The 284157-nt window shown below is 42.9% G+C and overlaps 16 protein-coding genes across 63 annotated transcripts; 3 read left to right on the plus strand and 13 right to left on the minus strand.

The window, feature by feature from the left end:
- Positions 1–5990: 5990 nt before the first annotated feature.
- yrk (Yes-related kinase) lies at positions 5991–22707 on the minus strand. Of its 3 annotated transcripts, none has more exons than XM_019264286.2 (13): positions 22334–22707; positions 15860–15903; positions 14760–15005; positions 13941–14043; positions 13176–13274; positions 12961–13064; positions 12651–12800; positions 11265–11429; positions 9617–9796; positions 8698–8774; positions 8453–8606; positions 8158–8289; positions 5991–7287 (listed from the first exon to the last, which is right to left on the minus strand). In XM_019264286.2, exons 3-13 carry the CDS (start codon positions 14980–14982, stop codon positions 7079–7081), a joined length of 1596 nt encoding a protein of 531 aa, XP_019119831.1. In that variant the 5' UTR covers positions 14983–15005; positions 15860–15903; positions 22334–22707; the 3' UTR covers positions 5991–7078. The 3 variants fall into 3 exon arrangements, with proteins under 3 accessions (XP_019119831.1, XP_019119833.1, XP_019119832.1); XM_019264288.2 differs by lacking the exon at positions 11265–11429 and adding an exon at positions 10453–10608 and having other exon boundaries at positions 22334–22698; XM_019264287.2 differs by lacking the exon at positions 22334–22707 and adding an exon at positions 20456–20578.
- A 638-nt stretch (positions 22708–23345) lies between these two features.
- On the minus strand, positions 23346–32141 carry sesn2 (sestrin 2). Of its 2 annotated transcripts, none has more exons than XM_010734795.3 (11): positions 31329–32141; positions 30293–30358; positions 29484–29672; positions 27338–27520; positions 25995–26222; positions 25620–25758; positions 25413–25528; positions 25186–25269; positions 24456–24562; positions 24218–24362; positions 23346–23948 (listed from the first exon to the last, which is right to left on the minus strand). In XM_010734795.3, exons 1-11 carry the CDS (start codon positions 31656–31658, stop codon positions 23862–23864), a joined length of 1674 nt encoding a protein of 557 aa, XP_010733097.2. In that variant the 5' UTR covers positions 31659–32141; the 3' UTR covers positions 23346–23861. The 2 variants fall into 2 exon arrangements, with proteins under 2 accessions (XP_010733097.2, XP_010733099.2); XM_010734797.3 differs by lacking the exon at positions 31329–32141 and adding an exon at positions 30890–31045.
- A 193-nt stretch (positions 32142–32334) lies between these two features.
- Positions 32335–39683, minus strand: matn1 (matrilin 1). 2 transcript variants are annotated; one of them, XM_019264222.2, is made up of 11 exons: positions 39531–39683; positions 37805–37965; positions 36267–36451; positions 36011–36175; positions 35700–35922; positions 34699–34821; positions 34376–34548; positions 34058–34289; positions 33820–33972; positions 33649–33729; positions 32335–33527 (listed from the first exon to the last, which is right to left on the minus strand). In XM_019264222.2, exons 2-11 carry the CDS (start codon positions 37899–37901, stop codon positions 33478–33480), a joined length of 1482 nt encoding a protein of 493 aa, XP_019119767.1. In that variant the 5' UTR covers positions 37902–37965; positions 39531–39683; the 3' UTR covers positions 32335–33477. The 2 variants fall into 2 exon arrangements, with proteins under 2 accessions (XP_019119767.1, XP_019119768.1); XM_019264223.2 differs by lacking the exons at positions 34699–34821; positions 39531–39683 and having other exon boundaries at positions 37805–39436.
- A 3453-nt stretch (positions 39684–43136) lies between these two features.
- nobox (NOBOX oogenesis homeobox) lies at positions 43137–55847 on the minus strand. Its single transcript, XM_019264221.2, has 9 exons — positions 55688–55847; positions 52574–53283; positions 49749–49911; positions 49547–49653; positions 49201–49340; positions 48980–49110; positions 47779–48040; positions 45704–46020; positions 43137–44283 (listed from the first exon to the last, which is right to left on the minus strand). Exons 1-9 carry the CDS (start codon positions 55719–55721, stop codon positions 43826–43828), a joined length of 2322 nt encoding a protein of 773 aa, XP_019119766.2. The 5' UTR covers positions 55722–55847; the 3' UTR covers positions 43137–43825.
- A 4702-nt stretch (positions 55848–60549) lies between these two features.
- Positions 60550–96682, minus strand: sdc3 (syndecan 3). Its single transcript, XM_027287336.1, has 6 exons — positions 96148–96682; positions 70818–70911; positions 68042–68340; positions 67436–67963; positions 65516–65705; positions 60550–63578 (listed from the first exon to the last, which is right to left on the minus strand). The coding sequence occupies exons 1-6, from the start codon at positions 96199–96201 to the stop codon at positions 63412–63414; spliced, it is 1332 nt and encodes a 443-aa protein (XP_027143137.1). The 5' UTR covers positions 96202–96682; the 3' UTR covers positions 60550–63411.
- Positions 96683–98772: 2090 nt separating this feature from the next.
- Positions 98773–119233, minus strand: pum1 (pumilio RNA-binding family member 1). 2 transcript variants are annotated; one of them, XM_027286035.1, is made up of 23 exons: positions 118944–119233; positions 115245–115417; positions 113865–113987; positions 113374–113442; positions 112057–112159; positions 111058–111251; positions 110621–110793; positions 110243–110507; positions 110034–110127; positions 108883–108981; positions 108640–108782; positions 108076–108214; positions 107828–107962; positions 107172–107471; positions 106834–107076; positions 105300–105570; positions 103865–103994; positions 103497–103631; positions 102753–102890; positions 101961–102086; positions 101637–101758; positions 101320–101512; positions 98773–100517 (listed from the first exon to the last, which is right to left on the minus strand). In XM_027286035.1, exons 2-23 carry the CDS (start codon positions 115404–115406, stop codon positions 100386–100388), a joined length of 3489 nt encoding a protein of 1162 aa, XP_027141836.1. In that variant the 5' UTR covers positions 115407–115417; positions 118944–119233; the 3' UTR covers positions 98773–100385. The 2 variants fall into 2 exon arrangements, with proteins under 2 accessions (XP_027141836.1, XP_027141835.1); XM_027286034.1 differs by having other exon boundaries at positions 112057–112162; positions 118944–119232.
- Positions 119234–120845: 1612 nt separating this feature from the next.
- On the minus strand, positions 120846–128247 carry nkain1 (sodium/potassium transporting ATPase interacting 1). 3 transcript variants are annotated; one of them, XM_010734801.3, is made up of 8 exons: positions 127547–128247; positions 126737–127218; positions 125675–125812; positions 125503–125583; positions 124720–124917; positions 124538–124598; positions 123229–123310; positions 120846–122670 (listed from the first exon to the last, which is right to left on the minus strand). In XM_010734801.3, the coding sequence occupies exons 2-8, from the start codon at positions 126788–126790 to the stop codon at positions 122661–122663; spliced, it is 624 nt and encodes a 207-aa protein (XP_010733103.1). In that variant the 5' UTR covers positions 126791–127218; positions 127547–128247; the 3' UTR covers positions 120846–122660. The 3 variants fall into 3 exon arrangements, with proteins under 3 accessions (XP_010733103.1, XP_027143115.1, XP_027143116.1); XM_027287314.1 differs by having other exon boundaries at positions 127541–128247; XM_027287315.1 differs by lacking the exon at positions 127547–128247 and adding an exon at positions 127418–127533.
- A 1493-nt stretch (positions 128248–129740) lies between these two features.
- Positions 129741–137108, minus strand: snrnp40 (small nuclear ribonucleoprotein 40 (U5)). The gene is made up of 10 exons (XM_019264367.2): positions 136869–137108; positions 135388–135517; positions 135172–135265; positions 134239–134404; positions 133942–134064; positions 132608–132728; positions 132377–132459; positions 131848–131909; positions 130317–130420; positions 129741–130086 (listed from the first exon to the last, which is right to left on the minus strand). The coding sequence occupies exons 1-10, from the start codon at positions 136977–136979 to the stop codon at positions 130037–130039; spliced, it is 1044 nt and encodes a 347-aa protein (XP_019119912.1). The 5' UTR covers positions 136980–137108; the 3' UTR covers positions 129741–130036.
- A 42-nt stretch (positions 137109–137150) lies between these two features.
- Positions 137151–142422, plus strand: zcchc17 (zinc finger, CCHC domain containing 17). Its single transcript, XM_010734803.3, has 7 exons — positions 137151–137254; positions 139001–139173; positions 140407–140507; positions 140617–140708; positions 140792–140892; positions 141017–141165; positions 141481–142422. The coding sequence occupies exons 2-7, from the start codon at positions 139041–139043 to the stop codon at positions 141649–141651; spliced, it is 747 nt and encodes a 248-aa protein (XP_010733105.1). The 5' UTR covers positions 137151–137254; positions 139001–139040; the 3' UTR covers positions 141652–142422.
- A 1850-nt stretch (positions 142423–144272) lies between these two features.
- Positions 144273–147919, minus strand: fabp3 (fatty acid binding protein 3, muscle and heart). Its single transcript, XM_010734804.3, has 4 exons — positions 147734–147919; positions 146085–146257; positions 144850–144951; positions 144273–144768 (listed from the first exon to the last, which is right to left on the minus strand). Exons 1-4 carry the CDS (start codon positions 147804–147806, stop codon positions 144718–144720), a joined length of 399 nt encoding a protein of 132 aa, XP_010733106.1. The 5' UTR covers positions 147807–147919; the 3' UTR covers positions 144273–144717.
- Positions 147918–162793, plus strand: dclk3 (doublecortin-like kinase 3). Of its 3 annotated transcripts, none has more exons than XM_027287282.1 (9): positions 147918–148018; positions 153173–153271; positions 154615–154915; positions 155909–156111; positions 156812–156943; positions 158165–159388; positions 160728–160860; positions 160985–161152; positions 161243–162793. In XM_027287282.1, exons 3-9 carry the CDS (start codon positions 154849–154851, stop codon positions 161722–161724), a joined length of 2409 nt encoding a protein of 802 aa, XP_027143083.1. In that variant the 5' UTR covers positions 147918–148018; positions 153173–153271; positions 154615–154848; the 3' UTR covers positions 161725–162793. The 3 variants fall into 3 exon arrangements, with proteins under 3 accessions (XP_027143083.1, XP_027143084.1, XP_019119827.1); XM_027287283.1 differs by having other exon boundaries at positions 153173–153226; XM_019264282.2 differs by lacking the exon at positions 153173–153271.
- Positions 162794–163403: 610 nt separating this feature from the next.
- On the plus strand, positions 163404–171713 carry zftraf1 (zinc finger TRAF-type containing 1). Its single transcript, XM_010734805.3, has 7 exons — positions 163404–163954; positions 164220–164564; positions 165696–165790; positions 166346–166489; positions 167527–167738; positions 167868–168046; positions 169047–171713. The coding sequence occupies exons 2-7, from the start codon at positions 164277–164279 to the stop codon at positions 169257–169259; spliced, it is 1131 nt and encodes a 376-aa protein (XP_010733107.1). The 5' UTR covers positions 163404–163954; positions 164220–164276; the 3' UTR covers positions 169260–171713.
- A 1593-nt stretch (positions 171714–173306) lies between these two features.
- arpp21 (cAMP-regulated phosphoprotein, 21) lies at positions 173307–183368 on the minus strand. 2 transcript variants are annotated; one of them, XM_010734806.3, is made up of 20 exons: positions 183168–183367; positions 179183–179344; positions 178899–179064; positions 178750–178788; positions 178575–178640; positions 178368–178479; positions 178027–178165; positions 177463–177600; positions 177277–177376; positions 177067–177162; positions 176949–176986; positions 176798–176848; positions 176277–176467; positions 175671–175811; positions 175478–175587; positions 175306–175380; positions 175049–175204; positions 174829–174931; positions 174013–174128; positions 173307–173858 (listed from the first exon to the last, which is right to left on the minus strand). In XM_010734806.3, the coding sequence occupies exons 3-20, from the start codon at positions 179058–179060 to the stop codon at positions 173700–173702; spliced, it is 1992 nt and encodes a 663-aa protein (XP_010733108.2). In that variant the 5' UTR covers positions 179061–179064; positions 179183–179344; positions 183168–183367; the 3' UTR covers positions 173307–173699. The 2 variants fall into 2 exon arrangements, with proteins under 2 accessions (XP_010733108.2, XP_019119906.1); XM_019264361.2 differs by lacking the exon at positions 175306–175380 and having other exon boundaries at positions 183168–183368.
- Positions 183369–197497: 14129 nt separating this feature from the next.
- Positions 197498–211360, minus strand: pdcd6ip (programmed cell death 6 interacting protein). 2 transcript variants are annotated; one of them, XM_010734807.3, is made up of 18 exons: positions 211030–211360; positions 208445–208499; positions 208289–208358; positions 207396–207523; positions 206766–206919; positions 206017–206117; positions 204652–204783; positions 204220–204442; positions 203317–203440; positions 202740–202917; positions 201536–201647; positions 201150–201319; positions 200464–200712; positions 200021–200155; positions 199740–199834; positions 199452–199569; positions 199149–199360; positions 197498–198621 (listed from the first exon to the last, which is right to left on the minus strand). In XM_010734807.3, exons 1-18 carry the CDS (start codon positions 211233–211235, stop codon positions 198447–198449), a joined length of 2637 nt encoding a protein of 878 aa, XP_010733109.2. In that variant the 5' UTR covers positions 211236–211360; the 3' UTR covers positions 197498–198446. The 2 variants fall into 2 exon arrangements, with proteins under 2 accessions (XP_010733109.2, XP_010733111.2); XM_010734809.3 differs by having other exon boundaries at positions 204652–204768; positions 211030–211235.
- Positions 211361–215085: 3725 nt separating this feature from the next.
- ubp1 (upstream binding protein 1) lies at positions 215086–229418 on the minus strand. 3 transcript variants are annotated; one of them, XM_019264337.2, is made up of 16 exons: positions 229148–229418; positions 224979–225130; positions 223314–223390; positions 223100–223205; positions 222908–223014; positions 222598–222750; positions 222395–222505; positions 219919–220026; positions 219531–219637; positions 219388–219442; positions 218914–219007; positions 218706–218796; positions 218505–218623; positions 218264–218406; positions 217585–217636; positions 215086–217471 (listed from the first exon to the last, which is right to left on the minus strand). In XM_019264337.2, exons 1-16 carry the CDS (start codon positions 229219–229221, stop codon positions 217434–217436), a joined length of 1587 nt encoding a protein of 528 aa, XP_019119882.1. In that variant the 5' UTR covers positions 229222–229418; the 3' UTR covers positions 215086–217433. The 3 variants fall into 3 exon arrangements, with proteins under 3 accessions (XP_019119882.1, XP_010733112.1, XP_027142648.1); XM_010734810.2 differs by lacking the exon at positions 229148–229418 and adding an exon at positions 227850–229099; XM_027286847.1 differs by lacking the exons at positions 219919–220026; positions 229148–229418 and adding an exon at positions 227850–229103.
- A 1706-nt stretch (positions 229419–231124) lies between these two features.
- clasp2 (cytoplasmic linker associated protein 2) lies at positions 231125–283147 on the minus strand. Of its 35 annotated transcripts, none has more exons than XM_019264230.2 (46): positions 282072–283147; positions 276400–276478; positions 273321–273424; positions 272627–272718; positions 270855–270930; positions 269991–270088; positions 266125–266195; positions 255500–255631; positions 253048–253121; positions 252859–252951; positions 252603–252748; positions 252241–252376; positions 252083–252153; positions 251903–251962; positions 251720–251797; positions 251377–251544; positions 250233–250273; positions 249713–249865; positions 249029–249052; positions 248594–248611; positions 247841–247942; positions 247607–247633; positions 246713–246739; positions 245350–245532; positions 245076–245120; positions 243682–243789; positions 243357–243419; positions 242583–242689; positions 242412–242435; positions 242073–242225; positions 241598–241689; positions 241444–241507; positions 240671–240730; positions 240372–240374; positions 239730–239893; positions 239097–239175; positions 236922–237065; positions 236619–236762; positions 236383–236489; positions 235927–236068; positions 234017–234212; positions 233731–233924; positions 233512–233640; positions 233213–233419; positions 232933–233049; positions 231125–232650 (listed from the first exon to the last, which is right to left on the minus strand). In XM_019264230.2, exons 1-46 carry the CDS (start codon positions 282267–282269, stop codon positions 232573–232575), a joined length of 4671 nt encoding a protein of 1556 aa, XP_019119775.1. In that variant the 5' UTR covers positions 282270–283147; the 3' UTR covers positions 231125–232572. The 35 variants fall into 35 exon arrangements, with proteins under 35 accessions (XP_019119775.1, XP_019119774.1, XP_027143232.1 ...); XM_019264229.2 differs by having other exon boundaries at positions 242073–242228; XM_027287431.1 differs by lacking the exon at positions 242412–242435.
- Positions 283148–284157: the final 1010 nt, after the last annotated feature.

The raw sequence follows: 284157 nt of genomic DNA on the forward strand, positions 1-284157 counted from the left end.
ACACACACATCTGTGCACGCTCTAAGAAATTATGACTTCTGCTGAGAGGATAAGAAACCCTTCCGTCCCTCTGTGTCTACCTGCCTCTCTCAACCATCTCTCCCTCTCTCTTGCACACACACACACACACACACACACACACACACACACACACACACACACAGTGCGCAGTGCATTCATCCATCTTCCCCCTTCTCCCCGACTACTCTCTGTCTTTCTCTCTTATCTCTTTCTCTCTCCTCCCCCTCCACAGCCTCCTGATTTCACTCTCTCACTCGCTCTTCACTTGCTCATCCCTGCCTCTCTCTCTCTTTTTCTGTCTCAGGAAGTGTGTGTTCTCACTCTCATGCACACACACACACACACACACACACACACACTCTCACACTATCATCCTGGCACGCACACACATGTGGCGGACACACATTCAGGCACACACAATCTCTTTCTCTCCTGGAAGGTAGCGAATCTTTTCGTCCCTTGGGGGCATACACTTCCTCAGAGAAGGAGGGAAAAGGGAAAGAAGAAAGAGAACTAGAAACAAGGGTGGAACGGGCAAGAGAGGAAGAGGAGGGAGAGGAAGGAGAGGAAGGGAGGGAGAGAAGAAAGGAAGAGAAGAAGAAGGGGGGAAAACTATATTCACGGCGGGGATTTATAGACAGACCCCTTAGTGCTCTGATTATCTGTTCATATTGATGGGACGACATTGAAGCCACGCTGGTGGAACGTTGAGACTGTGCTGATGCCAAATTGGGTAGTGGGGGGGGGGGGGGGGGGGGGTGACGGGGGTGTTGAGGAGAATCACTAACAAGTCTCTGCTTATCCTCTGACTCACTGTTTTTAACACACATAGCCAGACACATGTATCCGCACACTCTGCACACGGCTAAAAACAAAGATAACTCCAACACGCTGACGCACTCGGATAAGAAACATGAAAATCAGACATACTGTTCATGTGTAAGTATGTTGATCTACAGATACTTATATGTGTGTGTGTGTGTGTGAGCGAGAGGGAGACGGTGAGTGTGTGTTGTGTACGCCAGACACCGAGAAATGCTTTTGTGCGTGGTGTGTGTGTGTGTGTGTGTGTGTGTGTACGTCTGCGTGTCTGCATGTTTTCCCCATCTCTCGCTCCTCTTTAATAATTGAGCTGATTCTGTCCAGCTTGTTAGGGAGGTACACAGCAGCTTCACACTCTGTCTCTCCCTCTCTCTCTCTCCTTCTCATCCTCTCATGCGCTCTATCTCTCCCTCCTCATCCATCCATCCTGCCGCTCTCCCTTCATTTATCACTCCTTTCGCTTCCTGACCCCTCCGTCCTCTCTCTCTCCTCTCTCTGTCCCTCGATCGACTCTCAGCCCCCTTCCCCCCAGCTCTGCTCTCCCACTTTCTTCGCAAATCCCTCCTGTTCTTTGACCTCTCCCTCGCCTCTTGCAGTTTCACCCCCCTCCACCCCGCTGCCCTCCATCATCCCTCTCCTCTTGCCTCCCTCCCTCTCTATCCTCCGGAGGTGAGAGGTCGAAGCTTCCTCTCTACTGTCAGACTCAAACCGGCTGCAACCAGCCCTGTGGGGGGGGAGGGAGGGAGGGAGGGATGCGGGGGGGTGTGGTGGTGGTGGTAGTGGTGGTGGTGGTGTGAGCGAGACAAGGAGAATGAGGAGGTAGGTGAGGAAGGACATAAAGGAAAGGATGGAGGCAAGGAGAGAGGGAGATAAGTGGATGATGGGGAAAAAAGGACTGAGCAAAGGACAGATAGATGTGGGGGGGGGGCGGCGGCGAGGGGTTAAAAGAGGGAAGGAGGCGAGAGAGAGGAGAAGGGGAGATGTCTTCTATTGAGTCAGTGCCTTTGGCGCGGAGGAGCCGTTTTATGAATGTATCGTGTGGGAGGTGACAGAATGGAGCATACAAACACTGCTTACACTAATGCTAAATGGTTGGTGTGTGTGTGGGTGCATACATGTGTGTATTTGTATATTTTGTGTGTGTGCGTGTGTGTGTGTGTGTGTGTGTGTGTGTGTGTGTGTGTGTGTGTGTGGGAGTTGAACCACGTTTACCTGCCTGTGGCGAAGGCTATTTCACTTCAGGTGACGATTAGATTAATAGGAGTCGTAAAAAAGATAGGACCCTTCACTCCAAGGACAAAGTAATGACTAATTATTTTTGGCCAGTAGCTTGTTGCATAGTGGAAAATATTATAAATCTCAAAATATTCCAAAAATGTTTTATTACTCAATTATTAAAATAAGAGTTCTTGTAGCATATAAAGTTGGTTGTTTTTAAATGGAAACCTCGCATTGCAGTAGAACATCTCTGATTTGGAAGAAACATTCAGATAATTTACATCTAAATGTTAAGTTTAAAGCTATCAGACAATGACTATAAGCTCTAACCAACCAGATATTGTCACTGTGAATAGATGTGAAATGTTTATGTGAATCCGTGCCCTAATATCAATTTCTCATGTATTTTGGGAGGCATTTCAAGTGCTGAGTAATAATGACTCATTCACAAATGCTGGTGTAAATTCCCTTTTTGCTGAATGGCAGTAATATATCTGTTGTGAGGAGTTCAAAGGCGAGTGTCAGGATGATCTTCAACTGAGTTTCACAAATTAACGCATAAATTAAAAGAAAGATTTTTGTTGTATTTGATAACTAGAAGTTCGATTGATATAATGAGACACTTTGCAGCTGTAAGGGGCGAGACTGTTTTTGAAGAATCAGACTCGATCTCTGCTAGGACATCCTCTCTAATTTAGATTACTGAAGCTCTGTCTGGTGGCAGAGAGCTTCACTAACTGATTTTGTCTCTCGAGCTGACCTACTTCTTGTTTAAACCTGATGCGTCAATAATCTGTCACTCTTCTAAACCAATATTCAACAGGTTGCACCATCCCAAACATAACTTAAAACTTCCCAAAACATCAGTGGAAGTCAATAAATATGTCGTGCTGATCAACGTTTCATGGCTCTATGTGTGTTTGTGCATGCGTGCGCGCATACATATGTGTGTCCATTCTGTCTTCTCCATCTCCATGACGACCTCCATATCAAGAGGACGTCTGACTACGGCAACCTCACATGCTGATAGGCAGAGAGAGAAAACAGGTGATTGGTTGAGCTGTCGGCTGTCATATCAGCAGGGTGTATCTTTGTGACACTGTAACACACACACACACACACACACACACACTGACGAGCACTCACACACACACACACACACACACACACACACACACACTCAGGCTTGTCTGTGCCATCAACCCACACGCCTACAAACTGCAGCAAGGCGCAAACAAAAGGTACTTTCACAGCACACACACTTGGAAGTACACATGTGCATGCATACACACAAACACAAACACACACACACACACACAGCTTTGAGACGAGATGTGGTGTGTTAGGTGCGCTGACCCTGCCAATGAGGACAGGAGGAACATCAACGGAGCTACAAGGCCGTTGCTATGACAACTAGCCCCACTCACACAGGTAGGAAGCACAATAGGCCTAAGCTGTTATATGTTCACATTCTCTTCTGTTTGTCACACACACACACACACACACACACGCACACACACACACACACACAGGGCCATGCACTCAAGACAAGTCTGACAGACAGTGGCTGCATGCCAGGGTAAGGCCATTTCCTTTTCATTCCAGCATTCAGAGGTTTGAAATTATTCATTATGTCCAAGTGGACACGGCAATAAGAGAACTCACTCTTCAACCAGCAACTGAGAGAGTGAGATTGTGTGAGACAGACAGACAGACAGACAGACAGAGAGACAGACAGACAGACAGACAGACAGACAGGCAGACAGACAGGCAGACAGACTGACAGACAGACAGAGCATCACTCTGCATACTAACAGCACCTGCACTAGGGCAGCCTGTGCACGTCTTCTGAGGGGCCCTTAAATAACGAACTGTCACTGCCCAGACATCGACATTGACTTCTCTCTCCCTCTCATCCCCTCTCCCCCTCTCCTTCAGCTTCTCTCTCTCTTCCTCAACAAGAGAGCTGATAATCACCACCACGAGTATGCCGTGTCTCTCATCACAGCACACCGGCCCTGTTGCCACTGCAGGATGTGCTGCTGCTGCTGCTGCTGCTGCTGCTGCTGTGTCCCGCCTAACTGCCCTGACAACTCAGGGGGGCTGCCGAGATTGGAAACCCCCAGGGGGGGGATTGGACGGATGCTCACCGGGACTCTCTGTGTCTCCTGTTTATATGTAAAGCAAACATCTGTCCATCATCAGGAGCTTGGCTCACAGTCAAACCTCTGGTATGTGTCACTGGTATGTAAATTCAGTAGAAAAGTCCCATCAAACTCACTCACTGTCTGTGGAGACAGCAAATAAACAAGACAGGTGTGTGTGTGTGTGTGTGTGTGTGCCAGCAGGGTGACAGTACCTGTAGAGGTACTGTACACTGTGTATAAAATCAGTGATGATGAGGCGAATAGGTGAGAACATTGTAAATACTCAAAAACAGGTGGGGGTTTATTGTGCGCACATTTAACCACATTGCGTGTGTGTGTGTGTGCGTGTGTGTGTGTTTGAACATCATAATTTCAGATCTCACCACACACGCTGCATACCCACAGTAAAGCCCAGATGACCCAGCAGCACGAGCAGTATGAATGCAGAGCTCCGTTCGTCAGCGGCTCCGATGTAAAATTAAAAAAATATATATATATATATATATTTTTTTTTTTTTTTTTTTAAACTCAAATCGGGACGTAGCCAGAGGTGCGCAGCACATCTGGATAATCGGACCAAATTGTTGGTGTTGTGTACACAAGACGCTGCACGCGCACTCACCAAGGGAGAGAGGAGAGCGGGAGTCTGGGGGGCTCGCGCTGTGGCTGCTGGAGCTGTTGCGGTGTCCGCGCGGGCTGGCTGGCGGGGCTGTGAGCTCGCGCTGTGGCTGCTGTCGGTGGCGGTGCTTCGCTCCTCTCCTCGCCCGGGTCACGGTGCCGTTGCCTTGACGGCTGCAGCCGTCAGCCCGCAGCATTTCCCCTTCATCTGAGCTCCCCGTGTCGGAGGGAGATAGTCCTCCCACATCAATGGAAACGGCTTGTCTCTCTCGCTGCCGTCGCGCGCCACCGTCTCGTGCGGCTCAACGGAAAAACCGCTCCTCTGGCTCACATCAATATCTGCACCCACAAAGATGGGAAAGCAAAAAAAAAAACACAAAAGGAGGGGGGAGAAATTTCAAAAAACGGGGAGCAGGGAGGTTAGTTCACAGTCTTGTCCCCAATTAAGGTGCTGACATAACCGCGCTCGAGCCCTGTGCTCCGGTTTTGGTGACAGGCGCGGGACTCCCCTGTATGCGGGAGGCGAAAATCGACCGTGCGCCCGTGCGTCTCTGCCTCTGCAATTCCAGCTCTCTGTCTCTCGTGCGCCCCAGTCTCCGCTGTGCCTCTCCAACGTGCCTGACTGTCAAACCCATACGGGCATCCGTAGCTGGCCTCACTTTTACACCTCTGGAACTATGGGAACAGTAGTTTACTGATGACTGAAAGAGAGCGAGTGTGAATGAGAGAAAGCGTCGAGGAGTGTGAGAGACTCAGCAGGGGTGGGAGGAATTTCTGAGGACAGAGAATAGTTGCCAGCGCCAGGGATGCATACACAGCCAATATCATATGATAGAAACCGAGGCTGGTATATCTCACGCCTGCTCTGAAGCAATTTCTTTCTTATTAGGAGAATTTATTAATTTGATCATATTTATTTTTGCTCTAAATCTAAAAAAAAATATGACATTTTGTTTGAAGGACAAAACAGGCGAAGTAGATTTTTTTCCTCACATGAACCACAGTTGAAGAAAATAATAAAAGAATAATAGAAATTTAAAGGCAATGATTATTCATGTATACTTGTGTGTTTTGTGTGATGTGATGACAACCGTCTTTGACATTACCTCTGAAGAAACATCAAACAAAAGCAGCCTAAATGTCCAAACACATGAGATACATATCTTCATTTGGAAAAGATATTTGATCTTTATTACAATAACATGACAGGGCAATCTCAACATAAAGGTTACACTTCTCCATAAAAACACACATCGATCTTTTCCCCTTTATGTGTAACATTTCACCCTGCCCTCCCAATGGATGGAAACTGTATATATGTTAACTAGATATAGAAGTCTTTGTGATGCATCAGATATATCTGAGTTAAATTAAAAACAACAAACGAGACAGCTCATACAAATTAACAGACAAACCAAAAGCATTCTTTACCATCTCACAGAATTTACTAACACAGTGATAAAGGTACTTAAAAACAGCCCTTAATTTGATCACTTTAAGGCACATATTGGTTCGGTTCAGCCCTTTTTCAGGTGATGGATGTGGATCAGTTCAACAGCCTTTTTATAGTTTTGTAAGATTATTGTTAGAGGAGGCATCCTACATGGGAGTGGCTGTGTACATGATCTACTTAGTTACCACACGTGTTCATGAGGTTCATTCTGACATCATTCTTTTTTTTCTTTTTTTTGTCGAAGACCACATTCAAACTGCGCTCTGAGACCTGTTGCACCATCTATCATTTCTCTATCAACATTCTTTATGTCAGGTAAACAGCTGGACAACTAAATCACCTCGTCTCAGACACAGGAATCAGAGGACATATATGGTAGCTGAACAAATCATGTACCAACTCGACTTCCCCCCACCTCAACACAACCATCTACATCTTCTTTCATTTCCTTGTTGTCATGGTTACAGAGTAAAGCAACATTACTGCAAGGCCTGAGCAGCAGAGCTCCGACTCTGCTCTTCAACATGGTTGACTGATCTGTCTTGAATGGGCTGCAGTGATCAATGACCAAAAGGAGGAAACTGTCTTTCAACAATTAAACAAGGCGACGATATGTATCTTAATATGTGTGTGTGCGTGTGTGTGTGTGGGACAAATACAGTGAAAGCATGTACATGTGGTATGACATGCTTATCAGTGTATATGCAGGTATATATATCAATGTCTTCCCGTCTATATATCTGTCACTCTCTTTCTGTTTGTCCGTTTATTGCTCCACATCTGTCCCACATGTGTGCGGTCACAGGTTTTCTCCGGGCTGATACTGCGGCTCTGTGGCGGTGAAGTAATCCTCCAGGAAGGACTGCAGGTACTCAAAAGTGTGCCTCTCGTCGGCCTCCCGCCTCCAGCACTGCAGCATCAGTTCATGGAGCGAGGCGGGGCAGCCCGGGGCACAGGGCATCCGGTAGCCTCTCTCCACCTGCTCCAGTACTTCACGATTGTTCATGCCTAAAGGGAGGGAGTGGAGAGGGGGAATGTGGATGCAGGAGAAGGGATTAAAAAACACCAAAAGCACCAAAGCAACATATATTAGATATATAGGAAAATAAAAAGAGGAAGTAAGGGAAACGTAATTCCTAAAGTTATTTAACACTGCAACATACTGCAATAAAGTTATTTAAAATCATCGGGGAAACATCTCAATATGGTTGCAACTACAGTCTATTTATTAGCTGCGTTATAAAGGGTTTCAAAGAACTAGATTTTATTTTCTGTATTCATTTATATAGATATATATTAATTATTGCTACTGCACATCTCTTTTTATATCATTTGTTTTGGTATATTTATTATCCATGTATTTTTATGTTTTGCAAACTGCTGCTGTCTTGGCCATGACACTACAGTACAAGATATTTCAACCCCTTGTTAAATAAAGTTATGTTATTATATTAAAGTGTATCAAAAACATGTCGGTAGAAACATTATTGTGATTTATTGCAGCATTGTTCACCTTAAAGACATAAAATAAAACCAGGAATGTTTTTGCCAAAGATACAGCATGATCTGTGAGCTAATTTGCACAGCGGGGTGGCAGGTTTTCCTTCTCATCTACTTTTGAAGCACTTATAAACTAAACTCACCCAGTGCTGTAATACAGTGTGTTCTGGTTGTGAAAAAATGTAAGTAAACCCCCAAACTCTCAAACTCTCTATTGTTATCTGCAACTGCTTGTCCAGGTTGTTGCTGTAGAAATGTTATCTTGTCCAGGTTTTGACAGTGAATAGTTAAAAAATAACTCTAAATCCTGAAGAATTGTCACTGCCAAGCACAATCAGAAATGTTGTGAGATTAAGAAACATAGGCGTCATCCAGTACCTGGGTATGGCACCCGTCCCTTAGTGATGAGTTCAGTTAGTAGGATGCCAAAGCTCCAGACATCTGACTTGATGGTAAAGCGACCATACAACGCAGCTTCTGGAGCTGTCCACTTGATAGGGAACTTCGCCCCTGAAACCATGGCAACACAGTGAAGATGCATAATCATATAATTAGGATAGGTTATGTATAAAAATATAGGCACGGAGGCAGAGGCAGGCTCTTAATCATTGTGCAAGCATGGCTCTCTTCCTCTCTCTCATACACACACACACACAATATCACATGCTGTTACCTTGTCTGGCTGTGTACTCGTTGTCCTCAATGAGCCTAGCCAGGCCAAAGTCAGCGATTTTGCACACCAGATTGTCTCCAACAAGGATGTTAGCTGCTCGCAGGTCACGATGGATGTAGTTCATCCTCTCAATGTACGCCATTCCAGCTGCAATCTACAAGAAAACACAAAGAAAGTAGAAGAGCTCAGATAGATGTGTGTGCCTCTTTTTTGTGTTTGTATCTGTGGGTTTGTGCTTAACTCACCTGTGCAGCCATGTCCACCAGTTGAGGCAGTTTCAGATTCTGCCCTTCACCATCTTTTAAGAAGTCCAGCAAACTTCCTAAAAAAACAAGATGGTAACATCATGACTGGCCCCTAATAACTTCTGTAGATAACTCATATCTGCTGTGTATCATGATGAGTACAAAATAAATATTTTTAGATAAATTCTTGTAAATTCATACAGTTATTAATTCAGGCATTGGTTTTATAAATATTGAAGAGATATTTCACCTGCCCCCCTGGCACCCTCCACAGGGAGGTCAAAGGTCTTTCCAAGAGAAATAGAGAATCCCTGGAATTGGTAGAAATTCATTGTTTTTGGATGTATCGGGGATTGAACTCCGAACTGACCTATGAGGAGATTCCCTGATCACTGCACCACCCTTCTGCCAATTTTTTCTATGTAGAGTAAATGCCTGACTGTTGATGTTGACGTCTTTGTTCCTGTTTATTTGTTTGTCTATTGTGCAGAGCAGGAAATGTTTAAAAGAAGCCAACTGAGAAGTGAAGGATTTCTGTGGGTGCAGATCCAGGATTTGTTAAATTATTTCAATGCAACATAGGGCGTTTCTGAAAATGTTCTCTACTGATAGAAATCCACCATGTGTGCCATGATCACACATCTGTTTTAATGTAATCCAGATGCAGATTTAGAAAGTCAAAACACGTGTCATTCTTTTGTTCCTATTTTTAATGTATAATTATTTTTTTTACTGTAAACATACTATTATTAAAAATTAAGAGATTAACCTTGGTGGTGGTTTGCACTAACTGTTTTGTGAACTATTCATCTTATTTAAGACCTCACTTTTCAGAGTCAGTGAGGTTTCCAGCCAAAGACAGTGATTCATATTGTATCTACAGTATGTCACAGTCTTGACAGTTGACTCAGCCTGATACCTTGGCTCATGAACTCGGTGATAATATAGATGGGCTCCTCAGACACGACAGCATAGAGCTGCACCAGCTTGTCGTGGCGGAGTCTCTTCATGATCTGAGCCTCCTCCAGGAAGGCCTCAGGGGACATGGTCCCTGGCTTCAGAGTCTTCACCGCTACCTTGGTGGTACCATTCCACATGCCTGGCATACAGACAAGGGGATGTTAATGCGCACATAGTACATGGACACACACAGAGACATGCCTCGCGGGCCAATTTTCTTACATGCTGACAATGTGATGACTGTATACACATGTACATACTACTCATACAAGGACACAAACACCCGCACATACAAATGTACACATCAAAACATCGAAAAAACAAGACACGCAGGCTGCGACGAACACACACACATGGTCAAACCACTGGTGCATGCAAATGATAGTTATTTCAGAGAGCATGCATGACATGAGACAGGTATTGTTAGGAGGGAGGGAGGGAGGGAGGTTTACTGGTCTTACATCAACACCAGCAGCACCTGAGTTACACGAACAGGCACAAAGCTTGGCTGGCTTCAGGGAGAAACTCTGCATGGCTCAGAAAACCCAACATACTTAGATTTCGTCAAGGACACTGTATGACATTTTGGACACGATTGAAAATACAGCTATACTGGGAAAACATCAAACCGAACTTACAGACACTGACATAAATGGTCAGCCACAGCCAGACATTTAGCATTACCAGCAATCTTTGTTACAGGACAATATGGGACACTACAGAGGACGATGCTGGACAGTCAGTTCTCCCTCTGTGCCTGCAGAGGGCATTAGAGGTTGAAGGTGTCATTCTCACCCATCCAAACGTCCCCGAAGCAGCCCTGTCCTAGCTTCGTTTGCATTGACAGCGTTTCTCTGGACACCTCCCAAGCATCCCGCCCAAGGCCCATGGTGAGTGGGGTGGAGTTAGGACAGGCCTTGGTCAGGTAATAACACAGCCCGTCATTGCTGCCTATTAGAGGGAGGAGGTGAGAGCCAACAAAGGAGGGTGGAGATGGAGTAAAAGGAAAGAGTAGAAGTGGGTGATGAAAAATGGGGCAAAGGGGTATGGTGATGGGTGGAAAGATGGAAGAAAAAAAGGTGGGAGGGGGTGACAAAGAGATGAGGTGAGATGATGATACATGCACATGCAAAAACAGGGGAGGAGGGGCACAACTCTGCACACCTGGATGTAAAACAAAGCCACATTTGTATGTATTAGCAGCTGTGTCTGTGTCATTCCTATCACATACAGGGATTTATTTAGGATTTGTTTCATTGCTGCAGTTGCTACTCAACACACAACATTCACACAACAGTCCAGACTACATCTACTGTTGTATGTGTGTGTCTTGTCTATGTTTGTGTGGTCTGATCCACAGGTATATTTGTTGCAGGTAGACAAGACTCTGAACACAGACAGATAAACAGGGCTTTACAGTGTATCTTTGTGAGTGTGCAGGTGTCTTTACACCACAAGTGTTTTACTGATGCTCTTGCCAACTGAACACAACCAAGACTTAAATGCATTATATGTACCTGCTCATCTTTTATACTTTTTTTTTTTTTTATCCAGGTGTGTTAGAGCTGTCACCTTCCCCCACTGCGACACAGTCCAACCATTCCTACCCATCCAGACTTCTCCAAACTGGCCATTGCCCAGCTTCTTAATCAGCTGGAGGGATTCACGGGGAATCTCCCACATATCCTTGGTCTTCACTGATAAGTCGGCCAGCTTAGGCATGCCCCGCTTACAGCTGCCAATCAAACGGCAGCACAGTCCTGCCGCTCTCTCTGAGAGAGAGAGAGAGACAGAGAGAGAAAGAGAGGAGAGACGAACAGGCAGGCGAAAGAAAAGAGGAAACAAGCGAGATAGAAAACAGAAGAAGAATAAGCAGCAAAGGCAGAGATAAATAAAGAACAAGACAGGTTTCTTATCTACATCTGCAGCTGAAAAGTTGACCATGAAGTTCAGAGACACAAAGAAAATTCAGCAAAACAGACATGAACACATATTCTGAGCAGCGGGATCATTTACATATAAGTACAGGGGCAATACAGCTAATAAGAAAAGCAAACAAACACTAGCAACAAAAAAGTGATACAAGCAGCTAAATCTCTAAGGTTGCTTTCCATGACCGTGTCACGTGAAGTCACAAACTGCAGAATGTTTGCTGTATCAACACGAGCCACTAGAGGGCAGATTAACACTGACAGAGAGCAGAGGAAGTGCAGGGTGTGAACCCTGTGTGTTACGAGAACTCTGAACTGAGTTTAAAAATAATCTTATGAACTTAAAAAGTAAAAGTTAGAGGTGCAAGTGTGGGAGGTATTCAAATCATTTTCCTTAACTGAAAATAGGTATACCACAAAGTGAAGAATGTGTACTTCTGCAAATGTTAGAAACATTTCCTCAGAAGTAAAAGTAAAAGTAAAAGTATTTATTAGTGCTCATCAGGCAATTATGGGCATTTAGGCATATATATATATAATTATTATTATTATTATTATTATTATTATTATTATTCCTGATGCACTGTAATGTATGTCATGTACAACATGTAATGTTTTTTGTTTTTTTTATGAGTACCGTACTGTCCTATGACATCATATTTTATAAGGTCTATCATATATTGTTTAATATGAAACATGACTCTGCAACTATGACTTCAAACTGTCCAATAAATGTAAAAAGTATATTCTAAAAGAAGCAGAGAGTAACATCAAATGGAAGTACTCAGGCAAAGTACCTCAAAATTGTACTTATGTACAATAAAATTACAGATTTAATGAAGCACAGACGGAATTATGCTTCCGTGCTGCATTTGGGCAGAGACTGATTGGGCAAAGATTCAAAACAAATTTTAGATGAGATCCGTGGAAGCGGCAGCCGAGTTTTTGGAGCCTGAGGATGCATCAGAAAACAGGCGACACAAATATTTTTTCACTTTAAAGGAGAAGCAGGAAAAAAGAGGATGAATTAAGTGTCCACGTTCTCGTGTTCATGTGTGTTACCTGTGTAGTGCTCCACCAGCTGCTGCACAGTGTCAAACTGAGATCTTGTGGTGATATAATAACCACCGTTGTCTAGTTTGCGGATCTTATAATGCTTGACGTGCTCTCCCTTGTTGTCGTCCCAGTCGCGGATAGACAGAGAGTAAGCACCTGTAAAAGGTCGGAGAGGAAAAGGTGGACATTAAGTGGTTAAGAGGTGAGAAACGGAAAGAGAGAGAGAGAGAGAGAAAATGAAAGTGTTCACATATCTAGAGCTGTGAACCTCTATTTTAAGTGTGTGTGCGTGTGTGTGTATGTTAGGCTTATTCACCCTTGGTGGTCTCGCTCTCGCGTATGAGGAAGGTTCCCCTCTGGTTGCCATGGCCCAACAACTGTCTCTCTGCATCCTTCCTCCCCATCTTTCCAAAATACCACCTGTCACCATGACAACAACACATGGGTCACCACAGCGACAGCGCACATCATGTGACCTCTGCCCTCAGACTTCATGTCAGTGTGTGTGTGTGTGTGTGTGCGTGTTCTCACTCTTCGGCCTGTATGGAGTCGACAGGAGCTACGTAGTTGGAGGGGATGTAACCTGAGTTGCCTGTGTCCAAAGAGCGAGCCTCCCACCAGTCACCCTCTCTGCAGAAAACACGCACAAAATGTCAGTTTGCTTTCAGAGAAACATCAGATGTGTTTCAGAAAACACAGTCAGCTCATGGTTTAGTACTACACTTGATGGAGGATTCACTTTGCAATCCGCAAATTATATTTTTAACAATGCTAAAATGAAAATAAACAATAACTCTACAGTATAAAACCACTTCTTCATCCCTCCAAATGTTTAGATATGCAAAAATTGTACTTTCAAGTTTCACAAGTCACAAAATGCATTTTATCTATATTCAAATGAACTCAAGAGTAAAATGTGTCGAGATGATAAAGAAGATAAAAAGCAGAAGTTAGAGCAACAGTAACTCCAAAAACCTGCTGGCTGCAAAGACAGATTAAACATAATCATATAAACAGATTTTAGATTTCTCGAGTAGGACAGGGACATTGTTCAAGAACATAAGCTGCGGCAGTTCACAGTGTTAATGAGTGGTGTTTAATTGCAGCCTGTGGCATTTAATGTATGCAAACAAGATTAATTACCGTTTGGGAGTCATACCTCATCTCATTTAACATATTTAACACCAATCACATACAATTAACATTCAGCTCCCGATGCTGTCAGGTATGTTTCTCCTGTAATTTAACAACAGATGTTATTGAACTAAGGCTGTGTTCGTGTACATTTGTGCTTACGTGTTGTTGATGATCTGGAATTTCTCTCCTTTCTGAAAAGTAAGATCATCTTCTGTGCGGGCGTCGTAGTCATACAGAGCTATAAAGAGAGTGACTCCGCCACCTGCACATGTGTTCGCACACGCATACAGACAACAAAAGACCAGTTATAGTTCATACCACTAAACTAGTCATCTATTTTTACAGCCTTAAATGATCTGAAGGGTATGTTCACATTCGTGTTAAGTCTGTCTTAGAACAATACTCACATAGCAAAATATATTGTACACTGAAATGGTTACTGTCCTCCTGCCAACAGTAGCTGTGAAGAGTTCCTCTCTTAGTGTGTTTTCAGTGTGAGATGAAAGACAAAATAGTGCTTGTTCTCTGCCAAAATGCATTTAATAGTCCAGCTGTAGCTAATATGAAGCTTACTGTCCCTTTATTGCATCTCAGTAAAGAAACACAGAATGAATTTAACACTAAAGGGACTTAAACTTTAAAAGATACCAGCTGGATTTGTCTCAATGAGAGAGCTGAAGCCTTAAATTAACCAACCGCTAAGCGATTTCTGCACAAAACAGGCACTGTCCACAATCTCTTACATTGACATTGATCACTTCAGGGCCAGTGTAAATAGTATTAAAACGGTGAACCTATCACTGAAAATATTTTGGGGCAGAAAGAAAAAATAGTACATCCTGAAAAAATATTGTTTTTCTTGACTCTGCATGTCAAATAATAATTATGAATTATGTTTTGATGAAGAAAGACTTTCACCTTCTAGAGTCTAAGTAATACTATAAGACCCTTTTACTTCACGCAAACACACAGTCCTACCTCCAGGCCGTTGGTGTGTGTTGGTGCTGGGGAAGATGTCGCTTTGTGAGAAGCCCTTGTTGAAGTCCGGGATCTGAGTGGGGTCAGGACAATAGCGGCCCTGATTCATAACCGAGGATAACCCTCCATCTGCGTTGCTAGGAAACAGGTCTGTAACATCGCCTGTTGTTGATGTTACTGTTGCTTTGGTGGACTTCTTCTGCTTGCAACAGGCACACCCCATAATAACCAGCACGGAGACGACGTCTGTGAAAGAAAGCAGAGTTTACGAAACATACTTTTTCGTGTGAATGTCTTGCTGCTTGGTGTGAGACAATAGTGATTAAAGCTGTATCCTTTTCCTATCTGGTATAAGTACAGTAATAACTCATAAGAAGAAAGGTTAGTTGAAACATACAAATCCAAAATAAACTGGCGACAAGCAGAATTAAAGCAGCAGAGGCAGAGATATTCTGATTTTTAGTTACTAGCATGAGTAAAGTCTGGAAACACCAGGTCCTTTCCCATAATGCAACATCTTTCCTTTGACCACCGCTACCTGATAAACCCTCCAACACCTTTAAACTCCATGCTTTCACTGTTTTATGTTTAAAATGTTCAAGTCTCTGTCATGGTAACCCTGATGACATCACTATGACATCATCTGGGTTGTTTTTTCAAACTTTGTTAAGCTCCTCCAGTCACAGACAACACAATTCAAACTGGCTGAGCAACTTCATGTGTCCCTTTAAATACAATAATTAGCTATAACTTTAATGACAGTATCACCGTTTATCAATGAAATAAAATTTTAAAAAATACAATAATATAGTATTATAGCAAGATTCAACTTAAGAAATATTTCCCCTAATTCCTGCCTACGCAACCTGAGACTTCAAACACTAGCTGGTAGAAAGTGAAAGCAACATACAGCGGGGTTACCCTGGTGAAACGAATCATCAGGGTGTAAAGAGCTGAACTGTGAAGAGAGAAGTAACAAACTTTAACTAAAAAAACTTAACTTCCCTCAAGTGGGAGGAAGAGGAGGTGGAGGAGGAGGAGGAGGAGGAGGAGGAGGAAGAAGAGCGGAAGGGAGGTTGGAAGGAGAAACTTTCTCTCACCTGATGTCTTCCTCTGTCAGATCATCTGTCAATCACCATCGCCACTGGAAAACAAAAAAAACGAGGGAAGGAGGTGAGTGACAAGGGGTGGAACGAGAGAGCAGGGCAGGGAGAGGATGAGTGGCAGAGAACGGGAGACGAAAAAGGTGATGGGGAATGTGAGAGAAAGGCTCAAGGGCGGTAAAGCGTGAATAAAGAGATGCGTGTAGGGAGACGCAAGGAGACAAAGATAGAAAGAAAAAAAAACTGAGACACAGACAGCTCAAGATAGGGAAAGACAGAGAGAGAGCAATGAGGTTAGCCACTTCCCTTTCTGCTTTGCATTTTCGAATGGGGAGACATTTTCTCTGGCCAACAGCTGTGTTTGTGTGATTGAAGGTGCATGCGTGTGTGTGTGCATGTGTGTGTGGTTTGTGGTGAAATATACCTGTAAGTGTCATCATAAGACAGGGGTAACTGACACACTGTGACAGTCACTGACACTGTGAAATGTGTTTCACAAAGCGTGCACGTACACAATCGGGACTTCCAGTTTTGAGCAAACCACATTGTTTGAAAAGAATTTGTGTTAACAAAATAAGAGCCGGTGCCAACATCAAGATGAAATAACACACAGAGAAGACTATTAAACATCTGAATTATGTACAGACACGTCTGCACGCAGTCATCAGCATGATCCTGATCAACAGATGAGCGTTTTACTGTGTCATTCGCTTTGTACTTTCTGGTTAGATGAGAGGATTGATACCGCTCTCATGTCTGCACAGTAAATATGACGTTACAGCCAGCAACCAGTTAGCTTAGCACAAACACTGGAAACAGTGGGAAACTGCTAGCCTGGCTCATACCAGCTCCTTTAAAGCTCACTAATTAACATGTTAAATATTATTTCATCTGAACAAAAAACGAACTATTCCTTTAAAATCATGCCGTCTAATGTCATAAAAATATCTATGAAGGTTATAACGTTTAGGTTTTGTTGACACTGTTCATCTGAAACAATACGTCTATCTTGATAATCAATTTATTAATTGATTGATTGATTTTTCAAGCAAAAACATTCATAATGATCTCACTACAGCTTCTAAATGGTGATGATTTGATGCTTTTATTTGTCTTGCCATGTGATAATAACTGAATATCTTTAGGTTTTATACTACTGACTGAACAAAATAAGCTCTCTAAGTCTTTTTGATGATTTACAGACATTAAACATTGAGAAAATAATAGGCAGGTGAACCAATAAAGAATGTAATCTTCAAATGTAGTCCTTGATTAAACTGTTTGGTCATTTTTAGGCTGTCGTTTCTAATATTTTTCTGTGTTTTCTCAATGATATAACTGGGTGAACCCCGCAGTATAATGTAACACCTTCAAAATACAGTTTCATCAAACAATTTCAACAAAACTGGAAGTAGGATTTATTACAGGGCTGCTGTATTTAACTGCATTAGTGTCAGCTGTCGTAGGTGTATAAACTGGCAACTGAGTATAGAGGTGCTGTAGGTTTCAAACTGGCAACCTTTCAACTTCAGTCTGCAGCCTCCCCACCTACTGAGGAATGTGAGGGAAGTCACACACAGGAAGAACAATACAGGTTATGGCCGGGAGCAACACAAAAAAAAAGAAGTACTTTCATTATGAAAAAGCAGCAGCGTTCCCAGTGAACAGCGTCAGGTTTGTCCTATCCACACCACAAAGTCCCCGAAATTCCTGTTTAAACCAACAAAAGCTATTACGGGCTACATCCAGAGGAGTCGGAGGCAAAATATGCAAAAATTTAACGTGCGCACAAGCCCGCACGCACGCACACACTCATTGACTATCAGGTCAGCCATCAGGCGAGTTACAGGAAGTTAGCCCTGTTAGAGTTTCCTGTCCAGCCCTCTGATGGCTCCCCCCTTTTCCTGGAAACTGAGGACAGAGTCCATCCACACACACACACACATACACACCAGGCAGCTGCAGGGCCACAAACAGCCCCAACACACACACACACACACACACACACACACACACACACACACACACCTTCCTCTCTGTTTCTGTTTTACTCTACTTCGTGCCTACACCCCTCCAACAACCAAAGCTGCAGCCTCTCTGCTCTTTCTCACAAACCTTAGTGGCAGAGGGTGAAAAGGCGACATCTTCCATTTTTATCTGTCAGATCTTCTTTGTTTTTTCAGATTTTCTAAGATTGGCACATGACCACACCACTGATAGGGGCAGCATAATAACACTCATAGGCACGCACACACACACACACACACACACACACACGCATGCAGAGGGCCGTTTGCTGAATGGCTTTTACGGTCATTGTTCTCTGTTGGGTTCCTGTTGACTAAATGTTTTCGCCCTCGTCAGTCTTCCTCTCTGCACACAGAAGCTGTGACACCTGATTATTCGGTTGACCTGAGGTTTTCATGATCGTGACAACAAACCATGCAGGACAGTTTTACGCTCCACTTGGCAAAGGCTTCGCTAAGCAGGCATGCAAAGAGACCTAAATTATGCGACATACTTAGTTCATTTGGATGCAGAATGTGTCTTTTCATAACTTTGTCTTAGCAACATTAAAGATACTAGAGTGGATTGTATCAGACTGTGTGGTGGTGATGGATGGTACGAGCCGGTTGCACATATTCGAATTGGCACACAGCTTGTTGCTCCCTTTTAGGTGTGTGCGTGTGTGCGTGTGTGCATGTGTGTGTGTGTGTGTGTGTGATTAAACTCTGTATAAGCACTGGTGACACCAGAGTAATTTAAGAACAGTGCGAGTTCCTCTTTGTCTTTTGAAACCAAGTAACGAAAGGATGCAGTATGCAACAAGCACAAACAACATTTTGGAAGCTGTGACAGGAATTACTCTCAGTTTACATAATGTATTTAATTTCCAAATAAATTGAGTAAACAAACTGATTAGACATTGAAAAAGCTCTCCGGTTACATGCACATGCGGTCTGTCATCGTGTTTAAAACGTACCTAACCTTCTAATACCAGTTACACTAGCTACTACACCAGTTCTCCTAGCACTACACGACAAATCTACACCTTAAAGAATCATCAGTAGGACTTATTGCTGCACTAACGCTTCTTATCGCACTATACCATATGATATACAATTGTTCCCCTTTCTGTAAGTCGCTCTGGATAAGAGCGTCTGCTACTTGCATAGGGTATAACAACATGTCTTCATGATGCAACCATCTTTGTAGGTTGCTCTCTTGCCACAGTATAGCGCCAACAAACACTTTTTAACATAAAGACGCAGATACACCAGTATTTCGTCTGTTTAAAACTAAACCTCGCTTTACAGACTGGTTGCTGATGATCACAGCAGATTTTTATAGCACCTGGCAAACGCATAGGAGAAATAATTAGAACACTTTGTGAAACAGAAGCTGCTTCCTCTGGTGAAGAAGTGTGGTATTGGTTTGTGAGCTGTCTGTAGCAACATATCCTTTTACAGCAAAGACTTCATATTTATTAGATATAAACATCAGTGTTTACATTCTTGACAGTTTTGAAAGTTTTCATCAGAATTACAACAGAAATTCTTGAGTACCTCTGGTTTTATGAAGACATACAAATGGCATTGGGGCGTTTTGAAATGACCGCCTCCACCCCAATAACAGTAGAAGTGAATTTTGTCATTCACTGGAGATACTTTCTACCAAAGAAGTAGTCCCTAATAAAACCATCAGTGGATTTTTTAAGAGCAAAAGGGAAACTGTCTCTTGAGGAACTTGTCATAGCTAAGTTTTTTTAAACGTTATATGAGAACACCAAATTAATTTTAATTCACCTCTACCTTGCTGGGTTGGAGGCATAGATCTCGGAGATATCTCCACGCCTGGGCAAATAAAAACCTTTGTAAGTCAGTGAACTGTGACTTTGAGAAAGACCAGCAGCGATGGAAAAGGTGCTCTGTAAAAGTAGCAGTAATGAACACAGTTAGAAAAGTAAAGCATTCTTATCAAGTACACTCAGTATGCAAAATCTTTGTTAGTTGTTAGTTGATCTAGGTGTATAAGAAAGCACAAAATTTCATATGTACATAGTTTTTCTTCATCTGAAAAGCACCTAGAAGCTATAGCTCTAGCATGGATGTAGTGAAGTACAAATTCTCCATCTAAAATTTTGTGGACCTGAAGAATAAAGGAGCTCAAAATGGAAGTACTCATGTAGTATTTGTACTTAAGTACAGTCCCCGAGTAATTTTCGACTCCGGAGCAGTAAATTGCAGTATATTGTACACTCTATAACAATATAAGGAAGCAAATGCATTCTGTCCTACAAAGCATTAGCACGCATTCAGTGCACTCCTATAAAATCACAATAACATCACCCTCCATCGTCACACTCGCAAACATCCAAATCCAGATGACACACCCTTTCCTGCACAGTGGACTGCCGATAAGCTGCTCCCAGCAGGGAATTCATTGCAGCAACACGGGTCAACACACACACAGACACACTGACACACTGAAACAGGATTGTTCAAATCTGTTGACTTTCTGTACTTTTACACCAGTTCTCTGCTCAGACTTTCTTCAATCCTCTATTTCTTGTTTCCCCATCTTTGTTCTTACCTTTTCGTCTCTCTGTCGGACTCTCTCGCTCGCTCGCAGGAAGCCCCACAGGATGCAGAGTGTGAGTGGAGCAGGAATGATAGGACAATGGGAAACAGGCTGTCACCGAACCCTCACACACTCATAGAGCACATACCCCCCTCACACACACACACACACACACACACACACACAAAGGAGAGAAACTGGGAGGCGGGTGGGGGTTATGGAAAAGTAAGGTGTCTCAGTCACTGGGACGTCCTGTTTCCACATGAAGTCATCATATCCTCCAGATACAGAGGACTTAAGTGGCCTGTTAGAAAGCCTACATGACCATTTACATGTCTGATCCTGTTTCTTAAGCATCAGGGCGCTCAGGGCCTGTTTTTATGGGAGCAACGAGAAGATGAGTCTCCCAACAACAACTTCTAAACCACTGATCAAAATGACAGCTGACACCCTCCATCCAGGGGAATCTGAAGGTGCTAACATCAGGCTCATCTTAGACAAGCACTGAACTGTCACAGGCCCTCAGCCACTTGATGGGAAAGCTGTTGGTGATGACAGTAACGGCCATTTCTAAACCCCCCGCCCCTCCACACACACACACACACACTAAAAAACATCTCCATGCCTCCTTCCTTCCTGCTTAGCCCCGAGGCTAAAGACAGGAACTGACCTCGTAAAGAAACAGGAAGTGATGAAGTTTGGCCTTGGACAGCCTAATCGAGTTCTTCCCCATCCAACCCTTAAAATTCCACGACACCTCCTTCACACAGACACACAGGCAACCTTTCCTTGGAATCGGTAGTGGGAAAAAAAAGATGAATGCTGATTATGGAGGTGTGATTATGCAACCTCCTTATGCAGCCCATCACGATGAAGGAGTAAACGCCTTAACCAATCTGACCACAGTAAAGCCGCAGAAAACACCTCAGATGGATGGATATGTTGAGGAAACATCCAGCCCTGCCTGTTCCTCAAGGTGGTTTCCTGTAGGCGTGTTGCCAAATAAATCACATCCACAGTATGAAAACTTCTGGAGCAAATGTAACATATTTGCTCCAGAAGTCAGTTTTACACGTAAAAGTCAATGAAGTCTGGCAGACAGAAACATACAGTAGATCCCAGATGACATCAACTCCAGATCCTATGATGAGTTATTGTTTGACTCTTTAGATTTAAAAATACTTAGTGAAAAAAAAGGAGCTGATAACCCAGAGTGATGACTCATTTAGCTCATTTTTATCCTTATGACTAATCATTTTAACAGGAAAATATCCAAAAGGTCTGATGACCACAGTCCTCTGTTTCAATATTGCACTATTAGCAATCTGATTTCTAAACATCATCCGCTGTGGCGTCCGTCCACCATGAAGAGTGGAAGTACTGTAAAAGCTGCACTTCATTAACTTCTCAACTAACCAAACTTCCTTTTATCTACCAGTAAACACTCCAAAGTTGCCCAATTTTCAGAAACACTGAAAATGGTAAACAGAGCTCTGACTATTCTACTTAAAGACATATAAAATATATATTTTTTAAAAGGTGCAGAGGGCCCTGCGGTGGTGGTGGTGGTGGTGGACTTCTGAAAATACTCATCAGTACTTTCAGTGTCCTTTTACCTACCAGGGTTAAATTTACAGTTCTTCTCTGTCTCTTTCACAGAGATGTGAACTAGGCAACTTCCTCACCCATACAGAACCAAAAAGAAAATTCAAAGTAAAATCAATTTAACTGGAAATATGAGGAAAAAACCATGTGTCATCTTTGATGTAGGGTTCCCACAGTTTGGCAGTAAAGCACAGGCGCTTCTTCAAACAGCAAACTCCCTGGCTCTTTAATTAAACCATCAGATATGCATTTTCAGACATTAAACAATAAGCTGAGCGGACATACCTGACACCAAACTCGTCGTTTTACCGGGGAGGGTGGAGGGAGGGGGGCCCTGGAGTCCGGCCGGGGCACGAGACCGAGGTGAGTGAGAGTCAGAGGTGTCCGGTGGCTCGCGGGGAGCAAGAATTAAAACTGCGCGCGACTGCTGAGCAAGTGAGAAGTCGTGAGCACGCGCTTCGTCCGGAAGGGACGGATGAGATCCTGCCCAGATGATCGCGCGCGAGCAGTACCCACCTAAAAGTACATGTCATATGTATGATATACTATTCAAATGAGCTATTATGCATTTTTAAGCTATTTTTATTGAGACTGTACGTCCCAAGAATTATTTACATAATACTGAACCTAACCCGCTAACGAGATGCTGCTTCGCTAGAAAAAAGGCTGAAATGCAAGTGCAAGATGTGACACATCCACTCCCGGGTGTGAAGTACAGGAAGACCGAGTCAGATGTGTGATATCCGCGCGCAAAGTGAGCATTCATCAGCCAAAACAAAACGACGGCGCTCAGATGTGACATGTCACTTTTCTTTCGGTGCCGTTATTACTTTCAGACGGATTACATCACAGGTGGACATCATTGGATCGTGCACGTTCATCTGGAGCTCCACAAAGAGGACAAATGATAAATACAAAGACAATAAAAGTCTGAAGTCTTGAAACGTGTTGTCACGCAATTACGGTTCACCTTGAGGAGTGAGCTGACTCTGTGAAGAGACGTCTCACTTTTTTAAGTCTTTGTCTCCATCTAGTGTTGGGTCAATGCAACTCCTGCAGCAACACATACAGAAGTCTGGGCTTAATCTGGGATTATAAATATGAGAAACTTCAGTCTCATAATATAGATTTGTTTTTTATGTCAGCCTTCAAATCAGAATGCAAAAAATAGATCTTAAAGTACAACATTTAAGAGACAGGATACATTCAGACAAACACTGTTGGAATTTTGATAACAAGATAACCTTTTATTGTAAAAATACAAGTTATTTTGTCTGTTTCTTATTTTTCATCTCAGCTTCTGTGTGCTGCAGACACAGAGGACTGATGCATGAGTAGTCATGGTGTGGTGAACAGCGGTTATCTGTGTGTGACAGATATTGAACCTGAACAAACATGTCAAATAATAATGCAAAAGAACTTGAATCATGATGATTTACTACGATATGTATCACATGAGTATGTAGATGTCTGTGTGTGTGTGTGTGTGTGTGTGTGTGTGTGGGACAGAAATGTGTGCAAGATATTTAGAATAACATCTGAGGCTCAAGTAGGGGAAACAAAACCTGAAAAATCTTCAGTGCAAAATAAGTAACATTTTAAATATCATATATCCCAGGCGCAAAGCAGCATCAGAACATTAACACTGAAACATAAGATATGCATATACAGACATTCACTGTAGTGTGTGTGTGTGTGTGTGTGTGTGTGTGTGAGTGTGAGTGTGCAAAAGATTGTCTGTGTTGTGTTATGCATTGGGCTGTGGTAGGTCACAGCTGGCTCAGCATCTGCCGAAGGGGTGTGAGTGATCGTGTCATCTCATGTAATGTGTGATGGCTCGTAATGTGTAAAGAAGGGCTGCCTGTAGCCGGGCTTCCATCACTATCAGGTTTGCATGAACCTGCAAAAATGAAAAATGGAAAAAATAAAAAATAAATAAGCACGTCATTACTTTCAGATTACGATGTTGCTACTGCTGTCTGTAATGCTTCCTTCTCTCATGACATTTAAAAAAAAAAAGGAAGGAAAACGTGACGTGGCACTGAAATGTCAAAAGGATTCATGCTTTGTTGAGAGAGTGCAAAAGAGCGACTGTGTGTTAAAATGTCAAATGATTAATTTATTGTGGCTGAAGAGGCCGGCTCAGGTGGCGTTTGAACTCGTTCGTACCTTTTCAGAGTGTCTGAAGTGTCTCCAGAAGGCGTGGTAGATGCGTGCTGTGGTCTGCTCGGGGTGACAGGCCATGGTTTTAACAAACACCTTCAGAGAGCGCTCCAACAGCACGTTCACACCGCCGTAGTCGTAATCGTCGTAGCTGCAGAGGCGCAACGATAACACAGTTTGTGACGCGTGCTCATTTCAAACTTAGATGATGATTTCTAACTTGTGAGAAACATGAGAGACTGACCGTATCCCGTACAGACAGTGGATGTAGTTCCACAGAGCTTTTCTCAGAGTGTGAGTGTCGACGCCTTCGTGCATGGCCATCCTGTTGTAGGTCAAGTTGCTCACCACCTGCAAAAACACAACTTCATCTCATTAAATTATGCTCAATCTGTTCTCTACTCATAAATTAATGTATACAGCATTCTGCAGACACAACAAGAGGCCGACGAATAATTTCATCATCAGGTTTTTTCCCCCTGAATGTCATCATTTTGACCTCCTACTGCTGATCTCTTTCTTGGGCGTAGACAGCTACGCAACAATTCTTCACAAGTTTTTTTTTGCTTGTCACCCCTTAAAACAAAGCAATGTCTACTTGAGACTCCTTGTTACAGTTTATGAAGGTGTGAGCAGTTAAGACTCTCAGACTTTGAGGCCTCAAGAGATAAAACTGCCCAGCATTTGACTTTATCCACCAACTAAAAACACAAAGATTATAGTAGGCTGAGAAATAAACATCATTTTAAATAGCATTATTTTTATTTCCCAGCCTTAGCTTGTAAACTACTGTTCAAAATACACTTATAGTCATTAATCACGTATTTTCCTGACATTAAGCAGTTTCCAGGTAAGTGTATCTCTCACTTAAACTCCCTGGAACTTTATCTACACATCAGTCTCCCAGACAGTTTTTAATCAGTTTATTGGTGGTTATTATTAGTGTACTTCTACTAGGTTACAGGTGAGGCTACCTGGAATTTTTCATCTAGGAGCTGGCCCATGTCTGGCAGTAGTCTGTTGACCAGAGAGAAGCCGTGGTCCTCCCATGAATAGTCCTGCACACACGTCAACAAATTCAGGTCTGTGAAACTTCAAACATTTAACAGGCTGCACACCGTAAACAGTATGAAGACGTAACTTGGGAATGTGTGTCTAAAAATATAAATCGACGTGAACACACAGATATGCTCCAAACTACCTGGGCTCTCATTGTGGGTGGTGACTGCTCTCCTCTGGGGGCAAAGTCCTCGTATCTGAACTCTGGATCTTCCACCAGGCGCAGAACCAAGTCAGGCGGTGCTCCGCGCACCACCGCTGAAAAACAACAAAGAGGAAGCAGCGAGTGAATAAATGTCGACCGAGTGAGTGATGAGTGATTGCTAGAACACACAGGCATGGCTCGTACCTGTCGGTATGCTCTCGCTTCTTTCCCTCTCAAAACGAGTAACCATCTCCTCCTGTGTGCACTCCTCCTCCTCCTGCTGCTGCTGCAGCTCCACCATCCTCTTCATCAACACCTCCACCTCCATTGCTCCGTCAACCAACTGAAGGAGTGGCAAAACAGAAAAGCCTTGAGGAGCTTACTTAGTGCTATACTTAGTATAATACTGAATCAACAATGTGAATTGTGCCAGTCGTTGCTGTTACTAAACCGGTATGGCAAGTAAAGCGAAACCTGAATAAACTTATTTCTTAATTGCCTTTTTGTCATCGTCCTGTTGACAATATTTACAAGTCTTTACCTGTCAGACCTGTGGAGAAAAACAACCTTGAGACTCACCTCTTGCCTGCAATCCTCAGAAGCGGGGCTATGAGGGCTGTGAGGGCTACGAGGAAGGTGACCAGGTGATGGAGGTTGAAAGGTATAACCACCGATGTGGTCGGGTTCGGGGTTTAATCCGCAGCCCCACACAAAAGAGCAGAGTGAGTGAGCCTGTGCCATCAGGACCACAGCATGGATGAGTTCAGCCAGTGACCAGCGAGGCTCTGCTCCGGGACAAACCAGCTCCTGCAGGGAGTAAAGTCTCATTTTTAGGAGGCTTGTTGGAAGACAATGTTAGCTGGTTGGGAGCTGCCACATTTGAAATCTACAGGCATTCATGTTCCCCTCAGGATGGACTGTGATCCTTTTCCCATCAGCCTCAGCTGTACTTTATGTTCAGTGCTAATGAGCAACTGTAGTGGGCAAACACACGAAACTATGATAATAAGCATTAAATACCAAGATTGTCACAGCGGCCAAATTAACATACTGACATTAGCATTTAGCTGTGCACCACTTCTTTATTTTCGATAGTGACAGCTGGAAAGTGACAGGGAAGTGGGTAGAGAGAGAAGGAAGACGACGTGCAGCAAAGATCTACAGACTGCAAACCCTAACCGGCACCCATACTGCACCACTGTTCCTACATACAGTCCCATTAAGCCCATAGCATAGCTGTGGCTGTGGACTGAACAACCAATGAATACGGAGACAGGCTGAACTTCACAATGTTAAGTTTTTTAAACTTTGCTTCCACAAGAGGAAAACTTTCTTTGCCCGACAGCAGTCCGGTTCTGCAGTACAGTACAGCTCACACTGGTTACAATGGCTCACCATTAACTGTGCACTTCTGTTCGCCATTTTATTTCCATGTCTGCATTTTGAGTTTCTACCCTCATGCCATGAGACTCGTAAATGAGGACACTGCCTGTGACTGCACCTTAGGAATACTTTTTTCACTTCCTTATATCACTCCTATTTTTGTCATGATTATTATCATTACTACTTATTGACTGTAAGAGCTTAGAAAACATTTCAGTATGATTATATGTGACGTTTAAGCTCAGCTGGGTAAATTTATCCAACATGCGGAGCTGTCAAAAAGTACCAAAACATTTCAGAAAGGCAAAACTACACCTGATGATTCAATAGTCCAAAATATTATTTATACTGCATGCTAAAGATTAAACTATTGAGGGAGTACAGAGTGAGTTAATGAGGAAGCAATTTCAGATAAAGCCCAAGTCAGAAATCCAGTGTATTAAATGATTATCATTATTATTATAATAAGATGACAGACTGTGAACCAAACAGAGCAGGAGAGTCAGAGACTGAGTGAGTGAGTGGGTGTTGTGTCTGACCTCGATGTGCTGCTGTGTGATGAGCCAGGGTCTGTGTGCCAGCAGCTTGTTGAGTGTTTGCAAGCTGCGGAGTTTGGTGGGAGCGTGCTCGAGGCCGCTAAGCCAGCTCTCCTCCCCTCCTGCCTCCAGGAAGCCGGCGCTGTGCTGCTGCACCAGGTACGAGCAGTGGTGTCGAGCTGCAGCCTGCGAAAGCATCAGGAAACAAACGTGGCACAGTGTCCATTCAAAACAAAAGAGTGCAGCGACTACATAATGCATAAAAACCGGCTGTGCTCAAAAGGGCTCGGAGGTTAAAGCAATGCAACTAAACTTCTCCTCCAGGAGATAATTCTGAGTCTAATGAATGGCATTTCTGAACTGAAAGGGCAGCTAATGTGATTTTTTAATATATATATATATATATATATATATATATATATATATATATATATATATATATATATGAGCGATGAGAGTCATTAAATGTTTATGAGGACCACGGTCTTTGGCAGACCCGTTAGTGGCTCGCTATGATACAGTAGCTGGATAACCCTCAAGAAGAGAATGACCTGCCAAATCTGTTTTGCATCTGTCCTCTTTCTCCTTCTTCCAAGTTATTTTTTCAGTATTTTGACATCTTATTTCCTGACTCATTAAACAATAATCTTTAACCACTCCAAACGTTGAATGGGATCCCTGCAGATTTTGTTTTCATGTGCTGTGACACAATTCTGACACAGAGACTCATGATGCCACATCTAAATCATAAAGTAAACTGCCCATACTGTGTAACGTGTAGCTGTAACAATCGATGTTTGCTTGTCAAGTGTCACAGCTGCATCTATTAAAACCAACAAGAAGTTTGATAGGAAGGTCATCACTGTGTAACTGGCAGAGCTAAATCAGACTAAACTCCATTAATTTTATGAGCTGCAGCTGTGTCCATCCAGCTATGTCATTGAGAAATGCTCTGTTGGAAATAAAATTTAAAAAAGCAGAAGTGGAGTTATGTCACTTCACTCAGGACCTCTTCGGCCAATGAGCCAGTCTGAATGGGTTATTTATTGTTCACTACAGCTGAACTGATGGGGACTGTAAAAGCTATAAAAGCTGTAAAAAGAAATATTTTACTGTAATACTGCTTTTGTCCGACTACCAGGGGAGGCAGAAATAACGTATCACCTCACAGACAAAAGTATCTATGTGCGTATGGAAAAAAAAAGAAATCATAAAACACCTCCTCAGGTTTTTATGACTCAGTCATAACATGAGAAAATAATAGCTGGAGGTCGGACATGACTAGGCTAGATGTTTCATGTTTATTAGTCATGAAACATCTAGCCTAACTTTAACAGTATAGACTCACTGTACGTGTAGATTTTCACACACCAGCTGCAGGCTTTAGAGCCGTCATTAGGGATGAAAGTATTTCAACCCATCAGCCACTGAATATTTAGCAGTTATATTTACACAGCTCTAAATTTATAGCATTTAAATATTTGTTGTATATTTGTATTTTCTAATATTTTTATCTTTGTTCTGGTCTTTAAAATTAAAATGTAAAATGTCTTTACTTGCAATTTCAAAAGCTCAGTTTGGACTTTTTTCCCCCCCATTGTTGACAAAATAAGATCCTAAACTTCGAGTTTCATAATTTCAAAAATATAGATTCGGGTTGCTCAGATTTAAAAAAATGCAATTCTGAAAAATTCATATAAAAAACTGCAATGTCCAGACATCGAGGACAGGACAGGCAACCAATCGAGCAGCGCTTTGTGGGATCACATGACTGACACACCAGATGTTGCATATGACACATGAATTAGAGGAAGTTAATGTTTATTAGAGTGCTGAGTAATGTGAAATGTTAATTCTAAAGAAGTAACAGTATGAGTCTGTTATCGACAAATCACACAAGGCTTTAGATCATCTTCAGAACTGATGACCCTGGCCTCCCGTGTCCACACACCTCTGGATGTGCATGAATCACGGTCATAATCACGTAGCTATTATAGTTCAACTCAAAAGTGTTGGTTTGTGTATGAACTGTGGGGACATGACCCTAACAATATTTGACCAAACTGTTTTGCATCGCCTGAGAGAGGCAGAGCAGAGAGAGCCTAAAAATACATTTGTGATGCTAGTTGTATTTGTGTGGTTTTCTTACCGTAACGGCAATGTAATGTCTCCAGTGACGAGGCAAGGGGCCGTCCAGTTCCAATAAAGCATGCTGGGTTCTCAGGAAGCAGCTGAGGTAAGCAGGGTGCAGCGCCATCACCATAGTGACGTGGTCCACTCGACCCAACGAAAGAAAAGATTCGATAAGGATGTCCTGGTCTGGCCCTTCTTTCAACATCTGAAGGGGAGAGAGACAAAATACATGTTGAAAACTGAATTAATTCGCTGACGACAACATATTTCACTTTGACAGTAATAGTCTTACAGTCTGAAATAACACTCCCACTTTCTCCAGTGCGGAACTCGACTTGAAACGTGAGTCACGTATGAAATCAGCATTTTCAGACCTCAGCTTTAGCAACACAAGTCTAGTGTTGCCTCTCTTGATGACATGAAGCAACAAGCACCGGTATTGCAGAAGAAAAGTTAGCACTGACATTTCTAGCAACCTTCCCTAGTGCACTGATTTAACGGTTTATCGTGATACCAACGTGCTCGATAAAATCTTTTAGACATTTAGACTAGCCGTGTGCCACACTGACATCAGCTCGTTAACCTCATCTCTAATTGGAGCAGTTTAATAATTAAACATTATAAAGCAATAAATAAAATGCTGGTGATCAACACGATACATACATACACTGCCCCGTGCCTCATGATATATAATCGAAAAAAAGATCACAGTATTTAACATGTATTTCCAATAATGGGAATGAAATGTAGAAGTTAATATATTTAATAACTCAACCCCCTTAATATCAGTGAATATATATACTTTTAAAAACAAGTCATACACACCTGTTTTGCATGGATAAAGGCACTTGGACCTGTTGCCAGAGCCCGAGGGACTTCAACTCCTTGTTCCTAGCAGAAAAAAAAAGAAGACAAGAAGACATGATTAATTTATTTCTGATTATGTTCAGAAAACAGTGAAAAGTGCTCGTCACAATCTCCCCAAAGCCCAGGAGGATAATTTCATCAAATCGCCTGATCACAGGAGACAAAAGAAAAGCAGGAACTTCACACATCTGAGAGGCTGGGACGAGGTGGGAGGAATGTTTGGCATTTTAGCATAACAAATGAAAAACAAAACAATAAAAAGGTTGTTTATTATTCTTTTAAACAACAAGATGATTAAATTGACTGACTGTTTAAGCTTTACATGAAAATGTGCAAAATGTTGCTTGGAGCCAATGAATCAACTGCATGTTTTCTCTTAAAAACACATAAAATAAAGATTATTTGAAGATTAAGAGGAAATCTGCAGGCAGCTTTAACACCCTTAAACTTGAACTAGACATACTCAGACTGTAGAAGCTGTACTTGTAACCGGAGAGACCCGTTTCATGACATGCAGTCCATAAAACCTATAAGCAAAGCGGGCCTTGAACTCACCATGATCGGCAGCAGACCCACCACAAGTCGACGCTTGTTATTTCCAGCAGAGAAAACAGACTGAATGTGCGCCACTCTCGCTCTCACTTTTTATCTAGAAGCTACAGTGGGCTGTGACAGGACCCGTGTGTGTGTGTGTGTGTGTGTGTGTGTGTGTGTGTGTGTGTACTTTGTTTTTTCAGGGCACCGGGAGGGGGCGTGTCCTGCCTGCTTGTTTGTGCACACCGCAGCGGAGTTGCATCACCTCCTGCAGTCCAACGTCTGATGAAATATGTAGAAATCTGATAGAAAACGCCACTTTGTCTCGATAACCGTGGCTCATTAGCTGCACCATCAGTCAATTATCCGCCCAATATCTTCGGGTTACATAATAAGAAGTTAAATGGTCCTCCGCACTATTAAAAGTGTGATTTTGGGGTATCTACTGTGCAAACATTACCTGAGCGGTTCGCAGCAGCTTGGTTGCTCTCCCTCGTACATCCTCCAACGGGCACGACCGGGACAGCCGCAGCAGATGCAGGAGTGTGTCTTTACCCAGCCGGGCAGAGCCCCGTCGGTCCAGTCCCAAAGTCGACACAACCCCCTGGCTCAGCTCCTCCAGAGCCGCCGCTCGCTCGTCCTCGTCCCTGCTGCACAGCCGCGATAAGCTTTTAACAGTCGGGCCAACGTCGGACTCTGACTCAGACCGGTGGCGACGTGAGCGACCAGAACCGGACACTTTCCCTCCGTTAGCCTGGCAGGTGACGCCTGCCGCGGGGTTACTGGCCATCTCCTGTGTCGGTCCTGACGCACCTGGGGTTGAATCACCTAATGCTAGCTACGGTTAGCTGGAGCGCTAACCTAACCGTTGACCGTTTGTCCTCCTAACCGCCCGATCCGTTAAGTGTCCGTTGCCTCGTCTCCCGGTCACTGCGCAATCATTTGTCCCGCAAATCATTAACACCGCGGGGCCGCCTTCAGAGCCTCCTCCTGCCGCTGCCCGGCTACCAGCTTGCCGGTTAGCTCGCCGAGGTTAGCCTAGCAGCTGTTAGCAGATGCTGCAAACTGTTTCGGTGGCGTATTTTCAGGACGACTCGGCGACGAAACAGCCGCGGGCCGGTGGCTTGTGTTCGGACCGGACCGCCAGAGCAGAGCGCAGGCTGACTGGAGGTTAAACTCGTGTTTCATGAGGCACCGAGGAGAAGTTCCACACTTTACTCTGAGGTCTCCTCCAGCTGGTCAGAGCTACGTCACCGTGACGTGTTCTCTCGCTAATAAACAGTCTGCACAAATAATGTGTTATTTACAATGATTTACTATGTGTACGCATCAAACTACCTTTAACTTTTATTAAAAACATTACAAATAGAGTGCTGATTTCTGTTTACATCTTTTTATTTTAGCTCCCACTGTTTATATATTTGTATTTTGCTTGTTTGTAAACTGTTATGGGGGCTCAGAATGTATTGAACACTTAAAGAAAATAGGAAAAATAATAATGAAATATAGAAACATGTCATATTTATATTACTTTCTGATAATGCAAGTTCACATGACTGCCCATTAATCAATTATAAAATCAATACTAGAGGCAAATATCATCATACTTACCTCTGCCTAAGGCCGAATGACTTCAACTTTGCTCTGGCCTCAATTTTATAGCAAATTCATGCATTTATGATGTTGTAAAATTCAAACACTTTATGTAGAATTACACTAAAGCTGTAGGTCTGAAGCACAGTTTAAATTAAACGTCAAAGACCATTTTGCTGTGGGCACCTGTCAAGTCCTTGTGGTCCTCGGAGCCCCACATTTTAGAGCCAAAGAGTAACAGTCTGTGCACTTTTTATATATTATATTAACTACAACTGTGTAAAAGTAATAAGTCAGTAAGAATTTCTCTGTTGTGTATTTGTGTCTGTAATATTAATCTGGCATACAATTGTTTCACAGCTTATAATATGTACTTCCTGGTTCACCTTTATTTAGGAAAATAAAAAAAAACATCACTGGTGCACCCTGCTTATCAGACATATATCTTATATTAATTTACCTGTGTATATATACAGTATATATACCATATATAATATTAGATACCCTTGTGTGGGGGTAAGAGAAGAAAGATGAAGACATGAGAGGAGAGAGAGAGGGGAAGATGACAGTGACAGATATAATCAGACAGGTGAGGGTGATGTGCTGCTCCATTTGACATGACAAGGTGGACTCTATGGGGTTTGTGGCAGCAACAAAGAAAAACCGTTCAGTATACCGTTTCCCTATGAGGGAAGACTTTTATTAACAAACACACAGGCTGGCTATGGAGGATGACCGTCGGAGCGCACGTACATACACACACAAAGGCGTGGTCCCCATGGCAACCGGCGCTTCGTGTCCCAGGAGACCCAAGGGTGGAAGAGGTAAGACCAAGAGAGGAGGGGAGGGCAGGGGTGGTTTGGGAGAGCTCAGAATACAAGCAGAGGTAAGGGTTCTCACACACACGGGTTCCTCTTCAGTATTTTACAGGAAGTAAAAGTTGTTTGTGTGTGTGTGTGTGTGTGTGTGTGTGTGTGTGTGTGTGTGCAGAATAAGGAGGAGTGGGGTGTGTGCCCTCAGACGATTTTGTTCTCCAGCAAGGCGATCCTCTTCGACATACTCTCTAGTAAGATTCTGTCAAGGACAGCAACGATGAAGATAAACAAGACAGAAAAATGTGATAACGACATTAAACCCTCCCTCCCAACATCATATTCTCAGACTGCCTCACATGAAGTAAAGGATATATTTTTTTGTTAGTGCCTGTAGGGCATCTTCTACTTTCTTTTGGAACTTTACGAGGGAGTCGCATTCGCAGGGGTCCTCCTCTGTGAGGACAGAAAGCACAAGTTAAGATTTGAGCATCAGCATATTTGAGTATGCAAATATTTAGTCTGTACTGAATCATCATGTGTGACCTTGACAGATGTTAATTTGCAGCTTCTTGGCGATCTGGGTCATAGTCTTGAAGTCTGCGGTGTAGAAGTAGTGCTCTCCGGTTGGCTCAGAGGCAATCTCTTTCAGCTCATCCTCCACTGCGTTGCCCACTCCGACAGCATACATCTTGTAACCTGTGACACACACATACAGGTTTACCTCATCTTACTGGTTAAAAATAGGTTTTATTTAGCATCAAGAAGTGATTCATCCTCTCACCGTGCTCCTTTGCCTTCTTGGCGGCGTCTCCAATGTAGTCCTGGCTGCGTCCGTCTGTAAAGACGATGCCCACCTTGGCGACTCCGGGCCGGGCACCCTGACCAGGGCTGAAGCTGTTGTCTGTCAGATAGCGGAGAGCCTGACCTGTCATGGTTCCCCTCTCCATGTAGGCCATCTTCTTCACAGCATCCTTCAGGTCTTTCTTGTTGTTGTAGCGGCCCAGGGGGAACTCCTGCAGGATGGAGATGGAAACATGTTGATAAACAAGAGAAGGAAGGAAGTACTGAGCGACCCTGAATGCCTAATGCTGACCCGTACCTGTCTGACTGAGCTGGAGTACTGCACCAGTCCAACGTGAGCCTTGGCATCAGAAACATCCAGTTTGTCTACGATCTGGTTGATCCACTTCTTGACCAGCTCAAAGTTCTCAGGACGGACGCTCTTGGAGCCATCGATCAGGAACACCACATCTGTCGCTGAGTTGCTGCAAGCTGGTGATGTCGGACACACAACAGAGCATGTTACTCTGGGAGCACAGCGACCGCACTTGGACAAATACCTTCATTCATACACACACACACACACACACACACACACACACACACACACACACACATATACACACACACACATTCACTCACCACTGCAGCTGCGACCATCGTCCATGAGGGTAAAGCCATCTTTGCAGGCACACTTGTATGATCCGGGGCTGCTGATGCATACCTGCTCGCAGTCATGATCCCCAGTGGCGCACAGGTCCGACACTGTGTGTGTGTGTGCATGCAGAACACACACGTACACACAGTTGAATATATGTTGAGGTACATACACACACAGAGGAGGGGGTGGGTGGTTGGTTGGGGTTAGGAGGAGAGAATGAAACTATGTCAGTTTAATCTAGGATGGATATATTTTTTTAACGATCCACTGTGATCACCTGCAGTTGACCTGAACAGTTTATTTTTAGTTTTTTTTTTTTAAGATGACGCATGAATCCAGTGGATCTTTAAAACAAAAACAGGTGGAAAAGATTGGAGAGGCCTCGAAATGAACAAGATCAGTTTCTAAATGTGAGGCACAGGCTCGTCCAATAACAATCCAACACTGCGATCATGCAGCTCTGCCCTTGGATGAAAATATCTACAGCGAAGATTGGCTGCTGCAAACTGACAGCAGTCAAAACTGCTGCAGACTGGGAGCGCCAAAGGGCATCACTAATTAGAAGTTTAATGATTGCCACTAATGGATCGGTAATTACAGGGAAATCAGTCTCGCCTCTAGGTTATGTGAGAGTTGACTGAAGAACAGGAGCAAATTTCGTTCCAAAAGGTTGTTCCTGCCCTCATGCCCTCGCACCCTGGGAATATTTCATGAGTTTATACATCTGAATAAATGTACTGTAGTCTGGTTGAGGGAGGGAGAGGACAAAGGGGAGGAGACAATATATTGGAACGAAAAGTTGACAGTCCTGACACCTTACCCTCAGTATAGGGGGGCAGCAGACAGCTCTCTCCACAGGCATGAAGGTGGTGGATGAACACTAAGTATTTTCTACCATCTCTGTCTATTTTCTGCTTCTGCCCCCTCATCTTTCCTTCTTCTCCCCACACTTCCTCTTCCCTTTACCTCCTCCCAATCTTACCGCAGAAGGCCTCCTGGAACTTCTTGGTGAGCTTCTCGATGACGCTGTAGCTCTCCACGTAGTCTACATGGTCATCCAGAGGATCACTGGCCATCTGCTTCAGGGTGCTCATGTCCACACGTCCCACGCCGATGGCAAAAATCTCAATGCCTGCATCACGAGCACGCTGAGCCACATCCTTCACACTGTCCTGGGGACGCCCGTCTGTTACGATAATGGCAACCTGAGGACAGAGAGGAGCAAAATTAGATAAAAATTCAGGACCATAATTATTTAAAATGGTGAATTTCATGTTTAAATGTGTGTCTGACCTTGCTGATGTCAGGAGATTTGACACGAGCGCCCTCAGCCTCGCTGAAGGCCACGTTCAGGGAAAACTGGATAGCCAGACCAGTCATAGTTCCAGTGGACAGTGGCTCGATCTTTGTCACGGCCTTAATCAATCCAGCCTTGGTTTTGTGTGTCTTCAGAGACACCTACAATTAAATGATAACAAGGTCAGTGTTAGTTTGTCAAATAAATAAAAAACTTTGCTGAGTGCTTCTGAAGGCTGGCTGAGGCCCATACCTCATTCTTGACACGGCTGGCGTAGTTGACAACTCCCACACGGGTGGCATTGGGTCCAACATCCAACCCCTCGATGACCTTAGCCAGGAAGACCTTGACCTGCTCAAACTCTGATGGGCGAACGCTGCGACTGCTGTCGATGATGAACACGATGTCTGTAGGGCGAGTTTTGCACAAACCTGCCGCTACACATGAGGGAAAACAAAGAAGATGATTATGTTTTCATACCCTAATAGTATAGGTACATCCATAAAATTATCCGGAAATGTAGACGAATAAAGAAGACTTGATGAAGAAGGGAGAAACGGGGTTGGGGGGGTGGAGGGGACATGGGAAGAACGGAGGTATTGAGAGGAGGCTGGTGAGAAAGTGGGAGGAAACAGAAAAACAGGATGCAGGGAGGCAACAGAGGTGGAGAAAGGTGAGGGTGGAGGGAGAGATGGAGAAATGCAAGGAGAAAAACAAGGATGAAGGAAAGAGAAAGATCAAATGAGAAGCCACCTTTAATATTTAATAATAATTACATTTATTTCTCCAATTAATATAAAAAATATAAATAAAATATCATTAGACTGACACCTGAAGACTGTGAGGTGGTTTAAAGTTAAGAACAATCATAAAAAAGTGAACACTAAGTTTTTGTTAAAATAATTAGTATATTAATGCAAACATTTGTTTGATGGGCTTTAATTTTGAGCGTTACGTTTTGCATATGAAGACAGAAAACTGTTTTTCACTGCACCTTTATCATTTTTATTATTAGCAGTCACAACCAGACTGGTAATATTAAAAATGATAAAGGTGGAGTGTTCACAGCAGGGAGGATGTGTTGGGTTTTCACTGACATCTGCGGCCTTGTTAAATTAACCGTCGCTAAAACTTCTAACGTCTAAACTTTTCATATCACCGATCTCCCTTCTCACCCTTCACCTCTCTCCCTCCTTCCAGTTTTTCCTCCTACCGACTTCTCCATCACTCACTCACTCACTCACCCACACACACACACACACACACGCACACACACACACACACACACACACACAGTGTGTCCATCGTACCACACTCACTCCTGAAGCAGTCATCCAAACTGTGCCATCATTCAACCACCAGCAACACCACAAAAAACCACTTCTGTCTTTAATACTGGCTGACTAATACTAATCACTCTTTTTAATTAAATAATCACAATATTGAAATTATTACTGGACTTTTTTCATTCGTCTTCTTCGGTTCTGTATGAGTTTATACCACATGTACCCAGTTCACACACATCATACCACCATGATTGTTTAAGACAAGAATTCAGACCAGAAGGATAACCCGAATTAAAATTACTAGCAAGACAAAAAGGGTTTTAGGGGAATATCCCTCCAAAATTGACTTCTGTATACAGTCCTTTTTTTTTTTTACATTTTGTCTAATCAGAGGTTTACAGTTCCAAGTAGTGTAAAAACAGCGTTAGATGTCAGGTATCACATCATCCAAGTCCTCCACAGGAGTTAGGATCAGCTTTAAGGGTTAAAGGTCATCTTTCTTACCCATGGCAGCAGCCGTGCGGAGGTCCACGGTGGTGGTGGTGGCTTGAGCCCCTATGAGGCCGAGCAGCAGCAGGAACAGCATCGGGGTAGGCGTCATGGTGACAGCGACCGGAGAGGGGTGACGAGTATACGTGGGAGTCTAAGCACGTCCGCAGACGGTCCTAGAGTGAGAAGCCAGAAAGGAGAGAGAGCAGGGCGAAGCGAGTTCCAGGCAGGGTGGACAGCCACAAAGTGAGACTGAGTGACTCTGAGCGGCAGGTTATCAATGCAACACAGTCAGCCCACAGACAGCCCCCCTCTATTGCTTCAGAGTGTGTGTGTGTGTGTGTAAATGTGTGTGTGTGTCTGTGGGAAAGAGAGGGAAATACCTGCTCAGGGAGGACCTAAAATGGTGGGCAGGGAAAGACAAACACACCTTGATATGGCTAGGATGGACAGGTATGTGTATGTGTGTGTGTGAGGGGGAAGTAAAAATTTGTGGTGTGTGTGCGCTCCAGTACCTGAGTGTGTACAGTACGTGCGTGTGTCTGGGGGTACAGGAGCGGCTGGGGTTTGGCGTAGTACGTGCGCCGACTCAGCCGCCCCAGGTTGGATTTGGCCAAAGCTCAAATAAACACCAACATGAATTCCTCTTTTCTCCCCGTGTTCCCTCGTATAGCAAACACACATTTATGGTGCGGAAGTGAAGGAGAGCCGCCGTACACAGCCTACAGTGTTCCCGCTGCTCTGCAAGACGGGATGTGTGTGTGCATTTTTGCATAAGCATGCATTTCTGTATAACCTGAGGTATACATGACGATTCCTGGTTCAGCTCAGTTCAGTTTGCTGCTCCTGACTTATACGTAACATTTTGGTGTTTTTCGGTCACTTCTTTGGTTATTTTCTCACCTGCATCTTTTTTTCCCCTCACCCTATATTGCATTTCTGTGGATTCTTAAAGCCTCATATTTGACTTTAATATATTTTTAGATCAGATTTACCACATAACAGACACTCAAACATGCAAATAGAAGGCAAAGATTCCCTGATTGAACCAGAAACCAGAAAAAAATAAACCGATTTCCTCCTTTTAACCCTGACTCCTCTTCCCGCCTTTTTCTCCATTACTCTCCTCTCCACTGTCAGGGTAGGGAGCGGGCCCCAGTGAAGTAAACACAGAAGGAAAACACACTTTCATCAATGCACTAACATACACATCTTTAATCTCTCCATAGAGTCCACATACAGACCCACAGAGACCCCTCTTTTCCCTCCGACATCCCACTCCACCCGACCCAACCCTGCATTCCTCTACACCTCCCCTTCCTCCACCTCCACATACACACACACACTTCCATCCACACACTCGCCCTGAACAAGCCGCAATTGAGGGGGTAGTCTGGGAGGGGAAGAGCAGTTGGGGCTCATGCTGTACAGTAACTAGCCAGACATATTTCCTACTGAACTGAACAAGCTGTAAAATCAACAGTGTGTGTGTTATGGTGGTGATTGGTTGGAGATGAAAGATTTCGAGATGTTATTCCTGGACAGCGCATCATCTCTGGGAATAGGCTATTTGGCTTATGAACGAAGACATAACAGACTTGCACGTACACATATTCGTGCAAACACACAGACATATACAGTAGATTCACAAACACACACACACACATATACAGGTTATGTAACCGTCTGCTTGGCAGGCAGGACAAACACAAACATAAGCAGGTAGCTGGATGAGCCTTACCTACATCCATCAGATCTGAGAAGTATTTCGCATGAAACTCAGTCATTTTTTATCCTGCGTACACACTAACAGAGCACTGTGGAGACGTAGGAGTTAAGAAAAATGCCTGAAATGTGTCTGAACGGATAAAAAATGATCTGCTCCGTGTATTCAACATGCTATCATAATAACAGAAGGCTCCAATATAACCTCAGCTATTTACTTTGTAGCTTACAGCTTTAACGTAGGGCTGCAACTGAATTTGTTGTCATTATTTTTCAAACGATCATTTACTCAAGTGTCAGAAACAAACAAAAAAGAGTCCAACAAGACATCTTTAAATGTCTTGATTTGTTTGACCAACAGTCCAAAACCCAAATATATATTTATTTTATGATAATTAAACAGAGAAAAGCATCACAGCCTCACGTTTGAAAAGCTTGTATAAGTGACTGTTGAAACAATTGATTATTAGAAAATTAATACATATTAATTTCCTTCAAAGGGCCAGCATGTATGATGATGAGTGATGATGAATCTCGCAACCAACGGAATACCGCTTGCCTCAAGCTCCTCTCCAAGCATGTAGAAAAAACTTCAGTTGACAGCAAACTCACAACAACAAAAAAATGTGAAATGGACCGTCTACAGCCTGTGTGTGATTTGTCTGTTCTGGGCTACTGTAGAAACATGCTGGGTCATGGCGGACTCTGTGAAAGTGGACCCGCTGTGTCTGTAAGATATAAATGTCTCATTTTCAGACGCACAATTCTCTTATTTTCAGATGATTAAACATACACATAAACATAGCTATGCATATTTTTTTTTGCCATATTCTGCCAATAAATCCTAAAATAATTTTCATAAAATTTAGTGGTTCCAGTTCTAAAAAGTTAATTTCTTCATTGATTTTCTTCTTCTTCTCTGTCATAATACATTGGATGACTTTAGAGTACTGGTTGGAGAAAGAAATCAATTTGAAGACAAATATTGACATTTTATAGCTCAAACTATTTATCAATGTATGAAGAAAATGATTGCCATAGCTGTATTAATCAATAATGTAAAATACCGTTCATTGCAGCCCTCGATTCATCAATTATCAAAACCTATTGATTACTATCATCATTTTCTGCACTAATCCAATCGCTTCACTCAGCAGCCACTCACTTGATTATAGTAACATATTTACAATAACACCACATGCTGTTATTTTTTTGAGTTTATTTTTCCCCCTTCTCCTCATCTATTTCCTTCCCAGCAGCAAAATAGAAATCTAATATAAAGACATGGCATATTTGCTTTTTTACGGAAAAAGGAACTGTTCCTGTAAGTCCAGGTTCACTGCCAAGAGCCAAGTCACCTCAGGGAGCTTAATTTGGAGAATACTCATCACAATAGTACAGCCAGACCCTTAGAGTAAATGGAAACAAGTCTAAAACAAACAGATTCCTCCATGTCAGCCACACTGCATACCATTGGGCATTTTTATACAAGGCCACAATCAAATAATAACACCTCCAGAGAATGTTTGTTTACTATCAACATGGTTAGGAGAGATATTTTATCTCTGTCAAATCTGGACCTTCGACTGTTTGTCTTCATTTTTATACATTTGAATAGGTAAGCCTATTAATTTTATCAAATAAGCTGTTGTTTTTTCTAAGCCACTCTGCCTCAAGTTCCCTGTTTTTTTGCAAACCCAATACAAGTTTGTTTGCTGTATCTTTTCTAAACAAACCAAAAATCAACAGCCTAATGGCATCTGAACTGAAGACCCAAAGGACTGGAGGATCTCCAAACCATGTCTCAGCTTTGTTCCACAACAAACATTATCACTTTCAATCAGTTACACCAATAAACATAATCCACTAATATCAATAAACTCCATTACTTGACTGGATACAAGCGGTGCACGGTTCACTTTTTTTCCCTGTCAGTGTGTGTGTGCATACAGTCACAGTGTTTGGAAAGACTGCGAGGATTTCGTGTTTGACCACATCCATAAATATTGAAACAAGTTCTCTTTCTTCAAATCTCAGAATACTGAGTAAATATTGACACGGGTGGAATCGGGGTGGACTGAAGCATCCCATACCTGTACTTTACACACTCACGTATGCACATACATGCACACACACACACATACATATATATGCTTACAGGCACACACACACTTGAGCCCTGCAGCTGTGCTCTGAGTGCTCTCTGTTCACACCAGGGAAGTCCTGGAAAAATTAATTGCAAAGTTAAACCTACATGAAACCCTCCTCAGACACACATGCGAGCTTGCTGACAGATGAATATAAAGAAATCCATGCATACAGACTCATGGTCCGCTAAAAGACAGATACACAAAGTGAGCAGCTTCACATGCAGACAAATAAAAGTAAAATCCAGAGTCAAAACTTTGCTACACTAAAGTTTGAATAGAGCTCTCTCACTTGGGGTTTCATTCCTCAAATGAATGTGTTGTGTGTGTGTTTCTTTATGCAAGCGAGTTTGAGAAATTTCTGCACTGCAAAAGAAGTTTTTATATGTGTGTGTGTGTGTGTGTGTGTGTGTGTGTGTGTGTATGTGTGTGTGTGTGTGTTTATGCTGCACTTTTCCTGCCAACAGTAACAGCTCAGTAGCCAGTGAGCAGGAAGAGAGAGGTTCATTAAAAACCCAAATACAGCAGTTACATAACCAACAGTTCTGTTCATCCCAGAACCCCCCGGTGCTACGAACACACCCCTCCCTCATCCCCATCTTCTTCTCCCTCCCACGCCTGCTGGCAGAGCCCACCCTCATCATCCTCCTCTCCTCCCATAGCAACAGCTCATCTTAGCTCTCCTCCCTTGTTCCCAGACCAACACACTGCCTACCCCCCCCCACCCTCATCTTTAATCTGCTCCCATGGTCCCTGCCACCTCCTCCTCATTCGCATCAAACATTTCCTTCTCTTACTCCCACATCATCATCCAAGCTTCACTTCAAGCTTTACTTTACATACAGCAGGACTACGGACCAGGAATATTAACTAGGGTTAAAACAAGAAACTTTTTGCTTTACTTCTACTACTGAGGGCAAAGAAATGACACGCTGGTCCCAAATGTCTTTTCTAGTCTCAGGAAAATGCCTTCAGCTCTTTCAGTGGCGGAGTTTCATATAGGGATTTGATTTCCAAAAGCCCCACAAGCCCTCACTGACGTGCGTACTAAGAACAAACAGAGCGGAAAGTGCAGTAAGTGTGTGAACACAGCAGATGGCAACACAGATTAAGGATTTGGGCTGAATCGGTGATTGTCTGGGATACCTCTACCCTAGAAACCACTCTGTCCTTTTTCTCCTCCATCGGATTAGCACTTGTCACACATCCCCCCTGACAGAGGGACCTCTGAGAAACAACATCCTGTTAAAGAAATCACAGCACGCGGTCGTATCTCATGAAGGAACAGCACCCTCTTGTGGCCTCAAGACAGATCTGAAATAAACCACAAAATCATTTACATCTGCAGTTCCCAACCCCTGGATTGTGGACCATTATCAGGCCTTGGAAAAGTTGCTACCAGGGCACGGGGAACCAACCATATGATTTAGCAAACAAAGCTGAATAAAAATGATATAACATTGGAGGTTGATGTAGTCTATACTTGAATTTCCCTTTGAATGAACAGAGCCATTAAGTAATCTATCTGTGTGGTAAGGCCACATTCAGACAGGATCCAGCACTGTGGCGAAATGCAAGTTTTTCCATTCATTTGAGGTTGTCTGTTTTGGCTGTTGCGGTGTGTGGGGCGCAGGGATGTCCGCCAAAAAAAGTAGCAACCTGTGGTGGAGAAGTTAAGCCAGATCCGGCTTTTGGAAAAATGCAGCCCACCGCATGCTGCGGCTGCCAATCAAGGGATCAGATCAGGCAAACCTCCACAGTCAGCCTGAAACAACTGAAACTCAGTCTCTGAAACTGAGACTATCCAGGTGAATTCATGGACTAAACTCTGATGCTCTTATTTGTGTGTTGGGAGGTGATCACGCCTGACTCAAAATGTTCATAATTTGTGAGCATGCATGCATTTACTAGTGGGCCAATTAACCCACCTCCCACATCCCTCTAGATCCGGTTAACAAAACAGATTTCACACACACAGCAAAGCAAGTTAAATAATTAACAGTGCAATGAGTATTTATTGCAGCCAAGCTAAATGCAGCCCAAGCAAGTCTGTTGACATAAGTATTTCTACTGAGAACATCCTAATGATGATATAAATGGAACACACTCACACACACAGTTAAGCAGATACTTCAAAGACACGCTCGCTCACACAAACATAGAGTCAAAATTGTATGGGGGAGAAGTCACAGTGGAAGTGGCTGTGAATCTCTCGAGGGCTGTCATACTCAATCTTGACACAAGGGGGCACTGGAGGACTTTCTGGAGAAGCAGGGCTGACCTGAGAAGGCAGCAGGGACGCTGCCTTGGTTGGCGTGATCTCTGCTCTGAGGCGAGAAGGCCGCAGGGTTGAAACAGGAGGGAGAACCGTGGTGGTGCTGCTGTTGGTGGTGGCGGTGAGTGTATGGGTGTGTGATGAGCGCTGGGAGTTTGCATGCGAGGGCCCGTGGTCCCCCCGGGTGAAGAAAGAGGGGGGAGGTAGAGTGGTGGAGGAGGGCGGCTGGTGATCTCGAACACCTCCCATGTTGGTTGGGTAAGTTGGAGGGCACTGAGCACGCTGGTGGATGGCTGGTTGACTGTACATGTTGCCCCACGGGTAAGACTGATACGCTGTGATCCCACCTGCAAGGAAACACACAGATTCCGATGTAATAATGAAGTTTTATTGGAGGTAATCTATCTCGGGAAGTCCACACCTCAAACACTCCTCTTCCTGTAATAATGTCTATAAATGCAGATCTGCCCTGCCTACCTGTTTGTTCTCTTTTTCTGTGCCCCACCATGACTCCAGCTTGTTCTCTCATCTATCATTGGTCCCCTAAGTGTTTACTGAGCCAGGAGGTACAGTGGCTCTTCCCCAAAGCCTTCCCCATGCTGCTCCACCATTATCATCTGCAAATCTTCACTCTTATATTCAATATTCAGAAAACACTTATAGTGGGGCGTCCTTATGTCTGCCTGTTTAAGATGCATAAAACGTAAGTGCATTGATTTCTGCTGTGGACCCTTGCTGTGCGTCTTCCCTCTCTGCTCATGTCTATGTTTATATATAAAGGCAAAAATGACTAAATATTAAAGCATTTCCTTTTGCTTGTCAGGTCATGTTGTGGGCTTTTCACTTCCTGAATAGATAATGACTAAGCAGTTGGTGCACTTCCACAACTCGGGTGTGTATGAAATTCCTTCATTTGAATCATCAGTATAAAAGATGAACGACTACTTCAGAAAGTATCTGGTTCCTTGATTAAAGAAAAATCAATACTACAAGCCTGTGTACATAAAAACTTAAGTAGAAAAGTCAACGACTTGGGGCATTTCTGTGAGAAACACCCAATTACTGAGCTTAAAAGTTCAGTGCGTGCATCAATATTGGCAAGATTTATATTTTGATGAAACCTGATAATACATTTAACAAGTTAAATTGATTCATTTTAGATGAATTGTAGTATTTTATTCCCAACTGCATCCACAAACATCTACCATCTCCACTATAACAGCAGCTTAGGCTCATGGGAATGAGGACACAATGATTTCTCAGTTGAAATGAGTATAAAACATAAACAGTAACCATATAGCATTGTTAAATTATCCAGCAGTGTTTCTTTGAACAATGACAGTATAATTAAAATCAAACTTTAAAAAGGTAATTTATAGTGGTAAAAATAATTTCACAGCACTGTGACTCCACGCTCAACATGATTATTACACCAGGGCCAGTGTGCAGCCGCTTAAAATGCCTCAAGTAAATAATGTAGTCAGAATTTTTATAGAGATGTTGTGTAACAGCGTGACATAAAGAAGCAGGACTGGTGCCTTTAGAGGCTTTCTTATGAAGTCACATGGCAGCTTATGAATTTATTGTATCTTAATAGCCTTTGTATTTACGGAGTTTTATGTTTTGATTATTTTTTACTGATTATATTGTTTGATTTTACATTTCGATGTTTTGTTGTGACCATGTTCTCACTTTTACACAGAAACCCCTCGACTGGCGTATTCATGCGGCTCCATGAATAAATAAAATCTCATTCCAGTGACTCACCATGATGACCTGCCGACTGCAGCAGGATCTGTCCTGCGTTCTGGGATTGGAAGTAGGTGTGTCCTCCAGTTGAGTAGGTCACCATCCCTGTGGAGCTTCCTCCGGGGCCAAAGGTCAGGTAGGAGGTAGGGTTGGAATCTGGAGGGTTGGGGGTCAGGTAGGGGGAAGGGGTGAGGAAGGCCATACGGGGCAGAGAGGCTTGAGGTTGGTGCTGGGGCTGGCTGGTGGGGTAGGAGGTCTGGAGCTGGTAGGGGAGGGTGTTGTTCTGCTGGTTTGAGGTCAGGTAGTCAAGCTTCTCCCCAAAGTCAAATAGAGAACTGAGGATGGTACAAAGAAGGATTTAGTCACAGACACACACACACTCCTCTAATATGATCCTCTAATATGTCTATACATCATCTCTGATGCAGTGCATCTGTTTTTTTATTGCATTTAGGGTGGCAGGGAGTTACACAAGGAGGTCTTTAGTGAAGGCTGAATGCAGCCCTGTTATCAAACCACTGACAGGACATTTAAAAATGACTGACAGCACTTTTATCAGTAAAAGGATGGCCCAAAGGTAACCTTTGATATACACACTGGTCACTCACATCAGCTAGCTGTCATCTGAGCATTCTCTCAAGGGTGAGTTCATCCAAATTACAACAAGACTGGGCTGCTCAGACATACGCACTCAAGACAGCCATAGCCCGCAATTAAATGTGATCTGGACCTGGTGTTGCAGCCTGCTGAGCTACAGAGATTTCAAAGTCACCCAGCAGCACTAAATTGAAATGTCCTCTGACCCAATGCAAGTGACAAATCTTTTAATGGCCATGAAAAGAGAAGGACAGAGTCGTCTCCTACTCTACACTAGTGGAGTGGAGATCGTTTCCGGCGACAGGACTGCAATCCATGGTCTTGTCAGCTCAGGCGACACTGTAGTATTAAAACAGTTTCAACAATGTACTTCAATTTAAAAAACAAAAAAACAAAAACAAAGCTGGCTTGTATCAGAGAAAAAAAAACTGTACAATGAGAAATGAAAACCTCTGTGTTTAGTAGCTATATGGCAGACATCCATCAGGAAATAATCCACACAGAGCTGAGCATGTAAATTACATGCTAATCCATATGTGTGAACAGAGTTTAAGTCTACAGTCATGCTGGTGACTACGTGAGGTTGTCATTATGCTAATATCACAATGCTAACATGCTCACAATGGCAATGGCAGGTAATGTTTATCATGTTCAGCATCTGAGTTTAGCGTGTTACCATGAGGCTGATAGAGATGTTATTAGTGTACCGGATGTAGTGGCAATTCGTCCAACAGTTCTAACATTTCTTAACATTTGAACACTTAAAACCTCATGGTGATGTTGAGATATTGTATTGTCCATGCAATAGTTATATTTTGAGATATTTGTGTCTGGACCAAAGTGGTGAACTGACCTTCCACAGAGACGTGTTGCTAGCATTGATAAAAAACACCTAATAACATCTAGCCTTGCAGGTCATTATGGTGTTGAGACTGTGTGCCTGAGATTTGCCGTTGCCACTCAAATACATGAATAAAATGACTTTTCAATAATTTAAAAGCAACGTTGTTTTTGAGACTCAATGTTCCAGTTACTCTACAGAACACACTGTCACCCAATTTTTACAGGAACTATTATTTTTGTTGAAAGTAGTATGAAAAAAATGTTGTTTTGTAATTTGAGTGAGCTGACCCTTGAACCTTGCAGCAGGTCTGGAAAACACATTGATATTCATTGTTTTGAATACTGGCATGGTGGATTTTTAGTGCTGTGATCTGTAATTGTAGTCTAACAAACAAACATAATTTTGTATAAAGCAATTACGAAGTGAGACTTCTCCCAGCATGACTTCAGAAATATTTCGGAGCACCAGCTGAAACTGACTCCCCACTACTACAGGCACTGTCTGAGGCATCATTATATCAGTATTTCACAGGATGCCTGCTCGTGTCTGCAGCCTGCCAACCCTCTGTTCTCCTGTCATCTCTTGTACTCGTTGTCCCTGTTCAAATCATCTTCTCATATTCTTGTCCCAGTCGGCTGTGAGTTGAGCTGACCTGGTGTCTGCCTGCAGAGGCTGGGTGTCACGATAGGCCAAGGAGGAGCCACCCTCTAAAGCATCCAGGAATAGAGGTGGGGTGTGAGCCAGGGTGTTAAGGAGAGGTGGAGTCGGGTTTGCAGAGTTGTACGTCGTCGTGAACAGGGGGAGACTGGCTCGGCGCAGGGGGGGAGGGCTGTGCATGGGGCGGGGGTGGTACTCTGCTAACCCCCCCTGAGATGAAAGCTGGTGCTGGCCCCCATCTCTCACTCTAGATTGATCTTGGAGATGACACAGAGAGATTAAACAATGAGATTAAAGCAATAATGTAGTTTGTTTTTTTTTAACATGCGGGGTGAACACTGAGTTTAAACCTAGCTCAACTCAATCATGGACTCCTACAGCATCAAGATAGAGCTTCTCTGAAAGACGGAAAATACACTAAAGGCCGATGGTTGGTCCTACTACAAATGTAAATTAGGTAGTTAATCTAATTCAGAGATCAAACTTCCCACTACTTTGGTTTCAAAGACACACAATGAATATTTAGAGGATGGTGATGCTGTCAGTAGGATCTCTCAGTTTCCCTTAAAGAGTCAATCAGACCAAAAGAAACTCCATTTAGCACAAGGCTACAGCTGTACTGCGAAACTTGGAGAGAAAACTGAACCACTTTCAAATCATTGCTCAACAACTGTGCTGAAGCATCCTTAATGTGTAAAGTAAACAATCTAAAATCTGCTTTTTCCCATATTTTTCTCCATATGGATAGACCTACCTGCCATTCGCACAGTGTAAATAAACGAGACAACAGACAGTTGTGATCCATTTTTTTGCCATATCGTCTGGCCCGATGAGGGAGCTGAGATTTTTTGGTCTTAAAATGATCTTAGGCTGTGTGAAAAACAAAAAGGACCTTCACAGTGATAATTAGGTTTTTATTTTGTACTATGTGTAATGTAGAAATGTTTTGTAATAAAAAATGAATAATAGGCTTCTGAACAAAGACGATCAAATTCTCAGCTGTAGAGAAGGTGCCACTTGATCATGAATTAAGTTAAACTAGTTTTATTTCACACAAGAAAAATAACATAAGGCATCCAAGTCTCTGGTTCAGTCAGAGAAATAACTCAGTTCCCCACACTTCTTTTGAGTACAATGTCCTATTGCATAAGGATGCATAAGGACAGTATGTTTGGAAAAACTGTGAGTTTTAACACCTGGGCTGTTGAGGCTTGCCAGCAGGTTGCTGTAGGATGCCTGGTTGGACAGAGTGGGGAAAGAAGGTGCTGCAGGGGTGAGCTGGGGCAGCTTGGTCCCAAAGTGACCAGAAAAAGAGGGAGCTCCTTTACTGAAAAAGAGAAAATGTCTAAATACGAGTAATGTTTCACCATTTGAGGACACAAAACTATAAAAATGGTAATAGGCAATACTGTAATACTTGTTGGGTGCCAGTGTGGGCAGGGTGGGGTTGATTTGTTGATGTGTAGGGCTGCTGCTGCATCTCTGTCTGTGTTCAACCTTTGCTGTGGTGGAGCGCTCCGCTTTCCTCCACTTAGCTCTTCGGTTCTGAAACCAGACCTGCGACAGAAACATGCAGAGACAGAAAATAAAATGGATATCAGGAAAAAATAGTGGACAACAAGGAGAAAAGTGATGGAGACAAGATGAGAAGGGAAGCAAAGTGGACACTGAGATGGGGAGAGAAAAACTACATTTCTTGTTTGCTAATAGCTTATTCTTTCTTCTCCGCCAAATAAGAAAAAAGAGGAAGGTGGATGTCTAACCATAATTCTTTGAGGTGTGACCCCAACTGAAGCAGCGATGACTTTCCTCTTCTCTGCGTCAGGATAGTGGTCCTCCTGGAACAAGGCCTCTAAATTCTCTAACTGATCTGCTCGCACATGCACACACACACCAAACGCAGGTCAACTATTTGCTTAGACGAATCTGAACACACCTGAACAAACTGACAGTTTACGTAGTTACCAGTACTGTAGAGTGTTCGTGTTTTCTTCTTCGGTGCGGGTGGCAGGAGGCAGCTGTCCACAGTCTCTATCCCCGGCAGTAGAGAGAAGCTCAGGGCCCGGCCTCGACCCCTGGTGCTATAGCGGATGGAGCGCCGGGTTGAGTAGACCTGAGTTATCTCCATCTGTAACGAACCAGCCAAACGTTACCACAGCAAACATACTGTGTTTTTAGTTTTAAATTTTTCAATTTGTCAATAATCACATAATTCTTTAAAGCTGAGCACAATTTTAGAGGATTTTAAAAAAGCCAAAAGCCAGCAGGGATGTTTGTCAGCTAAAAACGCAGCTGAGGTGAAATGAGACGTGCACTGTTAAACGTTTCAGCCCCCAGTGGAAATAAAAGTTGCTTCAGGACTTCAAAGACCAAGTCATTCATCTGCAGTTTTGTCTAAGCACCGCTTTTAAGCTTTTTCAGCTTTGATTAATTTGCCATTACTTCCATTATTAATTAACCAATTAATTGTTTGGTCTATTAAATATCTGAAAATGTAGAAAAATACCCAGTGTAATTTGCAGGAGCCGAGGTAATGTCTTTGAATTGCTTCATCTGTCTGACTGATAGTCTACAATCCAAAGATATTCAATTTACCATAGATTTAAATAAGAAAAAGCAGAAAATCATCACATTTGACACTTCATTTCCTGTTAATCAGTTGATCAACTGACCACCTATTTCAACACTATACTCACATTTTACTCATGAGCACTTTGTACTTGTTAGGAAGGTTTTATCCATGATCCCACATCCAACATGACGAGGTGTAGCAACACAGGCAAGATTTAAGTTTGCTGTCCTGTTTATTTTGTGATGAGTGCAAGTGAAGCCTGAAATCAGAGGAATTGAAATTTCTTGCTATTGCTCAGCTCATTAGTTTATGATCATCCACGACTCAAACAAAGCATTCTTACAATATACAGAATACTTCTTGGCAATACTCACAAATAACGATAAAGCATCATCAAATTTCCTTGTTTCATCTTACATCATTTCAGATTTAGATGAAATTATTAATCAAACTCTGCATGGGCTCGTTCCAATGTAACAATTAAACTCACACACTGAGCCAAATATTCAAATCTGGGATGCTTCTTTCACAGCTGCATCATTAATATTGCAGGAGGTTGTAGGTGTGAATCATTTCATACACGACACTGTAATTAGACATGACAAATGAGTTACCTGGAGATCTTCACAAGAACATGCAGCGTCTGTTGGCATGAAGAGGTCGAACCTCATGTTCTGCAGTTAAATTATTCAAACCCAAACATGTTAATATTAAAGATTTAAAAACTTGTCAGGCTTAATTTGTTGGCAATGGGATTTTGTTTCTTTTGTTTTTTATACACATGTAAATTCTGATATAATCCAATAAGACTGTTCTGTCATAAAGTCTACTTTCAACTTTTAGTAACATAACTAATTTCATTTAGGTTTCTTAACACTGTCATAGAGGTGTTAATTCAATGATACTTTAGCACAGAGGTTATAGTTAGTGGTGGTGTTATACTGGACTGCATTATATTATAGGAATAAGTATTTCTAATATTCTGTTCACATCATGTATGTGTGCATGTCCAGAACAATACTACATTTAACTGTGATCTCTAAAATTATTAAAATTAAATAATAAAACTGAATTTCTACGTGTCTGATAATGCACTCATTGAACATATTTACCTGAGTAAGGGTATAATAATAAGGTGAGTTTTCCAACCTTAAAAGCCACTTAAACTCGGCTGATTGCGCACATCAAAGTCTGTTTACAGGACTTGGGAAGTGCTACTGCAGACATGAAAAAGGTTGTATAAATCCTTTTGTGGCTCTAGAGTGAGCTGCGCGAAGCTGGATAAATTGTGTCAGTTGTTGCTTGAGGCTGCATTAGCCGTGACTAACATGACTACCCACTGAATCTCCAACTAACCTGTTGACAGTCGAGTTGCATTGTGGGTAATGTAGGTCCCATGTTTTGAAAAACACAAGGAAGGAAAAAATGTCAAGTCTGACAATGTTATAGGAGTGCAACGCTAAATCAGTGGAGCATCCTTTTCAGGTGAAATAAGGAGAATGAGTGTGTGTTATAGGACCAGTGTGTAGGACTGTGGCACTGCATTTGCAGCCCTGTCACCTCCTCCTCTCCTTCGTATCATAAAGGAGAAACTATGGTGGCCACCAAACACACAAATAATGTGAAACACTCTCTCTAGAGCCAGTGTTTACTCTATTCATTCTGGGTTACTGTGGAAACATGACAATTCAAGGCTCATTCTAAGGTAAGAAAAACATAATAACTCTTATTTTCACTAATAAAAACATCACGCTCACACCATGGGAGCAAGAAATAAGTACGAAAGTCTGTCTGGAGCCTGTATGGTTTGTCTGTTCTGGCCTACTGTAGAAACATGGTGGTTCAACACGGCGAACTCAGACCTGTGGCATCTGTAGATATAAACAGGTCATTTCTAAGGTAACACAAACACAATTTTCTAATTTATATGAATATATGTCTATGAATATTTCTGCCATATTCTGCCAATAAATAATTTATTTAGTTTAGACTGTTGGTTGTGGAAAACAATCAACTTGAAGACATCACCAATAGGTCTATGAATCATATCAGGCATTTTCCTGTTTTTCTGATATTTTATAGCTTCCATTTCTGCTATATTGTGGAAACAAAGCTTCATAAATCTTGCACACTGGACTTTAAAGAGTGCTGGAAATAAGCTCAGGTACAATGATGTTCACAGCTCAGCAAGTGTGAGCAAGTGACAGTCTATTCTCACCTCGAGAGGCTGTGGGCCCTGCTGCGGCAGACTGTGAGGTGGAAGGGGACTGTGAGGTCTTTTTGTCCCGTGGGGCTGAGGAGGTGCAGGTTGGATCGGGACTGGAGGTTGCGATGAATACAGCAAAGGAACAGGAACTTGGGGGCAATACAGCCCTGTCCCACCACAACCCAGATAGACAGGATCAGACAAGTCGCAGCTGCTCATGAGTCCAACGGGAGGCTCCGACAGAGCCGAGCTCTCCTCTGAGCTCATCGCTGACAGCTCCTGTATCTTTTCCTCCTCAAACTGCTCACTAACATCCTTTAAACCTCTCCTGCTTCTCACTCGCTCACTTTGCTTTTTCCCTCGTCTCTTCCTGTTCTTTTGCTTCTCATCTCTCTCTTCTGGACCTTTTGTTTCTGTATCCTCTTGTTGCTTATCAGCAATTTCTTCCTTGTTTTCAATCTTATTGTCTTCCATCTGCACATCCTGTAACTCCTCCTCTCCTAGCCTAATCTCTAGCTTCACCTGCTCCTCCTCTTCATCTCCCTCAACAACTTTTTCTTCCTCCTCCTCCTCCTCCTCCCCTTCTCGCTCTGTCTCCTCTCCTGCCTCTTCACCCACCCTCTGATTAAACACTTCCCCTCCTTCCCTCCTCCTCCTCACACTCCCTTGGTTGTTCTTTGTTTCCAGATCCTCCAGTTCCTCACACAGAAGGCTCGGACAGTCTGCAACAGAGTGAAGTCAGAGTTTTTTTTAACTTTGCCTGGACCTCTTTAACAGACATAATTATAATTATCTGCACTTTGTCTCTAAAACTCCAACTATTAATCAAAACCTGACCTGGAGAGACTTCTACATGATTTTATAACCTGTACCAGAACTCTGCAGCCAGACGCCCATCCTTAAATAACCAAATTAGCTTTCACTTTGCACCGGAGCTGACTGGTTCTTGATCTGTCTCGGCTTTGATCCGCCGTAAGTTAGATATGCTTAAAAGATGAAGAACTCAGACTTCTCAGGTCACCTGAGGTTCGATTCAGGATTTCAGGCGTGCTCAGACTCTCATTACTTTTAAAAAGGAGCCTAAAACAGGTTGCCTTTTCTGTGATGTGTATTACACCATGAATATAATCAGTCATGTGTTGTCCTGTATGCTTGTTGTGAATGTATCTTGTCTATAGCTGTGCTGTTGTAAAGTACTTCTGGTTTGTCAGAAATCTTGTAGTTTGTCAGTCTGTTTTTACTATTTTTTTAATGAATCAGCTGATTAGTTGTGTCAATTAATTGATTAATCTTTTGGTCTATTAAATGTCAGAAAAAATTCAGTTGACTATCATAGAATTCAATCTGTCAATCAATAGGTGATTAATCTATTTACATCCTCCCAGTTACCTGGATTATTTATACGTGGGACACGTACACACAGACACATTTTATTTTTGTATATATTTTGGCCGGACCTCCAGCCAAGTCGGTGTTTACTACATACCCACCGACTCGAACTCATGTTGTATTCATTCATCATGTCCTCTTTGTCTCTCTTGTTTCTTTGTATCTGTCCTGCAGTGTATGTGCAACCACCATATTGCATAAAAATATCATAGAACACAAACAGATCCAGAAAATAGTCACATTTATGAAGGGGAAAGAAGATTTTTTTGTTGTTGTTGTCATTTTTGCTTTAAAATAGTGACAAATGATTAAGAAAATAATTGAAAATTAACTGTTTGTCAACTGACTAATCTTTTAAATCAAATATAATAACCACAATTTTTAATTTTAACCTGTACTCAGACTATGTTTGGGTCTAAATGTAACTAAACAACTTTATAGACAATATGATTAAAAGGATTAACTGAATAAATAAACTGAAATAAATCTCTTCATGGGGTGTGGACTCCTCCTCGTCTATTGCCATTTTCACAGTCTTTAATAACTCACTGTGAGATCAATCTTATTCCTCTAGTCTCCACATTAAATGACTTTATGGTGACTTTAACCTGGTCAGATAAGAGCTGAGGGCCCTGCAGGTCATAACTTATGTAATCTATATATATATATATATATATATATTTATATATTAATATATATATATATATATATATATATATATATATTATACATTACATACATGTGCGCTGGACAGGAGAGAGAGGAGTGGGTTACACCCCCGTCTGTAAATGCAATGATACTGCCACTATAGCCATACATATCCTTATATTATACTGATAATTCTGTTTAATTACACTTGTGCTATATTTCCACACGGATGTCTTTGCTTGTATATATTTTTAGTTTGTATATATTTTTTAAATCTTTTACTTATATTTTAAATGTCATGTTTATGCGGTGTTTGCACGGGATAAGAGGGAAACGAAATTTCAATACTCTGTATGTCCTGTACATATAGCCATTGAGCTTAAAGTTGACTTGATTTGACTTGAAAACAATTGGCTACAGCAATTTATTGATATTAGAAATGTAATTTTTACTTTTACATACTTCAGTACAAAGGTGTATTGAATTAAGAATATTGGAATTTAAGTGTTTATTGAAGTATTTGAGTTTAATATGTGTGTACATATACAAGTCTGAGTCAAAACGTGCTAAATTTGGCTGAAAAAAGTAAATGAAGCCATTTAGGGTCCAAAGGCTATATATATAAATATATATTATTTTACCTGAATAAAGTGTAAGAAATAACTTGATAATGTTGTAGGAGATATGTCTTTCATATTTCATGAGTCACGTGGTGACCTGCAGGTTGAATAAACCTGATAAGCCTCCTCCTGCTCACGAGGAGCTGCAGTGACTCATTAGTGTCCCAGGTGTGCAGCGCCTCGCGCCACCTCACCTGACCGTTAATTAACTCTGAGCGGCTAGCCGAGGCTAACGCTAGCTAACCTGTCCCCGTCTACAAACACACGGGTCGTGAATGTTAATAACAGAGTTTTTAAATACTTAATTTGCCTCAGAGGAGCCGAGCAGCACGGGGGAGCTTCAACCTTCACAGGAGAGATTAAACACACTCAGGAAAGTTTCAAAAGTCGTTCAAAGTTCAGGAAATGACACCAGTGGCGTGTCTTTAGTGGGCAATAAAACAATTAAAGTCAGCCTGAGTGTCCTTACCAAAATCTTCAGCTAAATCACAGTCTTCATCCATCGCGACTTCCGCCAGTCAAAACCAATAAACTCGTACTAATAATCAATTAAGCCAGGTAGGGTCAGGACGTGGATTGCTCCTGCTCTGCGCGCTAATGAGGCTGATTGATTGATTACCTCACTCAGCGGCGTGACCGACACATTATCGCGTGATAGGTGAGACTGAAGCAGCCAATCAGAGAGCAGAACGGGTCCAATCAAAACCTGCAGACGCAGACCGAGGGAAGCAATATAAACACTGTCACAATCAATTTACCTAATAAGAAGGGGAAAAAGGTTTGATCTACTGAATATGACAGGAATGAGTCTTTATTTGATTAATTAATTTGTTGTTTTGGTCAAATTGTCAGTCAACATTTATAAGTTTACTGACCTGATTATCTGTGTCAGACAATACATTCAATCTATTGGTAAATGCTCCATGCAAAAAAACTGTTAAATACAACTTATGTAATATGTGCATGTGTTTGCAGTTATATTAACAGTCTGCATGCTATTTTTTTGATGGACTTTATTGAAATTCTCTTGTTACATCAGCTCATACACAAGGTGGATATGAAATTACTCATAAATAATGTAATTTATAGGAAAAAGTCATGAGGTCATGCTGGTGTTAAAGAGTCTGACACTGATGGATGAGGTTGTGATCTGAGTGTCCGTGTGGGGGGCAGGGGTGAAGAACTGTATGTGTGTTTTGTGTTTGCATACAATGGATTCAATGTTTTATTGTCTCTGATGTGGCGTAATATTTACATGTTTAAAAAGTATCTTGATAAAACATGACGAAAGCAAGGAAAACATATGTACTGTGTTCTCATCAGTGGTGGTAAATAACTACTCACGTACTCTACTTAAGCTATACTGAACAATTAAGAGGTACTTTACATGGATATTTCTACTACACTTCAGCGGGAAATAGGTTATACTTTTAATTCCACTTCATTTACATGATTGCCCTCAAAGCAAGTTTTTACATTCAAAAACAACATCACATAAAACCACAAACAACTTTTTGACCCCTTGACATAAAAGCAGTGACTATTACTTCAAATGTCTATAAATTATTACCAATTCTACTGAAGAAAGAAGTAAAGTCCAGTGTAGAAGAATTCATGTTTTTCTTCTTTCCTGTCCCATTAATCATCTCATGACCCATCAGTTCATCTTGTGAGCCTGTGGAAGTTGGGTGGATCCACAGGTTGGGAACAACTGAACTAAACTAAATGTATATGAAGTTGTTAAACTTAAAACTAGCTTTAACTGCAGCTGCAACAGTAAAATGTTGGTTATGTATTGCTGATTTTTTTTTTTATCACAATCTAATAATTATACAAAGGGTCTCAGTCCGGATGGATGATCAACAATCCCCCCTGAGCTAAATACCCAAATCTCCCCACCAGTCACTCAGAACTGTAGAAGGTGAGAGGAGAAACATCTTCAAGGATCTACAACCAGTTGCCCCAGTTTCCCCTTCTTGAATAATCTAATAATTTAGTTATGTAATTTTACTTGCAATGCAGTACATTTACACTGTGGTATTGGTGCATTTACTTCTGTAAAGGATCTGAGCACTTCTTTTACTGATATTCATAGAACAATTTTTTCACTCAGGCGTGAATCTCAGTTGTCTCCTCATGACTTTGATGGTATCACCATAATGTGCAATTATACTGATTATGTCGGGACTGATGTGTAGAGCTCAATAAAACTGAAAATTGGATTATTGCATTTTTTTCTTTTAAATTGGATAAAAAAAACTAAAAATCCATGGTGCCTATAATTAAAAATAATCATACCCCTGTGAATCATATCACCATAAAATTATACTGTTGCTTAATAAAAAAACTATGACAATACTTCAGTTTCATTATAATGTGTTCTGGGATTCACTGCAGGTTGACTCAACTGTTAAACATGGTGATGATGTTGTTGATTCAGTGTTTTCAGATATATATTAAAAACTGAAGTAAAGCCTGAAGAATATCAAGACTTTTTAGCTTGTGAGCACTTACAACAAACCAAAGTCTACTTATAACCCCTGTTACTAGTCGTTACCAGTTCAACCAAGCAAGCTTCACTTTCTTTGAATAACTATGTCTGAAAAAGCAAAGGATTAAGATGAATGGAAAGTCTGGAATAAATAAGCGTGAATTCATGTGTCAGAAATCTTTTTTTTACTGCTTTCCTTTCCTTTATTTATCCTTTGAGTCATTGTGAGGGTCCAGTCCCCCAGATTGGGAAGCACTGCTGTAAATGAAGCATAAATAATCCTGATCCTTTGAGCTTCTTATTCCACAAAGGCCTAAAACGGGCCAACTCAGAGTCTTAATCTTTGAAAAAGTCTTAGTCATTGGTAATTAAAGTGCACATATAACAGCTCACTGTCCATTCTCTACTTGTATGCATAGCTCTCTGTCCAAATGATGCATGTCAGATGTGAAAATGCCAGCTTCTTGTCTTGCTGCAGTTGTTCCTCTGTCACCCACCAGATGGGGTACTGACTGGACCCTGGGCTCTTTAAACCCTCTGCTGTTTACCCCAACTCTACTGTTCAGCTTCTGTTCTCCCCCTCCCAAACAGAGGAGGGCTCACATAAAACCCCCCTCATCCTCTGTGTGAGGTACATTTCCATATCAGCAGCTCAGTGCCCAAGGCTAGGACGGCTTGTTGTCTTTTGTGGATCCAGGATACTCCTCCACATCGGGTGACCTTGGTTTTATCTGGTTGATGCAAAGAATGTAAACTGAAGCCCTGCTTAGAATAATTTTATTTCCTGTGTGCTCACAAATCCCCACGGACAGTTTATCTAATCACTTCATAAGTACATTTTTATGTGATGACTTAAGAATAACAACATCTCTGGCTGTTCCTCCCTTGAGGGTCTACTGAGTTTAGCAGTGTAAATGGGTTGTTAAGAGGGTGTGATCATATATATTTATATATATACATACAGTGACTCTATAGGGTTGTATGTAATGTGTCAGAAATGTTGTGAAGGCCAGGCTAGCTATGCTGGTGTGTGGTGACACCAGAGTGAGACTTCCTGTCTGCATGTGAGTTCTTCTGAATGTGTCACTAAAATCTGTTTTAATGCTAAGTGGCCTTTTTATAGCCACTGTTTAAAGTCCTCAGTGAACCAATGAACAAATCCTGGAACTCAAGTTTGAAATCAATCCAGCACTAAGGGAGGAAGTGGAGTCATAGTTAAGAGCAATGATCCCACCAAAATAAGAAATAAGAATGTTAAAAACATTTTTTTACTTGTATCTATGCAAACTGCTTTTTAGTTTTGAGACATCTGTCTCAAAGATTATTTCTACCAGCCCCCATAAAGTGGAGACAACTGGAATTTGTACTGCTCACAGCACTGAAAATTCACATTTCAGTAATTCAACAGTGATGTGTCTTTGCAGCAACAATGTGCTGGTTAATCCACAGACCGCACTGACAACAGCCTGTTTGCCAGATTAGCAACAGAGCACGACATCTAGAAAGAGATGTTTTAAACCGTTTTTTTATAATTCAGATGAACTGATGACTGATGTTGCATCTATTTTACACAGAAATCGTATAAAGCGAAGCTTTAATTAGAAGTTGGAGAGTACTATTAAATGAAGTCAAAGCAATGGTACTTAAATTCAAACATTAGTTGAGCGTTAATTAACTCCAAGTTCAGCTCTTCTGAAAACTACTCCAAGTATCAGGCACATTTGGTGATAGTGAAAGTCCAAAAAGGCGTTCGGACAATATTTTAATTTAACTTCATTCTTTTGCCTATTAACTGTTAACATAATGACACATGTTTTTTTTTGTTGTTTTTTTTACCACAGAGCACAAAAGAGCTTGTGATTGGGCCATAAGAGCAAAAATGTTCATTCATTATGTCATCCTGCCTTTCTAAAAGTCTTGCAATCATAATAATATGACTGCAATATTCATAGATTCTAGATTTGCACCCAGGACCTTCAGGGGAAACATTTTTTTTATACTACTAATCTTGTAATATACTAAAAAAATGATTGTATGTGAAAAAAATATATAATTATTATTAATAAACAAAGATGGATTACCTCTAGAAATCCCCCAAATCACTGCATGTTAACTGTTGTAATCTGAATAATGGTGCATTTGTTGAGATTTAGCACTAAAGTACAGCATCAACTAAAGTAGGTCTGGTATTGTTGCCTAATCTTTTGGCCTAGTTTTGCAGGGGAACCCTGTATCAAAATCAATATTATTTAAGTTTACATTGTGCTCACATTGTGCATAAATCAAGTTATGTTTAGTCATGCACACTGACCCCCAGAAAAACTGGAACATGGTAGTATTTTTCCAGGACAGAAGGAGTACTGGTTGTTTTCTAGGTCTCTTAGAAAACAATGAAACTGCAACCGTGCAGTCTGGTGTGTGTGTGTGTGTGTGTACTTTATTTAAAGGAGTTCAGCTCTTATTGGCTTTCTTACAGGGAGTGAGATGATGAGAGAGTGGTATCAATCTTCTCATCTGACTCTGGGCAAGAAAGCAAAGCCTCCTCTAAAATACTGATCTATTCGTTGAGAATAATGGGCACATTGAGGTGATAGCAAATGTTTGCCCCAGGGTTCTCTTAATCTTCTGGCTACCTTAGCGAGAATACATTTTCCAATGCTGATAAAAAATGTTGAGAAAGCTCACATTTGGATTGTCGTGTTCTTTGTTGCTAGGACACATTAGTCCAATCAGTTCAAACCCACCCCCAATGTGTTTTGTAATAATGAACCCAGACAGCATGATTGGAAAATTACAGGTGTGTTGATTGATCCGCTTAAATTAAAACAAGACAAGAGAGGACGGATTTACCCAATCAGGCTTTTTATTTGGAACAGAGTGGCAGATTAGTGACAGGGCGGTGGCGTGGAGGATCCGCCTCCTCTCGCTCACTCAGCCAATGACAGAAACTCAGCCTTAAAAAAATGCAAATGTATAAAAACAGGAATGGGAACAGCAAACATAGAGTAGTGTAGCCTCCATCGGGCTTCACATACACACTCACACACACATATGCATACCTGCACTCACACGCGTACAAATTCACCCTCACTCTCTCTCTCTCACACACACACACACACACACACACACGTCTTATTTGGCTACGCAGGCTTAGATGGGCACAAACACACAAGTTTACACTCCGACAGTCACTTTAGAAAAGACAGTACGTGTTAAGATCATTCCTGCCTGTGAGAAGGTGGCGTGTTGTCTGTCCGTCTGTCCTGCGGCAGAGAGACAGACAGGCAGACAGACAGACAGTGAAAAGACAGTCAGTGTGTGTGAAAGCCACTGTGAGGGACCAGCTGCCCCTCATTCAGCAGTGAACAGACTCAACACACGCAGACACACACACACACACACACGTCGACAGGCTAGTCAGTGTACACAAGAGTCTGCTGTGAAATACCAAGGTGAAGCACTCACGCACACGCATACAGGCGGTGGGGTTTAGATGAGGTGTAGACACACACATATATTCGCACACTGGCGAGGGGGCAGGCGACGGACACACACAGAAGTGGAAGAGGTGCGTTACCTGTCTGCGGAAGAGCGTGAGAACTGCTGGAGTAGGTAAACACACACTCGACCACAGTACATTCCAGCTTTAACTCACCCCTCTGTTTCTTTCAAGCACACAAAGACACACACAGGCATCCACACACAACCAGACTAGTATAGTTTTGACTCCCATGCAATTTTGATCTACAGTACTGAGTATAATAGAAGCTACTAGCCCAGTCGCACTGGTGTGGTTATTGTTACAATCTCTTAGATAGAAGCACAGCCCTCCTGTCTCCTCACATATCCAAACCCGAATCCTAACCCCTTTTTCCCTCGTTGTCCCCTCCCCAAATTAAAGAGTCCAGCAGCAGGTTCAAGTCGGCCCCTATAGATGCTAATTCCTCTCATAACCACAGCTTCGGTGACAAAAGTTGTGATTTTGACTGGATTAGTGCACGTGGGAGCGACTTCCTGCGCGGATTCACACTTCCCGGTTTTCATTAAAAGCCCCTCTTGCTTCCCAGAGGACCCTCCCCTTCCCGAACAGAGAGCCAATGGTGGAAGAAAAAACAAAGTGAGGCATGCAAAAGGTGTGTGTGCGGCGGAGGAGGGGGAGGGATATCCGATGACGTGATGACTTGGATGCGTTAGTTGTGCTTTTACACAAATAGACCAAACTTCAAACCAACCGGCAACGGATCCATAACTAATCAATAACATATTGAAACCACCTGATCTCGCTCATATCACGAGTGATGACTATCACAATGACGAGGATGAGGATGATGATGATGATGATGATGATGGGTTTTGATATGTGTTTGAATGATGTGATTTACAGGAGATTTAAAGTCTGTGTGGTGTGTATTTAAATGCACAGCAAGTTATATGTCTGCGCTTGTGTGTGTGCGTGTGTTTGTTTGTGTGCGTGCATGAGTGTGTTTGTGTGTGTGCATGTGGCTGACGAGAGCACAGCTCATCTAAAGTGATGACAAATGTGATGAATAAAAACTCTTCATGATCATGCAGATGGTTAGTGATGCCAGAAAGGATGCGCTGATATTTACATATAAACTTTTTTTTAAACTGCTAAATACACATCCTCCTGTTTAAGAATTATTATTATTATCATTATTATTATTATCATGGTATTATTATTATTATTATTGTTCACCATCCAGCCCAAAACATTGATATATTATTGGTTATTATTACTATCCGTAACTAGTCTTTGTACAGCTTAGAGGAGCAGACGGACCAGCCTATGTTTCCACAGCGGCACCTCGACGTTGTGAAACATGACGAGGGTTGATCGCCGTTTTCTGGTTGGCCGAGCACAGAGCGAGAGGTCAGAGCCACCTTCAAGCAGATGCAAGTCTGTGTGTATGCATGTGCATATGTGTAAGCATGTGTTTATGTGGCCGTATGGGTGTGCATATGCGTCTTTGAGCACCAGAGGGGATGGAAGGCACAAAAGAGACCTTTCCTCTCACCTTTTGACCCTCGGCTCTGTGCGGCCAACCAGACACTCTGTGAGATTTCTTTTTCGGGGTGGTGGTGGGGCGTCGAGGGGCAGAGTCGAGCCCACCCCTCTCTTTTTCTTTTGTGTTTCGCTCAGCTCGCCCCACCCCTCTCCTCTTCCTCTTTTCTTTTTAGCCTTTTCATTCGCTCCATGAAAAACAGAGGAGGAACTTTTTTTTTTTTGTGCTAGAAAACACAGGTTAAGAGCTTGTGTTCTGTTTTGTTGTCTTTCTTTTTTTACAAAATAATCATATCATTACATACAGAACAAGAGAATCTGTAGAATATTAATAACAACATTTACTTTAAAAACATCTTGTGTGTATGTGTTATTTTTTTTTTTTTAGAATATATTTGGATTTGTTTTTTTCCGTTTTTTTTGTTTTGTTTTTTTTGTCCTCTTTTTCATTTTCTTTGAAAAGAAAGTTCCATGTCCGCAGAGAGAAAGGCGCTCTCAAGTGTTTGGGAGACGAGAGGAGAGAGGGATGAGGAGAGGCGAGCAGATGAGGGGGGAAGCGACGAAGAAGAGGACGAGGAGAAGGAGGACCAGAGGGGGGGCTTAGAGTATCTTTCTCTCTTCTCTCTCTCGCTCTTTCTCTCTCCCTCGGTGTGCGGTGCATCTCTCTGGCATACGAGTGTTATGCGTAAAACTCCTCCTGCTTGTCTGGTTTCTGGTAGGTGACGGTGGCCTGTTTGGGTTCCTCCAGCGTGTAGCTGCCCTCGTCCTTCTTCTTCATCCTGTACACCAGCAACATCACCAGGAAGGCGGCAAACAAGGCGCCCACTACTCCTCCCACTATCACAGCTGAAAAAAGAGAAAGGGAGGGTGGACATCTTAAAAACCAGGACACTACAAATCACATAAACACTAAAGTATTACATCCTGCAACAGACTACATCACTGCAAACACACACAGCTTCTGGAAGCAGAGCAAAGCTATCACAGCGTCACTATGATCTAGCTGCTAAGTGAAGACTGATGAGCCTGAATGTGCCAACATACGTTATGTGTTGCCAAAAGCGTTGTGCTAAACTGCAGCCCTGCAGTGCTACATAGTAGTTTAGCCTGTTGGAGCTAACCAATCCGCAGCAGCTGCATTTTTCCACCTCCTTCTACACACATCGCTAATGAACTCTTGCTGTGTGCGACAGATTAATGTGTGGTTATCACATAGGGGGGAGAAAAAGAAATCCTTCCTCTCGTTAAACTAATTGGTATTGACGCCAAAAACGGAGAACAAACTGTTTATTTTCCAAAATGCTTGAGGAACACTTTGTTTCTCTTCATTGCGTGGGAGGTGTTCACTTTGTTTGTTTCATTACTGCCAATATTCCAGCGCATAGGCTGGGGTATTTAAAACCTTTCACCACTTTTTTTGCGCTGTCAAAGTTTACACCGTTCGTGACGTTCACACCATTTCTGGCAATTAGATCTTGTAGAAAATTTAAATGAGTTAGATTTGCTGTGACAGATGACGCAGTTTTTGTGTTATAACGTGTATAATTATGTACTTTTACCATAAGTGATTGACTATTAGACATATGAAATGTTAATTGCACCCTTTCAGCTGCAGTTTCTCATTTAAAAAAGAAAAAAAGACATTTTCATTGAATCCATGATATCAGATGTTTGTTGCCATCACTAAGCGGGTCCACCACATTGGTCCAGCTATGAGACAGATCGGCATGAAATGTGCTACAGACATTAATGTCCCCCTCAGGATGAATTGTTATGACTTCGGTGATCTCATTACTTTTCATCAAGCGGCACCATTAAGTCAAAAAATTTTAATTCATCCAGCACTTTAGTTTATGACCAAATATCTGCAAGACTAATGATGTTCCCATCAGCCACAGCTGCACTTTGTGTGGAGCGCTAATTAGCAAATATTAGCATGGCGAACAATATATCTGCTACACATCAGCATGTCAGCATAGTGTCTGTGAGAACAGTGACACGTTTAGCATTCTGATTACACATAGCAGCTTCACAGAGCTGCTAGGGCGGGTGTAGACTCTTTGTCTTGTTAAAATATTGACAGGCACAGTACTGCAAAGCATTGATTTGGGGGTAAAAGGTAGCATTGCAGTTGTTTTTATGAAATCCAATATGAACTGGAATCAATCTTAAAAAAAAAAAAGTCTTCCGAATCATTGTAAATCACTGCATGGACTACAGTGTCTACACATGAATATATGAGCCTGATACAGTATTCATAACTTGGATCTAACATACAGACAGTCTAGTCTAAAGTCTGTTGCCTCCTGCTCTTTACCAATGACCACGAAATCAGCGAAAACCACCGCCAGCAGTCCACCAATCAGAACAGCTGAAGGAAAGACAGAGAGCCAGTCAGGTCAGGCAAGTTGGCTGCTCGCTCACTTTCTACAACAGCTCTTTGGGATGAGGAGAGGGGTGCACTTGAAAAGAAATTGGATTTGGCCAGAGGGAAAATGATGAGAAAAAGAGGGGTGAAAGGAGGGGGTTGGATAACCCAAGAAGAGGATTGCTTGTTCTCAACGGGTCAAACGGGGCTAAGTAGCACATTCACTTATGGTGATGAATCTGCACTACGTTACTGCCAGTTTATCTTAGCAGCTCCCAGTAAGCAGGGAAAGAATACAAGAGGCAACAGGGAGATGTAATGTGTTGATCTAAGAGGTGACCTGCAGAAAACAGCAGATAGACACAGGACAAATTTGGATGTGATAAAAACATTAACTTTACACACAGATACATACCTATCAAGACCTCTTTTCTCTCCAGGATGTTCTTCTGTGGCAGCTGGGCGGCAGAGCTTCCTGCGTCCACCGTGTTGCCAATCAGATCAGGATTCACCGGCATTATACCTCGACCGAGATCGTTACGGCGATCATCACGGATCTCAAAGTCTCCACTTGGCCCTGAAGCGCCCACTTCGTTGTTACCATCCTGAGACAGAGAGAGAGAAAAGTGAGACTAACGACAGGAAATTTACATTTGATGTAATCACATTTGTTCCAAGGAGCTACTACGCTGAAGTTAATCCAAACACAGAACTTTCCATGGCACATGTCCCCCTTTGAAACAATGAGCCTCTGTATGTCCTGATTGGTGGAAAGTTGCATATTGTCCAAAACATATACACACTTCATAAAACCTGGCAGCTTAATTACAACGTGGAAAACCAGGGGAATCTAAATGTATCATGCTTTAATGCAGGACTACTGCAAATAAACAGAAGCACACCAATCAGAGAAATTACTCTGGCCTGTAAATAATTAAGCTGTCAGTGTTAAAGAGGCAGTCAGATTTAGGGGTGGGTATCAAACCTCAATAGTTTATTGGTACTGACCGAAATAAGTCCATTAGTGCAGCATATCGAATCCGTGGCCAGATTTGTGGTCTCATTCATTTATTCTTTGCTCAACAGTGCCTGATTTAAATCACCATTTTACCAATTTTAGACTGTTCTTGTACATGTGCTTGTTTTTATGCTACATTTGAGAAGGTTATTGTTAAATCTCATAAAAATGATCAGAACCAACATTAAATATTGTCTGCATAGCCGAACCTCGACATAGCTTTTTCTTCTGTGCCACAGAGCTCCTTTTATGTCCTAAAACTGTACTAGACTCGCTTAGCCATTAAAAATATAATATATATATACATATATATAATATATATGTCACACAGTATGTATGTTTACAGTGGCAATGACAGGGTAGAAAAGTATTCAGTAATGACAGTGTAACGCTGGTTACTCTTAGTGTTAACTATAAACTTTTACTTTTACTAAATTACATTAGTTTTGAGCTGTGGGTCAAGCAAACACACACGGACAGCTTCTTCTGTGTTATGAATACTTTAATGTCCGCCTCAACTGTAGGACAACTCAACACTGACCAACAATGTGATACATCACGTCAAGGTTGCACTTCATATCACTCGGCCCATATAGACAATCACTTATTTTACAGGCAAGGTCCTTTTCTAACTGAAAGGACACAAATGGTTGTTATTAATTAAATTATATTAATACTCTAACTCAACCTGAGCAAAAATCATGTCATCTCAAAAATAAATCTCGTCTTACAAAAGTATTAATTTGACTTATGATGTTGGTTTTGGTCTTTTCTTTGAGAAATGTGGCATCTTTTTGTTAAAGGAATATTTTCATATTTTGCCTTCTTTCTGAGAGATGCACTCTCACATCTGTATGGACCTGGAGACTGGATGTGATTAGCCTAGCTTAGCATTAAGAGTGGAAACAAAGGGAAACAGCTAGCCTGGATCTCTAAAGCTTTCTGCTTAACATGCTGCCTGTGCATTTGTTTAATCCATACACAAACACTCATATAAAAACTATTTGTGGGGGAGTTGTGTGCTGTAGATATTTCTTGGCAAACGATGCCTTGGTGCAGTGACTTCGAAGCATCATGTGGCGTTGCCAAGCAACCAGTGGAGATGGCTGCCTGGCAGGTGGATGAGTAAATAGTTACGTCACATAACTCCCCTGAAAGCATGAATTGTCGTTCTGTGCTCCCCTGTGGGAGGAAGTTATTATTGTCCCTCCCTGCTCGCTGCTGTGCTGAGTTTGTATTTTGTTGTTGGGAGTGGTGAGGTCAGACCAAATATAGACACTGTTTATATTCTATATTAATATAATAATGTGACCTTACCTGTGAAGTTGTGGGCTGTTGTGGGCGAATCGTTCTTTCTGTTGGTGCCACCTGAGTGGCTGTCGTCATGGGAACCCTGGGCCTGAAGGGGACCCTGGTCTTGATAGTGGTGGCGACGGTGGTTGTCGTGGTGGTCGTTGCAGCTGTCGTGGGCTCAGGGGTGGTCTCTTCTGTGGTGGGCGTGTCTTCCTCTGTGGTGATTTCCATGTCGAATCCTGGGTAAGACGACGTGGGTTCAGGTGACAGGTAGACATCCTCATCTTCCTCTGTGGTGCTCAAGTCATCCGAACCGGCGGAGGGAGCTGCACTTTCCGCGGTGCTGATTGCCGGGTTGGTGGTCACCACGGGGACAGCGGCAGGGGATCGTGGGGCAGCAGTGGTCTGGGCAGCAGCCCTGATTCGCTCCAGCTCTCTCTCTCTTTCAAGCTCACGCACTCTCTGCCTCTCTCTCTCTTTCTCTCGCTCTCTCTCACGTTCCCTCTCTCGCTCACGCTCTCTCTCCCTCTCCTTCTCTCTCTCCATCTCCCGGACTCGTTCCCTCTCTCTTTCCCTCTCTCTCTCCCTTTCCAACTGTCTCTCCTTCTCCAACTGTCTCTCCCTCTCCAGTTCCCTCTGTCTCTCTAGCTCTCTCTCCCTCTCCAGCTCCCTCTGCCTCTCTTGCTCTCTCTCCATCTCTTCCTCCCTCTCCTTCTCCAGCTCTTTCTCTCTATCCCAGAACAAACCGCTCTCTCCATCGGCCTCGGTGGGAAGCGGGGTGGCCGTGGCGTCCTCCGGGTTGGGGCTCGGCTCGGCCGCAGGTGAGGCGGAGGGGGCGGGGCCAGTGGCCTGGGTCGTGGAGAGGAGGAGGGGCTCTTCTGTGGTGTAGGACACACCCACCGACGTCGGCCTCATTCTGATATCAGGCACTGGAAAGCAGAAGAGAGGAGTGAATTTAAAAATGACTTAAAGGTCTAGTATTGGATTTAGTTGCAAGTAGCTGACAGGCTGCAAATTTCAACCAACTGAATACCCCTTGCCTCACCCTGGCCTTCCAAGCATACTGCAGAGAGCAACACAGCGGACTCACTCCCTCTTTAGATTCTTATTTTCAAATGATTAAACCTTGTGAATATCATATTTAATGTCTGACATATTCTTACACACTTATTCTTTGAAGATCAACAGATGTAAAATTGTACACATCTCACTCAGTCACACGCGCTCATCACTCAAACCACCGCCCACGCAAACAGTGAATCAGAAAATGAGACAGCAGGCTATGTTTGAAATCAATCCCTCCGTCACTCATTCACTCCTCCCTTTATGATAAACACTTAGTAATTTACTCTCCATTGAGCAGTAAATTGAGATTTCAGAAGTCACTGTCAATTTGGCATCATCACTAACAAGTGTAGTGTTGCACAACTTCACTTTTTTTGGGTCTATTAAAGTTGACACGTTACACAGTGAGAGTACATGTGCATGTCATGAGCTCTGCTTATTTTGTTTCATTGTGGGGATCTTTGAGGATAATATTGTGCATTAATTGTACACTGCAGACATAATAAATATAGTGTACGAAATAGAATGGGAAGTGATTTTCTTACATCATTTTTTGGGCAGTTTATTTGACAGGCTACAGTTGAGAACCAGACAAGAACTCTGAGATCAGAGAGATGGAGAAAGGTCCTGCCATGATGCTCATCTACACTCTGGTTTGGACTTTTATCTGCATTTTTCTCACCTCAAAATGGAGCTCGTCAAAACAGCTCTCCATAGTAAATAAATCTGAAAACACTGTGTTTTAGCATGGGCATGGAAAAGCTTTTGAAAAACGGTGGTGGGAAGTTAAAGGGGCAGTCAAGCACTTTAGTACTACACATCCAGAGAAGATTGGAGGACTCATGATGCACACTTCTTTGTCTTTCCGTCCCCTCTCTCCAATCACTCACTCTAAATGTCAATATAGTCAATCATACGGCATGGCAATGGTTGTTTTGTTAAATGACTCCTGGCTCATAACGCGGCGATTTTATTGACAAATGAGCACGGCAATCAGAGCCTCAATCAAATCTCTATTTTCTGCTTGTTTAACTGTCTGACAACAAAAACGGAAAAAATATGTAAATGAGGAGAACTCCAGTAAATTGTGATTTCAGCTGTATTAAAACGTCAGCAGCAGGAGGTGAGGTTTAACCAACTGAGAGCAGATGTTGGCTGTGATGTGCAGTTTTGTTGTTGGCAGGATGAAGATGGCGAAGAAGGGATTGCCTTTTTTTTTTGTTTTTGCTTGGTGTTTTGGAGTGGATGGACATTTCTTTGGGATAGGGGAGGAGAGGAGAGAGAGGAGAGGACAGGAGAGGAGAGGAGAGGAGACTAGAGGAGAAAAGAGAAGAAAGGAAAAGAGACAATGGTGCAGACTCATACTGATTCATTTTCTTTTTAAATCTCATAATAGTATTATACCACCTTTCATTTTGTTATAGCAGTGAAGCTCCCTGGGTTGAAAGAGGACAAATTGAATTTACAGGCACAAAGACATGAAGGCTGACAGAGGAGCTGGAGAGGATATCGAAATATGGACTCGAACAATGCAGCTTCTGTTGAACTTATCAGACGCCTCCGAATGTCACATTCAGAAGCTGCAGCGACACAAAATGCGCATCTGTCTGATGAAAACGAGCTCTTCTTTTGCAATCAGACGGCGCTGTATGACGGTTTGAGATAAAGCAATTTGCCGGACTGCTGTTTCAACCACAGGGGGTGCCTCTGCTGCACTCTCCTGCTCTGAATTGTAATTTATTTTGAGTGTGCTCTCCACTAGCGCAGTGCCTTAACCGAGGGCAGCCCTCAATGAGTCACGCTTAATAAGGAGAGCCATGCTCGAGCTTCAACAGCCAGATCAGAAAATCAGCCCGAATCACACCAATGTGATTTACTTTAAGTAGGTAATTCCTACACATGCAGACAGCCAACTCACTCTAACGCAAAGGGACGCTTGCAGATGGGTGCTGCTGCTGGTGTGCGTGTGATCGCCTAATCTGTATGGACTATAATCTCATTAGAGTAAATAAGATCTGGGGGAATCGAGCCCTGGTTGCTGCTTGTTTGCAAAGGTGTGTCTGTGTTTAAAAGTTTTTTTTATTTTTATAAATCTGTATTGAAACCTGTCCATCGAGCCAAATGCCATGTTTGCATTGTGTGATTGTGTGTCCGTGGCCTTTGTGCATGTGTGTCTGGGGCACAGAGCGACCATAACTCCAGGACAGGGAGGGGGTGGCGGGTCTTCAGGGTCAACAGATTGAAACCCAGCAGCTGTCGAGTTTGAAAGAACCAGGGCGTGAGACACACACACACACACACACACACACACACACACACACACACTGAGACACACACTTACAGCCAGAGCCGGAGCCTGAATAGAGGTCCTCATCGTCGTAGAACTCGTCTCTTGTTGAACCTTCGTCATCGATAGGGGGTGACAGACTCTGTCCCTGAGACACACACAGAGGGGGGGGGGTACAGATGACATCAGGTTATTCATCATGGATAACTGAGCTGTTTGTCATTTCATTTAAAAGAGAAACCACTTTGGCAGATTACATGCACACAATGACACGCACACAATTGTCTGAGAGGAGGCGCGGGCAGCACCATGGTGGACAGGGTAACATCTGTGAGTCTATGGAGGAGCATAGTTAATGAGTTGATCTAAAGCCGGGATTTTGGCAGAGCAACATCAAAGCCTTTAAGGAGAGAAGGACTTCATTCAGACTTTTCTAACGTGTCAGTTATAAGTGATGTTCAGCCTGTTAAGTACCAGAGCATGTAGAAGCAGTTCACTTGTGAGCTCACAATTATTTATTAATGATGCTACTGATATCTACACTGATATATACATTATTCTGTCCAACCAGCATTATAAAATCAAAAAGGAAGATATTCAGTTTCTGATTATATAAAAGAGAAAATCAATCCTCACATTTTAAAAAAGCATGAGCAAGAGAATATCAGGCATATTTCCTTGACAAATGGCTTTTACACCACATTCATCAGTTTTTTGAGAGCTAACCATTCATACAGCGATGGCGCAGACTTCAGTAGCAATTTGGGGTTCAGCATCTCGCTCAAGGACACTTCAACATGCAGATTGGAGGAACCACCGATCATCTAATTAGTGGACAACCTGAGCCACAGCCGCCCCATAATAATAACAACCAAAAAACTGAATGAAAGAAGAATAAAAAAATAATAATGCTCACCATCTTAGTTTAGCGGCAGTAAACACAAAGTACAGCTGAGGCTTTTAAAGTTTGACCTGATGATAGTGTTGGGTTAAATGTTATGGAATCGTCAAGTTTTTCATCCTGAGAGGAACATGAATGTGTGAACTGAATTTCATGTCAATGCACTCAGGAGCTGTTGAGACATTTCACTCCAAACCACAAATGTGACCTCATGTTGGAGCTGCATGACAAATCAGAGAGAGAGTCACTCAGGTTTCATGATATCCATCTCAGGTTCATTGCAATCCGAGTTCCCAGAGCACAAGGCAACACCTTTAATATGTTTGTTTTGTCTGGCCAACAGTCCAAAATCCAAAGTTCAATTTACTGTAATAAAAGAGAAATACAGCATTTGAGAAGCTGTAACAAGCAAACATGTATTTTGCTTTATGAATGTCTTTAATAATCTACGATCAATGTTGTTGTTGTTAGATCATTTCAGTACTATTCTGAGCTGGAATAAAACCACCGTGTCTTCTGAATAACCGTAACCACTTCTGTACAAAATGAGTTTTACAGCTGCACTCTGAAGGCTCTCTGCCTGTAATATGTATCTAACTGTCTCTCATGGATCATTTCACAGCATCTTCCCTGCTCATCACTGCGCCGTAATCCAGGTGTATTTTGTCTATGTCTGTGAGGGGAGAGTGCAAGCTGTGCCTGGCGACCTCTGCCAGGGTCAGGTAAGAGAGATTAGTCGTGGATCGTTTGGAGGCTGAACCTCTGAAGTGAATGACCTCACCCCTCCGGTCACTTTGAGGTTGATCCCTCCTCTCTCTCCATTCATCTCCCTCTTTCTCTTGACCTCAATCCCACATCCCTGCGATGTTTAAACACACACTTAAGCGCTCCTCCATCACACAGGGTCAGCTAATACTGCTATCAAATGCATGCACTTAAGAGACACCGCCCGTACTGCAGTGCAAAGATACATTTCAAACTACGAAGACGGGTTTCAAAGAGCACTGTCACTGCAGCCTGTTTACATTACATCCGCATTTACAAGTTCACACATAAACGTACTGTGTACTAATTTAGAAATATACTGTCTTTAGGGGTGTCGATTAGCTCATTAAGTAGAGCATCCGCTCCATGTACAAAGGCTGAGTGCTTGTTGAGCGGCCCAGGGTTCGAATCCAACCTGTGGCCCTTTGCTGCATGTCATTCCCCATCTCTCTCTCCCCACATTCCTGTCACTCTTCAGCTGTCTCTATTAAATAAACTTGAAAAAGCAAAAATATCTTTAAAAAAAAAAGAAGAAATTTACTGTCTTTCCACTGCTGTACTTAACTACTATTTTGAGGTACTTTTTTTTATGTATTTCCCTTTTTTTTTTTTTTTTACTTCCTACTTCACACTACAGTACATTTATCTGACAGCTATAGTTTCTGGTTACTTCAAGACTTTTTTCAAAAAATGAAACTACAGGACTGTGAAGCAGCTGAAATTATCTCCACCTCTATTAGTCTGTCTGTTGTTTTGTGCTGTAGAGCTTTTTCACTGAAACAGCTGCCTGCTGTGGATGGAAATCAAAAGTTGTGGGCCAGAAAACCAAAACAATGAGCTGAAAGATGTTAAAACATTCCCTAGTGCTGATTTTCTGTGCATTAATCGCTTCCAGCAACCCCTTTCACATACAAGTAGTCTGCTGTTATATATAATAATATCTATCAGACATTTTTCTGATCTGTACTTTTACTTAAATAATCATTTAAATGCAGAACTTTTGTATTTTACAGTATGGTACTACTTTTATTCAAGTAAAAGAGAGCTGAGTACTTCTTCCATCACTGCATTTTGTGCCTAGAATCAGCTCAATACACACTACAGTGTTGTGATGCCAAGAACAAAGTCTCAGTTTTGCTTCAGGTACTCCGAAAAATCAGTCACTGCTGAAAATGTGACCAAAACAAACTTATCTCCCCAGCAATCTTAAGTCCTTCCTGAGGCCCTATGGAGCTGTGTCTTTGCTAGCCAGTGTGGTACTAATTGCACACACACACACACACACACAGAAAGAGGCAGAGGCTCCTCCCCGGCTCCAGACAGAGGAAACCTGATGCCTTTAAAAGCCAATAAAAGCATAATGGAATCTAGAAACCCGAGCATCTCAGTCCATCACATCTCAGCATGAGGTGAAGCTGAAACGGTATATGTACCTCCTGAAAGTGGAATTGACTTGAAGTCGTTTGGGAGCCTTGACACACGCCGAGGGTATATGAGGAAAGAGGAAGGATGAGAGTGTGTGTATGCGCATCACACTTCAAGTGAATGTGTGTGTGTGTGTGTGGAGAGCCTGGTGATCTCAAAACCATGAAAGTGTCGAAAAGTACTAAAAAGACATCTCAGCGCGAGCATGGTGCGAATGTGTGTGTGTGTGTGTGTGTGTGTGTCCTGTATTCCAAGGATCAGTTTTACAATGAAGGCCGTTGCTATGGGCAACCTTTGCCTTTCACAGAAATTCCCGTCCCCCAGTGAGAAGCTACCAGACACACACACACTCTCTCTCTCTCTCTCTCTCTCTCACACACACACACACACACACACGTAAAAGCTCTAACTACATAAGCAAAGTGTTATGTAACGTCAAATAAACAACCTTAAAAAAAAAAAAAACAACATCATCAAAACATGTCTGCTCCACCAGCTCCCTCCTCTACGGGTGCCTCCCTCTTCGTCTCTCCCCTCTGGATCCTCAAACTCTGTGCCAGTGTATCCCCGTCTTCGCCCCATTTTCCTTTCATCTTAAACTCTGTTGCTTATCTTGAGGCTAGCCCGCTTAAAATAAGCGTAATTCACACAAAAAACACACATACTTAAATAAACACACCCCACCCCCCCAAGGCGGCACCAGAGCCAACCCTAGGGGCCTCTTTTACAAGTCCCCTATACACACACACACACACACACACACACACACACACACACACACCAACAACCTCTAGGACATACTGTAGCTGCAAAGTCTGTGCTGTGTTGTGTTGTTTGCTTATTTTCAGATTTGGACCTGGTGTGTGTTTAAACGTACATCATCTATGTTTATCCTAACCTTTAACAGTCATGCATAATCACCCTCTGTGCTTCAACATGTTTAATTTATGAGCCGATATTATAAGTGTGAATTCACGGTATGGCGAGGCAGTAATGCGTCATTGTATGTAATTACACTGTGTGTGCATGTCTGGATGGGTATAATCACAGGTTTTGTTTGTGGGGCGTGTGTACATGCACACACAAATGCCCTTCGGACCTACAGTATCTGTGTGTGTGTATGTGTGTGTGTTTTTATGTGATTTTGGGGGAGTTGAATAAGGCCAGCTCTGCATTTTGCCTCTGTTTCAGGAGCTATAAACAGCTGTACTTTTCTGCCTGCACCACATAGCTAACTAACCACAACGAGATGCAGCGAGCTCTCCTCCACCCGCACGCATAACCCGGGGCCAAAATCATCTGTATGTTGCCCTCAATTTCCCTCCACCGCTGCATTTTGTTCCCATTCGTTATAAAAGGAAACAGTAAGATGACAGCCGTATTCCACTGGATCTGCCGAGTGAATGCAATCCGGGTTTTTGGCAACATATGAAGCACTGCCGATGTAAGACGTGCGGTGCCAGTTGGAGTCATTTTAAAACAATCTGGGAGCGTGGAATATATAATTATGTATACTTGTGTAAAAAGAGAAGGGGAAAACATAAAATTGAGGGACAAAAAAAAAAAAAACGAAGCAGACAAAGAATCTGTGTTTGTTGGGATAATGTCATGTCCTGACAAAGCGAACACAGGTGCGTCCTCCGAGGGCTGTCGCAACATTTGCAGCTACTCAGGTAGAAACATGATCCAGAGCTGACATCAAGCTTTGCACTATACATTCGATCCTATACACTGTAGCTGCGCTGTGAGAGTGTGCGTGTGCGTGTCAGCTTGTTTTATAGCTACAGAGCCTGGATTTTTTTTTAGACTGATTTTTTTTTCCCTACCTGAGCTGACAATGCTGCGGTTTCACAGATGTTCTACAGGAACTGATTTGTTCCAGATTAATTTGAGATGAAAGGAAAATGCAAGATTAGAAGCGTGTTACATTAAAGTGTCAACACTGCAGCAACCTGACAGTGTGTCCGTGTGTGTGTGTTTGTGTGTGTGTGTGTGAAGGTTGACAATTACCAGCATGAGTATGTGAGAAAGACGACTATGATGTGTGTGTGTAAGTGTCTGTAGGAACAATGGGCATATGCAGCTCAGCTACTGGAAGTCAGAGCCAGAGGTAGTTATATACAAACTAATTCAACACACACACACACACACACACACACACACACACACACACAGGATTAACTGGCCGAAGATGATCGTTTTTTTTCTTTGACTGATTTTCCTGCTGGTCCAGTTCAGTTCAGTTTGGAGATCCCCTTTAGGCTCGCTCGGCAGATAGAAAGCTTCATTGTGATTGACTTCAAATGCATTCCTCAGTAACCCGAGAGGCTGTAGCTGCTGCACAATGCCTGGCACACACACACACGCGCATACGCATACACAACGACATAAGCATTTTAAGCTCCTGATACCTTAGACGCAATGCTGCTCTGCTTTGGAGAAATAATCGTTAATTGCGCTTTTTAATATGTGAGATTTTATCGGGGCGAATATTCTCAAACGCTGCAGCATCTCTGAGCTCTCAAACTGTGAAGAATCATTTGAATACTCCCTCAGCTTTCTGGCACCATCTGTGAGTCCCACTCCTCTAGCTGTCCGTCCATTTACTGCAACCACAGTGTTGCAGGAGGAGAGGGAACAGAAACACAATGGAAAAAGAGGCCGGGGTCATGTCCGTTGTTCACACCGCACTGTTTGTTTAGCGAGGGAATAAATTCGCTTGGATATTTCTCAGATGTATGCATAATTTTGAAGCATTAGAGCATCCTAAAATTCATCTTCAAAGCAAATAAAGGCCAATAAAGTCTGAACCGATGCATGTGACAGCCTGTGTCATTTCTAGCAAAGCCTCATATGAGCAGAGCCACACCCCCCAAAATAAACGTGTGTTATTGTTGCAATGACTGGTTTAAACCTCAATGTGGGTGTCCTGACTGAGCTCAAGTGCTGGATGTCAAACGTGTCGAGCGGGTACTTGAACGCAGCATGATAGCAATAATCATCTGGCAGGACTTTCAGACCCAGATCAGCCTCAAAATGAGGTAAAGTGATCTTTATGGCCCACGTTTATAACCTCCCTGCAGTTTAATTCACTGTAGGTGGAAAAACCCACGCTTCATGAAGCAGCTGCTGATTCACGGCCGTGCTCCGTGTCTGCTCCTCTCCACAGCTGCCTGACCTGAACTGATAGGAGTTGGACAGTTTGAGCGATGCTGCCCGCTGACATGAGTGGACTGCTGATGCTGTCACTCTCTACCCTCGGACTAATCGCACACTTACAGGAAAAACTGAAGCCTGTTTACTGTTTATATTGTTCCACACCCCTCTCTGCATCCGGAGTGGATCCCCAACCCTGTCAGCAGTGACCTCTAATCTCCCTCCATCTTTTTACTTTTCCGCCTCGTCTCACTCTCCACCCTGCCTTTCCTCTCTTACCAGCTGGGCAGGTTGGCTGGCAGCCAACCTTGACGCTAACACACTTACAGTCAGACAAGGAGATGTGAGAGAGATAGAGGGCAGCCAGTATGTGTACGTGTGTGTGTGTGTGTGTGCGTGTGTGTCTGTGAGTAGGTTACCAGGTGATGGCCTGGTTAAGACACCTGCCACCTTCAGAAGAGATTAGCACAGAAAGCCTCTGCACAGACACACCACTAAGACACTCGATGACACCTTACAGCACACACACACACACACACACACACGGTCACGTGTCGAGACAGTATTTTGTAGCAATGACGTCAGGTGCACTCCTGTGAAAGTTAAAACAGCCAACACCTGCATGCTTACAGCCAAGGGGGTCAATGAAAGCCTGCTTTAGTCTACAGAGATGACTTCAAATCCTCAAATACATTCCTTCATTCATGGACACTCAATGAGCCGATGGGTCTAAAGATATGCAGCTCTCGTGAGAAAGAGGGGTGAAAAAGAATGTGGAAATATATATTTATTTTTGTTTCACGTGTTGATTGACAGTCTCCTCCTCATTGCGTCACAGAGATCTGATACTTTCATCTCTTTGGCTGATGTTTAAGTGACTTCATTCATTTGATAACACCAACTTCTCCACCTCTGCCATGTTCATCAGTCCACAAAATGCTTAAAAACAGACCTTTATATGAGCTCATACTTGTACACCTAAAGAGAAGGAGACAGATTTCTTTATTCTATACCGCTTTCATGTCATATGATAAGTCCGCCATTGACAGGCCAGAGGCATGGAGACTGGATATTCAAGAAGACATACAGCATGCTTTAAATCCCCAAAACAATCCATTAATACGAGAATGAAGCTACTAACATTACTCCGGTCAAACTAAACCGTTGGTCCCCCTGATGTCCCAGACATTTGTATTAAATGCTTAGAAGAAAAGGGTGCTCTGTATCACTGTGTATAGGACTTAAAGCAGTTGTTCTGACTATATCTGAGATTGTTGGAGTGAGATATATTTCCAAAGAACTTTTCAGTCCTAAAAAAAGTCATTGACTTTGCACTCCTGCAGGTCAGACAGATGATCACTTTATCTTGGAGAAAAATGAACATACCCTTGATGCATATATGGATAAAGGAGATTGCATCTAGAGGAAAAGCAAGAAAGTGTGTGTGGAAGCCTTTAATGGAGTCTCTTGGACGTCAAGGTGCACAGTCATCTTGAAAATAAAAAATGTTTTATTTTTATTTAATTTTATTTCTTCAGTGTGTGACGTGAGATGTTTTGTAGACATCATGACTACATATTTTATGGTTTAATTAAAAAATACTCATAATTATTTTTGTCTATTTGTATATGTGTAATATATGGAAAATTCATTTAAGTGGATGCAAATGCTCATATTAAAAGTCCTATCCACAGAAATCATACAATGAAAGAGCATGCAACAACTTGTTATATTAAACCAAAGACAGATACAGGTTATATTTCTTAAAGCAGGTCTACACTGCTGCATGTAGCACTACTGATGCAAAGAAACTCAGCTATAAACTGCGATGCTATTAGGCAATATAAAAAAAGAGGGACTGCACCTTTAAATAAGAAGCATGCACGATTTTTCACACAATAAATGACATAAAAACTGTCACCCTGTGGCTAAAACCCATTCCGCATCCATCAGAATGATTTCCAAACCATATTCCTAATACTTACATTTACTGTCAAAGTTCTAATGTGTGTGATTTATGTCGCCTCCTGTGAAATAATAATAAGTATTTTTCAGCACCCGGGGCCTCTTTTTCCGCAGTGAGCCAAGTAAAATAGCTCAAAATCTCAAAGTTAAATTATCATTTAGTGTCAAGAGATTCTTTGCAGTAACAGCTGCAGCAGGGGGTCATAAGCGGGCATCACTTAGTGTTTGCAAGAAGGAACCCGCTGAGCAATTTTACACTGATTAGCTGCTTAAAAGCTGCAAAGTTGTTCAGGGCGTCTTGGATAAAAATCAGACTGAATGAGGATTTATAGAAAAAGTGACCAAAATAATCTGGGTTACGCAACAAAAAAATTAAAGTTAATAAAGACATTTATAGATGCGTCTGTAATTTTAAAATATGTTCTAATCTGAAATCAAAAAGATCCATGTGTGAGTGGGAAGGTAAAGACGCTGATTTAGTCAGTCGACAAACACATTTCTGATCTTCTCCTGCATGTTTGTCTCTTGTTTTTCACACACGAGTGCTCTCCATGACCGATAAATGTGAACCATCAGGCATACACTGTAAACATGTTGGGTGTAAAACAGCCAGGAAATGAGTAAAACATTTTTTTCCCCCTCCTTCCACTATTTTTAGTTCTTTCTGCCGCTCAGATTTACTGATATCACTACCATGGCTGATCCAAATCACAGTCACATTGGCCATATTAGTTCCCTGTACAAAACCTGTGGGAGGATGGCATTACATTGGCTCTAGTTTGTTATTCCAGCTCGCTCCGGCCCTAAAGCTGCTGCACCAAACCACAGCTGAAAAGCATCCAAGCACTAATATTATCTTTCTAATATTATCTTTCGCCACTGAGTTATAAGGACAAAGATGATCTAAGTGATGAATGCCCTTATGGAAAGTCATGCATTTGCTAAATATGGTATATGGTACAGTGAATGGCTTGGTCAGAGAGCTGCAGGGATAGAACAGGTGCACGGTGGAGGAAAACTCATGCATCTGGATCACTGAAAGCCAATTTAGACCCATTTTCATGCAGAAAGACTTTCAACATTTATCTCATGTATCTGTTACAAAACAATAGACCCAAATCCATTTAAGCAGTGTTCAGTGTACCTTCAACAGAGCATAGAGTTACTTCATATCAGTCAAAGGCTATCGCCTTTACTTCATTGTTAGCTCGACCATTAATCCTCATTAGGTGGACGCTGTCTTCCCTCCCTCTTTCATACAATTGATTCTGGAGGTCACGGTGTGTCTTAAAAACTGACTGACTGAGGTTCACTTTAAATAAATCACTTCACAAAACATAACACAGTCCGCTTTCTCTTCATCATGTGAAGAATTCATCCTTTTGTAGCAACGTGATGTCATTTCTCGAGCAGACCTTTTGACCTCTTGCCATATATGTACATTTCCTCTTCTGTTTTTCTGTTATTACTTCTCTGTGGCGGAGCCCGCCATTCCTGCTCTGGATTCAACTCGCCTACCTATGCACGAGAGATTCACAGGGAATGAGGCGTGTGTCATCAGGTGTTGCGTAATTATATCTCATTGATATCAGCCTCTTCTGTTCACTATTCACTTCCCTGCAGCCATATCAAAGCTGCATATGGTTACTGCTAATGCAAACACAGCATCAGAAACATACAGTGGCTTCATTGTGAAGGAGTCACGGGAAATGCTACGGTTTCTCTTACCCCGGTTAGGGCAGATTGAAATTGAAAAGCATCTACAGAATAGTAATTTAGGCATGAAGTCAGATCTGTGTTGAAATTATTACTCACTACTTCTTCTTCTTTGTTTAAGCTACATGACGTTGTTTGGCTGCACTGTAAACAGATACCCCAGCTGCTCTCCTGTTGTATCTCAAAGTAGCTGCTCAAGGAGTGTTTACTCTGGCGTTAAACTGTGGCTTGCCATTACCATGGTAACCAGAGCCAAATTGCCAAAATTAACAATTGACTGAAATCTGAAGGATTACAGCTATAAAAACTGGATGAATTAATAAACACAATGTAGAAAGGAGACTGAGAAGACTTTCAATTTTGACACTGAATATTCTGTTTGTGTTTTGAAGGTGATCAGCTGATCGGCGAGCTAAAGGAGCCGTGATCCGGTGCGGTTCAGTGCGTTTAACCTTTAATGCCTCAGTATATCTGACAAAACGAGCAGCTGACGCGGAAACTCGCCACAGACTGTAGAGATCACATGACTGCGTAGTGACACATCAGCTGGTCTGAAAGCGTGTAATGGACTGGAGCTGTAAGACCACCACACACACGCACAAACACACACAGACACACAAACACACACAAACACACTCTAATGCATAGAGCCATTCAGCTCTTGGCCAAGCATAGAGGGTCAGTATGATGGGAGGAGGGGCGATCCAGAGATAGAAAGAAAGAGAGACGTATATCTGTATGTAGGACCCAGCTGTTACACTAATCTGACAATCCAACAGGATTTAAGGCCACATCTCCCGGCTGGCTCACACACACACACACACACAAGGCCTCTCTGCGTGGAATCCTCTTCTATTATATATGGCCTTATGAAACATGCATCTTGAGTGAGAGAGAGAGTGTGTGTGTGACTGTCCTGCTGCCAGAAATGCCTTGAGATTCTGACACAACTGCCGCTCCCACACTCCACAATACGCCACCGTGTATTTGTGTGCGTACGAGGGTGCGTGTTAGACGATTTGTTCGTGGCGTTCAGGGAGTGCCAGTGTGTGTGTGTGTGTGTGTGTGTGTGTGTTGGTGAGCATATTGATGTTTGGTTGGAGAAATGTTGCAGTGAGCGGTGAATGCTGCTGGTTGGCTGGTGGGTCAATGACTGCGTTTTTGTGGCTGCTTCTATGAAGTGCTGGAGAGAGCGCAGAAGGAGTGAGGCTGAATGCGGATTTATGTGTGTGTGTGTGTGTGTGTGTGTGTGTGTGTGTGTGTGTGTGTGTGTGTGTGTGTGTGTGATTATAGCCTGGCTCAATGGGCCTATTTCTGCAGGGCCAGTGGGAGGGTGTGGCGCCTGTGGCTGGAACTTTTCTCGTGTTTCTAAGGAACTTTTCAAAGGGGCTCAGAAATGTGGCTGCGTGTGAGAGAGAGCGCCCCGCGGACCATGATGCCTTTGTGTACCAAGAGTGAGAGAGAGAGAGAGGGGCACTCAGAGTACACTCACAAACGATAATCAATGGTCTCTTTTCAACCCTAAATCGAAAAACCTTAACACACACACACACACACACACACACACACACACACATGCAGGAAAATTCACACACAACCACACGATGATGAGAATCACATTTTTGATGTGGATCACAAGGCATCATCTGCACTTGTGTGCGTATAATTACAGTTTGCGTAATCAGGCTAATGGCAGTCATGCGACTTCCCCGACCCAAAGGAATTATGGGAAGGAGAAAGAGAGAAATCGATGTATGAAAAAGAGAGAATTTTAGAAAATAAAGGTGCAAGCGGAGAACACTTGAGAGGAGAGTGATGACGGGATGGATGGACCCAGAAGCAGAGGTGGTGGAGAATGAGAGAGGAGTGTTTTTTGTCTTTGATGCAGAGGAGAAAAATCCAATCAGCCCTTTGTAATTCAATCTGGAAAGAGAAGATGCAACTGTGCGTGTGTGTGTGTGCGCGCAGAGGGCATGATGCATATTATTATCATGATGCCATACCTTTTCTCTCACACACACACAGAGGAGGTAAACAAATTACTGCTCCAGGGCCACCCTGAGCAGCTGACCTTGCTACACTCTCTCAGCTCCCTCCAATTGGTTGACTGACTTTGTAAGTGTATGTGAACTGCCAGCCCTTAGAGCGCTTTCCAGCCAATAGATTTTAGGCCAAGTGACTGTCAGCGCAGCCAGATAGCTGATTGATTCTTCGTGTATCATAACAGCCCTTGATATCGAACACTAATTACACAGGTTGTGAGATCTGGAGGCACAGTGAACTCTCGATACAGCAGTCTACGCTCGCTGTCTTAATGGGCCGAGCAGACTGACTGCTTGTGACCTAATCAGATATTTATCATGAGATACTGATTAACTCTAACAGAATTAATGTCAGAAGACTTGATCGTGACCCAACATGGGGAACTGGGACGGAAATTAGACATTTGCTTTGTCCTGATTTGTTTGTTTTTTTCAATAAAAGGCTTGTGTGTTGTCTCGGCGGATGTGCAGATGTTATTCAATATTTTGCGTCATCTGATATGATTGTATTTATCAGATGATGTATGGCAGAGGCTCCCAGACTGTGATCAGGACTCACAAAAATGGTTCACAAGATGTTTAACCTTTCAACACCCGCCTAGCCGCAATAGCTAAGGTTTCTTCTTTATATTCTCCTACAATATATCTGGATTATTTATACAACTAGAGTGATGATAGAGACTAAAATGATTCAGCTTCTTCATTCTTGTCATTTATAAATGTTATCTTAGACTATAACCGGTATTTTTTTGTTTTTGTTTTGACATTTTATAGACTAAGGAATTTGGTGGTTAATCAAAAAATAATCAATAAAGGAATCAATAATGAAGACAATCAGTCAAAGCTCTAGACAAGTGTAGATACATATATTACATGCTCCCATTCGTCTAATATTTCATAGTACAAGCAGTGCAGTGAAGTTTTTATCCTGCAGTGGGAGGCAAAAGATTAATGAGACAGAAAATACACTAAATTTGTGTTTTTTTATTAAATAGCTTGGCTTTTTTCTTATAAAATATTAGATCATTTTACATATTCCGGCCTAAACTATCAAATGAAATAGTTTGAAATCAGTATTTGTTTGAAGTGCTTGCTCAACTAATCAGCTAGTAATTTTATACACAGTACTTATTTCAGATACAGTACTTGTCGTCACACTGAGGTTGCCAGCTTTGGCACCATCGTGCCTGTTAGCTGACTAACTAACACCATGTATGTGTGTTTTAACGAGAAATTGTCAGCTCTACATTTCTGTACATGGACGAAGACAATTTTTTTACGTGTCAATGAGACAGTTTTAAGACACGTTAGCAAGGCCAGCTGTTTCCCCCAGCTTCCAGTCTTTAACCTCCAGCTACATACTTAACACACACAGAAAGCGACTAAACATTTAACATGTTGAACTGTTTGGCAGTATTTTCTTGCCTATAAGCAGTTCAGACATTGTTATGAGGGGCAACGTTCACATATAAATGCAGCAGGCAGGCGTGAGCACTTTGATAATGAGGATTAATGGATAACGGTATGATATTATTCTGGTAGGAGCTCCCTGTTGCCACTTAGACGGCATTATCTCCCGTCTGTTGAATCACCTCAGCTCAAATCTGAACATTACACCAAGCTTCAGGTACAAGCGTGTTCATTCACTTGATGGTTCTGCAGTACGGTTAAAGATAGCTCCATCCCTCCATGGGCAACATTACTCAGTGACTAATTAATTAAGAGGCGGATTGAAGAAACTAATAGCTGGTGAACAATTGTCTAATACCTAGATTAGCTCCACAGTGTTTGGTGTAAAAATCGGTGATCATTACTTCACCGATACCGTTGGCTCGGTTTAATTATAGTCTGATTGTGACGCTTGTGGTCAGTGTCGTTGTAAACGAGTGGGAATGTGTATCTTGTGGACAGAGAAATAAACCGTGCCGTGATACAATCTTGCTCTTGCAGCCCTCCTCTCTCTTCTGTCTCGGTGTAATCCTGTCCAGGTTGTTCTCTCCATTCAATCCGTCTCAGCTGCTCTAAGCTCTTTACAGGCCTGCGTTAACCACCAGCCTCTCTCTCTCTCTCTCTCTCTATGTTTCCCTCTGTCACTTTGCAGATACCAGAACACCAATCCACCCTTTCGTCCTCTCTTTTTCCTTCCTTGTCGGCTCCTTTGCTCTTTTATCATTTCACTACAGCCAACCCCTCCCCATTCATCTCATGCTATTTTCTGATGAGCCACTCATATCCTTTTACCACTTTTACATATTAACTCATTCTCCGTTCCTCTCCATGTCTGCTGCATTTTCTTCTTCTCTCCAAACTGCTTTTCTTTTCGTCTCCTCTCCCTCCTCTGCACTTTGGCCACCAACCCCTGCTTTAATATCACTTTTGTCTGTGATTGCCTCTGACCTCATTCCCCTCTCATTCTCTTCAAATCTCCTCTCCCTCCATCTCCACACAATATCTAATCACTTTCAAATCTGTCGCCACACCTTTTCTGTTTTGTTCTGTTTCCACCTGAGGTGTTAAGAAACAATTTATGTTCAGCCATGACTAAGCTGAATCATTCTTCACAAATTACAGTTTGGTATTGAACCTAAATACCTAATATTTCTGGGCATTACAGAAGCTGAAGAAAAAGGGTAAACGACGTGAAGCAACAACAACAACAACAACAACAAAAAACTGGGGACGATGCAATCATAGTAAATGTGCCTTGTTACCACCATGACACCATGACACCCAAACCTATTTTGGTGCTGATAGAAATTCGCCTGTAGCAGCGAGAATAGAAAGAGACAGAACAATCTGCTCCGATTTCACAAGAAAACCTAGAAAGATTGGTTAAAAACTGAGATAAATAAACATAATATTGTGAAGCATATTGTAAGTTGGCATTAATCATATGCTGATAGTCTTACATTACCAGTTAAATACTATATTTTAGTACTGAAACAAAATAAAGTCACCAATGATTATATATGAAAAATGCATGGTTGTATCTTAACAACTGTGAGAATTTAATGTTGTTTTCTGTTTTATATTCATCTATTTATTTCTGTAGATTGAATGTTTTCCAGGGTTTGGTTGGGTAAAATAAGCTATTTGAAGACATTGGATTCTGAGAAGTGGTGACATTTTACTTTACTTTGACAGTTTTAGACTAAAATGAAAAGATAAAAATCAAAAGATGTTGACAGAGATAGAATTAAACAATAGTTGACACCAACTTGTATTTCATTAAGGCCAGACTCTTGTATGACTGCTCCTGTTTCGGCACCGAATAACATTTGAGCTTCTTTTGTTAAATGAAAAATTGTTTTTATAACTTTAACCGCAATCAATAGCGAGCATCCATCAGCAACAATTAAAGCAAAACTGTCAAACATTTGATATTCTTGTGACTATATTTCATGACTTCTGAGTTCTTACCACCTACCATCTACTGTCTGGGGATTTCTAGATTCAAGTTAGCTGCTTGAGCAGTGTCATGATGGCCACTAACAAACCTACGCCCTTTACATTTTTTCAAGGACGCACCTTACCCGAAACAATGCTCTTCCCTCCTCTGTAGTTGTACAGGACTTCTTTGTGTCATCCAACCCAATATGAAGAGCTGCTCTAAAGATTCTGGATTGTTCCTGCAATGCAGGCTTTTCTTTTTTTAAAACTCTTTGATTTTTTTTTTCCCACACAGTTTCACCAACAAAAACTGGAGGATTGCACTCCCTATTGAGCAAAGCGTTCAGAAACTAGCTTGTTAGTGTCCAAACATTTGATGGTTCCAGCTTCTCAAATGTGAGAATCTGCTGCTTTTCCTTGTCCTAACATCACAATAAAACTGAGGATGTTCAGGTTTTGGACTGTTGTTTGGGCAAAACAAAAAATGTAATCACCTTTGGCTCTGGGAAACTGTGATGGGTGGGGTTTTTTGTACACCAAACTAAAAGAGGGGAAAAAATCACATCATCATGTTTTTCCACAATAAATGTAAACTATCTAACTAAATATACAACTAAATATAGCTCCAACCCATATTTTAAAATGTCAAAAAAGGAATTAATGTCAAAAGAATGTGCCTCTCCTCCATCAGTGCCTCCTCCTGCTGTGTCTAATGTTTCGGTGTTGTGTGACCTGTCAATCTGTCATGTGTATTTGCCTCAGTCATGTCACGTCCTGTCAGACAGACACCCCGCTCAGTCCAACACGGGAGACAATTATCATGTCACACATACAGCTAAATAAACAATACACTTGAGGACACACACACACACAAATGCTCACACACTCTCAGTGTCGGACAGCCTTTCAGACCTGGGTCTCTGTTGGATAAGATTAGGGTTAATCCACAACTGTTGGAATGAAAGATTAAGAATGAATCACCTGCTACCGCAAACGTACGTGTGTGTGTGTGTGTGTGTGTGTGTGTGTGTGTGTGTGTGTGTGTTTGGAGGTGTTTATGGAGGGCCTTATGGGAGAGAGAACCTGCTGCAACCACCAAGCAATATTACAGATTCCCTACCCACACACACACATACACACACACACACACACGCACACACACACACACACACACACACACCTCATTAGCTTCAGTGGCTCGTTCAAACTGCAAACGTCTTTGAAAGAGCCCTTTAAAGCAAAGGGTTCAAAGGTTTACTTGAGAAGATCCACACACACATGCATCCACACACACACACACACACACACACACACACACTCTGCAGGTTTCAGAGTCTGTATTTAATTGGATCGATGTTTTTCCCTCATGGCTTGCCGATAATTGAGGTGACATGAGTAACATGTGGGAAGCCTTTTGTTACTAAATTCCTGTTTATTAAGACAGGCAAAATAAACGAGGGGCTCTCTGCAGCAACGGTGGAGGAAGAGGAGGAAGAAGAGGGGCTGGTGGGTGGAGGGTGTAGAGATGGATGGATGGGGAGAGGAAAAACGTTGCAGCAATGAGCTCCTGACCTCGTTCACTCCTCTGTCGGGACGTTAGGCTAAATAATTCAAACGCACACATACACAGTCACATGCCTTTCGCACACAGTATTTCTCACTCTTGTTCGCACAAGCGGCTTCCCTGTGCCCCTCCATTGCCTCCTCTGCCTCCGTTTCACATGTAAACACACTTAAAAAACACACGCCTATATAAAATCCCCCTTTTTGTGCAGCACTCAGGAAGCTCCCTCCTGGTTTGGATCTATAAATACTCACTTCCTGCATCCTTACTATCACAAATTTAGCAACCAATGACAAATTAAGCACACAAGCAGATCTCTGTCACCGTTCATTTTAATGAAATTATGAGTCGAAAACCCCGCAGACAAGAATAAAAATAAAACTGGAATTAATTCTCTATCAGCGTTGACGGGAATCACGCATCAAGGAATGATATCCGTAAGTCAAAGCTGATGAAATCTCTCCGTGATCAGAGAAAACGATGACATGAAGGTCGTTTGAAAATAGAAACTGTGACGCCGGATCAAAGACGAGACAAAATGAAGGGATGACAAATTGGGTGACAAAACATTCATATATCCAATTATGTGCTTGCATGCATCTCAGAAAATCTCTGATTTACTGAACTTCGCTCCTTAACTTAGCTCTGACCTGAGCCTCTTTCCCTGCAACCACCACCACCACCACCACCACCAACACCCCATGAGATGTGAAAGCTGTTGAAGTAAAGTACTTTCACAAATTACTGCACCACAACAAGCCATTCAGATTTTCACCCATATAAAATCTCTTCCGTTCATATCTGGTTTGATGTTGTTCCCATTTTACTTGATCTTTACCTCTTCCTGCAAAGGCTTAAAGACAACCCCCTGAGACCACACACTAACTTCCACTGTGTCTTCATTTACCAGCACTCTCTACCACTATTAAGTGCAAACAAACTTACCGGGCTATGAGTGGCCAAAGTGGCCATTTTCCAAGATGGGCTCCCAGAGGAACAGTGATAGCATTTCCAGCCAGAGGCATTAAAATGTCTCCACCAATGACATGCAGCCAACAAAACTAGTTCTTTGCGCAAAGCAGAAGAGATTTGGTGCCATGAAGTGAAAACTCTAACCCTGTTTTTAATGGTTTTAGCATTTGTTTTGTACTATATCAAAGGAAAACAGCACAGTTCATCATACACAATATTATTTTATGGCCAAATCAATACCTGTCAAGTGTGCGTGTGTGATTGTTTAGTCTATAAAATGTGAAAAACAGAACATGAAAAATAGCCATCACAAGTTCCCAGAGCCTAAAGTACCAAGAGTCCCAGAATTTGATTCACAGAGATATAAATTAGAGAAGAGCAGTAACTCATCAAAGTTGAGACTCTGGCTCTTTTTTAAAGGAGTTTTGGACATTTTATGTTTTATGAGTAAGTCAACAGTCAAGTGGTGACAGAAAATGACAGGACAGAAAAAGGTCCCCACCCAAAATCACCCATCTGTGATTATGATAGTCTGCGCCTTAAACACTTCAAAATATATTACTATACTTTGACAAAACAATCTAGGGATGAAAAAAAACCCCAATTATTTTAATAATCATTTAATACGAGGATTATCTTTCTTTCTAATCTTGATTAAACACCCCCAAACATTCAGTTTGATATCATAAAAGACTGTGTTCATATTTCAGAAGTAGGAAGTGTTTTTCTTAAAATAATAACTTGAGAATACTTCAGAAAACCAAAGAAGAAGAAGAAGAAGAAGATTAATTTTCTGTCAACTGCAGTCAAAACGATCCTAAACCAAAGCCCCTAGCAGTGGATGAAATCCTAACAATGACTAGGCTTTTAACAGATTAATCTCCATGACAGCTAAGTAAACTCTACCACTGTTGAAGACCATTTGATATGGCTGAAAGCTCCAAATCAATCAATCACTGTTTCACCAGTGGATTTAGTCTCAATGGGGGAAAAAAAGAGTAAAAAAAAAAAACGTGCCTGGCAAAGTTACCATCAGACAAACACAAAAAAAAGCCAACAGATGGAGGGAGTGTGTGATGGAGGTCACATCGAGGCCAGGGTCTAGTCGGGGAGCGTGAAGGCCGGCTTTATCACGGCCTCAGACCGCTCTTATCAGCCGACTGCCAGGAAATACACATTCCAGCAGTCCCATTAGACCGCATTGGGTTTCACCTCTGCATGACCCCGCCCTTCCGGTCCCTTCGTTAACCTAATTATCCCATCGTTACGGAAACGCGTCAAGAAAGAGAGTAGCACTAAAGAGGTACACATACACACACATGAATGATATGAGAGAGAAATGATAATGCCAAGTTAACAGCATTAATACTGCTGACGGAGGGCATCTGAGACACACACACACACACACAAAGGTTTGTCGGTGGGAAGGAGGCGCCCTGTTTCTGAGGTTTTCATTTATAGCAAAACCTCTAACACAGAAAGATCCCAGAATGCTTTGTGGTCTCGGGAGCCGGCACTGCGTTTATGCTCTCTAATTTGGAGTCCTGTAATAGCACAAACACACACACACACAGACACACACACACACACACTACTGTGAAGGTGAAACATAACTGCTGTCTTTTTCCCTTCTCTGTTTTTTAATTTATAGTAGTGAGACAGATGGACAAGAGAGGAGGAGGAGGAGGAGGAGGAGAAAAGAGGCAAAGGGAGGAGAGAAAAGAGAGGAGTCAAAAAATAGAGAATGAGATAAGAAAAGCTGTGAATGAAGAGAAGCAACGCAGGTGACAAGAAAAAAAAAACCTTGAGAAGAAACAGAATGAAAGAGAGAGAGAAAGAGAGAGAGAGAGAGAGAGAGAGAGAGAGAGAGGGGGGGGGGGGGGAAGGGGGGGAGAAGGGAGGCGATCGAGAGGAGGGCGATAGAGCTGTGATAGCAGCAGCCATGCTGGTTGTCATAGCGACGGTAGAGCAGGTAGAGCACAGTCTCCTGGGAATGAGCAGCGAACGCCTCCCTCCCCCACCCTCTCTCTCTCTCTCTCTTTCTCTCTCACTCCACATCCCTCCATCCTGGCTCTGTCTCCATCCCTCCGTCTCCATCCCCTCGCTGTCGTCCCCACCATCCAACACTCATACGCCTCCGTCTCCTCTTCATCTGCTTGCCTCCCACTCCTCACTCCTTCACTCTGTTTCTGGGCTCTACCCTCTTTCTTTTTTCATCCTCTTTCGATCACACACTTCGTTTTTTCTTTTTTTTTGCCCATCTCACCATTACCTTAACTCTTTTTCCATCCTTACCTCTCTCTATTTTATCCCGTCCACTCCTTCCATCTTTCTCATTATCCTGTGGTCTGTACACCTCCCTTTTTTCCATCCCTCCCCTCTCCTCTCCCTCCTCTCCTCTCTATATTCATCTAACCCCCCCCAAGAGAATATATATGTATGTCTGCGCAGTGCTGCCCAATTACTGCAAGGGAGACTGTGTGTGTGTGTGTGTGTGTGTGTTTAGTATCTACAAGAGCTGTGTTTCTAGCCTGTTTTGACCTACCTAAAACACCTCCAGCGTTCTCCGTCTCCCTCTGACTCACTGAATCAACAAAACCGCTGCGACTATTCACTATCACAGCCAGTGTCTGTGTGAATGCAGCGTATCTGTGTGTATAATCAGGGATGTTAATGTGCATCGGTGCATACATGTGAGCGAACGTGCCGACGCTTGTGTGTGTGTGTGTGTTGCCTGGTCGTGATGAGAGGAGCCAAAAGTTTCCAGCTGGATGAATTCAGGCTATATAACGGCATTCTTTCTAATTCGTGGGATGACTTGAACACATTCCACAGGGGGGGAAGTTTAGTGTTGCACAATGTTGTGGAGCCAAATGATTGAAGAAAACAGGTACTTTCTAGGCTGTGGCTGGCAGTGCGAACAGAGATTAGAAAGTACAACAACATGGCACTGCAGCCCTGGGTATCAGTAAATAAAGATTTAGTAATAAGCATGGGAGCTGAGGACGTATTTAGATGCTCTGCTTATATGAAAGTACCAATAAATCAATGTAAAAACACTGTCTTTAAAGTACTTTTCAGCTAAATGTACTTAAACTAACAAAGTAATAGTACTGCAGTGAAATGACCCCAATGACAAGTGTTGGACGACCAACCTAGATAAATCAAATGAGGGTTTGTGAGATGATAAATGAGAGAGTTTTTGGAGAACTAATCTTTGGTTTTCTTGTGAAATATTGGACAGATTTACTTCTGTTGGCGTTAACAAACCTCTTCAGGGTGATTTATTTTGCCAACAATGACCCACTCGTTGTGCATTATCCAACTTATTACACATACTTTGTGCCAAAATGTTCATTTAAAAATTATTTTATTGCGTCTACTTTGCTGGTCCAACATCTATGATCAGATTTTTGTGCATAACAGACAGTAGGATGCTGTAATGGACCAATCAGAACCGTGTATCCATCAAAGCCGTGTAATAAGTCAGAGGTAAACCCTCCCAGTTTAGTTAGCCAACCCGAGAGACTTTACATTACTGTGTATGTTCTCAGGGGGGCTTTGCCTTTGCCTAATAGCTGGTAGCCAATAGAGGGAGGCCAACACTGGAGTAATGAGCTCTCCATTTTATTATATATATATAAATATAATGTGGTCAATAAAGGCATGGATTCATTTCTTGGATCAGAAATATTTTATGGTGCTATACGGATTTTTATTTATTTTTTTCTGTATAGATTTTTCTGCCCAGCTTTGAGCTTTTAGTTTTTTTTTTGTTAATTGAACTCCAGATTTTGCTCTGAGCTCCTATTGTTCTTCCAGCACACACCGAAATAACAGGTATTGTGTCGGCGGGTTTCTTCATCCCCCATGCGGCGTTATCGGTCCAATAGCAAATGGGAAATTCTGTTTTTTCAGTCGAAATCAAACATTCAAACTTTCTCCACAAGAGAGAGAGAAAGTCATTTCAGTCAAATGCGACACATCTGCTAAGCCGGTCCTTCACATGTGATAAGAAATTGCTTTCAGATATGAGTGAGCAGCAGCATGTGTATGCGTCCAGCGCGCACATAAATAGCCAGAGGAGGGAGATGGGGCTGTTTTTGCTCCCTGAAGGCCGTCGTTATTCTGTTTCTCAGTCCGTGCTCACCTCCAGACGCCGGCCTTCTGAATACAGCTCCGGATATGAACCGTGATCCTTTTCATTTCCTCTACACACTGCAAGGTGACCCCCATACCCCTCACCCATCCTTTCACACACACACCTGAAATACCTCCTCCACACCAGGAGTGTTTTCTACCTGTGTGTGTGTGTGAGGGGACTTTGTCCTCCAGGAGAGTGAGAAGGACCCACTTCCTGTGTCAAATTGCCTCTCACATTCCACACTCTCCCTCAATCCGCCTCGCATGGGCTATTTTTTCCTCTTTCTTGCTCCTTCTCTCTTTCTTCGTCTCTCTATGGGGGGCTTTGTCGGCTATCGGAGGCACAAAACACTGATTCATTCCACGAGTTAAACATGATCCTCAAGAACACAGCGCTTTTCCGCCTCACACGCACACTTTTCAAGGAGCGAGGGCTGGCGAGAACAAGTTTTTGGCAGTGGAGATTCACTATTTTTGAGCCCACACACAGACAGATGGACAGTGAGCTCTCTCACAAAGGCAGACGGATGCACACACACACACACACACACACTGTGGCTATCTGTGGGATACAACAGATGTCTGTGGGAAAACCAGTCTCCAGTGTAAAAATATAGTCATCCGGAAATGATGTCACAACTCCGATAACAGGAAATACACACAAAGACACACGACACCGGGGATCACTCGTCAGACGAAACACACACTCAAAGAGTCGGTTGGTCTCAAGCCAAGCGGTGTCTAAAGAAAGATCTTGTCAGCCTGTGACTGTGTGTGTGTGTGCATGTTCAAGGCCTGGGTTGCTTGAGGTGAGCCTTGCAATTATAACACTGTCAATTGATGTGTGTGTGTGTTACCTATTCCAACACAGTGCACTCCTAACACAGTGTATATTTAAGTGTGTGTGTATATATGTGTCGCACCTGTCTCCATCTGTAGACTTTAAGACAGATTAGGTCAGCTTGAGGCCAAGGATCTCTGGCAAAGATTGCAGCCGACTGACCCAGTAATAATCACTGTGTGTGTGTGCGTGTGTGTGTGTGTTGAAAACCCCTGTCAAAACCAGTGAGGCAGCACAATGACACTCCAAGATGTTGACAATACAAATATTGTGTCCGAGTGAAGAAATCAAAGCGAGACTGAACAAGGCCAGACAAGGCAATCAACCAGCCCCGGGGGCCTCAAAAAGTACAAAGAGTACACAGCACCTCAATTGTTTTTTGTATTATAATTATTTAAAAAAATGTTAGGGAACTTGCCTGAAGTCTGTGTAAAGGCAATTATTTAAATTAAATATGTGGGAAAACAGTCAAAGACCTTGAACTGAAATGTGCAGTTAGAGCTTGAAACAGTTTTTCACCAGTTTTCAGTCCAGGATTTTGTGGGCGGACCTAAAGGGTGGCTCGATGACACGCTGAGGCCACCCTGGAGCGTACCCCTGCACCCCGAGCAAAGAGACAGAGATAAATTGATCTCGCCCAAGTGTTTCAAAGTTAGTCGTGTCATTTTCTGAACTCATCTGACACGTTTCAGTTCACGCTTCAAAATTGCTGTTTCACTGCTCCAACAAGCAGGCGTGGCTTCACTCAGCGAACACGAATACTGCTCATTTTGACCCGATTTTGACACCTAATTTCATAAACGTCTTGTTGATATTTTTAATCATTCAAATTTGACTTTCTTCTTTGGTCTGACAAACTCAGAACACAAATTTATTCTTACTTTACACAGACTTCAAATGAATCAAGTTCTCTTCAATCAAATTACCACAAACTAATCCAAATGAAATCTCCCCTCCTCTTGTGCTTCCACTGTGAGGGATGACGTAGTGCAGAGTTTGACACTAGAAGGTTGTTTTCATTTTCATTTATCTCCTGATAGGGGAAAGTTGTGCTTGAGTCTGTTTTTTTTTTTTTTTTAACGTGGGTGTAGCAACATGATTCAGGAGTGATGGAGGGGGGAAAAACATACACCCATATACCGAGACTGAAGTAGGAGACATCTCAAACAAACATCGTCTGGAAGGGATCTTTAATTATCATTCCAGGGAAGGAGGACTGGTTGCACTGGACTTTATGGGACAGGGTAAATACACATTGCACAGAGGGTAGTAGGTGGAGATCAGCACATTTTAGTCCCAAAGCAGCTTAATCTGACCACGGGTGGAGGTGGTGTATTATAAAGATTACTATAGCACTCACTATTGAGCAGCAATAATAATAATATATATAATAATATTTGCATTGAAAACTCCATCTTTTGACTATTTTAAGCCTCCCTTTCTCTCAATGATTCAATGAGCTTCCACCCTCCTCTTCATCCACCACCACCTCCTCCTTAGAGGATAAATTTGGATAAATCGGTAACGGAAGGTGTGGGCGTGATAGGTGGTGGTGGTGGGGGGGGGGCGTGAAGCGCTCGGCGTGGATCCGGAGAAGAGGTGCGTGGAGAGAGAGAGGTGGAGGAGCTCACGCATTCCCAATCAGCTTCCCTTCTCGCGATTCCCGATGACATCATTCCATCCAAGTCTTCGTTCGCGCACCGCATCGCCGTTAACTTCACCGTTACCCCACCCAATTTTCGCCACAAACACACACGCACACACACCACACTGCCGCACAAACACGCCCATGCACACACCTCCGGGAGGATGCCCCCGGTCGGATTCTGGCATCCGGACAATGAGGCCGCCGTTATCTGGTAATGAAGGGAAGGGAGCGTGCATCTCTCTCAGGTTAGAGATCGGACATCTAATCCCCACTAACACACACACACACACACACACACACACACACACACACACACACACACGTCCTACAGCGCGACTACCCGGTAATAAAGTCGTTAAAGCCGCAGTATGACTGGAGCCCCTCAAATTAACGGCAGGATGTGAGCTGGTGGCACAGACACCACATACCGAGGCACCGCACAAAGACCCGTAATTAAGCTCAATTAGAGATTACCCGCTAATTACCGACACACACACACATGCACGCACACACCTCCTGACTCGAGGGGACACAGGCCACGATAAACCCGACACTGAGACACAAAGGCTGGTGTGTGTATGTGTGTGTGTGTGTGTGTCTGTGGGTGTGTGCGTAAAAGCGGGGGGTGGGGGTGCACGGGAGTCGCAAGCCCCCCTAGCGGGAGTCACGGACGACCAATAAGGGTTTGATAAGTAGGTCGAGTGCAGGATTTCCTACCGATCACCGACATCACTGTCTCATTAATGATAGCGCAACACGCACGTGCACGCGCACGCACACACATGCACAAATAAAAAAATAAAAAAATGTCCTGTGTGCTCCCCCGGTTAACAAAGGATCGGAAGCTCGTGCTTACCGTGGTGGCGTGAGCGAACAGCGCCGTGAGCGCCAGTAACCAAGGCAGCTTCATGGTCAGGGTGCGCGGGCACAGCCTCCCGGTGCCGCCGCTGCTGCCTTCACCGGGTTTGGGGAGGTAGAGGGGAGGGGACGAAAGCTGATGGTGGCTGGTGCTGCTGCTGCTGCCGCTGCTGCTGCTGCTTGCTGCTTGCTGGTCGGTGTCCCGGTAGTCTGTCCAACTTCAGAGCGCGCCGCCCGTCCGCGCGACCATCCGTCCTTCTACTCGGGCTTTTAAATCCAAGGCTTCACGCGCTGCTGCTGCTGCTGCTGGTCCAGGTCACCGGTAAACGATGAGACTAGCGCGAGGCCCCTCTTCTCCCTCTTCTCTGTCTGTTTCTCCGAGTTTCAGCGCTCGAGACCTGATAGATTTACTATCGGGAGACGGCAGACCTCTCTCTCTCTCTCTCTCTCTCTCTCCTCCCCCTCTCCGTCGAGGGCAGGATGTTCCGTATGGCGACGTTGCTTGGCCTGGGAGTCTGGCAGGAGGAGCGGTGTGTGTGTGTGTGTGTGTGTGTGTGTGTGTGTGTGTGTGTTAAAGAGAGGTGGGGGGGATCTCCGTGAGCAAAAGGCGAGGATGCCCCCTGCAGCTCGTTTAGACACCCACAGCCCCCCAAAGCAGCCTTTAAACACACACACACACACACACACACACACACACACACACACACACACACACACACATATATATATATGTATGAGGACAGCCCCGCAGCTCACCGCAGGGTTTCACGGTTGTGCCTTTGTGTGTTTGTGCGCTCAGGTGGTGGCCATTATTACACACCTTTTAACGGCTACCTCGGATGCTCTGCTGTGATTGGCTGAATCACGGTCAAGGCGGGTTTTTTTTTTTTTTTTTGTCTCTTTAAACAAACCCCGATGAGCTCACACCTGTGCCTACGTCACAGCACGCGTAAATATTTATACGCTGCTTGCGCTGTTAGCCTACTTGCGTCGCCTAGCAACCGCGCAGTTAAGCTAACTGTTAACGGCTCTAAGATAACTGATAACGAGGGAAATTAATAATTAAAAGCCATTATCTGTTATTGAAAACTGAATTACCTGTATAGAAATAAAACTAAAACCTGCTAACACTTTAAATTGGTTGAGATATTTTACCTAATTCAACAGCTAAGACCCCCAAACTACTTTTAAGTTGAGCTTGATGCCAACAGCAGCTGGACTAGATCATCTTCCCTCGCCCACTCACCATTCATCACAGTGGATAGTTTGTTTAGTTTTGCTTTCTCTTTCAAACTCCTGGAAAAAAGCCAAGAGTCTTGCGAAACCCTTTTATCAAATAGCTAAATGTTATCTGATATTAAAGCACACAAAACGGGCATTTTAGTGTAGCTCATGCACCCTTTCATAGAGCCTACAACTTTAAATCTAAAATCTGTTTTTAAAAGTGCCACACAAATATATATTTTTATACTGTTTAAGACGTTAAACCATTAAAGGTTCCTCTTTTGACTACTGTAATTTGGTTTCATGTCAAAGGCTGTAGGCTACATTTTGATACAGGGCCATTGTACAAAACTGGTAGACAAAACAAACATTTTTTTTGGACTCGGCTTACCACAAACCAACCTGGTAAAAGTGGGCAATTACCCCTGGGACCAGAGCCACAGGTGCTCCAAAAGCCTGTATTTATTGTGTGTCAGGGCCCTGCAAGTTGCCTACTTTTGCCTGGTTGGTAATCCATAAAACAGCCTACAGGTCTAACTCTAACTCTAACTGCAGTCCACCACAACCTACATTTATAGCACATGTTTTATGATGTGCTTAAAGAAACCAATAAACCACGGGATTACTGTCACCTACATCACACCCAACCTGATTTGTTTTTCAAAGTAACATCCTGGTTGTTGTGCTTAGGCCCTGCATGCTACAAACAAAAGCTGGACATATTTCCTGAGACATAAAATAGAACTGGGAGGCCACAAGCAGGGTTGGTATGTTTTGTTAGGACATCTGTTCAATGGTGCATTGTAGCCCGACAGCCTTTTGTTGCAAACCTTGGGATCATTACTCATGTCTGACATATAATTAAAGCATTAAGGCTTTATGTGGATCAACTTTTATTTTGTCCTCTCCTCAAACGCCAGTAACCCTAGACTGACGATACAAAGAGTTTCCCCATTGCTCATCTACTCGTCATGTAAATAATTATGTGGATGGATAGTTTTTGAATCAGAGTAATAGCCACTGTTTTGTGTATCCATCACAGAGACATAAGTTATTCCTTATTCAGAGTCATTACTGTAAGTGATCAATCTCTGTTGGTTGCCATAAGTCAGAGCCCATGCAACAAGATGCCAGCTGAATTAATCAATCAGTCAGTATAAGAAACTAGAGCATCAGGAGCAAGCAAGTAGTCCCCGCTCTGACTCATACGGTGTGTAGACTTATTACTGCAGGCATTCGTTCAGATGGCTGGAACAGAAACTGTGGCACAGATCCTGATCTCTTTTTATATATACACACGCAGCAGACACTTAAAATAAAGATAAAACCAGCAGTCTGCCTGCTGTCCCTCGACTGTGCGCGAGCACATACAACATACAATGAATCACACTTGAGACGGTTAAATTTTCAAAGTTTTTTTGTTCAGTTTGGTTTCAAAATAAAGATCACACAATTGTTTAGAGACAATCTACAACAGGAGTTACAAAAAATAGTTGCCCAGGCAATAAGCATACACAGGTTCTGTTAACTATACACATATGGTTACAGGTGTGCTCGTAGTAAATATACACAAGGCTGCTCCAAATGTACACCGCGCTGTGGCGGGCTGCCTCTCTCACCCAAAAGGACATAGACAGTATGATACAGCACTTACAGCACTAGAGAAATGCCAAAAAACACAAGAATCTCCTCTGTACAATCCATGGGTTTACCCCTCTGAAAACAGTCATGGGTAATTCAAGGGGAGAGGAGGGGGGGGTTAAATGAGTAAAAGTTATTTCTCCCTCCCACCCAGCCAGCATACCCATACACATGACACGTTTCATGGGGGTAAAGCATTCCTATAAAAAGATCTTAAAAAGGTCAAAAAAACAAAACCTTCAACATAAACCAGAAGACACCACTAAGTCTAACATAACGTGTCCAATTGGGAGTCAGTGGGAGATCGACGTCTTAAGTTAAGCAGTGACAAGATAAAGATAAAACCAAGCGTGGCGAATCTTTGTACAAGTACTACGCTGTATAGAAAGGGCTTTTCAAAACAAAAATTTGATATTACAATTTACAATATACAACAACTCATATGTCACAACCAAGGAGGTGAGAATATACACTGAAATGCACAGGTTTTTTTTTTTTTCTAAGATTTTTTTTTTCCAGAGTGAGCTTTTTCTTTTTTTCTTCTCATACCAAAAAGGGTGGTAAAGCACTTTTACATTACAAGGGTTTACAAATGTACAATTATACAGTCAGAAGTATGTGGTCACTACTAGGATACATTATAGATACAGATTCAACATCAAAAACCAGAAAAACTACAAAGTTTTATATATATATTTATATATATATGCAAAGGTCTACACCAAGTATACACGTTATATTTATAGAAGCAAGACCAGAAAACGAATCTCCCATGCTAAATGATCTGTCTGCTGGTTAGCTGATGGTGTGTGTGTGTGTGTGTGTGTCTGTGTGTGTGTGTTCGTCTATGATTCTGTGACGTCAGACAAATTAAATACTCGTTCCATCTCATAGTGGTAAATAGCTAGGATGGGAGGAGGAGAGGGGGAGAAAGGGGGACACTAGGATTGTGTGTGCAGCAGTAGCAAAAAGTGAAATGATTTTTGAGTTGATCAGAAAAGAAGAGACAAATGGAAAAGAAAAATGAAAATAAAAAAATAAGGAGGGAGTGGAGCGATGAGTGGAACAAGTCTCACCTCTCTCCACTCCCTGCCCTCCCTCCCCCAGTTCAGTAGGCCTGGGCTCAGGTGGGGGAGGGGCAACATAATCTGACAAAAACTAAGGCTGCCTGTAGCAACAGGCTCCTCCCGAAGGGTTGTCATGGAAACAGGAGTATGAGGGGTACTCAACGTCCTCTGTGAGTAGGATTTGGAAAGGGAGGGAAAGTGGGCACGATGCCTTTTGAAGGGTCAGACAGAGACAAGAGGGGTGGGGGTGGTAGACATGACAGCTTTAAGAAGGTAAGGTGAGGGGAGGGAGAGGGCAGTCGGTTTACATGATGCCATTAGGAGGCCCACAGAGAGGACCCAGGTCAACGCCGTTCTTCATGTAGTACTTCTCCAGCTTGGCCAGGATGTGTTTCCCATACGTGTACTTCCTCAGGGTGGAAATGTGAGGCCGGATCTGACACAGACAAACACACACATGTTGTGTTCAAAACAGATACAACACCCAACAGGAAAAAAATCTATATTGTTTGTCAACATCAAACACCAACGGATTTAGAAATCAATAATAATTTGTGCTTATGTCAGCTTTAGTGCTGTTGCCTAGGGAACCAGTGACCTCTTAGATTTATTGATGCAGGTAAATGCAGAGCTGGGCCGACAAGAGACATACCCTGTTTCCCTTCAGCAATATTTAAGGCTGAGTAAGTCCTGAAACAATTATTCAATCAAAACAAAAGTCAAGCTGTGATAATTGCTGCTTTAAAATTTTTTTCCGTTTGTAGGATTTTAATTTTGAATTTCTTTGTATCAGTCAAAATAAACTAGTTTAAGACATCACTGAGTTTTGACCAGTCTAATCATGGCTGTAGCAGCAACATGCAGCAGATAAGTTGAACCAGATCCATAAACCGCAGCCGGATGTCACGCTACGCCCCCCAATCCCATCAGACCTGTCAAACCTCCACAGTCTGCCTGAACAAATTGTTTTCTAACCAACAAACGCTTACTCATATCATCATAAAAGGGTTAAACTTTAACATCTTCATAATACAATCTATTGTTCCCAACCCTGCAATCACAAATACCGTGTTTTGATTGCTATGAAGGGAAAATAAAATGAGTAATCAGTTGTAACAATGAGTGCTCCTCTTCTCAAGACAGTGTCACAGATGTATACCAATCCTGTGAATAATTCTAGTATAAACATTGTTCTTGAAGAGGTTTGTCAGCATCTTGACCCTCGTCTCTCCTCTTACCTTGTGCATTACGATTTTGCGCTGGGTGGGTTCGGCCACGTCGATCATCTTCTGCACCACGTAGTTGGCATACTGGTCCTTCATCATGGTGTATAAGGCACTGTGGGGGCCCTCAGTCAGGCTGCACACCTCGTCTATCAGCACTGCCCGCTCCGCCCGTGATGCATGGGTCACACACTTCTCCACCACGTTGCTAGACACATTTAGAAAGAAAGAAGACTGGTTGAAATTCCGGAGAAATGAAAGTAAAAGCTTTTGATGAAAGGCTTTGGAAGACGGCGAGCTTTCTGTTTGTGTGCCTCTGTGCTGGAATTTACCTGGCAAACTTGTGCTGGCTGAGTCCCAGTACATTTCCTCTGATCTCAGCCACTATCTTGCTCTTATCCTCAGCTCTCCCATGCTCCAAAACGTGCTGGATGACATAGTTGCCATACTGGTCCTAAATAAAACAAAACACATTGACTAAAACGCGTGAGGACACCAGCTGGTGCCTCTGACGACACATCAAACATGCAGCCAGCTTCAAAAATCTGGAGTGAGAGAAGCTTGGTTTAAGCCAAGATGAGGCGTCATCAGCCTGAAAAAGATAACTGGTGGAAGATGAAAGAGAGTGTTGGTTTGTGTGTGTGTGTGTGTGTTACCTGCACAAGCTGCTCTGTGTGTTGATGGAGCTCCTCTAGTATAGGCAGCGTCTGTTCAGGAAGGCAGTGTTCGAGAATGCGCTGGATGACTCGGCAGCCGTAAGGGTGAGTGGAGAGGGCAAAAACCTGAGAGACACACATAATTGTACGTCTTTACTTATTCAACACATGCACAAAGTAGCTGTGTAGCTCGGCGAGCTGAACATGACACTAATTTACCTTTTGTTCAAACACAACAAAAAAAGGTGCAGAAAGTCCCTTGGAGCGGAGCATCAAATGGTATACTTGGCATACTTTCACACACCCAGCCCAACCCTGAGGGGAGGGTGAAACCTTACAGCTACGCAAACAAATCTGACCCATCAAGTGGAAAAACATGCTGTTGCCTAACATGCAAATGACTGGGAGGCAAAAATCTCCTCACATCAGTGAGGCTCGCTGCGACACCTCAAAACTGTAACCTTTAATTTGTATCTCAACAAAAGGCGCGTGCGTGCGCGCACACAAAATCTTCCTTTTAACACTTTATGCTAATGTAACATTTTAGCTGGTGGATAGAAGATGGCTGTTGCCACTGGGCTGAGGTTTCTGTTGCCATGGCAACACACCATGTCCCCCCTAGAAAGGACTAGTACGTGTGTCTATGTACGTTGGCGGTGACAATATGCTTGGTGCCTCAAGGCAAGCGGCGGTGTGCAAGTGCAGACAAGTCTGTGTGTGTGTGTGTGTGTGTGTGTGTGTGTGCTAATGTGGAACTACTGTGTGCGCGCACACGCACAGGAGGGGACCCACCTGTCCCTTAAAGGCGTCTATGATGAAGTGCAGCGCATGAGGCTGGACACACTCGATACACTTCTGCACCACGTGGTTACCGTTCTGGTCCTTCACACACTTCAACACATGGCCGTCCAGCTCCCGCACCATCTCGCTCTGCAGGGAGGAGGGGGAGGAGGAGAAGAAAGAGGAGGCGGAGGAAGAGGGAGAATGTGGAGAGGGACATGTAATTGTTTGTGCGAAGTCAAATATTGCCTGAAAGCATTTTCCAGCCTCTCCTTCATTTTTCACAGTGGCTCTCAGCCCAACAAATAACACCGGACTTTGAACAGCTGCCCTGGAGAAATCTACTGAGGTCCATTAAGGAGAGATGAATACCTCTCTCACTCTCTTTGTCTCTCTCATATCTTTACCTTTCTCCCAAACCCACTGAAGTTAAGCAAAATTATTTCCTGTTGATATTCAGCTAGATTAATCCTACCACCTGCAGGTCAACATTTGCATATAAACTGTGCTATCATTAGCCTCATTCATCTTTGAAGATAGAGTGCCTGCGAGGAACCTGCTGCTGCACGAGGCAGCTCCAACATAAAACCCATAATGCAGATGAAAAATGCCATTTCAGCTTGAGGAGTGTGCCTCTTTATCGATGCGGCATTCTGATATATAAACAGAAATTAGTGTTCCACAAGCGATTCAGCTTGATTCAGGATTGAATTATTGTTTCTGTTCGATATGCGTTGATACTCTGAGTGTACTTACAATGACCTGCTGATCAGACGGGATGAACTCCAGAGCTTTCTGAATGACCCTGCAGCCGTACATCTGCAGGGCCAGCGACAGCACGTGACCTCGGATCCTCTCCGCAAGAGCCAGCTTCTGGTCCAGGCTGCCAAACTGAAACACGCAAACATAAAAAAAAAAAATAAGCCTGTTAATCCTCTAATCCATTTGATAATACATGAGACAATAGCACCTATGTTACGCATTCACGCGGCTATAAAGCGCATGAAAACGAGGCGCAGTTTTGGAGAATCACTGACGGAGATTTTCCCCATGAATCTGAGCTCGGTGACTCAGATCAGGTTGTGCACACTTTGAAGATAATGGTCAGACTTTTCAAAACGCACCTCAAAGAACTTCTGGATGACATAATTTCCAAACACGTCCACCATGAGTTGGTAGGCCGCCTGCAGTATCTCACTGAAGACAAGCTGGCGCTCTGCCGAACTGGCTCGTTCCAATTTCAACTGGATAAACCTTTAAGAGACAGAGGATAAGAATTATATCAACCATATATCTTTTATATTATGTTCCACGGATACCTTTGTTCTTTGTGGTTTTGTTATTCTTCATTTTCATTAGCTTTTGTAATATACAAAAGCCTCATGAGAAAGTATGCAGTCTGCGCTCTAAAACCCACTTAGTATATGAAGGGGATTTGCAAAGTTTGGATGAACTTGAAGACAAAGAAACATAACAGACAGTGACAGAGCAATAAAGTGAAACAGATGTACAAAGGGGGAGCTGTTCCTATAGCTCTAACCTGAGGGAACAGTCGCGCTAAAGGAGATAAAACGAGAATGAAGCCAAGTATCCTGTGAGGTGAAGTGACGGGTGCCAGGCAAAAAAAAAAAAGCGATGAGATAAAAAAGGAGCGGGATGTTGAAGAGACCGAGGAAAGAATGTGTCTGGGATTTTTCAGACTGGACGTCACGGCATATTAATAGATCATTTCAGTGGAAAAGTCTGCATCTGGTTTAACCCAGACAAGACCCAGAAACCAGGACCCCGGAGTGGCCTCGAGGGCTCCCTGCCCCCCAAATTAGCACATCTCTGGATTGTATCACAGAAAGAGGCAGAGATGGCGACATATCAGTGTTTGTTCTGTTATCAGGATAAATACTTGTGTCTGAAATATTCCTGTCACATTCACTGAAATCCATATTTTAATTCACAGTCACTCTGCCCTAAGGCCTCTCCTCTATACACAGTTATACTCAAGTTGACAAATTGTGAGAGAAATGTGGTGAAATCTGAAGTTATCGCCGGAAAATGACGATCCCAGATCTCACTGCGAGGCACTTCAACCGACATCCTCTACAAAGATTTGGTGAATGCGTCAGAATTTTTGACAGCGTCAGAGATTTAAGCGCTCTGCCTGTTTTGGAGGAGCTTTGTCGACTCAGAGAAAATGATTCAAGTGATATTTCAGTTTGAGTTTAAAGAGGAGAAAATTTTCACCCAAATTCCTGCAGATTCCTGCAAATTATTGAAAGTTTGAAAGACCAGTCAGCGGAGATTTGATTAAAGACGAGCTGCATAATGAGAAATGTGTGGATCCAGTTTAGCCCATACTAAGGACTAAAAAAAATAAATAAATCACAAAATCTCAACTTCTGCTGCATCAAATGTTTTTGTAAGCGCTCTCTTGCAACTCTCGACATTTAATTATGCAGGTGCTGCATTAAATTGCTGGAGTACCCCTTTAAAACCCAACTGGAACAAACATAAAATGATGCATCTTTGTCGCATGTATTTAAGATTGAAGTGATATGCGCGTACCTGCTGCCGTGCTGGTCCTGACTGAACTCCATGATGTGGCCAGCGATGTCTCGGAGCTGCAGGTTGGGGTAGCGGTTGTTCCTGAAGTCCTCCAGCAGGCGGCTCCGGCCTGACGGCATCACATCTGACATGCCGTAGCGTAGCCGTGACGACGGGAACAGCTGGCTGCTGGGTGAAAAGAGGGAGGAGCCTGAGCTGGCGGCGCTGCGGTACTTTGCTTCTGCTCCCGGGGCTGCGGAGATGAAACGCCCGCTGCCATTGGTCAGGCCTCCTGCGGGGTTAGAGTGAATAGTGAGGTGATTGTTACAACTTGCAATAGGTAATAGTACGCCAGTGCTCAGACTGCAGGAAAGCTCCAGGATTAGAAGAAATCTTAAAGAAATACAAGACTCGAATGAAAATCAAACATAACGAAAGGCATGCTAAATATTTATTTAAAAAGTCGAATGTAAATGTAAAACCAGGCCAATGTCAATGTGATTACTTGCATGGGTTAACGTGGATTACATTTTAAAACTGATGACACTGCAGCACTACATTTTGGAGAGGTGTCCCAAAAATTACATTAGAGCTATGCAGCACAGAAACATGGCACTGGATGGCAGCATCGACTCAAATATTAAGCTGGCCTACACAAAGAGGAAGTTCTTGTACACGTATGGATTAACTAAACCTCTCTGATAGTCAAAAACTAACGCTTCCTTTAACATATTCGACTGCACTGTGTTAAACACGGAAGAATCATCAGCCAACAACTGAACAGATGGTAGTCAATGCTTGTCTTTTTAAATGACAATATACACAAATATTCCAGTTTTGACACTTCCTGAACTTCACTGTACAGTTTGTGTTATTTACTACATCTCATATCTGTGTAGTCTGAGACCTCTGAAGACTTGAAAACTGCCAAAGCTAGGTGATCCGTCACGGTCTTTACAAGGCCTTGACTTGCCGCTGTCACTTTGTTTGATTGTTGTTTCATCACCTTTGAGTGTTCGTGGTATATTTGACTCTGCCAACTGTCAATCATGGGACACTTACAAGAAGCAACAAAATTCTCAGCCAGTAAGGAATCCGTTGTGTCACAGATCTGCCGTCACGTTTGACCTTTTAGTTCAGGAAAATCTTGTGAAGTCAAACAGCAGTTGATTTAAGCTCGGCAGGACAGGTTTAGTAACCCTACCTAAACTGTGAATGTTAACATATAGACATCTAACATTACAAAATGAATGCACATGCCTTGGCTACAAGACTAAACCGACCTGGTCTACTAAAATCTCTTTAGGGCACATAGCTCCTGTGGAGTCTTTAAAGCTGTGTCTCAACAAGAGTTTTTGATTACGGGAACAATCACCTGGCAGGTGCAGTAAATTATGCCAAGTGATATCAATAGCTGGTGGCAAACAGAGCGCTGGCTTTGTGTTACAGCACTTTCCACAGAGTCACAAAGTAGCTACTCAAATGCCACTTCTGTAGAACAAAGCATAATCAATGACAGTGAAAATCTCAAGCACTTCAAATCCAACACGCTTACCGAGATTGAGGTTGGATGAGGAGCTGTGATTGGACAGGGAAGGTGGGGGTGTGAGGGAATGGGAGGGGCCCTGGTTGGGTAAGGGCATGCCCACGGGGCCAGGGGAAGGACTGAAGCCCAAGGTGCCGTTATAGAAGCCTCCGTGACCGATCGGGGTGAGGTTGGAGGTCGTGCGTTTGTACAGCTCGTTGTTGCCTGTCAGGGAGTCCCGTCTGGAACCGCTGCCACCGCTCGAGTTGGCCACTAGAGGGAGGCAAAGATCAAAATGAGTTCATGGTATCTGGAGGGACAGTGAGACGTTAATTACTTAAGACGTTGCAGGAATGCTGTATTCATACCTGCAGTGCCAAAGCCTCCCAGGGTGGCCCCCAGCGTGGCACCGAGGGAGGAGGAGGTGGGCTGGCTGAAGCCCAAAGAGGCAGAGCCTGGTCCGGGCTGGCCAGAGCCTTGTGAGAAAAGAGAAGAGCTCTGGGAGGAGGAGCTGAGGGAGGAGGATCCGTAGAAGGAGCTTCCTCCGAGAGCGCCGCCAGGTCCACCCTGCTGCTGAGGCTGCTGGGATGTCATGGCACGAAATGGACCGTTGGCCCCGCCGCCCAGACCACCATTGGCACCACCGGCGGAGGCTGCTGCTGCTGCAACTGGAGGGAGGAACAGGTTTAGAATATAAACAGTGAATGGTCAAACTGAGTGATCATTTGGCCCTAACGAGATACATTTTAATTCTTTGCATCACCTTTACTATTCATGTAAACCCAAGTTCTCTTGAAGCCAGGGTCTAACTTGAACACTGAACCCTGGGAACTCTTTGTAAGCGTCTGAGGCTAGACTCAAAAGGTACAATCTCATAATCTCTTAATTACATGCTCTGGATGAACGGGACATTCAGAACATGTTTTTAAAAGACCACAACGTGCAAGCCGTTGTTTTGTGTGCGTGACATCCCGTCAGACAGAGACGTCCGCATTTCGGACCAATGCGCTGTTTGCCGTCTCACCTGCTTGTGCTGCGGAAGGAGATATGATGACGGAGGCAGGGGCCATGAGGCGGACAGGGCCGCTCCTAGCTCCAGTGTTGACCACCAGGGCGCCTGTCTGATCATAGTAGGCTGCGGGGGCCAGCACTGGGTAGCCTGAGAAAGAGAAACAAATTGAGTTTCAGCCTCGGAGACTAACAAAGATGTGTGGAAATTTGTTGGCAGTTTTTGTCAGAAGCAATAAACTAAGACATTTCTGTTGTACTCACCGGGGACTCCTGCTGCTAAACCCTGCCCAAAGGCGAGAGCTGAGTTGACCGCTGCAGCTGCAACCAGCTGGTCGTTCTGCTGACCCTGCTGACCTTGGCTGGGGGTCAAAGGTCGCTGGTTGCCGCCAGCACGCATCACCTTAAAGAAGAGAAAAGATTTGTCATTGTCACACGAAATATGCAAATTAATTACAAAAACAATGCTCTTAAATTCAAGTGTAGAGACCCCATGGTGTACTGTAGATAGAACTTTCTATCATGTTCATTCTCTGCAGTTAACGTCTAAAACTAAATGCTCACACACAGAGACAAATGGTGGCACTCCTTACATATTAGCATACGAACAAATCAGGCGTGAACAACAAGCAGCGGTTGGATGAAACATTTCCTGCTGATTGGTTTCGAATCTACACAGACTACAAAGAGTTTTCGGCTTATAGATCCAAGTGGAGCAGCATTCAGACTGAATGTACTTTAACTGGCACCTAAAGAGAGCCCTGACAGAAACATCTTCAGTCAGTGGCAATCAGCCTGCCAGTGTTTTTTTGGCAAGCACCGACTGACCTGCTGTTGGTTCTGCTGGCCCTGGTTTGCAGCCTGCTGATTGGCCGAGTTGTTGGCTGCAGCCGCCTGCTGCTGGAAAAGATTGGCGGGGTAAACGCCCCAGGGAGTCACACCATAGTACTGGGGAGGCATAACCGCCGGACCTAGGTGCAAACAAAAATAAAATACAGGTGAGATGGCATCTATTTAATGTGGAAAATTACTCAACGAGAAGGAGGTCAGGATCCGAAACACGCGTCTCACCGAGTGTAGCTGCTGCTGCTAGTCCAGCCGCATAGGGGTCTGTCCCTGGTGGAGCAGCACTGATGATGTAAGGGTTGGGCACAAATGCTGGGGCCAGACCTGAAGAACACATAGAGGTGAACACAAGGTGAACCAGGGCCCAAAGGTTTTACATAATACATGGAATAAATCCATACAGACGTCTAGAATGAAGCTTGAGCACATGAAAACCACGCCAGGACATCCATAATTAAAACGTCAATACTGAGCAATAAATGAGGTTTGAGGTTAGCACATGACCACAGTGACTCTTAAAAGACTTTTGAAGCATTACTTGCATTCGAGGAAACCTGAGAAATTTTAACGGAGTTAATTAGTAACCACAGTAGCAGCCTGTGATCAACAGAGGTATGAAACTCCTGCAAATAACAGAAACATGGGACAGTTTAAGTCTAAGATTTGGTCTGATAGTTCAGATTATAGACTTTTGAGACCAATACGGATAAAAGATTTGAGGGAAAAATTCAGATTACCGATATGCTGGTCGAGCCAGACTGAAAATACACCTTTTCTGTGTTGATATTACACCCATGTGACTATGACAACTGCTTTCTTTAATACTCTTTAATGAAGTCATTTGTTTACATTAAATAGTTGTATCTAATGTGTTAAATAATTTCACATGGACACTGTCGACCAGTTCTAGTTAACACTGCTGAGGGCTGAGCTTCTTCTCTCCTCTCTGTGCTGCTTTCTATTATGTTTTCATATCGGCACATATTGGATAACAGGTACACCGATACTCTGATCTGCAATGGGCCAAAATCGACTGATTGCCTTATCGGTTGGGCTCTATTTCACCTTTGTTTTCTTTACTCTCAAATAAATGGTTTTGATAACATGGAGTCGTGTGTAAAATCATGTTTGCGCTTCACCATTCTGTTATAAAGCTGTGTGTGGCGTCATGTGGTGATCCTATGATTACTAAAGTTAGAAATCAGTAGGAATGAAGGGGGCTAAAAGAATTCCCTTTAATTTATACCGACGGTGAGGAAATGTGTCAGATGAAAGTAAAAAAAAAAAAAAAAAGTCAAGAAACAAAGATGTTGACATTCAGTTCTCCTGCTCATAGACCCATGAATGCACAGACGCACACTGTCAGTGTGTCTTACCAATGTGAGGCTGCTGTGCTGCTGCCAAGGCGTACTGCTGTTGCTGGGCTGCTGTTAACTGCTGCACTGCTAGGGCGTTGTTTCTCTGAAACAGCTGCAAACAGCACGACGACAGGTGAATCACATTTTAATGCCACTGTGCCACTCGTGTCGAATCTTATAGAGCAGTCATAAACGTTTATATGCGATTCTCTGCTCGTCGCTCTAACCTGCTGCTGGTTGGTGTAATCAAATAAGCCAACAGTGGGCGCCGAGTCCATCTGCATCTGGGAGTTGTAGTCAAACTGAAGTGGCTCCATCACAGACTCCATGGGGTCCATGGTGACACCACCTTGTTCCACGCCAGAGAAATCCTCAGGAGGTTTGGGGCCTCCTCCACCTCCCAGGGGTGTCAGGCCCTCAGCCCCTACACCTCCGGGACCTCCAAGCAGGTCACCCTCGGGGCCAGGGGCCGGCATGTTGCCTGGGGGACGACTGCAGGGGTAAAGAAGGATGAGGAGTTCAGTTTACATCTAAAAGGTTGTTTCTCAAGTGAGAAGCATTTCAAGTTGTGAGTATGTGTGTCCCTGTGTCACACAGAGTCCTACCCGAACTCTTTGACGTCGACGTCGAGGCCGTTCTGCACAGGCAGCCCGTTGGGGTTAATGACGTCGCCGATGACATCAGCTTCACCTTCTGTCAACTCTTTCAGTTTCTCTGCCTCAAATGTTGCTTTCGGCTTCTCCCTCTTCTCCTCCTCCACCTCTCCATCCCTCTGCCCCTGTGTGACGAGAGAGACAAGAAATGTACCTGATGCAGTGAAAAACAGCGACACAGAGGTGCTAAGAATCTGACAGTGACAGATGGCAAACACGTAAAAAAGGTACAGAGGGGGAGGACAGACTGACATGAACAAGGTGAAAGACATGTTGGGCCGACAGAGGAGAAACAGTAAAAAAAACAGTCATGTAGAAGAGAATGAAAGTCAAAGAGGAAATATATGAGGAATGGGACACTGATGGACATAGAGAGAGTAAACTCTTACATAGGGTCCTTTTCGGAGGCAGGAATCCAGTTTGTCAGCTGGCGAGGAGGAGAGGACGTACTCCACCATGCTAACTCCGAGCCCTCCACTCTCGGAGCGCGGTGACATCACAGAGCCCACCCCGACTTCACCGCCACCGTGGAAACCCTGCCCTGGTCGACGGGACACCATGATTGGCTGCGACACCGAGTGATCTGATGCAAGAGGAATGAGGACTGTTGAAGAACATTGATGCACAGGGAATAACGCTAATCTAATAAACATTAACAGGACAATAGTCAACTACATAAACCTCAGCTGTCACACTTCATCATCCCAACAAGTCAGACTGAGCTGAAAAGGTCTGGAAGTTTCCAACACCAAGACCCTTAACTAGATATTTGTTCCCATTTAAAAACTATTTATGGATGCTTTTTATTAAACTTCCTTTGTGTCTCTCTTATTATAATCTCATCGGTGGATTAGACATTCTCGCTCTTTTGAATTTCTTTAAACTGCAGCTTTCTGTTCATTTTTTCTAATTGTTTCTACAGCTGCGTTTTCCCCTTTATGAGCCAAGATATCTTTTTTTTGAGAGAATTTCCATCTTGCTATCTTCTTGGACGGGGGTCAGAAACCTCGGGATGATGTATGTGATTAAGCTATAAGTCATCAGCACGTAGGCAGATGCAGACTTCAACGGTTTTATGAAAACATGACTGTCTTGTACTGTCCTGAAGGCAAAGTCATAGAAATATTCTGCCTACCAGAGGCACTCACTTTCTCCACAGCTCTAAAAGCTGCTGCCCGACTGCACTGTACTGATACGATACACCAGAAATCTGGGAGAATAAAAAGGTGATTTCACCTCCACGTCTGCTTTGGATTCTGACAGCAATCTAAATATATATTTTCAAAAAGCAGACACCGATTGTTCCTGTGGTTTCTTGACGTGCTTGTAAAAATGAATCAGACATTCCTGCAGCCTGTCTGCAACCTTATCATAAGGCTAGTATATACCTGAGGCACCCCATGCACTGTCCCTCCACTGGTCCAGAAAGATCCCTTTTGGTCCATCCTTCCCAGAGTCATCTGTCTCCCAGAACTTCTTACCGGTTAGCAGCTGCTGCAAAGACACAGGGCGACAGAGGAGAAACAGAGGGAGGAAAGACAAGGTTAAAAAAAAAGTTTACATAGAATGAGAAAAATAAAAACAAATCCATCTGAGCAGAGGTCCTTCAGTCTTATTAACCTCAAGAACGTCCTTTTTGCTGCATGTGTGTATTAAACCACTAGGGCTGCATTACGATTTCCAGGAACACACACACATTTGTTTGAAGTACTTTGACCCCGGATTGCACCCCAAACAAACAAGTACACATCAGTCTAACTGGAGGAGTGAAGCAACAACAAAATAACACACTGCCACACAAATGAAGCCAGTGTGTCTTAGAGCAACCCGAAAACAATTAGGACGTATTTAAAATTGAAAAGAAAAAAGAAAATCAATAATCTTACACCGTTTTAATTAGCTCCAAGTGTTTGGACTTTAGCATCTTGCAAACAGCTCCTCTGTGTTCTTCCATACATATCTCTGTTCACTTTCTATCGCAGTCAGCACCTTTCTGGCTATAAAAAGACCGGGTTTCTGTAAACTACTGTGATCAGTATCTTCTGGCAACAGGAAACAACAACTCTCAGTTGCATGGGGGCTTAAAATATGTTTAAAACTGATTTTCTTTTTCTAGGTGAAAACAAAAAAAACACGTTAATACATCTCAATAGAGTCAAACAATATTTGTCTAACAGGAGACACAAACAAACGCACATCAGAAACATGTTCGGCGAGCCAAAGCCAATTGCAGGCACTGGTCCAACGTTAACAGAATTACTGAGTATGGGCTGTGTGTAAATGCCAACTTCCATTAAAACGCATCTCTGCCCAGTCTCTTCTCATCTTTCAGAGCTTTTCATTCGGGAAAAACAATGCCAACACAAGTCCACAGTACTTGCGGCTCAGAGGAACTGATCCACTTCTTGTTCCCTGGATTTCCTGTTAGTCAGGTTTGACTCACTGTGGGAAATCTATCATGTGTCTATTCAGCTTGGCACCCAAGTCACAAAATACAGGGCAGCCATTTTCATGTCAAGTGTTGTGACATGGAGCTTCTGACCCTTCCAAATCCAAGTGAGTTAAACAAAACTGTGCCAACACGTGTGTGTAACCACACCACAGCCCAAATGCTCCATCATCAGCTTAGTTGTTTAAGCTACATTGTCACATAAGTTCTTCTAGACTACACGTGACCCCCCCGACCATTAACCGTGATGTCTCACCTCTCCCATGGTGCGTCCCTCCAGGGCTAGAGCCTGGAAGTCATGGTTCAACTCGTCCATGGATCGCACCTGCAGACAGAGAGCCCATTGAGACATGGAAAGAAGTTGTCTCCCATACTCGACTGATGCATAAACGTAAAGTCAACTTTAATTACCTGTGATAAGTAATTATCCCCATATATATTTATGTTTTTGCCTTAGGTAGGAAATTAAATGTAAAAGACTAGTTTGATTGTTCAAACTGGCATCAATTAAAAACTTTTACTTTGTGTCTGATGCTTCTACTTCAAATTTTAATTAAATCCCTTAACCCCCACACTTAAAAACAGAGATTTTAATTATTTGAACACGTCTAACAGATGATTTGGTAGTTATACAGCAATCAATTTTAAGAACGAATCAAGTCTTCTGTGTGGAAATGTTTCTGTAACGAGCAATAACAATACAACAACAACACCGCTTGTGCAACACACACACACACACACACTTACCTGGCTGTCATGGATGTTGTCTCCAGTGGGCCAGCGATGTTTGCCGGGCTGTTCACCGTGCTGCCGCTGGAAGAAATAGTCTACCATGGCATCATCCTGGGAACGTCCAGCACCCGCCACACCCTTGGAGACACATACACAGATGTGCATATTATGCTGGAATTACTGGCAACAGGAACAAGCACAGTGTGTCTGAACAACAACTAGAGACATGCAAGCATAGCCTGACAGCTGACTTAAAAAAAGAACAAACAAAAGAAAACCGGAACATGAATCAACATGAATGTACAAGAAATGTCAGCAGATAGAACAAAATACAAAAATATATATATATATATATATTTAATGGAATTGGTTTTAAGCAGGACTACACCACAGCCTGTGTGCTGCTATGACAAAAGCCTATTCTTCTGGTCTCTTAGCAGAAAACCTGGATGAATAACAGTTGTTCAATATTTTTTAAAGATAATTAATCTGCTGGGACGTTAAATCCCAGGTGGAAATAAGACGTTTTCTGCCAGGTCATTGAAAACAATTCCACTAAGCATCTTTGCCAACCTTATGACCACACATTAGAGAGGCCAGATTTGGCAGCTGCATCAAAATTCTTCATTGTCATCAAAACGGCGCTGTAGTTTGAAGTATTTGTAGCCGATCCTTTCTTCAAAAACTCCCCAATAGGAGGAAGCTTTTCTTTTTACTGGCAGAGCTTACTTACTTTGAGGATAAACACAATTCCTAAGAAGAAGCCGCCTTTAAAGAAATCAGTCAACACGTACCGCAGACAGCTGGGATTGGTCAATCGCCGTGCATGCAAAGCATGCGGGTTCCTGAGACATCATTCAATCGGGTTTAATTATTGCTTAGATGGACTGGACTTATTTTTCCTGGATTGGCTTGCTGAAAATACCAACCAGGAGAATAAAGACACGGCCGTGACTATCAGGTGTTGCTCTAACCTATTCCGTCAAATAGATCTCATAAGCGAAGTCAGACAGCTCGAGCGTGTTTGACAGACATAAAGATGCCAAAATTCAACACAGATTCAATCTGATTCACTGTTCTTTGTCGAGACGAGATGCTCTCCCAGTTCTCCCTTATGACTGGCATTTACCGTATTAATGATGCCAGCTATATATTTCACTATGATTATAACTGTATGAGCTGGGATAGTAACTAGCATTAGGCAGACAACAGACAACAACCTTCCAAAGCTGTTTGGAGTCATTTTCTGGTTTTCATTAGTTTGCAAAGCTTAGCTAATAAACTAAACTAAACGGACACTCCGACACTCACAGACTGTTACCGGCTGTAACCAGTCTACGTGTTTCATGTTGTTTTGTTTGTCCATGAATGAAATGTCAAGGTGGTGGGTTTTACCTGCTGGCTGGGGGGTGTGGCCTGAGGGGTCTGCCCAGTTGGAGGGGCATGTCCTCCGCTGCTCAGCACCACGGGCATGCTGGGAGATGTAGTTCTATGGTGGGGGCTGAATGAATCCTGCCAGAGCACTGCTTTCCTCTTCAACACACACACACTGCTCATTCCACCACAGCCTGTCCAGGAGAGAAACACATCTGTCACATACAAACAATGGCGTAATGGGTCAATACATTGAGCAAACTGAATGTTGGACAAGCTCTGACTGGTTTCACACACATTTATTCCCTCAGGATGGATGCCCTGCACTCAGCTGCCAGTTTATTAGGTTCACCTTCCTGAAATGAGTCTAAAACAACTCGCCTGCAATAAAATCTGTCCCAAAATTTAAAAAGCAAATCTGCTCCATGCCGATAACAGAGCAGACAGAGCACCTTTCATCATAACACAGCAGAAAAGCACCACAAAGTATGGTCTGCAGAATGACCACAAAGTTAAATCAACACCTCTCCAACAACAGAAATGAACATTGCAAACTTTGCAATATTGCAGAGCTGCGTGTGTGTTGTGCATTAATGGAGGTGTACCTATTAAAACTGGGAACTGAACCTTGTTTTAAATTTGCAGACGTGCAAAGGTCTAGGTCAAAAGTGTAACTATGTACGGCCCTCGCGCTGGCTCACATTGTACTAGCTAATGTTTAAAAGAAGACTGAATCACGACAAAGAAACTATGACCCAGGTTTTAGAACCGTACTTGGTGAAGTGGTGACAGCAGGCGAAATATGGACTAAACAAATGGGTCGTCTAATGATTTTCCAATTCCAAAAGCTTTATGATCAAAGTTCAGAGTCACTGTTGCTGCTCTATAAATCCTTCAACACAGCCCAGTATGCACCGTGTAATCATATTAGAATAAACAACTTCAGACCACACCAGAGATGCAAAAACCATCTTAAACACTGGAGCTTGAACTGGTTTTAATATCAAACTACACTCTGTTTATCACTTATCTAAAACGAGAGCGGTCTACTGCATTGCAATAAAAACTGTGTTTATGAGGGTTAATGTGTTTCTAATGCTTTGTCCATCTGATTTATATCAGTGAGGGTAGACTCAAAAATTACAAGTGCAACTCAAAACTAACAAACTACAACCTCAAAGATAACCATAAAAGTTGAATCAACACCTCTCTAAAATATTCAACATTCATAAAGCTGGGATTTGTTGCAGATGGTTATAAATACATTAGTTATAAGCAGGAGTGCCTAATAAAGGACGTCCCAAAACTACCACAGAGGAGTACAGATATTTTCACCACTACAGCAGCGCTTTGTAGTCAGTCCCTCTTTAATTGAAAGTAGTCTAATTAATACAATTAACTGATGTAATGTGTTATTTCAATGTAGACTGCCATCATTCTGTCACACGGCACAAATTAAAATATTATTTCATGTAAATACCAAACTAATTATACCTTAAATGAACACTTCTAAAGAACGCAGTGGAAGCTGCAGCCATATAACGAACAACAATAACAATCTTCAAGCAAAGCAACCTGCAATTAAAGCTTGAATCGGTCACAGGTATAAACTAGAGAATCGCTTTACTAGCCTGGAGGCAGGTGATTTACCTGCTGACCCACCCACTTTACTGTGAGCGCAGATATAGGTAGACACTTTAAACTTTGCTGGGCTTCTGTATGTGACTAACTCCAGTAAAACACATCATAGAGATAAAAAAAAAGTTCAAGAACAAGAACACATAAGTGTGATCTACAGATCAGTCACAATTTGGTTAAACTTCTCTGGTTTGATGTGTTCTATCCACAGAAATCTGGTTATTATGTCTGACTTGAGGTGGGTTGCGCATGACAGCAGAAGTTCACACTGTCGCACCTGCCAGAAGAGTACACACTCCAGTTTATTAGGTACAAGCTCAAATAAAATATTCAACTTTAATTTAACTTTAAGATCATGTTGGGAGGCTGCTGCTTGTGGTGCTTTTGAAATGAACGCCATCATACTCAGACGTGGTTCTAATATTTAGTCTAATCTCACTGATATAAAATGTGTTGGACAAAATATTGAGTGTAACAATACAGTTCAGATGTACCACAAGCTACATTGCCCAATAGACTATGATCAAGCCAAATGAAGTGATATTAACTGTAATAAACTTACACTACCTGTAAGTGTATTGTGTAAATGAAAGATTTAAATATTACTAACATTATCAGCCAAGAAATTTGAGAGAAACTGGTGTTCCTTATTTTGTTTTTCCTTCTGACATGTAACCCAGGTTTCAGTGTGGCGGGACGATGATAAACCCCTAAAGTATGTAGTGTGCGAGGACCGATCTGTTTGGTGGTCGTGGTCAACGTCGGGCACGACAAACCTTTTGTGGTTTCCAAGCAGTCAGAGGGATATAATTTGTATTTTTTTTACAACCTCTCTTTATCCGACAAGCTCTAATCTGTGTTAAAATTACCAGTTTCACATTAGTGTCCCTACAGGCCATGAGGAAATTACAAGCACTTCTTTTTTACACTGAGCTATATACAGTAATTAACTTTGCCAGAGTCTGTCTGACAGTATGAATCTTCAAACAGCATGCAGCTTTCTCTCAAGAAGCCCTGCTCCAACCACTGTCACACACACACACACACACACACACACCACCTCCATGAAGACAAAAACCACAAGCTGACCGGCTCAACTGTCCCCCCCCTTCCAAAAAAAAAGGAGATGAAAACAAACCAGCCTGCCAAAGTGATTATTCACATATGTACTCATGCGTTTGTTTTCCTGCTGCACTCTTGAGTCAGCTACAAGGAAATGTTAACTCTTTATTCCTCTGCTGCTGCTGCTGCCGCTCGACATCAGGTACAGAAAACACCCGGAAATCCACAACACAGTGGCCGTCCCCCTGAGCGAGGCGCACACGGCTTGTTATGTTACAAGTTCAACTTGTAGCACACGGAAACAGGAACTGTGTCCCATAACCGAACTGGGTTAATCATGATTCAATACCGGGGGATCAATCCACCGCATACCGGGCACAGACAAGGGGTGTGACAATACGAGCAGGCAACCTGCAGCTAGCACGAGATAACGTTAGGTGTCTGAAACACAGACCAAACATTTCCCTCCTGAACAGACATGACACATCAAAACGAAAGGGAATATAGAGAAGCTACGTGAAAGCAGTCGTCGTGGTTACCGGGGATGGGGGGTGTTCGTTTTCATGCATCCGCGTCCACTCACCCTAGGATCTGTTATGGAGGGTTCACTGCCCGTGTCTACCAACAATAACACGGCCTCCTGATGCAAGCTCAGCCCGGGCGAACCGGTGACCAAACACGGGCTCCAGACAATGTTTTTTAAGAGCGACACCGGTGCCCTAACACCGTCGTTTTGTTATTAATAAACACCTGAGGGGGTCTCTACCTGTCTGCCGACCTTGCAGCCCCCACGGGTCCCCGTGACGCGGATGCTAACAAAGGCCCGAGAGCTGTCTAAGAGCGGAAGACCGACACAACGGGAGGAAGGAGGCAAGCAGCAGAAAGGGAGGCAGCCGCTACTGCCTCACGAAATACTCCTCTTTAGCCGCCTCTCAGAGCCGCCACGACAACAATACCCGCACCGACGCGTGAATAAACAACACCCAGTGCTACCGGGACCGGTGAGGCGGTGGTACTCACCGGCGGAGAGGGTGGATGGTCGCGGATTTCGGCCCCAGTTTCTCTCTGACACCCCAGGCTTTCACTCCGACAACATGGCGGCTCGACGGAGGAGCAGGCAAGAGCGCTGCATGACGGGAAGGGATGAGAGAGAGCGTGCGGTTCATTGCGCCAACCGGGAGGGGAGGGAGGGCCACACCGGCCCGGTCCCTTTGTTATGCGAGTGTGTAGTCTGCTTGTACTGTGGGCTGTGTTTATAACGGGGGGTTATTTTGATTCCATTCACAGTACTTGTTAATGAATTTTTTAATTTTTTTTATTAAACGTTCACCTGACATCACCAAAATAAACTACCAAAACTAACCGATTTATTACAAATATCACAACAACATTGTGTTTATATTTAACCACATTACATAAGTGCTTAAAAATAAAGCATACTAAATATAATTATCTAACATTATATAGGGGCGTGATACGTGATCTCGTCGAGGGTGGACTGTACACAATGTTCCGGGGTCTCTACGGTAACGGGGTGCTTGGCAGCCATGGCAACGTGCTGCGCCAGACGGTCCGCCCGTGTGTGTGTGTGTGTGTGTGTGGCTGCTGGACGCTCCGTTACCCCTCCGGAATGTAAGTGGACGGTGTGAAAAAGGGGGAGCGTGTGGCCCAAACAACAAAAATACCCCTTTGGCTTTTTGGAAATGTGCCAGTGGCGACCCCGAGTCTGCAGACCGGAGGGAAGACTGTCCCAAACCGGTGTGTGGATGACGTAATGCACCTAGATTATGGCAGCCCTTTAAGAAAACCTATGATAATCATATGGAGACTTTTAGGATAGATCATAATAAATGGATGGCATGTTTACCAGCCTATAGCATAAGTGTAAAGCATGCATATAAAGTGTGTATGTATTAATTTCATGCCAACATACAAGTTGAGGCAAGATATACTGTATATACACAGATGGCCACTTTATTAGGTACAACCCAATGTGATCCAATTCAACAACTCTGACATAAATAATACTTTTATTTAATTTTACTTTTAGGTAATTAACCTACTTATATACTATGTATGTTATTGAGGTCTTAGTGGGTGCTGTTGTTGTACAGGACTGTTATATTAAGAGGTGTTCTAATATTATGGCCCTCTCATGTATGTAAAATGAGATAGCCATAATATTAAAAATATCTCTCACTATAATGCAGTCCTGTTTAACACTACTGCTATTACATCATTATATCACAGAAGATGTAAGATGAAAATAAGAAAATGCACCACAAAAGGTCTAGATATGAAGTATAAAATAAAAATATTTCTCTGTATGCACCCCCCTTCTCTTTGTAGACGAAGTCCCACATGCATCATTTTTTAGTAGTTGTTTATTTCTGTATTGCATTTTTTATTTGTTGTACCGCGTTATGGTCATTTTATTTTTCTTTGCTGGCAGATCAAAACATGCTAAAAACGAACTAGAATGAATAAGACATTACTTATTACTGAGTTAAACTCTGAGTAAACATTTTTATGTGTAATGAAAGATACTTTTTATAAATATAAACAATAAGCAAGTAGGTCACAGTGCCATTTGTCATAGTGGAGGATCTTTTCATCGTAGAATATCAACTTAATACACAGAGAGCTCATTATTTTGCACTGCAGGTATAAAATGACTCCCTTTGTGAATATCATAGTGCTATTTTTGGAATGGAATTTTTGGCTGTCTTTCTTTAAAACGCATCAAATTATTTTCGGCAAATTAAACCCTCATTGTACATTATCAGCTCATGCATTATTCATATAATCTTCTGAACTAATCTGCCAAAAAATAATCCAGATATTCATAAAATGAAAGCTAGAAAGGAAAGAACCCATTTTAGTAATACAGACGTGCGTGTACAGATGAGAACAGAAGTCATATTTAATGTAGAAAGTGTATTTTTATTATTTCAAACTTCACCTTACACCCAATAAGGTCTTCACCTCATACCTGTCTCCCTCTTTCCCTCTCGCTGTCACCAATTACTTCCACAAAAACTTCTCGGAGCATGTCACTGTGTGTGTTCATGACATATTTTCCTCTTCCTTTATCACCGTGCTCCTGTGGAGACGAGCGAACGAGCTGCAGAGAAAGTTACCGATTAAGATGACAGGGAGAATTAGCTGCCGATAGGATAGAAGATGGCAGCATGAGGATATCCGTAAAAGAGAGAACTAGAGAAACAGGTATGAAGAAAAACCTTGATGTGTACCCCTTCTCGCCCAGCCCAACCCCACCCCCTAATGCAACCCACCGTTTTTTTCTAAATGGAACCAACAAAACAATCATTGGCTGGTTATTTACATGCACAGTATCCCCACTGCTCCCCCCCACCCCCCCACCCATAGACACACTAATGCCTGATCCCAAAGCCATCTGCATCCCTAAATAACAGTATTACATGTATAGTAGGCTGAATTTATTCACCTGAAAACAAAATATCCTGGCGATGGACATTTGACTTACATTTTTGCAGTGATCCAGAGAACTTTAAAGGATAAGTCTGGTTATATTTATAACACATGAAAAGACCAAAACCAACAATGAATCAGTCCTACTAACAAACCTGATATAGCTGTGAAACCCATTGTTGTACCACACGCTGTTGTACTGTTGACATGTTCCTTCATTATGATGAAGTTAGGCACTGTAGTTTATTTTGAGATGTTTCCACTTCCATACATCCTGCTGCTGTAAATACTCACAGGCGCAACACATGCTCAGTTAGAACATCCCCCACAGACTGTTGCTGTTGCTGTTAGTTGACAAATGCTAAAACGAGCAGTGCCCAGATGTTTTAGGGAATTATTGAGCCTTTTTTATTAAAAAGATTTACTTACCCAGGAACAAAGGTAGTGAGATATGGAGATGCATTGTTGGTTTTGGCCTCTAATAAAGTATACAAAATATTGCCAGTCTGACCCTTCAAGCAGTTCATCTTTTCCACTCCACCAGCTCTGTTTTACTACCTCAGCAGGCCAGGGCTGTAATGTAAAAAGCTTGAACGTCAACAGTGGTTTTAACGGCATGGGAAAAGGGAGGAAGGGAAAGATGGCTTTGGGAATGGGAAATCGTAAGACTGCTCTAGTTTTACATCACCACATTCTAAAACGACAACAGGTACGAGCTGTGCCTCTTTTTATTATGTGACCCCACCCGAATCCCCCACGTGAGCACCCCCCGAAACAAAATTCACAGGCACGCCGAGTGCTAAGAGTCCATGGTGCAACCACAAAGCACCCGCTAGTCCTGTGGAGTTACACACACACACACGCACGCACGCACGCACACACACACATACATACATTACAGACACACGCACACACACTGGTGGGAGTGTTGAGAGCTGGCAGTTTAGTGAAGTGTGTCTCCGGTGATTTGACAGAGGTGTCCCCAGCTTCTCTGTATCTCCTCCTCCTCCTCCTCCTCTTTCTCCTCCTCTTCATCTCATCTCATCTCATCACCTGGCATGCTGGTTCTTCCCTGAGCTCTGTACATTCTATTCAGGGCTGTATTTCTCTTTCTCAGACACAAGCACACATGCACACACGCACAGACGTCTCTCCCTCTGGGTGGGGTTAAGTCCATTCCTCGGGTAAACTGTCACACACAGAGTGAGTGTAATCAAGGCAACCGCCGCTTTCCATCCACAGTGACACCGTCTGGGTTTGGCCTGAAGGTGGCGCTACCAGCAGTTAACCAGCCCTGTGATGGAGAGGGGATGAGGTCAGGACTGTCAGACATCAATGTTACACAACACTGTACTTTGATAGAGTTGCATGAAAGGGGCTTTCCACCGATTTTACACATGGAGTTCGGTTTTATTGGTCATGAGGACCTGAGAAAACAGTTGTGTATCATCTTCTGTAGTTATGAAGGGAAGTTAAATGATGATGTCATCAGGGCTGAGATAACCCAAATGACATCATCAGGGTTATTTGGGGCTTGAGGCTTAACATTTTTAACAAGAATCATGCAATACAAACCAGGGGTGTGGGGTTTTAGGCGGCAATGAGGGTCTAAATAAAGATAATTTTGAGTTGTATCCTGGGAAATGTAGGCTGCAGCGTTCCCGGAGCCTGACCCACACTAGGGACTAAAAGTCAAGATCTCATGGCCTCTGCCGCATTGATTTTTATCTGTGAAGCCCCAAACATTTTAGAAGTGCGACACTATATCGCTCGAGTACCCCTTGAAAGACAAATGTTCGACAGTATGATCAAAAAGAAGGAGAAACTGGAGATAGTTATATTTGTAACTCACGTGTAAAGAGGCTGCAGTTGCAGATGAGAGGACTTCTGAGGAGGCTGGTAACCATATGAGTCAAAGCCGCCGATGAAATCAACTTTAAGAGACAAAGACAAAGGATGACATCATTCCACTTTCCTTTAAATCTGTACTTTTTTTTGAACAAGCGTTGTATTTCAAGATCAGATTCTATTTTGACATGAAAATCTATTAGGGCATCAGATGGTATCATAGTGCTTTCTGTATGCCTTTAATAACACCCCGCCGTGACATCAGGATCTGCAGAGATACATCATCTTTCTCACTGTGTCTATGTCACTGATACATTGTTCTAATCTTTCTTGATCGATCCAGAGGAACAAACTTATGTGGTGCCAGCTGAAAAATAAAACAGTCCCTGATTGTCTACATCAGTGGAGCTAGAGACCACAAATTAGGTCTCAGTTTTCTCAAGAGGCAAGCTTCAACATTTTAATAAAGTTTGGTATATTGGTATCGGGTGTATGTATTGGCCGATACGTGCAGAACAGAAATACTTAAGATATTTGAGTTCATTTGGACAACAGTGTTTCTGTTCCAAATTTCTGGTTTGTCCACCAGAGAGCAGTGGAAAGTTTGTTTTTTAATGGTTATATGACCCATTCAGTACATATAGAAATGCTTAACTCTGATTATGTCATGGAAAAACTCTATTTAAAATATCAAATATAATATAATAATATTGGTATTGGCCTCTAAGTGCCAGCGTCAGTCTGGATATATTATAAATACATCAAAAATGTTTATACCATGTCATTATTATTTCATAGTCACCACTATGTTATGACATGCTATTATTATAACATAGTATGCTGTTCAGACATCAGAAACACAGCATGACACTTCCTCTTACAGGAACTCAATCTCATGATGTTATATTCGAACTACAGGATTTAATTTCCTCCGCTGACTGAGAGTGAAACACTCACGAGGGGCACATGAGAAGAACCATTCAGACACACAGATGGCACACCCAAAAGCCGACAGACGAGCACTGTGCAGCAGCAGACAGACGGACACTCTGATGGCGGGAATGTTCCGGCAGACATCTTTAATACTCCCCGCAGATGGGAGCGCTCAGATCACCCGCGGGGAATCCTCTGCAGTGATTTTGCTTAGCATGACTCAGGCAGGGGAAAACAATGAGCTAACAGCGCACACATCCAAGGCCATGGATCGCTAACACAAAGGCTCTCTTGACGGCCCGACAGAAGTAAATCTAATCGTCTGAACAAGGTGCTTGAAGAGGATCAACAAGCTTTTCGGAGAAAACAAAGGGACTCACAGCTGTCCTCGTCGTCCTGAAAGACTTTGCTCACGTAGCAGGCGTACACGAAGCCAAAGAGCTGTTAGAGAAGAGATGGTCAGAAATTAGGCTGCCATACTGATGTATGTCTTTGTAGAGAGGCAACAAGCTGCACAGTGTTTATTTGCAAAAGTGAGTGTGTGTGTGTGTGAGATACGTACAGCCAATAAGATCTGAATGGCTGAACTCAACACCTCTATGTACTGGTAGTCAAGGAGACACCCAGAGACGGTGATGACATGATGGTCATCAGGAGCCATGCGAGAGTCTAGAACTGGCGTTACCAGGCAACCAGGACCATGCTCCATCCACCACGAGCGATGGAGGGATGTGTTGAACGTCATGAGAAAGTCCCTGTCCTGAACACACACACAGATACGTACACATGCATGAAAGCAGGGCTACAACTAACAACTGATTCCTCAGTGGATTATGTTTTTTTATTTAATTTCATCTACAAAATAGAGACAAATCAAAGCGACGTCAATTCACAATGTTACAAAACAGAGAAAAGTGGAATATTGTCAGATTTTGGAGGCTGAAACAAGAGAATATTTGACATTTTTGCACTGATGATATATGGCTTAAACCCGGGATGCCCAACCGGGGGGTCATGACCCCACCAATCAAGATAGTTAAAAGGATAAGGAAGCAGAAAAACATATCTCTTCTACATTAAAATGAGGGCCCATTCTTTCAAATCTTTAATTTTTCTTATGGATTAATTAATAATTTTACATCTAAGACCTCTAAAAATGCTGAAATGAAACAGTTGGAGAAGGAATAATCACTCTTAGAGGAAACAACATGCAGACAGACGAGCCAGTGAGTTAAACAATGAAATTGATTATCAAGATGTAACCCAACAAAGCAATTAATCTACAGAGAAGAGGGGAGTGCTTTTAAATAGAGCAAAGATCTAAGTATAAACACACAGAACAGACCTGAGACAGGTTTCCAACCTCCAGGTAGAAGCAGATAATGAATGAGTTCCAACCCACCCAGAGGACCAGCCATACTGCATACTGACAAACAAATACAGAGATCAATTTCTCATGCTCACAGTTATTCATTTAAAGTAAACACGGGCTGGAAAAAAAAGGAGATAATACTCACAAAGATGAGGTATCTGAAGCGAAACTGCACGGTGCCGAACATTCCCAGGATGACGGACATAATGTGCAGGAAGTTGGCTAGGATGGGAGCCCATTGGTAGCCCAGAAAATCAAACACCTGCCTCTGGAGGGCTGCCACCTAGGGGAAATGGGGGAGGGGGATTTATATATATATATGTATAAATATATATTAATATATACATATAGCATGGGAGGGGACATATTCATACACATACATATATATGCAAATACAACACAAGTAATCAGGGTTTCACACACCAAATATATATATACACACACACACAGACAGTGACGGGGACACGCATACACAGGTCTGCCGCAGTTGTTTCCATGGTAACTGCCTGGAGCACCAGCCAGTCCAGTGACTGTAAAAGAGGAGCACCCCCCCAAAAGCTTCCCCCAAACTAATGAGAATCTATGGGCCACACAACAACTCATCAGCCCCCCCTGCGAACAATAGCCAGGACACACTGCTGCCGTCCATGTCTGCGTCATGTTCACTACAGGAGTATCTGATACTGTCTCATATTACACACTTATTACATTTTAGAGGAATAGTCCCGAGCTATTTGTAGACACAAGGAACAGCTAACTTTAACTCCAGAATGGAGACCAGATGGTGAACAGGGCCTCCTTGTCCCTCTTGTGCTTCTTAACATGCACATGGTTTTGCCAGAATGGGGCTATCACCCTTCTCTGTACAGACATAGACCACCCTGACACCAAAGCACCCCCACCACCACCACCACCACCACCACTGCCCTACTCCCTCTGCTTCAAAGACAGACAGACACACACACACACACACACACACACACACACACACAAACACACACCCTCCCCTGCAAATGTGGCATGGCACTCCAGCAGCTGCAGCTCAAAGCTTTTTTAGTGTGACTGTACAGAGAGGCTGGACAAAAATGTCTGATTACAATGTGCGTGTCTGTAGCACGCTGCTCTAATTATATCTTTATGGCTTTGCTCACACACACACACACACACACATAGACACATATACACACACACACACACACACACTCACCAACTGCAGTGAGCATATCACCAGCAGCGTGCATCTTCCGTCGCACTTCCCCATCTTGGAGGGCTCAGGACGCGGCTTGGAGCCGCGGAGGCTCCGGGGGAATGACGGGTCCCCGGTCAGATCCAGAATGCCTGGTCGTCTCAGCTCACACCATTCCCGGCTGAATAGACCCACCTAAGGCCGCCACCGCTGCCTCCTCCTCCTCCTCCTCCTCCTCCTATACCGATGGTCTGGCGCTTCCACTCACAGTGAGTGACCCATCTTGGCCGTCTGTAAATACCAATCGCGGGTGGTTTTCATGAAGGAGAGAGGAGAGGAAGGTGGTGCTGGTGGTGGTGGTGTTGGTGGTGGAGGAGGGATGGGGGGGTGGAGGGGAGAGAGAGAGAGAGGAGGAGAGGAGGGGAGAGGGGGGGGGGGCGTCCACTTCACGCCGGCCTGCTGCGGTCCGACCACCACCGACAACCGAATCACCTCGGCCACACCTTCCGGAGAGGGGACACACAAAGGCACAAAGAGAGACGGAAAGCTGTCATGATGTGCCCCGGGCCGCGGACAGAAATGAGCATCATATGATACCGGATCACACGGGGGGCGGAGGGGAGGAGGGGACCGACCCCGCAGTGTGTTACTACGGCTAACGTTTGGCTACATACGGACACAAAGCAGCCCGTTGTGACTCACGGTTTTCTAGGAACGGAAGAGTCCTCGTCCAACCACCACCATCACCCCAACTACAACCCCCATCGCCCCCGTCTGCTTCTCCTCTAACTGTTCGGGGCAAACAAGTCAAGTTAACGGGCTCACCAGTACCGGGGTCCGGGCTCCTTCGCTCCGTCTCGCAGCGTCTTTTGTCAACAATCGGTGCCGGGGCGGGCGCAGGAGGAGCCGCGGGGAGAGAGAGAGAGAGAGAGAGAGAGAGAGAGAGAGAGAGAGAGGAGGGGGTGGGGGCTCTCAGTCACCGCGACCCCCTCGAGGAGGAGCTGCATGGATTCTGCAGCCCCGCGTGCGTGCGCGCGCGTGTCCGAGCAGCAGCCCCGCGAGGAGTTTGGTTTGGTTGGGGAAGAAGGGAGCACAAAAGAAACCGGGGCTCGAGGAGGAGGAGGAGGAGGAGGAGGTTCAGACAGCCGAAAATAATAAAGTCTGTAATCACCACCCACTTCCATCTTGAGTGTGTGTGTGTGTGTGTGTGTGTGTGTGTGTGTGTGTGTGGAGGACACAGACCGAGGAGTAAAAGCGCTGACCCGCGGCCCCGCTGCTGCTCATCGTCTCCTGCAGCTCTGCGGTTATTCCAAGCGGAATAAACACAATTAACAGCCTTGTTTTTTAAGATCAGATACTTAGACTGTGTGCAGAGCGAGGCTCACATTAGTCCATGCAGCCTGCTATCACTGATGAAGAGCCAGATAATGACCGCCTTGGTGGTTATTGCGAGGCCATATGACAATCAATGGAACAACACCATTATATGCAGTTTACTACACCCAGGCCTGCATTCACTGTATATGTTGCTCAAAGAAAAAAAAAGTGATGTTCACCTTGAACTGTGCTCTGTATATTTTTATGATGATCCTTTATGATTAACTTGAAACTGCACTGTAACTGTATGATCCATCATAGTTTGTTGATTTGTAATCATTAACTTAATTTAAATACTATTTTCTCTGATTTTGAAACCTTATTTTATATATTTAACACCCTTTTTTTGTCTGACAAACTCACACATATTTTCATTACTTTACACAGACTTAACTGATCTTTCTGTCCCTCTTATAATGTTTTTAAACTCATATCTTCACCTTATGTAAAAGCACTCTGTGGTAAACAAACTCGCCTTGTCTCATTCCGGAGCTTCGTATTATAACAGATGAAGTGAGCCGTAATCAAAGCCCTGCTTAGCTAAGTAAACCCATATTCATTGTACAACGAGACAGTATGCCAGTAACTCTATATGGTGCTAATTAAACTGACCTGATTAATTTATCACCACAGGTAGAGGTCGAAAGAGCTTAACTCCTGCGCTCAGAGGCAAGATGGAAGGGAAAAGACACCCTAATAAAACTCCTTCAGTATTATTTAAGAAAAATAATGTATACAACAACGGCTCCATCCTTTACACTGTTAAATTATTAAAGTTCATCTACTGTCTATTAGAAAAACTTAAATAAGAAGAAGACAAAGAGCTGGGTTGCGTCGATTTATTGCACATAGAATAAATGAAAACTTATAATAATTTTCCTTTAAAACCCAGAGACCAACTGAAAGAGGATGAGTTTGCTTTCCTTGTGATTTGCTGAACTTGTTTACACATTAGATGTCTAAAATCCATCCACCGCACATAAAACACATCGATCCTGAAGGTGTGGGACCTCGATCAGATGGAGCACATTACATATTCATTAAGGCTCCACAAAGCCATCTTTAATCAAACAATGGAGTCCTGTCACGGCTTTATTAATATGATGAGCTTCATCAGACAATGAGGTTTATATAAAGAGACCCCTTTCACAGCAGCCATTTTCACATGGAATAGTAGGGTCACCTCTGGTGTTTCCAATGATACTAATTAAGGTTCAGTTCCATTTATTGCAGCAGAGACTCTCCAGTAAACCAAAATGCACCACAGCAGCACCCTGACTCTGTTTTACCTTAATTAGTAGATTTGTTTCCTATACTATTTCATGTAAAAATGGCTGCTCTGGGAAAGGTCTATTTTGCTCATTTAAAAACTACCTATAAGTACCTGAGACTCATGGACTTATGGACTAAACTCTTATACTGTTTTTTTTCTTCCTCTGTGTTGAAAATCAGCTCCTCAGTATTAATTAATTAATTAATTAGGTACTCCATAACCTAACCATAACTTGTTATACGTCTTGTTTATAAACCCTCATTAATTAATCCCGCTGTCAAATAAATGTAGAGAAATCAGAGGCACAAGGTTTTTTCTCGCATCGACAGGTCGCACTGTCAAAGTGTCATAATGATAAACGAGGCTTACAAGCTCTTTTGTACAGAATCCATAAGTTTATTAAAAAGAAACAAAATCAGAATAAAAAAACAAGTCGTTGTTGTTGATGTGACTGAGCATAATGAACTTAAAACACATGTCCTGAGGTTGTTTCGTGAAAGGCTGAAGCACATGAAATTACAGAGACTCCTAACCTCACTGTCGAACACCACCCATCCACTTCTAAAGCAGGACCCTCGCTTGCAGGACACACACACGCATACTGACTCATTCAAGTCCATATGCACACACACACACACACTCACACACATACATACAGACAGACAGATGCTCTACTGAATTTCTCCCATGTAGAGCCGTTTATCACTGGAGCCAGACAGCACTGTGCAGAGGGACACAGAAAAAGACGGTTAAACTCTTATTGTTAGACATAAGCCTGAGGTGAACTAACCAGTGATGCCAAATCAAATCTAACAGACAGGAAACAGTTGGCTGGAGACCAAAGTCTGACAAAAACCACTCGAATATGAAAATCCCCTGGCTCTCATTAACCTGCTCCCTAAGTCTTCAAACATCCCGTCCCATCTTGTGTGCTCTGAGACTAAGACTCACCTATAGGCTCCTCTGGGTGAAAGGCCACTTCGTTGACAGAGCCAGCATGGCCTGGCAGCTTGTAGAGGATCCTGCGTGATGTGGTGTCCCAGATATACACAAATCTATAAAAACAGAAAAGTAAATAGCTAGAATGACTCCCGATGTGAGGCGATGCTGAGCTGAGACACATGAGCCTGAAGGATTTCTGTTACAACACAGTTTGTGCGGTGGATTTATTTCGAGTTATGCTGCTGTTGGTGGATTAGGATAGAAAATCAATTCAAAGAGGTAAATGGCATCAAGATTATGGCTGGCTTGGAACTTAAGATGGACACTTGTTTAGAAAGATGGACCTCTGTAATAATATACTTAAAGATGTTAAACTGGACACAAACCAGGTGAAGGTAATGAATGCAACATTTGCATTTGTACCTGGAAAGGAACATTAGGTTTAATGTGAGTTATCATTTCAGTTACTGACTTCATTGCTCAGTACAGGTCTACACATTGGAAACAATTGACTACAAACATGGAAGGAACTTGTAGCTTCTACACACAAAATACTCACATCCATTTTCACACAGATTTACAAATTGCAACCTCTGCTTGCCATCCCTCAGTTTCTGATGACGTGAGAGCCCTTTCATTTTAGCACAATACCACTCCAACACTGTATTTTTTGCAGGGAACAAGCTGACTTCCCCATCTACATCGTCCTGACGGGCCTCCCTGCACAGTGAAACATGCCTGGTCTTCAATCAACCCAAAAGGGCACGTTACCCCACTGCTCATCGAGCTCCACTGGCTACCTGTAGCCGACTGTGTTACCTCAATAAACGACGCCTGGCTCTGCCACCCGTTCGCTTAAGGCGAGCTAGACTCTTCTTGTCTGTTGTTGTTCCTCATTAGTGGAACACACTACCAGTTCTACCTCTTGACCTTTAAAAACCTCCTGAAGACCCAGCTCTTCAAAGAGTACCTCCTCTCCGAGCACTACCAGCAACTGGACATACTAAATCTATCCCCTCTAGAATTGTCACAGTACTTATTGCTGCACTAACATCTCCTTGTCGCACTGTGCCTTGATTGTTTCCCTTTGTTCTAAGTCGCTTTGGATAAAAGTGTCAGCTATATGACTAAATGTCCACCCATTTTGCACATTTTCAAGTGCCAGTAATGAAAAATATTGTGTGCCTCGAGCTCTCAATCATCTGTATCTGTTGTGCAGCGTTTAGTGTAGAGATGGGAATCGAGAACCAGTTCTCGAAGAACCGTGTGTTTCAATTCCATGGAATCACTTGGCAGTTTATCTAACGATTCTCTTATCGATTTTTATTTCTTTTCCCCTTCTTACCTACCTAAAAAGTCATGTAAGACACCAGAATGTTAAAAAAAAAAAAAAGTGAAGGACTTCATCTCTTCTCTCATAAAAGTTAAAGAAGGAAAATATTTCACAGTAGCAAAATAAAATTTCTCTGATCTAAATAAACATTGATTTGATGTGTGTGTTAGGGCGTGTAAATGCGGTGTGTGTTTCGCTGCCTCTCACCTGTCAGCCGAGCCTGCAGCTATCTTACTGCCGTCAGTCGACCAGGAGCACCTCAGCAAATTCTGACAGACAGGAGCAGATGTTAGAAAGTGCATTAGCAACGTGACACAGCCATTCTACGTGAGGGCTACTGTTACAGTAATAAGATGAAACGTGAACTTCTTCATTAGAAAGGACAGCAGAGAGTGATGGGAGAGGCATGAGAGGATGAAAGGCGATGTCATGCAACCCGCGCTCGACTACGGGCGTAAACACCGCCAGCAGGACTGCAGCTGTTAGTCACTTGTGCACAAAGTATTAGTTCACAGCATGAAAGAACCACGAGCTGTTTATTACAGGTCAGAAAGTGACATGTTGTGATGCCTTTTTAGGAAAATGTGTGACACATTTGCAAAATCACAGTTCAAGATTCTGTTCAGTAAATATACAAACACACAGGGTGGAAAGTAGTGTCAGTACTGGAAGTTCAAGTAGACCACATACTGCATGCCCTTGACTACAAAGAGGGTCACAGAGTTATTTATGTTACCTTTTCAAAGTTGTGAACATTGCCCTGGAAAATCTTCACACATCTCTCCTTGGGAGCAAAAGGTCGAACATCCCAAATGCGCACTACAGAGAGAGAGAGAGACACACACACACACACACACACACACACACACACACACACACACATACACACAGACACACACACAGATAAGTCAATGTTATGACCTGAGAAAGAGGCATTTGTTATCCTGTAAAAACACAAAAATCCTACCTGTGTTGTCCATGGAGTTTGAGAGAAGGTATGATCCCTCAGAGCTCAGGCTGAGTCCAGTTACTGAGTCGCCGTGGCCGTGCATATTGTAGATCAACTTGTTCTGCCTCAGGTCCCACACCTGCACAACACAAAAGACAAGCTTTTGACAGGGTTTACACAAAAGGACACACACTGTATAGTCCTACATGTCAAGAGCAAAGAGAAATATCCACAGGCCATGAGCCAGTTGTCATGATAGTCCAGGGAAAAAAAAAAGAAATAACACAAAAATGAGGTTCTTCCAGCACATGAACACACTGCAACCCAACACATCAACTACAAAACCACAGAGGAGCCTGCAGCAGGGTCTGTGCAAGAAGTAGGTAGCAGAATGAGGACAAAACAGCAGTGTAATTCTTGAACATCATTATTAAAAGATGCAAGAGTAAAGAGGGTGAAGCAGTGAATTCAACATTTTATAGGTTTATCAGAGACAGAGGGAGGCAGTTTCACAGCACACAGACAATTAGCTGAATACTGTTTAGCACCTTGTTTTACTTGTAGTCAAATAAAAACACAATGTGTTTCTCCAACAACAGATAAGACTCTGCGCCTTTATGGTGACAAATGTTAAAATGTGGCACACTGCGCCCTAAATCACCGAACTCATCGCCTTTATCAGAGTGTGAACAATGTTTTGTTTCCGTCACTATCACATCGTTTCATAAAGCTATCGACACGGTTTGTAATTATCTAATTTAATATTAAGTGAATGGTTGTTTGTCTCTATGTGCCCTGTGATGAGCTGCTGACTAGTCGGTGCTGTACCCCGCCTCTTGCCCTAAATCAGCTGGGATAGGTTCCAGCCCTTGTGACCCTGATGAGGATAAGCTGTTTCAGATAATGGATGGAGCTACCTTTAATCCTATAGTTGTAGTCATAGCAACTATATATTTATAGTTGTTTCACTTTTTTTAACAAAAATTATTTTTATGGTCATAACTGTGGTACTTTGTGTGTGCCAGAGCACTCGATCCTGTCTGAACGTGTCCTTATACCTATAGACACAACAGGTCCTCATCCACAGAGTCTGCCATGTTTCTACAGTAGCCCAGCGTGGACAAACTAAACACTGACTCTAGATAGGGCCTTTCACGTTTTCCATGCAATTTGCAGCCACCATAGTTTCTGAAGGGACGGGGCTGCAACCACCAACGTCACCACTAGATGCTACTAAAGTACACACTGGTTCTTTAACTTGAATTTCTCAGACCTGATCATGATTTAATTTAATGATTTTGGATGAAAAATGATCAATATCATTGTTTCCAGTGTGTGTTGAAGCTCAGTACCTTGATGTCATTGTCGATGCCTCCTGACAGGATCTGGTCACTGGTGTCATTGAATGTCACGGCCAGCACCTGATAGGTGTTCTGGAAAGTGTGGATCGCCCCTTTCTTACGGATGTCCCACAGCTACCATAAAGACAGACACAGAGATTAATTTATAAAAAGATAACAATTAATTTACAAAGCACTGCCTATTATTGAGAGCAGTGAGTGTGTTGAGGTCTCCCAACACTTGAACCCAATGATGTGGGATTAGATCAGTTCATTTGATTTAATTAACTGGCAGCTGAAAAATCTCACCTTGACTGTCCCGTCATCGCTGCCAGTGCAGATGAGCTGGGGCCCTCGGCGGGCCGGGTAGCAGGTGTTCACGAAGGAGGTGTGGCCCTTCAGACGCTTGATCCTCTCGCCAGTCTCACTGTCCCACACACCTACAGTCTTGTCTGTGCTCGCCGAAAACAGCATGCTGAAATACATGGCAAGAAAATCACTGTCGGTCACTCCTTTCTAGACAGTTTTTAATTATCTTAGCCATCTGGTAAACGTGTGTGTCTCTCTCCATCAATTACAGAAACTAGAATAAACAGTGACATTTGTTTGGTAGGTTTAGACCAACATGAGGGATGGATAGCTGATAATGTTACAGCTAAAGAAGCCAATACTTGCAGCCAACTCTATTCTAACAAATGTCATTTAGTTCCAAGAAGTGTGTGTTATTAATAATACAACTGTTTGAATATCATTTAATCCAAAACGTATACAGATTATGAGCTCAAATATACTCTCACTCCACCACGGATTCACTGTTTCCTCTAACACCGAAATAACACAAATAAAGATGTCTTGGCCCTTTTAATGTTTTAATTTTATAGGGACAGCTGAAGATAGACAGGAACAGAAGGGAGAGAAACAGAGTGTGCAACATGCAGCAGAGGATCGCTGGCTGGAATCAAGCACAGACCACTGCAGTAAGGACTCTGCATCAGTACATGGGGCGCCCTCCACAAGGTGAGCTACTAGGGCACCTATAAAAAATGTTAAGTTTTGAGTCGACTCAAGAAGAAACCAGTGCTGTATTGTACAACACTAGATATCCAATCGTACTAATTCTTAATTTTTCCATCTATTTGTTCACACACAACTTTGTGTTATCCAGTGGTAATATTGTTTTGTCATTTTGTTTGTCCATCAGTTATACCCACAATGTTTTACTTCATCGATGGTTGTTCATACCTGCCATCTGTGTTGTAGTGCAGCTCCATCACTGCTCCACTGTGCCCCTTCAGAGTGGCATAATTTTCACAATCTCCGTACACATTCCACATCACTGCAGCAAAGAAACGCCGTGTACAACAAGTTTTTAAAAGTATCTGGGAGTATGAATATGTTTTAACAAGCATTTCTGCACGATTGTCCGGTGTTTGCACAACTATATTTTAAATATCTTACATATGAGTCTGTCAAATCCTGAGGACGCCAGCGTGGCTCCGTTGGGGTGAAACTTGCAGCAGTAGACCTCGCCTTCGTGACCAGACATCAGCATAATGGGAGCCTGCAGGCTGGAGCTGCGTGGTGGACCCTAAAGAGATGCATCAAAGGTCAAATATAGTCACTGTGTGAATCTGAGGATAAGGTTGGGTGAAATGTTAAACAGAAATATGCTCTAAAACACTGGTTCTCAATCTGTGGTACATGAGCTCCCTATGAAGGAATCTCTAAAATATATATTTTTTTCATTAGATAAATCAATTTAGAAACATTTAATACTGCCGTAATAGTTTGTAATAAACTATGACATCATTATTTTAAATAAGTTTGGCATTTTGGATTACTTTGTGAAATATTAGGAAGAGAAGGGGGGGATCAAGAGAACCACTTCTGCACCTAAGTACCTCTGATCTCTTCAGCATTCAACACTAGTCAACAATAAAAAAAAAAGCCTCTTATTATGAATGAAACTGCATCTTGTGTGAACTGTCTGTAGCTGAACAGAGCCAGAATAAGCTGTCATGAGGTACAAGGTGTAAAAAAAGTTAGAGAAAATTCAGGTATCCGATAGAAAAAAAAAAGATTAACAAACTTAAACAATATAAAGATGTTTATAATGGATTAAAACTGACAAACTACGGAGCTACAAGGGCATGCTGCCTCTCAATACAGTGAAGGATTGAACTGAAGTTTATTCAGGTTATGTGTATTAACATGTGTGTCAAGAAATTACAGAACAGAAAATATGTTTGAGGTTTAGTAACAGCGATGTGTTTACATAGTTTCTCCAGGGGAGACAACTTATAGATTTTTAGCTCTTAAATATCGATATCGGCCACACAGATTGAGAATGAGCAGCACTACATTGTGTATTAATAGTGCTTCATAATATATATACATACAGGTAGGTCGGCTAGTTGCTGTTTATCACAGTGAACTGCATGATGATAAAATGGGGTTTCTTAAAATTGCAGAAATCTCACATGTGAAGCTTTGTTGAAGCATTTGAGTCCATTTTACTTAAATGCTTCAACAAAGCTGGTCATTATAACACAAGTGATATAAAAAACAAGAGGACCTTCTCTGAAGATAATAAATGCATTTTTGAGACTTGCAGAACTGTTAAATTGGTAAATAACAAATTGGTTAAATATCACCTCCAAAAATAAACATATTAAAGTCTGAACATCAATGCATTTCTCAGGACTGTGTGAACATGGCTGAATGTGAGTCAAACACTACAGCATGTTATTTTCTTTTCCCGTTTATCTGGACACTTAGTCCCGTTTAGCGGATAAAAACAGCTCCAGTTAGTGCACATGGGTAGATATACAGTTGTTAATGTTGGTGTGCATGTTTGTGGTCGCCTCTAACAAGTTGTTTTAAGTACTTTTCTGCTCAGCAGTACATATCTGATGTATAGTACACAGTGCTCTCCGTACCATGGCCACGAGTTGCTGAGACTGAGCCGCCGCCACCAGCTCCGTCCGGGGCCGCTTCACGGCGGTAGGAACCACCGCCATGTCCGCCACTCTCTTCTTGGGTTCAATCATCCCGAGTTAGTCAACCAAAATAAATAAAAATAAAAAAAAATAGCGAAAATGTTGAATTAAATGCAGATAAATCTGAAAAATGAATGGACGTCTTTCACGGAGAGGGACGACGGAAGACGCAGCGCCAACGTAAGAACACAGAGGGAGTTCTTCCGCTGGATATGAGCCCTGTGATTGGTCGAGGTTTGCACCGACTGCGCTGATTGGCTACACGGCTTGTTGTTAAACTCATTTGCCCCGGATGTAAACCTGAAGCTGCTTTGCTAACACGAAAGGTAACAATAATTTATATTTTTAATGTTTTACACTAAATTAACGCTACAGCGTGCACTGTGCGTTTGTCTATAGAGTGAGGTTTTTACGTCATGCACGGGGCAGTTACCCCGTGTGTGTGTGTTGTTATCGGGTTAACTCCGCCGAGGCTGCGGACAATGCTTTAACGCAGCTAACGCAGCCTCGATGTTCAAAGTGAGCACTCTGCTGCAGCACAAGGGAAGATAAGAGCTCCTGCTGCAGGTTTTTACTCTGTTCAACAGTTTCTGCACACATTTTAACACCGGAGAGCATCTAAATAAAGTCACAGGGATCGTTATATGCATATTTATATGTGAGATGTGAGTCAGCAGCATATGAGCAAGCAAAATACTGAGGAGGAGAGGACTCAAACTATTCTTCATGTTGTTGAGGTGCCTTTAAAATCACAATGAGGTCTCTTATCTTTATTTAAACAAATGCACACACGTACATAACAAAAACAAACACGGCACCAGGGGTGGGTCAGATTTAACAATGTGAAGATGCCCCGGGGGTCAATACTAATATTTAAAAAAAGGAAAAACAATAAAAGTGACAAACAAATGCACTGTACTGTAACAGTTTTATTTTCATTGTCACAATTATATATTTTTTTAAATGGCAATGTCACCAAATCTAAGCCAATCAGGTGTAAACCAATCTAAAAAAAAAAAACAATTCTCAAGTCAGATAACACAGAATAAACATTATTCATTATTATTAATTAATTAATTATTATTTAAACTTGCATGAAGTGATAATGCCAAGTCTGTTAACATTTAAGTTTAACACGCATCACTCTTGCTCTTCTCTTAACACCAGCAGTTATTTCCTTTTTAGAGTTTAATGTTTAGCGCATTCAAATGCTTTATTTCAGCCATTATTACAGTATCTGACAATCCTGGTAGGCCATAAATAATAAATTATAATAATGAAGCTTGCATGCATGAAATCTCACCGCAGGCCGTGATAACTTGGCACTACACCAAACTAACTAAGAAATATATACATTAAAATGTAAAATCAGCCAAGTACTTCTTAAATACTAATAAAATATATCTTTAAATTATATCGATCATCAACAACAATGAAGAGTTATCTGATTTGTCTAATGAGTCTTTTCAGATAGGGTGTAATGTGGAGGCTCTGAGATCTGGGGATGGCAGATGCAGATTATTACGCTTCTCTAGCACACTCATTTCAGCAGTGTCCACTTATTGGAGCTCAATTTTCACAACATGTGTTCCAAAAGAGCTCATAAAAATATGTTTAAAAAATATTTATTGATAAAGGTATGCTACTTTTAAAACCATTTCATCCTAACCAGTATGAAGTGTTTTGTTTTAACATTTTCCAAATAGTACAGTTGACTTATACAATTACAAATACTTAATAACTACTGGACAGTATATCACACTATTTGAATTACAAACTACATTTTATGTCATTTAACCCGGAGAAAGCGTCTCTTTTTCCTCCAAAGAATATATTAATTTAGTTAAACTGGAAGGAACAGATTATTTGGACAGACACATTTGAATAGAGTCTTTACTGTATCAAATAAATATTGTAATACAAAGTTAAAGACGTTTCTCATAAACCTGTTTATAGAATGTCTCCTGTTAATATGTAAGCTGTACAGACACGTCAAGTAGACATTAATGTTATGTGCGTGTTATGTTTTTTTTGCGATACTATAAATAATGGCATGTTTATCAATCTTCTAGGTCCACTCATTGATACCTGTGGTCCGTCTCAACTGTGACAATGTCTGACAGCGATGGCCCAGAGCCTGCTGGACTGGAGGGTCTGCCACCAATATTCAGCATTGCTAAGGGAGAGGTGGTCTCTGTGCAGACTTACGGAGCCTTTGTCAGGCTGCCAGGATACAAAAAGGAAGGTTGGTTAAAAAATGGATGCTCATTTATCTGTAAAGACTCTTATTGCACATCGCAGATGCAAATTGGGTGATATGAATCACACTAAGATGAGAAAAACAGTGCAGCAGAGGAAGGTAAAACAACACGAAAAGAAGAGTAAGTAGCAGAGTTACAAGGGATAAAATATTATTAATAATAATTAGTAAGTAGTTCAGTGGTTGAAAACAGTTGAATATACAGTAACATGGACAATTATATTATTACTGGCAGAAAGATGCTTAGTCGACACTTACATCCACTGCCTGTTAAAATCACTGTGTCAGAAATGGGACTCAGGCCAGAGCCCAAAGTAATGCAGAGCGAGTGCAGAGGATGCAGGAACCAAGAAGCAGTCGTCATTCCTAACATCCACCACAAAGGGTCCGTGTCAGTCTTTATCAGTGCTGTCTCAGCCAGAGTTAGGAGAGGAGACTGCAAGGCACCTAAGCTACATGATGCTATTAGAATAAGATTTCAACATTACCGCAGAAATCCTTCTCTGATTGCAGAAACAGGTTTGACGGCTGTCATTTTGTTTGTTTCTTTCGAGGGGAGGCTTAAGATAGACAGCATTCCACACTATTACATGACACAGTATATAACAGATAATGCAGACGGGTAAATATTACCATTCATTTTTAATATGTTGACTGGGTTATTCTTGAAGTAAATGATTAGGATTACCTGATAAAGAAATCCAGGATAATGTGCCTGTAAAGAAAGGACATATCAGGAGAGGTTTGGGGTAGTGAGGGTTGTTTAAAAAGTGGAACACATTGATGATGTCTCCTATCTATATTTACACTAGGGTTTTTTTGGGGGGTGATGATGATTTGTTGAGGCACAGTTGTCCTTGACCTATGTGTCAAACTGAAGACCAGAGTTATTAATTTTCACCACTGGAGGGCGAGCTGAGCAAAGTTTACTGGGATAAATTGAGAACCAGCACCATGGCGTTCAAACCCTGAGAAAATATATATATATATATATATTTTTTAAAAGAAATAAATTTAAATTTAAAATTTTTATTTATGTTAGCTGGTTTATTAGGAGTGCGACGTAAAAACATAAGCTGATCGTATAAAAGAATGTTTTAATCTTTAAGATATATTATGTCAGCACAACAAATACATATTTATGTGTCTCAATCCTTGTGCTCAGCAGTTTTATGTCAGTATTTTTTCATATTAAGAGCTCTTCCTTTTCACATACAGGCCTGGTACACGTGAGTGAGATGTCAGCCTCACGTGTTGAGAATGCCTCAGAGATTGTGGATGTGGGAGAACAGGTGTGGATTAAAGTCATTGGGAGAGAGGTAACAAACACACACACACACACACACACACATACACACACACACACCCCAGACATACTGTGTCAACAAAGTCAGCAGGATGACTGCAACTCTGTCCTCTGTTTTTCAGATTCGGGGTGACAAGGTCAAATTGTCCTTCTCAATGAAAGCCGTCAATCAGGGAACAGGGCGGGACTTGGACCCAAACAATGTTATGGCAGAGTAAGTGTTTACAGTTTTATTTTGTCGCATGTGTTGTGCGTCTCTCCACGTGTGTGTTACAAATCGTCTGCGTGTGATTGCAGGCAGGATTCAAGGCGACGTAGGCAGTTTAGAGATCACACGGGCAACAGGATCACACTAGAGGCTGTGCTCAACACGACGTGCTCAAAGTGCGGCTGCAAAGGTACAACAACAGTCATATCCTAAAAGAACAACACAAAGACTGCATTTGTTTCTACTGGAAAATTGTCTTGAAATCACTTTAAAGTTGAGCAGCAGTTTTAATAAATCATCGCTCCTTCTTTCAGGTCACTTTACAAAGGACTGTTTCTCTGCTCCGGGCTTGCAGTACGCTCTTTTGCCCGAAGAGGACGATGCAGAGCCACAGCAGCAACAGCAGCAGCCCTCCACAGTTTCACAACAGCAAGACTCAGACAAAAAGAAGAAGAAAAAGAAGGTCAATACAGGACATTTAACGACTGTATTGTCATCATTTCCTTTATTTCCCTTTCTTTTTGTCTCTTTGGCCATTAGTCATCTGATGCAACAACCCACACATCTCTGTATGACGTATGGTTGTCTGATTGGTAATAGGCAGCTTTATGGGAAGTGTTGCTTGGAAGATGGTTTGGGGATGATTATAATGCAAGATAATGGGTTTTGTGATTGGGTTTGAGGTATTGAAACTGCTGTCTTTCACATTTCTACATTGTCATTGTTCCTTTTTATTGTCAAACGAAACAAGTTCTCCTTTCATATGTTCATCCTCCAGGAGAAGAAAATGAAGAAGAAAAGAAAGAGGGAGAGGAAGGAGTCGGACAGCGACAGCAGCAGCGGCAGCAGCGAGTGCAAATCCAAGAGGAGGCATCGCGACCACTCTCCCGACAGAGAGGACAAAAAGAAGAAGAAACACAAGAAACACAAGTCACACAAACACAGCTGAGACACAGCTCAAAAACACACACACACACACACACACACACTGCAACTATCAGACACATGCGAAAGGGGAAGTGGGTAGCATGAGACACAGTGACAGACTTCCAGCTGTGTGTCTTTTTAAGAACTAACGCTTAATATAGAAACCTTCATTCATCCACCGTGTCTTCATATCTTTGGAAGCACATTCAGTCCTTATCATATTTATCACAAATCACAATGGGTCAAGAGGGAAAGCACTGTAAACAAAAATCAGGTGATAAGCCCCACATGTCCGTAAGTAACCTCTGGCTCCCTCCACAGAGGGAGACATTTACACATCATATGTAATCAGATAGGCGTAAGCAATATGGCAGCAACTTGTTACCCCCCTTGAAATCCACATATTGTTTACAGCGATCGGGTTTCTTAAGCTCTTGGAAATCCATTAAGCCATGAAGACAGTAAAGCTGACTCTTTGGAGGATTTGACATAAAAAATCCTTAAAGAAATCCACACACAGAAAGCTACATACACACACACAGACTCACACACACACACACACGTAGGAAGTAGTAAAACACAAACAGGACGTGTAATGCAGTGCGGGTGAGCATGACAGGAACCTCAAGCTGTGATGATATCCTGGGGTTGTCCACCGCTTATTGTGCACTGGTGTGTACATACATATGTGTGTTTGTGTATGTTCTCATCAGGGGGCTGAGTACTGTACACACACACAACCCCCTTCCTGCATGTCAACTGTTAGCTCCATTAAAGGTGTTTTTATTTGTAATGTCCCTCTTGGTGTCTTTGTTCATGGACCTTGAACTCATGATGTTGCTGTTTAAAGTAAGTCCTCAGGGGACCAAGACACACAAACTTTGTTAAAATTCTCAGGTTGGATCCGACCCACCCTGGGGTCACATCGAGTTAATGTTTTTAAGTAAGACAAGACAAGAAAAAGGGGATGTAAGGGAATCAACATCTTGTTCCTTTGGTGCTGTTTTCAGGCCAAGATCCTACTTGCAGGATTGTAGAGAAATAGTTTCCAGCTGGTTTGACACAAGTCCAGTTCACTCCTCTGGCAATGAGTCCGGTCCACTGGTCAGCCTCAAGACTCCTCCTCAGAGCAGCAGACAGATGTACAAGATAAATTCAATGTGGCCAGTTAAACTTAAATTTGGTATCATCCCAAAACAATAAATGTGAGTTTGTGCTGCATTTTACCACAATCACTTAATAGAAAGACTTATATTTTTTACATTGTTTGATTTAGATCTGGGGTTTTCCCCATACAGGATATCCTTGAAATATGTAACATTTATAGTTGCAAAAGGAAATGTCCAATTAATCTTGTAAATCTGTTAACATTGTGTTGACACAGCAGAGGTTAAAACATCTTAAAACAATGTTATTACAATTAAATCTGAGGAAACCGTTTCATGGCAATCCATCCACACTACCATGCTACTGCACTGCTATAATTCCAAACTAAACTGTCTCCATTATTAGTATTTTAAAGCAGTATAATTTAGTATAGTGTATACTTTCAAACTCAAATTATGTAACTAAATTTGTTGCACATATTTGTTTTTTCTTGCGTTAGTCAGCGTATACTGTAGACTTGCCACTTTTTTATTCTTGTGAATGAATAGGATGTCTAAAATATTATATTATTATTTATATGGATTAATTGATAGCTTTCAGATGGGCTCAACAGTGTAAATGCTCTATAATACTTCACAGCTGAGAAAACACGGAAGATCTGTCACTGTGCGTGATCCATACAAGGCATAATAATCCCAGAGCTACAATTTAGAGTTGGAGAGAGTTTAAACCATGACTTTTAGCTAAATATATAGTATGTAGTTCAAGTTTTCTGATCTCTTGTGTCACTTTGTGTCTTTACTTTCCTCCTAAACACTAATTTGTGGATGTATTTATATATAAATGGCACACGAAAGCTCTACTCCTTATCTCTATTTTTGCATTCTGTGTGGATCATCTCTTCTTGTGACCATTTCAGTTCAGAGTAACCTGAGGAGGGGGTGGCAGAAGGTGTCCTGGATCGTCCTGCAGCCTTTCACCTCTTCACCCTGACTCTAGTTGGCAGGCTTGCAGTGGCACATGATGTCAATCTTCCGAGGGAGGGAATGATCCCAATTTAGAAAGCACAATGTACAAGTATAAGTACCGAACACATTACTACAAGGTTTAACAAAACTTTCCCCTCACCTAGCCAGGCCAAAGGCAAGTATGTACAGTTGTAGGTACACGCTTACACACACACACACACACACACTGTAGCAGGAGCTATAATTAACCTTCCTGTGTATCCCTGTAAAACAGTTGTGATGGAAACTGTGGTCACACTCTTTAGATCCGCTCTTAGCTCAGATCATGAAGGACTTTCAAGATCACCACACCCACAAAGTGTCCAAATTCGTGACAGCAAATCTAATTTTTCCTTGCGACCTTGAGCTAAAGCTGCTAGAGCAATAATTTGTATTACACTTTGTTACTGAAATTCAACAGCAAATGTCAATAATGTGAATTTTTCCTCATGGATATCAGCTATTTTTTTTTTTTATACTTCCCAGCTGAGTAAACTTGTATGAACACTCAAGACAAAAACACATAAAATTCCACTGTTTCACCACTTTGTCTAACAGTGTAGACACTTTTATTTTCATTTTTCCAGGTTTCAATAGGCAAACTTTTAAATTCAAACACTTTTCCAGGTTTGTCCTAGGCACCATGCATAACACGTTTTCTAAAAAAACAAACAAAACAAAAAAAAAAAACATATGCAGAACTGCAATTTTGAGAAAAAAATACAAGAACAAATCATTGGAATTTATTCAGTGTTTCAAACAATAGAGGGAACAGTATAAAGAGAAGGACGGGGAGAAAAGGGAGGTCACAGTCATCAGTAATGTTAACACTGTGTGTACAGTATAAAGGGACGATAATGGGGATCGAGGGGCAGCAGCCATATGCAGGGTTTGCATGGCCTGAGTTGAGGTGGGTTGCTTGGATTTAGCTGATGCACGTTGATGCCGGAGGGAGGTTTCAGTGTTGGAGCTTACTATGCCTTCTCATAGTGACGTTTGCAGACGACTTCTCCGAGTGTGAGTGTCTGTGATGGAGAAAGAGAGACACAGTTAAACACACACACACATACAGATATTAAATATGCAAATTTTGATTGAGTACTCACCAGTGTGAGGGCGTTGCCATCGACTTCCCTGACCAGGCTGGTCTCTTTGCCGTCCCACTTCTGTATGTGCACCATCTTTCCCTCCTCTATTGTTACAATGGACTGCAGCCAAACCGAGACAAACAAAAGAGAGTTTATTATACCAGAGTACACACAATGTCATATTAATCATCTCATGAATGAAAGTTTGGTCCATTAAATAACTAAGTACATTTGTTAAAGTACATTTATCAGAATTAGAAACACTTTAATAATCCCAGGATAAAATTATTTGAGGTTTTGTTTTTGTTTTATTTTGATTTATGAGGCACTTATTTATTTGTTTGGGTATTTTAAGCTACCTTACACTTCTATTTCAGTACTTTTTGTAGACAAATACTGTAATTTGTACCCATATATATATATATTTATATAGAATATAGTTAGCCATGCTAAATATTGAATAAATATATAATAACTAAATAATTAAAATATAATGCAGTGATACAGATTAAACTTCCAAACACTATATAAAGTTCAATGAAGTAAAGTTACAATTAGCTCGGCCTCGACCTGGCAGCGTCAGAAAAATGTTAACCTGTGTAACTTAAGCTCAGCAGCAGCCTCAGCTGTCGCGGGTAACAATTACAAGACGATGGTTAACGTAGGGTGAAAATAGGACAAGTACAGAAGAGAGGTGAAGTAAACTGACTCAGTAATGTTGACAGACAGCTATATCTATCTGAGGTTTGTTAACCTTTAGCACCTGGTCTTACCAGGTCAACTCAGGCTGTAGCAGCAAAACCTCTGAGTATTGTAAATTGGTTAAGGATGTGTCTTATAGTTTGTGAATATAGCTCTTTATTTGTAAGAGTAGGAATGTGTTATTAAGTCTACATACTCTCACTTTGAAGCACCAGTGAGCATCTGCTCAGCAGCCCTTTTCACCCCATTTACTACCCCTGAACCATATGATCCACGGGTCATACCCCTTCACCTTCTACCCCCTCTGAGGGCTCGTTTTATGTTCGTAATGTTCTCTCACTCCCCTCCTCCTGTCCACATTCAAAAACAAGAATGACGACTATGACAATCATAATAATGACTGTAATTATCCCTGTTATTATGAATACTTCAGCTTTTTTTTTTATGTGTAGTGAGTTTGTGAGCCACTTAAACCTTTGAGTTTTTGTTTTTTGAACATTGTTTCAGTACAATTAAAAGGTTTTGCCTTTGGGTGTAGGTATTCCTCTCACCTTGACCTTCCTGTCATCGGCGGTGGTCTCGTCAAATTCCTCTCCCAGCTTGAAGGAGAGCTCTGTGTTCTTGACGGTGCTCTGGGTCTTCACTGTCACCGTGTCGCCCTCCACTGAGATGATAGTGGTGGGTTTGGTTATGCCGCCCAACTTACGGACGGGATAGCTCACGCCTGTGGACGACAAAGACGCATTGTGATTGGCTTAAAAGGGGAGTACATAGAACATTGTGTTAACTTTAACTTTGAGTCTACAGCCACGGCAGATCGTCAAGATTGTAAAGATATTTCTTGATCTAAGAGGTGTTTAAGTTGTGCGTGCTAAAACATTTTAATAATAAATATCTGCATAATTTTATAAATATTTTCACAGTGTGAACATGAGGTGGCAGTGGAAGGTTCACAGTAGTCGTCATGCATTTGCCCTTTGCTTCTCCTTCAACCAACACACTCTCTAATCTCTGTTTGTCTACTGCCCCAACCTGCACCATGTGTTTTTAAACGCTGCAGGGTCCTATTGACCTGACTGCCTGTCCGGGCATGCATCTGTGTGTGTGTGTGCACAGATTATTTGCTTTCCCTTTAGGGTGTGTGTGTGAGAGAGAGAGAGATACAGAGATCAAGAGTTCATTTCATTGACTAGTAGAAGTTTTTTCTCCGTCATCTCTTAGAGACAAAAAGTCACTTTGCGTGTTTGTTCTGCGTGTGTGTGCAGAGACGCTTCATTGGTCGGGTTAGAGGTTAAAAAGCCTGGTTCCTATAGTGACTGGAGCATATGGGTCGATGTTAATACGGCGTGGAGGTCACTGGGCATGAATGTCTCTCACGCTCTCTCTGACACACACACACACACACACACACACACACACACACACACACACACACACACACAACCCCGCATTCTTCAAGGTTGTAAAAAAACAACGCACCTGCCCACGTCACACACAGACTCACACCAAACTATGTACAAGAGTGTGTGTGTGTGTGTGTGTGTGAGATATTTCTAATCCCACTTCTTCGCCACATTCTCCTCGTCCCATTATCTTCTTGGCACTGGGACCATCTTTAGTATTCAACCCCTCCCCACGGCCTCAGACAATGAACAGCTTTGAGTAGGGGGTCACCCACATTATACTCCAGTGTGTGTGTGTGTGTGTGTGTGTGTGTGTGTGTGTGTGTGAATACCAGTTGCTTGCCATTCACACTTTCTCACAGTGGGGTTGATTTTTTTTCTTCCTCCTCTAAAGCAGAGCCCCTCCCTTGTTTCCAGCACTTAGGCCATGCGGTCAACCAGTCTTCCTCTTTTTCCTCCCCCCCTGGTTCCCATCTGTCTTTCCTTATCTCGACCCCTCTTTCTCTTCACACCCCAATTCCTCTTCTTTTTTTTTCTTTTTTTAAACCACCATTCACCATGTTGGTTCCCTCTTTGATTTCCACTTCATTGCCCCTCCCTTTATATTTTTACTTACACCCTCCATTAACAGCTCCGTTAACAATTTAAACACACCGTTGGCGTTTTATCCCTCTCCTGCACGCCCCAGTCTCACATGTGCTCACATGCAGCATCCTCTCCTGTTACACACGCATGCGCACACACCTACATCTAACAGACACACACACACATGCTCACACACAGAAACACACACTTACCCAGCTCCTTCATGTAATCATCAAATTTCTCGCTCGTCTTGAGGTTCCATGTGCCAACGAAAGCTTCAGCCATGTCTGCAGCGGTGTGGAGGAATGAGACTGTGAAGGAGGGTGACGGTGTATGAGAGTGAGAGAGTGTGTGTGTGAGAGAGAGAGAGGCTGCAGAGCGAGCGACACAGACGGGGAGAGAGAGAGAGGGAGCGAGGGGAAGAGTGTAGTCAGCAGACGGGCTGTGCTGCGATGCTACTGGCTGGATTTATACCGGCTGTTCTTGACGTCATCAGGGTGAGCAGGGAGTGCAGGGGTGGAGAGGGGGGAGGAGTGACATGAGTGATGGAGACAAAGAGAGGCAGAGTGTGATACATCTGTTTTTGCAGTCATGGTTACCAGGCAAATGAGAATGAGTCTGTTTTGTAGCATAGCATAAACTAGTGTACTGGTATGTTTGATCTATTCAGCTAGACAAAATGAACCTACTGCATAACACCATGGAATAAACAAACATATAACAGCAGATTAAATATATAATATGTATAAGATGAATCTGAATTTTAACTTAAACCTGTGCTAAGTTAAACCTGTGCTAAGAAGTTAAACCTGTGCTAAGAAGGTAAACCTCTGCTAAGTTAAACCTGTGCTAAGTTAAACCTGTGCAAAGAAGTTAAACCTGTGCTAAGAAGTTAAACCTGTGCTAAGTTAAACCTGTGCTAGGTTAAACCTGTGGTAAGAAGTTAAACCTGTGCTAAGTTAAACCTGTGCTAAGAAGTTAAACCTGTGCTAAGTTAAACCTGTGCTAAGAAGTTAAACCTGTGCTAAGTTAAACCTGTACAAAGAAGTTAAACCTGTGCAAAGAAGTTAAACCTTTGCTAAGTTAAACCTGTGCTAAGAAGTTAAACCTGTGCTAAGTTAAACCTGTGCAAAGATTTTTACAAATAGAAAACTATAAAAAAAACAACAACATAAAAGTAAAGAGAATTATAAAAGTATGAAATTCAACTATATACCGTTAAATTATGCTGCAGAAAATGGATGAAAGTCACAGCACTGAGCAGATGATTTATATTATTTATATATATTTATTCATTTTATATGATTGCTGTTGAGGCTGCAAAGAACATGTGAGTTTGAACTATGTAGGAAGAGTAACTGAGGGAAGATCTGAGAGTGCAACAAGGCCACTGTGAAGCCACCCAGGCTGAAGAGCATAAAAGACAGAGTAAAGAAAGGGGTGGGGGAGGGGTGGATGAGCAAGTCCCCACTGTCAGAGGCAGATTGAGAAGAAAAACAGATTTAGCTTGAGGGTAGGGTTGAGGCGGTGATTGTTTTTCTTTATGGGGGGGTTGGTTGTTTGTTAAAGGTTAAAAAGAATGTCAGTCATGATAGTCGTCCGCCCCCCCTCCTCATCACAGCCTCACTACTTTTATCTTCCTCAGGTTTTCCACATGGTTTGTGTGTGTTTGACTTTTACTGACCTCATTCTGGCCTGTCGGGGTATAAAGGTAGTGTGTGTGTTGTGCATACACTTATAAACACACGTGCACATGATGGCAGTGAACAGTGTCAAGTTGTGTTGGAAGGTTATCTACAGTGCCACAGATAAAAACTTGTTTTTGTTTTCTAGATGTACATTACCACATTATTAACATGAACTTAAATAAACCCAACTGTTAGATTTCTGGTCTAGAAATATCTGCAGATTAGCACATTTTGTAGAAAAACACAAAATGCATATTTACACATTTAAACTTTATGTAAGTAATCATCTGCAGGAGTTTCATGGTTATACTCATCTTATTCTCCTGTAGGGAGTCCTCTTAAAACACACCAGAGAGCCACTCTGTTGAATCCCTCTCCTTTTAACAACACCCTGTATCTTTTAACTGACAAGTCTTTGCTGTAATCCTCTTGCTTGATTTAGGATTTCACTTGCTCAGGAGCTTCGTGTCTCCTTTGCCATATTTTAGTTTGAAAATGTGCTAAACATTTTCAGTACGTAAGTCAGAACTGCAGACAAGCCAGTTTTTCTCTTTTACTACACAGCCGTGTTGTTGTAGTAGGTGAGAATGTTTTGTAGAAAGAAGAGAGGCCATTCCTGAAAAAGGCGTCATCCATTTGGCAGCATGTGTGGCTCTAAAACCTGTATGTTTTGTTTTGCATTAATGCTACCTTTATTGATAGGATGGTGCAGGTTTCCCATCATGCCATGTGTACTAATGCACCCCATGCAGCCATGGATGCTGGCTTTTGAACTGATGCTGATATGTCATGATAACTCTGATAACTCCTCTTTAGAATTTAATATTTTTACTCTATATATGTTTTTTGCATGGTCAAGTTTCAGCTGTCATTTGTGGGTGCAGTGATGGACTGTGTTCACAGATGATGGTTTTTGGAAGTGCTCTTCAGCCCATGCAGTGATGTCCAGAAACATTATTCTTTTCAATTGTTGCACTATTTTCCAGTGCAGTCTTTCACAGAGTGGTGATCCCCTCTTTATCTTTATTTCACAAAGATTCAGCCCCTCTGGGTTGCTCTTTCGGTACCAAATTATGTCACTAACCTATTGCCAGTTGACCACATTCATTGTGAGATGTTCCACCAACTTTTTTCAGCATTTCACAACTTTTAAGACTTTTGTTGACCCTGTTCAGCTTTTTGGAAACATGCTGCTGGCATCAAACTGAAAATGAGCAGTTTCAGTGATTTGCACATCATCACATTTTCTTTCTATTTCCATTTTTTGCAGACCGGTCTCTGTCATCTCATCAAATAAGTGTAACTGTTGTGTAACTTAAAGCTGACGAAGACCCCCTCAAGAGCAGTTTCAAGATAAAATCTTGGAGATAGGCCAACAAGTCCTTACTTGCCATAAATACCCTCAATAACTAAAATTCAAATGAGCTCACACCCACCCACACACACACACACACACACACACACACACACGCACACACACAGCGGCATTCATTGATAAGCACAAATGTCCTCTTATTCTTTTGCTGTCTGATGAAATGTCTCCACTCTGCAGTCGGTCTGATGATTTCTGGAAGTTGTGTAATAACAAACACATTAAAACTAACACACACACACACACATTTAGACACACACACATGCACTTTTGCTCTGAAAAAGGAGGCATTAGGGGAACAAAAAATCGATGGTGAATGCTGTTACATCACATCACACCACATTACACACCCTGTCCCACTGCCCTTGTCCTCCAGTTCCCTCCTTTCCTGTGTGTAAGTGTATCTAAATTGGCACATGTGTGTGTGTGTAATAAAATGAATCTATGGTGTGCATGTGTCTGACATTTGACAAAACAGCTGTGAGGGAGACATATGGAGGAGGAGGAGGGAGGGAGAGGAGGTGAAAGGTCTGGCCTAGAACATGTTCACAGGCTGTCTGTGGCTGAGTGAGTGAGTTTCAACATGTGTGTTTAATCTTATGTAATCCTATGATATACTGCACACACCTCACAAGTTCCTCCGGCAATTTTGGGCAAGAAACTCCACTGCACACACTCTCTTTATGTAGGATTCGAACACATGGTGTAAGATTAAGCTATCGATCCATTATATCAATGCACAAAGAGACATAAGTGATTACATGTTCAATGTCTTTAACCTGTTTGTGCATCTTTCTATTGAGTTGAACTTGTCTGATCTTCATGTTCATAACAAAATCAATGTTTCAGGCTAGACTGCTGTTGGAGGTTGTTGACCTCTGATGTGATCACACGTAGCCCGTATATACATCCAGCTAAACCCTGCGCTGTCTGTGTTTGGCCTGAACACATACCTTTATCTAAACATGCATCTGTAAGTATGTGTAAGTATGTTAAACTGACATAAGGAGAAGGCTTGGAAGCCTGGAACGCTGAACAGGATTTATTCCCAGAACAGTTTCCCAGAATAGGAACAGCAGTATTACAGGAATGTTGATAGTTCTTCCAGGCTTTCCTGTGTATCTGTGTGTGTGTGTGTGTGTGTGACTGTGTCAGTAATGCAACGATATAAACATCTGGATAATGCCACTCCCTTCTCTGAGAGACACACACTAATTTGTTAAATCATTAAATCTGCTGTCTCTCTCGTTACTTCTGCGCATCTTATCTTCTTATTAAAAGTGAATCACAGCATCATGAGTGTGCATGACTCAGATTACAGCACGAACAGTAGACTTTTAAACATCCATTTTCGTATTGTGGATTGAAGACACCTTTTATACAGTATACACACTGTAACAAATAACTTTATTTATTTATTAATTACATTTTTGGGGCTAATAATTCACTAAAACTGCAGTTTGTTATATTAGTTAAATGTTTATAAAATATCTTTTTACAACAACCAGTCAAGTTTATATTTGTTAAGTTAAGTCCAGATGTTTTACAGCTGTTTTCAACAAGGTTTGTGGTCAAACTGCTCATTGCACAGGGGATCCCCTCATGAACTAAATCTTATTACACTTAAGGAGGACAAAACATCCTGTCAACCCTGATTTATTCATCATTAGTTATTATTTATAATGAACAACTGCAGAGTATTGTTTATGTGTCATGTGCTACCTCTGCAGATGGGCCTCAGATTGCTTTCCTTATTCTTTAAATCCTCTGGTGCACCAGAGGAGGAAAAAACAGACGGATAGAGGATAGAGTCTTTTAAGGACGCGGCACTTAGTCAATCGGTCAGATTTCCCTCCCTCTTCTTACAGAGTACAGAAAGTTGTCAGAATCAGCTGCATGGGATAGTCCTTACAAGGAACCACTTTGAGAACGTCCATGTTGGGACATGGGTGTTGGTACACTTGCCTCCTCTGGTGGTCAGACACTGATGGTGCACTACTATCCCATCACTGCTAGGGGTCTTATTGGTTTGGCACTTGTGGGCAAAATATTGCAAAATTAACACAAGAACTAATGTATTGTATAGTCAAATTTTCAACCCTAAAACAGAATCAGTGCTGCTGTGAGTGTGTCTGGTGAAAAAGTTATAAAATGATCCCCAAATGCCACATAATCAATCATGAATCCACCAGGAGCTCAACTTGTTTTCACCACCATCTTAAAAATAGAATAATGGGGCGTCCTAATGTCTTTTAGGGATTTAAGATCCTGAATGCACACACACACATACTCACACAAATAAGAAGCCGGAATAGGAGTTAGTTGCTTCCTGATCCAATATTAACAGTATCCTTGGAGACTGAACCACGGGGGGCAGTGTATTAAAAGATCAACCGGACACTGTGTGTGTGAGAGGCAGAGTATTGGATTCCTCCAGTGAAACTATGGTAACTGAGACCCCTGTGACTGGCAGTCCCTCTACCCCCTCTGTCAGAGTGATTTTACACCATAACTTTCTTCCAGTCATTGAGATACAAAAGGTTTTGTGTGAGAACTGATGCACTTTTTTTTATCCCTCATTTACTCTCCAGCTGACACAGAAACAGGTTTCAACAAGTGCTGTAGCCGCCACTGAGGAAACAGAGGTGAAGTAATGTCCTTCTGTGAAATGGAGGTTTTCACAATACGAGGTGGAGTTTACTGTCTGCAGATACACACAAATTATACTCTATGGTGTAGATTTGAGAGGTGTAAAATCTTTTAAAGTAATTTTAGGGTGGATTTATCTTCAACAGATAGTGATTCGAGTTGACAGGAAATAAAGGGGGAGAAAGAGATGGGTGATGACATGCAATTACATGGTTTTATGGTCTTTAGGAGGAAATGATCCAGTAATTTATGAGAATAAAGCAAAGAGGAAAGTCTATGTAGCAGTAATATATTATGTTTTGAACTCCTTTTTTCTACTGTTGATCATCTGATCATCACCAAGGTCCCTTACATTTAGCTTGCAACCCCTTGTCAGGTCCTATGACATGAAATAAAACTTACATGAATATATTCATCTTTTTTAGTAACTTATTGACTTTTTTCACATGTAGACAACAAACAAATGACAATGGCCACGACAACAATAAACAAGCAATTATTTTGTTAAAAGAAACAGAATGCACAAATGTATAAGTATGTTATACAATAAAGTATTAAACAAAGATGCAACATTCTCAGGTTTTAAAAGTTCTAAAAAAGGTTTCCGTATTTTACTAAATGTTCTTTCCCCTCTAACTATATATGTAAATCTTTCAAGGTATGTTGCAAATATACAACATATCTACTACAGAGGGCATTTGTATATTGTTCCAGCCTGACTTGCAGGGGAGCATTCTTACCCACATATTTTATTTTCCTAAAATATTGTACTTTTGAGCATTCTCAAACACAGCAACACCGTCCCCTTTTCCTCTAAACACTTTACCATTTTATTCAATTTTACTGGGATGATATAAGTTTGTATTAGCTATTTGTAAACATGTGAATAATTAATTGAATTTATAAATAAATAAATAATAATAATAAATAATAAATAAATAATTGGATCTATGTCAATTGATTTAGCATTTATATAGAAATATAATTGTACAAAGCCTTTTGGCTGCTCTAAGGTGATGCAGACGTGTCAGCAGCTTAAATTGACCAGTTTAACTAAATTAATGAATTCAATAATGAATTAAAACACCCCAACAGCTACAGACAGCAATAAGATGTAAAGTTCAGCTGCAACTTTAACTAAAAAAATATTTCTTCTCACTCACGTGAGCTTCTTTAGTTTCAAGTCTCGACAAAGTAAAACATAATTCCGGTCGGAACCTTCAAAATAAAACCTATCCAGTCCTCTGATAAGCGACAATAGTAGCTTTAATGGACTTCTAAGGTAGACGACAGTCACGTGTGTGATCAAAAAGTTTGTTTCTCTGTAAATAGTCAACCAACAGGACAATATTCACCCATTCAAAATATTTTATTTTGATGACAGAATCGCTCAGCTTCCGGCATCTCTCTCTTCCTGTAAACAACGTCCAACTTGACGCGTATCCATGGCAACCAGTGTCGCTACATCAAGGTCCGGTCATCTCACAGCGCATCCCGTTACCTTACTGAGGCTAACAGGCGAGGACATGACAGCAGCAACAAACTCATGGAGGAATAAAAAGTGAATGAAAATAATAATAATAATTAATTTTGAATTCATGTGTTGTTTTGGGAAGCCATGACGTCCTCACAGAGAGCCCAGTACGGCTGCGAGGCGGCCCGTAACGTTAAATGGAGAACAGCAGGTGAGTGGATGATCTAAATGAATTGATTTTACACTTTAAATACTTAAAAACTGAGTGTTACAACCAAGACTCTTTATTACAAATATTAGTTTTTAAAAGTCTGTACACTTAATGGCCTGTGTGTTTTACTTTTCATGATTTTAAACACTGTGACTCCATTTGAGCTGTAGAAATGTAAAATATTATGATTTATGTGATGCTTTTTTCACTACAGGTGGAGTCCTGAAACTGTTATATATCCTCCACCACACCACACATCTCTAAGGCCCCCCAAAAAAACCTGATTCAGCCTTTCTCGACTGGCAACAGCTGGCTCTTTATGAGATATTTAGGCTAAATGAGTTTTTCTGTGTCCTCTGTGAAAGGCTTTTATTGTTAAGTGTGTGTGACCCTGCGTGCTGTTGTTCACTCTCAGGGGGTCAGTGGTGTCTTGTTAAAAGAGGGGGCTGATCATGTTAAAGGTATAGGGGTCTTGTGTTTCTGTCTGTTGTTCTTCATTTGAAAACAAAACAAAAAAACTAAACCCCCGCTGACCGGACAGATATTATCTCTGTGTCTCTGTCAGTGCCAGAAAGTGAAACGTCAAAGATGCTGCGTGTCTCTAATGCTTCATTAATCATGCAGATTCAGCTCAGCCCTAATCAGGTCAAGCAAGCTTTTGTTAGGTTGTGTGTGTGGGTCTGCATGACTTAAGGAAGCCTAAATAATTCAGCCGGTGGGGCAAGGTGCTTGAAGAATCTCAAATGGCCCTTGCACTCCATGTGATGGAAAACACTCAAATCTGATCAGCCGGATTTGTTTTCACACACACGCACACACACTCACACACAGGATGAGGAACTGGTGTTGTGTTACTTATGAGTTTCTTTTTGTGTACAAGTCCAGAAGAAAACAATGGTGTGATGACGTCAGTGTTATAAGTACACTTTCAATAATCCAACTCTTACTTTCTGTCTTTGTTCTACTTCCACCCCCTCCCTCTCTCTGATTCAGCTCCTCCTGCCCCCTTGTTGAAGCGTGCAGGTGGGGCACCCCAGCCGTGGCCCATTCAGCCTCACCCTACAGGACAGGTGCACAGGTCCCACATCCATCCTCCTCACCTCCCTCTCTTCCACACCCGGCATGCAGATGAGAGCGCAGAGAGACCACATCTGGTCACCATCGTCCGCCCCTGTAGTCAAAACACACTACGCAAGGTGAACTCAAATTTCACCATTCCTCAGTAACTTTTAAAAAAGGTTTATAGGTTGTAGCTAATAGGTTTATTAATAGGTTTTTACTAATACTTCATAGATTAGTTATAAGCTCTTAATAGGAACATATTTTGAGGTTGGTTTAGAGGTTGTAAAGTCTCTTTTGATGCTTTCTATTCAGTAATAATGCAGTTATGCAGTTTGTAACACATTGTTTCTGATCCTCATGGGGGTTTCACCTTATAATAACACCTTATAATAAGTCATATGACCTGCAGTTATTAATGTTAATAAGCTGTTAATAAATTGACATTGCAGTTTAACAGTGCATAAGAGGGGTTTCCTGATGAACTAAAGAGGTAAAAACCATGCAAAGGCACTTTTCACAACCTAATTTTTATATCTGTTGGGTTAGGGTTAGGGGGTTAGGGTTAGGATGAGGGAAAAACTCCCTCTGGAGAGGGAAGGAGGGTGCTCTGTCTATCCAGCCCTCGGACCTCCCGTAACCCCAGTCCTGTGTTGGCTGACACAAAAGTAACACAAAATAAGGGAGTGACTTGTGTCAGCCAGGACTGACTGGGCCTTCTTCAAGGTCCCAGTCTTGTACAGACTGTGTAGGTCATTCACAGTGTGTCACACACCTTAACTACACTCTGCAGTCTTTACATAACTTGACCATCATTGTTGTCTCTGTGTTTTCAAGGTCACAGTCCTGTTGAACCGTAGGGGTGTGGTGTCCTTTGAGCAGCTGCTATTGGATATCTCAGAGGCTTTGGGGTTTCCTCGCTGGCACAGATCCAGAGTCACACGCCTGTACACAACCCACGCACGGGAGGTGAGGCTTAACTGTCAGCTTAACCTGTGAGGGAGCCCCATGGCAAAAAATACTCTGATGAACCCTTCTTAACTACTCCTGCATTCCTCCTAAATCACTCTGTGATGAACTGAACCTAGCCTCAGGTTTAGCTGTGAGGTAAAACCAAAACAATGACTATAATTATTAGGGACTATAATATATATATATGACAAGGCCAAAAGATAAAACACACACCTTGAGGCCCTTTTCATGTCAGTGGCTCCCATACTAGCGTTAAGTTAAATTGGCTCAACACGTTGACACATGGCAGGCTTGAAGCTTTCAAGGCTCCTGAAGTTAAGAGGCCCCAGGGCATTGTTCCCATTGATGTATTCAAAAGAACTGGATATACCGGCATAGGTGGAGCTCTGTATATTCTAATGAAAGATGCTCAGTGGTGCATGAAGCCAAAAGATTTTAATTTCCACATGTACAATTACTTTATACATGCTTTCATGTTGTGGGGCCCGCAGAGCTAGCACACTAAAGACTTCTGCTGGCCAAGCCGCTATCTTTTCTGCTAATTTCATTGGGGATTAAATATGTGGTTATTGGACTGAATGGATCACCCTCTGATCATGAAATGAGTCATTTTGTGGGGGGTTGTGATGCTCAAAAAAACGTATCTGCTTTTTTACAGCTGCTTCTTTCACACTGCTTCTTTTTTGGGCCAGTGTGCATCACATGATGGACACCATTACTGTCATTACACGGTTTGGCCACTGTGTCAAATTGGCCTCAAAGCCTGGCAGTCTTCCTGCCGTCTTAATTGTTCCAATTTGTCTTCCTTTGCTCAGTTGGTAATCTAGTGTTTGGTTTAACACACGCAAAGCACTGACCTTCAGTCAACAGCGTGTTTGGGACAAAATGCTGATATAAAATAGATATGTGGACACGGTCTCAATGATTTATAAGTGTGTTTTTTTCCCAGCTTGCAATGATACTACAAAGATCTTAAATGACGGTTCACAAAATCAAATTACCTCTCCTCTTTCTGCTGTCATACCGACCCGCATGTTGAGTAATGATGAGCAATGCCACTTGAGACTGTAATCCTCTATCACATTAAAGTTAAACTGTTGACCTTTCTCCAGACTATGCGTAGTGCAAGTCAACTTTTCTTTTAGAATATGTACAAAGAAAGAAAGATTGACCATCAAATAAATGTACATTTTAACTCATTCTCCTATTTTTCCATAGGTGAAGGGTGTGTGTGACTTCTTCCGAGGCGAAGTGGCCTTCCTGGCACTAGGTAGGGCTCGTCCAGAGCTCAGCGGTGTGCAGGAGGCTCTGGAGGAGCTGTTTCCTGATCATTCCCATTACCGTGCTGACGCACTGCGGGCCTGGGAGAAAAGACTTCGTCCAGTGCCAGATAAAGCAGCTAAGGCTGACAGTGGATACAGTGAAGGGACAGACAGCAGCGAGACTAACCAAGAGACACAAAAGGACACAAATACACATGTCAAAAATCACGTTAACACACACACACACACTACACAGCCGCCGCCTCGTCGTATAGACACACACCAGCCTGAAAATTACAAGTCAGATGCTCAGAAGTGTCATAAAAAGAGCCGAAAGCCTGCTCACCTGCCCAATCACCTGCAGAGACTGCGTGTGAGGGCCGGGGTCAGAGAGCGAAAGCCTTCTGTCATTGGTCCATTTAAACATGAGGACAGTCTTAGAGAAGCAGACATACCATCTCCTACGCTGTGTGAAAACTGCTTAGCAAGGAGAGTTAAACACCAAGAAGCAGAGCGGATCAATCCCCTGTCAGGGAAGGCCCCACTTCCTCCTGTGTCCAGGAAGCAAAAAGGAAGTTCTTACACAGAAGAGGAAGTGAGGAAATCGGACATTCATATAAGCCCGCCACCTCCTCAGCCAATCAGCAGAGAGGAGGAGAAGAGTGTCGCCCAGTTAGAACTTTCAAATCCACTTCCAGATGTGGAACAAGTACCCAAGGACACACAGCAGACGACGACCTTTGACCTTCCCTCAGACGACAGGGAAGTCACCCAGGCAGATATTGAGCGTTGCTATGAAATTGGACGTGTGGTCGGAGATGGTAACTTTGCTGTAGTGCGAGAATGCTGCCGTCGTGACAACGGACAACCCCTTGCCATGAAGGTTATCGAACGCTCCAAGCTGATTGGTCGAGAGCACATGATGCAGAATGAGCTGAGCCTTCTGGGTAGCCTCTGTCACCCTCGTATTGTGCGGCTCTTTGCGCACCACCACACCCAAACTCACTCCTACCTGGTGATGGAGCTGGTGAGCGGCGGGGATCTGTTTGAGGCCATCAATGAGAGGGGGAAGTTTTCAGAGGAGGAGGCAGGACTGATGGTGTCGGATGTGAGTGAAGCACTGAACTACATCCACTGTAAAAGTATCGTCCACCGAGACCTCAAACCAGAAAACCTACTGGTGAGTGATGCATGTGTGATTTTTAGAATTAAAAATTAAAAATGATCTGAATGCTGTATTTTTTATATGCAAAAAGTTTAGATACTTTTTTTGCCATTAGGGGGTGGCAAAGATAAAAACAAAAATCCATACATAGTGGCTTTAATATTTAGAAAACAGCGATAAATTACAAATGTTTTTCTTTGTATAATAATAGATATCCTTCAACTCAAAAAGAACTTTAATAAGACTAGCCATATTTTCTTCTATTTGGACAGTAAATCTCACCTAAAATTACAATAAATTATTTATTGTTTGTTTATTAATAGTAATGGTAATTCAGGGTGACATCAGTCAGGGTGTATTTAGCTAGCATTTATTCATCTTCTGTCAAGACAGAAGGCCCCATGTTTTACACTTTTCCAGTGTTTTACTGGAAGAAGAAGATATATCTGATAGATTTGTGAAGTACCAAAAACCATCTAAATATAGTTTTACATCTCCTGTAGCTAAATAAGATGCTTTGTGTTGTGTTCTGTCCCATTAAAGTCCCCATGAATCAAATTTTGTACAAAAACTTTATAACTTTATTCAATGATTCTGGAGAACCTGTGATGCAAGGTGTCAGACCTGGCAAGAGAACCACCTCTGTAGGCTAATGAATTCCCTACCAGACTGGGCACCGCTGGTTTCAGGGGTTGTATTTGGTCCAAGGTCTGACTGTGTTCATTGGAAGGTGGACACTGAAACTAGATGATAGCACTAGCTGCAGTGCATGGTGGGACTGTAACGCACACTCCCTCCCTTAATGCCCATTTTTACAGGAAAAATGTAAAAGAGAGGAAGTAAATACAGTACTACTCTGTTTCCTGTTTCCTGGGCATTTAACTATTAATGATCTCTTCTGATTGGCTGATTGTTTTCTAACTGAAGCCCGGCCAGGCCAACCACAGGTAACAGACAGCAGGCTACCGAGATGATGGGTGTATAGTTGTGACATAACAACCACATGGAAGTATTGACAGCTTGTTTAAAGAGGCAGTTTGTAAATACACACAGTATTGTGTGCATTCTTCTGTGAACTGAGTGTTTTGATAGTTTTTAATATATCACTTGGACTTGCTTTATAATAACAAAACACTTTCTACAATATGGGACCTTTAATACTTTGTCGACCTTACACGTCACACTGTGTCATATTGTGGCGCACTAGTAGAATTCATGATATTTAACTTTTAACTGAAGTTACAGCTAATATATCTGGATCATTATCAATATAAATGCAGGAACACAAGTTTCGAGGGTAAGCATGTGGGTGCTCTCAGAAATATAATCTAAACTCTGCCTCTTTCTCTCTCAGATAGAGCATATTGCTGCTGGCATCTGTAGGCTGAAGCTGGGAGACTTCGGTCTTGCTATGGTTGTGACCGAACCAGTCTTCACCATTTGTGGGACACCTACATATGTAGCCCCAGAGATTCTCTGTGAGACAGGTCAGTGCTGCTACACAAATCAAAAACTTCACATCCCTTTTTACTTTAAAATGTGCATTTGTGTAACTCAATATTTTAATGTTTCTTCACAAACGTAGTAATATTTTCTTGTTTGATTCAACAGGTTATGGTGTTGCGGTGGATGTGTGGGCTCTGGGTGTTATTCTCTATGTCCTGCTGAGTGGATTTCCCCCATTTCGAAGTCGGGATCGAAACCAGGAAGAGCTGTTCCAGCTAATAAAACAAGGACAACTCCACTTCCTATCCCCCTACTGGGACCCCATCTCAGAAGGTGATAAGTACAGATAAATAAAAATGTGCTACCACAAATTCCTTTACAAACAAACACAAATATCTGTCTCTTATTGTGTTGTGTTTGCAGAAGCCAGAGGTCTTGTCAGAGCTCTTCTTCAACCAGATCCCACGGTGAGGCTGACAGCAGAGCAGACCTTGCTGCATCCCTGGGTAAAGGCTATGGCTTCAATTTGCAGGCAGAGGGCACTCACAGACAAAGCTCAGAGGAACACAGCAGATACTGGAGCAGAACCAGACAGAGTGCATAGACAAGCTCAGTCCAGTGCAGCAGAAACAGTGACAGACAAAGACAAAACACCAGGACACACCAGCAGGGAGGGAGAAATCACACATAGAGAGCCCAGCAGACAAACTGAGATGAACACAGGGAGAGAACAAGATGAAGATGAACCACTACAGCAAGGATCAAAAGAGACAGGTACAAAGGATACACCTGGTCAACAGAGACCAGAGTGCACCTCTATAGACTCTGGTCGAGAAATACAGGATCCAGGCAGACCGGCCAGTCAGTGTGTTGAACTCAATCAGCTCGGTGACCCCCCCAGGTGAAACTGAGCCTTCACAGATTAAGATACAATCAAAACAAAATGGCCAACAGCAGTCACCTCCATATTCATCAACTTCAACCAATTAGGTGCAGCACCACCCATCCTCCAACCGAGCAGCAGCTTCTTTATCTCATTCTCTCCTGTAGGACCCCACCCAGCCGAAAACTACAACATTCACACCACCATCACCCAGCACTCACCTCCACAGACTTGACCTTACTGTTTAACTGTGTGATTAGATCAGGCACATCGCTTTTATTGCTACGGACAATACCGCTGATTTCTCATCAGTCGAATCCTCGAATGACCTGCGGATGATGTGATTTACTCTCTTGGGGTTGAATAGGGTCTGATTGATGAGGCTAGATAAATCCCATAAATGTGTGTAATCATAAATGCATCATGAGGTGTTGTGTAATGACTGACGTATGTGTCCATCTAGGATTACAAGATGAAGATGAAAATTAATGGAATAGAGCTGATAAAGGGAGCCTCAGTTTGGATTTAAATAGATCTGGAGTTTATAATTGTTTCTAATGTTGTTGTGTATTCATGAAAAGACATTTTAGTACATTTCTGAAGTGTTTTTGTGTTTGCAAACCATGTTTTACTGTGATGATGTGATATGTGATACGTGTCTGCCATTCCTTGTAGTAGCTATTCTTGATCCTCTTTTTTTAAATCAGTAAGATGTCGATTCCTAGAAATCTGTGCTGGGATCATTTATCCAGCAACATTTGTTTACTATACATTCATAAACTATAAATACCGCTGAACTTAGACCTTTTCATGTTAGTCTTAGTAAAAGTTTGCCATATTTACTAAACTCTTGAACGCCATCTTTCTGACAGTGTGTTTATTTTGTACTGGGTTTGGTTGGGCTGCTGTTTTGAATTATTAGTCCTGGCACAGCCAGCGATTTAGCAACCTATGGCAACATTTGGACAAATTTATTCACCCAGTAACTCATAATGGGATTTTCCCAGCTTTCACAGGACTCGGTGTGACCACATGCAGCTACTGGGTAAACTGTGTGTGCATAGTTGAGGGTGGTATAGCTCCCTTTGCCATTCCACACAGACCAAATAAGGCATATCTGTCCTTCCAATGGGAGTGGTTAGTCCTGACCCACCCGATTGCAGACAGCTGACACTCTGACATCCTGCCCCACCTACCCCCAAAGTACACACACACACACATATACACACAACCCCCCACCTGTGTATACACATACACTCCTCCCATCCCTTGAGGCTGCTAAGCCACATATTTGGGGCACTAGAGGGATAAATAAGATTATAAATGTTTCTGAGCCAGTGTCAGTGGCCAAAGGCGGCTATGGCTTCAATCACCCTGTTTTCCTGACTTTAATTATGTATGCACTAGCAACCAGGTCCCTTACAACCCAGTCTAACCAGTTGGTGGCATAAACATGGTTGCAGACACAGGCTTGTTTGTGCCATAAAGTTCACTTTAAAGTTTTTTAAACTACAGTCAGTGTCATTAAGGTGTTGTAACATGTGGATGTGGTTCACAAACACTGTCTCCTCTTGATGGAGTTGGCCTAAATTTGTCGCATATCATGTTTTGGTCACCTTTCAAGTCCTGCCATACACTGACCCGCAGGTGCTGACTACGCATGCGCCTTTAAAAACTCTTTAAATACCCCAAGTCATCTGCCACAATAAAACATTCCGCTGTCAGCCAATTCACGGCTGTGCTGAAGTAGTTTGCTGGCACACGGGAGCCATTACAGATACACGCAAAAAAAGAAAAATAATATTTACTTTTAAACGCGCAACTTGTGTTGCTAGAGATCGAGAACCTGCCCGAGTAAATAGCGAAATTGACCTGGAGTCGTTAGAGGCTGTGCAGGGTGAAGTCGGGGGAGACGGACAGGAAAAAAACAAAGATGGCTGTGTAGCCAGAGAGACGAGTCCCAGCCAGCAGAGCTGTCTCTCTTAGCCGCGGCGTTTTAACCCGACGACAGGTCCCGTGGGTCCCGTGGACAGTCAGCCGGTACCGGAGCAGGGACGTTAGACGAGCAGCCGAGCTGGGCCGCCGGTGCGCATCGTTGTTAATCTGCTGTCAATGCGAATAACGGCGTCGAGAGTACAACAACAACAGCTGAGAGACGCCTGAGTTGTTTTTGTTCTGCCTGGGCAAAGCGAGAGAGAAGGACTGCTGTGTTTTTGTCAACGCAGCTAGCCGCATAGTCTGCTAGCCTCACTGTAAGTCAACAACAACTAGTTTAATTGAGTCGTAATTACATTTTGCACATGCTCTCGTTGTTACACAATCATTGGCTTGTTGAGTACCAGCTTCGTAAGGGGAGGTCAGCTTTAGAAATAATAATAATAATAACAATAATAATAATAGTCTGCATTCCTGTCTGACAGCCGTAGCGTTAGCCTAGCTCGCGTTAGCTCGCTGTCAGCTGACCGTTAGCTTGACAGGTTGTGAGCTAGCCCCTGAGCTAACCTGCTAATATTTCAGGCTCAGCCTGGTCGCGGCAGGTACATCTCAGACATTTCTAGACAGTCATCCATCGCCATGTCTTCACTGGAAGAGAGAGACGTGGGCGTTGCGGCCGCCCCTGGCTCCTCCTCGGCCGGCCTGGGGGTCGGGGCCGTGGGGGCAGCGGTGGAGGCTGTCGCCGGGGTCGCAGCCATGCAGGAGGAGGTCGGGATACGACGAGATGGGCCCGAGCCTGACCAAGACGAGCCACCCAAGAAGAGGGTGAAAGTTCCCGAGGGAGAGTCAGGCAAGCTGGAGGAGAGACTGTACTCAGTGCTGTGCTGCACCGTGTGCCTAGACTTGCCCAAGGCGTCTGTATATCAGGTAAACGTGGTGTCAATCACAAACCTTCCCCTCATAACCCTAAACCTACCGTCAAACAACAGCAAATCAGCTGGACCTCATACTAGAAACTCCCCATGTGCCCCAAACCGCAGACCCTCCTCTCCCCAAGAGTCAACCTGTTGAATATGTTGGCCATCTCCATTTATATTTTTAGTGACACTAGATCCACACACAGGCCCCCCCAAGTGTCTATGCAGCAAGCTGAGCCATGAGGCCGAGAGAGAGCAGACATACGGAGGCCAAGTGGTCAGCTGTCCCTGCTCAAGTTTATACTGTGAATTATCCTCGAATAACCCTCAGAAAAAAAGCCCCAAACCCCACACAACATCCAGAACCAAAGCCTAAAATTTAATCATGTTTTTCCCCCCTTCAGCCCAACCCAACAGTCTCCTTAATGACCTCAAACTGCTCTCTTCAATGTCAAGTCAACACATTTGTAATTAATCATTGTTCACTTAGTCTTAAACATTCACACGTCACTCTGCAACACACACGTTTTAAACCGTTGTTAAACATTTATTAACAGTGTGGTGTAAAGACAAGTACACAATATTCTGCCCCCCTAACGTAGACACACACATAAAATGTATTGATTAAAAGAAGCACAACCACTAAATAACATCCCACAGAACTTTGCCCTTATTCACATACAAAAATATACAACTCCAGATGTCTCTCCTTTACAAAAGCACCTCTCATTTGTAATCTTGTTGTAATATTTCCAGTGGCACAGTCTTAATGTTGCCGGGCAGCTTTAGCCAATCCATTGTTGACATATCCCCAAAAATTCTCTTTTGATTTGAGTATAATATAAAGTCCTCCCTGTTTCTTCTTAAACGTTTCCCCAAATATCTATTTTTAAGCAGCCCTAATTAATAGTAAAATGACTTTAAATGAACCAGAACCCCTGTAACAAATTACCATATTTTTATCAGAAGATTCAACTAGAGAAAGTTTAAAGTGCCTAATTCCAACTTTCCAAATTTCCATCTTGTGCCAACTCATATATTTTTATTTCCCCCGTGCCTCTTCCCAGTTTGCATCCACCACAATCCCGCTTTCCTCTGACACTGTGTCGCCTCAACTTTTTTTTTTTTTTTTCCACCACAGTGTACCAATGGACACCTGATGTGTGCGGGCTGTTTTATCCACCTCCTGGCTGACTCTCGTCTCAAGGAGGAGCAGGCTACGTGTCCCAACTGCAGGTATTTCTGTTATATATGCATCCTTGAATATATAAATAAAATATCTCATCCAAAATATTTTCGTATTTAAATTTGTTCTGAGTCAGAAGGCCAACGACCAGTGGTTAAAACGTCTAAAAACACAAGTCTAATTGACCGAAGAATGATTTCAAACAACAACAGGAAAACATTAATCGGAACGTCAACGGCAAGCTTTCTATTATGTCTAAGAAGGCAGAAATTGGATAGGATAGGTTGGCACCTACTGTTCCCAGCCATCACTGCCGAGGACCTCAAGACCCACACGCAATAGAAATGCACAATATTTTTTATTTTTCCATTCATCACTGATGCACTGGCACAGGAAAACTTGTTTGCACGTCTACTGTCTAGTGTGTGTTGAAATTACAACCAACGACTGACAAAAGCACAACATACCTTCTCTATTACCCCGACAGTGATTTGTCGTTGTGCATTGTTCACAACCATGTATGGACAATTCAGTGCGCACCAGAAATGTTATATATATCTGTATATATGTACGGCAGCACTGAGCTATATTTTGTGTTTGTGTAGGTGTGAGATCAGCAAGAACCTGTGCTGCAGGAACCTCGCTGTGGAGAAGGCTGTCAGTGAGCTGCCGACAGAATGTACCTTCTGCCTAAAACAGTTCCCCCGCTCCAGCTTAGAGAGACACCAGAAAGAGGAGTGCCAAGACAGGTATACACCACACACACTCGCACACACACTTGCATGCACACACTTTATGTAGATAGAAAAAAAATTGAGCATACGCGTAGTCAACACGACTGAAAGTGTGAAGCTCCAAAAGAAGCTTCAGACTTTTTCAGATTATAAGAATAGAAACAGAAAGTGACTAAATCTCCAGTATGATTACACAGTGTGTGTGTGTATATGTGTGTGTGTGTGTGTGTGTGTGTGTGTGTGTGTGTGTGTGTGGTAACACAGTATCACATGGGGTTAATTTGGGGAAGATGGAGGAGCATGTGACCTGCTACATCTGACGAGGAAAGAAACCAGCTGACGTGATCACAGACTGCGCATTTGTTGTGTGTGTGACACTCGGGCCAGTTGGATTTGCATGCATGAAATCGTATGGGGTTGTTGCTATAGCGACAGGTGACCCTGCTTTAGACAGGAGGTGCCTGTGTGCTAGTGTTTCCATGACGACAGCCATGGTCGTCACCAGGTGTTACTGGTCAGCTCATGGGCAGACTGTATGGTTTTATGTAAAGATGATGTTCTTCGAGTGTTTAATGTGTTTAATTACAATCCTGTTATAATGCCTCAATTCTCAGCTCCCACCAGCTACTTATAAGACAAAACTTTGCAATTAATTTAAGATGATTTACGTCAGTGTGGTTTTAATTATCCTCGGTTCATTACAGAGGCTAATTAGTACCTTTCACATGATTAATATCTCAGTTTTTAATGTGAGAAAGAAGCATGTATTCATTGAAAAGCACTTCAATTCAGGATGCCATTGATATAAGTCCACGTCTTTCTTTCTGTGAGGTGAGCTCTCAGCACACACGTATCATTAGTACAGTATTAATTAGCCTCTGCTCACAACCTAGGTTAATGAGTACCTTTTGATATTATTAGTACCTTCCACTCACTGCAAGAAACTAGCGTGTATTGATCACAAAAGCGCCTCTGTAAAGAATCCAATTTATATAAATCCACATCTTTCTTTCCTTTCGTCTTTTAATTCATACTCGCCATTATGTTGCCAGGGTGACACAGTGTAAGTACAAGAGGATTGGCTGCCCTTGGCAAGGTCCGTTTCATGAGCTGCCAGCGCACGAGAGCGAGTGCTCCCATCCCACCAAGACTGGTACAGAGCTGATGGGAATACTGGGAGAGATGGACCAGAGCCACCGCAGAGACATGCAGCTCTATAACAGCATCTTTAGCCTGCTCTGCTATGAAAAGATCGGCTTCACAGGTACATCCAAAAAGGAGGAGAAATTGTTATATACTAGAAAAACTGCTTATATATTTCCTTTTTTGTTTTTTTACCACCCAACCACTTGTGGCCTGTTTCAAATCTTGTCTTCCACTCGTGTCCTTCCAGAGGTGCAGTTCAGGCCGTACCGCACTGATGACTTCATCACTCGTCTGTACTATGAAACACCGCGCTTCACTGTTCTCAACCAGACGTGGGTGCTGAAGGCCCGTGTTAACGACTCTGAGCGCAATCCCAACCTGTCCTGCAAGCGCACCCTCTCCTTCCAGCTCATCCTCAAAAGCAAGGTACGCACACACTTCTCCGTCTGTCCGCGTATATTTTTTAGTTTTTAAAGTGTGTGCTTGTTTACTGGGCCGACGATGTGTCACTCTCCACCTGTTCTGGTTGTAGAAAAGTTAGGGGAGGCTAAATGTTAAGAAACAAACGTGATTTCACACATTTTTACAGAGTTTAACACATCCACTCGTCGTGCTCTGAATGTTTGTGTGCGGTATTTATTGTTTTTCTCCCATCACCCCCTTCAAACACACTCTATTTGTGATTTCTGATTCAGACCAGTAAAAACATTTCAACGACAAAAAAAGCCTCTGGAACAAGACATGGTGTATTCTTTCCTCCCGGATAGAGAGACATGAAGTAGATGTTTTATGTCGAGAGTCGACAGAAACATTAAATGAAACAAGTTATAAAGCACCACAAATTTCATCTGACATCACCAGCAGTTATTACATTGTGGCGATGAGGATGTTGGTCAGTGAGGTGAAAATTTGGCAGTGGACATATACCTCTGAATGAGGCCTGACATTATGGGGCATTTAATTTACCACAGATATATTAATATCTGCATATATGTCGGCCGATAAGAAATGTCAAATATGCTGCATGTCCAAGGTCATTTAGAAACCGTATCAACATCTCACAGTTTGTAAAAGTTACATAATTTGGTTGCAATAAACAGATTGAGAGGATTCTCATATTCTTAACTATCAAACATTGATATAATATGAAGTGTTAGTCTTCATTACTCAAAATTTATTAACAGTTAAGCTGTTGTCACTGATGCACTGATCTGATCCGCTGAATCTTTCAGGTATCAAAAGGAAACAACACATCCACATTAAAGTATATAATATACTGATAATTCAGTATATTTATTCAGTGACGAGTACTGCGTGATTTAACCTTACATCCTGCGTATCAGATATCGATTATCAGCAGATAACTCAGCAGATATAGTGGCTAATCCAGCGTCACATTGGTGCGTTTGTGTGTGTGTGTGTGCAGGTGAACTCTGCCCTCGAGTGCTCCTTCCTGCTGCTGAAGGGGCCGTACGACGATGTGCGGATCAAGCCGGTCATCCACCACCACTCCTTTAGCAACGACGCCAACGAGACCGACTACGTCCCTCTGCCCATCTCCGATTCGGTGGAGTGCAACAAACTGCTGGCCGCCAAAAACATCAACCTGCGCCTGTTCATCTTCCAAGTCCAAAAATAAAAGAGTAGGGGAAGAAGAAGAAGAAGAGGAGGAGGAGGAGGAGGAGGAGCTAGATGATGGAAGATGATGAAGATGCAAAAGAAGAAGAAGAAGAAGAAGTGGAGGAGGAGGGATGATGAAGGGTGAGGGGCAGAGAGAGAGGAGTGATGAAGATTAAAGAGAGACACCACTGAACCACTGATACCTCTTAACATCCACACACACACACACACACACACAAATACACACATACACACATTCACGCAGGGTATACACGCCTCCACACACACACACATCTATATACATATATACACGCACACACCACTAATTACACTTACCTCCTTTTACAAGATAGTGAGACCCCTTGCTCGGGGAGTTGTGAGTTGCTATGGAGATGGGTGGGCATTGTAATGGGATGGAGGGGTGGAGTAAAAACCTGCGACAGCAGGGGTTGCTGAGGGGTAAGGGGTTGAGGAAGGGGTAAAGGGGTTCTGGGACGGTTGGTGTGTACCTGAGGAGGCTCTCTGAGGTCAGTCTGACCTTTCACCCCTGACACCCATAGCCAAAGGTAGCACACACCGACCAAAGCAGGATTTGCTGGGTGCGTTTGTTTGTGTCTTTGTGTGTGTGTGTGTGTGCGGGCGTGCGTGCGTGCTTGCTTGCGTGCGTGCGCATTCTTGTGTATGTGTGTGTGTGTGTGTGTGTGTGTGTGCGAGACAGAGAGTTATGTGACGGACCCTGGAGCGTCGCCCAGACTCTGCTTTTATGTTGAAAGTCCCAAAGACGTGATAATGTGAAAATAGAGTGATTGACTCTACTGAGCTGTTCTTTGGACACAGTGTGTGTGAGTGTGTGAGAGAGAGAGAGAGTGTGTGTTTGTCTTTTCCCTTCCCTTTTACACATTCTATGCTCGTCGACGACTTCTTTCTGTTTTTGGCTCAAGTGTTTGCATCTCAAACTTTTGTCAGAGCAGACGAAAGACGGCGCCTGCCCCACCACCTCCCTCCCAATGACCCCCTTTTACCTTTCAACACGAGGAGAGATGGCCTGGCTGCATGCATATTTTAGTTCTTCGACTTTATTCCTCCAGCTGTGGTTATATTTAACCTTCAACACTAATACCATTTTTATTTCTCTTAACCCTAAATATTTAAGTACCTGTGAACTTTTTTCTTTTTAGTTGGATTTTAGCGTGTGAATGGCTGCCTATGTTTGTTCGTGTGTGTGTGTGTGTGTGTGTAAACAGATCATAACTGTGAGATTCTTGTGAACATGTCCTTATGTGAAAAACAGTACAATCCCAGAGGACATGACCTTCAGGGGCCCCAGGTTCACTGTGTGTCAGTTACTTTTTGCTAATTTGATATTCGCACATTTGATCCCATAAATCTAAATTAACAACCGAGCCCTGAATTATTACTAACACCTTTTATTATTTTAGTATCAAGCAGTATCATGCTTATACACGTGTGTGTGTGTGTGTGTTTTTTAGAGTGCTTTGTTCTGGTCAAAAATATAAATTAAAGGTATAAGTTTGATTCATTTCAGCCGATAAGTTCCATGAAATTGCAGTACAGAAGTGCCAAACTGGGTTTGTGATTTATAAACTGTTAGTTTGTGCACCGGAGAGCACACACAAGTTGATTTCTCAAATGTAAAAATGTCGTGCTCGGAAGAGAGCCGTACCAATATTAATAATAGTAAAATACAATCAGCAAGTACCATCATCAGTATTGGCCTCAGAAGTCCAGCACAGGTTAGACACATATTTTCCTTTCATTAAGGGAGAAAGGTGCTTAATTAAATCAAATCAAATTAAATGCTTCTGGAAACATCACAAAAAAAGAAGCTTTTGATCCGGTGTTATAACTGGTAACTGGTATATTTTTCATCAAATTACCACAAACTACATGACATACAGCAAACCTGGACCAGGTAATATTCCAGTTTAACAGTACTGGTTTGTATTTTTTGGGTCAAAATATAAGGAAGCTGCCGTCTATAGTGCGAGCTGTGTGCTGTACTTGATGGGTGAACTTGGAGGCAGAGGGGCCCCCAACAGCTGATTATTGTTATGGACCCCAAGAGGACAACAACAACAAGAAGAAGGAGAAGGTAACCTCAGACTGTGAGAGTTTGAGGGCGGTGTGGACTTCTTCAACAGACTTTTCTGGAAGATCAGACTTTGGGGTGGTTGTGATGTATGGTGTGTGTGTGTGTGTGTGTGTGACAGGGGTGGTGATTGGGGGCCGGGGTTTACCTTACTACGGTGACATATTAGTGTTAGACTTACTTGAACGACAACGAGAAGATGTTACTTAAGTAGATTCTACTGTAAAGCAGATAGATCTCTCTCTCCTCCTGACCTCTACTTCCTGTATTTCTGTGTTTTAATGCTTCGTCTCTATGCCAGTGGACTCACTCATCTCACTATGGCTGTACATGTGCCTTTTATTAAAGATCATGGAACCTGCACTGCTGCTGCTTGACTGTGTGTGTGTGTGTGTGTGTGTGTGTGTGTGTGTGTGTGTGTGTGTGTGTGTGTGTGTGTGTGTGTGAGACAGAAATAGAGCTGGCTTTGTGAAACCATTGGCCTGTATAAATTTTACATTCGGTGCCGCAGTTATGAAATCTAAATTTAATTTTAAAGCCCCGCGTGGATGATGGATATGTTTCATTGAATTTGATACGGAGGATATGAATCACTTTCAGTACAAAGTGAATTACAGAGGATCGGAACAATAACACACATTGACTTATCAGTTATTGCTTGCGGGGAAAGAGGACGTAGGCATATTGCAGTGGTGTAAAATGTGGCTGCTGAAGACTTGAAAGGGAGAGTGTTTTATATTATAGTAATGTTTCTGCGTGGCTCATTTAGTCCTGAGCTGTATTTATTTGGATATTTATCTGTATATTTTCACATGTCAGAGCAGGAAAAACACAGGCGTAAATAATACAATTAAAAACGGCAGATTCGGGGTACATGCCGGCTCAATGTCATGACTTACTGCGACACCTGAATACTATAATGGGCAGCTGTGGCTCAGGAGGTAGAGCGTCCACTAATCTGATGATCGGTGGTTCGATCCCCAGCTCTTCCAGTCTGCATGTCGAAGTGTCCTTGGGCAAGATACTGAACCCCAACTTGCTCCCTGTAAGTCGCTTTGGATAAAAGCGTCAGCTAAAAAAGTGAATACGACAGAGCCGTCCTTAATGTTATTAGTAACACCTGCGCCTTCCCTGCTGTGACAAGTCAAAATGTCTGCTGTGAAAATCATTTCCCTATTGATAGAAACTGGGAAATTATTAGTGGTAAATCAACATAAAATTATTTATCTTTATTCTGAAGATCAAATAATTTATCATATAGGTAATATTTAATGCAAAAATGCCAAACGTGACTAATTCCAGCTTCTCAAATGTAAAAAGATCCAGATTATTCTTGCTAAATTTACTTTGTCCTGTGATATTAAACTGAAAATGTGGAGATTGTGAGCAGAGATATCAATTATAAAGACATTTTGCACATTTATAGTTAATCAGTTTATATTGCACAGGTGAATCAGTAATGCATAGAAATGATGCTGCAGCTCTACATCGCACGCAGAAGTGGTAAGATCACTGAGTGTACTGAGAGTGTTTGATCCTTAGGGGGCGCTGAAGCCTCATAGTGTTGTAACTCGCAGTGGTCTCTATGTGATTTGCAACAATTTCCCCACATCGACTTGTTTTTATAGGTGTGAAAACCTGAACATTAATGCTCATCTTTTCTAAACAACTGTATGAAAACCCCCCGCGGTGAGAGACACAGTCATCTCCTAACAACAACAACGATCAACCATGTAAACTCTTTCACTTCTTGTTAGTTACACAGATATTAAAGCATTCACCTCCCCTGTTTATGAACTCAGTGGTAGGTTAACAACCCGTATCTGTGCTTTCCCACATCAGGACTCTTTCACTGCTGTGAACAGGAAGTGTATTATCATGTAATGCACTTTATTTCCCAGGGTATGTATTTCGCATACACTTATGAGCATCAGAGGAAACAACAATACAGGATGATATAGAAATGTGACATAGTCAATCCAGCCACGGCACTTTATTTTATTCACACAGTGCATTTCCTTAAAACACAATATATAATTTAATATCAATATAAAACTCCATTTGTATATATAAATTATGCATTCAATACAGCAGCTCTGATATATACTACTATTAAGCTTTGGTACAGTCATATATTTCTGTATGTGAGTGGGCTATGTGTGTGTGTGTGTGAACATGCTTGTTATGAGTGTGAACAATGTACCCTTGTGGGCACCGTCAGGAAGAAGGCGGGTGTAGGTGTAGGGCGGTGAGGGAGTGTGAAAAACGGTGTGTAAAAAGTGTGTGCGTGTATGCATGTGAGTTTCACGCAGGAACTCAAGTATCATCACTCCATCCGTTGAGGCATCATCAGTACTGTGCGCTCCAGGCCGGGGCGCTGAGGTTGTTGCAGCTGGGAGGATGGCAGCTGCTGTGATGGGAGGGTGGGGGCACCACGCAGCAGTAACCTGCCTCCCCACCAACCGCGGTCACAACTTTACTTTGGGGATAGGACACTGAAACACCTCCCTGCAGAGAGAGAGAGAAAAAAAAGGGAAGTAAAGTTAGTTAGAGGATAGAATTTGCCACCGCAAGCACTTTCTAAACTGTTAAACGCTTCTCTCAGGGGTTGAGTTGTTTCCAGGCGGACGCAGAACAAGATCTTTGGGTGCTCTGTGTTTACCTGAACCATGCTACGTTGATGAGAGGCCATTGGTGAGTAGGTCCCCAGCACGGCCTGAGCCTGGGTGTGTGAAGACTGCTGCTGCTGCTGCACCCCTACAGCGGGGGCGTAACCGGCTGCGAACACACACACAAATATACGCGGTTATTAACAACATATTTCATCACTGCAATTTGTTTAGCAAAGAAATAAACCACGAGAGAGTTTTACAAATAATTGTGAAGCTTTCTGGAGAAAAAAAAGGAGAAACAGTTGATGAATAAAAATAAAAAATGTGTTATTATTTTATTTATTTTTTAAATTTGGTTAGATACAATTTAATTTATCAATTCAGAACGTACACTAAACTTTTATTATACTTCATTTATTATACTTTTATTTGATACACTTTTACTATACTGTTATATTAATTTAATTACTTTATTTACATTAAATAAATAAAAAACACTACTTGGCAAATACATTCATATTTTTTCTATTATTCATGCAATCATTTCTGCTCTGATGTCGCCTTTTTGAATCTCGTGTAATTATACACCTATAATAATTATAGTTTACGGGTGCCTTGAAGGTGTTGATTGTTTGCAGCTGTTTCGGATGCATTCGCTCATTAAGAGACTCTTAAATTCGACTAACACGACAGTGTTGAGATGTGTCTCCTCTGCGTCGAACAGAAGCAGCAGGAAAAGAGACCGGTTCACTGTGAGACCCTCAGACTACATCTCTGACAGTGTAACGGCCCCCTCCTCTACTGCCACAGTCTGTGTCTGTTTACTACACACACACACACACACACACACACACAGGGGGAAGTACCTGTTGGTTGTGCTGCTTGGCTGTGGATGTGCTGGCTAGGTGAGACAGGCCTGCATGGGTGCTGAGCTGAGGTAGGGTACTGGCCGTAGTAATATATAGGCACCTATGGGAAAATAAGACGAGACTTCCTTTAATGGAAGTTTGACTGTATAATCAGAATTTAAGCTTAACCCAGGCTTAAATTAAAATGTGTTAATGTTTTATGTCATGGACTTTGTACCTGAGGTGAGGGCTGGCAGTAGCTGGGAGGGTTGGGAGGTGGAGGAGGGGGTGGAGGAGCTGCATAGATGTAACCCTGACTGTGAGGGTAGAGGGGCGGGGCTTCACCCGTCGACTGGCAGCTCACATGAGCGAACTGCGTGGAGAGCTCTTCAATCTGTCAGTCAAGAGAAAGGAGGTCAGGTCAAACACACACACACACACACACACACTGTAAAACAAATGCATGTACAACAGTTGTCAGACAGTGGTACATACTGTGGAGTATGGCTGTGAGGGAGTGACAGGCAACATCTGTGGAGCTGTGTACGAGACAGATGAGTACTGAACCACCTGAGAGGGACACACACATAGAGACAGAGATAAAGACACAAGACACAGACATGTACATATGTCAGCTCTAACATATCTTGCTTGTACGCTATGCTACCTGCTGCTGAGAGGGAGAGCTTTGAAGCTGAGTCTGGCTCCTGATTGGCTGCTGAGTGTCCGGAGGGTTGTACACAGCAGGCGTTCCATCGGGGTTCAGGAAAGGCTGCCCTAAGAGGTCAAAAGGTTGACAAATAGGTATGTATGTGCTGTGTGTGCAGTGGTACTGCTGTGTGCGTGAGTGTGTTACGTACCAGTATGTGGGTTGACTAAAATGCTTCCCGGCGGGATCCCGTTCTCCATGATGTAGGCAGAGTTAGGAGCCGGCTCGTCTATGTTGGGAGGAGAAGCGGGGTGAGGACAAGTGGACGGCAGTCTGTAGAGAGCAATGGAGCCTGAGAGAGAGAGAAGAGAAGAGAGCTTCATCATTACGACACATAACAAGTTCACATTTCAACACCTGCTTAAACGCATACTGCGTACAGCTCTTCGGTGAAATCTCTGCATTGACGTATTTTTCTTCCTGAAGATGCGAAGGCGGCTGGAGGTGTTGTGTGAAAATTTACAGCTATGGTGAGAAGATTCGTGCGGTGAGTTGAATTTTCACACCAGAAGAACTTCCACTCCTTTTTGTTAATTAGATGCTACATAATTTATAAACAGCGATTTTCCCAAGTGCGGCTGTGGTGATGAAATCCGCGAATAAGTTTGCTTGCACACAGGTATGGGAGGGGGTGAAAGCGTCTCACCTCTCGGCAGCTGGATTTACACCTTTACTACGTGACATTGAAGTGTTCGAAAGTCACTAAATGTTGAAAGTCTGACGCAAGCTTTAAAAAAAAAAAGAAACTAAGACACACCTGAACCACGTGTGTCCCAGCTGTGGTTGGCCGGTTGGCGGGGTTTCGGAGCAGGACTTGTCCACTGGTATGAGGAATCGGAGTCTGTGCTGCTCCAAGGATGGGGGTCGTTGCTATAGCGACAATCAGTCTCGGTGCTACTCTGCCTGCTGCTGCCTGTCCAGCTGGAGCCTGAGCTGTCGCGGCTCCCCCTGTGATGGCACATCCAGAATTATCCTACAGCCTTATTACTGCATGAGAGGCATGGCATTTGTGTGAATGGAGGACAAGTGTGTCTTCCACACCCACTGATATGCCACAGGCTGAAAAGTTTAAGGTACATTCACTGACATAAATTATCTAGAAAAACTTTATTTTCATTCAGGACACACCAAGGACCATGAATCCTGACACAAAAAAAAAGGCAAACAAATCTAGGTCCCTTTTCTGTTTCCGCCGCAGACTCTGAAAGGCTTCGTTGTAGCCAGGCTGACCAGATTAAGATGATAAATGACTACGCATCTGTGCAGACAGAGCTCTACCTGAAGAGCTGCCTTCTCCTCTGGGTCTCTGGATTGTAGTCCTCCACAGCCCTGCACACACACACACACACACAGACATATATTAATGTTCTCATCTAAATATAATAAGCTGAAAAGGCACATGGTGAGAATATACTGCAGGCAAGGTTACCTGGTTTCTGCATGGCCGCTCTCCTGGGTGCAGAGTTGCTGGAAAAGTACAGCGGAGAAATTAGTGAGTCTCCTATCTTTCTCTATGTCATATCTGCCTGTCTGTCTCCCTGTCTCACCTCTTGGTTGAAGATTCGGTCTCGTACTCTTTGGTACTCCTCCTCTCTCTCCTCCATTGACTTGCTTTGTCTTTCCCGTAACGGGTGAATTCGTGTCTGTAGGGGCAGAAACAAGAACAGGTCAAAGCACTGATAGGATACAATCGACGTCAATTATGGAGGGAATTCCACAGAGACAGGAAACTATAGAAACAGGAGGACAAAACAGACCTGGTCATCTGAGCTGCTGTCTCTCTTTAAAATTATTTTCCAGCGATTGACCTCTTCTGTCTTGTCCTTGTGCAACTCGTCTAGGAAACGCTGCTCCGGTCTTAAAGACAAACAAGGAAGCGTAACTTCACTGCAATAAACAATAAAATGGCACACGTGCACAAAGACGAATTGTTGCGTGCTTACATGCGTGTGCTGCTCGTCCTGTTGATGATGACAGACTTGCCTGTCTGGTCTACATTGTGCTCCATGCCAAAGTAGGCCGCCACCCGATGGACCAGCATACGGTGGTAGGACGACATGTGAGGGAACTTCTTAAAGGGACTGAGAGAGGCAGAAATGGGGAAAAGGTGTGGCGAGAGAGAGAGAATGAAGGAAGGGAGCGACGAACGAAAGTGGGCGGGAGGAAGAGACAAAGAGGGAGAGAGATCGGACACAAGGAGATAGAAGGAGGTAGATTGAGACTGGTTGTATTTTTTGGCTCCAGTCCAATTTCATCCCCGATTGGCTCGAGTACACCCACACCTAACACAGCTGGCTCGATGTATTGATCCGTGCACTAAATAAGCTGCATGGACAGAATTATGATATATGAGCTGAAAACATCTCTTACATTTACATAAACCCGTATTCACTCCTTAATAGGATTTAGCGTGCGTACAAGTTTCACTTCAGCACTTTTAAACAGCTCAATGAGGACCCAAGGTTATGTACTCTCTCTTTGAGACACACACACACACACACACATACCTATCGCTGGTGATATAGTCGATCATGTCCTGCTCCAGTTTAAGCAGCATCATGCGGTCTCTGGGGTTGCTGTTGAGGGTGTCGACGATAAACTGGTGCAAGTCTATCCCGGTGGAGTCAGTGTACTCCACGCTGGACTCTGAGAGCGACACAAGCGGGCAGGATGCGTTACAAGACAATAAAAATAAAAACACAGAAAAAAGCACAGTGCAATATTAAACACCCCGGGAGAACTACATCTAAATAGTGCTGCTGAATCTCACTTTATTACATTTTATTTGCTTTCTCTTGTCTTTCTTTTATGAGATATCAATCACACACACACACACACACACACACACCTTTGGACAGTGAATGTTTCTTTGGATCTGAGCTCTTCTCCTGTTCATCCTCCTTACAGGAAGTTCTCTCGTTGTCATGGCAGCTAGATGTGGTGTTTGTGTCCGGAGATGGCTGAGAGGCAGGATAATAAAGAGTAATTTGAATGTGATGATGATGGTGATGATGATCTGGTTATGCGTGTGTGTTTGTGTGTGTGTGTGTGTTACCTGGGTTTCTTCAAGTGGCGAGGACTCCTCGCAGACAGCCATACTCCGCACTAACTTCCCTTTGGCCTGAAAAAACACGCACACACAAGCAAGCAACATTACAAATTCATAGACCGTAATGCAATCGATATTTCAGTAAGAATGAATAATGAGAGGCACAATTATTTCAGCTTACCTTTACTTTTTTCTTTGGTTGCACCTGGTTACAGTGTTTCTGCGAGTGAGCACACAATTAGTCAAAAAGCGAGCACGTGATGGGGTGGCGCTTGGAGAGGGATGCACAGTTTTAATTGCATAGCAGTAGCTATGTTTAGTGTCACTCACCTGCTGCTCCGCCTTCTCACTGTCATGGTGACGGTCGTCGTCATCTTTCTGATCACATAGGGACGGACATGGCGTAGGAGAGGGGCAGGTGATGACGTCACATGACGTCACATCGCAGGGTTTCAGGAGGACATCTGCACTTTCTACAACAGCTTCGGTCATCCTTCTAAACAAAACAGCACATGGACTTTAAATAACGTCTGAGTCTGTGTATTTTATCGATGTTTAACGACTTTCATTTGCATTTAAGTTTGTGTGTGTGTGTGTGTGTGTGCTTTTCCTACCTATCTGTAGTTGTTTACTGGAGAGCCTCACAGGTGAATGATGAGGTCATATATCCCATGTTCCCACGGGGCAGCCAGAAACGCAATTATCCTCTCCGCCCGTGCTCTCCTTCTCTACACTTCCTCTTTCTGCCGGCTCTTTGCTGGTCAAGTGAAAATAGCCTGAAGAGATCGAAAAACACAGGAGGGAAAAAAAAACAGTGTTAGTGGTCATTGTACAGCAGAAACACAACGCCACTACACTGTTTCACACACACACACACGCACGCACTCATATCAAACAGTTTCCGCAGCACAAAAGCACATAGCTGCTGGAGATGACATCAAGTAGCTAAGCTTGTGTGTCTGCGTATGTGTGTGTTAACCTCTGTTTAGGCTTTCCAAACATTCCCCTGGCTTGACAGTTAATTGCTGCTTAGGTGGCATTACCGTAAGGGTGCCTGTGCATGTGTGACGGTAACATGAAGGCCTGTGCCCGGACGTGGTATTTCCTATTTACATATGTGTCGATCATGTGAACACGCCTGGTGTATGTATGTGTGTGTATGTGTATGTGTGTGTGTGTGTGTGTGTGTGTGTGTGTGTCCTTAAGCTTTTCTTAGAAACAGCAGCTGTGAAGAGTATCATCGGACCCGCCAGCACTAATATTCCCAGAATGCCAAGCTCAGTCTCTGATCCCAGTGGTGAGAATATTGCAGAGACCAAAGAGATAGACACACACACAGACACACACACACACACACACACACACACACACACACACACACACACACAGGAGGAAGTGGCATTCCAGCATCTTTTCCAAAAGGGCCGACTGTATTCAGCGGGGACACATTCTGCTGTAACACACAGCTCAAGGGGACCGTTATTTCAGTAACACCTGGGACGAAATAACGAGCTCAGAGATGGCTGAGTCCCATAACATGGTTATTTAACACCCGACTGGAGTTAACAGCAGTTTAAAAAAAAAAAAAAGACCTCTTGTCAGTCCATGTGCAACCAAAGTGGTGTTTACTTTCCAATGCCGCCTCAATGAAACACAAGACACGACAGCAGTGATTCCTCCCGGGAAAAATATTCTTAGAGCGGTGAAGAGGCGTCAGAAATCTCTGCAGGTTTTATTATATAATGGAAATATCAGTCAAAATTGTATATGTTATACACGAAAAAAAGGCTCTACTCAAAGTCTGATAACATAATATGTTGTGGTTAGATAAACAGAAATGTTTTCTCTGAATAATTTATCAATCAGGGAAATAATCTGCCATTTATTAGAGCAGAAGGGTTTGCAGTTTGCTGGATGCTGTAGCCGAGCAGCTTGGTGGATTTCTGCAAACCGCTGAGGGAAGAGAAAACAGTCACGAGACACCCAAACCCTCTCTATAGGACATAATAATTTGGGAAACTCCCTAATGTGCTGTTGGTGAGTTCGTGCTGAGGTGTCCTTACAGCCAAACACACCGGCTCCATGTGTGCTGCACTGCAACTGACCCTGACCTCAGACCTCACAGACGGAAGGAGGGGGTGGAGGTGGAGGTGGTGGTCACATCTCCTTTAATCATTGCAATCAAAGAGAAAATGTGCGTACGCTGTATTAGAGCTGTGGATTTATATCAATAGCACAGAATAGGAACATGACATAAGCGAAGAATGATGTGGAGCAGATGCACTACAGAGAAAACAAGATGAATGGGAGGCGAAGGAATGGGGGGGGGATGAAGAGGGATGAGGAAACAGTCTGCTGGGACTTTAAAGGTGAAGAGAGGTGAAGGAAAGCGGCGGAGAAAGAGAGAGAAGTAGAAGAATTACTGATGGAGAGGCTTGCAGCACAGTCTGTCTTGGGGCTTTTGAGCCGACGGCTGTGAAGAGGGGGATTTGAGCGGAGCTACCAGTTTTTGAGCTGAGCGCTGCAGAAGCGGCCGGCCGCCCGGGGAGAAGGTGTGACACGATCATTAGCGCGTGACGGATGGCGGCGGGAGGCAGGGAGCGCCAGTACCCGCTACATCATCATCCATCTGCTGCTCTCACCGAAGCCTCCAGCCTCAGAGCCACCTACTCACCAGGACACCTTTCTTCTCCAGCCAAAAGCTGCCTGGCTCATCTACACTGACACACAGGCAAGCCAGTGGGAAAATATCCAAAAGCTACTTTGGATGACCATTGTCAGCTAAACCGAGTTATATTAAGTGCTTAAGCTCAGTACAACCCTGTTTGTAATTAAGAACACTGAAAAATCTATCTGTGAACAGCAGAGCTGGTGGCTCTTGTATCGTTTAACACCGAGGCTGACATTGTACCTTGTACGCTTGGGTTTATTATCCTGCCCCCAGTGCTTGTAGACATTTATCTGCAAAATTTTGTCCCCTCTAAGGACACACTCTGCTCTGCTTTCTTTAAAAAAACAAACAAAATAAATATATAAATAAAAACAAATCATCACTGCCTGTGGGTCACAAAAAAAAAAAAGCCATTTGTGTTTGTCTCTGAGGCTGCAGCAGAATTTAAAAAAGGGGGATTTCATGTTTTCTCCCTCAGCTCTGAGCTCATTAGGATATGATTCAGCGAGAGACTAAAACCAAGAGAGCAGGTCTCTCTCTTGGTTTAAGATAATAATTGAGAATTTTGAGGCAAACTCGGAGGCTTGTTTATCCATAATCTGTGCAGGCTTTGTCCCTGAGTCTGTAATTGGGCTGCTTTCCTTTTCTCTCTCTCTCTCTCTCGCAGCACATAGACTATTATTCTTATATATTTGCATCCTTTTCCAGCTGAATCCTCTCCTGCCCGAGCTGCTGCATGCTCAAGTGAAATAAAACAGGACACACACACACACACACACACACACTTTAAGACAAGTGAAGAACAAAAAGTAGGCTGCACATGTGAAATTTAGGTTACATCGTCCTTTGAGTCATGAGCACCTGCGTGGCCAACCACAGCAAGCCTTCATTGCTGAAGTGATCTGTGGGTGCGACAGCTGTGCGTCTCTGCAGCTGAGCACAGAGGGGGGGAAATACCTGCACACCTATGACACATTAGGGGTTGACGTTAAAGGGTGAATTCACACAAAATAAAAAGTGTAATGTCGTCTTTCCGGCGCCAACAGAGACCTCAAGTTTAACACGGAGATAAAACAGGTGTCATCTTCATGCACAACTTTGTGGCATCCTGTTGTTGACCCATATAACGGGACACACACACACACACACACACACACACACACACACACACACACACACACACACACACACAGCAGTGTGCCGGTGCATGATTGGGCTTGTTGTGAGATCTACTTTCGGGATGGGACAGACAACCACCCGTGTCTGTCTATGTGTGTGTCGCATTACCGTGACCCAGGCTAAGCTGACACACCGGGCTATTTTTACACCCCGGGCAGGGAGTGGACCTCCTGCTTTGGGACTTCACCGTGCTGTCAGCTGCATGTGGAGGACGGTGGGCTAAGGGTACACAGCAGGGGGGCACCGACATGCACTCAGTGTTACTTTAAAACTCACCTTTCTACACTTAAAAACACACACAGGCGAGCAGAAATCACTAACAAATAACATTTATATGAGTAGCCACAGGCTCAAACATATACACATATTTCATCCACTGGTTTTTAGATTACCGCTATCATTCATTCAGCGGTGTCGCTAACGTTTCACACCCGGGGGAGATGCGGCTGATAGCGGCGGCGGCAGCAGCAGCGCTCCGGGGCAGTTAGCTAGTTAGAGCCGGCTAAATGTAACCGTTAGTCACGGCTACATTATGAAAAATAAAATGTTCTCTAACTTATGATCTGGTGTTATTGATGTCACAAAAGTACAAGCAGCGTTAAGAAAGCGGCGTTAAAAAGCAAAAAAAAAAAAAAAAAAAAAAAAAAAAAAAAAAGAAGAAGAAGAAGAAGAAACGTTGATGTCAACGGAGCGGAGTAACCGTTAATCGAGCTAACGGAAGAGCCGCGTGAGAGTGTCCGTTATCTTACCGTTAGCTGATGTCTTCCTGCCTCTCCGTGCGCGCTTCTGCCGGCGTAGCCTACCGACCGACCGACCGACCCACTGCTGTACACCCAGCGTCTGTTGACTGGGAGGTCCGTTGCTCCTCCTCCGCCTTTTGCCTTTCTCTGTCGGAGCAAAAGGGGGAGGGAGCGATGGAGGAGGGAGGAGATGATGGAGGGAGGGGGGAGGAGGGGGGAGGGACGACAGCTCTGAACCCTGAGCCACGCGCCCACACACACGCGAGGAATGCACGAGAGCCAACAGCAGTGTTTTATACCACAGCCCACTCACCTCTCTCTGCGCCTGCGCCTGTCTCTCGCTCTCCTGTGCCTGTCTGTCTGACTTTGTCTAACATTTCATTTCAACTCAATTAAATCCTGCACTAGCGCCATTACTGCAGTTTTAAACACTTGACGGGACACAACAATTTTTTTTTATAGGTTTATCAAATCTAAAAATGTGCCTCGTATTATTTTCATGTTACTTGTTTTTTTTAGTCCACTACATTTAACTTTATAGTTACTTTACATACAAAACATATGATTCACTTAGTAAAATCAAATCTCTTCAACCAGCTACATCTGTAAAATTCTGCCTTCACCATCCCAGTAATATAACATAATACACTCACAGGGGCCATTTTATGCATTGCAAGTACTTTGACTTGCCTTTGCTTGAAACTGAAAGTACAACTTTCTAATAATACTTAAACTTAGGTGACGTTTTTTTTAAATATTATTATTATTATTATTATTATTTTTTACTTTAAAGGTCCAGTGTGTAGAATTCAATTGCACCCAGTGACAGTATAAAGAATGGACGAAGCATGAGTAACGTCAGCCATAGCAGTGGTTGCGGTGCTGGCCACCTGCTATGTTGTACTGTTTCTTCAGCTAATCTAAATATTGGCAGACCTGAGGCGGGCCCAATGATGCCTGGGTGCCCTAAAAAGCCATCCGTGGGGCCACGCTGTTAATTATGCACAACTTTAAGTCCTAATATTATATAAACAGATGAGAGAAAAAATGTAACCAGGTTGTAAACATAGAAAGCAATAGGCCATATCTCAATAAGTATTTAGTTTGTTCCTATTGGGCTACTGTAGAAAAATGGTGGTTCAATATGGTGGACTCCATGGAAGAGGACCCGCTGTCACTGAAAATATAAAGGGCTCATTTTAAGACAAACAATTATAAATGAATATAAATTAACCTTTTTTTTCCAGGTGATTATACACTAATGTAAACATACTAATGAATACTATGTTCTATTCCTGACAAAAGATACTCCTGAATCTTACAGACCGGACCTTTAAAAGATGTAAACACTTCTTCTACCACTGCTCCTACTGCTGGTCCTGTAAGAAAAGTTTGGATGGTCAAATTCAACCCTAATAAAATCATTACATTCTTTTGAAATGACAGACTTTTAGTTTGATACGATCCAGCAGCTTCTCAGCTTTTACCTACAAACCTAACATTAATCCTGGGGATCAAGAACTGTATTTGGTTTTGAATTTTATGGTATTTGTATTCTTTATTTAATGGCACTTGCGTATTACTTGCCCATTTTGATTTTTAAATTAAGGAATCTCATAACCACCTACCCCTCATTTTGAATAAATAATGCATAGAAGTCATGTTCAAATATAATATTGTGTTGATAAGAAGAAAATATTGACTCCAACAGAATACAAAATATCGGCTGTGTCTCTTGGCTATTCTTATGATGTTTATATAACAGATTATACATACTGTACATATCTATGGTGTATGGATTGTTCAGTTATGTAAAACAAAGTCTGATTATTTTACCATGAAATATTTCTCTTGTCTTCTTTTCATAAACAGTTCAGTGGCAAAGCATTCTCCCCCCAAGCCTGTTTGCAATGGCCATGAGTGGAGGAAGATGGTGGAGCTAATTTTAACTGCTTTATACACTGTGCAGTGGTTTCATCGATAAAAAATGCGCCCCATTCTAGTGACTGATGCTTGACTGTAGTGGAGCCAAAAGTGCAATATTTCCTTGTAAAATGTAATGGAGCAGAAGTTATAGGGCTGTCATGATATCAGACGTCAGAAAAATTCACAATAATATAATAATAATGGTATTAGATAAGTTCATCTTTAGCTTTTTCTGTGGGTTTGTTTAATTTCCGTCAATTTAATAACACTTGACTGTAACACCGGCAACCAGCGTTAAAGTGCTTTACCTCCATCAACTGTGATGAAGTGTGAACCACAAAGTGGTTTAGAAATACTGAGTATAAATAACCTGCTGAACCCAACATTTTTCACACACATATGTGACAGTACAGTTATATTTTTTTGTAATACATTATGGTAAATACAGTTTAAAAAACTTTCCGTACATTTGGAGAAATGTCATCGTCATTTCATATCAAGTGTAAAAACAGTAACATTTTAAGTTCAGCCTAAAAATATCTAGATGACCTTCAAAACAATATGTCTAACATACGGATGATAAGATCTGAGTGTAAGCTGCAGCTCTGGTCAGGAGATACGAGTATTCTTTCCCCACCTGTCTGTTTACACTTAACCATAGAGCCTCCCTGCTTCTGAATCATCGAGACTTTCTATGTTTGAGTTCACCACATCAGACGACAGTAATGACGACATCTTTTCACATGAATGACATCTTGTTGAAGCCTCGTTGTATCGCAGCCAGGTCCACTTTAAAAATACTAATACTACTAGTCAGTGAGGGCTGCTGCCTTCCATTCTTTATAGATATAATCACTTGGAGCTGGATACAATGTGTATTTTTTCAGATTTATTCTGTGGTAATTTGATTAATTTAGAAATATGGAATATATAAACTGAAATGGGACTAAATGAGAATCTCATGTACTGTAATACATGTACTATCAGTAACTTTCATCTGTGTGGCTTCAGCTTCTTTTGCTTAGTTACAAGATGTGGACTTCTTATTAATACAACAAGATTACTGCAAATCAGAAACTTTGTGTACACCCACACAGCTAATTTAAAAATAGCTTCACCTTTCTGTATTTGACACATCTCACCTTATAAACAAGTCCTTTAAATGCAGCGTCTTATTTTCTGTGACATTTAACAGTTCCTGCAACACCAATCAAGACCAAATGAATGAACTGAAAAATACAGCGTGTAAGAAGATAGGAGCATCAAGTCTCGAGCAGAGTCATACTTATTCTATTATTACTAGTCTCATTCAGTTCAAAGTCATTCACAGAATCCATTATTCAAAGACAAAATTACGCAAGATATAACCAGAGATGTATGTGATAAATGTAGCCTGGAGGAGGCAAACCTACTTCACAGCTTCACCCTTTTGTCCCAAGATAGAAAATTACTGGTCTGAACTTTTTAAAACACTCTTCGGAGTAGTTAATATCTCTATTGAACTAGACCTTGTATTAATAGTTTTGGGAATCTCAGAACTAATTTCAATGTTTACAGGAAGACTGCAACAAACTCTTATTGTTTAATCATTGCTAAGGATGTTACCACTTATGTACGGCACAAAAATAAAGTTACCATGGTTAAATTATGTCTCACTGAATTACTGCACACCTTGAATATGTATGATTCTTAATAAAGGAAAGACTCTTAGAGTTTGGTAAGGTTTGGCAGCCTCTCATCTGTTACCTAGAGACATAACATTAATCCCGTGGAATGAGAACTTTATTTAGATTTGAATTTTGTATTATTTGGTATTCTTTATTAGGAAAATGTGAATGTCACTGTAATTTTTGTACTATTTATATTCCATATTAATAAAACGACCGTAGCCACCTTTAAGTGAGTAGTAAGTATGGATGCATCAGTAGAAGTTAACATTTTATTGCGATTAAAGTACAGAGTAAAAGTAGTGTGATTTGTCATTTCTTTCCAAAATATATCGGCAACAGTTTATACATACATACATGTTGTAACATATGCTGTATTATCTATAGGGGCAACCCCCCCCTGAAAAGACTCAATGTTGTAACCACAAACTACAGAGATGACTGTGCACAGGCCCCAGGATGTGCGTCATCGAAAACCCAGCAACTATGTGTGTGCATCACTGCTCGCTCTCTCTCTCTCTCTCTCCACACATTCACACTAACAAACATGTTTAAATGACACATCACTGACTTACAAGGAGCGATTTCATATCGGTCTTAACACAAAAGCAGCAGAATCAAATTGGGCAGAATTCTTTTTATGAACTTAAACAAGTCATCAAAAGACAACTGGTGTGCATATAATCGCAAAGCTGTCCTGAAAAGTGGCCTGTGACGGAAAAGCACACACACCTGCTGTCTGCTGGTTGTTGCCAGTATGGTTGGCATGTGTGCACATAGGACGGAGACTCAGTGGCGCTCGTTTCTCAGCGCGCGTGCACAGAAATACCATCACGATTTTGTGGCTTGTTATATAAACACACCTCATTAGAAAGTGCACAGCTGACTGTGTGTTTGTGTGTGTGTGTGTGTGTGTATGTGTCATACTGTTACATCAGTTCCAGAGCCTCGCTGAGGTGCAGGGATGTCTGTCTGTTTAAAGACCTTTACTGGAACTGGGATTAGAGTGGCCCTCCTCTCAGGAAGGGTAAACTCACTATCACTTCTGGTAGACACACAGAGTAATTCCACATAACTTTATATTAGATCCATATAAGATCAAATATTAATCCAGAGTGTGTCTGTGTTACTCACTAATTTCTCCTACTAAGTTATGATGTAAAGGAATAGTTTAACATTTTTGGAAATCTGCTCATTCACTGTCCTGTCCACTGAGAGTTAGATGAGAAGTTTGTTACCACTCTTGCACCTGTACAGGTAAATGAAGCTGGAGCCTGTTAGCTTAGCTTAGCATAAATCACCGCAGGGGAAAACAGCCAGCCTGGCACTGTCTAAAGATATAAAATAACAGCACCTCTGAAGCTCACTAATTAACACGTTATATCCGGGCTGTTTAATCCATAAATAAAGTGTAAAAACAACAATCTGTCATTTTACAGGGTGTTTGATATTTCTTAGCTGGGAGCAGAAACTTTCTTTCTTTGTTTGCCTGGCACATAACTCCTTCTAAAACGGTGAATTGTCGCTTTTGCACTTTGTTTTTTGTACCAATCAAAGGATTTATTTATAACGTGTTAATTAGTGAGTGTTAGAGGTGCTTCTAGGCGGATTGACTAAACAGTTACTAGTTTTATGGATGTTGTTTGATTACTAACAGAAGGCAAGCGTATTTATTTACCATTACATCACAGCTCCAGAGTAACTTACACCATTGCTTATGAATCTGCATGTGTAGACATAGCTATTCCCTTTGATCATCAGTGTGTGTAAATGTCTGTGTGTGCATGTGTGTACAAGAGATCGAGTGACACCTCAACAAGTGAAGCTCATAAATATTAATATGGGCCTCATGAATATTCAGAGGGCAGGCTATGAATATTTAAACTATGATGGAGCATGTGGTCGGGTGACTAGACAGCCACAGACAAGAAACAGACAAATAGACCTCCTCCCTTGCTTCTTAACCTCGGTGAGCCGCAGCATCTCAGCCTTTCTTTTAGGCGTCATTAATTCTAATTAAGAATACATAATTTTTTATGATTTTGTTTTCGTGTGAACTATGGCTGCGAGTAAGAATAATAGTCTTTGTGATGCTTTGCAACAGATTTCCAACGTCTCTATTCAAATGAGGTAAACCTGCTGAGTGGAGGCTTCCTGATTCAAATGCTGCACGTTGTTTAAATTATAAAGTTAATACAGAAACACAGATTGGAAATGTAATCCTAATAAAGATACTGTATATTTCACAATTGCTGCCACCTAAGCTCAATGCATCTTTATTTTAACTTTCTGTTGTCCTATTTATATATACTGATTGCATTTAACTGACTCTATTCACGTGTATCATCTTCTATTACACTACATATAATAAACACCTGCCTGTTTTTTAAACTGCGTATCGCATAGCCTGAGGCTTGTTTCTTTCTCCATATTATAGTTACATCCATATATTACTGACATGTTATAGTTCCATTCATTCACACTGTACATTTTTGTATATTGTGTTATTTTATCTTTTATATATCACAGATATCTCTTCTTTCTATCACTATGCCATTTGTTTATTGTTCATTCTGTACATTTTTTTAGCTTTATATCATGTTAATTGGGGTTTAGGGTTTTTTGAGATTGATCAATAAAGTTTCGAGAAGATACACTTTATCTATCAAGAATAAATCACATTGTCACATTCATTTCATTAGAGAGGTAAAAATATTTCATTCCAACTTTATGGGCAACAGTGTATATGTTAATATATATATCTATATTTATATTATATGCACTGATTAGATGTGAAACAGCATTTTTTTTCCCGGTGCTGTAATGACTATATGTTGAGTCTCATCTAATCAAACTCTTTTGACGTAAAATATCTTTGATTATACATTATGCATGAAAGAAAATTTGAATCTCTGTGATGAAGCATCATTAATGCTCATGTCACAGAATCTATTATTCTCAAAGGGTTTAATGGATTTTCTATAATATCATACCAAAATGTGAATATCTGCACTTTAACTCATTTTATATGGGGTAAACTGCAGAAGTAGTAAAGACCATATCCTCTGAAAAGGTTATATCTTAAAATAGTGTATAATCTACCCAGAGTCACAATTCTGCATCACAACAGGGTTTACATTAGTAACACAGACGTCACATTTCTCATTGGTGCGATGCAGGCAGATGTCACTGCTGTTTTGCATCATAAATGAAGAATTTGCGAGCAAATGTATCTAAAGCTGTTCAAATTGTTTATTTAGTTACTGTAGAAATCAGAGAAGGATATAGAGAAATGTGCAGTCCAGGATATAGGTGGGATCCCTTGAGAAGGTTTCACTGGTACAGGTTTCAGTCAATCCTCATGACTATCACTGTCATTTCCCACTCACAGCAGAAAAAAAAGAACATTAACCTCATTCGACGAGGCTCTGTTGCTAACACTTATATACGATGTCCTAAACTGTGCCTATATCTGGAGGTGGGGGGTATCTGAGGTAAAAAAACAAAACAAAAACAAAAAGTATACAAAGCCCTGATGTAACCCCCTAGAGAAAGTGGATGATGCAGTGCGTCAGCAGTCAGAATTACAAAACTCTGAGCACAGTGTGGAATAATAAGGGTTCAAACGTGGGTTGGGTTGAGAGTGTGCACTCAGATTGTGCCAGCGCAGAGCTAAAACAGTTAGGAGCTCAGGAGTGGGGTGAAGGAACCATCAGTGTGAAGAATCCACCTGACTGGTTTTATTTTCTGATCAATGAGAATGAGTCACGGTGGATCACCTTCCGCTACATGGAATTCATCCAAGGCGGGGTTTGTACTCTGTGGACAAGGCTCAAACTCGATGTGCGTAAATGTGGCCACCTACTCACCAGTATATAGGCTACTGTATCAGAGTGTATGAGAAGATGTGTGTGAAGGTGAAGGAAGTGCACCTGTTAAGTGATAGACTTCAGCAGTGCGATGGCTGTGTGGGTTTGTGGTCTATAACGGATGTTTGACAGGCTGATGAGCTCTGGCACTCACACACTGCTTCCTCCACACATTCTCCCCTCCTCTGCCTGTCTTCTCATCTCTTTAGGCGGTGGGCGTAAACTCCCTCTTTTTCTTCCTAAACGCTGTCTTTCCATCTCCACTCTTTTTCCCTCCTGCTCCTCCAATCCTTCTATGCATGTTGTTTTCGCTGATTGCAAGCTTGACAGGTCTTCAGAGAGAGAAACGCAGAGGGAGAGGAATCAAACAATCTCCTCAATTAGACAGCCCACACAAACGTACGTCTGAACTCTATACCATCTTCATCAGTTGTCGCAGTTTTTATCTTTCAGCCGCAGACACCTTTGTTCCCCAGTTGAAAACACACTGTTCACAACAAAGGCAGAGAAAACCATTTAGCTTTGAGGAACAGAAAGCCACGACAAGCTTTTAAGGTTTATTTGCATCGAGAGGAGGTAGTCTCTCTGCTTTTTCTCCCTTAATTGACCCACCAGTTTGCCTGAAATTTGCAAAGGGCTGCACAGTGGCCACTGATGTGAAGGCATTCACATTGCAAATGGATCTCTGACTGATTTTGTTATTAGATTCAATATAATCGTACATTTAAAGGGCAAAATTTCAACAGTTTAAATGCAATTAACAGGGAAAGGGGGAGATGGGAAGGTTGCTGTTATCTTCCAGTGCTGTGCAATAATTACGCCTACTGACTAACTGAAAATGATTTGATGATGTAAGGAGTAATACAATTTCATGTAATCAGGACACACAGAGTACACACAGCCTCTCTGGTCTTATGTCACTTACCAGACTTTCAGCTGTCACCAGATAAACACACACACATCGCCTTGTCTAGAATACATTGTAGGGACACATGACGTGGACATGCAATGTGGGAACCACACACACACACACACACACACACACACAGAGTGAAGATAGGCAGCAGGAAGAGAAAGAGAAAGTAAAACACAGGAAGCAACGAGGCAGTGAGACAGATAAAGTCCATACAGGACCTCCGGACAGTCAACTATGGGATGAGTCAATACTGTAGTAATACTGTGGTGCACTGCAGCATACCTGGAGGGGCTCAGACCTGTTGATGCAATCAGTGGTGGATGTCTCGAGTTTTCTCCCATCTGTCTCCTCTCCACTTGGCTGTCAACCTCCTCTCACAGCCCCCTCTCTCCCATCTTTCCTCCCACAACTCCTGCCGTCCCCTCTCTCCTCTCTCCTTCTCCCCTCCATGCTCATTATGCACGTCGCTGGGAAAAAGAAAACGCCAGTTCTGCAAAAGTCACTTCTTGGAGGAGAAAGAAAAAAAAAAAATTCAGACTTATTTCCACAAGTCATCCACATCATCTTATTATGCTATTTTACTTCATGCTTCCTTTTGCACTTCTCTGTTATGCATGTCTTATTTTATTTCATTGTCAAGTGTCCTGCATGTAAATACAGTTTATACAGATTTAATACAAAAAACTTGGTTTTGAATGGATTTGTTTGGGCTCTGGAGACATCGCTTATACAATTTGACTTCAAGTATGAAAACAAACAGATTCACATTTGAGAGATTTTCAGTAGTCAGCAGTGATGAACTTTGTTTCTGGCTCAATTTTCTCTCTGATCCATCTGCTCTTTCTTTCTTTCCTTCTTTCTTTCTTTCCCACACATACATCTTCCTCCTCATCCTCCTCCTCCTCTTCTCCTTTCTCCTGTACTCAGGAACTCAATCTTTTCCCTCCCTCCTTCTAAACCTTCTTCATCTCTTTCTTCCCTCATTCCTTCCTTCCTTCCTTTCTTCCTTCTAATTCTCTTAATTCTCTTAATTTCCTCCATTTATCTCCCTCTTTCATTGCATCCTGACTCTCATCCTGTATCATTGACCTGGAAGCCTCCGAGCTTGTTCTCTCAGCCGTGGGCATCATGACCATAAGCTGAGTCGCAAGGCTATTTATATTTGTTCCTAATGAGGTGAGATTTCTCTCCGCCATAGCAACAGTCTCTATGGATACCCTGCACTTGGATACCAGATCCCATCCTGTTTTAAATGTCTTATTATGGGCTGCGCTTTCCCCCTCGTGTGTCGTAGCCTAATTAATTCTGAATTATCACCCTTCGTTGTGTGAATGGCGCAGAAATGCCCTCAAATTACCACCGAGATGATGGCATCAGCACAAGTTTACACCAAAAACACAGATTAGAGTTCCACCGGTCAATTTGAAGCATGAAGTCGATCAATATTAAAGCACTTAGGCACGCAACCTGATGCACAGCTCAGTTTTATAAATTGCAAAAAGGGAATGGAGGCCACTACAGGTGCTCTTATTATTTGATCTGAAACACACACACACACAGGGGGAGTATCTGTCTTCTGTACGGTATGAGAGGCTGATGGGTGTGCTATTGATCAGGTCTGAGCCAAGTGAGAAGCCCAGTTGAAGCACAAGACCCAGGCAGCCGAGCTCAGATCATTAGAAGAGCTCTCTGAGGCTGGGGTCACACAGGTGTTGAGACCTGCCATCTCATTTCCTGCCACAAAGTGAGACAACGAATCAATAAAAGCGTCAGAGCAGTTTCTGGAGAAAGCCACAGAGGTGTGCAAGCACACACACATACACACACACACACATATACATATATATACATACATACGTATGTATGTATGTATGTATGTATGTATGTATGTATGTATGTATGTATGTATGTATGTATGTATGTGTGTGTATATGTATATGTATATATATATATATATATATATAAGGGCTGTCAATCGATTAATTATATATATATTATATATTTATATATATATATATATATATATGTACACACACACACACGTATATATATATATGTATATATACGTGTGTGTGTGTGTGTATATACACGTTAGATGGATGGTCTATGTGCCTTTGTATTTACAGTAAGACTTGAAACTGTTCCCGTTCCCTCCACTCTCCTGATGACAGACGCTCTGAGACAGCTGCATGCACATGTACTCACACAGGTACACACACAAACACACACACACACACCCTGACAGGTTCTGCATTGTTATGGCATGTCCAACTCTGGCAGCTTGTTTTCCTTAGACCTCTCACCCTGTGTGATGACTCAGAGACGGGGAGATGAAAGGAGAGGCAGGGACAGGGTGGAGGGAGAAGAGGGGAGTGGTGGACTCTGACAGGAGGGGATGGAGGGCCTGAGATGGCTTGAGCGTAAGAAGGTTAAGTAAATCATATCATTAATGCTATGTTAAGAGATTGCTTTGACCTCTGCTTGGCTGTCTGCATATGCAAGTGTGTGTATGTGTATGTGTCTGGCCTTCATCCCGCTACAGCAGGTGGCAGCAATGACGTCCGTCTTCTTCCCGCCAGCACACACACACACACACACACTTTCTCTCTGCTGCTTTATGCTCTCCAGTGTCAGTCCCACTAGATCCTATCGTGCTTGAAATTCACTCATCATATCGGGTGGCCTCACTGTGCTGCTTTGCTGACACAAGTGCCCGCACGCATGCAAAGACACCCACGCACGCTCACACACACACACGCATGCAGGAACACAAGCACAGTGGACTGACTTGATTATACAAGCAGAGCAGCTCAACCTGACAGAGGAACAAGGACCAAAAAGGAAACACGAAAAGAATATAAAAGGCTTATTTGCCCGTGTTGTATAAGCATGTTTCATCTTCCCACTCTCGCCTACCCTCACCCACACAGGTTAGATCCAATAGCTAGTGCCAGGCCTCTCTATCTTGCAACACAAACATCTCCGTGTGAAGGAATATTGCAGTCGAGTTCTTTTTCATAATCTCTTCCCTCTACACCCACACATGCACATAGTGAGGGGGTGAGAGGGAGACGGGGGTAAAAAAGAAAAAAAAAAAAAAGGAAAAGCTGGTAAAAGAAAATGAAAAGAGAGGAGGTGGAGGGGTTGGTGTGGGGGGGCGGAGAGGAAGAGAGAGAAAAAGAAGTGCTCATGAGAGCCAGGAGGTAGTTGTTATAGTAACTGAGTCTCTATACCTGTCAATCAGAGCTATTTCAGGCATCTCGCTTCTATGGGAAAAAAAAAATAAAAAACGTACATACCAGGGCCAGAGAGCTGTTTCACTGAGGCAAAAAATTATCAGCCGACGCACATGCACTGATACTGGCAACTTGTAAGCTGTTAGACTGATCAAATTAACACCATAAATGAGATTTCAGCACTATGTCATTCTTACTTTTTTAAAGATCTCACATTCCTACTTCACTTTATGAAAGGAAGATGAAAATCAGGATGACAGCCAGGGCATCATCTGCACTTTGCTGCAGCAGCAAGTAAGAATGATCACAATCTTTTTTTTTAAATATAAAAATCACTGCAAACAGGTATATTGGAGCAGTGGTTCACAACATTTATTTTGTCTGATGTAGCTTGATCAGCTCTGTCAGGTGAAGTCAAGTACACCCTCAATTTTCTGATATTTGTCTTTGTAGCTGCTCCCACTTGAAGTGGCAGACGCTGGATGTTTCAACCATGTATCCATTCCTTTTATCTATCTATTATAACCATGATTTATCCGTCACTCAGCTAATTGCTTTTATTTATGTCAACCATTTGTTCATTTTGGCTTTCCACTATTTATTATTGGCTAACGACTTCCTCCATTTTGTCATCCATTTCAAGTACGTTCATTAATTTTAGCTAACTATTTAAAATTTTCATTACTTAAACCTAAATTCACCTAATACGTTCAGCGAACTACATGTATCCATTGCTTTTAGCTCCATATTTATCCATTACTGTTACTACATATCTATTTCCAGCATTTATCCATTAACAATTCCATCCGTTAGTCCATTACTTTGAGCGATTTCAACCGGTCATTACCATTTATCTATTACACTTAGTTAATATGTTGCTTTTAGTGATTTAAACCATATATTAGTTAGCACACAGTGTTTGAGCATTTATCCATTAAATGTACATAACTATTCAACTATTTATCCATCATTTTTATTTATTATTTATTATTTTAGCCATTTATTTCAACCATTTATCCACAGTTTTAAATATTGAACAGTTTAGTCATTATTTCTGGCTAGCTTTTCCAAACATTTCGCCTCACTTTTAGCTAATTGTAACTCCAAGTCTGCTTGCCAACTAGTTTTCCCGCCCTCTCAATCACAACACCTCGTAGCTGACTCAGTATGTGGCTATATATAAATATAAATACATATTCATATATGCTACACATCTTTATATGTACTCACTGACAAATGCTGAAATAGCTCCCAGGGTACAAGTAGCCCTGTTTGGGGGAATGATTGTATGACAGAATATATTTCCTTAATCGTGTATTTCTGTATAATTACCAACAGCATAGCCAAAAGAAAACACTCGATTCAGCCCTACTGCGGACAAACACATGGTGAGGAGGAGAGAAAAGCGATGAGACAAAAGAGTGGGGGAGTAAGAATAGTGTGAGCACCAATATGGCTGAGTGCTGAGTTTGGGAGCCATTAGGCAGAAGGTAATTAATACCTGTCACCGCAGTGCTCTGTTCACTGCCTTTATTCTGTTTCAGACCAATTAAAATATGACACTCCTTCAGTGGAGAACGTCTTGTTAAAATTAAGCGCCTGAGACGCACAGACACCTTTGATAAACACATCCAGAGCTACAATTGGCTTTGGCAGCAACGGCATGCTGTATAGATAGATAGTGAGGGGAAGGGGGGGAAGCATGGCTGTGTGTATGTGTTGTGTCACTTCCAGTAAGAGATGTGAGATCTGATTAAAAAGTGTGTATCCTTCCTTGTGAGTTTCTCTCTCTCTCACACACACACACACTGTAAACTGACGTGATGTTATGAGACGTTTATGAGCCAAGAGATACTGACCAGTGAAGACAACTCACTGCCAACTATTTGCAGCTTGGACAGAAAGGACAGACGAATGGTAAGCAAAAACAGACGAGCCAGGGGAGAGGGGGAAAAAAAAATGGAGGATAGAGCAGCTGAGGATATAAAAAGACAGGTGGTATTACAAAAAAAAAAAAAAAAAAAAAAGCTTAGGAGCAAAGGAAAATATGATGAAGAGAGTCAGATAGGAAGGGAAACAAAGGAAGAGAGAGCACTTGGGGAAAGTGAAATGAAATATGGTGTTTTTTTTAAGAGTTGAGTCAAGAGGAAGACAGATTAGATGGAGAAAAGAGAGGGGAAAATGGAGAGAGGTGGAGTGATGGATGCAGGCAGGGGACCAGCAGCACTCTGCCAACATCTCCATGCATCCTTCCAGACATCACACTGCGCTGCCATCTGCCTCCCTGCCACACACACACACACACACACACACACACACACACACACACACACACACACACACACACACACACACACACACAGAGGGAGGAGATATGTGAAATCATTAGCGTCTCCTGACACTGAATAAATATCTGGGGATGAAATCTGTCTGTGGAGAAATCACCTGCGGGGAAATATGATTGGATGAGATCACGACCTCACTGGAACGTAATTTGCATGTCATCTAAATGGGATCTGCCCCCAGTGCTCGGGAGGTCAAAAGGCGTCCGATTAGTCCGATGGCACAACTCAACTCTCCTGATTGGCTGAAAGGAGCCAGCATGGCGAGCCAAACTGCTTCCCTCTGTGAGCTGCAGGACTGCCCTCTTCTGGGTGCTTTACAAATCTCCACAGTTTGATAGAAAACAATGCAACAATCAATAAATCTGAAGACGGACAAACTGTGTCTGGCTGTTGTTGTTTTTTTTAATCACATTAGAGCTGAGGAATAAAAATAAACACAAAGAGCATGAGAGTGCAGCACACAGAGTCTTGGTTAACCACATACAGAGTCTTATTTATACATATATTTATATAATAGAATCATTTCTCCCACTTGTACAGCCTCTGATTGTAACACAGAAATATACCAACATTCCCTGGGTGAGAGAGAAGAGAAGAGAAAAAGAAAGAGCCAAAGAAACTCTCAACAGTCGTCATCTACATTAGAAAACCTACAGGCCATTCGTTTTTATAGGTTTATACATCAGCGAGGCATCAGTATTCATTACAAAAATAGGAATATAGTTGATATAGAAGCACTGGGGGTTGATTGAGTGGGCAGGGGAGTGATGATGTGGCTGTGCCCTACCATCAGTGGCGTGACTAGTAATGGTCACCCATCCGCCCACCCACCCAGCACATACGCCCAAAAACCAGGAGACGTCTCGGCTTCTGTGCGCCTTTGTGAGTGTTGTACAGCAGTCCAGCCCAGACAAAAAGTCAGTTATCAATGGAAACCAGTCAGGGTTTATATTAAACCAATTAGAAAATGACTACATAAAAAAAAAGATAACCGTACAGGCAGCAGGAGGGGTTAGTGCATCGGTGGAGTTGTGATAGTTTCAGAAAAGTGCCGTCAGAACCCAGAAAACATGATCTAGGATAGAAAACAAAAGGAGGGCGAGATGAAAGGGAGAATAAGGAGGTGGCAAACAATAGAGTTTCAGAGAAGAAGTGCAAAGCAGCTCCGAGGTCGCCCTTCATTTGGGTTTCTATAGCTGCTGTTAGTGAGAGAAAACAAAAGATGAGAGGGGAGGGAGCTAATGGAGATAAAGTGTTATTGCTGGGGTATTTTTTTTTATTTGGTGTTAACTGGTGAGAAGAGAAATGAGGGGATGGAGGAGAGGAGAATTATTGCTGAGGGTAGTAGGGCTGCTGCTGAGGGGGTTGCTGGGGGTAGCCAGGGTAGGGCTGTCCAGCAGGAGGGGCACCTGGGTAGCCACCCTGTCCCGGAGCGACGTGCATGTAGGGCATGTTGTACTGGCCGTAAGCATAGGGGTTGTAGCCCATAGGCATCTGGAAGTACCTGCATGGACACCACAACAGGAAAAAAACAAATGTGAGCGTAATATTAAAACATTAATTAAACACTGATTTTCCTTATGGTAACAAGATGATAGCACTGTTATGTTTGTGTGACAAGAACACAGCTGGAGCCAGCAGCAAGTTAGCTTAGCTTAGCATAAAGACTGGGAACAGATGGGAACAGCTAGCCTGGCTCTGTCTAAAGGTAACCTCTAAAGCACCTCTGAAGGTCATCTGAAATGTGTAAAGACTGGCAGCAGGTGGAAACAGCTACACTGGTGAAAATAAAGAGAATATTTCTCAAAATATTGAACCAGTCCTTTAATTTATTCAGTCATCTCGAGTCACAGCATGTTATTCGGGGGTTATTTGATGTAGCTTGGATGAAGGACTTTTACCAGTATTCTCACAAGTAGCTGGAAGAAAGACGAAGGATGAAATCATGTTCACTCAGTCCTGACATCATTACACTAAGCTACATGGATCAATCTGTACTCAGACATCAGGACGTCGTGATGGGAAACTCACCCTGGATAACCCTGGTAGGTGGGGTAAGGTGGTCCCTGGGCCTGGTTTGGTGGAGCCACAGGTGGTGGGTTGCTGGTGGGAGGGCCAGTAGGAGGGCCAGTAGGTGGTGCGTTGGTGGGAGTGGTGGAAGCCGCCTGAGGGGTGAAGCTCGGTGGAGGAGGCCTGGCTGGTGGCTGAGGCTTTGCCTGAGGCTGCTGCTGGGCTTGAGGATTCTGAGAAGACACACACAGATCAATACAGAACCATCTGCCTCACATCTGCTGCACTCATATCCGACGTTTGGCTTTGTGAGTGGTGACTTACAAACACGGTCCTGGGTGCAGGGGTTGGGTTGCCAGGGGGGCCGGCTGGGGTGCTCTGATAGGCGGGGACGTTGAAGGACGGAGCACTAGGCTCTCGGGCGATGCTCTGCTGCAGCTCCCTGAAACAAGAGTTCAAACATGAGCGTGCTGCAACATTTCCATCATATCCATGAATTTATTAATCCTAATGAACAACTAACTCATTGATTAAAACCAAATATGATTAGCCGAGACTGCACACGAGAAACAAAACCTGCAAATGAATCAAACAGACCAGCTAAGTACGTACTTAAGTAGTTCATCCCGCTCTGTTTTGCGGGCGAAAACGATGTCGCTGCATTTGTTCTGGAACTTAAGCAGGATTTCTGTCAAGTCGTTGTAGAACTGAGGAGGGAGAAACAAAAAAAAAAAAAAGGGACAAAAATAAATCACCCGACCTGCAAAACCACCTTGACGCACAAAAAAAAAAAAAAACAATAAAAGAAAGTTTCCGACAAGATATGCATTACTGCAGTGCAGTTCATCCTCGCTGAAGCACGTGTGCGCTGGCGTGTTGTGCTGAGTGAGTACCTTGGTGCCTTCGCGCAGGTTGCTGCTGATCTCAACGTAGCTGTCATGGGCTGAAGCCAGCTTCTTCAGCACCTCCTCCCTCTGGTTGGCCTCCGTGTTGGACTGTTTCAGACTGCTGAACTCCTGGTGGGATGTCTGGAAGAGGATCACAGGTTGAATAGATAAATCACAGATCGAGGTCAACTGCTGTCACCTCTCAGAACACCCGGATATTTATGGCCACTAAATTATAAATTGTCTCTTCACACTCCATGGCACTTTGCCATTCAGAGGGAAAACTGGGTTTTACTCACACTTTGGGTGTGTGATGTGTTATTTGATATAGGTAACGCTTCTTTGATCCACTTTTTGTTTAATCGTCTACTGTTTAAGCTGTTGGAGAGTATAAAACTGCTGACCTGATTAAGAAATCAATGTTTTAATCTCTGTAACTCTTTGTATACCTGAACTTGTCCCAGCAGATCTTCCTGTGAGCGGAGGCTGGCCTGTACCCTCTGGTTGTAGGTACCATACAACTGGTCAAGCTGGGAGACAGACAGCTGCTCCTCGCTGATGGCTCCGTCCCGGGCGAGCGCCGTCAGGAAGGTAACAGACATGTCGAAGGTCACGGACTTGATCTCTCCCTCCATGGTCTCCCTCTCCTTCTTAATCTCGTCGAGCTGGGCGAGCTGAGAGCGCAGCACGTTCACCACCTGGGTGACAATGGAAAAGACAGACACAGTGAGCGTGAGTGTCCTTGACCTCTCGCCCTCATAGCGACTGGAATATACTGTTGTTTTTCACTTTAGCATGAATGCAGTGTAGCCGTGGAGAGACATGCACTTCTTCTTCCTCGCTCTTTCCCCGGTTCTGCTTGCTTAGTTATTTAAGCTCCCCAGTGACACGCAGTGCAAAGTCAGCAAACAAAATGAAAAATGGAGCTACTGTAGGGAGGAGGGACAGGGCTATGAAGCACACAATGTCCACTGGGTGCTTCTGTACACCACAAGTCTATGTGTATTTATGTTTATGTGGCACACAAAATACCTTGGGATGAGGTGACAAATCCTAAAAACTAATCACAACAATACAAAGTAAAGTTTCACATTATCTGGCTGCACAGACAGAGATAAGCCAGAGGTGTCCAGACCTCGCTGCCCTGCAGTGTCTTGGTCGGGTTGGCAGAGGGGATGGCAGCGGTGAGCTCGTTCTCTGGTTTACACAGCAGGGTGATCATGTCACAGTGGGTGCTGTAGCGGTCCTTCACGACCTGGTCCGCCTGCACGGCCTTGTCCAAGATGTTGCGGAAGTTAGCTCCCTCTGGGTGAGAGAAGGGGGGGAGGGAGGTAAGGTTAGAGGGGACAAGAGAGGAGGAAGGAAAGAGGAGGAGGTGAGGAGCATTGTCAACAGTGGATGACATGGAGACAAACAAACATGGATGACTACACAGGAAAGTTGTTGCTGTGTGTGTGTGTGTGTGTGTGTGTGTGTGTGTGTGTGTGTGTGTGTGTGTGTGTGTGTGTGTGTGTGTTGTACCTGCACGGAGTGGCTTGTACAGGTCTCCAGAGGGGGTTCTGTTCCAGCGCTGGTTGAACTTGCTTCTCAGATCGTTGTCTGTCGTCTCTTCATCGTCCAGCATCTTCAGAGACTGAGGACGACACGCAACATCGACATTATAAAATGTTGGTCAGACATGTTTAATATCAAAGTCTCTTTCAATGCCAAACTCTGTGTACTTAGAATATATCTGAAGTATTTTAAACACACTAAACTTCTGGACTTCTACAAACCAGGAGGTTGGATGCAGCATCATTGAGGAAAAGAGTTTTCAGATTGTCTCGGCCTGGAAAGACTAACCTACAGTCAAGAACTGGGAGCCAAACATGATATTTTAATAATAATGTAGGTAAAATGTTTTATATTATTTGCATTATAACATATATTGGTGGGTATGTGTCTGTGTAATGTACGTATCTGGAGTCTCTCAGACTTGTAGTCTGTATTGTTACTGTATGGTTTGAGGGAAAAAATTATTCTGCACTGCTTTCATGTGTTTTTTCAAGAAGTAAAGTAATGAAGTGAAGAAAGTCAAGACTAGAGTTTACATTTTAGACAGAAATAATGAACAATATACTTCAGTGAATATTAAAGTCTTCTTTTTGGTCAGTGGAAATCTACTTTCACTGGTGGCTTTTTATAAAACACAACCAAATAGTTTTTGGGAGAAATTAGGACTTTTTTTTTTTTTGGTTTGGTCTTTTCAACTCTGCCAACAAACTTGGCAGCGTTTTATGTTTTATGTTTTAACTCCCGTCTGTTTATTTGTTTGTCAGCAAGATGTCTAAAAAACACAGGTTGGCTGAAGCTGGGGACAGACAGTCCTTGGCCCAGAGATCAGTGAATTAGATTTTAGTGATGATCCTGAGCTGCTGGGATTTCTGCCATCAAGGATGATTATGATTTTTTTGTTTTTTAGTGTGTTTGCACATTCTTCTGGTAGACGCTGGTAGAAAAGTCCAATATTGAGGACGTCCAAGTCAGCTGCTGAAAAGCATTTCATTCATATGCTTCCTTGTCAAAAAAAGCAGAGCCATATGACAAACAAGCTGTTGTAATCTAAAAGTGTCTTTACTTTTCAAATCTCTTCATGGTTCATGTGAGCAGTAAGGTGAGACGCCCAATCACTGGATCTACAGAGTGAAGTAACACATGTTTAATTCAGCGTGTTTGCGTTTCTGACCTCGTCCAGAATCTCTCTGTTGCGGGTCAGAAGCTCGGGCAGGTCTTTGATTAGCTGCTCGATGGTCTGCAGTCCTCCCTGCTGCACGATGGACCGGGACTTCTCAGCAATGGATTGTGGGATAGAGTCTCCTGACAGATCCTCCAGAGCAGCTGGCAGGTTTAGGGATGCCAACACTCTGATGAACAATTACACATCATCTGTCAGTTATTATGATCTGCAAACATCTTGTGCCGCGTCACCATGACAATTAGAGATTTTGAGAAAATCTTGGAAAATAAAAAATAATTATTTGTATTTCAAAAGATGAATGGAATAAAGTGCATGTTGCTACTTGTCAAGCATCCATTAACATCATAATAGAGCGTGCTAAGTGTGTGCTACACTAAAGTACCTGTATTGACATTTTAATGGAACCTGCTACATCATTATGTTATGAATTTTTAATGAACTCATCCATGCATGGAGACACAAGCACTCAGACGTGTGTTGTTCATGGGAAGACAATTTCACCTGCATTATCACTGACGTGCACAAGCAGAGCAAAGTAAGGTCATAAAGACGCCGAGCAGCGTACCCGTTGCACAGATTGGTGGCCTCCCTCATTGTTCCCACCAGTCTGTTCACCGTCTCAGCCTTCCTCTGGTTGTAAATGCTCATGGACTGCTGCACCGCCATGGGGACCATCTTCTCAAACAAGTCTGAGAAACAACATAGTGAAAAAAAAAAAAACAGTGTTGTAGATAAAATCCCATCTGAAGTCATCCACTCCCTACACAATGAGTTTGAGGTTGTGCCAAAATGAAGAGCAACTTAAATACAACGGGTTGTTGTTGTTAATGTCTTTAAATGGGAATTTGCTACAGTCATCCTAACGTCACAGGTCATATATACACAATATTCATCCAGCACTTAATGACATGATTGACGTTATTCAGAACACTGTGTCACTGTAAAGAGTCAACCGGGCAGCATAAATGTTGATTAAAGTAAATAGTTTGACGTTTTGAGATACCATTACTTTCTTCTTTGCCAAGAGTTAGATGAGGATAACAGTACCACTTAGGGGCTCCTCCAGTTTGCATGTCAAAGTGTCCCAAATTGCCCCCGAAGGCTGCGCCGTTGGTGTATGAATGTGTGTGAATGATTAGCTCCCAAAAAACGATGAGTAGTGACACCTTGTACGGCAGTCAATACCATCTGTGTACAAATGTGTGTGAATGGGTGAATGAGATACGTAGTGTAAAAGACAAGAAAGGAGCTATACAGTCCATTTACTATTTAAACATGCAGGGACTCTCTCCAAAACTAATTAAACATGAGACAACTGACTCTTGACAAGTAAGTGTCTTCCCCAAAGAGTCAAACTACTTCTTTATATCTTACGATCAAAATCTGACAAGGATGCTCAGACATAAGAGTTTTTTGTGTCAAACCTTCTTGACAATTAGGATCTGTGTTTAGCGTCTGTGTTACTCACCTGTGAATTTCTGGCTAAGTGGAGGTGTGATGGTGGTGGCTCTGACCAACGCTGCCTTGCCAATGTGTTCCAGATCCTTGACCTCAGGCACGCGATCGTGGTAGATAAAGTCATTGTCTTTCTTGGCTGCGGTGAGAGCTCGATTGATCCTTTCAGTCAGGTCCTTAACGCTCACATACTCATCATAGCGAGACGCCACCGTCTTCACCAGCTCTGCCGCGTGCTGGATTGAAAAATCAGAGGACAGAGGAAGACATTCACTTCATGAATACGTTTTATGGTTTTGATGTGTCCAGGTTTGGAAGGTTACATAACACATTCAGGGGATTTCATTCCAATTTTTATTTCTTTTATCATGAAAGAGACAGATCATTTGCTGGGAGAATCAGCCACAGCAGGTCAAAACCTTAAAGTCATACGAAAGCTGCGTACCTGCAGGCGAGCGATCTCCTCTCCAAATCGCTTCTTCTGCTTGGCCAGGATGCTCTGGTGCAACTCGGCGTTGGCTTGCATGATGCAGTGCTTGGCCGCCAGCACCGGCAAAACTTCCTGAAAATAAAAATACTGACCAGGGAGAGGCAACCACAGAGCAACACGCAAGCACGCAAACAGATATGTACGCATGCACACAGGCACACACGACGGCAAGGCAAAATACAAAACGGCAGACGCACACAGGCGAGGTCAAATCAGAAATGACGTCACAGAAGCCAATCACAAAGAGGCACAAGCAGTCACACACACAGACAAATGCACAATCAATGCCAACGCCACCACCACGAGGGATGCAGAGAGAAAGGAAGACAACGAGAGAGAAAACAGAAGAGGCCATGAGTGCTCAACCTTTCAGCAAAAGCTGCCACACCTTCATCAAATGCCCCATAGCCATATGTCTGTGTGTGTGTGTGCACTCATGTGTCTATGATGATGCATGTGTGTGTTTTTACTGATGAGAATGTACAGCCAGACGTTGCACATTGCACCAGCCATCCATAAATCCATTTCTAATTTTGTGCATAACGTCCTTCCAAAGTCATTAGTGGCTAATTTTATTCACTGTTCAAACTTAAAAAGAACTTAAACATACAAACAAAAACAATAATTCCCCCCTGGGATTATTAAAGCATTTCTGATTCAGGAATTTTTTAAGTGGCCTGAGAAATGTAACATATTATATTATCAATTTACCTGGAGCCACAAAATGTGTCAAGTGTCAAGACAGATATATTGCTCATATTCCATTATCACATCTGACACCTTACTTCACGGTTGGTAGGTTTAAATATTGAGTAACTAACTTTAGTTAAGAGATGTTTTAATTTAGCAAAGTGTTATGTGTGTCAACTTGGAAAACACTAACATTTATGAACAGCTGGTGCAAGTTACTCATTGGCTGCTTAACTTTGATGTAATTAACCTGAGGTAGTGTGTGTGTGTGTTTCAGTCAGTGTTAGACAGACAGTAAGTATTTCAGAGATGGTAAGAAACCAAACAGAATGAAAACAAGTCAAACTGCAGCTTAGTACCAACCAGAGTGAAAACAGGATGGAAACGGACCAATGAGAACAGAGAAAGGTTGTAAATTTGTACAGTCCCGCAAACCTGAGTACCACCCTTCAAGTCTTATTATCCAGAAGTACACACACGAACACACACACACGGCAAACCATACAGAGTCCGAAACTCTGTATGCACCTTCACCACAGTGCTGACTGCAAAGGTGTTTGTTACTGTTGTCCTCAGAGCTGAGCGGTGTTTTCAGGTTAGTGTTTAACTGTGTGTGCGTCCTCCACATACCTTGGGAAGGTTGTCTTTGTACTGGCACTGCTTGAAGGCGTCGCCGTAGAAATCTGCTGCCTGATTGGCCAGCTTTGCGATGACAGCATCTTTCATCTTATCTATTGGGTGAAAGAGAAAGAACATATCAAATAAATTACATTCAGGACAAGAAGCTGTGTTACCAGTCATCACAAGCTGACATTCATAAGGTTTTCAGAGCTGTGTGCAGCTGTGGCCTCTTGTGTATGACATTCAGTGTTTCTACATCACCTCAATGAAACGGCCTTTACATTCTAAAGAGTGTAAAAAAAAAAAACAACTCATTTACAACAAAAACAACTCTCTCAGCAGAAAATATAGGTCTAATTTTTTCCCTAACTTCTATGGTGTAACCTTCAAAATTGTTAACTGTTGTGCTTAAAAACACTAATAAGCACATCTGTAGACAGAACTGGGACAGAGGTTTTGTGCAACCTGGATCAAAACTGCCTACTGCCGTCGCTGGAAAGGCAAAAAAATGTGCATGGGTGTGTAATTAAGGATGCTATGTATTAAGAGCAATTGCTTTGCTTCCTTTATATCTGGCAGATTTGTGATAGGAGTGTCCCTAAACTTGTTAGGCACATGTTAGACTAAGTAAAGGTCCATGTCTATGAAGCACTTTTAAAACTAGGGACTAAAAAATGGATTGTGTTTCTGTGTTTTTCCACAGTCTCAAAGTGAAAACAATGTGCGTTTAGATCATTGAGGTGTCCGCGCTTTGGTACCTGAGGTGGCTTTGAGGAAGAGGACCTCCTGGGCCTGGGCCAGCATGATGTGGCTCAGGGTACCCACAGTTTCGGGGGAGATGTCCATGGTTGGCTCCCTGTTCAGTGCCGACAGCACGGTGTCCTTGATGTGGCCGAATGCTCCGCTGGCCAGCTGGATGGTGAGACAGATAAAAGTGAAACAGATGAGACACTATTGCTAAGAATAGATTTTTTTTTTTGTACTTCTAAAACAGTTTGAACCGTCTACACTGGCAAGTCCTACGGGCCTCTCGCTTTCTCATGCCTGAGTCACAAATATGGATTTTATTTTGATAAGCTGAAGATGTCAAAATGAAGACGACAAGCATTCTTTTGCATCTCTGCAGCGTGAATGTTTTTGTTTAGGTCATATCTCTGTCTCAAGTCTGAGAAGCAATAGAAAACACAGTAATTCCAGCTACCATACCAATCATAAATGAGCTGCACATTTCTATTCAATGCTTGTAAAATACAAATCTATTTTGAAAATATTTAATTGTTTGTGGCCATCTCAAGATGGAAGTTCATCTGCATCAACAGAATTTCTCGACAGGGTTTCTAACATCAAGCTGCACATGTTAGAATATAACTGTGTGGTTAAACACTCACCTGATAGTATTTGGCTGCAACCTTCAGTCCTTCATCATTGTCCAGGTTCTGCTCTGAGGCGATCTGACTGGCCAGCGCTGCTGCGTTGAACAGGACACATGTCTTCTCGTAGCCCAAACTGGCCAAAGCTGCAATACACAAAACCAAAAGCACCAGAGTAAGAAACAATCTGATTTCTGAATCTTAAAGGCGTTCTGTTTCTTTTCTTGAAATACAGGACTCACTTTTACACAGAGGACAATCTGACATCTATCTTTCACACCATGTGGGATATTGACTGCTCTCTTGTTTGTCGACACAGTTTCTTTTTGTGGTGTTGGCATTTGTTCCGAGGAACACTTTCTACAGCTTCAGTCTACATTTTTCTCGCCCAAAGTACACTGCAAAGAATCCCACGGTTGTGAGCTCCCACAATTCAACACAGAGGACAAAAGATTCAAGCGTGAACAGAATAAATGTGAACTCAACAAAGAACAGTCCTAAGGATCGGGGGATTCTTTGCTCTCTCGCTTCACTTTGCTTTCTGAATTCTTTGAATGTTTTTTTGCCGTTGGCACCTGTCAGTCTTTGACACACATACTTTTATGTTACGTATGGTATACGTAGGTATGCACACATACCTGTTTTAAGAGCTTATACACATACTTCAGTGGCACATTTTTCCACTTGTAAGTCCTGATTATGGACGCAGAATAAAACAGGAGCCTAAATAGTTAGAGACATACGAAGAGGCTGACTGATTAATGACACATCTATACCCGGAGGGCAAAGTCTTATATTTGCTTAAACTCCTCTCAACATCATTTCCTCTTTCTGCACCTGTGCGCAACACACAGCTACATACAGATATTCTTCCACCGACACAAACGGGCTTGATAAGAGGTTGTACTTACCGAGCTTGACTGAGCCACCGAACAGTGATCCTTTATCAAAGGCATCCTTCCATGTGAAGGTTAAGCAGAGCTGTGGAAACAGAGAGACGCTTTGTGTTCAAGTGCTTATGTCTGGAAACTAACCCACAATCACGTGTCTTGTCTGTAGTCAGTTACCTGGTTTTCAGAGAAGGGAAACTTGGGCTCGACAGCACACAGCTGGTCGTAGTATCTGGAGAGAGAAAGAAATAGAAGGATTCAAACCAAAAACTGTACGTGTGACAACCCAAAAAGTCCAGATCTAATTGTTGTCTTTAGATCATACTTCATGCTTTCAGTGGACAGACAGAAATGTCTTTATTCTGATTATTATCAAACTTAACTTTAGTTAAAAAAAGAAAGGCCACACAGTAAATGATAGTTGAGAAATCCAGTTCAAGGGTGTGATTATAATGACACAACAGCAGATTTGTGGTGTGAGGAAGTCCTGCTATTTCAGAGACACTTGACAATGAGTCAGGAAAAAAAAAACACCAGGTCAGTGCATCAGTGACGGCTTCAGCTCTTCATCTTATCTGTATCTGTGCCTGTGATGACAACACAGTCAGGGAATCCCCTATTACCAGTTCATGCTGCTTTTCCAGTGCCCGGAAGAGACTGGAGCGCAAACGTGTACATAAACAAAGACTGGCTTTATTTATATATATATATATATATATATATATAACTACAAACACATTGTGCGGGAGGGTTTGTTATCCTTATGTTTCCCCCATTCAGAGACACAAGGACACGCACGTGCACGGAGGAAAGTCGAGATGAGGCGCGCCTCATGGTTAACTTAAGAGAAAAAGAAAACGTCCTAGACAACACAATGGTTGCCGCGGCAACGCAGTAGCTTGTGTTTGCGCGGCTTTGAAAGGGATAGGGCCCCGTCTCCGTGGATACCTGGCATGTGGCTAACAGGCGACTTGTGCAGAGATGCAATGCTAACCCTCAGCAACTCATTCTGCAGAGACGTGTTAACTTCCACCTCGGTGCTAATTAACCAAGAATATCTACCAAGCCCACAGGCTGTAAATCTGTAAGATAATAACATTATATTATTTATATCAGCTGGTTAAAACAGTGTAAGTATGAAATACTTACTTTACAGGCAGTACAGATCAGTTTTTCATTATATTTCACTATTTGCATAAATTGATACAGACAAATTCAGCTTATATTCAACTGGATCTGTGCATCCCTAACATAAACTTCCCTGAAACTGAAGCTGCTCCACAGCCACTAATCCTTGGACGTCACAGGTAGCGCGTCCACAAAGTCATACGAGCGTGCCATTGTCGGCATTGTGTTAAACGTTCTGCCTCGCTTCAGCTTAGCCGCACTCCTCATGTTTGCCATTACCACTCAACACCTCGAGCTGGTACACCGTTTAATATCTAAAGAGCTTTATCTTGGCACCGGGGATACAATTTCACTTTGCGCTGCAGCTAGAGAGCACCTCAACAAAAAGGAGGAGGAAGTAAATGGAAAAGACCTGCACCCTGTGAGCGCATACTTGGCTACTCATGTAATCTAGGCATACCCTGTGCATTAAATAACCCATGAGTCATAGAGAGAACAAAGACTGGGCGACAGAGGGCAAAGTCTGCATCTGTATGACACCAAGGAATCGAGCGGCTGATATTAACAGTGGTAAAGCTTTCATGCATGATATTAAGGATGTATATTTTAGAGCGGCTGTCAGATAAGGTGAACACAGAGGAAGTTTGTTTAAATCCTCTTCCTCTATACAAAACAAGATGAAACTGTGACGTTCTTTTGCTCATCACTTTCTTTATGTGTGTAATTCATGTGTTTAATAAAACCAGAGCTGCTATTTTAATCTCTCACGCTTGCTTCTGATTTTCATACACCTCACATATTTTATCACTTTGATCTGTATACTGATATAAATCAAAGCTGTGGTTTTTCTGTCTGAGCCAACCTGTCTGATCGTGTGGCCACAAGTATCTGCGTCTGAGCCTGGATGACAGGTGACAGGAGAGCTGGCTGTGCTTGAATTTCTCTTATATATGCTCCTGTATAAATGTCTGAATGGATACGCAGGCTGCTGATCTTCTTGGTATTATATATGGGTCGTTGCTAGTGGCTGTCATCCCTGTTAATGTCATTAAAATCCATTAAAAAAACAGGATGACTCAGCTCGATCTTCCATATAAAAATTGGATTGATTGACGGTGGCTGGACGTCCTCCAAGTTTTGCATTAAGCTGCCATTGCTGAGGCATGTTTTACATATTTCTATTTATGTTTTTAAGTTATTTTGTTTTCAGCTCTCTCTCTCTCTGTGTGTGTGTGTGTGTGTGTGTGTGTGTGTGTGTGGCCCTCGAGACAATAAACTTCCCGGCGGACGTTGAAGCTAACTCTGATGCTAAGGCAAACTGTGGAGTTAATTTCGATGAATAAGTCACAGCTAAATATATCTTAGCTCGGCTCAGGTGACTCATGTCATCTCGTAAGTATACGGCAGTTCGGTTAAACATACTGAACAGTCAAAGTCTGTGTCAGGCTCGGAGGAAACTCGGCGTGGATGACACATGAGTCAGTTATTATGGTCAGAAACTCACCTAGCATGTTAGCAACTGAAAGCTAACACATCTGGGCGCGGCTGTGCTAACTCGCCGCCACAGGTGTGACGCCGGCTGAGTTGTTTTTTAATAATAATACCTGTAGCCGGTTCAAACAAAGACTTTCTACCTGAGCAGTATCTCCAGGGAGCTCTCGTGTTTGTCCAGCGGCCTTCCCAGCGCGTTCCTGCGGAGCTTGTTCAACTCCTCCACGGCGCGGACGTACTCCGCTTGCTCCTCTCCCGCTGGGTACGAGGCTGTCACGAACTTCGCCAGCGGCTTCACCAGATCCACCTCAGAGGACTTCTTCAACGGGACTGAAATAAACGTCGCCATTTCGGCCCGTCGTAGCGGTTTGTTTGTGTTAAATCAGACACAAAAAAACAAGAGAGACGACCAACGAACACAAACAACAAGCGAGCGAGCCACTTCCTGGATTCTGACAGGGAACGTCAGATTACGTCATGTGGACGCGGAGACGCGCACGGCGCAGACTCAGTGTCGGGTTCATGAGAAGCGACTGCGCTGCAGGAAAATTAGCTTTATCTGCTCACAGCAGGAGCTCTTTGTCTCCACGACTGGACACCACGGACGGATTAACCTACTTGGACGCTCAATGGCAAAAAAAAAAAAAGAAAAAAAAGAAACCCCACCCTGTTCCTCCTCATCTTTGCACCAAATCAACACTGCCAATTTGCTGTATATACTTGTACATTATATTTTATTTACTATTGCTATTTTGATATTGTATTATGTATAGTTTGATATTTTTATTCTTATGTTGTCTATTGTCACTGTGTGTAATGCTGCCGCTGCACTGTAATTTCCCAGCTTGGGATAAATAAAGTATGTATATCTATCTATCTATCTATCTATCTATCTATCTATCTATCTATCTATCTATCAGAATCAGAAATACTTTAATAACCCCAGGGGGAAATTATTTAATACGACATATGTTAAACAAGTAATCATCTAATAAGAACAAAATATAAATATATATATATATATAAAGGTATATACAAGAACAAAATTTACATTAAATAATGTGCACAAATGAAAAAGTAATTGTCCGTGTTTGTGTCAGAATACAGAAGGGGGTGTATCTGACTCACTGAGGGAGGCATTATAGAGAGGCAGAAATGATTTCCTGTGTCGCTCTGTTTGTGCATTTAAGAGAGAGGAGTCTTCTGCTGAAGGAGCTCCTCTGCCTCCTCAGATCCACTTTTAGCTCCTTTGTCTTTGTCACATTGAGCTGCAGATGGTTCAGCTCAGTCCAAGTGACAAAGTTCTGTATTCACTATCATCACCCTTTTCAATACAACCAACTATTGCTGAGTCATCAGAGGACTTCTGAAGATGGCAGGATTCGGTGTAATAGTTGAAATCTGAGGTGAAAAGGGTGAAGAGGAAGGGAGAGGACAGTCCCCTGTGGGGCCCCAGTGTTGCTGACCATTCCTATGCCAGAATATTATTAGGCTATATGGCCCCTGGTTTGTTGATTGGACACAAATAATTTACACCAATATCTATCATATAAACACAATGTTCACCTTTAGAGATCCAACATATTCAGATTAAACAGATACATACATGCAACTACTCAAATTAATAAATACGGACAAAATATAAGATAAGCTCAGATAGATTCACTTGTCACGGCAGCTCGTATACACAAGGTGGATAAGAAATTACTCATAAATAAGTAAGAATAGGAAAGAAGTCATGAAGTCATGCTGGTTTAAAGAGTCTGGCAGCTGTTGGAATGAAGGACCTATTAGCGCTCCTTCTTACATGGTAGGAGGGGGAACGCAACATTTATATTATACAACCATGAAGTTTACAATAACTATTTTAACAGCCTGTTTATAGAATGGCATGTTATTCATCCTGCTTAGTTTATTGAAGTTCATTTTCATTCAATTTCAGAATCAGAGAGAGAATCACTTTTATGGGCCAGGTGTGTGCACACACAAAGGTTACACGTTGCTCTCAGTGTACGTATAGATGTAGACAGTCAGAGTAAGCAAAAAACAAGGAGCTACACATGTAAACATGAACATATAAAAAGAATAGAAATAATTATGTATATCTATATTGCTCTATCTAAAGGATGCAAATGCAAAGGATGCTGAAATAAATATGGTTTATTCAGCAGGTTGTGTTGTTGTACATGAGTCAATTTTTAAACATGCTCATGCCCACATGTGTTTTTCATATCTTGTTTTTATTTTGCAACATATTTGTGAGCAGAGCGAGTTACAGTGCCTGTATAAAGTATTCACACTCTTAAAAGGACACACCTAAATCAGCAACCAAGAGACCTTTTTCACAGCAGCCATTTGACAGGAAATAGCAAGTAAACACAGGTGTAACCAATGATACTAATAAAGGGTCAGTTCCATTCAGGTCATGGTGCTGCTTTTGCTGTTCAGGTTCTGCTCCAATAAATGGAACAGAACCTTAAGTACTATCAGTGGACACGCCTGCTTTGACTGACTATTTCATGTAATAATGGCCGCTGTGAAAAAGGTCTATTGGTTTCAGAAGTCACATTAGTTACATAATGATCCCCTGTGTGAAGTCAGGGTATTGTAAATGATTGTGCACCTGTATCTGGAAGGTCCAAAGTTTCCGAAGATGCATTATCTACTACTAGTGGTGACTTGAGGAAGGAGATGAACAGTTTTACAAAGATGTATTTTCTATTTTTTTTATTAATAATTGATCTGTTGCCATAAAAAAACATTTTTGATTAAATGTTTTAAAACAAAATAAACCACAAAAACTTCCAAGAAGCTGAATTATTTCAAAGGTATGGTATGTGATTTATGATGTTTGCCCATTCAGACTGCAGGAACAGCCATATATTTAATATATTGTGCATTTAATTTTTTTAAATTAATTTACAAATGTAAACACTTTGGGTCTTCATAAATATAAACTGTAATATTTAAGGTTTTAAAGTTATTAACACTCATCATAACAGGGCCTCAAGGTCAGATAATCATCATCTGATCATCATGTCAGGTTATATTGTGCTTTAGTAGCCTATAATCCCAAACTAAGTAAAAGAAATTTTAAACAGTTCATCAATTTACCACAAACCAGCTGCTACACAGTAAACATGAGGCTTTGGGGGCCCAGCTGGGGCCTGGAAATGCACCGAATCAGCACAATATGTGCACAATAAAAGTAATCACGACTGTTCAACCAGATGGAAAATTAAAAAGGCTATAGTGCAAAAACAACTGGGTTACCTGTGCACACACACTCACTGACACACCCTTTGAGACACTCAGTTATGAACTACCAGCTGTTTCCAGTCCACCAGGATGCAGATAAATCGCTAGCTTTCTGTCCCGTTTGGTAAATTGATTGCAGCAGCTGTATTCACTCTTCATCCCAGATGTGATTCAGCCTCTGACACAACGGCTAGAGGGAAAACTAGCACAATTTTGGGTGTTAAACATCTGCTTCGGGAGCCCTTCCACAGCTGTTTCACGCCCTCAGTCTGCTCACCAAACTGTCATTGCATTGTCCTGCAAAAAAAAAAAAAAAAAGGCCACTCTTTTGCACTGTCACCTTTGATATCATCAGTACCACAAGAAAGAGTTATTCATTGTGCCTCAGGCAAGTCTAAATATGATTTCCCTGCACAGCCAATAATTTTTTTTTTTTAGATCCTGACTGCACAAGTACTAATAGCACCACTCCGCCTGTGAAGATAATTGTACAAAGTCCTCTGTGGCTCTGAGGGAGCTCTTGCAGTCTGAGAAAATAATCCAGATGACATTATCGGGGCTGTCTAGGCACTGAGAAGACTTATTTATAACAGAGAGTCTGCCTTACTAAATACAGATCCATGGGTGTCAAGGACAGTCTAACAAAAATATGTTACTGGCTACAGCACCAGAATTTTTTATTTAAAAAAAAAAACTGTATTAGAGACTAAAAGTAAAGTTTTCTCCATGCAGGTCAATTTTAACATATCCTTTTTTAAAATCTGTCTTGTGAGTCCCCCAGGTTTACGTAAGGGCAATACTTGATGTTGAAGTGCACTTTAAAACTATGACAATCATGCACTCTCATCCATTTCTGTCCTTGTGTAAAGTCAACTACACTGCGGATCAAAGTCAGGAAATATAATCCATACAAAATTGATACGATGAAGCAGGACACCAGAGAAAGTTATGAAATCATTTATTCCCAGCACATGTGGTTGTGTACATCTCCAGCATACGATACTGTGCACATGAGAAGCATCATCATTGACATTAGGCTGTACATGAACGGTGGTCACCTCTCCTGCTCACGCTCTCTCTCTTTCTCTCACACACACAATCACACAATCACACAAAGACAGACAGACTGGTCAGGCCTTCGAGGGGACCAAAAACAACTCACCGGAGTTTCACCTGACTTGGTATCGCATCCTTTACTCACTAATTTTTGAGTCGATGAACACAGTTCACTGTGCTGTGGTACTCATGTCCTTGTAAACACCACAAGAGCTACAGTCCTGGCTCTGGCGCACGGTGAGACAAAAACACAGATGCTTTTTAGTCTCAGTTTTTTTTTTTTTTGTTCTCGTCTTATAGGCGGATAAGAAGAGGGCGTGGCTGTAGGACTACTGACTACACATCGAGCTTGAGTTTTGTGATTTTTCAGTGCAGACTTGGTCTCTAACATCTGGAAAAAGAAGGAGGGGTTACACTCACCAAAAAGAACCAAATTATCCCTCCCTCCCTCCCTTACCCATCTTCCGCATGCTCTTTACTAAACAGCAAGCTAAACACAGTTTCATCATAGGAAAAGGTTTATGACGACTAGTGACATAATTAAGTGTTCTTTGCATGAACGAAAAATGATACACATGCATACACACACCATCTGACACTCGGAGGGGTGCAAAGTGTATGCACTTGTAAGATTGACAGACATTGTGCACCAAAATCAAATGGGTGGGGGGTGTCAACTAAACCTATGGCGACTCTCAGGACCTGCGTGAGCCTTCCTGTCACTTTTCAAAAAGGTAAGGCCACTCGAAAAACAAACAAAACAAAAAATATTTCCTGTGTTCAGCTACATTAAAAACGAGATCTTGAAGATGAAGACTACTGAAAACCAGGCTACCACACTGATTCATGTCTACCAGCCTGCTGAGTGTTGGGTTGTTGTCTTGCAGAGCAGATGCTGGAATGGAGGGTTTATTATTATGTACATGCAGCGCACAAGCAATTCCACTAGACGAGGGTTTCATTTGCCATCTGATCAATTCTATGAATGCTTCTAGTGACCAAGGTGTACAGAGCCAATGGGGCTTTCCTCAAAAAGTGCCTATCAATCTGAAACCCGTTTGGTCCATATTAAAGTAGGTTTTTGGATAGGCGTTACTGCTCCACATATCATTCTACTATAGAGGGTTTTTCTTCTTTTCTCTTCTTTTTTTTTGCACATTTGTGGCCAAAATCCCCCCAGAAGGCGTAAACCACACTCTAAACCAGTGTTTCAAAAGTCAGCACAGAGAGCAGAGGAGTCAAAGATGAGGTGCATGTGCACTGTGGTGTTTGTGAACAGGACTAAATGATCAGAGTTAAAAAAAAAAAGCCAATATGGCACGAGAAACATGGGAGCGAGCGAGAAACAGCTGATCCATAAATAAAGCGTGAACTAAAAACAGTAAAAGCGCAGGCCAAACAGGACGCACGTTCAGAAAGTTGAGCTGAGTGTGACATGGAGTCAACAGACAGAGATATGGCTGGAAGTCTAAAATCACATAGGACGACTATGTGGAGTTAATTAAATCAGTTCATCTGACAAATCCAAGGAAAAAAAAAAAAGAAATGTTGGTGTCAACATCCACAAATGACGCCACTTCCACAAATTTAGCCTGGATATTTCCGGGGTTATCAAGCTCAGCTGATCAATAATTATGTTTATTAAGACGACCCCCGTCAAGAATGTTAAACAAGCAGAGTTAAGTTGGAATTCTCCTTTAAGCAAGTTAGTATGTTGAGATCGCATGCTGTTCAGCAGTACAGGTTATCAAATACTGGCCTAGTGCTGGTTGTGCACGTTGTGTAAGAAAAGCAACGAGCAATAAGGAAACTCTGCTTTCTTTCCTTCTACTGGCGGCCAGAGCGTCACTCCCCTCTCTGTCCTGGAGCCTCCCCCCTCCCTTCTCCCACAGAAACCATATTTAAAAAAAAAAAAAAAGACAAAAAATAAAATAATAAAATCAAAATACATACATCATTATCTTTCCCCTAACCCCCATATCTCCCCGGTCTCTCCTCTTTTACCTAATCTCCTCTGTTAATAGTGTTTTCAATATGAAACAGTGGACACACCCATGTCAGATTCTAACATTTACATGGCTTTAGCACAGTCTCTCTGCTTTCCTTCGAGCGAGCATTTGGAGAGAACGGGAGGAAGTATGAGGAAAGAGTGGAGGCAGGCGGAGAGGGACAGAGGGAGGCTTCTGCTCCAAAACAGAGGGTGGAGTATTAGTGATGCCATCTGTCCTCCTCACTACTTCAGGATTAGATGGAGTCCTTCGCCCAGTTCATCTGGAGAGGAAGAAAGATGCAGGAAGTGCGTTAAATCCTCGTCACACAGAGCGCTGATACCAGCCCAACAAGCAAAAAGGCTAGCAGCTACTGATGCGTTATTATGAGCTCACCTTTGACAGTGCTGATCAAAAAACAGCTCTCATCAGGCAAGTTGTAAACCATCTGGGAAAGACAGAACAGACAAGGTGAACTCAAATATCCCCGTAACCTCTCAGGCGCAATGATTATTTGATGATTTAGTGGTGAGTGACATGAAGGACAGACTATTCTGAGTCAGTGGAGGAGATACAGTACATTGTCTGTGTGAGAATGTAAATTACATGCAAATAAGTGACACTACAGAGACAGTAGAGTTGCTGTTCCTCATCAGATAGCTCACAAAATAGTGACGCACAGCTCATTTCTTCCTCTGTACAGAGTGAATGAGCCTCTTGCCCTTTTCGCTTCAGCTCTATTTTTGGATTCCTGCGGACTGTGGCCTGACTAACACGACACTAACACTGAGTTTTTTTGAAGCAGATACCAGAAGATCTTTCCTCCTAAATGATTGGCCTAGCTTTAGTGTGGACTTCGGCAGGGTAAAGGCCATGTATGAGTTGGATTGGAGGCGTTATGTAAGTTAAAACAGCTGCACAATCTCAAAAGATGAGTGATCAAAGTGTCTATGGTGATATTTTTACCTCCTTATAGCGGAGTGTTTGAGTGTATCCCACAGTTTATCTTTTTTTAATTATACCATCTCTCTCAGTAAAGAGCCCTTCACAGCTCAGCGTGTAACATTCAAAGTACCTGGTCACTGAGCAGGATGTGTATGCCTGTAGGACCCTGTCTGTACACCTGGTTGATCGTTCCCAGTGGAAGGCTGCACACATACGCCATCTTGCGGATCAGCTCTGCAGCTGTGAGCTCCTCTAGGTACAGAGCATGATACACTGCACAGAAACGGAGCAGAGCAGACGTGTTAGACTTAATATTCACACACTGCATTTCTCTGTGGAGTGATATCAGCGTTTGTCTGCGGCTTGTTTACCGTGTAAACTAGAGGAAATGCTGTGTTCTCCGTTTTCATTTGTGGCGTGTCTCTCCAGCAGGGGGCTCTCTCGAGGAGACTCCTGACAGACATACACGGTCAACCTGGGACGCACCGACCTGCATGCACACACACACAATAATTAATGCAATGAAAAACACTCGCACCTTCATAATTTTGTATAAAAACTGACACACACACCTGGATTTAAGTGCATTGAAGAGTCTGATCCCATCTGCCGGCCCACAAATCTGGACCAGGTCGTCCCGGGTTAGCTTCAACAAATCAGAACCTACGCAACACAAGAGGACCGGTCACTTGTACGGCAGCTGTTGCAACATGACATCTATGTTTTCAGTGCGTTTGCTAGTGTGTGTGTGTGTGTGTGTGTGTGTGTGTGTGTGTGTACCTGAGAAGTGAGAGAAGAGTCGTGTGTAGGAGTTGAAGCGATTTTTCAGCAGCCACTTCTGTGCATCCTGTATGGAGGCAGTGGGGCTCAACTGCTGCAGAGGAGGACAGACACACACAGGGTGTCAACACACTTACACCCCTGGAGGTTTATTTTACCCACCAACTGTTTATAATGTTTGACACGACTACGTCTGCAACTAGTGATTATTTCCTTTTGCCAGCGATCATTTTCTATTATTGATCGATAAAATAACAGAATTCAACGTCTCAGACTCGGAGAACATTACCTAATGTTGTGAAGTAGCTTGTTTTGTTTGAAGGGAAGCAGGTGAATATTCATATTGAGGAAGCTGTAATCAGTAAATATTTCCTTTTTTCGCTGGTAAAATGACTTAAAAACTGCCTGTCCTACTTTGACATGTCAAAATGTCCGCTTCACTGGCTCATACCGGGGAATAGAGTGCACACTAACCTCCGAGTTGCCATGGCTGCCAGGGTCTGCCTGGTGATTGGGTGAGGACGAGTCACTACAAAGCAAGAGACAACAATTAAGAGGTGAGACCGACACACACGCACACCTCAGTTTAAAAAAGTACCACAAACACACGCGGTTACCTGTCCGGTACTGAGGAGGTTGTGTAGGTGGACAGTGGAGTGGAGGAGAAGGAGGGAGTAGCTGCCTGGTTGGTGCTGACGTAGGCGTTGTCTGGCCACGGAGAGCACTGAGGAGAAGCACATACATGTAAAATAATCATACTTTAAATTGGAGGCCAACTATCCCGAAACAAAAAAGGTCATAAAAGGTAAAGGGTTGGTTTGGGAATTTAACTTTGCACAACGTCTCCACCCAACATAATGTCAAATACATGGCATTAAAACACGCTGAGGGTCTAGTGTCTGCAAGCTTCAGACTACAGCCAGGTGTCTAGATGGGAGGGGCAGACTGTGGATGGAGTGAGATACGGGGGAGGAGGAGGGGAGGAGGGTAGAGCAGGGTGCTTACACTGCCTCTCTTGGCCAAGGAGTCGCCACAGTCAGCGGGAAGTGTCCGCTTGCTGGACTTTTTCAGCTCGTGGTCACCCGCATCCTCTATGATGGGTTCAAGCCTCGTCTACGTACAGACACACAGCAGAGGTTAGCCAGCCAGAGACCGACACACAAACACAAGCAATAACCTGAGGTCAGTCTTAGTGTGGCATACAAGTGTATAATAATTATGGATGAATTATCCTATCTTTATTCAAGAGCGTAGATATTTAGTTTGAGAGCATGCTTTATTCTCCTCGTGCTCACATTTTGTGCTCACACTCAGATTTCTGCTGCTTTCTTTCAAAATGTGTGCTTGGACTCAAACATCACATGCTTGTGTTCACATTTCTTCTTCTTGGACACAAACATTTTGCTCGCACTCAAATATGTCCTGTGCGCGCTCAGATCTAAAGTCTGCGCTCTCATATCTAATGTGCTCGCACTCAAAACAAGCACGTCCTCTCAAGTTGAGGCGTCTGCTCAGACTGAAGGAAGTCCCTCCCTGCACTTAAAATAGTGTGTTTCATCGGCCAATAGGGAGACAGCTAGAATCTGGACCAATCTTGGGTGCGTTCCTTTGCCGTTTTTGAGCGTCCACCTCCGTAGGGGTGGGTATGAGGTCTGTTTGTAAAACGGCTTCGTTCTTAAAATACACCATTTTTCCGTATTAGCCAGCAATTTGAATCGTCACCTATTTAAGACGCCAGCTTATTTATGTATAATTAAGTAATTCTAAAAAGAGTTCTCGTCGTTTAGATTTTTTCTAATTTTATATTAGCGGGATATATTTCATATACTATAAATACTCACAGCACACACACAGCAGTGTTATGATAGTCGAATGGTTAAGTACACTGCTATCTATTACATTTTAAATTATGGGAGGATGGTTCGCATCCCAGGCACCACACCCTTGCTGCGAAAGCACCAGAAATCTGAGCGCGAGCACAAAATGTGAGCATAAATAAATCGGAGCACGAAGGAGAAATCATGCTCTCAAACTGAAAATCTACGCTCTTGAATAAAGATAGGATAATTCTTCCATAGATAATGTGGTGAAACCTCTGAAACACAGAAAACATTTTAATCTAGACTCAGTGATACACAGCTCAAATAAAGAACCACTGTTTTTTGTACGTTAGCTCATATTATACAATCTGTCCATACTCTTCCTCTGTGTTTTACTGTGGATGTGAGCCATGTCACTTGACATGAACACCACCTTTGCTAAATGCTGAAACATCAGCATTGAGGCAAATAAAACAAACTGAGATGCTCAGTCACAAAGTGTCTATTGTTTAAGCTGGTCAAACTACACTCAACAAAAACATGAACATAGTTTAGTGCCTAATAAATGTTAAGATACAACTGCATAGCCTTTTTTGTGACCAGTCCAGGACACGCCTGTGTTACAGTCATGCTGTTGTAATAAGTAAATCTTGTCACCCTTCAGGTGGATGGATTATAATGGCAAAGGAGAAATGCTTAACACAGATTTAAAAACTAATTTGTGAACAAGATCAGAAAAAAACTTTTATTTATTTTAAGTCTTCAACTCATTAAAAAAAAGGGAGCTGCGTTTATATTCTTGTTGAGTGTAAACTGATCACGAGATTAAATGCATCTTAACATCACTGCCAACCGCTTTCTGAAGCAAACCAGACGGCACTCTGTTCTCCAAGCAGCATTGAATTCTGTTCATGTTCCTACAGAATTAAAACTTGTGTGAGACGCGAACAATCTGTCACTTTGACTGTTTCGTGGTATTAAAACACCATATTTTGAGGCGCTGCAGATTGTTCTAAAAGCTCTTATTTCTGCTGTGGTTTATCGACGCGCCCGTGAGACACTCTGCCATGTAACATCTGTGTGTCGGCTGCCAAACGGCGTTATGACTCAAGAGCTACAAATCAAAAGGCAGAAAACAAAAAGAAAAGAATGGCAGAGGAATAAAGGGAACATGTGAATCTGATAGCTCCTTGAATTAAAATGAAGGAATCCAATATATACAAATTTTAATAATGCATAAACATAAGTTAGTGTCCAGCAAAAAGGCCAAAAATCTCTAGTTCAAGCTTTTAACGTGATGATTTATGGATTTATATTGCTGTATTTGACTTTTTCCACTGTTGTTCAGAGAAAACAAGCAGCGTGAAGACACTTTACGGCTGCCTGGATGGTAAACATTCATAAATACGACTAATAGATACTTGAGAAAATGGCTGGCAGTGATGTAACAGTTTTTTGTACAAACACTTAAAAAAAAACAAAAAACAGTATGACCCTTTAATTCTAATTTATGGATGTAGTGAGACACTTTACAGACATAAATTTCACTCACTACATTTAAAAATCACCTTAGATTGAAGCCGGATGCTTGTTAGTGCTTTAGTTGATGCTAAACTCATGTGGCTGTAAGGCCTGGCTGTCCTTAGCTGCTGCATACTGACCTCTGACAGGATAGTGGTATCATAAGAAGGCTGGTACTTTTCCTTCTCTTGAGGGGTGCGTTTCTCCATCTTCTCTCTGTCTGTCTTTTGCTTACGGTCCGCTCCCTTTGGCTAAACAAGAGCAGAACAGACGATGAAGGTCAAATTGGTCTAAATAGATGTAAACACCTCCCTGCCTCCTCCATGACAGAATGAGACTGTACCTTAAAGACTTTGATTTGGCAGGAGGCAGAGTGGAGGTGCTCTGTGTACTCTCCACCCTCTCCTTGGGCGAACGTGTCAAACTGGATCCTGAAGGGGACGCCCTTCTCTCCGCCGTGCTTCCTGGGGGTGAACTCTGTGCTGATGCAGTGCACCTGCAGACAGCGGGGAGACAACGAGAGCACGAATGTGATCAAAATATGCGTTTGATATGGAAATTCAGGAGCACACCCCCAACAGATGGCACAAAAGAGAGCTGAGAATGTGTGTGTGTGTGTAGTTTGTATAAGTGAGGATGTGTGTATGTGTTACCTGCACAAAAACAGAAGTTCTTTTGTTCATGTCCCACAGGAACTCTGCCGCATTAAGCTGGGAGGGGTGAGTCTTCGGCTCCACAATGCCCACTGACATGGGGATATCTGACGCACACACACACAGATATTTGAACTCCAAATCACTCACATGGGACGTTTAAAGTAAACATTTCTTGCCGGGCATCATTACCGATGTCAAGGAGACGGTCGCCAGGACGATTCCACTTCCAGCCCTCCAGCTGCTGGTGCTCTGTGTACTGCAGCCGGCGGTCATGAAACACCACTCGCACTATGCTCTACACACAGACACACACACAGATGCCATGTTAGGTATGAAGTGAACATGGTTTAATAAATAATTGAATTAAATAAAAGTTGTCCTGCAGCTGTGAGGATCCTCTCACCTTCACCATCTTGTTGGTGATCTCTGGTAACTCCCCTGCCTTCCTGTTGTCCAACATACGCACCTCGTAAGACTGGCCTGAATCATAAGAGGGAGAGAGATCAGACATCATGAGTGAGGTGGCAAAAAATGAGAGCTACTGTAAGAAAACAGCGGAGTGAAGCACTCTCTGTCCTTTGAAGGTCTCCTTACAGAGGATAGTTATTTGTTGTAATATAATTAAGGTGAGACTGAAGGTCTGTTTCATGTTTCACTGCTCGCTGTATGATTTAAGGGCTGTACTTTTTCTCCATCTTTGCTTAGATGATTGGAAGACTTGACTTGTCCTTTATAATTAAGAAGGCAGCTTCTCTGTGGCAGACTTTATTTATAGAGTTTGAGACAAAGCTCTGGGTTTCCAGCGCAGTGTTTCACGTTTGTTTCGTTGGTTGACAACTGGAGAGAAACTTTGGCTTTGAAATCTTTGGTTGTCGATTATAACGGCGTTCTTGGATCGCACTGTGAGACCATCAACAGAAACAGATCCAGAGCTTCTCAAAAAACACAAGCTGAAAAAGATTTACGTTTCCCTCCTTCTCCCAATCTCCTCCTTCTCTTTTGGAGTTATTTTCATGCATGGAGGTGCCTGCACTATGGCCAACGCTTGTTTATGGTTTCGCTACATTTTTTTGAATATGAGTGTGATGCAGATGGGTGACGTAAGTTGACCACATATCTCTTCTTGCATCTCTCTTACATTTTCCTCTCTTTACATTAAGGTGCTACAGGTACTCATCGCACCATCTGACGTAGTCTGACATGGTTTGAAGAGCTCCATCACGTTCTGTGTGAATGTTTATAGAGAAGATGCGTTCGGAAAAACTATTATATATGACTACAATATTTGTACTATAAAGGAAGGTACATGCCCGTGTTGTGAAGCTCTCAATGTGAAATGTTTCAGTGAACACAGAGGTGTTTTAACACTGCCATCCCCAAACCTTTCCCGTCGCTACCAAACCTTAAAGTTGACGACACAGTAAGTCGACTTAGCCCACAACATTTTCGCTGTTTTTTCCCCCGTAAAGTTGCATCTTGACACGGACCGTATAAAAAAAAAAAAAGAAGTCTACTCAGCAGTTTGGACAATGTTTCGCATCAGCAAACAACTGACCTCAAGTTGCATAACTAGCCACTCTGTATGATTTGGAAACTCCACATTTATGTATTAATTTTGTTACATCATCTGTAACTCCACAAAAGGTGGGTTTAATAAAACAGGGCATCAAGGGGCATCAAGTTCACATAAGTTGCTGCTTTTTCATTAAAAAGAGGATGTTGCTAATCCCTTTATGCGACATTAAATAAATTAAATCTGAATTTCTGCCATGGAGTCAAACTAACTGTGTGTAACATTAAGGTGCTGAGCAGAGGCTAGAAGAGGCTGCCATTCACATCAGCAACGGTTTCACTTTACAGTAATTATTCTAATGTGTAATAAATTAATGTGGTAATTATTTATTGATGTCAAATGATGGATGTCGTGCCCTCGAGCGCAAAGAAGTGGAACTTGGCGCGCGGTGTTAAAAGTTCAAGCGGAGAGAAGTGAAGTAACTTAACAACAAAAAGAGGTGAAGCTCGACCAAAACTTTCTCTGGAGGGAATCCACGCCGAGCGTCTGTCTCACCTTGGTTTAGGTATGTGAGCGTCTCGTCATGCAGCTTGACAGCAGGCGACGTGGCGGCGCACAGCACATACTGGAATGGGGGATTTTTGGTCTCGTTTTCAGGAGGGAGGCTGGAGTCCTCCTGCTTAAAGATTGGCAGAGCCAGCACATCGCTGAGAGAGAGACAGAAAACACCAACACGAAGTCAGCATGGATACAGAAAGTCGTGAAAGAACTGTTGTAGCTGCTTTAAAGTTTTCTGTGAACTACTTAATTGGTAGCCACTCATTTATTTTGCCCTTTGGGATCCAGCGTGATGGCAACATAATTATTGTGACCTCCCTATAAACCCTGCCTTTATTCCTTAAGACTGGCTGTTCCCGTTCACCAACTCTGCAATCATCTCTAAGGACGCGGCAAATTGGTCCGTGCCATTTAAACTGTTGCATGCTCCACGTTTGGTAAGACAATACTGTACCTCCTCATAGTGTGGAATTATTAAATGGATTGGCTTATTTTAGAATAAGTGACGAAGGCTCTCCATCGATCAAATGGCTCACTTATTATGTATGCATGAGGCCGCAGCAGGATAAATGAACAAAAACACCCAGAGATAGCCTGAGCTGCTGACACACACTATCCCTCACACTTGGCAGCCACTCTAGACAACCAACCCGTCTTCGGCTCACCCTGACAAATGCTGCAGGAGTGTCAACGGGTGCACGGTGAACAGGGGTGTGTGTGTGTGTGTGTGTGTGTGTGTGTGTGTGTGTGTGCAGAGAAAGGAGTCATATCGGTGCAAAGAAATGCAGATGACCGCATCTCATTACCTGGAAAACTTTTTGGCAAGTCATGATGCTGCTTTAAACCTGAGCCAAACTTGAACAACAAAACCAAAAAAAAAAAAAAAAAAAAAAAAAAAAAACAGCTCGACAACTTCAAGATATTCCTGCAGCACATTTCACCAAACAACAAAGTCTTCCAGACAATCACTCCGCTTTCACTCACTCGCCTGGTGTTTTCTGTGCAAGAGTGGGTGCCCAGACAGTGCCAACCTGAGTGCCACAGCCCTGTTAAGCCCTGCTACCCAGGAAAACTACATCTGCTTCCTGAAATCTGAGGAGCTGGTTCCACTGACACACACTGAGACATTCTGTTCCTACCAGCTGCTGACTCCAAACATGCCCCGCAAACCCACCCCAACACCACAGATAGTGCACCACTCCTGGAGCCACTGACACACACACACACACACACACACACACACACACACACACACACACACACACACACACACACACACACTGTTTGCTTTCACAAATTCACTTGAGTATTGGTAAACTTACTTACTCTCATGAGGCCGACTCACACCTACGTCACACTCAGATAAATGTAAGCAAAAGTCAGATGGCGGAGGAGGCTGCTGATAAGACGCATACATGTCCATGACAGCCCCTCGCATTCGTCACACAAATATCATCACCTCCCGTGACCTGTTGCATAACACAGCACGCGCATACTCGAGAGGGACTAATTGAACAGGTGGTTTACAACAATATCACTGTGATTTCAGCGCCTCCTTTTTGTCTTTCCAGTGAAGAAAGACACAGGAAACTTATCCACCAGCCCGCAGGCTCATTATCAACGAGTAGTACGGAGTGTGTCCCTGATTCATGAGCTGCCACATTCAGGAACAAATCCACGAGTCGTTAAATTAAAGCTTAACATGGAGGAATTTGTTAGAGGGCTGCATGTGTTTTCTGCAACTTAAGCACAGTGTGTACTGCGTGTGGTTACTAGAGCTGGGTATCATATTTAAACTGTAAGATATCAGATGCAATAATATACCTGGAGTGAGGACAGTGATGCTCTTTTTGGTAGCATTGTTTTAAAATGGAAGTCTGGACATCTGAAATTCACAGAGGATTTCTTTAAAAGCTCTCGGACCGGCAACTTTGTTTAATGTTGAAAGATCTGACCAAGTATTTAATACCATACTTTTTGACACACGAGTTTTCAAATGCTTGGCCAGATTCTCAGGTTTGTTATTTCCACATCTTAAAAATCTGGACGCTTTTCCGACTTCAGACTCCCTTTCAGGGAAGGATCGTCATTGCACACTGAAGCATTGTGCAGTTATGTTAGAGGTTAGCCAACACCAACAGCGCTACAGAAATGTGAACTTTGATAATCATGAACCATCAGTTAGGAACCACCCATTGTCTCTGACATCATTACATGAAACTTGGTGAAGACAAACACCTCCTTTTGTGTCAGGAAGGGGACGTCAGGTGACTCTCAAGCTGCAAGACAGATGAAATACTGACGCTTCTGTTACTCTCACAGTCATTTAACCCTTGTAGTACGCTACAAAAAAACACTAAAATCAGACCCATCACTTTGGACATGATGTACAGCCTTTTGTTTCCACACAGGTTCCACTGGTCTTCAGAAATAAAAACCACAGACACGTTCTGATAACTCTGCCGGTGTGAGGGGGGCCCAAACTGGGCCTCAACTGCAGACTTCCTCCTCTGTGTAATCTTGAAATGTACACAAAGTTTGAGTCTCCATGTGGAAACGGACCCAAACATATGCTGAGCAACAGGATAAACTTTTCACACATCTCCATCTCCTGTGTGTGTGTGTGTGTGTGTGTTTGTGTGAGAAATCAATCTTTGTCCCTGATCGAGGGCACCCTGAAACGCCTGCTCCTGATCCCAAAACAAAGAGAGACCATCACACTCAGTACAAAGAGGATAACACACACACACACACAAACACACATGCAGGCACATGTGTGTGTTGTTCTCTCTCTCTCTCAAAAAAAACAAACGACCCACAGCTGTGTTGGGAAGCTGGGGTTGGCATGTTGTTGACTCCATCTCTAACCTCATGCTGTAGGCTCCAGCCCCCAGCTCCTGCCCGATGCCGGACAGGCTGGCATCGAAGTCATGCACCAGCCCAGACTCTATGCTGGCGTCGTCCATCTTCAGCACCCAGGCCATCGGCCCCAGCTCCTTGTCCTCGGCTTCTACTCGGAGGGCCGCCAGCTTGCTTCAGGTACGAGAGGGCTCCGGCTTTTAGCGAGGAAGTGCAGCTCTGCAGCTCTGCTTGAGTGACACCGAGAGAGGAAAGTTATGCCGCTAGCCCGTTAGCCGCTGCTTGGCGAGCTGAGCAGGCGAATCGGTAGCTTTCCACAGACACTGGATGTGTCGCCATATCTCCCGCTCCCTCTTGATTTGTGGCTGCTTTTTTTTGTTTGTTTTTGTTTTTTTTAAACTCACACGGACACGTCGCTGTCTGAAAAGCAACGATAAGTCACTGGGCTTTAGCGAAACGTTAGTCGTGACTGAAGATGCGAGCTGATAGTCAGCATGCTAACGTTAGCCAAACAGCTAGCGAGCTAGTTACAAAGGCAGCTCGAGCATAGCTGGCTGTATCCGGCAGCCCCGGGTCACACGGTCACCGAGCAGCCTCAGCTAGCGTCAGCCAAACTAAACCCAAACAAGCAGAGAAGAGGTGTGTTGTTTTCAGTCAACACGCCGCATCCCACGCAGCGCCCCGCACAGCTGTTGCTACCTAGCTGCGAGGCTAACTAGCATCAGCCTGCTCTCTCCCGGTGATGTGACCTAAGAGCGGCTCCTCTCCTCTGGCGCTGCCTCAACCATCACAAGCCGCTCTCCTCTTCTCATCGCGGGGGGTGGTGGTGGTGGTGGGGGGGCTGGAATCACCGCCTAGGCTCCCGGGCTTCGACACGCACCTCCTTGAACCATCCAAAGTGCAGCGGTTGACACAAAACCAGGCATCAACATGGCTCCCGCAGCATTTACGGACTCGTCGGGTCTGTGTGAAGCCTGCAGCAGGGCTGCCACCGCCAGCTTCAGGAAAGGATGCCAGGACGGCGCTCGGCCAATCAGAGCGCGGCTTCTGTGCCCAGCGCAGCGGGATTAGCCAATCAGAGGGCTTGGAGCTTCCGTCATTGTGTCCTACTGTAGTTGTCTTAGAAAACTAAAAAAACGCATCTAACAAAGTCATGACTGTCAACAAAGATGACACTTGTTGAGTGGAAATACTGTAAACACACGAAGCCCACGCAGTGACAGAGGAAGAAATGACCACTCATTAACGAGAACCTGAACACGCAGTGAAGGGTGTACATGAACATTTCAGGTGTGTGCGCGTCATACCGTGTGTAGCCGCTGCCTCCATGTCTCTGTACGGGCGCTCGGAAGTTTTCAGTGTATGGCTGCCAGAACAACATGGTGTCCCCCTGCGCCACCTGTGCGAACTTACTCCAAATAAACACGACTCAGCCCGGTACCGAGGAGGTCCAAACAACAGGCGCTCATGTCATGTTTGTCTCATGTCACTGTCGAAGTTTGCTGGTAGTGTGTCTGTTTAATAATTATCCACGGGACAGGTCGGACCCTGGACGTGGCGCGCTGACAAGTCTCTGTGTGGTTAAACTTTTTCCGAGCGCTATTTTAGCTCGAGGAAAGGGGGAAGACCCGCCTCGTGCCTTAATTACTGCCCCCATCCACCCCTGACTACATGGTGCAGTTCATTTTAAGCACTTTATGCACTGTTTATAACAGTGCATCATGTTTTGCATGTAAACCAGAACCTGCAAAGCATTCATATAATAATAATATTAACATTTCTCCTTGAATTGTGCAGCAGCAGATGTATAAAGCAACATAAAATGCAAATACTCAAGTACAAGTATCTTAAATATACTCAGTTACATTCATCACTCTAATGTGATTGATTGGTTTTCTAAGTTAGGTGACTTTTTTTGAGGCCAGACAGCATTAAATGCAGGAGGTAACTGATTTACAGTTCTGGGCTGCCTGGCTGGTGCTGTATCTGGGACCCTTTTCAGCTGCATCTAAATTTACAGTCCAGAGAACATATGCATGCATGAAATTCAACACGGGTTTCTCAAATAGCTGTTACACAAGACACAAATGTTTATATTTTGGATTAGGACACCTTATTAAGTAGTGTACACACCTTTCAGATGTCAGCTTTCTGCTTATTAATGACTACAAATGAAATATAACAGCAGTTCCAGTGCTGAAATAGTTGATTAATCGTGAGGTTGTGAAGATTTTCTGCTTTTGTCTTATGAGACAGAATACTGTTTTTAGTTTTGGACTGTCATTTAAACACGTTGTAGACATTGTAATGCACATCTTTCCACCAATTTCTGAAATTTTACAGACTAAATGAATAACTGAGAATAAAATCAGCAGAGGAAGCAGATAAAATATTAAAATAAATCCAAATGAAAGTATTCTTTAACCAAAGGAGTTTTAAGACACCCAGAGAGGAAAGTGTATTTAACATTTCACAAGGATAAGAAGAAATAATTAGCCAAATCATACACAATCTTGTGTAACCAATTCTTTCAATATCATCCTTTTTATCATCTGATTAATTAACCCCAGATCAATTATTTTGGGATAATCTCCCTGACACCCAGGTTGGGAACCACATAAGTAAAATTTGAACCCTCCAGTGTGCACTAAGGTTATATAAGGTTATGTAAGAGTAGTTACTGCAGAAAAGGACAGAGGCACGGTTGCAGTTTCAAGCTTTTCTGGAGTTACTCTAATCTCACGTTTGTACAGCTGGTTTAAAGGTTACAGCTAGACGATAGTTTACCACTGATCCTCAGTCACTTAGACAAATAGTTTACATCCAAAACGATAATTTAATGTAGCAATATGCAGTACTGCATTAATATCAGGGGTGCAGTGGTTAGCACTGTTGCATCACAGCAAGAAGGCTTCTGGTTTGGACATGGGCTGGGGCCTTTCTGTGTGGAGTTTGCATGTTCTCCCCGTGTCTGTGTGGGTTCTCTCTGGGTTCTCCGGCTTCCTCCCACAGTCCAAAGACATGCACTTTACAGGTTAATTGGTGACTCTAAGTTAGGTGTGAATGTGAGTTTGAATATTTGTCTCTATGTGCCCTGCAATAAGCTGGCGACTTGTCCAGGGTGTACCCTGCCTCTTGCCCAAAATTGGGATAGGGTTCAGCCCCACCATGACCCTGCTGAGGATAAGCGGTTATGGTTAATGGTTGGATGCCTGTTTAAAATTCCTCATTTACATTTCTACTCACTCTTCCACTGCAGAAATCAAAGGAGGCCGGGCTTATCATGATCTGTACAAGTTCTTGATTTTTATTGTAAGCACAGCTTTGTAAATGCACGGAGGAAACACAACAGTGAAAACTAGAATGTTACAATAAGAGGAAGGAAAGAAAGACACGATGAAGAGAAAAGAGAAAAGGGTGACATGACAGTTTTTTTCAGAGCTGTAAATAATACATTTCTACAAATTTCTCAGCTGAGAAAACAAAGGTGAGAGAGAGAGAGACTACGGCACGCGCAACAGAGAGAGAAAATAAAAACAGGGATGGGCACAGGAGCGCTCGTGCACCTCCCCCAGGGACTCTCCTAAATGACACTGTTATTGGATATTCCATTTTAATATCATATATAGATACATATCCACTATGTGATAATAAGCCATGTCCTGTCATACTTCATGTAGTAAGCAGCACGCTCCCATTTTTCCTCCCCGTGATGCCCAGGAGTGGACTGATCCAAGACGAGCCGGGAGAAACGGAGGACACCATGGACTTTTTTCTGAAAGGGGCGGACATTGTTCACATTAATTTAAAACCCCCAGTCACACTAATCCGACCGTCAATAGGACCCCAGTAAAAAGTTCTTTTTAAAATTTAGTCTCATGCATAGCCAAGCACACAACGCCTCCTATACTTTGGAATCTGCCTATGTACTGTATTTGCTACGAGCAGGCATGACCCACTGTGACTCGTGTTAGTGCTGTGCAGGTTTGGTCGGTCGTACCTTTTAGGCTAATCAGCACCTTTTTGAAAGAGAGAAAGTATGTTCGTGTGTGTGTGTGTGTGAGTGTGAAAGAGAGGGAGAGAGACAACTCCAGACGTTAAAAACGGCCACAGTAAAACCTCATTGCGTAAAATAAATCCAAACTATGACACAATGTAAATTTACATTCCTGTCTACCTGGCCCCAGTTACTCACTCTTCGAGAAAGACACAAGGCGGCACCATTCGTTCGTCTCAGCCCTGTTTTATGAACCTTGACCCCCTCCACCCCCACCCCCCAAAAAATGAGAACCATGCAGTTGCACCACTTCCTGTTGACATCAAGATCTTACTCAGAGGGGATACTGTTATGTTCGAAATATAAAGGAGCTGGAGAGGACGGACATTTCATATCCTTGGGTGATTAGTGACTGGGTGAAGTATGTGACTGTTTAATCCAAACGTGACGGTTCAGTTCAGTCTGAGATCGGAGCGGCTCCTCGGCGATGGTGGAAAGAACTACAACACTCTTCTCTTCTGCACCACAACTCCCATCTTGGAGTGGGACAGGAAATGTACGAGGACTGTGTGTACCTGTGTGTGAGGTGTGAGTGCAAAGCGTATGTGTGAATGTAAGCAGAGTGTTAGGACTTTTGTTTTCGGTCTCTGTGGGTGTGAGCTCATGAACAGATGTTTATGTTTGGTGGGCAGAGTTGCAGTTCTGTGGTTGCCCTGTGGGAGGGCGCTGTGTCTCCTATAGGCCTTCAGTTGGGGGTTCACTGCCGCCGGAGCCGGACTGGGCACGCTTGATGTACAGATTCAACAGCTTCAGCTAAGGACAGAAAAAGACAGAGGACAAGACATGTGGATGTGTCTGTGACAGTTGCGAAGACGTCATACAAAGTATGTACACTGTTTTTAAGACACCCTGTTAGAGGTTTAAAATGTTCCATCTTAGGCATGTTAACATGTTGATCTTGTCATGACATAATAATGGGCTGGCACTGCTAGACATCATAACCTGGTGTGTAAAGACAAAGACAAGAAACTACAAATTTTTAGCCACCCGTCTTGTCATAAAGTCCATGTTTCGAATGCTCATGTGTCAGGTTACCTTGCTGCTGGAGAGTTGGCTGAGGTGCGGTTTGAGGTCCTCTCCGATCACTGCGTAAATGGCCACCAAGCAGAACACACAGGCTTTCCTCACACTGCTCTCAGAGTTGTCATAACCCTGTCCAACCAGATAAAATAGATTACAAACCTGCAGAACGCTTTGTTCAAAACAAAACCAGTCAGATAAAAGTATCCATGTATGAATGGTGTGTGAGGACGGGGTCAGCTGAAGAACCATTTTTTAAAACAGAAACATAAAATATATGATGCGTGCATATTACCTGTATGAGTCCTGGCACTATCTCAGGCAGCAGGCCGATCAGGCCCTCGCGGGGAACCCTCTCCACCACTTTGGTCTGCATCTTGATGGCAGCCAGGTTGATGGGGTAGTCAGCTGACTGGATGATGGGACACAACACCTTGATACACTGGTCTGGGCTGATGGACAGCGCCAACATGGCTGCCGTCTCCTCTGCTGCTCGTACCACCTGCAGGAACACACGCAAACATTAACAGTGCTGATGCTGTAAAACAAGGAACATGCATACTACTCATCAACTAACTAAGACACGTCGCGTACCTCCTTGTGGGGGTCTTTGTGAGCTTCCAGGGCCTTCATGATGGTGAGCTCTGCGTAGTTTTTGAACCTCCAGGGCTGCTTGCTGAGTATCTCTCTCAGCACACGCAGAGCCAGCGTTCGGATCACATGCTGGGAACAAAGATTTAAAGTTTAAACACTTAAAAGGAATTTTAGCTCGCACTGCGTTATCACAGAAATGTGCAGGGTGAGTGTGTTCACCTCTCTGTCACCCATCGTTTCGAGCAGGAGCAGCAGGATGGTCTTGAAATGTTCATCCCACACCTGCAGGGTGTTCTCTCGAATAAGCTTGAGCAGTTCGCACAGCGCTGCCTTCCTCTCCTCGATGCGCTCGTTGTGATTGGACAACTCTTTCAGCAGCTCGGCCACCAGCTCTGATTGGTCCAGGCTGCTATCTGTACAGTCAACAGAAAAAGAATATTACAGTTATCATATCATCCGTTTTGTGTGTACATTGTTTTCTATGTCTGTCTGTATGTTTGTATACCGTCAGTGGGATGCTCCGAGTCGTCCATGCTGGTGTCTTTGCGGCTGTGCTTGAACGGAGAGTCTAAGAATTGATCGCGGGCTCCTCGGGGGCTTGAGGAGAGCAGGGGGGTGTTGAGGAGGGAAGTCTTGTTGTCCAGAGCCATGCGGCCTCCGTCCATCGAGTCTGAGCCTCTGCCGTCTAGTCCACTGTCCCCCTGCAGAGGCGCAATTTAAATAATAATTAAAGAGGATTGGACTTTTCACGTCACTCTCACAGCTGTGTCCTGGTTCATTTGGTGCGGACTACACCCAAAGAAAGAAATATGTTCCATTTCACTGACAGCAGATTACACAAAAATTGAGAAACAGACAATCAGTGATTATTTCATTATCAATTAATCTCTTGTAGTTGTTGGTGACATCTTCAAATGTCTTGTTTTATCGTCAACCCAGAGATATTCAGTGTACTATCACAGAGACAGAAAATATTCACATTTGAGAGGCTGAAATAAGCAAATATGTCTTAGAAAATGATGAATCGATGGCTTTTGACAGCTGACAATCAACAGATGAATCACTTCGAGGTACATTTGCCTTTGTTGTTGTCTAGCTGTGATAAAAACAACCTGTCCTGTGAAGGCTTTCTGTGTATTTACAGTGACACCACTAAATGCCACCGTCTGAGTGGTGGTTTGATGAGTCAGATGCGCTGTGACTGGAGGGCTGATGACATGTGGGGATGGTTAGATTTCAGATGCACCTTAAGGAAAATGTCAGAAGGTCAAACCTCTGCAAAGGAGTACACCATGTCCTTTAAAAAGGGGACTGGGGTCCTTGGGACGGATTGCAATAAGACCTTGCGTGACATCTGAAGTCATAAATTTGGACCGAATGAGGTGCAGAGTATCACACTGAGCACTTGTGGAAATATAGAAGGGAAGCTTCTTATTTTGAAAATCTTTCAGCCGGGATCATAACAAACAATGAAATGATTTTTATCAGCAGCTGAAGAGGATTAAGTTCAGTCATCTGTCCCATAAACACTTAATGTATGCCTCTCAGTTCCCACGCTACGGGGGGAGTGGTGGAACAGATCAGATGTCAGGGTCAGATACAGTGAATGTAGGTAGCTATGTTTGCGTGTGTGTTTGGACACTTGCAGGTCCAGGAAAAACATGCTGTAAGGATAGACTAGATGATGACTCAACTTTTGGAGTACCAAGTGATATGTGTCTGTAGCTTTGAGTAGATAACTGTCATGCCTTAAAAGTTAGCACTGAATACTTTGTCGGATACGTTTACTTCTATCTTCTGTGATCTGATATTTTCTGATTCGAATCACATCTTTGACCATTTATGGCTGCTTGTGTGGAGACAGCATGAGGAGGTCATTTGAGATGTTTGAAAAGTGTCTTTTGTTGTTTATTTTCCTCGTGGCATTGTGCCAAAAGTAGAATCAGTTTTTTCTTTTTTTATTTCAACACCCTCCCCTTAAATGGGTTATGTCATGGGACAAATTTATTGACCCATCAGCTTATTTATCAGTCAGTATCAATGCACAACATTACATACAATAGAGCTCAAGTGAATCAAAGTATTTCTGAAGAATGCAGCAGAGCTCCACATCAATAACAACATTTCTCTTTTCCTACTGTTTTTTTCCATAACCAGTGCTGACAACAGTTGATTTGGTTTTCCTTATATTTCATGAGTCATTTTGGTGCTTTTGAACGCTCACTCTTCCCCACAAACATTTGTAAATGTTTAACTTTTGTTCTCCCTCAAAGTCATGTCACCATGCCTGAGTAAGACGCTCACAGTTAGGGGAAATATTTGACAGAAATGACGGTACAGCCTCTGATATATTCATATCAGGTGGCGTACGCCTCGCATCAACACATACGATATCCATCTGTCTGCTCTACTGACCTCCTCTCCCTCCCGCCGTTGGACTGGGTCATTCATGTCCTCTTGGCTACGTACGCTGAAGTTCTGGATGGCCTCGGTGACACCTTTCAGCGAGCTATAGATGTCCTCCGAGTTCATGTTCTCTGTGTCGTAGTCAAATGCACTGCGCACGAATAAGAAAGAAAAGTACACTGAGCTGAAGCTGCAGCTGAAATGAGTCATGAATCTGCTAAATATCACCCCAAATATACTGCATGTATGCATGTATTACAGGAGAAAACACTTTCTACTACACATGTAGAATAAATGAATGAATGAGCTGTGTGGTTGAAGTGACATGAGCATGACATGACATTTCTAAAGTGTACAGTCAATGATTGTTTGATAGATTTTCCATTTAAAAGTATTGTGGTAAGTGGAGGTTGAAAGCCTGTCAGCGTTTATTGATAAAAGTGTGTGTGTGTGTGTGTGTGTTACCTTGGTGAGGGGGTGTTCTGGGAAGTGTTGGTGGGGGAGGTGACCGGGCTGGACCAGCTGGCTGGAGATCGGGGGGTGTGGCGTGTCAGAGGGCTGCCCATTGGTGCCTGAGGAGATAAAACGCAAGTTAAGTTAAACAGAAGTGTGGCACTTATGTTACAGTATAATGACTGAAGACTGCAGTGTACTATGTGTGTTGGAAACGCTCTTTACTCTGAGGTATGTGTGTGTTTTACCTGTGCAACGTTTCCAGTGTTCTTCAGGTGGTTTTGAAGCAGCTTGGTGGCTCCGTCCTGAAAGGTTTTGGGCAGAGCTGCCAGCAGCATGGTGAACTCTGGAGTGTTGAGCTGGAACAATGAGATTAGCACCGACTGGGCTGCCTGTAACACACACACACAATGCATCCATCTCAGTTAGAAAGAGTCGTCACTGTTTGTGTGTTCCCATGATTAAAAAAAGCGCCATTTCTTTCCAGTAACTTGAGTATTAACTGTGGGATTGGTTGTTTTGAGTCATGTAGCATGTTTGTGCGTCAGCACCTTTCTGACGTCAGAGCTCTTGGGTTCAGTCGTCCAGGTGATGATGCGGGAGACGGCCAGCCGAGTCTCACTGGAGTTCACAAAGTCTGGAGCTTCCATCTGTAACGTCAGCGTCTCAATGTATTTCAGGATGGCCACCTTCACCTGCAGCACAAAAACACACATTTATGAAAACGTGTTAGTAAGTTGATTGATAACACAGACAGTGCATGGCCAAAATTCACCTGCAAAAACACAAATACAGTAACAACAAGACTATTGAACACACAAACACACACACGAAAAAGACACACAGTCAGTATGTACAACCACAGCAGATTGTGCATCTCTTGGAGGTCTGAAAACCAAACGATGAATCGGTGAGAGAAGAAGAAAGTGCGTTCATGTTCATGCTTTAAAAAAACAAGTCAACAAAAAAGAAGAGATGAGAAATTATAAAACAAACGAACCAATGAATGCAAACATTCACCGCAGGCTCCGAAGCGCCACAACAACTGACTCCTGTCCTGATATTTCCTCCACCTCCGTCTTTCTACATAAGCACCTCAAAGGCCAGAACTTCCTCCAAATCACTTAGTAGTAGCATCGTGCGCGCCACATAATTGCTCCCCCCGGAGCGCACTGACCTGGGAGGACTGGCTCCAGGCTGCGGCCTGCTCATCTAGAGAGCAGGCGTGGCGCCGCGCTCTGGGGGGGAACAATTTTACCCCGGACCCTCCCCTGCCTCGCCCTCGCCCGCAACACGAGCTCCGAACAGGCTTCAGAGAAGAGAGAGGAGAAGCACCGCGTCAATTGACGAGGAAAGAAGGGGAAAGACGGAGACAGGGGAGGGCAGGGGGGGAGACAAGAGAGGAAGAGGAAGGAGGAGGGAGGGAGGGTGCAGGAGAGTAAATAAAAAAGATTGGAAAGTATGTTTGGGCGATACTGAAATGTTCTGATATTATTCTGAGAATCTGGCAATAGACAATGAAATCGTTTAGGCCACATGATGGCAGCAGAGAGCTGTGATGTGGAGTTAAAATCTGTGGTTTATGAAGCTTCATGCAACAGCTGGATAATGACTGCTGTGCTGCTGAAACGCTCAATGTTGTCTTATAACATGAGCTGATCTTACATCTCCATGCACCTCAGGCACATTCTTGAAGCAGTCATTTGCATTTTTATTGTGTAGTTTTGATCATTTATTTATTTTTTTCAAGTCTAGTGAATTACGTGCCAGAGAAACACAGGTACTTTATCGTCCTGTCATAAAACTGTCGTCCTCACTGATTTGCAACGTCACCCACTGTCTGACGGTCATAATGACCTTCCCCTGCCTGCGATGTGAGCTGTGAGGGAATGCTATGAGCTAACAGAGACTTTAAAAGCCTGAGAACGACTAGTTCGGGGACTATTAAGAGTTTATTCAGGCCAAAAAGTGGGTCTACGTTCCACTTCTTTAAGCGGCCGTATGAAATTTCATCATGTTTTGTGACTACTAGCTGTCAGCAATGATGATATATGGTCACAGCAGTGAAATTTTGAAAGTCAAATGGAGAGCGAGAGCAGTCTATCTATATTTAGGACTTGAAGGTGAAATTGTAGTGCTGATAATATCTTTTATTTCTCAAGCCTAGTTGGAAGGCAGATAAGGAATGAAAGAGTCGTGAGGATGGGGTGAAACGTCGGGCAGGGAAGGGTGTGGGGGGGAGGAAGCGGTGGGACAGAGAGATAAAAGGGTTTGGAAGAGCGAGAAGTGAAGTCGCAGAAATCGAGAGGAAGGTGAAGAGGGGTGTTGGTGATACTGGTGAGGCAAGACGTTGCTCTAACGTAATGGGTTAGTGTGAGAGAAGAGGAGGAAAGTACAAGAGATGCATCAGGAGTTAGAGCTTGGAGGGAGTGTCCACACTGTAGCAAAACAAACAACAACAAAAAAAAAAAACAGCCAGTGGAGTGGCTACATGAATCGTCATCCAATCACAGCGCAGGATTCAGGGTTTCGGGAGGCAGCGCCAGCATGAGCAGGCATCAGGTCATATCAGTACAGCAGTTACCATAGTTACACAGTCCCTGAGTTTCCAGCCATATGTCCATCCTTCATTCCCTTACTCAGACAATCACACGCTCAGCTCACTCTCTCTCTCTCTCTCTCTCTCCTATAAACACACACATGCATTAATTGAACATGTCATTTACCTTCAGGTTGGGTGTCTGTGTCTGGTCCACAGTGAACCTCATGAGAATAGTAAACTGGAGGTCGTTGGGGAAAGACTCTCTGTCAGAGAAAAAAAACGAGATCCTCATTAAACTTCCAGCACACACAGAAACACATGGACAAGGAAGTCTTCATCTTTTCCTTTATATCCATGTGTAAGGCAGAGTTTAATATTTTCTGCTTTTATTAAATAGCCACAGCTGCTCCAGAGAAATTCAGGGGAGAGAGAGAGAGAGGGGGTGACATGAAGCAAGGGACCCAGGCTGGAATCAAGTCTCGGTCACTGCTGTAAGGACTCTACTCTCGTACATGGAGCGCACGCTCTACCACGTGAGCGACCAAATTTATCATGTCCTCTAGGATCTTCAGCAGCAGGGACTGTAAAATGTATATAATGCTAACACTGAAATAATTTGCACTAACACCAGGTTTTTAAGGCTTTCAGACTCATCTCACTGTCTTTAAAAATGTGACTGAAAAACAAGTCAGTGGAGCTCTGAGCTTAAATTATTCTTACACATACTAATCCAAAAGAGTCAAGAGTGAACTTCCATGCTCAGATATAATTTTCCTACATACTAATGTCAGTCTATGTGTAAGTGTAAGACACCCACCGTGTGATATCCAGGGCTCTCTGAACTTTGGCCTGTACGGAGCCCAGCAGGTCAGCTCCCATCTTCTTCAGCAACTGTGTGAGAAGGACGAACAACCAGTCCTGCAGATCCTCCTTATGGACCAAGATGAAATCTACCAGAGTCTCCAGGAACATACTGAACACCTAAACACACACACAGACAGACAGTTTGGGTCAGAGACCGATATCACTCAATAATTCACGTTTCATGCACACATGCATGCATACCAGCAGTCCTGCGTTTATTGGTTATGCTGAAGAGGTATCAAGTGAAGTTAGTGGTTATTCACCCATCATCGCAGCAGCCCAGCCCACCTTCATTCCCAATCACCAATTAAACTTTAAATCACCCAAATTAATAATAATAATATTAGGAGACAACCACAATGAGACAGTTAATCACTTGACAAGAATTAATTATCACCAATCAGACTGTGGTGACCGTCTCTACATGCCAGTGGTTGATTTCAGCAGGACAGTGTCATCACAGGCAACATTACGTGAGGAAGATTAGTGAGTGATTGTTATGTTGTTGCCCTGATAAGTGGTTATCCAATTAGATTAGTGAAGCAGATCCATCCAGACATATATGAGTACAGTAACACTGATTGACCAAACTTACTCTCTACAGAGAGTTCCAGGGTGGAGGTGGCATGGGGGAGAGAGAGACACACATCTGTTAGCATCCTGACAAAACAAACATACCTGAAGGAACTCAGCGTTCACAGCGCTGACTTTCAATCCAACATTTGCAAATAGATAAAAGCGACAGCATCTTTAAAAAAAATGTGAAATGATGTTTGGTGCACACTAGGAAAGACCTGAGAACTGAGAGAGAAGTTGAAAAACATGGAAGATGAAAAGTAGGAATGGTGTGGGAGAGATAAGATGAAGGCAGGATCCAATGGTGAGATGCAGTACCTTGAAGGAGGCTGAGCTTATACCGGATTCTGCTGTGCCGTACACTCTGCCGGAGTCTCGCTGAAATTCATCAAATCGTCAGACGTCAAACGGGGAGGGAGAGGAAAAAAAAGAGGGGGGAGGGCTCTCACACACCTTACGACGTGTGCGAGACCACGGGCACTCACAAAACGGCCAAAGAAAAGTGGCAGTGTTAGAGAGGGCGAACCGCAGCTGGTTAGTCAGAGAGAGGAGCTGGCAGCCCAAATATGTGTGTGTGTGTGTGTGTGTGTGTGTATGTGCATCTGAGTGTGTGTGCGGTCAGTGTTGTCGCTTCAGATTGCAGGGAGGGAGGGAGGGGAAAGACAGCGAGTGGCAGTGAATGCAGTGAGCGCAGCCAGCGGATTGGCTGCTGAACGGTGACAGAGCAATCTCACAGGACGGCGGAGAGTGTGAGGTCACACACACACACTCAGGCGTGGCATGCCGTTAGAAAACAGTCCCGTCGCACACTCTGCATGCCTGTTTAAGTTTGTTTGAGTGTGTGTATCTGTGTGTGTGTGTACATCTGAGGGCACACTGTGACCGGTTTGTCTCGTCTTCACCTCTAAAATGACTCATCTGTGACTGAAAATGTGTCTGTGCGTGCTAACAAACAGATGTTTTGGCAGAATCCGGTACAGTGAAGGATGGTGGGTTAAAATCAAATCAAAGGGGGGTGAATAATGAATCTTTGAAATGATTTTGAGTGCTGTGCGTCTTTGTACGAGTACTCGTGCTGCATGCGTTCATACCTTACTGTGAGGGTCCGCAAACATTCTGGTGAAGATTTCGCAAAGCCTCTTCAACTCTACCCGGCTGCAGAACAAAAACAAACCTGGTTAGATGAAAATCAAGGGTCGATTTATCCTTTAAAAAAAAAACACATCCGTCTGTACAATGGCTGACCTGAGGGTGCGCTGGTTCTTGAGCAGCGCCTGCAGGCCCAACAGTCCCTCCTTCCTCTCTGACCAGTTGGCACTGGCACAACGGTTCAGGACCTGGAAAAAAACAGATACACAGGTCTGTTACTTCTATATTGCGGGAGCTAATGTTATTAAGATATGCTGAGCTTGATACTGAAGTGATATGGCAGATTTCAGATATGAGGGAAGGAAACAATTATCCGTACAAGTATGAACAACATCAAACTGCATGAATCTCTGTGATTCCTGCACTGATGGGACTAATTCCCACTGCAAACTTGTAATTCTTAAAATCTAAAAGCAGATACACACTTTATTTATTCATCTGTACAAGGCTGAGCATTTCCAACTGCAGTATAGCACTGTCTGCACACCACTGGAGGGGAAAGCCGCCTGAATAAAAGACAAGATGCACTATAATGCCCTGAGTTTTCCGCTATACTGATGTTGCTGCCAACCTCAGCCACATCTTCTGTCTGTCTCATGTAGGTGGGGATGGCTCCCCCGTTCCTGGAGCTGTAGGACCTCTCCGAACAGGCGCTGGATGCGTCGCTGTTGGCGTCATCGTCTGAGTACATGCCGTAGTTTTCGTACCGCCGCCGTGCTGGCTTCTTCTGCAGTTGAAGAGGACAGGAACGGAAAGGACATGAAATTAAACTGGAAGTGAAGACAGGGGGAGAAAAAACAAAACAGGCACAGGCAGGAAACATGCACTCACTGAGCTACACAAACACAACTAAACACACACACACACACACACACACACACACAGGTAAGAGGCAGGAGGAGAAGCTGACCTTGGACCGCATGTCTCCCAACAGCTGACCGCATTAAACAGAGGTAGAACCAGGGTTAGTTAGCACACACGCACACACACACACTCCAGGAGGTGTGAGCTGTACATGATGACAGCTTACTGGAATGTGTTTTTATGTATATACAGCATGTGGTGGCACAAAGGTTTATACCAGCGCGTCTGCGAGAGCCTCTTCTACGTCTGAGCCCGTGTTGAGGACCCTCATGGCACTGACTGAAGACGAGAGACGACTGGACTGACTGATGCCAAGACCCGATCCTGTGGAAAAACAGACAGTACGAAAGAGTGGGAGGACAGACAGAGGGATAGCAGGAGAGAAAACTTTAGACCAAAACTTGTTATGGAGCTGCCTCTTATTTGTCCACTGACGATCCACCATCCTCCTCCTCATCATCATCATTCATTCTCTGACAATTACTCAATCCACACACACACACACACACACACACACACACACACACACACACACACACACACACACACACACACACACAGCCAAACATTTGCCACAGGCAAACCCTGTAAGATGATGTGATGACTTGTTAGGCGACACCGCAGGTGCCACTGGAGGGGAGAAAGAATGATTGACAGAAAACACAGGAGAAGATGTTGCTGTCCCTGCAGAGACGGGGCAGAGCTAAATAAAGAAAACAAATGGACGCTGGTAAAATTGGCAGAATGGTTGTCAAACTGGCAACTGAACGGGCAGAAACATGCGATTCCACTGGAAGGTTCGACATCCTGGAGCACAATGTCAAAAAAAAACAAAAACACGGAGGATGGACAAAGGAAAAGAAACAGGCTGACAAATAACACAGGAGAAGATGTGTGGCACAAGAACAACAAAAACGGAGCGAACAAAAACTAAAAATTAAGGAAAAGTGGGTGGGTGAGGTACGGAGAAATAGATGTACTCAGCCTTCACCTGCAGCCCCAAAAGTGTCAGGGGTGTGGAGAGCTCCGGTGGAGCGAGAGTAGCTCCGCGTCGCTGCAACCAAGATTAAAACACACATACAGAATTTAACACTCGCACACGCGCACACACCCACGAGACAAACAAGCCTAAGACTGATCGAAACAGTGTCAGAGCAGAGAGGAAGGCTGAAAAACATGCAATAACCCTCAACTTTTTAAACTCTTGAGATTTAGGAGATGCTGAATTAACATGAAAGCCTACACTTCTTCTCCTTACTTATCCTGATTTTTTACTAATAATCCCTCCTGGGTATCCGTCCACTACTGCTACTCACCAAGGGGTGTGAAGGAGCGTACGGGGCTGGTGTCCCGGCTGCTCTCCCTGCTGGCCTCCCTGCTGCAGCCCTGACTCATACTGGGACGAGGGATACGACTTCCCCGAGCTAAACGCCACCGGGGTTACAACACCGCACCGCAGCAGAGGAACAGGGGAAGGGGGGAAACAACGGAGAGAAGAAAGGTGGTAGTAAAAAACACAAAGGACAAGGGGGACGTGAAGAAGACAAAGAAGAAAGACAAACATATGAGCAGTGACAAAGAAGAGAGAGTGGGACAGGTACGTGGATAAAGACATAAATAAGACAAGAAAGAATATGAGCTCAGGTCTACCGGCCCAGAGGAAGCATCTCGACAGATTCCTGATTTTTTTATTAATTATTCTGCAAGTTCTTGATTAGAGCTGCTACAAAAGATTTTTTTTTAATTGATTGATCTATTGTCATTGCATTTTATCATGTAGTTATTTTAATCTATTTAGTCACCATTTCCTATAGTTCAAGGTCATTAAATGACCAACAGACGCAAACTCAAAGATATTCAGATCAGGAATTAGAAAATGTTGGTTGGCAGTTTTTCATAGTTACTTAAACGATTAAGGAATAATCAGAGGAGTTGCAGATTAAATTTGTCTATAAAATGTCCACAAATACTAAATAAAATAAAAAAAAGTCATCAAAAGTTCCCCAGATATGCCCAACTAACACCGAGATGTTTTGGTTTACTAGTTCATGATCAAAAAGCACTACATTTTTTGTCATTGACTAAATGTTTCAGCTTTAAATGAGATGCATCCACAGAACCCACAGCACAGCTGGACTCACATTAAAATGACACTGATAATCACACACACACACAGGCGATCAACCATGCGTCTCGCACACAAACACACACAGTAGAGACGGAAGTGATTTGTAAGCGATCGAGGGGAGGATCTGCGTTTTTCATCCAGTAGCATCGCAATCAACTTCACTGTTCATTGCTCTGTTCATCAGCTTCAGCATCTAACCCGGCCAATCAGGGTTAATCACAGCCGACCAAAGGGGGTTACACAAAGCCCTGAGGAAGCTTCGCTGCTTCTGCTAGAAGGTCCGCTCACCAGCCATCGACAACAGGTTAGTAAACAAGAGCGGGAGGGGTTCGTAATGCGGGGACATCTGATGATCATGAGCACCCATCACCATAACAACACAGCCATATCATCAGAGACGGGTTAGAGAGGGCGGCCTCTACGAGGCTGAGCTACAGCTCGATGGAGGGATTGGGAAGGTGGGAGAGATTGTGAGATTTGTAGTGATAGATGGAGATTAAGGGATGATTTTAAATTGAGAATAAGTAGATTGAGATTAAGAGGTGGATAGCAGGGTGGTCTGGTCGAGGTCGGGGTCCTTACCTCCTCTGCTCGCTCCGTTGTAGATGGAACTAATGCTGGAAGGAGCTAGAGGACAGAAGCAGCAGCAGGAGGAGGAAAAGGTGGAGAAGGAGCAGGAGGGAAACGAAAATTGAGTTGAGATCCAAATTTATATGAATGATAGAGTGTAGTTGCGTGTGGTGGTGATATTAAGTGTTTAAGGCAAAGATTTAGATAAGCCATCATATAACTTTTAAGCAGTTGTACCAAAACTTTCTATGTTGAGGCCTCTCATTATGAAACAGTGTTTACTTACCAACAGACAGGCGAGTGGGGGAAGAGTCTCTGGAACAGCCCTGGCTGCGGGGGATGCGGCTGCGTCTGTGTCCGTCCCCACTGGACCCGGCCAGCACCCTGTGGGCCCCTGAGCTCATGGTGCTCATGGTGCTCAGGGCCGTACTAGTCAGGACGCGACCCGGGGAGCCACTCCGACTGCCGGCTTCAGAGAGTCGCAGCGAGGGAAGAGGACAACATACAAAGAGACGGAGAAAGTAAAGTCAGAGCCTTACTCGGGCGACACGTGGCATTTAACAGTCAAAGCTACAGAGACACGTAAACACCTGTAATGTGATGATCTTAATGACACTTATTTACATACTGACAAAGGCAGGTGCTAGTTTCCAACAGTATGCGTATTAAAAATAGACAGAACTTAGTGCTTGATGTCAATGGAAAGAGGATTCTTGGGGTTAGGAGTTGAAGTGTTGACACCTATTCCTACAAAATCTTTCTTAGAAGCCAACATGGAGTAATAATTGTCCAAAAATAATACATAACATTTGATAATGGGTGTCAATTTTACCGCCCCATGACATCCTGTCTCCAAGTGCGAAGCCCACAGTGTGTCTAACTCTACAGTGACTCATATTACGATCAACCTAAGGACAAACAGTCGAGAAGAAGCTGCTCTGCGGTGCTGAATATAAAGTGCATGAACAGACTTTTGGGGGAACAAGCTCCAGGGCTCGACACATGGAGCTGGAACCTTAACTGATTTCAACATGACTGCAAAATGAGCACGCAGACCAGACTCTCTCTCCTCTCGCTCTCTCTCACTTTCATGACACAGAAACTCACCTAAAGCCACACACACACACAAGCTAATATCCAGTGACACAGAGATAAATACATACATCCAAATAGCTAATTGGAATTGTTCTGGTATTTTGAAAGCATCTTGATCACCAATTTTTACACTTTTCAACATATAATTGAAACGTGACCCTCTGACCTGTTTCCAGTCATCTCTAAGTTTAACCTAAGGTGTATTTTATTAATTCCAGTGAGTATTACAAAAATAGGATTTTTACAAAATGTTGAGAAGATAGCAAACTGTGTAAAATCTGTTAATAAACCTTAAGAAATAATTATTTGCTTGGTTATATGAATCTTAAGGCTACATCCAGGCAGACAGTGCAGACAGCTCCCAAAGCAGAGTGTTTAGCATGATCATAGAACAGCCATGTTCACAGTTTGTGACTACAAATCCCAGCATGCCTCAGCCAGAGTGGGAGGAGCCTTAAGTGCCCTTTTCTGGGTGCACGTGAAGGAAGGGGCAACAGAGGAAAGGCAGTAAAGATAAAGAGAGCGGGTAAAAAGAAGTAGCGTTGTGATCTTACCACCAACAGGGGTAGCTGACTGAGATCCTGAGCCATTAAGCCCATTGGTTGAGAGGAGGGGGAAAGCAGAGGCGGGGGGGGGGAAGGAACAGCAGATTAAACCATATAAATTATGGGTGTTAGCGCAAAAGAAATGGGAGTCATGGGTTAGAACACAGAGTACGATGAGAGCGCATCCTGGTGTTCCATGTCAACAATGAAGGCCAGGCTGAAGCACTTTGAAGAGAAAACAACTACTGAAAAATGTGCTGCTTACACACACACACACACACACACACACACACACACACACACTGAACCAGCTGCAGATGATAGCCTGGTAAAAGCAGTGCATGTTGGGACAGCTGGCACATGTATGAAGCAGAGCCTGTTCACAATGAGGAAAAGAAAATGCCTCCAAAGTAAATATGTGCAAAAGTATCCATACACTCCATCACACACACGTACGTAGAAATATTTTCTAAGCCTCTGTTCAGCTGCCATTTCCTCTTTTACTGTCGGTCTTTTATCTAAATGTCCAGATCCGATTGGTGCACTGGGCTGTGGTCCAATCAATGTCCTCTTTTAAATCTAGTTTCCAAGCGTGCTTTATGTGTTGCAAAAGTAGCTCGCTCGAGTGGCTTGAGTTCCCTACATGTCTGTTGAGGTATTTTTAACAACCCAAATGACAGCCAGAGCCAGGCTAGAGCAACGGAAATAAACCGTCCACCACGTCATCCTCAGTGATGAGACACAGCATGCAGAGGAAAACCCACACACATTAAAAACACACTCACACTCCTCTTTACACAAAACACCCTGATCAGGATGAGAGCGATAGCGGGTGGGCCACCATTCCCACTGTGGTACACAAATAGACGCACACACACACACTCTGACACACAAACAGAATACCTGGTGTGCAATCGGATTCGTCGGAACCTGAAGGCACAAAAACATTTACATGGAGCTTATCGTCACCGTTGAGGCAACAAGTAATAAAACTCCAGAAACTACAAACACACGCTGCAAGAAGCTCTCACTGCTCTGTTGGTGTGTATGTTCAAGTAAATGGACCTGATACCCACGCTGTTTGACTCACAGCTGGGTTATCCTGTGTGTGTCATTGGAAGGGGGAGGGATACGTACGTTGTGACTGGGAGACCATCTTGGTGCGGCTGCGTCCTCGTGAGTCCACCTGGCTGGACACGCTGCTCGCTGTGGACAAGGGCTGCTTGGTACGTACACGGCCTGTATGTATGCGGAAGAGAGAAATACAGTTAAAAAAAACACTGAACAACACCGCTGTCCTTCCCATGCTAACACAACTATCCACATACTGTTTGCAGCTAAATGAAGAAGAGAAGCTAAGAAGCACTACAGCTGACGAAAAGCTACGAATGCTGGAAGCTGCTGAGCGGACGTCAGATCTTCAAGTCTAAAGATTCAGCCAGGTGCACGCACAGATAAATACACCAGGGATGCTTCAACGGATTATAAACCAGTTTCAGTCAATGTGTAACTAAAATCTGACACTGGTCATCATAACCCAACTTGTTATTTATCTCCAATTGTTGATGATTTGATTAAATGATCCGCTTAGAATTGGAATTTGTGTTTGTTAAGCCACTTTTCTATTAAAATATTCTAAAGAACAATCGTGCACGATTGTTGTTGGACTTCTGGAGGCAAATTTTAAGATTTTTTATTTGTAATTGTGATTTTCAGTGTTTAAAATTGAGGTCACCACAGTACAAGATATAATATTCTGATTCCTGGTGGTTCCTCTGTGGACAACGACGAAAACTTGCACTCTAACCATCAATTTTGTCATTTTTCTCAACTAGAACATCCCTAAAAACATGCCCACACACACCCACATCAACCTAACCACAATCTTACCATTGTCTGACCTGGTCCCTACAGATAGACAAAGAAGGAGCAGGTTGTAAACATACATTTTATCTGATATGTGTATGAAAGCACTACAACTACACATCCTAAGACATCCTACCAAAACCTCGACAGCTGAATGATACAGTTCAATGCAGGTGTAGATGGTTAGACTGTTTTCATATTAAAACAAAACTGAGTAACGCAGAAGATGATCTTAGATGTGTCATTAGTTTGATACATGATGTGCTGAGTGGGATGGTGATACAAACGTGGGTTGAACATAAGGCTGACAGCAGGGGGCACTGTGGCCACACGCTGTAACGAAAAGGAGCTGACATGGAGTGGTGGACTGGAATGAAGTGAGGGGGAAAAAGAAGAGAAAGAAAAATAGAAAAAGCACGAGTAGGTTGAAGCCGGTGAAGGAGAGTGAGATGATCTTACCATCCGTTTTATCAGAGGCATCATCTTTAGTAGCAGAGAGAGAGAGGGAGTGTGGAAGGAAGAAGAAGAGGGAAGAAACGGAGGGAAAGGATCGATACAAATGATTATTAAAAGTAAAAGATACGAAAGGAACCCAAGAAAGGGGAAATGAAAATCGAACAGAGAGTGTGAGTAACGAGGATATAATGAAAAGGGGTAAATAATGTGAGACAGGAAAGGGAGGAGAGACAAGAGAAGAGAGGAGCACAGTGTGTATTAATTACAGAACATCTGTTTAACAGAGAACCATGCAGATGCAGTGGTCAACATTGAAACAGAGACAAACAGACACAGAGGATGACATCCAACTACAGAACATGCACACAGAGAATATCCATACGGGAACATACACAGGGTACAGTTACAGGCAGTGAGCAGGCAGCAGGAGAAGACAGTACAGCAGTGGAGAGTAGAAAGACCAGTCCAAGCACTGAAGTGTGAGTGTGTAGGTCCGTCCTTATACGCTGTCATGTAGATGTGGCGAGCTTATTTGACTTTTACTCCTTTTCTTCGACCTGTCAAGAAGCACTATTTCTGAGCTGACTCCTCAGATGGAGTCTCCATCTCTGCCTGACATCCTGCTGATCACATGCTGACCGATGTCTTCGCTGTCTTGTTAGTCAACTTGACTGACAGGGCCCTTACCCAGTGAGGAGTAGGAGCCAGGGGTCAAACGCCCCGCTGCCCTGGTCTGTCCGACGTGCCGGTGCTTAGCGACTGCTGCTGCGTTTACATCCACGTCGCTACGGGAACGCTGCAGGGATGCTGACGACACCCCGGCCTTTGAACCCGCAGGGACTGATAGGACAGGAGGAGGAGGAGGAGGAGGAGGAGGTGGAGGAGTGTGTTGGAGAAGGGATGGGAGGTGATGAAGGGATATATACACATCACAAACACATGCAGGCACCACACTACACAAACACAATACTGATACCATACAGAAATACACAAACAGCCAGACACATATACGCATATGTATGCGCACATATGTGCAGGAACAGGAAGTAGCTGTACAGGGCTGGACACAGGCAGATGTCAATGAGAATGATGGGAAATGGCTCTGAAGGAGCTGATGTTTGTCATAGTGTGTGTATGTTTTCACATGAGCGGACTCAGCATGATATTACGTGTTTGGGTGTGTGTGCAAGTGTGGGGGATGACTCACCTCGCCCTGGAGTTGCTGACCATTTAGAAGTCAGAGGCCGACTGACAGGAGAGAGAGTAAAGTAGGTCAGTCCACAAAAAAAAACAACACCACCACACACAAAATATCACAGCACTGTGGTCCTGAGTGATGAACAAAAGACAAAATATCAAACAACTAAATCGTTTTCCACTAAAGTAGAGTTGAGTGGAAATCCATCCACTCCAGATGTAAACAAACACAAACTACTGTCAAAGAGAGCAGGAGGAGTACAAAACAAATGAGGTGATTTAGAGAATGTGTGCTAGTTCAACTGTTTGGGGTTTCTTTGTAGTTTAGCAATATTTGGTTATTTATTGAGACCAAACAGAGTTGCTCAAGACTCCACTCCACTGCCTGAAGTCAGTGTTTTTACATTTGGCTGAGAAAATTCTTCTTACCAATAATCTACTTATTTTTAATCTAACATATGAACTGGTCTTCTAATATTTAAAAAAAAAAGCTCAAACTACATACTTACACACTAAATAATAAAAAGCAGTGTACAATGCGTTGGAGGTAATGACAAATCCAAACTGCTGTCTAAGAATATAACGCCCTAAATAATCATCTGGAAATTTTTTGTTCCACTTCTGCAAACACTTAACACTAATGTATGACCGGCCTTCTAATATTTGAAAAAACTGTTTGTAGCCACAAACCTCAAAACCTATATTTACACATTAAATAATATAAAGCAGTGTAGGAAGAAAACATGACTTTCTGTTTCGCTCTAAATTTAGCTCGCTTTGGTTTTAATTTAGTCAGTAGGAGACGATGCTGAGAAGGCAAAACAATGACTAATCCAGACCGCTGGGGTCAGGCTGAGGATATAATGCCCCGAATAATCTTCTGGGAATTTATTTGTTCCACTTCTGCAAACATTTAACAGATCAGATTTTTTTCAGTATTGTTCTTAAACTGACAAGATGACAGATTGCAGGCGAAAGAATAAAAGTTAACTGAGGATATAAGATCCATGTACACCGAAGGTGTCCAACAGGGGTGTGCGTAGGTCCTGCCAAAAGTGTCAACAATCTTCATTTTCAGGACTCAAAGAAAACCTGAAAGTAACCCTAGAGGTCTAAAGCAAACTATATGAGGAGCAGTGCTGAGTGTTGATTACTTGAGGCTCTCTTGAGAGGAGGACGACGAGCGGTCACTCTGGGGAAGCGAGGCCACGCTGCCAGAGCTCTTCAGGTAGGACTGAAGGGTCCTCTGGTACGACGACTCCAAGGAGTTGTACAGAGCGTCGGCCTCCCCTGGAAAGTGGTTCCTCAAACCCCAGTAGGCCCTGAGGGAGACGGCAGGGAAGAATAAGACGGAGATGGACAGCGGTGAGATATCCAACACTACTTTCTTTGTTCAAGCTATTTCATTTTTTCAAAATGTCTGTGAGTGATTGTGTGAGTGTTTATATACTATATTTTATATATATATATATATATATGTGTGTGTGTGTGTCTTACTTGCGGGCCTCCACTCTGGCCTCTGAGTCTGCATCTCGAATTCCCTTCTTGATGCTCTCAACCAGAACTGCTGTGTGCCTGCAAATGAGAGGTACCAAGATACAAAAGGTGCATTAGGTGTGAAAAACAGGTAGAAAAACAGGTTTGAAACACGCTCTGAACAATGTTGGAATCACTCCTCACCTCTCTAGAGAGTGGGTTTGCCATTCCTGCAGCAGAAGGTCCAAGAAATCATAACAGCGCCTAGAGGTGACAGATTTTTTTTCATTCTCATTATCAGAACATCATTTAACGGCATCATTATAAACAACAGTAATTATGTGAAACCGGCTCATTGTCAGACTAGGCTTTTAATCGCCTCACCTTCTGACAGCCACAGACTTGGATGTGCAGTTGCTGGTTATCAGGGGGATAAGCCTCGGGACGTGGGTGTGCTGCAGAGATGCAAAATCAAGTAATCAGATTACAGAGAATCTCAACGAGATGTGCTGAAAGAATTCATGTGTGTTTGCAAAACTCACCCGTATGATGATGCGGATAGCGGACACACCGGAGGTGGCCATGACTTTGGCACAGTTGGGGATGAGGTTGAACAGGACAGGAACGATTGCCTCCGCTCCATGGTCGAATTTATTACCCAGCACTGTAGAGAGGTGGCTACAAGACGACACAGGCAAACACTCATTAAACATGTTACAAACAAAAAACAGTCAAAACTGTGGTACAAGTGATAATAAAGGTTGAATGCAATCTGATTAATTAGACCCAAAAATCACAGATTTATGAACTTTCTAGCGTCCATGAATGCTATTTTCGGCTAACATGGAGTTTAAATTGTACAGGTTCTCAAAGTGGCAGCAGTATCTGTAAAATGAACACTCACGCCACAGTGATGCAGGCCTCTCGGACAACTTGCGAGCGCAGGTCTTTAGCTGACAGTTTGAAGGCTCCGTCTAGGAGCCGTAGGTGCTGGTAGAAACAGTCGTAGGTGTGTGCGCCGGCCACCAACAGTGAGCGAATTTTCTTCAGCTGTAAACAGGAAAAAATAAAATAATAATTGAAACAAAGCAGAGCACAAAAGAGGTTAATTCATCGATATAACTGAAAAAAGGAGATGTGTTGAAGGTGAATCTACTGACAGCGATGGCTCTCTGGTCCCAGTCGTGTTTGTCATCAGAGCAGATCTCACGGATCTTGTTCAGGTTGTCTTCAAGATCCCTCGATGAGTAGATCTACAAAAGGAGAAACAAGCAGACAAAGAGTGTCTCAGTCTGGCCTCTATAGTTTGGTTATTAAATGTGTGATTGTCTGTCCTGTGTGTAGTGTACCTGGACAGGAGGGACATCTGTGAAGGATTTAATGAAGTCCTCTTCATCAATTCCCCCGGCACTTTCCTTGGAGACTGAAAAAAAAACAAAAAACAGAGTTGATTAATGTGTGTGCACATTTACGGCATAGGATTTCTTCGCAGCTTGGTTTTGTGATTCTGGTTTAACTAAAAAAAACAAAACACGAGCACATTTCAAATTACACAGTTAAGTAGTGGGAGCAGCCTGTGTTTCTAATGCACTTCCTGGCAGTAATGGGCATGTCAATCATATTTCTCAGGGGGCTGGAAGCTCTGTGGACCACTCCTCCTACAACCCCTGACTATGGAAGAAGAGAGCAGAGGGAAAGACGAGACAAAGAAAGAACGAAAAACTGGGATGGGAGCAGTTCAAGAAGATGAGATTATTAATAAAGTGCTTAGAGAGAAGAAGAAGAAGCTGAGGGGAAGGTGGAGGAGAGCTGAGTACAAACAGAGGGAACGGCAGTACAAACGTATCCTCTCCTCCTTCTCCCTGGGGCTGGCTTAAATATCAGGCTGTGCCACAAAGACATGTCAAATCTAAACTCTACATGACCCTCAGAGAGCTGGGGAGCATCGATGTAGCCAGGCACCGTCCTCTGTTATCGTCTGGGAGTAACATGGCAGCAGCCTGGTTATAAAAACCCACCTAACAACACCCTATTACCATTTTTAATCATTTTTATTGCCAGCTCCAATAAATGAAAAAACTTCACGGCATGTTATAAGAGTGAGCAGTTAAGACTGCAATAATAATCATCACAATTATATTTATTGCAGATGCTTTCACAATTGTGAGAAACAACTTTAATGTGAGAAGCAAGTGTTTAATCATATAAACAGATTTGGGAGATCATTAACCAGCACTATGAAAAAAAAGTTGACTGCTGTGATTGAAGACTGTTGTTAAAGCAACCACTGAGTCATGCCCTGGTACTTATCTTTCCACATAACAATAATAATAATATATTTTATTTAAAAATGAAAAAACTTGAGACTTTTCTTTCTTGCTGGAGCGGCAGGTGAGGATGAGGGTCCGGGTCACTGTGGTAAAGACTCAGCCTTGGTACATGGTACATGCTCTTCCAGGCGAGCTACAGCCGTCACCCTCTCCTGCCATTTATTAGCTAAATTGAAATATCTGTCTCATGTCTGAATCCACTGCCAGACTGTGTGGGCGTACTTTCATCAAAACGCTATAACATATCCTGATACAGTAGAGTAAAAGCCAAACTCATCCCCTTAGAAACAAGCATGTCAAGGTTTTAGCGCCTATGAAAAATACCCATCATGCCCTTGACTTCAGCCTCCGATCAATATAACTGTAATGATCCAAGCGACAAGAGATTACAGTCTTGTGTTTCCAACCAACAAAGCGACGTACGAGGACTCAGACAGATTGCTTGCTTGTAAAATATTTACACCTACGCATGAATGTGCGCATGTAGGATATATGTGAGAGTGCTGACACAGACACATCAGCGGGCAGCAGGAAACTGACCGCACGGTCATGGGAATGCAGCTTTGTTCCAATAAAGACAGACAAAAAAAAAAAATCAATACATGCAAAGACGAAGCAAACAGGACGGAGACTGATTATAACATAAGTGTATCAGATTTCTGAAGACACAGAGGGAGTGTTGGGGTGTCACTAAGGACATCTTCTTACTCAAGTCTTTGCTTCTTCTAGCAGCCTCCATAGTCTCTATTCTGTGGCCTCCAGTAATATACTGACAGAGAACCACGACCTGGAAACATTGGACCAACACCAAACTGTCTCTGAGCAAGAAGACCACATTTTGTTTCAGATGCATTTAGGCCAAAAAGAAAAACCCAAAGAGGACAGACAATGTGGTTGAGGGTCATTTTACTTGACACTCAAACACAATTTGAAAACTCCAAAGCTGTGAAATGACTAAGAGTTCTTTCCAAATCATTTTGTAAGAAGGTTTTACAGCACAGTAACTGTAAAGTGTTGAGAAAATGTGAATCAGATTTCCTGTCAACAAACCCCTCACAGCACCGAGCTACTGAACAGCTCAAGTATTCAGGTTGCACAGAATAATAGCCTAACAATAACCAACATTAATTCCTGTTGTGGTTATACAGTACATCAGTCATTCAAGAAGGAAAACAGTCACTTCCTCACAAAAGGAGGATACTGGTCAATTCTTAATGACGCTTTACGGCCTTGAACTCTTCAGGCTCTTTGTCAGGCAGCGGGATGTCAAGTATTTCTGCATTCAATAAGCTACTGAATCAAATAGTGACAGAAATGTCAAATGTAATGATGCTGATCATTTTCAATTACCACTACTCATGAATGAATGATATAAACACCACTTTCTCATTCTCACAACTTATGAGGAAACAGATGGACTCAGTGTGTCCGCCTTCATTGTGTGTGTGTAAATGTACGATAAGTTAAATACCTAGCTTGCCACCGGTAGCGCTGGGCCTGCGTGCAGCCGAGGTCTCTGCAGGCTTCTTGGGAACTTTTGGGACCTTGAAGGCCGTGGAGGAACGATTCCCATCAACACTGTCGTCATCTTCAAAGCTACGATCTGGAAAGAGAGATAAGAGAGTCGAGTGTTACCATCCGCACTAGTAGGAACTTTTTGCAGAGTCTCAGCAAATGTTGTTATTGCTATTAAGTTCTTTAGACAATATTGGAAATCATCATCATCAAAAAAAGAGACAATAAAAATCATTATTACACACCACATACAGAAAAAAGATCAACATGTACTCTCCCCAAACAATATGTTGAAATCTGATTAAATAAGAACATATTCAATAATTTAAACCCTCAGGTTCTTTCGAAGCATTTCACAGCACCTTTGATTTTATTTGATTTTGTGTCGAGCATCAAAAAGCTAAAGGCCAGTTGAAGTAAAGATGAAAAGCAGAGGATGGAGTCTACAGAGAGCTTGGTCAGGAATCACTAAATCTATACTAATTACAAACACAACACCGGTTAGAAGAAAAACGCCGACCCACACACACGTATCTCCTTCTAAGAGCCAAGAAGACGCATGCCAAGTCATGTGATCGTGTCCATTTGTGACTGACAGAACTCTCTGGAATGTAAACCCCCAATCTGCATGCTATCCGAAATGAGGCTAGCAAGTAAGCTAACACTGAAAGTTGAACACATCGGCAGACGATGGTGCAGCATTTTTAAACGTGCATCTACCAGCCAAAAACACTTGTGGACGACAATATGTGGGCACACGCACAGATGAAACTGTTGGCATAGGAATGCAGTTGCGCTCTGGTCGCTCTGACAACCAGCCGTGAAGAAATGCGCCAAAGCCACCACCCTACACCTTGACTCATGCATCAACTTACCTACACACACCATCAACATGCTAAATCAACTGACAGGTACGTGTGTGTATGTGTGTGTGTGCATACAAGCCAAATGTTCACCGTGTTTTGCAGAGCGTAATGTGTCAGGCTAAGTGAACATGTAAAGAAGCAGACATGTACATCCTTTACGGCGAATCGACGACCAGCATACACACAGTCATCGACACACACACACACCAACACACCCAGATCCATCCCTGCACTCACAGTCACAGATCCGCTGGCAGATGAGGCGCCTCATGCTTCTGGGAGGGCGTGGTATTGGGGTCCCCCCTCTTCTCCAAACCGTACCCCGAGACACATACACACACGCCTCACACACACTTCATAGTGGGGCTAAAAGCTGCACACACACACACACACTCCTCACGTCGCCGTCCAAATACCCCTCCACCCATTCAAGTGCCGGCATTTTCTTTCACTCTCTCTCTCTCTCTCTCTCTATCTATTCCATCCCTCCCTCCCTCCCTCCCTCCCTCTCTCCCAGCATCTCTCCTCCTTCCCTCAGCAGCCTCGCAGCCAATCAGGCGAGAGGTGACATCATAGTGTTGCAGCCAGTGCGGAGGCAGGACTATGGATGTGTGTGTGATGGGAGAGAAAGGGACACACACACACACACACACACACACACACACACACACACACGCTTCAGGAATATTAACAGGGCTTCTCTGTGTCCCTGCCAGACCAGCTAACCTAAACTCATTACCATTGACAACACACACTCTCCGGCCTCTTACACCTCCCTCTCGCACACACATGCAATTGTCAACAACCTCTTAACACACTTTTTGTGCTGCTGCTACATTTACCTGCGAGACAAGATACACATTCACTTCACTCCCTCTCATATTTACGTTCACTCTCTTTCTTCATGTGCACAAAGGAACAAAGGATGATGGAGCAATGATCAAAGGAGGGATGTGGGGAGGGTGAAGGGGGAGAAGACCACACCCCTCCATCTGAGGCCTTGACCCACACACACACACACAGACACACACACACACACACACACACACACACAGACACACGTACATGAAATAAAACAACTATAAAAAAGGTTAAAGTGGCAACTTTCAGCTTTCATTTGAGGGTGTATGCATCCACATCAGGTAAACAGTGGAGAACCTGAAGCCCAGTGTGTGTGAAGTAACCTATTTTTAAAGGGACCAAAATGTGTAAACAAAAGAAAGTCATTGTTTTTAAAGCTAGGTCTTCTTTACAACCATCTAACTGAACACTGCAGCCATGTACCCATCTAGCTTGTTTTCTGGGATTTTTGTGTCCACCTCCAAAATTTGGGGTGCTATGGATAAAGAAAAAGGCTACAGTGTCTAAATATACTAGACTCTTTATCCAATATATGATGTAAGAAGTGCCAAACATTTACTAAAATGCACCCAAAAGTGAGTTTCAACCTGAAAATCATTGTTTAATTTACAATCTTATGGAGCCAAAATGAAATAAATAAATGCCGTGTAACTATTTTACTTTCTAGAATCAAACACACTGAAATCATGTTTGGTCTTCTAAAAAAAACAGATGAGATACTTTTGTTTTTAATGGGCAGCAGCACATCATCGTGCAACCCTGGGTCTCAATTGATTGTTAGGGGTCAGCATTAGGGGTCAAAGTTCAAGGGCCAAGAGGACAACAAGACCCCTGGTCACATGATGAACATCATTATGAAACAGGTTCCTACACAAGTAACATTCATGAAGAAGATAATAAAGAAATGTGGTTGGTGTTGACAGTTAAATCTGTGTATAAAGACACTGGCAGGAGTGAATGAATTCGCACTATCAGACATCAGTGTAGTGGATTTAATTGCTTTCTAACAAAACCCACGGGCCCATTAGCAATAGTCAGTCATGCATCGAGGGTCTTGGCATTGATTAGCATCGCTGTTAGCATGATTTGCATCTCTTGCGTTTGTCTAGTCAGACCCCACGGGACTAAATGTCTCCGGGTGAAGGGCAGAGCAAAGACACTGGAGGGAGTGGGAGATAGAGAGAGATTGGGAGGGAGGTGGGCGGTGGAGAGAGAGAGAGAGAGAATCCCTTGTAGAGCGCAGACAGCACACGTGTTGTTACCATGGCGACCTGCACAGACCAGCTTCTCAGATGAATAGGGCAGCAAACATGAGAAAAAAAAAGATGCTCAGTAAGCCCGCTCGCACACATACACACATCCAATTTAGATTAATCAACAGTTGGATTTACTGTTTATTCATTGGCTTCACGTTTGTTTATTAAATTAAATTAGGATGGATGGTTTTGATGGGAAGCATCGGTGGGTTCAAATAATAAGGCCTATACACACACATACACACGCACAGAGACAGAGACACACACATATATATATATACACCCACACACAATCACAGTGAGAGATATCTGCTCCACCGTGTGCCAGGCGGCGTTGCCATGGAAACTCCATGCCGAGAACTTGCTCCTCGCTCCATTTCAAAAGAACAGTCAAAAAAAGAGGAGATGAGCTGACTGGCTTTGACACACAGATCTGACAGCTGTCCAGAAATAAATCAACCGGTGGTCGAGTTACAGACACGTTAAAAACACATCCGCGAAAACATGCACCAGCGCCCCTCGCTGTGCCGATCCCTAATCTGTGGTTGTTCGGAGGAAGTAAAACACATGAATTGTTTTTCGGAAAGAGTTAAGATGAAGACAAACTGAAAGATAAAAATTTGATCACGATCTCACAAATCATTCAGGGATTAAATAACAGATCTAAGAACAACAAACAAATATTCTGTTGTCACCACGTGGTGGCAGCACTGGCTCTGTTTTAAGCAAATTATTAAAAAATAAATAAATCTCCAAACACAGAAGAACAGAGCATCCCGCTGCATTATAGAGAGGACAGAGGATGAGGACGAGTGTGTGCGTTCTCAACTCAACAGTAACAACACAGTTATTAGATTATGTTTGAATTTAAGGCTGAACGTTTATAAGCCAGAGTGGAAATATTATGGGATTAATATATTTCTTACTGGAACACTGAAGTAAAGCCAATAAAGTAAAACCACTTCAAATAAAAAACAGCCACAGAGTTCACCAACAGTAGAGCTCGAATGATCCATAACTCGGTACTTTTACTTACTTCCCTGCTCACTGGCGGGATCATCATAACCAACAAAAATAAACATAAAAATAGAGGTTTTTGTAACCAAACACAGTCAGAAAGAACAATGGTGAGAGAGTAACAGACCCAGCAGTTCACATGGTGATGTCCAAAACTAAATCTGACCAGCAAAGTCTGTGCTAACATGCAACAAGCCCACACAGTGCTACTCTTAGTATAAACCTATTCAAGCACAGTCACATTACTCCATGCAAACCTTGCTTAACCAGAAAGTGAACAAAGTCTTAAAGCACTGGGACGTCTCATGACGTCATCACACGTATTACAGCTGAAAATTTCAACATGTGAGGAATTAGAGGGACTACACAGAAAGCCTGTGTTTGTGCTGATCTGAGCTGCAGGGGGGGGAACAGAAAGTGTCACGTATTCCCACTGAGGAGCATGTGACAGTGTGCAGAGAGTCCCATGAAAGAGATGACACACACAAAGTTATTTTGACAATGGCACGGCGCTCAGATGAGAATGACTATTAGTAAGAAGGACACGAGTAGCGAGCTGCAAGAACTGGGACAAAAGCTGTTAGAAAGCTCATGACTGCACCAGCTCCAAAGTAAACTTATAAGAGTATGTGTGTCACTATAAAACTAGACTGTGAAACCCAGAGCTGTTCCTGCAGTAAGCTGCTATGTCCAGATACAATTGCTAAAAAGTACAATTACTACGTCTTTAAATTTAGCAATTATTACTGTATAAGGTAAATTGTTAGATTTATGCAGCACACATATGTCATAAAGGCATTCATCTTAAGTTTTCTTATCAATACTGACTGTATAGGTAATCTGTAGGAATTAAAATGACACTACACAAATGGCAGAAGATCTGTGTTGGTCGATTGTTGCTTGGTTCAAGCATTCAGTAGGTTCTGGGATGGAGAGTGAAAAGAGGGAAGAGAGAGTGAGAGAGACTAATGTTCAGTTCTGTATCCTCTAATAAGAGACAGACAGCTCCATTTCCAGCACAGCTCAGGGAAAATGAACTCCTTAAATGAAAACACACACACACACACAGTCTCACACACACACACACAGGTGTAATTTGAGTCCCAATTCCAAGTCGAGGGAGAGGGATAAACCATAATATTCAGAGGAAAGCTTTGCCATGGCAACCAGCCTAGCCTAGAAACGGGGTCATGGTTTCCTTTGCAGAGCTGGAGATGCACTGAAGCAGAATGAGCATGTCTGAGAGAGAGAGAGAGAGAGAGAGAGAGAGAGAGAGAGAGAGAGAGCGAGAGAGAGAGAGAGAGAGAGAGAGAGCGAGAGAGAGAGAGAGAGAGAGAGAGAGCGAGAGAGAGAGAGAGAGAGAGAGAGAGCGAGAGAGAGAGAGAGAGAGAGAGAGAGCGAGAGAGAGAGAGAGAGAGAGAGAGAGAGAGAGAGAGAGAGAGAGAGAGTGAGTGTGTGTGTGTGTGTGTGTGTGTGTGTGTGTGTGGGTCAGTCCCTGTCAACACTGAAGCACTGTGCAAGCAGTGAAAGCTGCTGCTGATGGTCAGTTTGCGAGGCACCTAATATCTCTGGGCTTCTATGGTATGTGTGTGTGTGTGTGTGTGTCTGTGTGTGTGTGTGTGTGTGTGTTCACACAGGCACATGTTCAGATGGGACCAAATAACATTAAGTGAGTAGCGAGGATGGCGCTAGCGGCACTGACATGCTTTACTTTCGTATGCACAGACACTGGAAACAAGTTTCACACAAACTACAGGATGTACATAATTAATAATCGATTAATTATCAATTTAATAGGGTTATTTTAATTTGGGTTCAGTTTGATTTTGTCCAGTCTGTGTTGTAGGTCAGTTATTTTGTCTTCTTGGTGAGTTTAAGTTATAATTTTGAAGTCGTGGCACAAATGTCTTTTATCTATTCATGTGCAGATTTTTATATATCCAGATGAGATCTTGTAGAAACAATGCCAGGGTGCGTTGAAACTGTTCTGGTGGCACGTTGTTGCCCAACACTATAACTGTAACTGTATTGTTTGAGTATTTTCTTATACAGCTTGTATAATGTTAGCTGACTTAATAAATGGAGTTTCTGATTTAAAATGTAGTACTTTAAATAATATAATATAATAATAATATAATAGAATATAAGATAATATAATATATATAATATAATATAATATAATATAATATAATATAATATAATAATCAGACATAATGTCATGATAGATGTTTTTCTGTGTGTCTGTTCCCTGAAGATGTCTTTTCATATTTTTCATGTTTGACATAAAGCAGTGTAGGCCCATTTGGGATGTGCCAAATGTTTTGCATGACGTGGAAATAAAAACATACTAATACTAAAGCAAAGATCCATAAGTTATATCATTTTGTTCCTCCACTGCGCTGCCATACAAGATGATGTTAAGCAACTGTGTGGTTTTCAAAACGTCCGGAAAGTAGAGACCTAAAATTCTCTCTGATTATATTTCATCTAAATTTAACATCCATCTATAACAAATGCCTTTTTCTGCTGTCACACTGTGGTAGTTATTTTGGTCTAATGTGGCAGGAAACCTGCTCTTGAAGGCTGGAGTCAAGACAAACAGACTCGAGTTATAATGGACCATATCTTCACAATAACTGATTACTCACCATTAACAATTATCCACCAATGGATGGATTACTTAAAATCCAAGCACATATGTTTCAGGAAGGCTGCCAACACAGAACAGCCAATACTACAGCCACAGAAAGAGTTTGAGTGGAAGAGAAAAAAAGCAGAAAATGAGAGGCTGCAAACCAAACTAACTGAAGAAAATGTAGCTGAATCCCAGCAGAATATTCACTGTGAGCTTAGAAAGGTGAATACTGTACCACGTAACTATGACTGATATCCTGGGTTCAAGTCAGGCCTCAGGCTGAACGTCATAACAAGCAAGTCTCTCCCAGACATGTCCTGTCTCTCCTTTATATGAATTTTAATAAGCACACAGAAATCCAACTAGGGAAACACTAGGACACACACACTTGCGCATGTCCTATATATCTAGAAACACACACACAGACGCAGTACAGTGCGATGGAGACATTTTAGGACACCCCAGTTTTGCCTGCGCCCGTGCAGATGTAGTCCAGAGCACTTGGAGTGAAACTCCTCAGAGTTTAAGCTGATTTCAGTCTAAAACCATATGCTGACAAGCCTTTGTCTGCGTGCCAGCATGCACAGCCAGATGAGATTAAACACACTAGTACATAGACACACTTACCATTGCCATCATCCCCGACTGTCATGGTTACACAACTTCCTGTTGTCTTTGTATTTGCTCCTCTCCCTCTGTTCTCTCCTTTGTTTTCTCCTCTACCTCCTATCCTCGCTCATCATTTGCTCAATCTCTCTCTGTCTCTGTCATGATGAATCAGGGAGAGGCAGTGATAGGCACAGCGCTGTGACTCGCCTACTGCGAGAGATCTCTGTCAGCTTCCTCCCCTCAATACTTTGCCCTCCCCTGCTTACCTCCCTCCCTCCCTCCCTCCCTCCTTCTCTCTGCAACAGCTGCCTTAAACCCTTTAGAGCAAACGCCAAGAGCTGGCCTAAAAGAGATGTGGGGCAAGGGCACGTAGGAACAAATCTGTGTTTGTGTGTGTGTGTGTGTGTGTGTGTGTGTGTGTGAGATATAAGCCGGTGTCGTGAGGTTGGTCCTGTACTCAGAGGTGGATTTCTTGGTAGCTTCTTGGAGTGTTTAAATAAAAACACACACACACTCATGCACACTCATGCACATCACACTCTGTTTCTGACCTTGCACTGCCCCTTTTGGTAGATTTTCTCGACAAAAATAGAGTTGCCTGTGAGCTGCAGGCTGACCAGTGCTGAGTGCCAAACATGAATTCAGAAGGCAGGAACAAGTTGAGGAAACTAACAGACTCCAGCATTATTTTTTTACTCAAAAGGAAGATTCACAGTTGCTTTGTATGCGAGAGAAAGTTAAAGTCAAACTAGGATCTGAAACCATTAGTTCATTGACAGAAAATATTTGATAATTGATTAATTGTTTAGTAATTTCTCAGGCACAACTGACACTTATGACCTTAGTCCTTCTTCCCTCTTCTTTTCCTTCTTCAACAGTAAACTGTATCTGGCTATTTTCATCATAGATTGATCTTTTGATGATTTTCATTCTGAAGTGGTTGGTCAATTTTGGGTTTTAGAAAAATTCGAATTGGAATTTTTCAAAACGACTGGCATGAAAAAAGATAATTTGTTCCAGCCCTTCTATGCAGGGACGAAAATGTACCAACAATTTACTGTCGTGTGCCTCTGAGCAGCTGACAAGCTGGAGTAGCTGCCATATATACGAAAGAAAGAAGCTTAAGTGCACTTGAGGTGGCAGCCAAGGCCAAACAGTGAGGCATGAAGCCAAAGTTCACCCTGATGAGCATCTGTCGTCACTTTCGCTTACTTACTCAGACTTACTTTGGATATGTGGTCAACGCATTTTAATGGAGTGATTTAAGATCGACACGCAACAGAAATTAAAACATACAAATACTTTGATTGGTTCACCAGCGGTCACGATTGTCGAGCCATCAGCGGCTCTATTAGCATCTAAGCTGCTGTCCTACCCTGCAGGTGAAGCTTCAGTGTTTCAGGTTGTAGATTATTAAAAATGACAAATTATAAATTATTGATGGGACAATCCATTGTGATAAACACAAAAATACTAACAGGACGGACCAACAAAGTACTGACAAGATACAACAAGACAGTAAAAAAAAAAGATGACATCACTGATGACATCACACAAAACACTGACACAATCATGTGCCCTAAAACACAACTTAATCCCTCGAGGTAGGAGTTCAAAGTAACACTCCCTCCATCCCTCTGCTGCCACCAGAGACAGCATCATGGCAACTCCATCCACTACACACCCTGAGCTCTCCTCCATGTCTCTCTCCCTGCAAGTAAACAGACTGCAATAGCCGACCGACCTCTGCTGTCGCTGTTAGACACATCGATACAGCCTACAGGTACTAACAGCCAATGACAGACACCGACAACAAAAATTTTGCTCTGAGCTGTTTAAATGAGGCAAGAGTACGAAAGAGTAAAAAGTCATGTTCAAGTGAGGGGGGGCCACTGATGATTTGGGGCACAAAGCGAGCCAGCCTGCCAACCAAAGTGTTTTCGCACCTGAGCTCATATACGCAGAGATTGATAGACTAGGGGGGCAGTAGATGCACGGCGTGGGGTGATAGGCACTGCCGAATACAACAAGGCTGGGAGGGATAATGGGAGGCTTGCATCAGCCTCCATTTGGACCCAGGCAGGGGCCTCGTTGTCAGCATAGGTTTGAAGCCCGTAAGCCAAAGCTCTCAGGTTACTTGCCCAACAGTGTAATTGGACAGTTAAGAATTTATTTGACTCGGATACAATCGTGCAAGCACACAGTCGGGCTTTTTGAAATGTGGCATTATTTGCTGCACTTGAAAGTATATCCACTGGTATTAAAGCTTTTGATGGATTCTGTACTTATTTCACAATTATCAGTAGTAACAACACAATTCAATAACTTGGAAAGAAAGAGAAAAAAAAGTCTTTATTTTGGACCTTTGAGACAAAGATCCTAAATTACACAACTCCTTTTTATCATTTTAATGTTGTATGAATAAAAAAACAATGCAGTGCTGCTAATCTTGGATAAAACAACAGGGGTGCACTAATTTAACTTTCTCTCTCCTGATACCAACTCTGCGTATCTGCTCACCCCAAAGGAGTGCTCTCTTTTCCCAATTTAAAATCTGTTCACTGACTGTGATCGGAATTGTTTTCTATTGTGGTAACATCAGGTCAGAGACTGCAGTGGCGGCAGCCTGTCGTGACTGAATGGAAGCAATACATAAACATGAAACATAAAGTTTTATCACGCTGAAAGAATCTGCGTCAGTCACATCATAGCCGATCCCTAATCCCCCCCGCTGAGGACCTCGCTATAAACGGCAGATTTGTGGATGGACACAGCACAATACAAGTTAACAGCCTCTCTTGCCAACTATCAATAGACACCACTTTGTGGATCAATATTAAATGAACAATTTTCACACTTCCAAACATCAGAAAATTGCATGGGTGTCATTAAAGGGCTAATGCACCAACATTTATATTCTGACAAGCGCAAACAACAAAGTGAAACACTGCTGTGAGCGGTGTCTTCAATACCACCAACTTTCCATGGTCACACAGTTCTGACACAGATCTACAGCCCATTCTTCTAGTGGACAGCGAAACAGCAGCAGCCGCCTTCGGCTCAGGTCGAGCTCAACCGGAAAAATTCACAGCATCACACACACAGATTAAACCATTAATCCTGTTAGGTCCTCTTACAGGAGCTTGTGGCAACAAACACAACCACAAGAGCACATGCCGATATAAAAGACGCACAAGCACCCATTGACACACACTCTTCTTTTCAAATACACACCCGATACAGTAAACGGTAAAAACATCTTGACAACACGACTGAGCTCGGTGATTTTCTGAGTCCGGAGCAACAGTGACAAAATAAACGAGAAAAAGGCACTGACCGTGACTTGGGCTGAGAGCCATGTTGCCTGAATTCAAGGCTTCATCAAAACGAGCGAATAACGTCTGCAACCTGGAAGGAAAGAGAAGACACGTTAGAACAAAAAACAGATGTATGATACACAGCAAAGGCAATGAAAAAAATATAATTGCAGAAACTGATAAATACAAATGAGACTGAAGTAGAGAAACTCAATTATCTTTATCGACACACACACACAGACAGACAGGCGAGGCGCTGTGAATCCTGACTGAAAGTATCATGAGCAGCAACATGTGGACACAGCCTGCCCGCCTGTCTGCGGGTGGGTGTGTCTATTATGTCAGTCACATGAAGCTGCAGCAGCGACATGACAAGATTCCTCCTGACATCCTGCTTGGCACCAAACGCACACACACACAAACGCACGCACAATCTTAAGTCAGATCAACTCAGTCATGTGATGTGATGTACAGGTAACAGGGCTGTCGGCATGTTAATAACACATCTATCCCAATCACAGGCGAGTCGAGCTCAAATTACATCTTTGCACGAGTAACAGCCTGAGACGTCTCCTGGACACCGAGCAGTGTCGATACACACTGGTCACACATGACTGGTGTGAAGAAAACACAACAGACACAATGACCCATGTCCAGTAACATGCCCTAATGTCTCCTTGGCAAAAGGATAGCACACAAGAATAAAGAGTCATACACACCGTCCTCAGTTTGTCTGTCTCTGTCTTTCTTTTGCTGTCCACAACTACCCAACAGCTTAGCAGCTCCTGATAAGTGACGATTAGCGTTGCAACTGGCTGCTCAGCCGTGCAGTGTTTTCACGTGGTTCCCTTTTCCTTCATTAGCATTTTAATTTGCCTATTCTGTTCAGAAACGGCCCCGGCCTTCAGTCTTCGATAGTTGTTTGCCTCAGTATTTCCCAGTGGACTGATTAAAAGGTTGCTGCGTTGCTGCGCAACGTTGCATTAGCTCCCATGCTAGTGACACACTCCGGTCCTCGGCTTCCCTCAGCTCTTTGTATCCAACATGGTGCAGTGGCTCTGAGAGGAAGGGAGGGAGGGAAAAAAGACAGGAGGAGGGTGGGAGGGGACGGTGTGAGCGAGAAAGAGACCAAAGCACGCTACTGGCATACGACAAAGCACCACCTACTGTCGCAAATACGCACTGTATGCTAAACACACCGGCACACGCCCCCTCCCTCGATGAGATATCTCCACGGTGGTACACAGAGTTAAATCTCCGGCCGGGTCTTTGCATGTGTGTGTGAGACAGAGACAAGTGGGCCAGTTTGTGTGACGGGCAGCAAAGAGATTCAGTTACCCTTTACATAACCTCCCTCTTATACCCAGACACACACTCATCGGAGGGGGGAGGGGCTGTACAGCTAGCGGCAGACAGAAAGCAAGCCTGCTCCTCCCCCCTTTCTACGTCTCCTTCTCACCCCACTTGTCTGTATTCTCTTCTTTCTCTTCATTGTGTCAAGCTCCCACCTCGCTCTTTATATTTCTTAAATCCAGGATCACATCTCCTCGCTTGCGACATCGCCACTGCGAGCTCAGATCGACTGTCGTTTCAAAAGGGTCACGCCGAGTCCAGCAGAGATGACTCACGCCTTGAAGTTTCATCACCCCCTTCAACACAAAATGTGCACATGAGGCGGCTCTACTCAAAGCTCATTCAACCAGCGTTTGACCTACTGATAGAAGACTGTCACTGGTTAATCCCTTGTGTTTACTGTGAACAAAGCGCTTCAATTCACATCACTGCTAAAGTGTAGAAATATACACTCTTGTAGCACATCAGAGAAATACTACTATAAAGTTTTAGTTCAGTGCAACTGCCACACAATCAATCCAAGTAGTCTGACCCGTGCTGAACACGGGATGAGTTGGATCAAACAGCCAGGTCAGACGCTAACCCATTCAGACTGACAGCCAAAATGGGTTTAACCCGCATGTCACTGTCAGTCTGAAAGGGGTTACGACAGTCAGATGAGTGATCTCATCAATACACTGACCAGATGAACTGGAACTATTTTCCAAACCTGTTCTGATCATTTCAGTACGCCTTTAGGGTGAAACTTAATATTGAGTGATAAAAAGTCCATATCATTCAACTGATTGAGTCTGTAAACTACATATCTTGACCTTTACTACTCGGCCGTAAAGTTCAGCAGCCTCTAGACAGAACAACTTGTAGATACTGTTGAGTCTAGATGCTAAAGTCTGCCTCATGCGACTTTAAACTGGACCATTTTACTGGGAAATCACATTAAAATTGTGTGTGGCACTTAAGAGCTATTGAAGCATTCGGTCAGTTAAATCCTCGTCGTCTCCAAACCCTCGTCTCTGTCACCAGTCTGTCAGCAGCAGCTCCTGACGACAGCGGCTGATCAATCTGTCTTCACCAGGCTGTCTGACTCACTGCTGTAAACTCTACCGGGAAGAAATCAGCATTGTCTTTGTTGATTCATTCATTTATTCATTCATTTTGGGGGCATATGGCAGAATATGCCAAATAAGATCATGGCTGCAATAAGAACCTTGACTGATCTCTACTGATATCGCAAATAATCATAATTTCTGTGTAAAGTGGCCTTCAGATTGTCTGACCTGCATGAAAAATGTTGTTACACTCATTAGGTACAGTCTCCAGGCCTATTACTAATTGTTTGGGTTAGTAATCAACTTTTCATATAAACAAAATAAACACATTTTGTGTGTGATTTAATACTGTAGCCTTGGATACGATAAGGGGCGAGAGAGTGAGCCTAAAATCCCAAATGTCCTTTTGAGAATGATTAATACTGCAGGCGGTTGTAATCCAGACATGTCAAGGATGTCAAGCAGACTAACCCTGTGCTAGGAAATATGGTTTGAACATAAGAAATAAAATAAGAAGGCGGTCTTCCATCAGCTTCTCACTTATAGTCCTTCTGCTTGCTCTCTCCGCCTTTCCACCTCTGATTCTCGGCCTACACCTCCTTTCTCTTCATTATCTGATGCTAACTATGCAGAGCTGATATGTGATCTGGTCAGCAGGACCCTGGCTGCGGCCCTGCATTCCACCCAGCAACCATATACTAACACAAATACACTTTGATACACTCACACACACACAACCTCCAACCTAGCCTTCATGCAAATATTTTAAATCGTACAATACAAAAAAGGTTTCAGACCTTTTCAGCTTGTATGCGGAGGTTTGACAGATGCCGCCAGGCAAACACCAATCTGCAGAAATCCCACATCCACAGACAGACGTGTGTTTACACTGGAGACAGGCTTAATATGCACAACACATGACACATGGCCACAGCCAGCATTCACAGACGCAAGACTCATACTGAGCAGTCAGCACACAACACTGGCTGCTGCTTGGCTCTCACACATGGGAGAAAGAGCGAGAGGAGGTGGGTGGGGGGAGGAAAGGGGGTCACTGTGTGCTTAGAATAACCCTCAACCCGGCACATGTAACCAGGACGACCAAAGAAGGGCGAGACCACTCAATGGACCTCTTCAGATGACAAGAACACACACACACACACTTTCTCCCATTTTTCTCCAACTCTGTTACTCCACCCAAACGCCTTTGTGCCCCATCTGCCCCCTCCGACCCTCCTCCCCCGGTCAGTCAGCATTGTGCTCTGGATGAAAGTGGCTCTGTGTGTGTGAAGGGCAGAGTGGTGCATGGTGTGGCCTGGGACAGACTGAGTGCCAAGGCCACGGGACCCACAGACCCTCCACACAACTCATCCCTGCTGTGCGGAGTGGGAGCGCGCGCACGCACGCACACAAACACACACAAATATTACAAGAGCTCTAAAAGAGAGGGCCAATCAATAACCGACAAATAGGAAATAACTCACCGTGCAGCAGGCAGTCCTCTCTTCCCCAGGTCTGCTCTGACCCTCTCTCCAACATGACGATAAACATCCACCAGTGTCGTTATGGAGGCCTCACGTACCTACAGACAGCAGACATTAACCAAATTAACCCTACACACACAGACAAACATGAAGGTTTCTATGCTATACTAACATGTATGAATAGCAGTGCTTTAAGATTATGGTTCACTTCACTTTCATACAATCTTTCTCCGCTCTCTAGGATTACGGAGAGCCGCTAATGTAAACACATTAAAAAAATATAGCCTTAAGGGCCCATACTGATCCACCTAATGGGAGACATCTGATTTGCTAGTCATGTTGTGAGCGCTGTTGTGATTGGGTAATGGGATGCTGTTAAAGGGATTCTCTGCAACTGAGGGAGGGCGGGCCAGCTGAGGACGTTGATTGGTCAGGACAGCATGTGGGCAGATAATCATTGGGTAGACGATCGGAGCAGATTTCAGCTTTGGGGTGCAACTCCAGAGGAGGTTAAATCAATCTCTCTCTCTCACTCTCTCACACACACATTCAGCTAGTAGTGTGGGTTAATAGTTGGGTGCTGGTGCTCATGATTCAGCAGTGAAGATAGGTGGGGGAGACTCTACAGAGCTCATCTCCTCACTAATAACAGTAATAATCACATAGCTGCCTCAAGATGCCTGCCAACACATTTTGGATGCGGAGAGCTAAACCACAGGCTTAGCCACAGACTGATGCAAGGGGGACACAATGACCTCTACGCAGTCACACTCACACGTGTGCTCGTACAGAGAAATGACAGTATAAATAGATAAGCAGGCATGTCGATCACATCTCATATTGCAAAAGTGCTGGGTCTCTTACCTGTGGGTTCTGGTCTCCAGTCAGAGTGCAAAGGTGAGGAACTAGTTTACTGAGGCTGAGTTGCTGGGCTCCACACCTGAAAGAGAGCCACAAGGAGACGAGGAAATTCTATTTATTCATGAAAATGTGTCACATCTGATCTTGTTGAAAGAAAAGCTTGCCCCTCATTCATATCACAATTTCAGGAATGAGGAAAACGTCTCTGTTATCCGGAGGAAAACTGAATTAGGAACAGGACTGATGAAATTTTGGGTTTATAGAGCTTATGTGAAATATGTGTCAATCATAATTAAAAAAAATTGAATTCGAGGTAGCTGAGAAAGCTTTAATTTGTCGCATTTGGCTTAAAAAAACACAAGATGTGATGTGTTTGACAACACATCACATCTAAAAAAAAAAGCAACAACAGCACTGCAAAGTAAACAAACAAATGCTGAAGCAAATACTGAATGCAATCTTAATGATAAATCTAAGATAAACATAATCTTCCAACTTTGTCAACGAGCGGTCAAGATGTTCAGAAGTTTTTATCACCACACAGAAACTTTGGTCGTAATGTGTGAAGTTTCTGTATTTATGTCACGTGTTGTCCAATTTCTCACCAGCTACTACTATTTTTTTTTCTCAATACTGGTGTCACCAAAGTGATAAATGTCTTCACATGTGTGTTTTCATAAATTCTACTGCATTGTGCTTTCTCAGCCATCATCATATCTGAAGCTATGTGACTTACACACTTAATAGTGACTTACACGCAGCTTAATGGCGAGCTGTGTACGCTCAGTACATCCTTCGCTTTATTATCTGCAGCTTAACGTTTAGTACAACGGTGTCACCTTTCATTAGTAAAAAGACGCTGAAATTAACACTGTCCTTCAAACAACCCAGATCTGCTTTGCGCCGTAACCGGAAGTGGAAAATACAGTAAACTACAACTTCTGCTGTCAAACTGCTGTTTGTAAAGCGCAGGTTAACCGTAACAGCAGTGTCCCTGTGATCTGACTGTAGGGCAGAAATCCTCTGAGCCCTAATTGGAGGAAATGAGAACAAATTAATTCATTTAGAAATGAGCGGAAGACAGAAAGACGTGCACAGAATGCAACAAAGATGAAGACAAAAGGCCGTACGCAGAGAGTCCAGAGAACTGATTGCTTGTAAATCACGATGAAAGCTCTGTTTTATGCACAAACCTTTGTGCAGACTAATTTATATTTCCTTTCTAGTACACATACTCTTTTCTATTCCCAGATGTGATCTATCTGACCTTCTCTGGCTTCTGGAAAAATGTCTCTAAAAAGATATTTTCTTTGGAAAGCAGTAATAAGATACAATCCCCAATTCAATTATTTATTCATGTTGATTTTAAAAAAGCAAGTCCTCCATCAGGCCTGACAGCTTCAGGCTGGGGGTGAATTGAGAACAGATTTCTTTTAAACCTCTCTGTAAGGAACAACTGGCTACATGTATGTTTCAAGACTTAACGTCACATGACGAACGTGGTGGTGCCGTTTGTAGCACCTCTACAAAGTCACACAAACGGTTAAGACGATTAACCCTGGAGACACAGACTGTGTTGTGTTTCTTGAACAAATAAAATGAGGCACGAGTCCAAAAAGTCTATCTCTGTGTGCAGAACATTGATTAACTCAAACTAAAGGTGGATTAAGATTTTTCAGTGAGTTAAATCAATGAGTTGCTTATACTATATCTTTATGTTTTGTATAACCTTTCACCCTGGAAGTGATACATGCGAAGAGGGGGAAGTTACTCACGTGCTGAGCGTGGCACTGAGACACAAGCAGATTCCTTCTCGACTGCGGAAGTTCTTGTGTTTAAAACCAGGAAGTAGCCGCTCCCAAACGTACTGGATGGAGAAGGAGATGAGGGAAAGGAGGACAGATGAAGGAGAGGGAAAGAGGAGGAGAGGAGTGTCAGTAGGAGCGGGTAGACGAAGGTGCTGCCAGGCAGCTCATCGGGGGTTGGAGCAGATTACAGAGTACATAGGAGGTTACAATCTGTGGAGATGAGCATGTGTGTTGTGTGTCGATAACGCGAAGCAGAGGGAAGATGTAGCTTGTGTAATGCCTTTAATTTCCAGAAGAGGGAGCAAAAAACAAAAGAGTACCACTTAACTGTGCTGAGTATCTATTGATGCGGAGGTGGCTGTGATTTGTGTGTGGTCTGTGTTTTGCATCCTGACCGTGCATCCTTCTGAATAACTGGACTGAACAGGTTGATGCCTACTGACTCTTCCAATGCTACACAAATGCAACCTTTGATACCACCTACTGTCAGTGCCTGAACTTTAGAGACAACAACAACTGTTGTTTAGTCTTGATCGACATCTCAGTCACTTATCGATCTTTGTCTGGTCCTAAGACTGTGATATTTGTCTGTGTCTGTGTGTGTCTGTGTGTGTCTGTGTGTGTGTGTGTGTGTGTGTGTGTGTGTGTGTGTGTGTCTCACCATGGGCGAGGCAGTCTGCTCCATACAGCGAAGGATGAGAGCTTGGCTGTTCTCCCTGACTTGGTCCTTCGAGTCGCCAAGCCTGTCCACCAGAGCTGGCACAACTATAGACAGAAAAAAAGATGGACAAAGGGAGAGAGACGTTTTCAGTTAGTGTGAGGGGTAGTGATGAGAGTCAATGTCTGAAAAGTGCAGTTTAATGTGCAGTATATATATTAAATACAGGAGACACACGTGACAGTTACTTACTAGATTTAAATGTCAAAGACAATAAAGACTGCCCCCAAGTGGAGCATTTTTAAAACACACACATATACTAAGATATAAGTTTATCATTAGTAACAGTCTGTGGGTGTGTGAGAGAGAAACAGATAAAAACAGTTCATGTAAAAAAGACTACGCAATATCACCATCGACAACGGGGCTCTGATAATACGAGGGGAAAGACGGGAGAAGAAATGAGAAATGGACCGTGACTAAAATAACGTCAGGATCATCAAATGCTTTCATGTCAGCTCCACTTTATCGAACACACAACTGCTCCAGTGGCACAGACGATGTAATGCAGTGTAATGCGGTGACGCACACTGCTAAGAACTTTTTAAAAAGTAGGCTTTAAACGCTGGCAGCCAAGTGAATTATAAGGATTTTGGCAACTGCACAAATGTTTCCGATGGTTACTCTAATCCTCTACGAAATGAGAAACAGAGTCAGCAGAAGCTTCAGTCTCAAGTGTGTTTTTCACGTCTAATATGAGATGAGATTTTTTTATCTGAAGACATGCCGACGTGCCAATATTAATAAGTAATCATCCGCGTCTTGATGAGTCTGGCAATACTCTATATTCATCTCATCTACACGTCAATGAGCGGAAACATTGCACTGACATGCTGACATGTTTCTTCATTAGGATGAAGACGAGTAATGTGGTTTATTCTAAATCAGTCCCACACAAGGCATTCTGCTGTCATAAATACTCGCAGCTGAAAAGTCCCTGTTTACGTCATGTTCATGCTTAAAAACTGCTGCTGCTTTTCTTAAAGTAAAGTATAGATATATATGTGACCCCATTTTTAAAGATCTTCAGGAGGAACAATTGAGCTTCTGGAAGAGAGCCACACACATGGAGAGAGGTGGACTCATGGCATGGCAACAAAAACATCGCCGGCCTTTATCCTGTTTGTCACAAAGTCAAAAAATCTGCAACATTAAATGGTTTAAATGGCTCAACAAAGCACCAACCCTGTTCACACAGACAAAATGCCAAATCTGGTGAGGTTACATAAAACTCAAACACTCCCTTTGACATTCACACACAGCGAGATAAACACAAACACACACGCGCACACACTCCTACCCACATTCCTATTCTGAATCTTCAGTGAGGGCAGTGATGTCATCTGTCCTTTTCCTGCGCTGTGTGTAAGTGTGCGCGTGCGTGCGTGCGTACATTATGTTACCATAACAGCTGGTTGCCTAGGCAACAAGGACAATACTCTCAAACAGAAAAAGTGACAGGGGGCACATTGTTACGCGGCATGACGACATCGTCTGTAGTAAGGATGAAAACACACACAGAGACACATTCTGCTCGTATGTGACAAGTTGACCCGTTTGGTGGTGAAACAGCTGCCGGGCCGACAAGGCACAGAGCTTTATTTCATCTGTCACATTTCAAGAACAGCAAAGTATTACCGAGTGCAGCCTTATGTGACCCGTTTGTCTCACTTTTATTTCCGCATCACATCTGGGAGTTACTTGGCAGTAATAGCCGACAACGCAGTGTCGATGTGCACGCACAAACGTGCACGGTGTGATGGCAGCGGCCCTGTACAATGACTCAGTCCTGTAGATCAATACAATCACTCAGTTTCAATGATCTCATCTTCCTCCCATCTAAGTGTGTGTGTGGGAGGAGGGTGGGTGCAGGGAGAAGAGAGACAGCACAGGAAAGGAGAGATGGAAGTCAGATGGAGGGGGGGAGATTCCAGAGCCAGCGGAGGCTCAGAGAGATGTTTTTACCATCGATCTGAAACACACACTCGTACGCAGAGTCGGGCTAAGGCACTGTTGACAGTGAGCGAGATTTAAAAAAAAAAAAAGTGAGGTGCGCGGTGGCAGACTTTGCACAGTGTGACATGTCCAGTCATCCCAAAGCCGCTCTGCAGGACTGCAGTGTGTTTGTTGGGGACAGGAGCCAGTCTGGCTGACAAAGACAGCTGGTGACACCTTCAGCGGGCACACGCAAAGCCTGGCACTGACATAACACACTCACTCGTGTGTGCACACACACACACACACACACACACACACACACACACACACACACACACACACACACAGAGCATGAAATCTGATACAGAATTCAGTGTATGAGGTCATATGAATGTGAGGTGTGGTTTTGGGGCGTAATAGGCAAAGCTACGGTATGGCAGACAATTCAGAGCCTAAATATAGAGACCAAAGGATGTATAACAGAGAGGGGGGGTGGTGCCAGGCTTTACAGCAGTCCTGCTGGTCGGCCTCAGAGGAACCGCAAAGTGGAAGTGAGACAAAATGGAAGGACCAAAGTCTACGAAACAACACAAACCATCACACTTCCAGTAACAGTACAGAGAAGCGTTTGCTGTTGATTTCTGACATTTAAACATTTTCAACCTCGGACAGAATTTCTTGGACTCAAGCCAAGAGGCCAAACCCATCCTCCACTAACAGTGTCTGCTTCAGATAATGAAAGGATGATCATTTACAGTTGAGCCCGGTGAACCAAACAAAGAATGACATTCATATAATCCCTTTTTTCAAAGGTTAGCAAAGTAAATTACAACAGTGTGTGTTGGCTATTTAATGTGAGACAACAGGTTTGTGCAGGTCTGTTATATATTTCATTGACAAGTGTCACAAAAAAGGATTTCTTTGTGCATCACAAAAATGTTTCAAGTCATCAGCATTTGAGAAGAAAGGAAATGGCAAACCCTCTTCAAAGGGTTTAAGAACATTTCATGGATGAGCTTCACTGTAAACAGAGCAGAGGTCAAACTTAAGGGACTTAAGGGGGTGGATAGGTTTGATATCTCACCTGTGCCTAGGTATCCTTTGAACCGCTCTCCCATACGGTCCACAAACGCACCACAGATGTCTATCCCCAACAACGCAACCTACAAACAGAGACAGAGGTTATACTGTGTCATACACAATAATTATACAATAAATGGCGTCATTTCACAGCAGTTTCCAGGACATTTCATGTCAACAAGTTGAATGCATTTGACCAGTTTTACCAGCTTACACACCACAGTGGCAGCAGTGATAGTGATGGCCTGAGGATTAAATTAGGTCCTCACTGCAGAGGTTTTAAATACGATCTCGGCAATCCATTTGATGAACAAAGTTCAATCAAACTGTCTCCTTACTTTTGCCGACTGCAAACAGTCCATGAAAGGTAATTTTGTTCATGTTCAAGAAATTCTGTCCTTTCAAACATCTTTTTATACTGGTTTGAGTCCATAAAACTATCTGCATGAGACACTAACACAAAGTTAGTGCACCTAACGGAGACTGGCAAAATCAAATTATAGTTCAGTTTTCAGTAATTAAAGTACAACCAGGTTGTACTGAGCCGCTTGAGTCACATGGGGGATAAAATAAGCACAAATCATCACCCAGTGCTCCGTTCAGCAGTCTCTAATGTCATGTCCCATGTTTTTCCCGTTGCTGTATATTTTTTGTACCATGTGACCTCCTCAGCAGATTTAGGCTGTACGCTCACATACATACACGAAACCAACCGAATGTGTGCCTCTCGTTCACTTTAATTTTGTGCCAGACGGGATGAATAAAACCTTTAATTCAGCGAAGCAGATTCCTACGTCCACTTTGCATGGAGTTTAACATTGGTGAACAGCAATCAACCAAGAGGAAATACATGCGCGTGGTTGACCAATAAAATTGGACAAACTAGTAAACTGATTTCTGAGTGCACTGCCCACATTTCACCTCAGCAGGCGATTGCCTGGATTCACGCATGAGTGACCACAGCCGCAAGAGGTCGCCTATCGATGGTGTTTCTACAATCTAGTGAAGGTTAGCTGACATGGGGCTGCTCATGTGATTTTCCACACTACTTTTTTTTTTTTTTTTATAGATGAAAAAGCTGACTGGACTGCCAACACTGTCCTTCAACCCCCCACCTCAGCAAAATATAGACTACAAACTATGGCGTAATTAGCTACATTCGCTGATGAAGACCTTGACATGTAGTGGACAGCTACAACAAACCTTGACGTGGACTATGGTGCATGGCTGAGGTTGAAAACTTGTTTGTATGGATGCAGAGATGATACTTAAATAGTCACAAATGTCATATTTAATGAATCCATCTGGTATCAGAGGTTAATGTGTGTTAACAGCTGTGCCACTCTTGATTATGTAACCTTGTTGTGCCCTCTTTATACTATCTGCAGAGCAGCAGCTGATGGAAAGAAAATCCACATTAATCAAATCTACTGTACAATAAAAATGCTGAACTGACAATTTTAAGATGTGTGCAATTAGTTCACAGTGTAATGATGTTTTTTTTGTTTTGTTTTTTTAAGTGACTCCTCATAGTGCCCTTTCTCCTCCCTTTCTTGTCTAGCGCTGCTGGGATTTGGCTCAGTCATAAAGAGAAAAACTAGCCTGTGATATGACTCGTAGGGGGAAGGTAGACTGGATTTTTGCCTGGTGGTAAAGCTGAGTTTTCCACTGTGTTTCTGATTAGGATCTCATCCCACACTGCACTGCGCTGTGCTCCTGGAATGCTTGTTTTGGCCGTGCTGCGGTAACACATAACAGTCCAAAAAGAAAATCCATTAAAACATTATTCTCCAGACTCCGCTGTCCTGTAGACTGCACTTTCTTCTCTATTTTAGGCAAGGGAAGAGCAGAGCCAGGTAGCCACATTAATAAAAAAAGGGGGGGGGCCGATTGAGGGGAGGTGGGGGACGAAGGCCAAGTAAGAGCAGAGAAAACAAATATCACCTGGAGAAAAAAAACATGATCTATGGGTCACTACGATGACTCCCCCATACTGACCTAATTTAGGGGGAGGAAGAGGAGAAAAACAGCAGGAGGAAAAAAAGAAGCAGTACAGGAAGGATACAGCCCAGAGGCCTCCCATCCCCCCTCCACCTCCTCTACCTCCTCCACCTGGCACCCCAACAAGCCTGGCGCCCACAACCATATGGCATCTTTACTTGGAGAGAGACAGAGAGGAGGAGGAGGAGATGGAGCACGAGAGTGCTTGTTATCTACCTTGGACAGGAGAAAAGTGAAGAAGGAGGGGAGGTTTTCTCTCGCTTAAAGACTTTAAAGACCTGCATTGAAAGGTCTGATTAGAGGTGAGGAGAGATTGAGGGTGGAAAGTAGAGCGAAGATTTGGAAAGCAGCAATATTAAAAACATCAGGCAAAGCAGTTCCTAAAAAGGATAATTCTGCATGTAATTTCCCAGCTTGGGATAAATCAAGTATGTATGTATGTATGTATGTATGTATGTATGTATGTATGTATGTATGTATGTATGTATGTATGTATGTATATCTATCTATCTATCTATCTATCTATCTATCTTGTTTCACAACATACCACTGTATCTCTAGCTACTTAACATCGGTGACGATGAGGTACACTGGGGGGGAAACAAAGTAAATATTTAGCTCGGTATGAATGGTTCTTTGTGAAGACTCAGGTTGGTGCGTATGGTGGCTTAGCCTGTTAATTCGCATACCATGTACAGGGGTTTACTCTGGATTCTAGAGGGGCTTAAAGTCAGTTTTGGACAGAAAAAACAAGGCCAGGGCTCGTACAGCAACATTTGGGAGTAGATAAAATGTGCAAAGACAATAAACAGACAAGAAACATTTAGACCATTAGCCCATTAGTCAATCACCAAGGAATACATCGACAACGAACATTAGCTTCTCAAACGTATTGGTGCTTTTCTCAACTGTAGATGAACCTCAGGCTCTGCAATGGTCATTATTCCCCTACTTTTTAACATTTAATATACTGAATGATTAATAATCATATTAAAACTAATTTTAAAAATTATAATTTGCAACTCTAATAGGTCAATTATGTTTTGCTTTGCTGCGTGATGTTTATTTGTCAGTGAATGGAGGCCTATGTAAGTTCAAGCTCAAGCTGTGTTGCTAAATAAACACTCACTTTCATCTTGGTGGTCACTGAGCAGTTGGTAAGCATGAGGCAAAATGCTGTTACACTGAATTTAGTGGTACAAAGCGGCTATGCTAAAATACACCTTTGTTTCGTGTAGTGCCCGATTACATTACCCTGATTTATTGCCACATTGGTTGCCAGTTAGATTTAAACTGTGACGGGATTTTTCTCAGGGGGAGGTGCCTAACATTACTGAGACTGATGCCATGAGAACTGGAAAGACATTGCATGCCTTAAATTTTTTGTATTTGAGGTCTGAGATTTGCAATAAAGCTGCAATATGCATTTGGAGTAAAACATCTTAAAAGCTGCGACTGATTTCCATTGGAAAGTTTCTACCATGAGGCACCTGCAGGAAGAGTGGAGCAGGAAAAGCAGGCTAATATAAAAATAGTTTCATTGTTTAAAAGCGAAATAAGAAGAGGTTAATGCTGCGCTGTTTGCTCTGTTGCTCCACATTTTATCAAGATTTCCAATGTGTCTCGTGCCAATATAATTCTACTTCATCTAAACAAAATCACAAAGATCAGAGTGTCTGGTGAGGGGCGGTGTGGTAGCAGTATCAACTCTCAACCAGTGCAGTAAGTGTTTAGTGATCTGGCTTTGCTCTCTCCCATAAATGCAACATGTAATATTAATGCCCTCTGTTTGCTGCTGTCTCACACGGGAGCTGAGGCCTCTGTGTGAAGTGTGAAGTGTGTGAAGAGAATTTGCTGTTGTACCTTTTTAAAAAGAGGAAAGAAAGAAGAGGGTGAAAATGACTCACTGTCCATCCCTAAAAGAGGAACTTGGCTGCGACAGTCGCCCCATCCGAACGTTTAATGCATTCATGATTTGTGACTTTTCTTTTCCACTCACCTACCTCTAACTCATTCATCGCTCCGGTGTTTAATTCCCCCTCTGACTTCTTCATTCCCCACCTCTCTCATCGCCTCTATATGCTGACTCAGCATCTTGCTTACAGAGCTAAGTGCCCCCATCCTTTTTTTGCCCGACAGGGAGCCAATCAACAATCAGGCTCAGTCATTCATCACTGGCGGACATTCATCTGAGCTCAAGTTACAGTATGTGTCATCCACAAAGCAAAGAACAAATCTGAACAAAAGGGACATGTTGGCTTGTTATGCAGCTCGGGGTGACATTCTTGGTGGCGGGCTTAGAGATGGCGATGGGGCGCTTTTTCACGTCAAACATGCTCGGTCACTGAACTGAAAGAGAAGCCCGCATCATACGATATGATTCTGACATTATATGGAGCAAAAGTTCTCTTATTTTGAACCACATTCATCTTCGATTCATCTTGAAGTCTAGAAATCCCAGGATGGAAAGATCTTTTTATACATTTCTACGAATGTCAACAGCGGTTAAGTGAAAAATCAGAACATCCTGAGTCCGTGCAGAATTGCAATTATTGAGAAATTGGAGAATGCGACGGGAACATTGATAAAATCTCAATGTTTTGTCCAATATGTGCATGCTTCATTTGTCAAAGAAAAGATGTTTGGTAATTCAAAATTAGTGCAGGCAATCAAACTAGCATTATTGGAGCATCTTATGAGTGTCTCAGTACTAAGTGGGAATCAGTTTCCAGGGTTACATTTTAAAGATTATGATGTCAAATGAGTGTTTTCTACCACAAGAAAAGAAAAAAAGACAGAGAGATGACGGCCTTTGTTATGCTGAACGCACAATTTCCACGCTCTCACAGTCTCGCATATCAGCGCAGACGATGTTATTCAGAGAGAGACTTGGGAGTTTAATTTCAGCACGCCTTTGGAAAGAGATTTCGGCTCAGACTGTTGTGAGTTTCTGTCTGGATCGGTGCGTGATACCTTGGCAGAAAAAACGTCACATTCCAGTGTTCCTGAGATATGGCAGAGAGTGCAGACAAGGAAACCACACACAGAGCACGAAGCAAGAAGGGAGGACGAGGAGAAAAAAAATACAGTGAACGGGCTAAATGAGAGAGAGTATGTGTGTGACTGAAAGTGTGAGAGGGAGAGATGGGGAGAAAAGCATAGGTCGTAACAATGAGTCTTCCAGCCCCTCCCCCATCCCATCCAGTGCTCCAGTAGTCTACAGTGCTGACAATGGGTCCCATTTACACACATACACAGTCTCAGACAAAACAACATAAACTCAACAAACCACAGGAATGCCCTGCAAATGTCCTTTAAATATGTCTGCTTCTGTGTGACCCACAAAGACCGGCTCAAAAAAGAAACACACATCTTCTGTTTTCAATAAGATGATGCGTGAAAATGTGACTGCTAGAATGATTACATCTCTGTCAAAGGCGATCAGACAGGCTTCTTCACACCACTGAGTCCATGACAGCTCGTTTCAGATGTCTTTGCTCAAGTCAAACCAAACTCCTGGCAAATATATATTTCCATTACTCCCCCCTCCTCCTCTCTCCTGTGGTTCACTGGGTAAACTAGTGGAAAATACTTTATGCACATGCCAATGAGGGGGGTTCAGTGTTGCATTGACATCGCGATGCTCTCATACGATGAGCAGCCAGGATCTCTCACCTTGAAATTGCTGGAGTTCACCCATCCCGTCAGCTCATCCACAGTCTTATCCAGCCGGGGTTTGTCCTGCTCCACGTCCGGGGAGCGTTGCGGATCATTCAGGTAGTCAATCAGGTCCTGGCCGACCTGCAATCTGCGGGTGACATCTTTCTGCACTACCTGCTGGTAAAAATAGTCCATGTTGTCATGTTCCTCCATTGGGCACTCAGTGCCGTGTGGCCAGCCTCTGAAGCCGGCCGAAGACAGGAGACAGGGGTCGGTGCGACGGGGTCCGAGAAAGATTGTAAGTGTGGTCCCGCGGAGGGGCAGAGAGACTGTACGGTCTGGACTGCGTTTGACTGATATTTGACCATCAACATGCAATCCTTTGCGAGAAAAAACACGTTAATCTAAGTCACGAATCACCCCCCTCTGTCCAAAACCAAAAAAGCTCAACTTTTGTATGACAAAAGACGTAGCTCGCTAGCTCACTTACTACACAAACGTTAGCGCCACAAATTAACTTAAAAACTTCACGAAAGTTCAGGAAACATGTAGTAGAAGTGGAAAGGTTCCCCCTTCAATATATCTGCATCAAAACAAGCCAGCAACCCGGGCTTGGCTATGTGTTATGCTAACAAAAACACCGCCTAGCTATAGTTAGCACAGCGATCCAAAACAAGCGCAGACCGCCTAACAGCAGCTAGCTCCGCCTGCTAACGCTCGCTACCCGCAGGCCCGCCGCCTGGCTCCGCTCCGCTCCTCTAGTCCATAACCACAGGCTGCTGGAAAAGTCTGCCGAGCTTTCAACTATCCACTCCGTCTTCAGCGGTTAAAGTTGCACCAAACCTCCACAAACAAGGGCTCTTAGCTCCAGTCCCGCGGTGACCGGGGTTTTCTCTCTTTAATCCAGGAATAATCACAGCGACCGTTCAACCCGCTGAGAGGCGCTGTCAGTGTGCGCGCTGCCGGGGAGGACTGCAGCTCACAGGCGGCCCGCCGACGACCAGGCCGACGGGTCTTCGGGCACCGCACAGCTAGCCGGCATAATGCCTGATGTAAAAATGTCGAGTTATCACCAGCACTGTGGAGCGCACTTGTGCTTCAACATAGAGACGACAGGAGAGAAGAGTGTCATTACTTATAGCTTGATTAAAAAAATAAAAAAATGTATTATTTCTGTAACACAGTCATGAATCAAACACTGTTTATGTGGGTGTGTCTGCCTCCTGCACGGCTCTTGGGTGACATCTGGCGGTTCATCTGCGGTGTGGTCTCTATAAGTGTGCCGCAGTTTGTTAAGTTTCAAGTCTTCATGTCTCAGGGTTATTTGTCATATACAGGTGAACACTGTCAGCAATGCAATGAAATGTGTTAGTGATGGGATGTTCGGTTCTTTTTAGGGAGTCAGATCATTTGACTCGGCTCTTTCGACTCCCATAGAGCTCTTCATGTTACTACTTATAGTAACATAATTCAGCCAAATTTAGTACAGTTTTGACTTGTGATTTGTATGTGTACACATATACCTTTAATATATTCAGTACACCCTTTGTACTGAAGTATTCAAAAGTAAAAATGACATTTTCTAATATGTAATGTTTTCATTGTGTTTACAGACCATTGTAACTCTCTGGAACCGCCCAATGAATGCACTAACTTGCTTGTAGAACCACGCTGCTACACAAAGCAGGTAGGAACACCTATAAAAACTACAAAAAGCATAGAAATGCTGCTTCTTTTTCACTCAACGGCTCACGTTCTGGATCTGGCTCTTTGAACCAGCTCGTTCAAGACCGACACATCACTAGTCTTCATGTTTATATTTGTCATATACAGGTTAACACTGTCAGCAATGCAATGAAATGTGTTAGTGATGGGATGTTCGGTTCTTTTTAGGGAGTCAGATCATTTGACTCGGCTCTTTCGGCTCCCAAACAGCTTTTCATGTTACTACTTATACCTTTCATAATTCAGCCAAATTTAGCACAGTTTTGACTTGTGATTTGTATGTGTACACATACACCTTTAATATATTCAGTACACCCTTTGTACTGAAGTATTCAAAAGTAAAAATGACATTTTCTAATATGTAATGTTTTCATTG

Source organism: Larimichthys crocea, chromosome XIII, assembly GCF_000972845.2.
Source record: "Larimichthys crocea isolate SSNF chromosome XIII, L_crocea_2.0, whole genome shotgun sequence".
NCBI classification, from domain to species: Eukaryota; Metazoa; Chordata; class Actinopteri; family Sciaenidae; genus Larimichthys; species Larimichthys crocea.

Excerpts from the sequence above, each read along its gene's own strand:
- yrk (XM_019264286.2), bottom strand. The coding sequence starts at position 14,982 with ATGGGGTGTGCCTGTTGCAAGCAGAAGAAGTCCACCAAAGCAACAGTA. Across the intron at positions 14,044-14,759 it reads CACACACCAACGGCCTGGAG|GTGGCGGAGTCACTCTCTTT; the intron begins GTAGGACTGTGT and ends ACACATGTGCAG. Across the intron at positions 12,801-12,960 it reads CGAGAGCGAGACCACCAAGG|GTGCTTACTCTCTGTCTATC; the intron begins GTGAATAAGCCT and ends GACCTTTTACAG.
- sesn2 (XM_010734795.3), bottom strand. The coding sequence starts at position 31,658 with ATGGCCAGTAACCCCGCGGCAGGCGTCACCTGCCAGGCTAACGGAGGG. Across the intron at positions 25,759-25,994 it reads CTGAGGATTGCAGGCAAGAG|TTGGTTGACGGAGCAATGGA; the intron begins GTGAGTCTCAAG and ends CCACTCCTTCAG. Across the intron at positions 24,563-25,185 it reads TCCTAGATGAAAAATTCCAG|GTGGTGAGCAACTTGACCTA; the intron begins GTAGCCTCACCT and ends GTGTTTTTGCAG.
- matn1 (XM_019264222.2), bottom strand. The coding sequence starts at position 37,901 with ATGACGCCTACCCCGATGCTGTTCCTGCTGCTGCTCGGCCTCATAGGG. Across the intron at positions 34,822-35,699 it reads GTTCCAGGAGGCCTTCTGCG|TGTCGGACCTGTGCGCCACT; the intron begins GTAAGATTGGGA and ends ACACACACACAG. Across the intron at positions 33,973-34,057 it reads CAAGAAGGCAAAGGAGCACG|GTTACAAGATGTATGCTGTC; the intron begins GTGAGAGGATGA and ends TGTGTGTCACAG.
- nobox (XM_019264221.2), bottom strand. The coding sequence starts at position 55,721 with ATGGATGAAGACTGTGATTTAGCTGAAGATTTTG. Across the intron at positions 49,111-49,200 it reads CCCACACTGGCACCCAACAA|TAAAGGAGCTCCCTCTTTTT; the intron begins GTATTACAGTAT and ends TCTCTTTTTCAG. Across the intron at positions 44,284-45,703 it reads GCAGTCGGCAGGTCATCATG|GTGGGATCACAGCGTATCAG; the intron begins GTGAGTCACTGG and ends GTTTCCTTGCAG.
- sdc3 (XM_027287336.1), bottom strand. The coding sequence starts at position 96,201 with ATGAAGCTGCCTTGGTTACTGGCGCTCACGGCGCTGTTCGCTCACGCC. Across the intron at positions 65,706-67,435 it reads AACAGCCCACAACTTCACAG|GATGGTAACAACGAAGTGGG; the intron begins GTAAGGTCACAT and ends TCTCTGTCTCAG. Across the intron at positions 63,579-65,515 it reads GAGAAAAGAGGTCTTGATAG|CTGTGATAGTGGGAGGAGTA; the intron begins GTATGTATCTGT and ends CTCTTTTTTCAG.
- pum1 (XM_027286034.1), bottom strand. The coding sequence starts at position 115,406 with ATGAGCAGTGTGTGTGTGTTGAAGAGGAAAGCAGTGCTCTGGCAGGAT. Across the intron at positions 107,963-108,075 it reads TTTAGCAGCAGGAGTCCCCG|GCTACCCAGTGCTGGCCCCC; the intron begins GTGAGTACAACA and ends TCTCTTTCTCAG. Across the intron at positions 103,632-103,864 it reads TCATCCAGAAGTTCTTTGAG|TTTGGCAGCCTGGACCAGAA; the intron begins GTGCGTTTTGAA and ends TGCGTGTTTCAG.
- nkain1 (XM_010734801.3), bottom strand. The coding sequence starts at position 126,790 with ATGGGGAAGTGCGACGGAAGATGCACGCTGCTGGTGATATGCTCACTG. Across the intron at positions 124,918-125,502 it reads AGGTTGGAAACCTGTCTCAG|GACAGGGACTTTCTCATGAC; the intron begins GTCTGTTCTGTG and ends GTGTGTGTTCAG. Across the intron at positions 123,311-124,537 it reads TCAGGACGACGAGGACAGCT|TTGATTTCATCGGCGGCTTT; the intron begins GTGAGTCCCTTT and ends TGTCTCTTAAAG.
- snrnp40 (XM_019264367.2), bottom strand. The coding sequence starts at position 136,979 with ATGATTGAACCCAAGAAGAGAGTGGCGGACATGGCGGTGGTTCCTACC. Across the intron at positions 132,729-133,941 it reads GCATCGACAATGACATCAAG|GTGTGGGACCTGAGGCAGAA; the intron begins GTACTGAGCTTC and ends TGTGTTGTGCAG. Across the intron at positions 132,460-132,607 it reads AAACTCCATGGACAACACAG|TGCGCATTTGGGATGTTCGA; the intron begins GTAGGATTTTTG and ends CTCTCTCTGTAG.
- zcchc17 (XM_010734803.3), top strand. The coding sequence starts at position 139,041 with ATGTCTGACAGCGATGGCCCAGAGCCTGCTGGACTGGAGGGTCTGCCA. Across the intron at positions 140,709-140,791 it reads CCAAACAATGTTATGGCAGA|GCAGGATTCAAGGCGACGTA; the intron begins GTAAGTGTTTAC and ends GTGTGATTGCAG. Across the intron at positions 140,893-141,016 it reads CTCAAAGTGCGGCTGCAAAG|GTCACTTTACAAAGGACTGT; the intron begins GTACAACAACAG and ends TCCTTCTTTCAG.
- fabp3 (XM_010734804.3), bottom strand. The coding sequence starts at position 147,806 with ATGGCTGAAGCTTTCGTTGGCACATGGAACCTCAAGACGAGCGAGAAA. Across the intron at positions 144,952-146,084 it reads CCGATGACAGGAAGGTCAAG|TCCATTGTAACAATAGAGGA; the intron begins GTGAGAGGAATA and ends GTTTGGCTGCAG. Across the intron at positions 144,769-144,849 it reads ATGGCAACGCCCTCACACTG|ACACTCACACTCGGAGAAGT; the intron begins GTGAGTACTCAA and ends TCTCCATCACAG.
- dclk3 (XM_027287282.1), top strand. The coding sequence starts at position 154,849 with ATGACGTCCTCACAGAGAGCCCAGTACGGCTGCGAGGCGGCCCGTAAC. Across the intron at positions 154,916-155,908 it reads CGTTAAATGGAGAACAGCAG|CTCCTCCTGCCCCCTTGTTG; the intron begins GTGAGTGGATGA and ends TCTCTGATTCAG. Across the intron at positions 159,389-160,727 it reads TCAAACCAGAAAACCTACTG|ATAGAGCATATTGCTGCTGG; the intron begins GTGAGTGATGCA and ends TTTCTCTCTCAG.
- zftraf1 (XM_010734805.3), top strand. The coding sequence starts at position 164,277 with ATGTCTTCACTGGAAGAGAGAGACGTGGGCGTTGCGGCCGCCCCTGGC. Across the intron at positions 166,490-167,526 it reads AAAGAGGAGTGCCAAGACAG|GGTGACACAGTGTAAGTACA; the intron begins GTATACACCACA and ends TTATGTTGCCAG. Across the intron at positions 167,739-167,867 it reads TGAAAAGATCGGCTTCACAG|AGGTGCAGTTCAGGCCGTAC; the intron begins GTACATCCAAAA and ends GTGTCCTTCCAG.
- arpp21 (XM_010734806.3), bottom strand. The coding sequence starts at position 179,060 with ATGACCGAAGCTGTTGTAGAAAGTGCAGATGTCCTCCTGAAACCCTGC. Across the intron at positions 177,163-177,276 it reads ACAGCAGCTCAGATGACCAG|ACACGAATTCACCCGTTACG; the intron begins GTCTGTTTTGTC and ends CTGCCCCTACAG. Across the intron at positions 173,859-174,012 it reads ATCAACGTAGCATGGTTCAG|GGAGGTGTTTCAGTGTCCTA; the intron begins GTAAACACAGAG and ends CTCTCTCTGCAG.
- pdcd6ip (XM_010734807.3), bottom strand. The coding sequence starts at position 211,235 with ATGGCGACGTTTATTTCAGTCCCGTTGAAGAAGTCCTCTGAGGTGGAT. Across the intron at positions 206,118-206,765 it reads CTTCCTCAAAGCCACCTCAG|ATAAGATGAAAGATGCTGTC; the intron begins GTACCAAAGCGC and ends TTCACCCAATAG. Across the intron at positions 200,156-200,463 it reads ATCTGCTGGGACAAGTTCAG|ACATCCCACCAGGAGTTCAG; the intron begins GTATACAAAGAG and ends ATCCTCTTCCAG.
- ubp1 (XM_010734810.2), bottom strand. The coding sequence starts at position 227,965 with ATGGCCTGGGTGCTGAAGATGGACGACGCCAGCATAGAGTCTGGGCTG. Across the intron at positions 225,131-227,849 it reads GCTGGAGCCTACAGCATGAG|CGATGTGCTGGCTCTGCCAA; the intron begins GTTAGAGATGGA and ends TCTCTCTCTCAG. Across the intron at positions 218,624-218,705 it reads TTCAATGCACTTAAATCCAG|GTCGGTGCGTCCCAGGTTGA; the intron begins GTGTGTGTGTCA and ends GTGTGCATGCAG.
- clasp2 (XM_019264229.2), bottom strand. The coding sequence starts at position 282,269 with ATGGAGGAACATGACAACATGGACTATTTTTACCAGCAGGTAGTGCAG. Across the intron at positions 273,425-276,399 it reads CAAAGGATACCTAGGCACAG|TTGTGCCAGCTCTGGTGGAC; the intron begins GTGAGATATCAA and ends TTCTGTCTATAG. Across the intron at positions 241,690-242,072 it reads AGACAGAAGATGTGGCTGAG|GTCCTGAACCGTTGTGCCAG; the intron begins GTTGGCAGCAAC and ends GTTTTTTTCCAG.